General features: G+C 44.0%; 2 protein-coding genes, 1 non-coding gene and 1 pseudogene across 10 annotated transcripts; 3 read left to right on the plus strand and 1 right to left on the minus strand.

Annotated features, from left to right (window-relative positions):
* The first annotated feature begins 1,496 nt into the window (after positions 1-1,496).
* KLHL3 (kelch like family member 3) lies at positions 1,497-135,467 on the plus strand. Of its 8 annotated transcripts, none has more exons than XM_023617647.2 (15): positions 1,497-1,738; positions 35,815-35,934; positions 49,501-49,607; positions 60,124-60,245; positions 69,246-69,408; positions 81,581-81,690; positions 95,406-95,522; positions 99,678-99,827; positions 112,541-112,658; positions 113,063-113,260; positions 114,812-114,913; positions 118,177-118,305; positions 121,874-122,014; positions 124,308-124,451; positions 130,854-135,467. In XM_023617647.2, the coding sequence occupies exons 2-15, from the start codon at positions 35,897-35,899 to the stop codon at positions 130,880-130,882; spliced, it is 1,668 nt and encodes a 555-aa protein (XP_023473415.1). In that variant the 5' UTR covers positions 1,497-1,738; positions 35,815-35,896; the 3' UTR covers positions 130,883-135,467. The 8 variants fall into 8 exon arrangements, with proteins under 8 accessions (XP_023473415.1, XP_023473418.1, XP_001504377.2 ...); XM_001504327.6 differs by lacking the exon at positions 1,497-1,738 and adding an exon at positions 23,740-24,316; XM_070234278.1 differs by lacking the exon at positions 1,497-1,738 and adding an exon at positions 23,740-24,316 and having other exon boundaries at positions 81,586-81,690.
* Positions 1,785-4,602, plus strand: HNRNPA0 (heterogeneous nuclear ribonucleoprotein A0). Its single transcript, XM_023617655.2, has one exon. It carries the CDS (start codon positions 2,135-2,137, stop codon positions 3,038-3,040), a length of 906 nt encoding a protein of 301 aa, XP_023473423.1. The 5' UTR covers positions 1,785-2,134; the 3' UTR covers positions 3,041-4,602.
* MIR874 (microRNA mir-874) lies at positions 107,898-107,957 on the plus strand. Its single transcript, NR_032941.1, has one exon. It is a non-coding gene; the product is annotated as a microRNA mir-874 (primary transcript).
* Positions 135,468-170,256: 34,789 nt separating the features above from the next.
* On the minus strand, positions 170,257-170,427 carry LOC100629258 (small ribosomal subunit protein uS14-like; annotated as a pseudogene).
* Positions 170,428-221,154: the final 50,727 nt, after the last annotated feature.

Genomic DNA, 221,154 nt, shown 5'->3' on the forward strand with positions numbered 1-221,154 from the left:
TGTCTATTGTGTACTATATACTTCCAGCACCTGGTATAGTATTTGTTGGATAAATTGAGCTCTTACTGTGGCCAGGCACTGCGTTGAGTTTACATGCAGAATCTCTCTTAATTTTTACCACCCCCTGGAGGTGTTTTCTTGTTCTGATTTTCAGATAATAAAACTAGCTAAGTTTTAAAAAAGGTTAAGTGACTTGCTCAAAGTCACCCAACTCGATGGTCACACGGTTACTAGGTGGTAGAGCCAGACTCGAGTTTGTCCCCAAACCTTGTAGCCTATCTGTATACCTTTGGAATAATATTCAAACTCCTTAATCTAAAATTCAAGATATTCCATAATATCAAAGACCATCCACCTATCTTACCATTTTCTATCAAAAACCTCCTGCTCCAATCAAACTGATCCACTCACTGCCCCTTGAAGCTCATGTCTCCTCCTGATTCTGCTCAAACGCCCTACAGAAATCTTACTGAGCCTTTGACTCTGAGGTTCAGTGCAACTTCCACCTCTTTGGCAAGTCATTCCTGACCACTTCAGGATACCAGGAATTCTTAACTTCTTCAGGATTTACCACATGGTTTTGGGGTTCCTTGGTCGCCTAATTTCTCATACTTTGTCCCACTCCACGTATCTTGCTTGGCACACGAAGGTGCAATAAAAGGAAGCCGTTATAACCTTCCCGCATTCCCACCCGAGTGAGGGTCAGTGAGGCAGTAATGAGAGGTGCGTGATATATGTCCTTGTGTTTAACTTCCTCGGCTCCCAGTCTGGTACAAAACGCCTTTAAAAAGCTAACGTTTTAGTTGGGAAGGAAGTAACGCATAGATAACGTAAATTAAACATATAAAATGATGGGTCCATTGAGGTAAAATGCAAACGTCTGTTGCGGGAGTGCGCGAAGGGAGCCGAGGGGCGTCGCGGGAGGGCTGTGGAGGGCCCAAGGCCGGCGGGCCCTCGCGCCGCCCCTCGGTGGGGGAGGCTGAGGCGCTCTGGCCACACTGTGGGCCTTCGTAGTGCTTGGGGCTCGCTTTGCGCAGGGCCACGTGCCAATGTTTTAGTTTAACCGAGCGTGGGGCCCACCGTAAACGGTTAATAACCGCCTTCCCAGACCACGGCTCTCTACCCTCCATCTTTGTGTGGACGGGAGGGGCGAGGACGCCAGGTGTAGCGGCCGCGTCCAAACGCGGCGGGTAACTCCAGGCCCCCAGCCCCAACAGCCAAGTTTTCAAAAAGCCCGCGCGTGACGCCCCAGGCCGCATCCGTTGGGAACGGCCCCCAGCGCGCCTCCGCTCTCCCCCCAGCCCCAGCCCCGCACCAAGCCCAGGGAGGGGGAGGCGTGGGGGTGGCAGACCAGCTCCGCACACAGGCGGCGCCGGGGCCAGCGCGCACCGGGGAGCGCGCCCGTCCAGCGGCTGCCGAAACGGAAGTCGGTGCGAGCGGATCGCGGTGATTGGCTGAACGGACATGTCTCTCAAGGGGCTGGCGCGAACGCCACTGCGGAGTTGGGCGAGGGGATACGGCAAAGGGAGGGGGGAAATCACTGGGAACAGCCGCGGGCTGGCAGGAAATGAATCGCGGAGGTGCGCGGAGGGCACGGAAGGTCCCCCGTCACGGCACGCTGGGGAGCCCGGGAACGAAAGCAAGGCGGTAGAGGTAGCGGCCGGAGCAGTGGAGGCCGAAGGCTTGAATAGACCGCGGAGGGCGGGAAGTCCGTGACCGAGAGCGGCGCTGCGGCGCGGTAGGCGGGACTAAGAAGAGCGAGGCGGGGATTGGCGGGCAGCCCTGGGCTGCCGTACGTCGGCGGTGACGCACGCCTCGGGGAGGGTGCGCGCGCGTTCAGCGGCCTCTTTGTGTGGTGTCCAGATAGGGGAGCGGAGGTGGCGGTGGCGGTAGCGGCGGCCTTGGTTGTCTTCCAGTCTCCTCGGCTCGCCCTCCAGCCGGCACCTCTCCCCTTCCCTCCCCCTTCCTTCTCTCCTCCTTCCCTCCCCTTCCCTTCTTCCCTTCCCCGTCGGTGACCGGCGGGGGCGGCTCCAGCAGCGGCTGGGCCCAAGTTGTGAAGAGGCCTTCGGCAACGATAACGGCGACGGCGAAACCTCGGAGCTCGCAGGGCGGGGGCAAGGCCCGGGCCGTGGAGATGGAGAATTCCCAGTTGTGTAAGCTGTTCATCGGCGGCCTCAACGTGCAGACGAGTGAGTCGGGCCTGCGCGGCCACTTTGAGGCCTTCGGGACTCTGACGGACTGCGTGGTGGTGGTGAACCCCCAGACCAAGCGCTCCCGTTGCTTCGGCTTCGTGACCTACTCCAATGTGGAGGAGGCCGACGCCGCCATGGCCGCCTCGCCCCACGCCGTGGACGGCAACACGGTGGAGCTGAAGCGGGCGGTGTCCCGGGAGGATTCGGCGCGGCCCGGTGCCCACGCCAAGGTGAAGAAGCTCTTTGTCGGGGGCCTGAAGGGAGACGTGGCCGAGGGCGACCTGATCGAGCACTTCTCGCAGTTCGGCACCGTGGAGAAGGCCGAGATCATTGCCGACAAGCAGTCGGGCAAGAAGCGCGGCTTCGGCTTCGTGTATTTCCAGAATCACGACGCGGCGGACAAGGCCGCCGTGGTCAAGTTCCATCCGATCCAGGGCCATCGCGTGGAGGTGAAGAAGGCCGTCCCCAAGGAGGATATCCACTCCGGTGGGGGCGGAGGCGGCTCCCGGTCCTCCCGGGGCGGCCGAGGCGGCCGGGGGCGCGGCGGCGGTCGAGACCAGAACGGCCTGTCGAAGGGCGGCGGCGGCGGCTACAACAGCTACGGGGGTTACGGCGGCGGCGGCTACAACGCCTACGGCGGCGGCGGGGGCGGCTCGTCCTACGGCGGGAGCGACTACGGTAACGGCTTCGGCGGCTTCGGCAGCTACAGCCAGCACCAGTCGTCCTACGGGCCCATGAAGAGCGGCGGCGGCGGCGGCGGCGGCAGCAGCTGGGGCGGCCGCAGTAACAGTGGACCTTACAGAGGCGGCTATGGCGGCGGGGGTGGCTACGGAGGCAGCTCCTTCTAGAGGAAGTCTAAAAAGGTCCGGGAGCGGCTATGGGGGTAGCTCTTTTCGCCAGCCCAACTAGGGTCAATTCCGAAGTCCCTTCCCCTCCCACCGCCTTCCCCGTTTTGCCCTCGGGGGAGCCTCTTTTGAGGCTGCCTACCCTTGGGGGTGTTGCCCTCTTTGCCTGCCACCTCTCGTCTCTCCCTCTGAAGATGGACTCGGCCCCACATACACATTTTTGTGTTACAGTCATTGATGGACTCTATTTTTTTATTATTACTTGGACCTTGGTCGTTTTTATACTAGCAAAATGTCTTGTTTTAATTTGTGTTTTTTTGGGGGGAGGGAGTGAACTTGCTGATTCTGTAGCAAAACCTGGGCGGGGGTTGGGGTGGGGGGGTAGTTTACTTTGTTGTAAGGACTTGATACCTGGCTACAGCGTTTTCTATGAAATCTACTTGGATCCCATGCCTGAAATTTGGAAGTATATGTACAAAAATCATTTTTACGTTTTATTTTTAATAAATCATTGTGTTTGACCGTACATGTCTAACCTTTTTTTTCTAGGATCCATTCCGTACCGTTTTAAGGGATATTAGTTGAAAATTTTTCGTGTTAATTCTTACTTCTTGACGTGTACTTAGAGAAACTTTTAAAAGGTCCTGTGGTTTTTTCCCCCCATCTTTCCCTGCTAGTGACTTGTTGAATTTTATCCCTTACAGGCAAAACTTTTGAAGTGGTGGATGTGGCTTTTTAAAATCTTTAAAGTTTCTGTGCATCCATCTCTTGTACTAAGCGATTTGCTTATCATCTTGACATAGTTGGTCACTTCTTTCTATGAGAATTTACTTCAAAGTATGTACTGTGTAGTTCTAAAGAAATAGTTTGTTAAGCATGTGTTTTCATTCATATAAACTGTTGAAAACTTTTCAGATGGCCTAGTTTCATCCCTCTTACTGGTTTGTCTGTAATGAATGGTTACAAATAAGGGTTATATTTTACCCTCAAACTAAATGCATTTTCGTATTTTCAGAGCAGGTTTAAACGTTTTTTTTCCAGTGGCTGAACTGTTGTCCTCGTGGAAATCCTTCCCCATCCTTTGTAGCACCATCTACTGGCAGAATGGCAGTATATCTGCAAAACAGTTTGTTTTAAAAACTTTAGGACAATTGCATCAGATTTAGAAGTTTTGCCATCAAAAATCTGTGCAGACTTTGTTTACACGTTTACTTGTAACTACGATGGGCTTTACAGGAATGTAGTTAACAGTCCATATCACAATTGCCCTTTATACACGAGATTTGAAAATGTAAACTGCTATGCATAGCTTGGGCAGTGGCCCCAAATTGCTATGAGAACTAATGAACCAGCTACGTGTACTGGTATCTTAGGTGCAAGTTGTAAAGCAAAATATCTGTGTATTCTGCTTGGTTAACAAATGTATATTTGTAGCCCTTTCATGCAATAGAATTCAAGTTGTTGTTTATAAAAAACAAAATGATATAGGAGAAAATTGCCTTCCTGGATAGAAATATAGACTAGCAACGTTTATGGATATCACAAATAAAGAATTCAATTCTTTACATGATTGAGTGAGAGTATGTATAACCTGGTGGGTGGGTTCAGAGTACCTATTGATCTAGTACACTTGATTTAATGTTATGATAAGATATTTGACTTGAATCTTAAAGTCAGAAGCCCAAAGCTATAATAAAAAGCTTTCTGAAGGGAGATTATTGGGCTTTAAAATAAAAGAATATTTTAATATTGACCCTTTTTCTCTCTTAGTTCTTGTCACTGTATATTTCTTAAGATCTAATTCTTGCCAAATTTTTTTCTCCTAATTGCTGGGGCTCTACTTTCAAGAGATAAGAAAGGTCGAGATTGCTAGGCTAGATTATGTCTGCTCCATAGTCACTTTGACAAAGGAGGGCTGATGCTTGGTCCAAATACTTAAGTATACCTCTGTGACAACCGGGATAGATGTTTTTGCACATTGAATAAACAGTCAAATCTTTTGCTCTCAAATGTTTTAACAGTTTCCTTAAGTTTTTCACTTTTAGTGAAACCATAGTATACATGTGCTTCTTCATTTAGTAATTTGGTCCAGCTTTTGGAGGGGGCATCCAGGATACAGAAAATTGATATGCTTAAATTTTTCATTATAATTATTACCCTGATTGCCTTTTACTCAGTGGGAAGATCTATTCTGGGTCAATTGGAATAGTCCAACTTTTGGAGGGTTTTTCCGAAGTCTAATAAGGTTATTGTCCTTTTATATTCCCAACATAGTGACTTCTAAAAAGTGATTTATGTAAAAGAATTACCTACTAATTAGAAAAATAGTGTCCTGTTATGGGATTTTAACACTTCATTGTCATATATCTACCTTTACAAAATTCTGTAATCTGGACTGTTTAGTGAAAACAAGTGTAGTGGTATTTAGTCTTTCCAGAATTCCTCTTGTCAATTTTATGCAAACTTTCTTGGCATGTGGGACTTTTTTTTGGTCAACCAGTTGTATGTTTTGACTCCTTTCACCTATGACAACTATCTGAACTTTATTACTTCAAATTTGAGAACTCGTGGGTGGAAGTGGTACAGAACCTACTCAGTATTGAATACAATTTTTGTGCCATGCTTGAATCTAATTTGAAAGATTAGCAAAATAAAAATTTAATGTATTTTTTATCTCCCTGTTGTGGAAAACTTACATTTATGGTATTTTTAGTATAAATTCAATGATAATTATTGGTTGGAGTGGTTTGAAAAGTCTTTAAAGATTGATAGTAATTTAAAATCTTAAACTTGGAACTGGTTAATGTTTGTGGTGGTAACTGTCAAATCGGAACGGTATACTGATTGTTTCCTCCTGTAATTTAGTGATTTGGAACCTAGGTTTCGTATTTAAATCTACTTCATAATGAGTTTTTGTTTTGAAGCAAGGTTAAAGGATTTAGATGGCTTGAGAATTTGGTATTATTTCCCTCAAGACCAGAAGTCACAGTGTCAGTTATTGATTGTAGACTTTAAGTGTGCTTAATTTTCACAGATTTGGGAATTTTGCACTTCATGTTAAGTTTTGTATGCCTGTGTCTTTGCTGATTGGAAGTGGATGTTTGGCTGTTGTATTGATTTGAGCAGAACTGCATCTAGACAGTGTATGGATTTTACCCAAAAAGACGACATTTGCACTTAGAGTAAATCTCTTCCACTTTAACCAACTGATTAAATCAGTGTGAGATTTTGATCACTGGGAAAAATTCCTTCTATTCCCTGTTTGAGAAGGCCCTATTTTGTTTCCTTCTGAAACAGAACAACAAAGATTGCCTCTAAACCAGGGTAGGATAATGCATTTTCCTTAGTGTCTTATTGCAGGTTACTTTGATGTGCCTTTGTCTCATGCGTTCTATTAAAAGTGAAAATACGTTGTAAAATTTTTTTCCAATAAAAAGTCCCTTGAAAGAATAGATAAAGCCTAAGAAACATTTTCTACTATATGTTACTTAAGAAATCAGAATCTGGCATAACATTTGGATTGTACTTCAAGTCACAGAAAATACCAATGCTATTAGGAAATAGAAAATAGGGAAATCTTAGTGAATCTTCTTGGGGTTGGTGTATTTAAAAAAATAACTTTATTAAAGTTAAACACATCAATAACTGCTTATAAACGAAACTAAATAAAAAGTAAAAATCCTACCAATATGAGTAAACTCCCTTCTCAAGGGTAATCATTGTTAATAGGGATATATTCATCTAGATCTTTTTTGTATGCGCCTACATTCTTTAGTTTTGCAGTTTATATCCTTAACATTCTCATGTATCAAGACAAATAGACCTTCCTCATTCTTTTTAATGCCTGTATAATGTTCTTGAGTGTAGCTGTATCATAATTTTGAACATTCCTCTGTTGATGGACATGAGGCTTCTTCCATTTCTTGCTGTTTGAGTAATACAGAGATTATTATCCTTGCAAATCAGTTCTTGCTCATCAAATATACACTTGGTTGATGAGCTGGCTACTTCAGAGTTAAATGTTTGCTAAATAACGAGAATGCAGCAGTTCTCTGGTATCGTAAGTGTTTTTCAAGTCTCAGGTATACATACAGAGAAAGGTACATAATCGTTGGGGGCTTTTTTTTAAGCCTTAGGGTAAATTTAACTAAAACATTTTATTGAAGTTTTTCAAAGCTAGATTATACATGATAAAAGAGCTAATGGGCTATGAGGACAACTATATTGCTGTCCTCCCCTTTTGTTTTCTCCAGTAGTTTTACTGCAGAGATATTTGCCAGTTTTTCCACATGACGTCTACATATATCACTTAAATTTTGTTACTGTCTGAGCACGTAAAGGTACCATTTATTGTGTTTGCTATGTGTCTCGTGCTATTAAGTACTTATATGCATCATTTCATTGATTTTAGTCCTCATAGTAATTCTATAAGGAGATCCTATTATCTTTATATTATATATTAGCTACAGGCTTGCCTAATTTTACTAATTTGCCTAAGATCACTTAGCTATTGAGAAGAAGAAATAGGGATCTTTTTGCTTATTTTTAGAAGGCACGTTGTAAAGTAAAAAAATTGTTCCTCCCGTTTCCTTCCAGTGCCCAGAGATATGTTAACATTTTGTCTACCTCTAGATCTTTTTGTTTGCATGGATATATTGGATCATTTTATATATATATATATATATATATATATATATATATATATATATATATATATACATACATACACACACACACACATGTTCATATACATACATGTATTTTGACTTCAAAGATGTCCTTCCGTATCTGTACATATAACTATCTCATATAACTGTATGGTAAACTATAGTAAAGATGCACCATAATTTATTGATTAGCTTGTTTCCAGTATCTGTTCTGCTTATAATTTGAAACTCCTTTTGCAGGGCTTATTATGCTATTTACGACATAGCAAAGATGAAAAAAGAGCGAGTACAGGCGCCTGGCTAAAACCTTTGGTTAAACTGGTGTCCAGATAGTTCTCTAAGAAATCTGCTAGAGCCTTACAAGGATATTCTACAGACTTAATATTTCAATTTTGCTTTGTCATTTTTCCTCCCATATTTTGTGTTTTAATTTTTTAATGAGAAAGACCTGATTAGAAAATACGTAACTTGTCTTCATTAAAAACAGAGCTTACTGCCCTTATATTCTGAAGGGACTATACATTGAGGTCGGGGATTATTTCACAGCAATAAATATGCCATTTAGTGTTCTTTTCTAGTTTATCCTACCTAAAACTTGCAGCATTATGCATCAGTTATGTGTTAATAGAGGTTTTTCTCTGCAGAAATTGCCTTTAGTTGAACTGTAAATGACTTACTAAATACTTTGTCAAGAAGCTCTTGAGAAAGCGGACGAAATAACAGACTGGAAAGACTATCCTGGGAGGGGTTTGCTCTGGATCAGAGGTGGGGAAGACCAAAAATCAAAACTTCCAATTGAAATGTAGATTCAGATCTTACTGTTTAAACTTGGTAAGTCAACTTGTTTTCTCTGGACTTCATTTCCCTGTGATGTGAAGACTGTAATCCCTTAGATCCTTTGCAATCTGATACCGTTATTTTTTTAGTCATATTTAGTAATTATTCAGTGAAAAGCTTCAAGAGGAGCCCTCAGGCTAGTTCTTATAATTCAGCAAAAACTTATTGAGCATGACTTAGCTCAATAATAAGTAAGGATCATCCCTTGCTCACAAGGTACCCACAGTTTATTTTGGGTGGTGGGAATTTAAACAAATAATTATAATAGAGTGTGGGCATTTTAGTCAGAGATAGATGTGAGCAGTAGTGGTGACTTTCTCTCTGGGTCAAGGAAAGTGTTGAAGAGGCATTTGGAGTAGTCTTGGCATTTGGACTAGGTGGATGAGGTGGCAAAGGGCATTCCACAGCTTATGCCAAGGTGCAGAGCATGATGTATTGGGCTCCTTACATTTTTTCTTAGGTTACTAGACCACAGGGACCCTAAAAGCACATCATCCATGTTTATTTTATTATTTTGCATTATTTTATGATTCATGACTTTTGCTAAGTATTAATAACAAAAACAAGGGAGGTGTAACGTAAAGTATTCAATGATAGAAACACAAATCAGTTGAGATCTTAAATGACAAATAATCACTATATATTAATGAATCTTTCATAAGGAGTGCAATTCATATTTTGGAGACTCCCTTTATTAAGCCACAATTAGCAGTGTACTCACCATTCTTTCATCATCATCTTGTCGTATGACTTTCCTATTTTTTGACCAATTAGCTGATTTTAAAATAAAATTTTGGTACAAAATAACTTTCAGTAATTAAATCAGTTTCTGATGAAAAAGAATCTGAGTTTGCTATAATTGAAAGGTTATATGTGCCCCAAATTTCATTTTAAAAATAAAGTTAACAGTTGTATAATTTGGGGAGAGGCAGGATTAGTTTGAAAAATAATAAGTGGGCATGAATTAGTAGCCTCAAATTGAATTTGAATTTAGCACATCGTGAATGTTCTTGATGCCTAAATTTAGTCTCTTACTAAATATAATGTGTGGAAGTATCTTAGTTGGGAACAATTTATTGCTCATTTCAAAGAGAGGCACAGACTGGTTTGGGAAAATTAGTTTTTGACATTGGAATCTGCTCTTGGTTCTCCCTAAATGAGGATTTAAATGTTACCAGATAAAACTTTTATCATAAAAAGGAGATATTTGAAAGCTGCTTTTTAAAAAGGAATCCCAAACTAGGAAGGCTAGAAAGGGCAGTTGAGTCTCATGACTTTTTCTACCTACTTTTTTTTTTTTTAAAGATTTTATTTTTCGTTTTTCTCCCAAAGCCTCCCGGTACATAATTGTGTATTTTTAGTAGTGGGTCCTTCTAGCTGTGGCATGTGGGATGCTGCCTCAGCTTGGCTTGATGAGTGGTGCCATGTCTGCACCCAGGATTCGAACTGGTGAAACCCTGGGCTGCTGAAGCGGAGCGTGTGGACTTAACCACTTGGCCATGGGGCCGACCCCTCTACCTACTTGGAGCTGGATGATTTGAATATTCAGAGAGGAAAATTTTGCAAGAAGATACCTTGCTAGGCATTCTTCTTAGCTGTGTGCTCCCTTCTCAGGCAGATTTTCTTTAGCTCCTTTGGTTCTTTTACCACTTTGTATGATTTGCTTAAAAAAAAAAAAATCTGCCTGGAAGAGGTTTGTGTCATCACCTCCAGCTCTAAAATTCTCTCATGTGAACTTGTACAATTTAAACAGTAGGCTTATTTCCCAGTGTTTACCATCAGTTTCATCAGGTGTTGATTACCCTCTTTGTGCAAAACACATCTAGGATCTGGAGATACAATAGCAGTGAGACAAACACGGTGCCTGTCCTCAAATAACTTGCATTCTGGTTGGAATTTGATTTCTTTTGAAATGATGCATCCTTTCCTTTTCAGCATTGTGGCACTATCTCAGATTTTTCCCACCATACAAACAAGTTGGAGTTTGTCCCATTGTCATTTAGTGTACATTCTCTGATTAAAATTAAGGCTTCACTCCTTCATTGGTTACTTGTTATTTGGATACCATTCAGGTGCATTTTTTCTTTGATGCTATGTTGCAAATGTAATTTGCCTCAGAGGAGGCATCTGATTTAATATTCCATTGTCCTTAAGGATGTATATTTTGACATCAAATAGACTAGGTTCCATTCCTGACCTTGTCACTTTCTAGCTCTGTGACCTTGAACAAATTGGCCTGAACCTCAGTTTCCTTGTCTTTAAAAAGGAGACACTACTAGTAATACCTGTCTCACAGGGATGTTGAACAGATTCAGTGAAAGAATGCATATAAAGAGATTATCATTGTCTCTGGAACATAGTTATGCTAATACTGTGACCTCTGATAAGAGGCATGTCTGATTAGCGATAGTATACCTTTATTTCACCGCCACCCCGACCACATGGTATTTGCACAGTTAATGAGGTGAATGAATAACTGTCTTGAAAAGAGTGGTGACAAGCATATGCAGTCTATAGAGCACTCTTTGTAACTAAGGTTTGCTTTTTAACCTAGGCTTTGCCCTTGACTGGCTGGATAAGCTTGGATTTGGGACCCCCCCCCCCACCCCCCTAAACCTCTGCTGCTTCAACTTTAGTGGGAGAGAGATGAACCATGTTAGTTGTCTGTAAGTTTTTAAGTATTTGTTACTATAAGGAAGATATAAATAATGTGAGTGTTGAGGAGAGGTGTCTTCCAGGTAGGAAGGAATATCAAGAAATGCATTGTGGAGGATATAGCATTTGACCTAAAAAATTGGCCATATAGAGAAGGAGGGGGGTAGAAAGAGGTTTCAGGTAGAGGGACAAATAGGCAGACATGGAACATATATAGAGAAATGTGTCTGCTGTGTGCTAAGCACTGTGTGAAGTACATTTACAAATGTTCTCATTGCATCCGTTCAGTAACTCTGCTTCACAGGTCAGGTAGCTGAAGCTCATCTCAGAAAAGGTATGTAACTTTCCCAAGGCCACCCAGCTGGTGAAGTGATCAAGCTGAGAGCTGAATCCAATCTGACCGATTCCAATGGTCGTAGTCTTTCCATTAAACTTCATTTGCTTCCAAATACAATTTGTACTAAGGATGAAGGAGAGTTGTGGGAAACAAATTGGGAAAAGTTGGGATCACATTACTGAGGTCTTTGAGTAGTACACTAAGGAGTTTGGGCTTTATCTGGCAGGCAGTGGATGTCAGTAAAGGTTTTTGAGCAACAATAGGGGTAGTGAGACTGTAATTTAGAAAGACTAATCCAGTAGCACTGAGTAAAATAGATGGCATTTGAGTGATATTTCAGGTGGCAAGGCTGCTAAAGACAACTGATGTCAACCAGGTAAGAAAATGAGAGCATGAACAAAGAGGTGGCCCTAAAAATAGACTGAAAGGGAATTTGAAGGAAGTTGTGAAAGTATAATTGGCAAATGATTGGATATGTGGGAAATAAGGAAGAGGGAGTAGTTGAATAAGAATTATTGTGAGTAGGAGGATGGTGAAGCTGCTGGGAAGGGGAAGAGGAGATTTAGAAGGAAGATTTGGACATGGAGAGTTGAAGATGCTGGGAAGCACATTGAAGCATTGTGTCTTTTGCATGTAGCCTTACAAAATGGTTACTGTGCTGGATATTCTCTTTTTGCCCTTCCTGATCCACTCTCCACCTTTCTCTTCCTTGCTCTGTGTTCTTGGGAGTCTGATTCTTAAAGAACTGCATACTCTCTTCTCTGGCTTCACGTTGGGTTTGGACAGTAGGAGAAACTGTCAGGAGATCTGGATAGTGAAGGGTAAAGTCAAGATATTTGTTCCCCCTGTCCTCTAAATATACATACTCAGCACACAGGTTATCGGTGGCCACAGCTCTGCTCCAGTGACCCTCTGTTAACTCTAGGTCTTTTCGGGCTTCTGGTAACAACTCCCTCCTATTGCTACTTCAGGGTCCCTGTTGCTAGCCCCAAGATGGTTCACCAAAGCTTGTTGATTTTGCTTAACTGTACCCACACCCTTGTAAATAGTTGCTTTTATTGAAACTCTTCAGTAACCCTGTGTGAATGTGCCATCTCTTCAGTGAAATTTTTTTGTTGTCATCTCTTCAGTGTTGTCATCTCTTCAGTGAAAATTTTTAAATCCCTTCTGCATTTTCTAATGTCTTGATCTCCCAGGCATCACCAAGCTTGGAGAAGACCTAGCTATTTGAACTAAGTTACTCACCTCACCTGTCATGAGTTTTCCCACATTGTTTGAAATTGAACGTCTCCCTGTTTCCTATATGTCTGGTTCAATTTATGACTCTTCTGCTTGATGATTCAGCTGGAAATACAGCAGTGAACAAGAGACAGAAACCCCTGCCCTCAATAGAGCTTATGTTTTAGTGGGGAGAGACAGACAATGAAACATAATAAATTACATGGTATGTTAGAAGATGAAGAGTGGTGTGGAAAAACTAGGGTAAGGAGTGGGGAGTGCTACAAGGCAGGATGTTTGTGAAGATAGGGTGATTTAAAATAGGGTGGAATGGTAGGTCTCTGAGAAAGCGACATTTGAGCAAAGACTTGAAGGGAATGTGGGAGTGAGTAATGTAGAGATTTAGGGGAAGAGCATTCCAGGTAGAGGATTAGGAAGAGCAAAAGCCCTGAGGCAGGATTGTGCCTGGCCTTTAGGAGGGCAAGCAAGTTGGTCAGGGTGGCTGGAGCTGAGGGAAGAGGAGCGAAGGAGTAGCTGATCAGGTCAGAGAGGGGCCAGATCATGTGGGGGTCTGTAAGCTGTTGTAAGGATTTTAGCTTTTACTACATACACAGTGAGCCATTTTAGCGTATTGAGCAGAGGAGAGTCATGATCTGCCTTGAATTTTAAAAGATTCTCTCTGGTTAGAAAAGAATTCTTTCTTAGAACAGAATTCCTGTTCCCTTGGTATAGTTGCTTTCAATGAAGGTTTGTGAGGCAACCAATCAGAACAACTTGGATTAAGGTGTAAAAGACCCGCAATCTCTTTAATTCTACTGTGGGGATACGCTTTTTGTTTTTGGAGAGAGAGATTATTCTTTTTGGCTGAAATGAGTCTTAGTTGGTGGTGTGCTATCTTTAGAGGGGTCTACTTGCAAGCTGGCCTTGCCTGGGCACTTGGATTTAGGGAGTGTTCCCACTGTTCCCTAACTGATAAGGGTGGTTCTCTGTGTCTTGATTGTGCAAGCAGCACGATTTATGCCAAACACCTCCTTTCTTTCTGGGAGTCTAGAATTTTGATATGTGTTAGGCAGTGAGTACCTGTAAAACCTTGCATACAGAGTCCTTGAGCAGCAACATCACACATGAGTGTACTCTCTCTGACCCCTCATGGTAGGGGGAGAGCATAAAGAGGCCTGCACATGGATTCCTCCAGACTGCCTGTGTCTTTATCTCATATGACCTGACTGTGTATCCTTACTACGTAGCTCTAACAAACTTTAGCTTTAAGTACAACACTTAGCAGTGCTGAGTTCTGTGAGTTCTAGTTAATTTCTGAACGTGGGGCTGGTCTTGGGAACCCCTGACAGCTACCTTTTTTTAGTGTAACCAAGTTAAGTAGAGAACATGAGGTTGTGGGTGGAAGGTGCATTTTTGGAAAACCTATCACATAGGACAGCCAGCTCTGTGTCTAATGGAAAGCTCTTCTGAGCAGTTTCTGCTTTGTTAATTCATTTCTCCAAAAGCTCGAGATCTTTTCATTATTGAAGCTTTTAGCAATTTTGAGCATGGGGAGACTGACTGCCATCAAGTAAATCCGTTGTGAGCAAGTTTATAAAAGGACTGCCTTGTATAGGTCTTTAAAATGATCGAAGTGAAGGCAATTGTTGACATAGACACCATAAATAATTCATTAGGGAGAAAGGAAGTGTAACTGCTAGAAGCAACAGCATCCTATAATAGGTGTCGGTATGTCAGCATGTTAGAAGGATCACATTTTGTTTGTTTGCTTGTAAACTCTCTACAATGAAATGTGTAGGAAGTTGATCTGATTTAATGACTTTGTATTACTCTTCTGAGAGGGGAGTTATTCTGTCCTGATCTTGTAATAAGATTTTGGTACAGAGAAGGTGAGACTTGGGTTACAGAAGGGAGATTCTGGCAAAAATACCCATTTGACATATCTTTTCTGAATTTCTGCTTTATTCCTGATTTCACTCACAACCAGTTCCCCTCAAATCTCTGGATCCGTATATCCATGAGCTTGAAAACTTTCATTTATTTATTTTCAATTAATTAATTTTTTTGGTGAGCAAGTTTGGCCCTGAGCTAACATCTGTTTCCAGTCTTCCTCTGTTTTGTATGTGGGATGCCACTGCAGCATGGCTTGATGAGCAGTGTGTAGGTCAACACCCGGGATCCGAACCTGTGAACCTGGGGCCATGGAAGCAGAGCACGTGAACTTAACCACTATGCCACTTGGCCAGCCCCTTGAAAGCTTTTATTTTTAAGTCGTGGAGTTATTTGCTTGCTTCCCTGCAATTTATTTTACTCATAGTTTTATACTTTTATAACTGAAATTGCAGACGGTAACTTCTCCATCAGGCTGGGAAAGATGATGAATAAGGAGGGTAAATATGAATTTATTTAGGAAGAACTGTTAAAGTATTCATATCCTTTGGCTCTAGGACTCTAATAGTAGGAATTTAACCTAAGGAGTCAGTTCAATGAAAAGAAAAGTCTTTGTAAAAAGACAATCGTTATAGGGGCTGGCCCCGTGGCCGAGTGGTTAAGTTCGCGCGCTCTGCTGCAGGCGGCCCAGTGTTTCGTTAGTTCGAATCCTGGGCGCGGACATGGCACTGCTCATCAGACCACGCTGAGGCGGCGTCCCACATGCCACAACTAGAAGGATCCACAACGAAGAATATACAACTATGTACTGGGGGGCTTTGGGGAGAAAAAGGAAAAAATAAAATCTTTAAAAAAAAAAAAAAGACAATCGTTATAACATTATCCATAGCAAGAGATTGGAAACTATGCATGTCACACATTAGGGAAATGTTTACTAAATTGTGGTTTGTGAAAAGGTGAAATATTAAAAACCCAGTGTCCATCAGCAGGTGAATGGATAAACAAAATGTGGTATATACATACAATGGAATATTATTCAACCATAAAAAGGAACGAAGTTCTGATACCACAACATGGGTGAGCCTTGAAAACATTATGTTAAGTGAAATAAGCCAAACACAAAAGACATATAAATATTGTATGATTACATTTATCTGAGGTAACTGGAGTGGGCAAATTCAAAGACAGAAAGTAGAATAGAGGAAAGTGGAATAGATGGATAGTGGTGATGGTTGTACAACATTGTGAATGTACTTAATGCCACTGAATTGTGCACTTAAGAATGGTTAAAATGGTAAATGTGTATATTCTACCATAAAAATTATAATAAAATATGTACTAATAATATGTATTGTTTAATGTAATACAATACGTAAGTATATGAAAGTAGTGGGATTAAACAATTAAACCTTTTAAAGTATTGTTTAAAATTTAAAATGATGTCACAAGAAATTGAAATTACCTAGTTGTAACTACTCACAATTATGAATACGCTTTTTAAATCTCCACAGAATTATTTACTAAATTTGCAACTTTATTTCTATTCCTTGTGTCCTACTCCACCTTCCCTAAACTGGAAGTTGTCTCTTCCTCCAGTGAGTTCCCCATAGTACCTTTTCTGCACTTCTCTTGAGTCTCCTTTTTTTAATCATTATTTATATGTGTCCACGTGTAATTTTCTCAACCAGCTTGTAAGCTCTGTGGCATTTGGTTCATGTAGGATTTATGTTTTAGCTCCCTGGCACAGCCCATTGCATAGGCAGAGGAAGGTATTCCAGCGAGACTGAATTAGAAGCATATGGTTGTATGAAGGTAGAGAATGACCAGAATGTAGGAGCATACTTGCTCATGGGTTTTACGTTACTTTAAGCGTGTGCCTGCCTCAATTCTCTGTACCTGCTAGATGTGCAGACCTCACCTCACTCACATACACATCACTGTATTCTTGATTTTGGGGCTCTGTCTTATCTATATTTTACCTTTTCATTTAAAACAGCCTAGAAAGGAAAGAACCAGAGAGTTGAGAGAGGGGAAGGAGATACAGGATCATTGCAGTCAATTTAAAGGTGCAAGGACCTGTGAAAAAGTTGTTGGTAGGAATTAATGCTCATTCTTGAATAGACTATTATGTGAAGGAAGCAGATTTTCCCCCCTTCCTAAGCCATTGGTGTAAAAATTAGGTTTTGCTTTCGTTGTGAAGAGATATACATATTTACCAGCAGAGGGCACCAGTTGTAGGTTGAAGATTTGAGAGAGGGAAGGAATTCTTAGGAAGACACTGAAAGATGAGTGCGACTACTGGCCTGTGTGAAGGACCCTGCTTGCTGCTATAGTTGGCCTGGCTTTTCTTTGACCCTCTTGGGGTCCAGTGGTGTGCTTTCCCCCAGAGTAATCTTTGGCTAGGCCTGGCTGGTAAGCTAAGGGACTAGAGGAGTCCAGGGGGAAGGACTTCATAATAGTAGGTATTAGGAAGGCTTGGAAGCAAGCCTATATTAATATCTTTAGGGATTCATGTGTTTTTGTTCCCAGTCTACAGGTGAGATGGAAAGGGCGTTAGGCCAGGCACCTGAGGATCTGGTTCTATACCTTGCTTGGTCCCCAACTCACTGGTGATCTTAAGCCAATTACTTTCCCTCTCTCAGCCTCAGTTAGCTTATCTCTAAAATGGAGGTAGTAGATAAGGGATAGTGCCTGCCATGCATAGTAGTTAATAGTGGGCTCTGAGGTCAGGCAGATCTGGGTTCGAAACTATGAGGCAGTGGTCAAGTCATTTAACTCTCAGAACCTGTTTTCTCACATTTATTTATTTATTCATTTTTGTTCTGGTAGAGTTTGTATTCATTGGATTACTTTTGAAAATAAGTTTTTTTTTTCTTTTTACCTATTGACAATGGGTAATGTTTCTCTCTCCCCATCCCCCACCTCTGGCAACCACCAATCTGTTCTCTGTATCTATGAGCTTGTTTTTTTTTCTTTTTTTTTTTAGATTGGTACCTGAGCTAATAACTGTTGCCAATCTTTTTTTTTTCCCCCTGCTTTTTCTCCCCAAACCCCCCCAGTACATAGTTGCATATTTTAGTTGTGGGTCCTTCTAGTTGTGACATGTGGGATGCTGCCTCAGCATGGGCTGATGAGTGGTGCCATGTCTGTGCCCAGGATTTGAACCAGTGAAACCCTGGCCCACCCAAGTGGAGCGTGCAAATGTTGTCACTTGGCCACGGGGCTGGCCCCTGTTTTTTTTTAGATTCCACATATAAGAGAGATCACGTGGTATTTGTCTTTCTCTGTATGACTTATTTCCCTTAGCATAGTGCAGTTGAGGTCCATTCATGTTGTCGCAAATGGCAAGATTTTATTTTTTTTTTATGGCTGAATAATATTCCATATATATATTCCATACATATATCTATTTATATATATATACACCACACCTTTATCCATTCATCTGTTGATGGACACTTAGGTTGTTTCCATATCTTGGCTATTGTGAATAATGCAATGACCATGGGAGTGCATGTATCTTTTCAAGTTAGTGTTTTCCTTTTCTTCGAATAAATACCCAGAAGGGGTATTGTGGTATCATGTGGTAGTTCTATTTTTAATTTTTTGAGGAACTTCCATACTGTTTTACATAGTGGCTGCACCGATTTACATTCCCACCAATAGCACTTCAAGCATTCCTTTTTCTCCATATCCTCACCAACACTTGTTATTTCTTGTCTTTTTGATAATAGCCATTCTAACAGGTGTGAGGTGATATCTCACGGTGGTTTTGATTTGCATTTTTCTGATGATTAATGATGTTGAGCATCTTTTCATGTACCTGTTGGCTATCTTCATATCTTCTTTGGAAAAATGTCTGTTCAGATCCTCTGCCCACTTTTTCATCGGATTCTTTGTTTCTTTTGCTACTGAGTTCTTTATATATTTTGGATATTAGCTGCTTATCAGATATATGATTTGCAAATATTTTTCCCCATTCCATAGATTGCCTTTTCATTTTTTCAATGATTTCCTTTGCTGTGCAGAAGCTTTTTAGGTTGATGTAGTCCCACTTATTTATTTTTGATTTTGTTGCTTTTGGTGTTAAGTTAAAAAAATCATCACCAAGACTTACGTCAAGTAGCTTACTACCTATATTTTCTTCTTTTATGGTTTCAGATTTTATGTTCAAGTCATTAATCCATTTTGAGTTACTTTTTGTGTATGGTGTAAAAGAGTGGTGTAAGATAGTTTCATGCTTTTGCATGTGGCTGTCCAGTTTTCCCAACACCATTCATTGAAGAGAGTATCCTTTCTCGGTTGTATATTCTTGGCTCCTTTGTTGTAAATTAATTGCCCATATATGAGTAGGTTTGTTTCTGCATTCTCTATTCTGTTCCATTGATCTGTGTGTCTGTTTTTATGCCAATACTACACTGTTTTAATTAGTAGTATAGCTTTGTATATGATTTGAAATCAGGGACTGTGATGGCTCAACTTTGTTCTTCTTTCTCAAGATGGCTTTGGCTCTTCAGATTTTTTTGTAGTTCCATACAAATTTTAGGATTGTTTGTTCCATTTCTGTGAAAAATGCCATTGGAATTTTGGTAGGGATTGAACTGAATCTCTAGATTGCCTCAGGTAGTATGGACATTTTAACAGTATTGATTCTTCCAATCCATGACCATGGAGAATCTTTCCATTTATTTATGTCTTCAATTTCTTTCATTACTGTCTTATAATTTTCAATATACAGGTCTTTCACCTCCTTGGTGAATTTATTCCTAGGAATTTTATATCTTTGATGCTATTGTAAATGGAATAGTTTTCTTTATTTCTCTTCTGATAGTTTGTTATTAGTTTATAGAAATGCAACAGATTTTTGTGTATTGATTTTGTATCCTACAATTTTACTAAATTTGTTTATTAGTTTTAACAGAGGAAGGAACTCTTCTAAACTCTTTTTATGAGGCTAGCATTACCCTGATACAAAAACCAGATGAGAATGCCACAAGAAAAGAAAATTACAGGCCAATATCCTTGATGAATAGAGATGCAAAAATCCTCAACAAAATATTAGCAAACTGAATTCAACAACACATTAAAAGGATCATACACTACCATCAAGTGGGATTTATTCCAGGGATGCAAGGATGGTTCAACACCTGCAAATCAGTCTGTGTGTTACACCACATTAACAAAATGAAGGATAAAAATCATACGATTATCTTGGGGCTGGTCCCGTGGCCAAGTGGTTAAGTTCGCATGCTCTGCTGCAGGCGGTCCAGTGTTTCATCGGTTTGAATCCTGGGCACGGACATGGCGCTGCTCACTGAACCATGCTGGGGCGGCATCCCACATGCCACGGCTGGAGGGATCCACAACTAAGAATATACAACTATGTACTGGGGGGCTTTTGGGGAGAAAAAAGAAAAAAAAGGAAATCTAAAAAAAAAAATGATTATCTCAGTAGTTGCAGAAAAAGCATTTGACAAAATTCAACATCCATTTATGATAAAATCTCTCAACAAAGTGGGTACAGAGGGAACGTACCTCAACATAGTAAAGGCCATGTATGACAAGCCCACAGCTAACATCATATTTAGTGGTGAAAAGCTGAAAGCCTTTCCTCTAAGATCAGGAACAAGGCAAGGATGTCCGCTCTCACCACTTTTATTCAATAATATTGGAAGTTCTAGAGGCAGATCAATTAGGCAAGAAAAAGAAATAAAAGGCATACAAATTGGAGAAGAAGTAAAATTGTCACTATTTGCAGATGATAGGATATATATAGAAAACCTTAGAGACTCCATCAAAAAACTGTTAGAACTAATAAATGAATTTAGAAAAATTGCAGGAAACAAAATTGGTACACAAAGATCTGTTGTATTTCTACACACTTCACATTTAAAGCAGGAATAATAGTCCCTTCTCTCAGGGTTGTTGTGAGGATCAAATGAGAGAAGAACATGTAAAGTCTTGAGTACAGAGTCCGGCCAAGAGCAAATAGTCAAGGGTTGGCAGCTGTTAGTACTATTCAGGGGTTGTTATCTTGAGTCAAAGGAGACGTGAAACACTTTGTAAGCTTTAAAGTGTAACACAAGTGCGTGGTGATTATGTTCTTGCTCTGTTCAGGGCATAGGTTCTTCCACCCTCGGGTTCCTTTTTAGTTTCTGCCTGGCTTCCTGGGCTGGGGGTGCTCTAAGCAGTTGTAGGCAGAGTCTACTCATCAAGTGGTCCAGAATCTGAGGGGAAGTTTTGGTGATACAGGCGTGGGTGGGCCTTAATTTAGCTCTGGTCTTGCCTAGTCCTGTTGGTAATAGTGACCACCAGAGATGTGGAGATGGCTCCAGGAGATGCCCAGGGCTGTGCTTCCCGGCACAAGATATCCAAGGTGCCCTGACTGACTTTTTACTTGGCCTCAGAGCCAGGGACTCACAGAGCTCTAGTTTGGGAGCATTGGCATTAATTGTAGTTAGTGCCGTAGAGTCGATTCCAGCAGAGCTGAACCCTGCCCAGTCTTTTTGTGCCATCCTGTCACCTTCTGCTGCTATATTGGACCATGCTCTGCTGCTATTTATGGGGTTTTCATGGCCAATTTTTCAGAAGTGGGTGGCCAGGTCCTTCATCCTAGTCTGCTGAAGCCTGTCCACCATGGGTGACCCTGCTGGTATTTGAAATATCAGCGGCATAGCTTCTAGCATCACAGCAACGTGCAGCTGCCACAGTGTGACAAATGACAGATAAGTGGTGTGGTTCCTTGACCGGGAAATGATCCCAGGCCGTGGTTGTGAGAGCACCAAACCTTAACCACTAGACCACCAGGGCTGGCTAGCATTGGCACAGGCAATGAAAGTAATAACGAATGGTTGCTGAGTACTTATTATAGGCCAGGCTCTCTGCTAAGAGCTTTGTATACTTTCACATAGAAACCTAACAACTCTGGGAGGCAGATACTATTATTATCTCCTTTTCACAGATGAGAAAATTGAGACTTGTAAAGTAACTTGCTTAAGGTCATGTTTTTGATAAGTGCGTTTGGACCTTAGTCTGTCTTATTCCAATGGTCTGAGCTCTTTTCATTAAGTGATCTTTGCATTTAGCTATGCATTAGAGTCACCTATGAAGTTCATTAAAATTCCTGCTCCTTGGGCCCTAATTCTGTAGGTGTGAGGTACAGCCTGGCCCTGTACAGACAAACAGGTCAATTCTGTGGCCCAGAGAACATTTGGATAATAAAGTCAAAAATATAAAATGTAGCTCTGAAACTAGAGAAGATTAGGGTGGGAACTTTGTGCCAGGAGTCTGGAGACTTTGATTCTTGGCTCAGCTCTGCCCCTGGTTTTGCTAGATGATCTTCTCTGAGTGTTCTCTGTTCTGTGTACGTCTCGTGGATAGAGTAAGTGGTGAATAAAGTGTGCAGGTGGTAGTAGTATGCTTCATGACATGCACTGTATTGACATTGGATAGCATGGCAAAAGTAGGTTGCAAAGGAAATTCTGTAAAATTTTTGTACTGGCTCTCAGTAGTTGTATATTGAAAGCTGAATATGCTCAACTCTTAAGTATTTCCTTTTCTGACCCTTTTTTCTTTCTCTCTGGTTTGTTAGATGTGACGTTTCCCTCTTTTCCTGTATGGTGAAGTCGTGAATGAGAGGGTAAAGTTGTGAGACTCATCTTGTTCTTATGTCCCTTTATGAATCACCCTCTTGTCTTCCTGGTGGATGTGTGCACTCTAGCACGGATTCTGGGATCTGATTTCCTTATTTGTGATGTTCAGCTTCTCCTGGTCCCTGTGATTCACCTCAAGAGGAAATATCTGGAGCAGAGCCACAAGGCTGATTAGAGGAGGAAGGGACAGAGAGGGAGAAAGATACAAGGGATATTGTTGTCAAAGGCAGAAGTAGCAAGACAGGGCTGTAGGGTTTAAATAAAATCACCCAGGCCTCTTCTCACTTGAGAAAGAGCACGTTTGGGCAATGGCCTCATCTAAGAGGACCCTGACGTGTCAGGAGAGATAATCTTTGAGAATAACACCCTAGCCAGTTTGAGTTCAGGAGTCTATATAACGTTTCAGTTACTCTTAGTTTCTATTACCTCAGTGTTCCGCCTTCCCCTCCTTTGGTTTCAGGGCTTTTTCAGGGAAGAAATTTAACAGGTCAAAATTATAACAAGAACAGATTTACTGAGCACCTCTCATACTTTCACATAATCAGGTTATCCTCTCTGAAACCCTGTAACACGTTAGAGGCTAGTAAAAATTTCTTCTTAAACAATCTTACAGATTACTCTAATGAGAGGAAAAATGGAACATTTAAGACATTTTTAGAGTCATGTGTTCTTAGAGCTGAAAGAGACTCTAGAGATTGTCTGGTCTGACCCTATCTTATGGATGAGGAACTGAGATCAGAGAAGGGAAAAGACTTGCTGAGAGTCACTCAGCTAGCTAGTGGTGGTATAGATTCTGAAAAGCACAGATGTGACATGGAGAGTTCCCAGAATGGAGATGCTCATGTATGATTTTTCTGAGACATCAAGGCAGCTTGTGAGCCCGTTTTTGTGGCTAATCAATCATGGGGGGCTGATTGCCCCAGTTACCTCTAAGCCTCTTGGCTGTGGCTGGGAGAGAAAGCTAGCCTTCTGCTTTCCCCAAGATTATGTTTTAGAGTTAAGTTAGTCTAAATTGAGGCTCAGTAGCTGGAGATTATAGGGTGCGGGACATCTCTGGCTGGAGATGGGGGTTCATTGGGAATCTTGCTAGTTGGAGCTACAGCTTAAGTCAAATTTGAGTACGACAGGATTTAAAAGGAAGATAGCGTTGTGCTATGAAATTTGTGATCTTTCAGTATGGCTTCGGGAAATAAACGTATGCAGTATTCATTGTGATGGCTTTACTGCAATGGCATGTTGCAATAAATGATAGGGTTGTTCAGTTTCACCTATTTCTGCCAGTTCCCTTTTTCTAATTTCTCTCTGCATTCTTCCCAGTTCTATGAGACTCTTTCTCCCTAACTTCTCTCCATCTATCAGACTCTCAGAGCTACTGTAGATTTTGGGAGGATGGATTGGAACATGAGCTGTGACCTACAAGTTAATTTCCCCAGGTGGATAAACTCCACCGCAAGCCACAGAGGGGCCTCCTCATTCCAGTAATCTGGCCAGGCTGACAGACTCATAGCTTATGGGGGTGGGGGTGGGAGCTAGTATTTCTTGGACTAGTGAGGAACTGCCTGAGCCTTTGCAGTCTAGGCAGAGGAGGCGGGAGCCCCTGGGGTGGGCTAGTCGCCTGGGCTGGGGATGCCTGGGCAGATGTGGAGCCAGCTGGAAAGGTGGCACCGTACTTGGGTCGCTGGAGCTGCGCTGTTCCTAGGAGACGGAGGAGCAGCAGCGAGCCTGCGGGGGAGGGGGAGCAAGTGGGTTGCTGCTTTTAGCAGCTGAAAGGGCTGCAGGGAGCTCTGGGTAAGACATTTTCTGCTGCTGTTGCTGCTTCTGCGGTAGAAGCTGCCGCGAGTAAGTCAGAGGAAGGAGGATCGAGAGGGAGGAGGCTTCATCTGCAGCCATGCTGAATCACTGTTGCTGATCAGATCTCCCGCTGGTTGGCTGGGAGAACTGAGAACAGAGCTAGGATCCCTGGGTGCATGCACAGTTCAGCGGCTGCCACCTCGCCTGGGCCTCGCACAATGGAGGGTGAAAGGTATGTATGTATAAGTGTGGTGTGTGTGTGTGTGTGTGTGTGTCTGTGTGTATGTAAGTGAACGTGTGCTTGCGGTGCAGCACCAGCTTTTGTGCTTGTGTTGGCTAGGGAGGATCGGAAGACCTGGCCACTGATGGATCCCAGTGGGCGGCAGAGTCAGCCAGAGCAGGCGAGCCCCTTTCTCTGGAGATCTGGCCTCCGCAAAGGCAGGTCTGGGTTTGCTGGGAGCAGAGCACCCCGAGAGAAGGGACTTCCTGGCTGGTGTTTGGGAATAGCTTCAGCAAGGGCTGAGTCAGGATTGCCTTTCTCAGGCTGTTTCAAGGAGGCGTTTCCCTTTCCTGGCTGCATTCCCGGGGTGGTTTTTCTTTGGTGGGGGGTTTTTGATGTCATAGCAGGGCTGGCCTGCTATAGAGTGCTTGCATTTTCACACTAAAGTGCTCAAATTTTCAGCAAGCATGTCATGCTGATGTCTTGCCTAAAAGTGTGTGCGTATGTGTGTGTGTACCTTGAACACAAGTTCAAGTAAGAGGGAGAGAAACCCATTCAGACGCCACTTGCTCTGAACTGACTTCGTTTGCATTGGAAAGTTTATGAATGACACTGGAAAGTGTGTGCTTTAGAAGAACTCTTACTCCTTCCATCAGGGGTTTCTTGTGAAATAGGAATCAACAGAAGGGAATCTAAGTACTTCTCTTGAGCTGGATCTAACTAGCAAGGGTTTGTTTGCCGGCAGGCGTGTGCATATAGCTTTTAAACTATTATCTGAAGATCTGATTTTTTTCATTGTGAAGGTGCTCAGTGCAGTGGAGGGGTGGGTCATTCCTCTGTGTGCTAAAACATCTCCTCGTGTTGTGCCAGCCTCGTCAGTGTGTGGGTTTGCGGTTGGTAGAGAACAAGGCGTGCCATTTTCCCTGAGGTGAAAAGACTGCAGGGAGGAGTCAGGCCATGACAGTGGACCACTGAGGGGAGGGCTGCTGCTCTGAGTTGCCAGTTTGATGCATATGGTAACTGGATGGTTAAACAATAACAGATTCAACTAAGTCAATGCTGTCTGGAGAGTACCTCATAAACACTTTCCTTTGCATGGATTGTCCCAACTCTTGCCTCTCATGGGACACAGTGATGTCATTAAACATGTCTAGACCCCATGAGAACTGGCATGATTGTTGGGTGGCCTCTTGTCTGAAGAGGACTGGGGAATGTGTTTCCTGATGTGATTCCTACAAGAAGAGTCTGGGACATTTTAGATTGAGAATGCAGCTGGTACAGCCTCTCTCTGGTGCTCTTTGCAACAGAAGCTTAGTGTTGGACTCCTTGTGGCCTACTGGGCAACAGAGCATCTGAAAGCCTGTTTCCTAGGCTTGGGGCAGAGGTAGGCAGTGTTCTTACCTTCTTCCATTGGTCTGGTAGCTAGCAGAAGGGCAGGGGTGATGTGAATGGAGGTTTAGAGATTCTGGACCAGGCCTATTTGCTTGACCTGTGGCATATTGGGGCTGAAAGGTCCGTGTGAGAATAGCAGCACCTGATCAAAGTGCAGCTTCCCAAGCATTATGGGGCATCTACTGTGTTCCCAGAACTGTGTTCAGAAGCCTACTGAGTCCTTGCCCCCAAGGAGCTCTCTTGTTCTTCAACACTCTGGTCTCTCTCAGCTGGGATGGCTGGTGTCTTGAGCTTTGTGACACCTGGTTTTTGCATATGTTCCTTTGCTTTTCTCCTACTAGAGGTAAAGAATAGGGAAAAAAATCCAAACTGAGGAGCTTCCAGCATTTACCAGGTCACTCAGCTCACTACCTTTTGTTCTGACTCGAACTCCAGCTTACCATGCCAGGCATTCAAGTCTCCTGAGATCTGGCTCCGGTCTCCATTCCTGTTGCTCACCCATACCCCTGCCAAGAGCTCTGTTGGTCTCTTTTGTGATCATCCGTCCTGTATTCTACTCCATCCAGCTCCAGATCCTTAGCTCCTTGAGTTCTTTTTGCCTGGAGTGCCTTTCCCTTCCTCTTTTCCAAAAGTTATCTATCAAGGCTGTTTTAGAATTCCACTTTGTCTTGGAAACCTTAACTTTTCTAGCCCCTGGCTGATGTTCTTTCCACTTCCAATACTTCTAGTTTGTATCTCATAGTTGGGTACTGAATAATAGGCCTACCTACCAGATCTTTTTCTGCTTTTGTTTGTATATCTTACAAGTCCCCAAACTTGGAGACAGGTCCTGAAGGGCAAGGATGGTGCCTGTCCCTCTGAATACTCCTCATTACTATGTGGCTGCATGCACAGTAGGTACTGGATAATTATTTGCTGATTAGCTGATAACTTTTGTGGGAAGCTCTGATAACTAAAAAGAAATTTGGTGAGAGAGGAAATTGAAACCTTTGGCCAGTAGGTTCATCCTTGGATATCGGCCTTATTATCTCAGCACGGGTAATTGACCCCATGGAATGCTTTGAGGTGGGGTAGAGGGGAGGAGTAGCCTTGTTTTACCAGTTCCCTGGGAAACCTAGGGCCAGAGAAGTGAGTGACCGGCCTGGGATCACATGTCAAACCTCCAGAGACTGGAGGGATCCTGAATCTGGGGCTTGTTCCACACTTAACCCACTGAAGCTTAATTGGGGCTGTTTTTAAGCATTAAAAATTTTCAGCCAAGAGATTTCTAATGAACAATTTTCTTTCTTTGCCATGAGGGTATGAAAATAACTTCTACCTCAAAAGGCTATTAGTTGAAGGCATGGACTTAGGAGAAACACAGACCTTGCAGTGAATCTACTTCATAAACTGTATGACCTTGAGTGTGTCACATTTTTTCAGAACTAACTTTTCTTTCAGTATAAAGGGAGTGATAACGGTACCTATACCTCATAGAGTTGTGAAGATCAGATGAGGCACTATGTACAAAGCACCTAGTAAAGTTTTTCTGGCACACAGTAAGTACTCAGTAAATGGTAGTTGCTATTATCGTTGGTGTTTGTCTCTTGCCATGTTGTACCCTGTGACTCGTGCTGGGATGCTAACCAAGGCTTATTTAGGGCCTTCCTGTATTTACCATCCAAAGCAGATTATGTGGGACCATTCCCAAGAGAAAATTAGGGAGACCTGTAAGGCCATCATATTACTTCTACCTAAACTGTCTCCTCATAATAAGATACCACATCAGGCTTGGCATTTCCGTTTCTAGGATTCACTATCACCTACCTTAATCTTCCTTTTTATAGACACCCTGAGGCATCTGGATGCCTTAGTGATTCAGAACCATGAACTGTACATCTTTGTTCAGGCCAAAATCTTAAGAAGAACCTGTAAATTTGCACTCACCTTTGCTGTGTCCTCCACGCTCTCCATGAGACCTCAGTGATGCTAAGTTTCCCATCTCTCTCTGCGGAGAATCACTGTGGCTTCATCAGTCAGAGGAAGATGACTCTGTCTTCTTTTTTACAAAGGAAAAGGGTCTCTAGCTCTCAGTTACTACAGTGGTATACTGTGTTTGTGTTTGTGTGTGTGAGTGTGTATAGAGCAGATAGACATTGAAAGTGGCAGTTGCTCTTGCGATTTTGTTTCAGCTCTGGAAATCAGCTTTGCGGATGGATTAAAATTAAATTTCAACTTAAATGAGGTACGTAGGGCAGTCAAATTCACAGAGACGAAAAGTAGGATTGGTGGTTGCCAGGGGCTGGGGAGAGGGAGGAATGGGGAATTATTATTTAATGGGTACAGAGTTTCAGTTTGGGAAAATGAAAAAGTTGTTGAGATAGATGGTGGTGATGGTGGCACAACAACGTTGTACACTTAATGCCTCTGAACTGTACACTTAAAAATGTTTAAGATGGTAAATTTCATGTAAATTTTACCACAATTAAAAAAATTTCCCTGGGCCGCCCCGTGGCGGAGTGGTTAAGTTCTCACGCTCCGCTTTGGCAGCCCAGGGTTTCGCCGGTTTGGATCCTGGGCGCGGACATAGCAGCACTCATTAGGCCATGCTGAGGCGGCATCACACATGCCATAACTAGAAGGACCCACAACCAAAATATACAACTACGTACTGGGGGATCTGGGGAGAAAAAGCAGGAAAAAAAAAAAAAAAAAGATTGGCAACACATGTTAGCTCAGGTAGCCAATCTTTAAAAAAAAATTTTTTCCAGGCACAGTCGCTGGCATATCTGCAAGATTTGCAGGGAACCACAACTTTTGGCAGAAGCATCATAAAGGGGAAGTTGGCTGTCCAATTTTCTTAAAATTGTGCTAGTTTTCTTCATCAGAACCTTTGGGATACCCCTGATGGAAAGGGGCATCATGCGCCTAGCATTATGCAGTGAATTTGTCTTCAGAGGGAGAGCGGCTCGTCCTTACTGAGGAGAGCCTGCTCCTGGACCTCGGGGAGATTCAGAGCTGGAAGGAGCTTATCTTTTCACCCTTGATCCAGGAACAGATAGAACCTGTTTTCCGAGAAGACATGACTTAGAAAGCTGATGCTCTCTTAATGCTGAGTTTTGCAGTGCCAGGTAGAATGCTGGCAAGACCCAGGGAGGAGCAAACATTGAGTGCCCTGGCCTTTTCTCTCTTCCCACCGCTGAGTCCTCTCCCACCCCTAGAAGTCATGGGTAGAAACTTTGGTAGAAATTTTGGATATTACTGCTGCCTGAAGCAGATGTGCATCTCGACCATGATAATTGAAACCAAATTTTCCATTTTGGAAGTGTTTTTTGGTGAAGGAAGGTTTTCAACTGCAAAAAAACAAAGTCAGTAAAAGAAACCTCTTGATTTCCCCACACCCAGATTTAAATTTTTAGGATTTAGCTTACTAGGCTTTAGATTGTTAAGACAGATCCAGACAAGAACATTTTGGGTAAGTTTTCTAAAGCAAGTGCTTTATTTGATGAAATTTGCCGTTGTAGAACTGACCTAATTTTTTTCAATTGCTGGATGAACCCTAAAACTGGGTTAGACTGAAAGGAGGTTTAATAAACTATGTAAAAAATAACTTGATGCTTTACTCTTAATTTTTTTCCTATTAAATAAGTCCAATGTTTCTCAAGCTAGAAATCTATAACTTTTATAATTTATAAGGATTTTTGGACTCTTAGCACAACTTTCCTGGAGTTTTTTTTTTAACTTATGAACATCTGTTGTAGCCTCTATCAAAACCACACACAGGGAAGAGCTCTGCTCTCCTGTTCAACCCAAATAGAAACTTGGCTTCCAGAATGCCACATAACGAGGGCTGTGTTTTCTTTTAGTCTGTCTCTCTCCTTGTCTGTCTGTCTGAACTCAATCATTTCTCTTACGTTTTACATTTTTACGCAGTCCACTTAAGAGATATTTTTCCCCTGGGTTTTGAAAGACGCTTTTTGTGAATTGGACTCTTAGGAATGTGATTAGTAACATACCTGTTCTTGAACTTGTTTATGAAGGAGCATGTTATAGGAACGGCAGCAGCCGCTGGCCAGCTTTGATAAATCATGATGAGCTGGTGTGAAAATTCCAAGTTCAGTACAATTAATAATATCGACTCCAACACACACCGCACTTTCCGATGATCAGCGGGGTGAAGTAGTGCTATGTCTCAGGTCCCAGAGGATTCAGTCTCTTTCATTTGGCCAGGTTTGGCTGCACAGGGAAGAACCTCAGAGAGGGGGACCTAAGGATTGAGCCTCCCTTGGGCTGATAGGCTGTGGACATTATCCTATCATTGGACATTGCTATTAAGAGCACAGGCCCTGGAGCCAGAGTGACCTGGGTTTGAGTGTCGGTTCTCCATTTAGTAGTTATGTGGGGCTTTTGGGCAAGTTTTATCTCAGTGCCTCAGGAGATAATAGTACCACCTTGTAGGGTTGTTCTGAAGAGAAATTGAGATAGTGGAGGTAAAGTGCTTTAACGTGTCATAAGCTTTCAGTAAATGTGAACTGTTATTAACAGTTACCCAGGAGCATAGTTTACTGATGCTTCTCTCCCATGTGTCTGTGCAGGCTGTTGCAGGGAATCAGCCTGATGCTGTGAACTGAGGCGGCACCACTGAAAGAGTATGAAGGATGGGCTCTGTAGCAGGCTGGGTATAGGTGGCGTTTCTTGATGACAGGACTGCGCTGTCAAGTCCTGAATCTTGCTGCCTGGACATCTTCAAGTACCAGGTCCTTCATTAATCCAGAAGTAGAAATCTAAATTTGGTCATTTTGACCTTGAGCTTCAGGATTGAGATACATGCTGGATCTGCAGTTTACCCAGAGTCCCATAGGTTCAGAAATCCTATCTTATCAGTGTCCCACTGCTGCCCAGACTTGGAGAAGCAGAGTCATGCTGATGAGCTCATCATGAGAACTTCAAGTACAGCAGTCAGAGTGGCAGTTTATTAATTTGCAGTGAAAACTGGCAAGGTGTTCCTGAGCGCCCGCTACCACTTTCTTGCTTCCTGAAGAAGAACCAAGGGAGGCCAAATTGATCAAAAGGCTGCAGAGTGAGCCAGGGACTGACTTATGGCATTTGACTATTTAAACTTCACAACAGGGATCTGACCTGAGGTGGAACCAAATGACTATGTCTGATGATGGTATCATTTTCTTTTCTAGATATTGCGGGATGAGCTGGACCAAGGGCTTTCTCTGTCTGATTCCTGTTTTTCGGTTTCCCTTTCTGAAGGGCACTTTCTTTGTTGAGGGATTTTAATGCATTCAGCATAGTCTTACTCTGACTCAAAGTTGTTTTGCCTTCTTTAGGTGACTTTGCCTCTCTCCTCTCTCTTCTGTAGCTTGAAGATAAAGTGCTTAGGCTCTATATATGTGGCCCAGGGTCAGCCCACGCTGCCTGAACTTTATTTGCATCTCTTGAAGACTTTTAGAGGGAATGCAGTTCATAACCCTCAGCAGCGTTTCTCAGCCTCCCCTGCCCTCTCCTCCTCATCCTCTCATACCCTGGATGCTCTGGAGCTCATTTGTCAGGTTCCCCAAATGCTTCTGCACAGTTGGCCTGCTGAGAGGCTTTCCTGTCTCCTGCCTTGCTGATGTGCTTCCTGGTGTTCTATCTAGGATGGTCCTAGACCTTGGACTTGGACGAGGACGTGGGCATACACCTCAGTGTGGTGGGAAGGGGGATCCACCAGCCTTGTGTGCGATCAAGAACTGAGTATGCTGGGGATTAGGCCATGATAAGGTGGGAGTGGGTTATCTGTTGAAGACTAGCTAGTTAAGATCTGGTATGAATGGAAGGGGAAAGGTTTAGGGGAGGCAATGGTGGGATCTAGCAACTCCGTGCCTGAGCATAGTGATCCTAGGCTGAGGCATATGTGTGTGTGTGTGCATATATGTACATGTATGTACTGTATTGCTGGAGCGGGTAGGCTGTGGTGGAAATAGGTTGGGCTTCAAATCAAGGATACCTGAGCTCGGATCCCATCTCTGCCACTTATTAACTGTGTGACCTTGTAAAAGATTTTTACCTTTTCTGAGCCCTCATGCTCTCTTTACTTAACTTCCTGCTCTCTTGAGGGTCATCGAGTTGCCAAAAAGCTTCTATTCCAGAAACCAGGGATCTAGAATCTACTCCAGACTTCCTGTGTCCTCACAGAGGAGCAGAGCGGGGGGAGAAAGAGGCCTTGGGCTCCTTGCAATGTCAAGCCTTGCCCCTGCATCAAGGGTGGAAAAGGATATGAGTAGAATGGGGAAGCCAGATGTCCTTTCCCTAGCCAGCCCTAGGGTCATCAACAAGTCACTTGTTCTGTCAGGGAGGCTTTAGTGTGAATTGCATTTTGTTGAACTTTAATCCTTGGATGACAGGCAATCTGTGTTTGAGACCTTTTGGTAAACACAACGTTGCATTAACAGCGGTACCTCATTATTGGACCATTCTGGAAGGCTGGAAAGTGCAAAGAGCAACACAACAAGGAAGAACAAGCTTTCCCATTCACTAGTCACACTGAAGATTGTTGTCATCGCTTCCAAAATGGCTGTACTTGGTCTACATCTGTTCCATATATGTGAAATGGACCTAATAATGTGTGTCCACTGGGCTTTCAGGAGCTCTAATCTTATTAGTTCCCTGTCAAAAACCTTCAGTGGTTCCCTGATTGACACGAAATTATGTTTTCTCTTCCTAGCTTTTAAGTCTCTCTACAGTTTGAAGATAACATTTATAATGAATATTTGTGCAGTGTTTTACAGTTTCTAGGTTTATCCCAGAATGAGAGTATGGTTTAGTATTAGAAAATACGTTAGTGTTATTTACTACATTAAAAGATTAAAAGGAAAAATTTATATGATCATCACATTAGATTCACAAAAACATTTGATAAAATTCGTTATTACTTTGTGATTAAAAAACATAAAATACAAGGAAATTTTCTTAATTTGATTAAGGGCATCTACAAAAGTCCTATAACAAATATATACAATGGGGAAACATTAGAAACATCTTCTTTAAAATGAAGGAGATGACAAGAATATTTATTAGGACACTTTCTGTTCCACATTGTGTGGCCATCCTAGCCAGTGCAAAATTTCTTTCAAAAAAGAAATTAGAAGGCTAAGAATTGGGAAGGAGGAAAAAAACCTCTGGCATTATATATAGGTAATCTGATTGTTTACATAGAACACCCAATTGATTCTTCGGACAAATAGTTAGAAATAACAGGAACATTTGATAAGGTGGCTGGATATAAGATCAGTTTTCAAAAGTCAACTGCATTTTATAACCCATAACTATCAGAAAATATAATTTAAGAAAGATACCATTGCTATTAAAAAATAGCAACAAAAACTATACTTAAGAATAAGTTTAATCAAATACGTGTAAGGTCTTCATACAGAAAAATATAAAAGATTGAGTGACATTACAGAGGGCCTAAATAAATGGAGAGATGTTCCACGTTCATGTATAGGAAGACCTCATACTAGAAAGACGTCAGTTCTATCAAAATTGATCTATAAATTCAGTGCAATTTCTGTCAAAAGGCCATGAGAGTCTTTCGTGGAACTTGACAAACTGATACTAAAATTTGTATGAAAGATTAAAGAAACTAGAATAGTTAAGACACATCTGAAACATAGTAATAGGATTGGGGACTTGCCCTATCGGATATCAGGCCTTATAACGAAGCTACAGAAATAATGTGGTGCTGGTACAGAGACATGTAACTGACCAATGGTCTAATAGTTTAGAGAATTCAGAAATAGATTCCTGTATATTTGCAACTTTGATATGTGACTTCAGGTGGTATGACAGGTGAATGGGAAAAAGAAGTATTCAATAAATGGAACTTATAGGAAAAAATTAGATCCCTATTTTGTATTGACATAACAATCAACATCAGATAAAGTAACAGTTTAAATATCAAAGGCAAAAATGTTAAACTTTTAGTAGAAAATAGAAATTATCTTTCTGGCCTTGGAGTAGGGAAGGACATTAACTATGAAAGAAATTATGCTTGTGGGATTTCTTATATGAAATTTTTCATCTTTACTGGGCGCTCCCTCACCTTGGTCACATTTTTTATTTTGAGATTTTCTTTACCTCCTTAAACACATGACTCTAATCATCTGCCTTTGTGCATCTCTTGATATTTATCTCCTTGTTTTCAGCTAATTTCTTTGCACCCAGAATCCTAACAGTCCCAAAGTTCAGATGTCCGTAGCTTACATTTGCATGCTGAACTGAAGGTGAGGAAGGAAGCCAAAAGAGAAGTCTGATAAGGTCAGACAAGCTGTGGGTTTGGCATGCTGGTTGTATTTTAATGTTACAATAGTTACAAATCCCAGTGTGAAATCTGTAGAGACTCCCAGTTCTCTGGAACATTCTCTTAACCACAGTATCCTTTTCTCAAGCCGATTTGCAAGGCTGGGCAATAGTATGAACAGAGACCCAATAGAGAAAGGAAGAGAAACTAGCTGTCCTTAGCATTTTTGAGTGGGAGTGAACTGTGGTCCTCAAATCTACACAAGTGGAGAAGACTCTATTTTCCTACTAGCAAAGCAAAGCCTTGACTAAACAGAGGTAACTCCAAGGTCTCAGGCTTGACCTTGGAGCTGCATAGTTTCATCAGTTTGGGGAGAAAGTCTTTTCCTTGCTCGTTCTCTTGATTCTTCTTTCCCATCCCCCCCAAAAATTAGAGACATGTTGGTCAGGAGTAGTTGGATGTCTAGGTGGCATCCCATGGGGATTTGAGAGTTTTGTCCCAGATGTAGAGAGCTTTGAGATTATGAGTGGCTCTTGCTAGTCACGACCTGCTCATTTAGCCCACACAGATAGTCCTTTTCATAACAGCTACAATCCCTTGTGTTTCTGTGGGATTACGGCTTCCCCAAAGGTTTTGCTCTTGTGCCACTGTTCTCCACACTGTATCCAATGTGATCTTTCTAAAGCACAAATGTGTTTACCTGCTTCCTGCCCCACTTCCATGCTTAAAACCTTTTCTTTTCCCCCAGAGGGTAGGATTTCTTTTTTTATAAATACCCTTACTCAGCAATATAAAAAGTTGATGCCACTGTTTGTGTCTCCCTGCCCTTTTCAAAAAACTCGATTAGTCTAAAGTCCGGAGAGAGCCTGGAAACCACTGCACCCATCCTTGTGTCACCATGACAAAAGTGCAGTTCTCCAGGGTCCTGAGTATGCTGCCTTTAGCAGGTGCATTGACTTTGCTCTCAGCTTGACTCCTTGGGGCAGAGTCATGCTTAAAACCTTTTGATGGCTTCTCATTGTTTCAGAATGAAGTCCGAACTCCTTAGCTTGGCTTATACAACACTTATAAGACTGCTCAGTCTTCTAGCCTTTTCTCTTGATACTTTCCTCTCGCTTTACTCAACTTTCAGTACTTCGAACACACTTGACTGTTTCTCCAGGTCTTTGTGAATATTGTTTCCTCTGTCAAAATACTCTCCATCTTCCTTTTTACCTGGCCAATTTCTGCTCTTCCTTAAGCTTTTGTTCTTCCTCAGCTTCTAGGAAGTTTCCCCTCAACCTGCCAGCACTGGGATAGTTGCCCATCCTCTGTGTTTCTGTAACTCCTATCGAATCGTTATCCTTAAGATATGATGTTTAACTGTTTACTTGCCTTTCTCCTCTGCTGAACTCTAAACTTGTGAGAGGACGGTCTGTGCATTGTTTATTGTGGTATTTCCCTTAAATTTAAATACAGTGCCTGGCACATAGTAGGCTCTATTAAATGTTAGTTGAATGAACAAATATCTCAGTGAAGCGACTGGTATAGTACTTAGTCTCCCTTCACCTCCCACCTTTTTGGGATGGAGAGATGGAGGATAAGGACCTCCCACAAAGTCACACAAGTGCTTGGTGGAAGAAGCTGAGCTAGGACATGGCTTCCACCAGAGGAATGCACTCTGTATTGGAAGATCCTGCAGAAATTCCTGACTCAGTGATTTCCTTCCCTACCGGTCTTTGGTGAAGAGTACAGGCTGACAGAGATGCTCCTGGTGGGTGGGCAAATGCATGGGCTTGTGGCAGTTGGATGAATGAGTTTACCAACATGTGATCCTCTCTTTCCCCTCCCACTCTCTTCCTCTTCACAGCATCAAGCCGAGCTCCCAACCCCTACTACAGCCTGGGAATGATGAGAAGAACCAGAGGAAGATCACTGTCAACCCTGCCCACATGGGGAAGGCGTTCAAGGTTATGAATGAACTGCGGAGGTACTTTTCCTATTTTGCCTGTGCCCTTTTGGAAGGAACTTGCCTGGGTGAGCGTCATCAGGGACTGAGAACAGAAGTCAGAACACCACCACCTAGTGAATTCTGACTCTTATCCACCCACTCTCAGATAGTTACTTGGCTTCCCCTTTGAAAATCTGATCGAGACAGAATGGCTTTCAGAAATCTCTCTTTCCTTTATATTTATTTAACACCTATCATTTTAGTGCTTAATCACAGGGAAAAATCCTTTATGGTTACAGCAGTTCTATTCATAAACTTGATTTCTAACTGAACCAGCTGCTTGAAGACCGATAATAGAATGATTGCAACACCTGTACACAATTGCAGATTAAAGATTGTAAATGCCATGCATTCTCTTTTGGCCTCCTTCTCTCATTCCTTGATCTGAACTTAGCTTGTCAAGACAGCCACATGAACGGAAGAATATCTAGCTTCTAAAATGCAATTTAACTGTATAAAGAAAGAAATGGAATGAAAATGTACTCATCCTCACTGAGCTAAATGGTGAAGTGTGTACAGGCTATTTGTAAGGCCAATGTGCATGTTTGATGAGCTTGTTGCAAGACAGATTCAGGGCACTGAACATGTTTTTCTGTACAAAGGTGTGCACACAATCTCTTCCCTACCTCAGAGCTCAGAAGCTCTGTTTGCCCACACTATTATTTACTGCATACTTCATCCTATTGTGAACTGTAATTGTTTATCTCCTCTTTTCTCTGTAGTTCATGAGCTCCCTGAAGGCAGGGGCAACTTCTGAATCATTTTGATCTCTAGCACTGCTACTTCATAGGAGCTTTGAATCATTCACCAAAGATGCCCAGAGGTATTGGCTAGGCTCTGGGATGGGTAGTGGCGTTACAAGGTAAACAATGTAAATAGGTCAATGAAAATGATCTTTCTACAGTACAAATAGGTGTTGTAAATGAGGAGTGCATCAGGTGCCTGCCAAGTGGTAGGCGTGCAATAATTATTTGTTTCTTAAAGGGTACTGTGGAAGAAGGTATGTCAAACAACAACTTTGGAGAACATTTCCTTAAGAGGATGATGTTTGAACTAAATTTTGAAGAACAACTGAGAATTAAAGAAATGAAAAGTGGTAGGGTTAGGAGAAAGGCTTCCAGGCAGAGAAAATGGCATGAGCAAAAGTGCATGTAGCTGAAGATGCGTTGGTTGAGTAGGGAATTGAACTACTTTTAAACAAAAGTTTTATTTGCTCTATATTCATTTCCTCATTTCTCCTTTCTGCAGGGCCTAGTCTTTGGCATTAAAAACCAAGTTAAATTAAATTTGTGTTATGCCCTACTGCTCAGTTTTTATTAGGCCTCCTGCCAGATTTCCTGGAAGCTCTGTCATTGTTGTCTTAGGCAGTGGGAAATGGTGATGTTCATGCCTGTGGGTATGGTTCTCTTGTCACTAAAGAATTTGTGTTGTGTTCCCTAGACATTATTGAAGTTTCTCATTTAGTTTCCTTGAGTGTGGCTTGTGTCCTTTGTCTGATTTAAGGCTCAAAGTCTCCAAATAAACAACCTAAATTTACACCTCAAGGAATTAGAAAAAAGAAAAAACTAAGCCCAAAGTTAGTAGAAGGTAGGAAATAATAAAGATTAGAGCAAGGATAAATGAAATAGAGACTAGAAAGACAATAGAAAAAAATCAATGAAACTAAGAGTTGGTTTTTTGAAAAGACTAACCAAGAAAAAATGAGAGGACTCAACATTATAAATGGAAGAGGAGACATTACAATTGATACCCTAGAAATATAAATAATCATAAGAGGCCATTATCAAAGATTATATGCTAACAAATTGGATAACCTAGAAGAAATGGAGAAATTCCTTGAAACATATGGCCTATCTAGACAGAATCAAGAAGACGTAGGAAATCTGATCAGACCAATAATGATTAAGGAGTTTGAATTGGTAACCAAAAATGTCCCAACAAAGAAAAGCCCATGACCAGATGATTTCACTGGTGAATTCTACCAAACATTCAAAGAAGAATTGATGCCAGTCCTTCTTAAACTCTTCCAAAAACTTGAAGAGGAGGGAACACTCCCAAACTCATTTTAAGAAGGCCAGCATTACCCGGATACCAAAAGCAGATAAGGATTTGACAAGAAAAGAAAATTACAGGCTGATATCCCTGATGAATAGTGATGCAAAAATTCTCAACAAAATACTAGCAAACTGAATTCAACAGCATATTAAAAGGATCATATACCATGATCAAGTGGGATTTATCCCTGGGATGCAAGGATGGTTCAAGATATGCAAATCAATAAATGTGACACAACATATTAATAGAATGAAGGATAAATATCATGTGACCCTCTCAATATATGTGGAATTGTTCGACAAAATTCAACACCCTCTCATAATAAAAACTCCCAGTAAATTGGGTATAGAAGGAACATACCTCAACATAATAAAAACCATATATGACAAACCCACAGCTCACATCATACTCAATGGTGAAAGGTTGAAAGCTTTTCCTCTCAGATCAGGAACAAGATAAGAGTGTCCATTCTTATCATTCCTATTGAACGTAGTATTAGAATTCCTAGCCAGAGCAATTAGGCAAGAAAAAGAAATAAAAGCCATCTAAATCAGAAAGGAAGATGTTAAATTGTCTCTGCAGATAACATGATCCTATATATAGAAAACCCTAGGAGTCCACCAAAAAGGTGTTGGAACTATAAACAAATTTGGTAAAGTTGCAGGATTCAAAATCAACATACAAAAGTCAGTTGCATTTCTATACACTAACAATAAAATATCTGAAAAAGAAATAAAGAAAACAATCCCATTTACAATAACATCAAAAACAATAAAATACTTAGGAATAAGTTTAACCAAAGAGGTGAAAGATCTGTACACTGAAAACTATAAGACACCGATAAAAGAGGTCAAAGACACAAATAAGTGGAAAGATATCCCATATTCATGGATTGGAAGAATTAACATTGTTAAAATGTCCATGCTACCCAAAGCTATCTATAGATTCAATGCAATACCTATCAAATTTCCAATGATGTTTTTCAAAGAAATAGAAAAACAATCTTAAAATTTGTATGGAACCACAAAAGACCCTGAATAGCCAGAGAAATCTTGTAAAAGAAGAGCAGAGCTGGAGACATCACACTTCCTGATTTCAAATTATATTACTGTGGTAATATAGAACAGTATGGTACAGACACATAGACCAATGGAACAGAATTGAGAGCTCAGAAATAAACCCATGCATATATGGTCAACTAATATTTGAAAAAGGAGCTAAGACTACTCAAGAGGAAAGGACAGTCTCTTCACTAAATGGTGTTAGAAAAACTGACAGCCACATGCAAAAGAATGAAATTGAATGCCTATCTTACACCACTCACAAAAATTAACTAAAAATAGATTAAAGACTTAAATTTTAGGACTTGAAACCATAAACTTCCTGGAAGAAAACATAGGAAAAAACTCATCATTGATCTTAGCAATGGCTTTTTGGATATGACACCAAAAGCACAAGCAACAAAAGCAAAAATAAACAAATGGGGCTATATCAAACTAAAACGCTTCTGCACAGCAAAGGAAACCATCAACAAAATGAAAAGGCAACCTATGGGATGGGAGACTATATCTGATAAAGGGTTAATATTCCAAAATATATAAGGAACTCATACAACTCAATGGCAAAGTACCATAAATAATCTGATTAAAAAATGGGCAAAGGGGGGCTGGCCCAGTGGCGTAGTGGTTAAGTTCACGTGCTCTGCTTTGGTGACCTGGTGTTCACGGGTTCGGATCCTGGGCATGGACTTACACACTGCTCATCAAGCCATGCTGTGGTGGCGACCCACATACAAAATAGAGGAAGATTGGCACAGATGTTAGCTCAGGGCCAATATTCCTCACCAAAAAAAAAAAAAGGGCAAAGGACCTGAATAGACATTTTTCCAAAAGAGACATCCAAATGGCCAACAGATACATGAAAAGGTGCTCAACATCACTAATCATGAGGGAAATGCAAATCAAAACCACAATGAGACGTCAACTCACACTGATAAGAATGGCTATTATCAAAAAACCAAGAGATAGCAAGTGTTGGTGAGGCTGTGGAGAAAAGGGAATCCTTGTGCACTATTGGTAGGAATGTAAATTGGTACAGCCACTTATGGAAAACAGTATGGAGTTTCCTCAAAAAATAAAAAATCGAACAATCATACAATCTAGCAATCCCACTTCTGGGTATATATACAAAGGAAACGAAGTTACTATTTTGAAGAGATATCTGCTCCCCCATGTTCATTGCAACATTATTCACAATAGCCAAGACATGGAAACAACCTAAGTGTCAGTTGATGGATGAATGGAGAAAGAGGATGTGGTATATATATATACAGCAGAATACTATTCAGCTATGAAAAAGAAGCAAATCCTGCCATTTGCAACAACATGGATAATGTTGAGGGCATTATGCTAAGTGGAATAAGTCAGACAGAGAAAGACAAATACTGTATGATCTCATTTGTATGTGTAATCTAAGAAAGCCAGACTCAGAAATGGAAAGTAGATTGGTGGTTGTCAGGGGCTGTGGGGTGTGGGAAGTGAGGAGCTGTGGTCAAAGGGTACAAATTTCCATTTATAAGGTGAATGAGTTCTGGGATGTAAAGTACAACATGGTGACTACAGTTAGCAATACTGTGTTGTACACTTGAAAGTTGCTAAAAGAGTAGATCTTAAAAGTTCTCACAACATAAAATAAATGATAACTATGTGAGGTAATAGATGTGTTAACTAACCTTATTGTGATAATCATTTCATAATATATATGTATATCAAATCATCACATTATATACCTTAAACTTACACAGTGTTAAATGTCGATTATATCTCAATACAACTAGGGGAAAAAAAGATTCTGAATCTCTCATCAGACTTTTTTTGCCTGGTAAGCCAACTCCAGTAACTGCTGAAAGGGAGGGCTCAGGGAATAGATGTCCACACAGAATTCCCCTCACACCCACTTTCCATTACTAGCATCCTTTCTTTTTGTTAAATAGCTTATAATGTCATCCTGCTATGTCTTTGTTGCTTATTTGCAAGTTACCATGTTTTTGCATCTTTCCCCAAAAGCATGGACTTGAGTTAAACCTCCTCCGATGGTCCTGCTGCTGCTTCTCTTTTGTATAAATCAGCATTTGCCTAAGTCTGTTCTGAGGATCATTTTCTCAAGATGCTCTGTGGGAAAAAGAGCTCTGTGCCCAAATGAGTTTGAAAAATGCTATTTAAAACTGCTCTACCCCCACTCTGAGATCCATAATGCATATAGGCATATTAAAAGCTCTGAAAAGTCCTGAAATAAACTTATCTAACTAAGGGTTTCCCACACGTATTTGACTAGAGAGCCCTCTTTGGTTGTTGTTGTTATGTATAGACCTAGTGTTTTGTGGAACTTGTTTTGGAAAACACTCGTTCTTTGCTGAAATTTAAGTGAGTAATCCTTGTATTAGTCAGGGTTTTTCAGAGAAATAGAACCAATAAGATATCTCCAACTGTCTGTCTGTCTGTCTATCTATCTATCTATCATCTATCTATATTTATATAGATATATATATCTATAGATGTATATTAGAGGAGATTTATTATAGGAATTGGCTCATGTGGTTAAAGAGGCTGAGAATTCCCACAGTCTGCTGTCTGCAAGCAAGAGCACCAGGAAAGCCAGTGGTATAATTCGGTCTGAGTCTGAAGGCCTGAGAAACAAGAGCCACTGGTGTAAGTCCTACAGTCCAAAGGCCTGTGAACCAGGAGCTCTGATGTGAGGGCAGAAGAAGATGGACAGTCCAGCTCAAGAAAAGAAAGAGAGAATTCTCCTTTCCCTTGCCTTTTTGTTGTATGCAAGCCCTCTGTGGATTGGGTGACGCCCACCTGCATTGGTAAAGGAGATCTTTTCTCAGTCTACCAATTCATATGCTAATCTCTTCTGGAGACACCCTCACAGACACACCAGAAATAATGTTTTACCAGTTATCTGGGCATCCCTTAGCCCAGTTAAATTGACAAATAAAATTAACCATCACAATCTTGTTCTTCCTTTTTATGTTTTTTTAAAAATGGACCACAGTCTGTGGATGTTTTGGCTGGGAAAATTTTAGTTTAGGTTTAGGCATGAATTTGCCTTTTGTTTTTCTTTTAAATTTTTGTAAAAGGAATATATTTATTATAGAACATTTAGAAAATACAAGTGAGCAAAAAGTCATCTGTAATTTTAATATGAAGTGGTAACTATTGTTAACACTTTGGAGAATATCTTTCTTTAAAATATATGTCTCAACCAGATTTTTTCTCTTAACATTATATTGAGCAAGTTTTTCTATGTCACTCACTGTTCTACTGTTATTTTAAGTGGATGGATGATATTTTATTTTTGGGGTTTATTTTTTTAAAACAGTTCCCTGTTGGATATCTAGGATTTTTAATCCCTCAATTAGTACCTGCATTGGTTCTGTTGGGAGTGGTATAGCATAATGGTTACAAGCATAGACTCAAGACAGGCAGCCTGGTTTCAAATCTTGGCTCCAGTAGTTACTAGCTGTGTGACCTTGGACAAATTAATTAAACTCCCTGACCTCACTTTTGTCAACCATAAAATGAGACTAATAATAGTTCCAGTCTTGCTGGCTTGTTAAGGGGATTAATAAGTAAAGTGCTTAAAACAGTGATGAACATATTGCTGTTGTTAAATACTTGTGCACATGCATGATTATGCCTATAGAATTAATTCCTAGTAGTAGAATTACTGATTTCAACAGCGTGTAGCATAATAATAATAATAATACACATTCCTTAGATATTTTTGTGAGGCCCAGCTCTTCGTGAACATTCTATGTTAGCTATTATTATGATGATGATGGTGTGCGAAGCACTGTGCTCAGTTACAGGAATATGGCAGGACATAAGAGAATCAAAGTCTTTTTTTTTTTTTTTTTGAGGAAGATTAGCCCTGAGCTAACTACTGCCAGTCCTCCTCTTTTTGCTGAGGAAGCCTGGCCCTGAGCTAACATCCGTGCCAATCTTCCTCTACTTTATATGTGGGACACCTGCCACAGCATGGCTTTTTGCCAAGTGGTGCCATGTCCGCACCTGGGAGCCGAATTGGCAAACGCCAGGCCGCCGAGAAGCGGAACGTGTGAACTTAACCGCTGCTCCACCGGGCCGACCCCGAAAGTCAAAGTATTGACCTCAGTGAAGCTTGCATTCTAGTGGTGTTGAAAGATTATATCAAATTCGAAGGTATTTAAATGGCTAATTTTAAAACCTAGAGTGGAATAAGTGAGGCAGGGAGAGAAAGGGGGGCCTGAATAGACACTTTATTGATATAGGTGAGTTTAATGGGAACTGGAGAGAGGCATGCTTTGTTTTGATGAAGGCCTGGGTAAAGCATCTTGCCATCCTGGGATTAAGCTAATAAAATGTTACATGATATTCCAGGGACCTGGGGTTATTTCTTGGATTGTTTTTACATTCCCCTCCCTCAATTTTAAGCTATTTTGGTTCAAGTACACGTGTTCTTTGCAATTTATGAATCACCCATTTCACGAGTTTCCTATTCTTTTTACTTACATGGTAGAGAATGGGTTGTCGGCATGGTAACCACCCAGCCTTCCTCCTCCTGTGCACTTCATGGCTCTGCTCTGGTCAGACCAACAGCTGCTTCTGGGCAGCAGAGCTCGAAGGGCTCTTTGGCTCCTGACCAGACAGCCAGCAAGTGGGGATGTGGTCCTTTTTGGAATAGCACACCCTGACCAGGCCTGAAAGGGAGAGGCAGTCTCTTGTAGCTCATCTTGACTGTTTTAACCTCTCAATTCAACATTACAAACAGTTCTCTGCCCTTATCCTTTTTTTTGGATGGTCTGCCACTATGCCTTTATTACTAGTAATGAACTATCTTAGCACATTGCTCTCTGTTTTTCTTATTGTGGTAACAGCTTTATCAAGATATAATTCATATGCCATACAATTCACACATTTAAAGTATACAATTTAATGGCTTTTAGTATATTCACAGTCATGCAACCAACAATCAATTAGAACAAGTTCATCACTCCCCACCCCCCCAAAAAAATCCTATATACTTTAGCAGTCATCTTCCTATTTTCCTTATCCTGCTTTCCACCCCACCCCCAGCCCTAGGCAACCACTAATCTACTTTGTGTCTCTATAGATTTGCCTATTTTGGAATCATAGAATATGTGGTCTTTGGTAACTGACTTCTTTCACTTAGCATAATGTTTTCAAAGTTCATCCATCTTGTAGCATGTCTCACTATTTCATTCCTTCTTATTGCTGAATAATATTTTGTTATGTGGATATGCCACATTTGGCTTTTGGCTATTACAAATAATGTTGCTATGAACAATCATGTATGAGTTTTTGTGTGGATGTCTGTCTTCATTTCTTTTGGATATGTATGTAGCAGTGGGATTGCTGGGTCATATGGTAACTCTATGTTTAACCTGATTTTTTTTTGAGGAAGATTAGCCCTGAGTTAACATCTGCCGCCAATCCTCCTCTTTTTCTGAGGAAGGCCGGCCCTGAGCTCACATCTGTGCCCATCTTCCTCTACTTTATATGTCGGATGCCTACCACAGCATGGCTTGCCAAGTGGTGCCATGTTGGCATCTGGGATCCGAACTGGGGAATGTGTGCACTTAACTGCTGCGCCACTGGGCTGGCCCCTATGTTTAACCTTTTAAGGAACTGTCAGACTGTTTTCCAAAGCTGCTGCACCATTTTACGTTTCTACCAGCAGTTTATGAAGGTTCCAATTTCTCCATATCCTTGCCAACACTTGTTATTTTCTGTGTTTTTGATTATAGCCATCCTAGAATGTGTGAGGTGGTATCTCATGGTGGTTTTGATTTGCATATTTGCATTTTTCTGATTGCTAATGATGCTGAGCATCTTTTCGTGTGTTCTTTGGCTATTTCTATATCTTATTTGGAGAAATGTCATTCAGATCCTTTGCCCATTTTAAAATTGGGTTATATATCTATTTATTATTGAGTTGTAAGGGTTCAAGTCCGTTATGTATTCTAGATTCAATCCTCTTATCAGATATATTATTTGCAAAATTTTCCTTTCATTTTGTATGTTGTCTTTTCACTTTCCTGATTGTATCCTCTGAAGCACAAAAGTTGTAGATTTTGATGTCTAATTTATCTGTTCTTTCTATTTTTGTTTGTGTGCTTCTGGTGTCATATTTAACAAACCATTGCCTAATCCAAAGTCATGGAGAGTTACCCTAAGCTTTCTTCTAAGAGTTTTATAGTTTTACCTATTTTTTTTCTTTTGTGCGGGAAGATTTGGCCCTGAGCTGACATCTGTTGCCAATCTTCCTCTTTTTTTTTAATCCCCAAAGCCTCTGTACGTAGTTGTGTATCCCAGTTGTAGTTCTGCTGTGTGGGATGCTGCCGCAGCATGGCTTGATGAATGGTTTGTAGGTGCACGCCCAATATCCAACCTGGGGAACCGAAGCAGAATGCATGAACTTAACCACTTGGCCATAGGGCTGGCCCCCATAGTTTTACCTCTCACATTTAGGTCTTTGATCCGTTCTGAGTTAATTTCTGTATACGGTGTGAGATAGGGGTCCAACTTCATTCTTTTCCATGTGGATATCCAGTTGTCCCAGCACCATTTCTTGAAAAGACTATTCTTTCTCAGTAGAATGGCCTTGGCATCCTTGTCAAAAATCAATTGACTGTAAACGTGAAGATTTATTTCTGGACTCTCGATTCTATTCTATTGATCTATATATCTATCCTTATATTATTACTACACTGTCTTTGGCTTTGTAGTAAGTTTTGAAATTGGAAAGTATGAGTCCTTGAACTCTGTTCTTCTTTTTCAACAGTGTTTTGACCATTCTAGCTTCCTTGCATTTCCTTATGAATTTTAGGTTCAGCTTGTCAATTTCTGCTAAGAAGCCAGCTGAGAGTTTGATAGGATTTATGTTGAATCTGTAGAACAATTTGGGGGAGTACTGCCATCTTAACAATATTAAATCTTTCAATCCATAAGACGCTGGAGGTCTCTCCATTTATTTAGGTCTTTAAATTCTTTCAACTGTATTTTATAATTTTAGAATATAGGTTTTGCACTTCTTTTGTTAAATTTATTCCTAAGTATTTTATTCTTTTTGGTGCTATTGTAAAGGGAATTTTTCTTAATATCATTTTTGGGTTGTTCATTGCAAGTATGTAGAAATACAAGTGATTTTTGTATATTGCTCTTGTATTCTCCAACCTTTTTGAACTCACTTATTTGCTTTAATAGTTTTTTAGTGGGGTCCTTAGGATTTTCTATATACTAGATGCTGTTATCTGAAAATAGAGATAGTTTTATTTCTTTCTTTCCAATTTGGATGCTTTTTATTTCATTTTTTTCCTTTTGTCTGATTGCCCTGACTAGCTGCCCTAATCTTTTCTTACTTATCAATAGAATTTGATACAGTTGATCATTCCTTCCTCCTTGGGCCCTCTCTTCACTTGGCTTCTTGGACACCTCACTCCTGTGGTTTTCCCCCTAGCTCACTGGCTGCTTTCTTGTCTTTTTTACTGGTTCTTCCGTTTCCCCTCAACCTCTTAACTATCTCCTGCCTCTGGACTCCAGACCCTTGTGCCTGCTTGCCTACTTGATAATCCCACTTAGATGTCTAGTAGGCAGCTCAAACTTAAAATGTCCAAAACTTACCCTCTAATCTTAAATGAAGTGTTTTGTGGAAAAAAAGAAGACAATAAATAAGTTAACATTTACTGAATGTTTATTATTGGCACTATTCATTATCTTGTCTACAACACATCTCAGTTCCGATAGTCAGGGGACACGAATCCTGGTCATATTGATTCTGGGGCCTGAGCTCCTTCCTAACGGCTATACTGTAGTTCTCCCCAAGTCATAAAATGTATAGCCCTACTTTTGTCTCCTCAAGATTGGCCTTTGGAGTCGTGTGATAGCTCAGAAAAAAAGATCCCATAGGATCTCTGGTAAATGGAATTAGAAGTGCTTGGGAGCCATGCGGTACTTCAGAGGTGCTTCTCCTCTTTTCCATCCAGAGTGGGTACATAGAGAAGTTTCCAGTGTGCAGACAGGCTTTCCCACCCCCAGGAAAGCCTGTGTTGAGTTTTTGGCAGGTTTCTCTTGGTCGCTTTCCCAGGTTAGTTTCTCTGGCCTTGAGATACACTTCCTGCCCATCAGAACTGCTCTCATTTATTTGCTTAACTGGATTCTCCATCTTTATTCGTCATTCTTTCTTCTCTCTTTCCTGTTTGTTCATTAATTGTCAGCTTCTCTGGGTTTGTGCAAGATAGTCCCCTCTGATATTTGCTTGTTCAGCACCTAGCACTGAAAATTTGCTCAGCATTTCTGACCCATCTGTGCCAACACTTTTCTTATTATAATTCTGGTCCCCCCACACTCCCAACACACAAATTACTTCTACTTTTAAATAGCAGTGATAACTCCATTTTCTCCCTAAAATCTTTAATAGAAGTGAAAATGCCCGAGATGAGTCTATTCATGTTGGGACTAGATTTTTACAATAAACTTTGTCCAGATGAAAAACCAGCCTGTTCTCAGGTGCCATCTGCAATCTCATTTGGTCCCCATGATTTGTGTCCCAAGGCAGCTAAGAAAGATGAGAAGACTGTGGTGAGGTCATTTGTCCATGTTCTCATAGCCAGTTAGGGGCAGAGCCACCTATGTTCCCAGTTGAGCTGGGTTATTCTGATAAAGTTGGTGTGTCGGGTCTGCTGTCCATTGCAGGGTGAGGTGTTACCCTCAGGTTTTGCCTCTTGGTGCTTGGAGGTCTCACCCTTCCCAGAGGCCCCATCACTGGTACCTTTTTCTGTATGCTGAACCGTTCCTGACCACCTTTCCCTATGGGAGCTAACCTATCTTCTGTCTTTCCCCATTCTAAGTCTCAGCCAATTATGAGGCATTATGATGCTGTATCTGGAGTCAGAACTGGATTCAAGACTCAGGTTTCTGTGGCTTTGGGCCGCCTCTCTGAGCTTTGTAGACCAGATGATCTCTAAGGGTGTTTGCAGCTCCAGCCTTCTCAGGCTTTATGATTCTGTTTCTCTGATAATTGAACCTGGACAAATGTCTTAATAGTTGGCCAGGGTTTAATATGCTACACAAGGGGTGGCAAATACATAGCTTCTCTTCCATGTATCAACCATGGCAGACTCATTATATCATTTCATTGCTCTCCCGTGGAACCTCAGTCTTCTCAATCCGGTATAGCGTGCTAAGTAACCCTTACAGTGGATCACACTTGAAATATGTTTGTCCTCCCTGTCTTCCCTCCCACCTCTAGTGCTTCAGTCTAAAGGAGGGACTGGTGGTGACAGGATACCATGGGAGTTGGAAGCCTGGTTGTAGGGTTCAGCTGCCTGCACTCAGATCCGTCTCTACTGCTCTCTTTCTGTGTGGCCTTGGGAAAGGTAATTAACTTCTCTGGGCCTCAATTGCCTTATTTGTAACATGGGACATAATAATAGACCTACCTCATAGGATTGTAGAGAGGATTAAATGAAATAATATGTGTTAAAAAGTGCTTAGAATATTTGTACACTTTCCTGGCACATATAACTCCATAAATATTAACTGTTGTATTAATAGTGGCCATGATAAGAAGTTGGAAGGCTGGTGGAGGAAAACTTCTTGGGTTGACAGGGTCTTTCAATCTCCAAAGTAGTCAAATATTCATTCTGTCTATGAGGCTGGATTGATCCCTTTTCAAAATTTATTCGTTTATTCATTTATTTCATAAAAGTTTAAGGCCTACTGTGTGCTAGATATGCAGCCACCTGTCTAGGATATAACAGGAACAAGTCCCTTTCAGAGTCTGCAGTGTAGTGGGGTGACAAACAAGTAAAAAGGTGTTACAGTATTCTTAATATTTGCAGTGATTGGAATTTGCACAGGGTCTTTAGAGAACATTATGTGTGCAGGTGGGGTCTTCTTGGTGATATTAGTAAGTCTGGGTGGGAAGAGAAATATGTGAGTCCTCCAGATCTGGCTGGCTTCTTGACGATATTTCACAGGCAGTGGGTCTCTTGGGGAATTGTTAATACTTGTTCTTGCTGGTGGCACACCTCAGTGGCATGCTCATGCTCCTCAGCATTCATTCAGTCACTCAACTGACGGCCCAAAGTTTTTTTCACTGCACCCTGAGCTGTTCTTCCCCTGTCTCAGTCAGAGCTGATGGAATTGGGGAGCAGAGATATGAACAGATGAAAGAGCCCTAAATTTGCAGCTATGGAGTAGCTGGATCTCTCTGTGTACCTTAGGAAAGCATGAATGTCAGGCTTATCAGGGACTTGGAAAAGTCGATGAGTCCATCCCCCTGCCTAACTCAAGATAGAGCAAGTCTCTGTGACACTTTGTATGGTGATAGTGTGGAATGTGGGTGGGAGAAAAAGAACCCTTGTGTGGCTGGTGTGGGTGTTGGTGCTGTGACCCATCCTGTCCCCTCACTGGTGTCTTACAGTAAGCAGCTGTTGTGTGACGTGATGATTGTGGCAGAAGATGTCGAGATAGAAGCCCACCGTGTGGTCCTGGCAGCCTGCAGCCCCTACTTCTGTGCGATGTTCACAGGTATGGTGAGGGGCAAACAACACCCACAGTTATGGGGCTGCAGCCCCACTGGGAGAATATTGAGGGTGGTGGTATGAGGGGAGAGAGGAAAGAGAAGTCTGTGACACCCACTACGAGGAGCTGCTGCTTGCCAGATGCTGTGCTTTGCACCATGGAGGACTCAATGGAACCATAGTCTCAGCCAGGCCAGTCAAGCCTGCAGCCCCTTGTCCACTATGAGGAAAAAAGAGGTAAAATCCTATAGTACGCTCGTTTGCAAACTTTGGCGTGCGTCATAATCATGTGGGGGAGCTTGTTAAACATATAGACTCTTGGGCTCATCCCCAGGTTTTCTGACCTCTCATTTTGCAGATGGGGGACACTAAGGCTGAGAGAAGGGAAGGGACTTGCCTAAAGTCACACAGAATGAGTGAAACTTGGCTTCTTGATGGCTGGTCTAGTGCCTTACCGGGTGGCCCACATCTTGTCCTTCCCTAGTCTTTCCTCCAGTCAGGGGGTGTGGGCCTCCTCTAGCCTTTATAGGAGCGTGGGAGAGATTTGAGAGAAGTGATGGTGGGGCTTGGGGGGAAGAGTAAGACTAGGAATAGTCACCATCTGTCATTCAGTTTCAGCACCGTTGTCAACTTTCCAGGGAGTCCCTGTTTCCTGAGTATGCCAAATAGCCTTCTCCAACTATTTCACATGTGTTACTTCTGAAACTGAATTCCCAGAAACTCGTGGGCCCGGCTTCCTGTCTTTGGTGCCTCACGGCACGTCTCCTGAAGCAGGTACACGCAGTGCTCTATGAATCACTGCTGACTAAAGGCCAGCTGGGCTGGGTGAGACCCCCACGCTGGGTCAGGTGTCCCTTCCACATGCTCACCGAGTACCCTGTGCTTCCTCTGAGTGTGGTCACTAGCACTCTGCGTTCTCGATTGTTTCCTGGTGTCTGCAGTGCCCGTGCTCTGGCGTCTCATGTATTGGCTGCTTCTCATCCTGCAGTTTACAGATCCAATGTCTCCTCCTCAGAGAGGCCTCCTCTGACCACCCTAGCCGTAGTTCCCCTCTAAGACTCTTTCCAACCCACAACTTGTATATTTTTTGTAACATTTACCACTATCTGAAAAATCATGCTGGTTGGCGGTTTATATGTTTTTCACTCATCTCTCCTCATTAGAATATAAGCTCCAGGGAGACAGGGATCTTGTTGGACTTGTTTGTTACTATATCCTAGGCACCTGATACCCAATAGGACTCAAATTTTTTAAAAAATGAATGAATGAAATGTCTTCCACACTTGATTGTGAGCTTTGGGCACCTGGGGACCATGTCTTGTCACTGTTGAATCCTCACTGCTCACTACGGGGCCTGGTGTTTATTATTATTTTATTATCATTTTGTTTTTTGAGGAAGATTAGCCCTGAACTAACTGCTGCCAGTCCTCCTCTTTTTGCTGAGGAAGACTGGCCCTGAGCTAGCATCCGTGCCCATCTTCCTCTGCTTTATATGTGGGATGCCTACCACAGCATGGCATGCCAAGCAGTGCCATGTCCGCACTCGGGATCCGAACCAGCGAGCCCTAGGCCTCTGAGAAGCGGAACGTGCGAACTTAACCGCTGCGCCGCTGGGCTGGCCCCCTGGCACCTGGTGTTGAGGAGACAGTGAGTAAGTGAAGGTTGAGAGAACGAGGGGCCCTTGCTGAGAACGGGTGAGTGCAGGCGCCTATATGCTGCACAGCCTCTTCCCTTAGACCAAATACAGTGCGCAGCCTCTGCTGGGCAAGGTGGCTCTTGCTGGGGGAGCCTTGGCACTTGTGTTTGGAGAGTTCCTCACACGTATGTCCCCCTTGGCTCATCATGTGAAGGAGCAGGTCTCAACTCGGAGCTGAGCCTCTGCTAAGTGGACCAAGCCACTCTTACCTCACTTGGAGCCTTGGGCCAGGAATTTCACAGTGTAGCCTGGAAAACCAGCTAATTTCACTACCTGGAAATACTGAACCACGTTTTTTTTGGAGTAGTCTCAAACCCTAGTAGTAATGCTTTTATTTCACTTTTTCCCTCTCCTTCATCCACCTCTCTTTCTTTTAAAATAATTTATTTTATCTGCAATAGTTATTTAGCTACAACTTCAATAAATAGCTCTGCCAGTCATTCTGCTCTGTGTGTGGTTTGGAAAGTCCAGTGTTGAGAGAGGAATCTGTTTGGAATTGCAGTGAATTAAGTGTTGCCTTCACTTTTTGCTAAGAAGCTAGTGGAAGTGCCTAAGGAAAAACAAAGCGATTTTAGAAATGGAGAGAAAAGATGCTTTTGGGTCAGGTCTTAGCTTCTAGTAATTGAAGGGAAGAGAGAATCCAGAGAAGAAAGCAGTCTCCTGTGATGCGCAGCTGAAGCCTTCCATTGAATCTGGTAACTATCCATCCTTCCATCCATCCATCCTTCCATCCATCCATCCATCCATCCATCCACTATTCACATATATTCATTGCAGGAAAAAAATTAGAAAATGTGGGCAAGCAAAAAAATTAAAAGTTACATGTAATACAACATCTACATAAGATTATAGTTTATATCCTTTCAGATTGTGTACTTATTAATATATACAGATACAAAATATATTTTTAACCTGAGTTCATTTCATATATACACAGTCAAATAATCTTTTTTGGTGTGTGCTTAAAAAAATTACTGTTCATCGTCCTGGAATGTTCTTCCTCCCTGCCTCTTTGTCTGCCTAACTCCTGTTATCCTTCCTTAGTGCTTAAGCATCATTTCCACAGGGAGGCCTTCCATGACTCCCTTGGATTAGGTTAAATCCTTTTGCTATTAATACTCGTGGTACCCTATGCTTCTCCTTAGTATTACTACCTATTTCATTACTTTCTCAATATCTGATTTCCCTGCTCAGTCATAAGCTTTATAAGGGTAAGAACTGTGCCTTTTTAATTCATTGATGTGTCCCCACTGCCTAGCATGATCTTTCATGAAGTAGCTGCTCAGTGAAAATTTGCTTAATTGAACTTAGCAATATATTGTGAATATCTTTTCATGTCAGTGAATTCATATTCACTTTGTAATTTTAATGGCTTTGTAAGATTCTGGAAAATGTATCCTAACTGAAAATCCATTGCCTTTTTGGTTGGAAATTATAGTTCTTTCTAATATTTTACTGTTTTAAATAATGCCATAATGGACATCCTTGTATCTTAATCTTTATTTACTTGCCTGGTTATTTCCTTGGAATAAATCCCTAGAGTAAGAAATAATTGGTTAAAGGGTTTACACATTTTGAAGACTTGTGAGACACGTGTGACAATTCCACAACTCTAGAACAGTTGTACTAGCTTATGCTTCCATCAGCAATATATGAAATTTGTGTATTTTTTGAGGCCCCTTGGTAAACAAATACAAAAAAAGCTAACATTGCAAAATTTTGTTCTAATTACCAAGTTCAGCTTCAAAATGCATAAAATGAGCAATGAAAAGGCCCAGCTGATTCTTGTTAAGTCCATTTCTATCAGCATGTTTAAGGCCAAAAAGAAAAGAAAATACATATGACTTTCTTCTGACGTGAGTGATGTGATTACAATCTTCTACTCAGGTTTAAAGGGTTTTATGTTTTTATCCTCTGAGTTAATATTGCTCAAATATCTTGTGGTACTTCCAAATACCAACCCCACTCCTTGACCATGTCTTGCCCACGATAATTTGGAATAAATGTGCAACCAAGCTCTGAGTGCCCACAGTGGGGTGTCCAAAGGCAGGCAGCCTGTGAGAAGATCTGGGATGGTCAGTCAACTTAGTGGTCCTCCGCTCCTATAGCATAATGTGATTGGAGAGGCCAGCAGTGCTGTGTTCTGCCCATCTTTTTCCTGTGAGTGTGGAATACCTAAGATTTTACCTCCACCCTGATCTTCTTCATCTAGCACCTCTATCCCAGGGGAACCTAATTTTCCCAAAGTAGCCTAGTCAGTTTTTCCTCTTTTTTGTCATGCCTTTTACCATAGGTTCTGTGTACTATAGTGTTTGCATTGCATATACGTCCCTACATGTTATCCAAATACTTTAAAAATGACCCCATTTAATGATGTCAAAGGGACCAAGTTCTAAAGAAGATAGGGGCTTAGGGTTCTTATGCCCATCGTCATGGCTAAAAGACATTGGGCTTCCATCTCAAAAGAAGCTCTGGGAGTGAGCTGTCCCATCCTTCTGGTATTTTTGCACTATACCCAGAGGCTGATTAGATTGGTTTTGTTCTTCAAGAAGTGTTACTGTCCAGTTTTTATTAGATTTAGACTAATGTTCAATTGGTGTCTTTGAACATGTGGTGAGTATAAATAGAAAGGAGACTCAGGAATGTGCTGGGGGTAAGAGGCAAGGGGCTTGGAATTTGAGTGGGTACCAACCATCCACAAAGCAGAACATTGAGGGCCCAGCTCTCTTACTCACCACCCAGGCATGCACTCATCCCGTAGAACCTTTGTTTCACCCTTTCTTCATACCAGGCTCTGCCAGGCCCTGGCCCATGTCCGTATGCTCAGTGTTTGCATGATGTATTGGTGCCTTGAAGACCTTCACATAACATGCAGCTCAGCAAGACTTAATGCAAGGCAATGGGGCAGGTAGGGAGGGAGGGAGCATTAGGAAATTGAATGCTTTCTTTGGATAAAGAGGGCCTTGAGGGAGGTTGTGGAGTAGTAGTAGTAGTAGTAGATAGGATCTGGTTTCTGAGGGTTTTGCCCCTGAGGAGTTAGGGATTGGGTAGAATAGTTCAGGAAAAAATGGTTGGAAGCATCAAAGGCTGTTTGGCCTCATCTTCTGTGCAACTGTATTTTAGAGTAAGTTATCTCTGGGCTGAAGCTTACAGTGACATAGGGTTTCTTCTTTTCATCCCTAACATACCACATCAAAGTCAGGCATCCTTTTCTGGCTTAGGAGATGCAGATTTGAGGGTGAGGGGTGCAGTAGTCATGTCTAAAAATATGTTGCTCTTGATGCAGAAATGGTGAGTTTTTTCAAGAATTGATTTGGATGTAGTTCAACACAGGCCTATATAGCACCTAGGAAGAGAGGCTGCTGTTCAACACCAACCAGCCCCCATTAAGGTACAGCTGATTTGACCAAGATTGTCTGGGGTAGACTTGTATGGACTTAGAGTAGATCTGCCTTGAAATTGAGATCATCATTGGAGACAATCATTGGCAAGGAATGTTTTATGAATGTTCATAGAGGAGGTTTGGAGTTGTTGATATGGAGGCCTCTTTGCTGAAGATTAAACTCAGGGGTGGTAATGCCACCTTGCATTGGGAGATCGTGTGGTGTCTTGGAAAGGGCTTGGGAACCATAATGACCTAGTTTTCAATCCTGACTCCAGCACCTAATAGGTTTGTGGGGAATTCACTTAACCACTGTGGTCCTTTTTTCTTATCTGTGACACTGAAATAATAACAATAACAAGGGAAAAAATTTATGTAATGGGAATAAGGCATCCAATACAGAATGGGTACTTAATAAAGTTTACTCATTATTTTATTTTTTTAAAAAGATTTTATTTTTTTCCTTTTTCTCCCCAAAGGCCCCTGGTACATAGTTGTAATATTCTTCATTGTGGGTCCTTCTAGTTGTGGCATGTGGGACGCTGCCTCAGCATGGTTTGATGAGCAGTGCCATGTCCGCGACCAGGATTCGAACCAATGAAACACTGGGCCACCTGCAGCGGAGCACGCGAACTTAACCACTCGTCCACCGGGCCAGCCCAAGTTTACTCATTATTTATGGAGCACATCGTGGTTTACAAAGCTCCTGTGGATGTGAGGGGTGGCTCAGATACCAGCTGCGCTGATGGTGGTTACGGTTGATTTGAAACATCTGTGTGGCTACGCAGACATTTTCTCCCTGACTTGATGCTCCATGTGCCTCTAGCTGAACAGAAAGACCTTTCCAAGAGGGGGAAGGAGGAGATTCCAGGGTGGCTAGGTGGTGGGGTGATATCCATCACTGCGGCTCTGCTGAATCCTGCTGTCACAGTTCTTACACTCTCATTATCTCCTTTGATTCTCACACAGCCATGGGATAAAGGCGAGGCAGGGGATGTCCTTATTTCACAGGAGGTAGAGGTCAACCTTTTGCAGTTCAATGGTCCAGACCACTCACCTACAGGAGGGCTGGCTGGGATTCAGGGGGATGGCAGGCTATTTCTTTTTCTCATGTGAGGTTAACGTGTGACATAGGCCTCAGCTCTAACCAGATGAGTTGGCAACCCAGATATTAGGACTGGCTGGGTGAGGGTTAGGGGTAAGAAAGTTTAATAGCCTTCTTAACACTCATGAAAGATCATTGTGCAAAGGATAAGGATCTTCTATTTTCTTTCTACCTAGAACATGAAACGAAATTACAGCAGTAAGGATCCAAGTTAGGAGTGAGGAAGAATTCTATAACATAAGGGCTCCTGAATGCACTTTTTTCTTCCTTTTGACATACAACTTTGTAGGGGTGATTGGAGAGTTAGCTCTGATTCTTCAGAAAGACCTGTCAGCCACTCTCTCCTTCCTTTCTCATTCTTGAGGCTTCTTTTGCTGAATAATAGGGTGGAGTTTACACCAATGACCTGAAAGAGGAGCCAGTGATTTTCTCGACTTATTGAGTCTCCTGTGGTAGTATTTTTCCCCTTTTTCTCCTCAAGCTTACTTGTCAAGATATCTTGTCAAGCACCTCCTCCCTCTTGCTCCGTTTGGCAGTCTTTCACCTAAAAAGAGCTCAGTTGTACACATGGTGTGCCTGCTAGGATCAAGAACTATAGCTTGCACTCTTGTACCTGCTAGAGGTGTGGGACTGTGTGCTGTCCTGGCTCCCTTCACTTCTCAGAGACTTCTAGGTGCAAGGTCCTAAGTAGAGTCTGAGGATTTAAAGAAGCTGAAGACATAGACCCTTAGCCCGGGCCGCCATCATCTGTGATCTAATTTACTGCAGCCGCATTCTAATTGGGCAACCTGCCTCCTATTTTTTCCCTCATCCCTAACCCATTCTCTACACAGTGGCTATAGTGATCTTTCCAAAATATAAATCTGATATATCCCTCACCTGCTTAAAATCTGTCAGGGGCTCCCCATTGCTCTCAGGATGAAGTCTAAACTCCTTAGCATGGCCCACAAGGCCCTCAAGTGGTCCAGACCCTGCTTATATCTCCAGCCTCATCTGCCCATTTCTCTCTTTGTGCTCTGTGCTTCTTCCAGACTCAACTTCTTATGGTCTCAGAACAGGTTATGTTCTTTCTTACTTCCAGACCTTTCTATACACTATTCTCTCTGCCTGGACTATTCTTCCCTTATACTCACTTATCTTCTGAATAAGTATAACTTCTGTATACCAGATCTCACTTTAGATCAGTGGTTCTTAACCATTATGAATCAATCTGATGAAAACAATGGACTCTCTCCACAGAAAAGCAAATATGTGCTCCTGTGTGCTCATCATTTTGCATGCAGTTCAGGGTACAAGAATCCCTACTTAAGAATCTTTTAAGCTGAGCACCGTTCTCTAGCATTTAACACACTTTGTAATTGTTGGTTTACTTGTCTCTCGCTCCACTAGACTGAACTCCATGAGGGCAGGGCCATGACTTGTTTACCATTGTGTCCTCTGGGCCTAACAGCACATTGGGACTGTTTGATATACATTTGCTGAATGAATGAATGAGTGAATGAACAGTTATCTGCCCTTGAGTGAATCATATTCTATTTGGAGGAACAGGACGTGCCTGTTAACAGATTACAAGCAGAAGATGGAAGGGGCTAAAAAGATATGCAACCAAAAGACATTTTCTGAGTCTGAGGTGGCTGGGCTGGGCCTCTTGGGAAACACTAGCAGAGGAGGGCTTTTGGGTTGACCTTGAAGATAGATAGGACTTACAGGGATCGTGTTCTGTTTTCTAGAAGTGTTTTGTCAAATTAGTAGAGGTGAGTGAAGGAGCAAGAATGACCACGGCTTTGATGGTTTCTGCCCCTGAGGAATTACTGGAGTCCATGGAATTATGAGAGGTCAAGAGAAGGCTTCTCTTCCTTTTTTTTCCTTGCTCCAACAAATATTTTTTATGTACTTGTATGCCAAGCACTTTGTTAGGTGTTGAAGATATCTTGACAAGTAAGCTTGACAAGATCCCATCCCTCTTGATTCTTGCTTGCTAGGTATTAAGTACTAAGTTATCCTCAGAATTTGGACCAAAGCCTTGTTTGGAAGTACTTTTATCAAGGTCATTATTAGGGTCAAGTTTAAATTATAGAGGGATTTATTAGAAATGCTATGAGGTCTAGAGTTAGGCCAAGGTTCAAATTCCAGTCCTGCCTCTTACTAGCTATATGCAAATACAAATTCCAGTTCTATAATTTGTAAAATGGGATGTAATATCTACCTCCTGGGGTTATTATAAGGGCTAAATGAAATAATGTGTATAAACTCTTAGCAGAGGGCCTGGCACATAGTAACAACTATTATTCGTACCACTTTCTGGGTCTCTGTGAGCTGAAGGCTTAGTTTGGTGCAGTGTTTTCTGCTGGTCCATAAGAGAGAATAAGATTGAATTTTACAAATTTCAATGAATTACACAGGTCTCTAATTTCCTATAAGAGAAGTTTCCTTTTTTTTTTTTTTTTGAGGCCCAAGTTCTTAAGCTAAGAATTGGCTATCTTTGATTATCTTTCGCAATATAATTACCAACTGGACCTTTATTAATGAGCTTCTTAATACCTGTTTGGAGGGATGAGTTTAACTTCTGATTTCCTTGTGTGTATGTTTTTGTTTGTGTATTTCCGGTAAGCTCAAGAGAGAAATTGTGAGAGCCTGTCTTATGGGTAGAGGAGAAACCCAGCATCTTTTCCTGTGGCCTCTCAGACTCTTCTTCCTTCTCTAGGCTCCTTGTGCTGAGGCCTTTCACTGGCTTCTACCGGCAGACAGAGGAGAGGAGAGTGGAGGGTCTCTGGCCTACCTGATGTGGCAGTGAAGGGAGCAGGCAGGATTTGGAATGGTTTTTCCCCCTTTCCTCCCTGGTCCAGAGTCATTCATATCTACAACTGTGTCAGGACGGGACCTGTGGATTGGTGGAGGAATCGTGTGCAGTCCACAGCTTGGAGATGGGCGTCTGCAGCCCACATGCTGTACTGTACTTTATTTTCTTGGCTCCAGTGCACAAATTCCACAGAGAGAAAACAGCCGCCCAGGCTCTGTTTTCACACTCACATAAGGGCTTCTGAATCCCTGTTTCTTGCAGTCTGGTTGCCCTTTATTTCAGTCTATAAAGACACATGTCTTGTCTGTCTTCTCCTTCTGAAAGCTGCAGCCCTTGTTGAATGAGCCTGGCTCCATGAAGACCTGTGTGCTGTTTAGGACGGGGCCTCAGGGCTGTGCAACTGCGGGGCCGCTGCTGCCCTAGTTCACAGCCCACGCCCTCCTCCCTTTCTTGGATTATTATCAGGGCCTCCCAACTGTTCTCGCTGCCTCTGATCCAGCTTCCACCCTGTGTCCAAAATTTCATTCAAAAATACCCATCTGTTGATGTCATTCCCCTGTTTCAAACCTCTCAATGGTGCTGTTCTTGGGATAAAGTCCAAACTCATTTGCGTGATTTACAGGGCTCTGCAAGTCCTGACCCCTGTCTACCTCTCTAGCTTCTTTCCTCTCACATGTACCAGCCATATCAGCCTCTCACTTACTCCAAATTTATCCTTCTGGCACTTTTCTCACTTTCCACCTATGGTTCCTGCATCCAGCTCATCCTTCCTCACCTTTGCTGCCTGTGGAACACTTCTTTATCCTCTAATACCCAGCTCAGATGTGACCTCCTACTCTGATGCCTTCCTGGATCACCTAGGCAGTTTGTTCCTCCCTTTTCTGTGTTCTTGAGATTTAATATAGCATAGTGATTATTGTGTGGGCTCTAGAGTTGGACTCCCTGGTTTCAGTCCCAGCCTGGCCCCTTCCTAGATGTGTGACCATGGGTGAAATGAATTACCTACCCTCCTGTGCCTAAGTTTTTTCATCTGTAAAATGGGGGATAATATTAGTAAACCTCATAGATTGTTGTGAAGATTTAAAAAGGCAGCACTTTAAAGTGCTTAGCACGATGCTTGGCTGTAGTTAGCACCCAATGAATGTTACTTTTTATTGTTGTTATCATGGTACTTTGCGTATACCTCTACTAAGTTCTTATCACCTCTGTTTATAAATATTTTTATATATCTTCTCTACTAGACCATTTCCTCCTTGAAGACAGGTGTGCATCTGTTCACTTCCTGGCCCTGTGTGTACAAGTTTACAGTAAATGTTGGTTGAATGAGTCATTGCATACAGATATGCCTTCAAAACGGAAATGGGCAACAGATAGAGTGGGGAATGCTTAAAATTGGGTTTGAGGATGGTCACAGACCCAAAGTGGATGTGACCTTGATGTCAGCTGGTTTATCCTCCTCTATGCCTGAATCTCTTCTGCTCCCTCCCAGAGCCGTTAGGTGCCAAGTTCATGTCCATTTTGTTTTTGTTTTGAACTCTAGGTGACATGTCTGAGAGTAAAGCCAAGAAGATTGAAATCAAGGATGTGGATGGGCAGACGCTGAGTAAGCTGATTGACTACATCTATACGGCTGAAATTGAGGTGACTGAAGAGAATGTCCAGGTAAACTCAGAGCCAGCTAATAGCTTAGTGTATCACGCACTCAGGGCCCACTGTTTTATAGCATCATTTCATTTAACCCTCACAACAAATCAGTTGGTAACTGGAGAGGAAACAAAAGCTCCAAAGAGGTTAGGTGACTTGCCCCAGGTCACATGGCCAGTAGGTGGGTGAATGACTCTCAAACTCATGCCTGCCTGACCCTAGCATGCATGCTCTTGACCACTAGGCTGTAATACCTCAGAATGAGCTTGGGCCCCAGAGCAGAAAGTCTTTAACTCATGTTGGTTCAAATTATTGGTGAAGAAAGAACTAGAAGCCTGGGTAACTCCCCTTCTCCCTAGTCATCATCTCATCTCAAGGATTTTGCATATTGAGTTGTGAGGCTGTTAAAAATTTTTCCTGTTTCAACATTAGTCAACTGAATGCCTCTGAGCATGTGGAGGTACCAAGCACCAGGCCTGAGTCTCAGCAGGGGTGTGTGGCTGTGACACATGTTGTCTATGCCTTTTCCTCCTTTCGCTGCTCTGACCTCATCCTCAGCCGTCTGGAGCCTTGGAAAGAGGAGCCAGTGAAAACACCGCTTCACCCAAAGGCGTGCATCTTTACTGTGGGGGCATGAGGCATCAGCATCGTGCGTCAGAAGGGGAGATGGTTGAGGCTGTGGCCCACTCTCGAACCCCACGAATCACTGGGCTAAACACAGACATGAGATAGACTATTTCTTGTCATTAAGGATCTTTCTATTTAATTAAAGAAATGGAAATTACAAATGACATGAAGGTTTTTTTCTTTTTTTTAAGCTCAATTCCACCTTATTTATTGTGAGGCAGATATCTCTCCAGTGACCAAAGTACCTCTTTCCGTTATCTAGAAACACCACCCTCTTCTCCAGGATCAAGGTATTTGGGAGGCCAAATTGATAATCGTTTGTTCATTCAATTCAGCCCAAATGTTTGCGTGCCTGTTATGTGCCAGGCAGTTTGTTGGGCACGGTGGTTGTAACAGTGGCGATTCCACTGCCTGATCTCATGGAGTTTGCGGTCTAGGGGTGAAGACAGATGCTCATCAAATAAGCACACAAGTAATGGCTATGCACAAATCGTGATAAGTCCTTTGAAGGAAAGGAACATGGAGTATCAGAGGGGACTCAATTTGGGTGGGGGTGGGGATCTGGGATTTCAGGAGAGAAGATTTAAGCTGAGGCCTGCAGGATGAGTGGGAGTTAGCTTGGTGTGGTGAAGGATATTCATAAGGGGTCAAGGTGCAGGCAAGCAGAGGGTCTGAGGCACACCGCAATTGGGCCTGCAGAGCCTGCCCCACAATGGAGACTGCCTCTTTGTGTCTGGCCCATGGACTAATTCTTGGGTTATACAGTTTCTACAGTGATCTGGTCTAATCCTCCCCCTACCGTTTTTAAATTGAGGTATATTTCATACCCAGTGAACAGCACAGCCATTCTACTTTGTTTCTGGTCTTTCCCATCCATAATGGAGTGGGCAATGCAAAGGTTACGTCTTAGATCTAGCAGCAGAATTCAAACAGCTGAATGACTTTTGCATAGTATCAGTAAGTGCAAGGTGATTTAGTATAAAATGAGTATAGGACATGCATTGGAAAAATTTTAAGTGGATGATGGTTATATCAAATCACCATCACACTTAAATTCATTTAGATACTTTTAAGCATGATGTAAATATTGAGATTTACAAGATGTAAGAAATTACATTCTTTGCAATGCTAGTAGATGTCAACCTCTAAATGTGCAGGTGGTACATAATTTTTTAAAATCTTGCTTTAGGGTATATCAGTAACTCATTAATCATATAGTGTGATAGGCAGAATTACGGCCCCCAAAGATGTCCATGTCCTAATCCGCAGAGTCTGTGAATGTTAGGTTAAATGTCAGAGGAATCAATCTTGCAGATGGACTTAATGTTGCTAATCAGCTAAACATATGATGAGGAGAGGACTCTGGATTATCCAGGTGGGCCCACTGTAATCACAAGGGCTCTTTAAAGTGTAAGAGGGAGGCCGAACAAGGAGACCCAGAGAGATGTCATCTGACAAGGGCGCAACTCAGTATTCCTGGCTTTGAAGATTGGGGGGCCACAAGGCAGGCATGTGGGTGGCCTCTAGAATCTGGAAAGACAAGGAAACAGATTCTCCCTCAGCACCTCCAGAAGGAACGCAGCCTTGCTGTCACCTTGATTTTAGTCCAATGAGACCCATTTGGGACTTCTGATTTCCAGAACTGTAAGAAAATAAATTTGTGTTGTTTTAAGCCACTAAAAAAACAAAACAAAACCAAACCCCCCTCCCCCCACCAAAAACAGTCCAGGGGAGGTTGTAGAATTGTATGATTGGAACCAGCTTTTTTTCTCCCTTTTCATCATGCATTTATTTAAAAACTGTTTTGCTTTTTTTTTCCTGTAAAGTACAAAGTGTTTACAAACTTGGATAATTAGAAGATGTTCCACTCTGGATCCTTATCGCCTGGCTAGGTATTTATCTTTGCAACTTTGGTCTAACCCAGTGGTGGTCTCTACAAAACCTGTGATCTTAAGGTAGGTAGCATAGGTAGCATAATCAGAAGACTCTGGAGAAAATGGCTTCACCATTGCTTTTTAAAACTATTTTGTAGGGGTGAGGGTAGAGGGCCAGAGAGAAGATGTGCAGGTTCAGGGATGAGGCAAGAATTGGATATGAATGGAGACCTGGGTCCGAGCCTCAACTTTGCCATTAATTTACAGAGTGCTCTTATTCTAGCCCTTTCCCACTGCGGGGTGTCAGTTTCCCATCTGTAAAATGAGGGCATGGGTCTCAGTGACCTCTGGCCAGAGAAGACACTAAGTCTGCTGGCCTCTGATTTGTTTTCCCTCCATCTTACCAGAGCTCAACACTCCCACTGACATCCTGCCTTAAGGATCAGTTTTCTCATCTGTAAAACAGGAATTGTAATAGTACCCATTCTACTCAGTGGTCATGAGTTAGACTGTCTGCCTTCAAATCCTGGCTCTAGCGTTTTCTAGCTGTATGACCCAAAGCAAGTTACTTAACCTCTCTGTGCCTCAGTGTTTTCATCTGTAATACAGGCATAATAATAGCACTTAACCTCATAGGGTTGGTGTGAGGATTAAATGCATTAATATAGGTAAAGCACTCAGAAGAGTGCTACTCTGGGCCAGCAGGCAGTATGGGCACAGAGAGCACTATGAGCACAGAGGCCCTTTCACCAAAAAGCGTGTGGTCTGAGGGTGGAGACAGATGGCTAAGCATGGGTACCCTACAGTGTGGTAGGGGTCAGGGTGGAGGTACCCAGGAAGCAGAGAATGGTCCTCGCCACCTTGAGGAGGAGGCAGACCTCACTGAGGAAGCCTTGTTTGGGCCGAATCTTGAAGGAAGATTGGGCGGTCAGGCCTGCCTCCTCTGCCCACTTGTCTGTGTCCCTACTGGTATTGAGCCCCTCGCGGAGCCTGCTGTTTTCATCTGCGTGCAGGGTGGGGAGGGGGCAGCATCTGCGGGGGCTCCGCTGGAAGGCACAATGTGGAACCTTCAGGGAACTGCGTTGCTTGGAATCAGGGAGATATCCTAACTATTCCCTTTCCTCCTCCCTTTCCACTGTCATTTGGTCAGGGGTGACCTTGGGGAAAACAAAAGAAAAAAGGTTAAAAACAGAAACAGACACAGATATAGAGAACAAACTGGTGGTTGCCAGAGGGGAAGGGGGTGAGGGTTGGGCAAAATAGGTGAAGGCGATTAAGAGGTACAAACTTCCAGTTATAAAATAAATGTCATGGGGATGTAATACACAGCATAGGGGATATAGTCAATAATATTGCAATAACTTTGAATGGTGACAGAGGGTCACTAGAGTTATCACGGTGATCTTTTCTTAATGTATGTAAATGTTGAATCACTGTGCTGTGCACCTGAAACTAACATAAAACTCTATGTCAACTATACTTCAAAAAAAAAAAAAGATGGAGAAGAGAATGTGTGGATCAAAATGTGGCTTCTTGACGCTGTTATGTATCCGCTGAGGCAGTTGCCCACCAGCTGTCTATGAAGACGACATTTGTTGAGGATTTGGTGCCCTGAGGTGAGCACGGAGGCACTGGGGCTCTCCTGAAAGCATTCAAAACAAGGGTCAGATTTGGGGCTTGGCTGAACGGCTGGGAGAGCTACGCCCTTTATCTCTTCCCGGCCACACACACCTTGCAGACACTGAGTTGCTTTTCCGTGGTAGTGGTAGCAACTGTCATGACTGACCTGGTCAATACTCGTTGTTTGGCAATCGTGCGTCAGTCACCTCACGTGCCTTATTTGATTTAATTCTCATAACCACCAATGGAATGCTCTGATACGGTCCTTCTTGTACAGTTGAAGGAACTGATGCTCACGGGAGTAGTAAGCGGAAGAGTTGGGATTTGAATCCAGCTCTCTCCGACTCGCTGTGCTCTGTTGCTGTGGTAAACTCTAGCTTCTCGGTAAATAAATGATCAGAACCTTGACTTCAGCTCATAAAAATTAATAAAAGCTAATTTGAGTGCTCCCTATGCACCAGGCACCGTGTTGACCGCTTTAAATGTATTATCTCACTCACTCCCTACAACAAGCCTTTAAGGCAGTGCCGTTAGCGTCTTCGTTCTCCTGGTGAGGAGACAGGGGCACAGGGAGGTTGCGTAACCGGCCCTTAGGTAAGTGGAGAAGTCAGAATTCTAAGTGAGACGTTTAATCCCAGTGCTGTTCTAGTGGCTCTTCTGTTCATCTATACACCTCTCTCTCTCTTTCTTCTTTTTCTCAACAGCTTTTTATTCAGCACTGTTTCTGTGCCGGGCCTTATGCCTCATGCTGCAGAGACAGACCCACTGTGTGGCTGGGGCAGAGGCCCTGGCAGCCTGGTCACCGGGCCCTCTGGCTGGTGCCCTCCCTCTCTGCATGGCCCTGCCTCCCTGAAATTCCATGAGTAGGTGCTTTCTGAGGCAGGGCATTTCCTTTTGTTTTTGTTAAAGGAAACAAACTCTGTGACGGGATATCCTCTGCTGTGTTTTCATGTTATGTGAGGGAGAGAAAAAACAAAACGGGGCCTCCACATGAAAAATGGAGGGGAGGCCATTTGCAAGCTGGAGGGGCACCTGTAAACTCTTTGCCGAGGGTCATTCCAAGGCCTGTTTTCCGAGAACCATAACGCGGAGGTGGTGAGAGGCAAGCTCAAAGCTTTCTGACTCAGGGTCCTCTTCTGTCCTGCGGTGGTTCCAGCTGACTTCTCCTCCCGTCTCAGCCTCCTCTGCCCAGGGCCCCAACAGTACTGCCCTGGTGATTCCACCAGGACACTCTTGCTTCAAAGCTGAGGCCCTGAGCCTGGCCTCTTGTTCACAATCTTGCTACTGCTGCCGCTTGAGGGAGTCGAGTTGCAGGCAAGATAAGCGAAGAGGAAATCCTCTCAAAGCCCTGTGGATGTGGGAGACGGAAGTGGAGACTCCTCATGGATGTTTTGCTCTCTTGTCTTTAGCCTCTGCGGATTTGATTTTGCAGCACCCCACTGGACCCGGCGGCAGTTAATCCCTGCGACTCGGACTTTGAGCAGTGATGTGTCTCCCAGCCTCCAAACCTTCCCCCTCAGCATTCTGTCTTCCTTTACTTTTCTTCACCCCTTCCTGTTTGAAGCGAGTAGTGGTGGGAAGAAAAGCGCCTTTGAGTCATAGCTAATCACAGCAGCGTAAGATCAAAGAGAGGGAAGGAGCAATTAGAGAAACCACAAGCCCCGTTCATTTTGGGAACTCAGCTCGGGAACACTTTCAGGCAGGAGCAGACCCGAACCAGATGGGGGGCGTGGAGAGGTGGAAAGCTTTATAATTCTTGCCTGCTGTGGGTTTTGTGGCAGTAGGGAAGTTGAAAGCTATGTGGGTAGCTCTATCCAGGGAGGTTTTAAAAACTAAAAGTCTAACCTCAGGAGTGTGTTCAGGAAGTCTTTATTATTTCATTTCTTTGGCTGGTGGTCATGAGCTTGAGAATTTAAGCACCGAACTGTGCCGCTGTCCTCGTGATGGAGAAGAGGGCAAGGCGGAGGGGAGTGGACGTCCCTGGCACGGTCTTGTCTCATCTTCGCTTGGCTGGGGGTGCTACTAGGGGGGTGATTTGGACTCTCAGAAATCCTCCTCTGTGGGGCTAACAGGCTGCTGTCCCATTCCTGCCTCTTCTCACCCCTGACCCTTTGGGGGCTTGCCACACCACTGAGTAGGGTGTGTGCTGGACAACATTTGATTACTCCTTTCCGCCAGGACTTCTTAGTGTAACTGGTTGGAAGTTCCTGGTCCCTAGGGTGAACAGCCATCCCCGTTTGCCCAGGACTGAAAGGTCTCCTGGGACAGAGGACTTTCAGTGCTGAAATTGGCAAAGTCTCAGCAAACCAGGTGGTTGGTTAACCTATGGCCCTAACTATAGGGTTTGTAGCTGGAGCTGGTCAGGGGGGTCATGGAGGTCATTTGGGGGTTTGGAACACAGCTTTCTATTCCTGGTTTTTATTCAGCAAGAATGGTTAATGGTTCTCCACTTAACTGGGAGGCAGAGACTAATCTGGTTCTGGAATCTGCCTGGCTAGGCTGAGCAAGCTCACAGATTAATTGAGTCTCCCAGTTTATGGCTGCCTAGTGGGGATGGAGTTCAGGTGGGCAGATTTGGAATCAGGCTGTGTTCACTTACGGTCTAAAACTTTCAAGAGTGGGTGATTTTATCTTTTTCCTTCTCTGGAATGAATCAGTGGTTTAGAAAATACCAAGGACATGATGCTAATTTACTGCTCTCCTGCTGCTGGAGACATAGGAAAGTGGAAGAGAGAGAGTGAGGAGGAGGAGAAGAGCATGTTTTCTAGAGCTCAGCCATTGTGAGGGAGTTTAAGCTTGTCGGTGAGAAGAGCTTTCCTACCTTCTGGAGAGCAGGCGTTTAGCTGAGGAGTAGGACCACTCATAGTGGAGGCTCTTGATGGTTTCTGTGAGTGGGCAGGCATGCGGAAGGGTGACCAACCATCCCAGTTTTAGCACTAGAAGTTCCATGTCCTGGGCAAACCTGGACGGCTAGATACCCTAGTTGGGGGATACATCCCAGGAATGGGCAGTGGGGCAGAATCTTTGGCCTGAGCCTGTGGAGGTGACCAGAGCTAGAGCAGAGGGTTCAGAGCTGTTTGGGAGGAGGTCAGGGTCCAGAATTTAAATCACTTAAAAATAAAAAAAGACTTCAATAGTGCCCTGATTCAAGAAAATGAGTACATCTACAGCCCCTGTCTTCCTGGGCAAGCCCTCGTGGATGGGAACAGCTGGAGTCTGGCTGGCCCAGACTCTCTGAGTGCCAGGGGAGCAGCTGAGAGCAAAGGCCCAGGACATGGGGGCTGTTTTGAGGTGAAATTGATGCTGGGGTCCCCAAGCTAAGCAGCCTCAAGTCAAGCTATTCTATTCTGTGACTTTTTTTTCCCTAAATTTCTGTTTGGAAAGTCACCCTCAGGCTGTCTACCCCTTCCACAGGGCAGGGGTGAGGAGGAACAGAGCTGGGGTCAAGTAGAACTCTGGCCGTCTCTCCTGGACGTTTGATCCAGACGGCAGGCTTCGGTGGCTGTGGGACAGTCCTAGGGAAACTTGATAGGGCTTGGCAGTCTGAGCACCTATCCAGCCTGCTCAAGCCAGTCTTCCCTGGCTTTTAGGAAAAACACATGCACACACACCTGAGCAGGAGCTATTTCTGTCTTCCAGGATGCAATATAAATACTCGTGTGTCCTGTGATCTTTTAAAAGGAAACCCACCTCTCCTTTTTCTGAGAATGTACCCTAAGATTTTTTTTAATATATATCTGTTGGATGGGAGAATAAAATTTGATTTCCTGGTTCCTGAGGTGAGACTTGTTCCAGTAGATTTTAAGCTCCATGAGAGCAGGGATCTGATGTCTCTCACTTACCGCTAAATCCCAGAGCCTAGCCCAGTGCCTGGCACACAGATGGTCAGTAATTAAGTGGTGAAGGAACTAGTGATGAATTCAGTAAGTACCTTTCTGGGTAAGGACAGTATGCTAAAGGCTGTGAGGCCCTGCCTCTCAAACTTGGCTGTACATTAGAGGCACCTGGGGAGCTTGAAAAACTCACCATGCAGGCCACACCACGTTCCTATTAAGTTAGAATCTTTAGGGGTGAGACCCAGGTTTCGGTATTTTAAAAATTCTCTAGCTGATTCCAGTAGGAGAGCCAATCTGTCTTGGTCAGCTTGGGCTGCCATGACAAAATAGCCACAGATTGGGTGGCTTAACCAACAGAAATTTATTTTCTCACAGTTTTGGAAGTTAGAAGTCCAGAATCAAGGTTCCAACTGATTCAGTTTCTGGTGAGGACTCTTCCTGGCTTGCAGAAGGTCGTCTTCTCCCTGTGTGCTCACATGGTAGAGACCTCTGGTCTCTCTTCTTCTTCTTGGGAGGATACCACCCTACGGGATTTGGGCTCCACCCTTCTGACCTCATTTAACCTGTGTCACCCCCCCACAGGCCCTATCTTCAAATACAGTCACACTGGGGGTTTGGGCTTCAACATATAAATTTGGGGTGGGGTACATGAACATTCAGTCCATAAGGATCTTGTTACTCAAAGTGTGGTTCATGGACCAGCAGCTACAAGCATCACCTGGGTGCTCATTAGAAATGCAGGCTCTCTGGCCCCATCCTAGACCTGTTGAATCAGAATCTGCATTTTAATAAGACCCACAGGGAATTCTTATACACATGAGAGATTGGGAAGCACTGCTGTGGGCTGTAGGGATACAAAAAATCTGCTGACGCTTAGGATCCATGAAGTGGAGAGTAGTGGGAAATAAGGCGGGGGCTGCCCTGAAGGCCAGGCTGGGAAGTTTGGACTGACTTGGCCAGCCACTGGAGAGCCATGGAGAGGTATGATTGGAACAGTGCTTCAGGGAGATGAGGCCCTGCCAGTGGGATCCGGTGTCTCAGAATGTCCCCTTCTCCTCCAGGTGCTGCTCCCAGCAGCCAGCTTGCTGCAGCTTATGGATGTTCGGCAGAACTGCTGTGACTTCCTGCAGTCTCAGTTGCATCCCACCAATTGCCTGGGCATCCGAGCATTTGCCGACGTGCATACCTGCACCGACCTTCTGCAGCAGGCCAACGCTTATGCAGGTAATGGGGGGCGGGGCTCCTGTGCTTCCTCCGAGCTTGTGGATTTCATAACCTGGTCTGCTGTGGACTCCTTGAAGATCGTGAGAGGTGTGCTCTGCTATGAAGCAGTTATAATTTTAGTTAGACACAGGTGGAAAGATAATTAACAATGGACGAGCTTAGCTCATTGCCAAGTGGAAGATGATTAATTGCCAGATGGATGATACAGACAGTAATTTTCATGAGAGAAGAGGAAGGAGATCTGAGAAGACTTCGTGGGGGAAGAGTAATTTGAGCTAAATCTTTAAATAAATCTTTTTTGCTGTTGTTTAAGAAAATTTCTATTTTGATCAAAGTGTTCTACGAACACAATTTTAAAAGTCAAATGCTATTGCAAGGCTTATCATGATAAGTGAGAGTCCCCTGCTCTGCCTTTGCACACCATGTCTTACTCCTAGAGCCACTCGCTTTCATTTCTAAAAGAATTAAAATGCAGGTTCTGATTCTGCCATAAGCTGCTTCATCTACGGTTTACATCCAGTTATCTAAATAAAACGTTTGTACCACTATTTTTGGATTTATTAGTTTTAGATATTATCTGTTGACTTCTCACAGAATAAAATTGAGCTTTCATATACTCTTCCCCTCTTTTTATTCTCCTAATGTCATTTCTACAACTGAGCTATGTATTTACAGTTATTTTATCAGAAAACTTTGCTTTCAATCAGAAAGACAGTTAATAATTGCCTTTTTCTTTCTTTTTTCTGCTGAGGAAGATTCACCCTGAGCTAATATCCATTCCAGTCTTCCTCTATCTTTTTTAGTATGTGAGCTGCCAGCACAGCATGGCTGCTAACAGAGAGGTGTAGGTCCATGCCTGGGAGGTGAACCTGGGCTGCCAAAGCAGAGTGTGCTGAACTTAACCACTAGGCCACTGGGCTGGCCTGCCTTTTTCTTTTGCATAGTGAGTGTTACTGCCACTAATTCTTGTAAGACAGATACAACTGAACAGTCCTTCTCAGTATAGCAGATAATCTGTTGATTCCATTTTATTTTTTTTGGAGACATCCTCTCTGCTAGAGCCTGTCATCTTGTTATTTTAGTGGGGTTTTGGGAGAGAGTAGAGATGAATGTGAATGTTCAGTCCACCGTGTTTAGCTGGAAAGAAATCTTCATTGCTGTTTATTTCAACTTGAAAACCAAGATCATGAGTAGCCTGGGAAACGGGTCTGGTCATTTTAATCGATAGAGTCAATCATGGCCACCTTTTTCCTTTGCAGTAAAGCATTTCATTCTTCCCCCTGCCCAGACAAACACTGTCATGGCTGCTGTTCTGTTCTGTGTCTCCGGTACAGCCAATGTCTGGAAATCAGCTGAGGGCCTGCTGGCTGCCCACCTGTCAGCTCCCTGCACCGAGTTAGCCCTTTGGTCCACAAGGCAACAAGCATTTGCTCTGTTTCTTGTCATTCTTTTGTTCTCTGATCAAACCCCAGACTTCGGGAGCCTGAAGAGACTCTCATTTCTGTCTGAAGTCTGTTTCTCAAGACACAAATGGGACCAGTTGTTAAGATGATCTTGATGATGATGATTTTTGTGAAGGACATTCCCCAGTCACCCTAATTCTGGATTCTGCTGACCTTCCTGGCTCTGAACCTTCCCTCTCCTGGCTCTCTGCTGTCCCTCCTGTGCCCTCTTTTCCCTGCATATTCCCCCCTACCTTCCACTTCTTCTCAGGGAGCCCTTTCTCTCCCTGGAGAGGACTCCCCTGCCCAGCCTTTGAAGAGGCTCCCTTCTTGAGGGTGTGCTCATGCTTGGCTTCAGCAGGAGCCAAGAGCTTGCTAAGGCCCAGGTCAGTGCGTCAACGTCTGCTGGTGCGGTGGCAAAGGGAGAGTGCTTAGATGCCAGGAATTCACTCTCTTCCTTGTCTCCTCTCCCCTGCCCTCTCCTTCTACACAGAGTGTGCATGCATGCACACACGGCCATATCCCATCCTTTTTAATTGGCTGACACAATCATCTGAGGTTTGGGGAGTATGCCGAACCCCTGCCTTTAACAAAGTCTCCCAGGTTCTTCTGTCCTGGCTTTTCCCTACGTTCAAAATCTGTGTCTTCTTTCCTTTCTCCTTTCACAGTCTGATGGTGAGACTCACCTGGGGGAGAGTGGGGAGGATGCAGTTGGGAACACATTCATCATCCTGGTGTTCCCTGGCCTTGATGTTGTCGTAGAGATTGGGTTCTGTAGCATGGTTAGGTGTGTGTGCACACGTGTGCATGCAGATAGCCTGGTGAATTATTTTTAGCTAGTGTTTATTGAGCTCTCACTTTGGGTCACACCCTGTGAAAAGCATTTTATGTTCATCATCTCATTTAATATGTACAACAGCTGAGGAAACTAAGGCACAGATAGGTGAAGTAATTTGTTGGGGTCACACAGCTGGTAGAGACAGAAGCAGGGTTCAAACACAGACAGTGTTGACTCCAGAGCCAGTGTTTATAACTATTACATTCTACAGCTTCCAAGCCGTGTTTGGACATAAGGCGGCCCTTTGAATTAGTAAGTGAGGGGAGTTGGTGGCTAGAGTTGGCATTTTCCACTGGAAACCTATGCCTGGAAGCCTGTGCCAGGTAGTCACCAAATCCCAACAACCAGACAGTGTAGACAGATCGCCAGCTGTCTCTGCTAGACTTGGGGTGTTTAGTCATCTTGGGACGGGGAAGTGAGATGTGTGTCTTCTCTTCCCCTTTGGGAGCCTGCCTCCCAGGAGCATGTGGAGTCTGCCCCCTCACTGCATGGTGAGCCCTCCTACTTTCCCTGGCTCGGTCAGCGTGACTTCAGGCTGAGGGCCTCCCTGGTGTGCAGCCCTTCTGTGGAGCCAGTGACCATCTCTGGGATAGCTTTCTGTGCAACCCTCAGCTGTGTGCAGCAGGGAAGTCATATTTTTAAGGTGGAATGGCAATGCAGAGGCTGGTAAGACCTCGATGAAAAGGCATTGGGAGAAGCAATGTGAAGGTAAGACTGTGCAGTGTTTAGAGAAGGAAGGAACAAATAATGATCCCTGTTCCCACCCCCATACCCACCCACAGATGTGCGCCTGCTTTCTTTCCTTGGTCTTGCACTCCTTGACTTTAGATGGAACCTGGTGCTCTCTGCCATTACTGCATTTGAGACAGAGCTGCTGCCTTGTCCTACTGTTAAGTGGAGTTGCGGGAACCTAGTAGGGTCACACACAAGGGGCAGTGTCAGCCCCTGTGGCCACAGGCTTCCCTGGGCCCATGTCTTACCTTAGGAGGTGTCTTAAGTCAACAAACTACAAGTAGACCTTCCAGATCAGAACTAGGGATCAGACTGGGCAATGCTTTGGAGCTGAGTGACACTGGGCCTGTTTTCTCCTCTCTATGATGGGAGCAGTACATCCTGCCCTGTTTCTGGGGTGATTTGGGGATCACGGGGACAAAGAGGAGAACCTCCTGCAGAAGTAGACGCCACCCAGGGCCATGCTCTGGAGCCACCAGGCCAGGCTCGACTTCTGAGGTAGGAGAGCCTCAGAGCTGGGTCCTGGCAGAGGGACAGGACTCCTTAGGTCACCATCACTGCTGCTACCACCACATGCACTTTGGGGAAGGAGGACCATGTCCAGAGCTGCTTTATGTCCAGATGCAAGGGCAGGTATGTCCTGCCTCCCTCGTCCTCCCTAGTGTCTGGCTAGCTGGCCTCTGCCTTTACTTGTCTGTGGCCCCCAGCTTTGCCTCTGAATTCTGCTCTTGTTCCTTCTCCAAGACAAACTTTCTTTTTCTGTTATTATTATTACTGCTGTTGTTATTTGATATCTTAATACAAAACCACTCCTGATTATTAGAGAAAAAGCAGACAGGCAGAAAGAGCAGAAAAAGTACCACAATCCTACCCAGAGTGAACCCTGGGCAGCACTGTGGTGTGTACTTTCCTGATCCTTTTCATCGCATGTGTGTATTTTCCAGCTAAAAAAAAATCTTAGCAGTATATTCTGAACATCTTTCCATGTTACGGTACATTTCTGTACCCTTATTTTAAAGCTCTACGCAATGTATTCAATAAAAGCAACTTATACCCATGGTAAAAAATTCACACAGGACACAAAGGTATAAAATGCAGAGTCAGCCTTCTCCTAGGCCTCTTTCTGAAGGGGCAGGGGGACTATCTTGGGTACCCCCACAGAAGATAGATATTATGCTTTTTAACTTACCCAAATAGAAGCATTCTGTACTCATTGTACTTTTTCTTGACGTAGTACAAAATTAAGTTCTCAGTTGGGAAATGGCAGTTCTTTCCAGACCCTTCTGTATGGGTATGTCTTATTCTTTTCATCTGGGCATCATATGGATGAACGGTAACGTATTTAGTCCTCTATTGGTGGACATTAATGTTACCATTTTTTCCTTTCATATAAAATACTTCAGTGAGAATTCTTATGTGTAATGTTTTGGAGTAGGCTTGCTAGTATGTAAGTGATGGTAAGAGTGTACCTGTAGGGTACCATCTTAGTAGCATAGTGTAGCTCAAAGAGACTATGCATTAAAGAACTGTTTTGATAGATGTTGGCAAATTTCTGTCTAAAAAAAAAGAAGTAATTGTTTCTAAAGTCAGCTCTTGCCTTCTGATAGGTCTTCAGTCCCCTGGTGTAGGCACTGGAGGTGGACACAGCACGGCTCTCGGGGGCTGAAGCACCACCTCTTTCCACCCAGCTGCCTGTTTGGTTTCCTGTTTGGAATGGCCTTGTCTCTTCCTGCTGTGGCAGTCCCTCCTGCTTCCTCTGGATCCAGTTTCCCCCTCAGGGTTATGCCTCAAGATTTTTGCTGTGATATGTATTATTCTGGGAGTGGGAGAAGGTGGGTCTCATATTTAGTAGCTGAATACTCAGACCCTTGCCCCCCAGTGGATGGTGTCACAGTCTTCTTGGGTAGCTGGTAACTGGGAAAGGGACCCTGATGTTTTGCACAGCCTGTTGCTTATGGTTCATTATTATTGTTTCCAGGGACTGCTTAATCTTTAACCTCAGCAGCCAGGGCCAAGGTTTATGAGACTTTGTTGTTTGGTAATTGGACTGCCATGCACTGGGCCATCAGCAGCGCTGGTTGGGAGGGATGTTAATGGGACCCCATTAATGAAATGGCAATTAAAATTCTTTGGACATGTTGTTTACATCAGTCCGTCAAAGCTGAGTTGAAACCCTCCAGCCATGGGATGGAAAAGCCATCGGATTTCACGTGTTCCTGGAGAGAAATGGCCTTCTTTTGATTGATTGAGTCATTTGAGATCGTGGAATGAAGTGATTAAACTAAAAGCAGCAAAGAACTTTGACAAAGCATTTAAAAAACGTGAACCTCTGACTCAGTGAGGGTCAGCTTGTGAAATTGCTGCCTCTAACTTGGCATCATAAAATAATGATGATGATGGTGATAATGGTGGGAGTTTCTACCATTTCTGAACACTTGCTAGATACCAGGCATGGTGCTACATTCTTCATAGGCATTACCTTATTTTGGCCACATAACTACAAGAGGTAGTTAGGATTTTTCCAATTTATAGATGAAGAAGCTAGAACTCCAGAGAGGTTTAGTAACTATGATCACATAGTTTTTAAGTGGCAATTCCCAGATTCATGATGAGGCTGTCTGACTCCAGAGCCTGTGCTCTGAGCCCACTAACTACTTTCACATCCGCCTAGGCCAGTACAACCTGTCTCTCCATGGCAGTGACCTCACTCCTGTCTACCCCTGATTTTCTGCTTCTAACTTGCAGGTGGCAAATGAAGCAGTAGTACAGACACAGGTAGTTTTTGTTTCTAGCTTTTCTCCTTGTTGGGATTTAGGAAACTTTCTTCATTCCTTCCATTCTCTAGGTAACAGGGAACTTTGGTGCTGAATCAATAGCACTGACAACTGGGCAATTTTGATATAGCCCTTTGCTCTGTGTGTATGTGTGTTAGAGAGAGAGAAAGGGGGAGGGATGATATGTATCTTTCTAGAATTAAGTCAGCACGACAGGGGAGCTCATATCCCACCATCCCCAGGGAGGGTGGAGGTCGTAATATTTAGAGTCTGTGGGCTGGTGGTCGTGACCCCTGTGGGAAGAGGTCAGGGTGGGTCTTTGTTATTTCCCTGTAGGCGCTGAGCCTTCTCCTTGGAACAGGCAAACTGTGGGCCCTGAAAACCAAATACTGGTTCAAGAAATTCAAGAAAGCTTACCTCTGCCCTCTAAAAATAGGGCAATAGAGGGCAAGAGAGAGAGATTTAAAGCAGCTCTGTTTTATTTTTTTACCCTACTAATATATTTTCATTCTGTTTGTGAGTCCACCTGCATCAGACAGTCTTTCCTGGGGGGTATGACTAGTTCCATTCAGAGATCCTTATATCTGTTCCCTGGGGCCACTGGTCCTGGATTAATGGGGTTCATTGCATCTCTGCAGGTCAGAGAAATCATAGATGGGTTTTCAGTTCCATTTGATCTGGGCTTGTAGTTTAGATGAACCTGATCAAAGGCTTAGGATTATCTCGTCCTATCAAGAGGGAGGAATGGGACCAGCTTGGGAGGTTAGCTGAACGCTAGCAGCCCTGAAGAGTAGGCAGGGAAGTGCAATAATAATTTTAGAGCACAATGTGTGCAGATGCGCAGGACACTGAGGATTCAGCTTCAAGCCGGATTCCAACAAGACAGACCATGCCCTCAAGGGGTTCACAGTCCCAGTATGAGAGAAAGGTCTCAGATTATAAAATAGGGTGATAAGGGCTTTGATAATTTTTATTTCCTATTTTGGGGGCTTTGGGCACATGGAATATCATTTTGTCTAGCCTGGTGGATGGGGAGATTAGGGGAAGATCTTAATTCAGGAGTTAGGTCTGAGATTTGAACCCGGGACTGAGGCCAAAATGTTTAGAACATTACTACTCAGATTTTTTTTTTCAAAGAAAGGTCTTTAGATTTGCATTCTCTTTCTCTGTCTGCAGCACCCCTCAGAGAGATTCTTAGGGCTCTCTGATGTCTATATTGAATTTTACCCTAATGGCCTGCTCAGGCCAAATTATCATTGTGGGCACTAAGATACTCATCAGAATGTTTGTTGCTATATTCAGACGGCCTTCGTTTCAAAACATGTCTGTACCACTTACTGCTGTGTGATTCTAAGCACATGACTTAGAATTTCCGAGCTTCCATTTCTCCATCTGTAAGATGGGGATATTGATATTCACTTCAGCAGGGCTTTTTAGAGAGGTAAGCGATGTAATACATGTCAAATGCCTAGCAGTGTTAGCTACTATTAGGAATACCCTCCATTTTCTCCATGTCTGCTTCCTTGAAAAGACCCAACTCTGCCCCCAGAGAAAGCCCTCTCCTAGGACTGTGCCACCCAATTTTCTCATCCTTTTAACATCAGGAAGATATGTATATTGCTTGGTGGGGAAAGGACTTGAAGTTATCTGATGCCCTTCCCCTTTTCTGTAATTTCTCATCCAAATGGAAAGGAACAGACCTATTGTGTTTCATTAATCAAGACTTGGAACTTGTTAACAAACAGTGTTTGTTACTTATAGTAAAGCCTGGTGTTTTTTTCCGCCCTCTCTGTTTCCATTCCTCTTTAATGAACAAGAAGCAAAAATACAAGAAAAGTGAGATTTTATTATTGGAGAGTCTCCCTTCTAGGGGCTAGCCCATGGTTAGAAGATGCTACGCCCTGTGCATACCCCACCTATTCCTCAAGCTCTAGCCTGGCCTGCCTTGCTGCTGCATCTCCGGGAGCCTGGCACAGTTCCCCATACTTAGTGGATGCTGAGGAACATTTGTTAGAAGAATGAAGACATAGACCAGGCTCTTGCTAGACTGAAATATTGCTATTCTGCACACAGTCTCTGAATTTTCTAGCTTCCATGCTTTTGTTTATACTTAGCGTGTCTCTCCCAGTCATGGCCCTATGGACTCTGGCTTGGAGTTGTTGGTGCCTTGTCTTACCCATCTTGTAAGAAAGTAAGCTCCTTGTAGGCATCAGCTCTGCATTCTTCATTTTTGAAGAAACATTGCACATGGCATGTCATACATTAACACTTATTGAGCACTTGCTATGGTTTCAGTAAATGAGAGTTACATATGCTTGCTTATTTGTTGCCTGTACACCTTTATGAGATGGGGTACTATGGTTAGCCCCATTTGATGGATAAGACGGCAGCTTTAAGAAATTGAACCTGTATTACCAGGAAGTTAGTTGAACTCAATGTAGTAAAGTGGTTCTCTAAGACTTTTGAGGTCTGCAGCCTCCCCATACGGGACCTGCAGTCCTAAAGGTTGTCTCTGTCGGTGTGGAGAAGCTTCTCTGTTCGAGAGCAGTGCTGCCCACAGAACTGGACTTTGTGAAGCAAGAACGTGGTTGATTATATTCATCCTTCATTTCTAAAGAGTTTCTTAAGGATCTCAAAATGGACTAATATGTGTATCATCTTCAAGCTTCAAAACAACCTTGAGACCTAGGTCAGGTGTTATGGTCCCGTTTTATGGATGATGAAGCCAGAGCCTGGAAGGAAGTGACTGTGAGAGGCGGAGCAAGTACTTGAACCCAGGTCTTCTGACTCTTAGCCAAGGCTCTTCACTACATTCTCCCTTAATACGTTTCACAGCAAAGCAAAACAAGAAAAATCTCCAAACAAATGAACATACGAGTGTTAAAATTTGAAGCTGATCCTCAGAGAGGTGTCTTCTGGGAACAGAGTGGGTTCTTTCCAGGAAGCTACTGGGAAGAGGGCTGACTTGAATACGAAGTCTTCTGGGGGACTCCTGTGTCCCAGGAAATCAAGTTAGCGAGAGCATCCTGTTCTGCGTTTTTCTGTCTCATTGTTTCTTGAATGTTGCTAACAGAAAAGGGACTCTGGTCCCTTGAGTCTGGGGGCTCAGCCCTATTTCCTCAGACTGAGGGGGGAAGGGAAGGAATTTTCTTCTTTGCTGTCTTTCTTTGTCTGTTCCTGCTCATGCTCTGCAAAGCTCCTGGGTCCCGGGGTGCCAGCCTTGAGCAAGAAGCTGCTGCTGCCTTGTTGCCCCCACCCCGCCAGACGCTGCTTCCCGGGAGGATTCCTGAAGGGATCTCAGTGGGACGTTCCAGTTGGGCAAAGATTCAGCCTACTGCAGAAAGAAGGAACCCAGATTCCAATCGTGCAGTGCCCCAGAGGGAGGGAGATGGAGAGGTGTAGGGGGCTGACTACTTTCTTCCTTGATTTATCTTTGAGAATTCCTGGTTTGTTCACCAAGCCACCTAGAATATGCATCACTGTACTTCCGTTTTCTTTCTTTTCAAGATCCAAACCCATCTACTTTTGGCTTTATGAGCTGTGAGGAAGAATTTTTCACAGCCCAGAATTTTACTCTCTCACCTCCTCATTTTCTCTTCACTCTTTTTCCTCCTTTAAATGTCAGGTTTTTGGTCAACCAAAGATAAAGGTGGGAAGGCTGGGTGTGGCTCTGGGCCACAGGGATGTTGGCGTTCGTTTGCCAGATTCTCCTGCTGAGCTCAGCCTTGGCTGGCCCACAGAGCCTCCATGTCCTGTGCTTTGTCACTGTGTGGTGACTGCTTTTTCTCTCCACTATTTCTTGGGTGTTGCCAGCAGATGGGGGACTCTGCTCCAGAAACTTCTTGGACCAGAAAGAGCACGTAGGGAGAACCCTTTTACATTCCCAGCTTCCAGGCCAAGAATGAATTCTCATCATCCAAAGAAGATAGTTCACTTACTTTTATTTTAGAATCTTTAGGAGTAGACACTTTAAAAATAATACTATCTAGTCTTAAATATTTCCTTGTTTAGGGAGCTCCTTTCAATGTCTGCCCTAAAATCCGAGCTTTAACTAAAGACTTTTTCCTGCTGACACGTAGAGAATCAAGAGCAGCTTCTTACTTTAAGGCAGTTGCTTCCCTTCATAAAGGATCTGACTTTTATTCATTTATTTATTTGTTTGTTTGTTTGTTTGTTTGTTTGTTTGTTTTGAGGAAGATTAGCCCGGAGCTAACTACTGCCAGTCCTCCTCTTTTTTTTGCTGAGGAAGCCTGGCCCTGAGCTAACATCCGTGCCCATCTTCCTCTACTTTCTGTGTGGGATGCCTACCACAGCATGGCGTGCCAAGCGGTGCCGTGTCTGCACCCGGGATCCAAACCGGCGAACCCCGGGCCGCCGAGAAGCGGAACGTGCGCAGTTAACCGCTGCGCCACCGGGCTGGCCCCAGGATCTGACTTTTACATCTGTCTTGTGATGTACAACCATTTCCGAGATTCAGGATGGACAAGCTTTAATTGTGGCTTCCGGTGATGTCATTAGGCCGGTGGCGAGCAAGTTGGGAGCCCTTTTTGTCCAGTGAAAGATGAAAAGATTGTTTATTATTCAATCTTTGAGAGTAAAATATTAACATTTAGGGAATCCGGATGAAAGGTAGGCGGGAATTCTTTGGACCTGAAATTATTTCATTATGAAAAGTTAAAAATGATTTTGGCAAGAAATGATTTAAACCTTAGTTCTTTGTTTGGTTTTTAAGAAGTTAAAGAGTGTGAGAGAGGGCCTTAGCACACTCTGATTTTCCTTTTCATTATTCAGCTACAGCAAAGTTGATATTTCAGCAGCCTCCCAGGGATGGAGGAACTCTGAATCTCACTTGAGGGCCTGGCCAGACCAAGCTGGGGTAGCCCTCAGGGGGAACTGGGAGTGTAGCCTTCTGGAATTATCCAAGAAGCTGCCAGGCCAGAGCAAGGCCATCAAAGAAGGAAGGTGGGGAAGGCCTAGAGCCTGGAGGGCAAGGAGCACAGATGCTCCCCGGGGCGATGGTGCAAGGTTGTGAGAGAACTGAGGAAGGAGTAGGCCTGGGGCAAATGACAAAGGATCTTGTGATCTCCAGCGTCTGCTGTACCAGGAATAGTCAGCTCTTGGGCTGGCTCACCTTGGAATAGCTTGCAAAACACTTTCACAGTTCCTTTCCCTTCAGAGCATGGGAGGGAGGCAAGACAAGTGGTTTTCTCCCCATTTTACGGATGAGGGTAGTAAGGCCCAGGGAGATGATGCTGTTGGCTCAGGGACACAACTCTCAAATGACAAAGTCAGTATTTGAATCTAGGTTCCTTTTTTTTTTTTGAGGAAGATTAGCCCCTAGCTAACTGCTGCCAATCCTCCTCTTTTTTGCCAAGGAAGCCTGGCCCTGAGCTAACATCCATGCCCATCTTCCTCTACTTTCTGTGTGGGACGCCTACCACAGCATGGCGTGCCAAGCGGTGCCATGTCCGCACCTGGGATCCAAACCGGTGAACACCGGGCCACCTAGAAGCGGAATGTGCAAACTTAGCCACTGCGCCACCAGGCTGGCCCCAGATCTAGGTTCCTTTTTATGAAGTGTATGCTCTTTCACTGGCATTTCGCTGTCCCTGTAATTGCAGGATGGTGGCCTGGGCAAATGTCAGGGTAGGAATTGTCACCGGTGTTTCCCTTGTATGAAACTCAGGCCTGTGAGTTTTGTCTCATTCTAGATGTCCACAAATTCCCCTCCATCTTGCAGCCTCCACAGGCCTGGCTGCCATGGACTGTTCCCAGCAATGCGGGACCAGCAGTGTTGCCACCACAACTGGACGGAGGCTTAGCTGGGCCTCTGTGAACCAGAGACTCGCTATAGCAGGCTTGACTTAGGGCAGGAAAGGATGACCCATTCTGCCAACCTGCTAATGCTGACTTCCTACCAGAACCCCCAGAGACTTAGAGCCCCACTTTAGCTCTGATCCACTTTTGTTTGGCTGAGCTGCACAGGGCACTGTCTGCAACTCTGCCAGCTTGCGCCTTAAGGGGAAATGAGCTCAATTAAGTAGGCAGGTCCCAGTGAGGCTTTTCTGCAATGCCGTTATTAATCTCATGGAGCATGGAAAAAACATTACCTTGCATGTCTCTGCCCCATTTTCCTCTGTGTTGATGTTCAGGACGGAGGATCACGCAGGAGGATGCCTTTGCTGCCAAATGAAAAGGCTAGTTTCCCTCCAGCCAGGATGGGCTGTCTTTCTTTCTGCCTCTCTGCCTCTCTCTCTTCCTCCCGCCTCCCTCCAAAGGCCCCAGGACCCCACTGTGAACCCCACAGATTGTCATGGCCTTGGTTCATGGAAGGGCAGGAGTGTGTTATAACTTTGTTTTCTGAACTTCTGCTTTTTTTGGAACAGAGCAGCACTTTCCAGAGGTGATGCTGGGGGAAGAATTTCTTAGCCTAAGTCTGGACCAGGTGTGCAGCTTGATATCCAGTGACAAGCTGACCGTTTCTTCAGAAGAGAAGGTATGGCATGGCTCTTTGGTGACACAGGAGCCTCACTTGTGAGGTGGTCACGGGAGGGACTTGTGGTTCAGGGAGATCTTTTCTCTTTTTCAGAGAGAAAAAAAAGGAGCTTATTTGTCATCCCTTTAAATTAAAGAAACAAAAAAGGCCTTCTGGCTTATGACCATTCACTTCCTGAATCCTTTAAAAAGAAATAACGGTGGTGATGATGATGGTGACAGAGCTGCCCCTATTCATGGAACGTTGACAGTTTGCCAAGTGCTGTGCTCAGTGCTTTATGATGTTGGGCTCACTCAGCCTTCACCACAGCCCTGTGAGGCAGGCATTGCTGTTGCCCCACTTGACCGATGAGGAAGCTGAGACTCAGTGGAGTTAGTCAGCTTGCCCCAGGTCACTCAGCGGATCACTGCGAGCTGGGGTCTACCTGTCACCTGATCTTAACCGCGGACCCACGTGGCCTCTTGTAGTATCATTAAGCATTTAAGCCAGAACAAACCGGTGAGAACATCTATTTCAAAAAGGGATTGAATTTTCACTGATGAGGAAATTGAGGCCCACAGAGGGGATAGGAACTGCTGAAGGTCACACAGTTAGTCAGTGCCCATGCCGGGACTAAAGCCCAGGTTTGTTGACACCCAGTCTCCTAACTCACTGACCACATACCTCCTCCTTTGTGCCAGAAGCTTGACTTCTGCCCACTGCTTTAGCTGACCTGTGACTGCTGACCTGTCTTACCTCTAGGCCTTCCCTATCGCTGACTCTCTGCTTGGATTATTCTCCCTTTCCGATATATATGTTACATCTTCTTTATCCATTCATCCGTTGATGGACACTTAGGTTGCTTCCATATCTTGGCTATTGTGAATAATGCTGCACCGAACATGGGGGTGCATATATCTTTCTGAGTTAGTGTTTTCCTTTTCTTTGGATAAATACCCAGCAGTGGAATTGCTAGAACATAGGGTAGTTCTATTTTTAATTTTTTGAGGAGCCTCCATACTGTTTTCCATAGTGGCTGCACCAATTTACATTCCCACCAATAGCGCAGCAGGGTCCCTTTTCTCCACATCCTCATCAATACTTGTTATTTCTTGTCTTTTTGATAATAGCCATTCTAACAGGTGTGAGGTGATATCTCCTGGTGGTTTGGATTTGCATTTCCCTCATGATTAGTGATGTTGAGCATCTTTTCATGTACCTGTTGGCCATTAGTATGTCTTCTTTGAAAAATGTTTATTCAGATCCTCTGCCCGTTTTTAATTGGCTTGTTTTTTTTTTTTCTATTAAGTTGTATGAGTTCTTATATTATTTCCTCATTTATAAAGTGATGGTGGTAATAGAACGTATTCTCAGGATGGTTGTGGGGATTAAATGGGATAACATAAGTAAATGCCTGGTTTAGTACCTGGTACCTAGTAGGTGCTTGATCAGTGCTAGCTGAGTTTATTATTGATCTTGCATCTGGAATTAATTCCTTTCTCCTCTGTGTTCCAGGATAACACTCACCTTGTTCTGCTTTTTATTATAGTTAGTTCTGAGCTGATCTTACCTCCTCCCTCCCTAATGGTACGGACCATGTCTTATCTCTGTGTCCTCAGAAATGCTCAAGAAATGTCTCTTGAATTGTCCTAGTCCACTCTTAGTGTCCAATAGCCTCAAATAATGGCTGTTATCAATGGAATATTTAAGGAAAAGCCCTTGAAAAGGATTTTACATTGGAGATAAGGCTGTGTCCAAAGGCACATGTCCAGAGTATGAGGTGAAATACACAAGCCCCTGCCTGTCATACTGCAAAAGTTTGGTCAAGAACAAAAGCAGGTTTCTATTGGCACTATGGGCTGTTCCGAGACTTCAGAGGAATCTCTAGAAGATGACTGGCACAACAAGCTGGACTCTCCCTTAGGCTCAGGGAGGAATCTCCTTCCATTAACTGAAGTGAAACAGCACCTCCGGGGAAAGAATGCCTGTGGTCAGGCCATGGGCCCCTTCCTGCCCCAACCTCAGCAACGGAGAGGATTCCTTTGTTCTTGCTGAGCCTGTTTACTGACTTCTCTGGATTGTGCTACCCATTTGACACAATTTAAAGGGATGAACCAGTCAGTTGAGTGGCTGTGTGAATGTTGTGGCAGTCGGTCACTTTAGGTCCTGCTTGAGCAGGTCCTCAAGTGTCGTTTGAGAAAATGGGAGCAGTTATATAAGCAGCAAGATTTGGATCAACTTGGGAGTGTTTGGGTTGAGAAGGAAGGACCCTATTACCTTGAATTCATTCTGGCCCATCCTTCTCTGAGATCGTAGTAAGGTTTCTTCACGTGAGGGCTTATCTCTGCTTGCTATGCCAGGGTGGGGGTGGAGGTGGGTGTTGTAGTGAGAGGCATTACAGTACCCTGGAAACCACCTGGGCTTTGGACTCAGGCAGACTTCCATGGTTCCATGCTTGGCTTCATGATTACTAGTGTTTGACCTTGAGAAGTCACTGGTTTCTTTGAACCTTAATTTCCTTCTGTGTAAAATGGGAATAGTTAAGAGTCTCTCCCTTACAGTCTCTCCCTTATATATAGTTGTCATGAGGGTTAGAGATAAGTAAATATCAAATATGGTGTTTGGCAGGTGCTCAATAAATGGCAGCTGCCATTGTAATTACCACGATCCTCTATTTTGAGGCACCAATGATAATAGCAATAATGTCAATTTTTGCCATTGATAATGGTAAAATAAGCCATTGAGTTAATTTTATCTTTCCAGAAACAAACAAACATGAAATTAAATATACTCGCTTAAAAACTGTCTATAGTGGCTCTTGTTTATTCATATACTTATGTATGAGTCGCTCTTTCTGTAGAATCAGTTAGGCTATAGGTATTTTTCACATTAATTAAGTTGTGTTTCATATTTAGTTCTTATCATAAAGTGTTACTTTGGAGTTCTGTGATGCTTTTCGGAAAGTAGATTACTCATGATCTTGATGCCTTGGTACATTTAAGATTAGCAGTGTAATTCTGAGGCTTATGGGTCTGGCGACATTCTCTTTGGCTAAATCCATAGTTTTATTTCCCCTGAACTGATCACATATTGCTGGAAGTTAAATAGCTGGAAACTTCTGACAATTAGATGTTCGTCATTTAAATGCCGGCCCTTTAGACTTTGAAAATTCTGTGATCTGTTCCAGATTTGGTGATTTCTACTCCATTTAATTAAATTGCATATGATAGGCAATCTCTTGCATGCACAATAGATTTTTCTTTCAATATTGCATTATAGTGAAATTTTTTGAGTGTATGTGAAGTAATATCAGGGACCGTAATTTGAGTTAAAATTCAACTGCATTTTATGTTAACATTTGCAGAAAACTCAACTGAGTCAGTAATCAGATAACCTGTATTTAGCTAAATCCACACTTGAACAGCAGTATCAGCTGTATTATCACTGACTTCTCTGCCTGCAGCCCACAGGTTTCTTTCAACATCTATTGTAGAATGCAGCCAGATTTCAGACACTAAAATGTGAAAAATCTATGCATCTTAAAATAGAGGAAATGTGGTATTTTAGTGTTAATGATGATTATAAGTGTCAGTGGCTGGGTCCAGGCAGCTTGCTTGTTGGGAGTTTGAAAGGTACCATAGGTTCTGCAGGCAAGAGTGGCTGCTGTTCAAATCCTGGTTCCACCGCCTTAACAGGCTGAGTGACCTTGGGCAAGGTATTTATCTCTCACCAGAATGTGTGCACCATATATAGTCAGGAATTTTGTCTGTCTTATGGTCACTGCTAGAGTGGTATCAGGTTCATGGTAGACACTAAAAAAATATCTCTTGAATGAATAAGTAAAAGAAGCTCTCTAAGTCTCAGTTTTCTCATCTGTAAAAGGAGGGTAATGATAGTGTTGTATCTAATAGAGTTGCTCTGGAGATGAAACAAGATGACACATGGAAAGTGCTTTGCACACAGGAAGTGTTCATTACCGTAAGATATGATTATTGCTGCTATTATTAGTAGTAGTCCTACTGCTGCTAGTAGTCGTAATAGTAGTAGTAGTTGTAAGAGTTGACTGGGGTCTTTCTTAAGGGGACGCTTTTCCAAGAGCCCCTATTGGTCTGGATGGTTGGCATGACCTGGGGCTTGGTGCCTATCAGGGGCTGAGAGTGGTAGTGGCCTCTTGCGCCCCAGCACCCCCAACCCTGTCTGGGCCTCTCCCAGGGCTCAGATACCGTTCTTCTTCCCACTTCACTTGCTTTTGCCCGTGCCGTATCTCCTTCCCTGTACTCTAACTCCTTGAAGGCTGTGTGGGTACCTCAGCCATCTCTGTGTCACGCACCGTGCCTGACACAGTGCCCCGGAGGCACCAGCAGGTGCTCATCAGACCTTCCCTGAGGGAGTGAAGAGGCAGGCTGGGGCTGGGCTTTGCTCTGAGCCAGCTGAGGTTATGGGAATAATTTTAACATTTTCCTGGAGAATAAGGACAAATGTGGGAACTAGAGGTCAGAGAAGGGCATGGATCTTTGCCATTTTCTCTCTTGTTTTTCCTTCGTGTAGTTTTTGGTTTTGTTTTAAAATTCCTGTTATTTGAGAGAGGACAAAAGGATCTGTGGGAGTCACAAAGCCACTAGTTCTTCGGGTAGGGCCTTCCCCTTCCTCCCCGACCCTCACCCCACCCCGAGAAAGAGGCAAGATGCAGAGGAGCAAGTCCCTCCCAGTTGCCTGAGTCTTCCACGTGGGAGGTGATGCAGGGTCAGAGCGAAGCCTGTGCGCAAATAGCCTGTTTCTTGTGTTCCCCTTGGAGGCTCTGACCACGGACAACTCGGTGACCCAGCGGCAGGGGAGGCAACCTTCTGGGACAAACACACTCTAAGGAGAAGAGATAAGACTCCTGAGTTCCATGCAGTTTTGCTTCTGAATTGCTAGTTATTGGACTTTTTGAATCTTTGCTTTCTTAGCTGGTAAATATGTTTCTACTTCTCACGAATTCCATCCCTTCTTATGAAACTTGAGGCTTTTCAGAGTGAAATGGCCCACATTTTCACACATACAGGTCAGGAAGAAAGTGGCTAGGTCTCTTCAAAAAATTAGGTTAGTGTCAAGTATGTGTTGTAATGAGAACTACTGGTTAGTTTCTCTCTGCACGATCACATTTTTTAATGTGCTATTATCTCCTAAAACTGTAAGCAGGGGCCAAATTCTGATACCTTATCTCCTGGAAGGGTAATTAGGCCCTGGTCTCCGGGGATCATTAGTGTTGTGTGCCCTCCTGTCTGAATTCCTAGCCTCCCCAGCCAGCAATGGGTGTGAGATAAAGGCTGGACCTCTTCACCCAGTAGGCTGGGCTTGAGTGCTTGCTGCTGAGACATTATCTGGTGATTGAGCAGGTATATCCTATGCCTGGGCTGGGCTGTTGGCAGCCCTGCCTTGCTCTGAGGTCAGCATTAGAGCTGCCAACTTCTCAGACTGCAAACAATGATCTGGCCTGGGCCCCTGCCTCAGCATTACTTTTTTTGCTCTTCTCCTTCGGAGAGTGCAATTCAATAAGCATCTATGAGCAGAATACCATAGCACTATGACCAACAGTCTACCTTGACTGCTCACTGTTCTCCAGCTACATTTCACAAAAAATATTTTTTTAAAAAATGTGGCATTTGTATTGAAGTGAGTTCAGAGACATGAACAAATAAAAGTGGGAAGCTCAACTTTTTGCAAAGTGAAACACTCACATAGCTAGCACCCAGATCAAGAACCAGAACCTGGGACTCCCTTCTGTCATTACCCCCAAACATGAGAAGTGTAGCTACTATCTTAACTTCTTATAGGTCAGTTTTGCCAGTTTTTGAACTTTATATAAATGAAATACCAGTGTGTGTTGTATGCTTTTGTGTCTGACTTCTTTTTGCCCAGCATACTGTTTTGCACATTTCTAGTTCTTACAATAACTCACAAGGCAGACATTATTGTCTCCATTTTGCAGAGGAGGAAACTAAAGCTTCCTAATGGTAGATAGTTCTGTGATTTGAAGCTGAGCGTGCCTGCCTACCAGGCCCCTGCTGTTTATTAATGATCCCCGACTGAGAGACAGAGGTGAGTGATACTTAGTCATTACTATTTAAGCACTCAGTCTGGTGGGCCGACAGACCGAAAACATGAATCCATAATATGTGGCCGAGAGAGGTCGTTGCCTGTCATCAAAGTTGGAGGAAAACACCCTGGAGTATTTTATTCCAGGTTGCTGGTTGAAGGCCGTATAGAAAAGGGACTATTAGAGCTTAAACTTGGAGAACGCGAGTAGGATTTTGGACAGCCATTCAGGTTGAAGGAATTGTAGTAATAAAGACATAAAAGTTTGTAGTAAGTTACTGTGCTTGGGGGAAAAGTAACCCGTGTGATGAGAATCAAAGGTCTTTGCGGGGGATAGTGGGAGAGGAGGCTGAGAAGGGAGTGGGGGTCTGTGGAGAGAGTTAAGGAATGAGGACTTTCTTCTCTGGGTCAGTATTTACCCAACTGTGTGCCATAAAACTACAATATTGTGAGACGTTTGTAGGGGTTTAGGTAAAAGAAAAGAAGGAAGGTTCTCAGGTCAGATCCACTTAGGAGTCAGCGACTAAACAAACAAACTACGTTAAGGAACTGCAGGACATGTCAGAGCTTTTTTTGTTAATGAGCTTTGTGAATCTCTAAAGGGAGTTCAGGCGTGTGGCATGATGTGTTGCCCAGGCTCATTTGGTCCCAGAACCCCTTTGCTCCCGGAACCCCTTTGCTTCAGAATGTCTCCTGCCTGTAGAATTCCAAGGAACACGTTATAGAGAATGGTCTTGAGAGCACCTTTGGTTGCCACAAATATTCTATGATTTATTGCATCTGTTGTTTTTCCTTTTGGCAGTTCATTTCATTAATGACGTATAATTTTTGGTTGTGAGTCCATCTTCAGAGGGTATTATGTTCATGGTAGTCTGGGTTGCCCTGGGCTGTGGAGGTGCCCCTATAGGGCAAGTTTACTGGTTAGGAAACAGTTTTTATATTATTTTTTTGTCTTGAGTTTCCCCTGTACCACCTGGATAATGTCAGTTCAAACCCCACATGTGTATGTGGCGTGAGCTTTGGGTTCTGATTTCTTGAAGAGGAAGTTTTTATTCCCCCGGCCACAAGAGATGGCAAGCTTCCTTCCCCTTCCCATGGCAGACAGGTGGGGTTCATCTAGCCCCACTTTTACAGCTAGGGCAACACTGTGGTCTGTGTCCTAGGAGTAGCCTAGGCATTCTACTGATGGGACTCCAGTCCCAAACCCTTAAAGCTCATGTGTGAACTCTAGAGGCCTGTGAGCCATTTTGTCCTCAGCTTCCATTCAGCTCCCAGACTTGAATTCCTTCTCATCTAAAACACTTGGGCATTTCCCTCGTGCTTTTGAGTATGGCTCAAATCTTATTTTTTTTTGTAGTACATCCTTTTCATGTGCTTGAAGCTATAGGGGAAGATTTCCTTCCATGTCAGCTCAGTTCACCATATTGACTGGAAGGCATTCTCCATCCCCGTGTCAGGCTCCAATCATTTTGGGATTCATGTCTCTCAGCTTGCAAGCATTTTTATCGAAAACCATTGTGCTTCAGTCCTTTTCTTTGTCCATTGCAGAATCATGGTGAATGTCTTTTTGCTGGCTGTATGCAGCAGTGGAAAGCTGAAGAAGCATTTCCAAGCAAGGTGGTGTCACTGTTTTAGTTTTGTCATCATTTTTGTTTATATGAAGTCAGATATCTGGCAGTGTACTATTGTAGGAAGAGAACCGTATGCCCAATCCTTCCTGCTTTGATTAATTTATTCATTCTCAAGAAGCATTTATTGAGTGCTGTCTATGTAGCAGATAGTGTGTTAGTCGCAGGAGAGACAATGATGAACAGATAAACACAAGATCCCTGCCTTCATGGAACTTAGAATCACATGAGGGAGACGGATTTTATCAAATATTTACACCAATAAATATATAGCTGCAAACTGTGCCATGTGCCGCGGAGGAAATGGACAGGGTGCTGTGAAAGCGTCACTTGAAAGCTGTGGTTCTAGTTGCTGCTCTGTCACCAATTAGCCAGGTCATGTTGGGCAGACCACTTTCCCTACTCTCTGCCTTACTTTCCCTTTTGTGAGTGACTCTAGCGGTATTACAGGGCCCTTGTGAGTCTGAAAAAAAGCAACTACAAGAAAGAGCTTTTAAGTACCCTATAAACTTTTATGATAATGGTACTGTCAGAAAGATGAATGCAACTGGGTAGATCTTCTAAAGTCTGGGGAGCCTTCAGACCAGGAACTCTCCCAGCCAGTAATATGCTAGTAAATGCTTAACGACTGGCTCTCCAAAAAAATTTCCAAAAGCCCCGATTCGTTTGCTGATTCATTTGCCAATTTCCATGGTGTAAATATTTCCACCAAGACTGATTTCAAACTACCAGTGTAATGTCCCTAAACACTGAGTTGGGGAAAAACATGCATGATGAGCTCCAGCACCAGCACACCACCGCTCCCAGCTGTCCTTGGTGTTGTGTGTGTCTATGAGTTGGGAGTTTGGCTAACATAACTCTTGTTAAGCTTTGGTTTAAGAAACAACAGCAGAAATCTGACAGAATTATTCTTGTGTCTAGAAGTGCTGTCTTATTGATTTAAAATCATGGCAGCAAATTTGGCAAATGCTATTCGCTCGACCCCTGGGAAAGAAAATGGTACGTACTGGGGATGCACCAGGAGGGCTTAAAGGATTGTAATGAAGATGATGGGTGTAGGAGTGTGGTTTCCCAACTCACCAGCGTGCCCAGCTTTCTCAACTAATTGTGCCTCTGAGATGCAGTATTGCCTAACGTGAGAACTTGGAATTTTGGAATTAGAGGTGAGTTCACATCCCAGATCCACTATTTCCTGCCAGTATGACCTTGGACAAGTTGCTAACCTCTCTGAGGCTGTTTCCTCATGTGTAAAATGTGAGCAGTGATACCTACTTCACAGGTTTTTGGTGCACTAAATGAGATCCTGTGTGTAAAATGCCTGGCATGTGCCTGTTGTTAGTGATAAAGTTAGTCCTTCTCAGATCTTGAGTAACAAATCAGGTCCATGTGCAGGATCCTAGCCTTTCCCCTGACGTTCTCAAAATCAGCTTATTTTCTCCTGGCCTGTGTTTTGCTGAGAATCACCCTTAACTGGATCTTTCCCCTTGCCAAGTCACTGCCCTGCCCATTTTAACGTGAGTCCTTCTTGATTCTCAAACACATTTTGAAAGCAGAGGTAAGTGCCCCAGAGTTCCCCACTTTACTCAAAGTGTGCAGGTACAGTCCGGCTTGGCAGCCTGTGTAACGAGAGTGGTGGGTAGAAGGATCAGGTTCATCTGGTGTGCTCTGGCCAAGGCTTGTGCTTACTTTGGAAGCGTGGTGAGCCAGGGACTGTGAAATCCAATTTTCTCCAACTCCTTTCCACATAGCAACCTTGTAGCAGTGAAGAAATTGGTTCTGGAACATGAAGCAGTGAGGAAATGTTGCTATTTCTTTGTTTAAAAGTGAAACCCTAAACAGGCCTTGTGTCAGCTGATTATTTCATCGTGGGACTCATAAAAAGTATTTTCATCTAAGTAGACATCACTCTATCCCATGATTGAAGCCATAGGGTCTCTGCTTAGATTTTATAGACCAGGGGTTGACACAGTTTTCCTATAAAAGGCCAGATAGTAAATATTTTAGGGTTTGGGGTCCCAATTCACCTCTGCTGTTGCAGTGCGAAGGCAGCCGCAGACAATATGTAAATGAGTGAGTGTGGCTGTGTTCCAATAGAATTTTATTTATGAAAACAGGTGGCAGCTGAATGTGGCCTGTGGGCTGTAGTCTGCCAACTGCTGCTGTAGACGTTTGAGAGGCCACTGAGGACTATGGGTGAGAGCATGAGCACTGAGTGGGGTTTGTGTGCATCCAGCCCTGCTGCTTCCTGGCTCTGGACTTAAGCGAGTTGCTTAGTAAGGGGCAGGAGCGTCTACTCTTTGGGTTCTCATGAGAGTCCAGGGAGACATGTCTCTGAGGAGTGTGGTGCAGGGCCTGGCATGTGGTGGATACCAGCTGCTGCTGCTGCTGTTACTCAGTGCCCCCTTGCCTCTGCCAGTCTCTTGATGGGAGGGGCTGTTGAGAATGATTTTAGGCACACTGAAGGCTAAAGCTAGTTGGCAGTTTATTTGCTTGTCTATTTTTCAACCACGAAGTCTAAAAGCAAAAAATATGCAGCCTTCTCTAGTTGCTGAGAAGGTCACCATTGTTGCCTGTGCTGTGGCTTTCACAGCTGAGTAGGTAAACAGTGCAACCAAGTGGGACCAGTTAGACAAGTCAAGCCAAAAATAAAGATAAGGTTAAATATCGACTTCATTAGACTCAGCTTGCCTGTTGGCTTTTATAACAAAGACTAGGCTGGTTAATGGGGATGGGCATGATCAGTAAACCCTACCTTCTCAAGGACTTGCAGTTCATTCTTCTGCAAAGCTTTCTCAACCAGCCACCTGCTCTGTGCCTGACATTGTGCTAGGTGGCAGGAGGTGCAGAGACAGGGCAGGAGGTGCAGAGACAGAACAGGAACCCTTTTCACCCTGTAAGAGCTCACAGTCTAGTCAAGTGGAGCAGAAGGAAGTGTAGATAACCACAATGCAAGGCAGAAGGGGACTGTGGCTGCCCACCACCTAACCCAGCAAAGCCAGACTTCTCCAGCATCCTTTGGTCTGCAGTCTGCTCTGCTCCAGCCTGGGCAGATTCCACTGCCTTCTTACATGCTTATTCTGAACTCATTTGACCATTCATTCATTAAAAAAGTATTTCAGTGTGTATTATGTGCCAGCAAATAAGACAAGGTCCCTGTTCTCATGGATCTTAAGGGCTAGTTGAAGAAACACAGTTATTCACAAAACAATGCTGTGAGGGTGAGAGACATAGCTGTATAAGATATAATAATAAAAAAACCGAACTAGACAAGGAGGATTTCCATGGTGTGTGTTTGTTTGTACACATGTAGGTTATTTTATACAGAAATGGGAGCAAACACTGCATACATACTGCGTCTCTCCTTCTGTCCCATTCCATTCATTCTCTTTCCTTCCCTTCCTTTCTGATGGATTCCTTTCTGAGTCCTTGTCCAATTTGAGCTATACCCGACCTGACTTAAGTATGTATTTAGGAAATAGGACCAAGCATTTTAGGGGCAAAGCATCATTAGCATGTCAATACACACAAAAAATATAGTTATGTTAAGAAAAATTAGAGGTTTCTTCCTCCTCCCTCCCCACCCCCCCAGGAGACATGGCTTCCATTTCAACTTGTAAAATTTGAAATTGTAAATTTTGTTGCAGTATTTTTCCATTTCCCTTAGAATTTCTTTTCTTCTCCCTTCCACTTTTTATTTTGAAAAATGTCAAACTTATAGTAAAGTTTGAAAGAATGAATGTTCATATTCTCTTTACCTAGATTCACCAGTTAACATTTTGCCTCATTTGCTTTCTCTCTCTCTCTACAGATTTAACCTTTTATTTTGCTGAATCATTTGACAGTAAATTTCAGGTATTATGACACTTCATTCCTAAACACTTTAGCCTGTACCTTCTAAGAACAAGGAAATTCTCTTTTCTACCCATAAGACCATTATCATACCAAAGAAATTTAATACTGGTACAATAATATATGGTCGGTATTCAAATTTCCTAACAGTTTCAAGAGAGTCCTTTATGGCTGTTTCTTTTTAATCCATGATCTAATCATGAATCATTCATTGGGTTTAGTTCTCATGTCTCTAAATCCCCTTAATCTAGGACTGTCTCCCTGCCCTTTTTTTTTTTTTTTTTTTAAATCTTTTGTAATATTCACAGTTTTGATGAATCCAGGCCAGCTGTCTTGTAGAGTGTTCTAAACATGGAGTTGTCTGATTGTTTCCTACGAGATTCAGGTTGCACATTTTAGGAAGAATATCATAGGGGATGCTGTGTCCTTCCCATTGAATCACAATCAGGAATACGGTGTAAGTTTGTCCTGTTATTGGTGGTTCTAACTTTGATTGCTTGTTATAGGTTGTATCTGCCCATTTGAGGCTATCTTCACCTGCCTCGTAATTAATAAGTAATCTGTGAAATGCTATGTTGAGAACAGTGAATATCTTGTTCCCTAACTTTTCAATGACTTTAGCATCCTTTGATGATCTTTGCTGAATCAGGTACCATATTGGTGGTTGCAAAATGATGTTTTTCTAATTCTATCATTCTTTCTACATTTATTACCAGGCATTTTTCTGTGAATGAGAGCCCTTCCTGTACTTATTTCAGTATCTTTATGGACTCATGGATTCCTTTTTTATTCATTGTGTTATGATCCATTAACTATCTTTTTCTTTTAACTAAGAACATTTTAAATTGAGGTATGATTTACACACAGCAAAATGTATAGATATTAATTGTACAATTTGATTATTTTTGACAAATACACATGCACACGTAACTCCCACCCTATAAAGATGCAGAACATATCCATCGCCACGAAAAGTTTCCTTTGGCTCCCCCAGCCCCGTGAGCAGCACTGATCTGATTTCTTCATTATTCTATTTGATGTTTAAATTGTCCCAAATGTTGGCAGTGAAAGTTCCATTAAGTTTGAGCACCTTCTTGCTTTCTAGCACAAGAAAGTATTCTGTTTTATTCTTAGTTACTATTCCTACTCCTACCACCACTACTACTGCTAATTATTATTATTATTATTGTTTTCCACCAGCTGAAACTATCTTGCGGTATGAATACTAGTTTCACCATTTCTCCATTGTGGGCTTTAGGTTGTTTCCTTTTTTATCCTGTTGCAAAAATGCTGCAGCAGACATCTTAGAACACATATTCTTGCACCACTTTTGTGAATATTTTTGTAGGCTAGAGCTCTAGCAGTGGTATTTCTAGGTCAAAGAATATGCACATTTAAGTTTTTGGTTGATATTGCTAAATTCTTCCCTCCTGTCTTAAAAAGCCTCGTTAATTGTTTCCACAAACAGCGCTGGTTTCCCAGCAGCCTTACCAACATCGAATTGTATCTGACTGTGTGTATATGGTAGAGCAGGGTTTGAATTTGGACTTATCCTCGAGCAAGGCAAATATCCAAACCATAGATCCTCCTTTTTGGTTCCAAGCCCAGTTTTGATTTGTACAGAAATGAAATCTCTCCTCAAAGGAGAGGTTAAACCCAAGGAGAAATTTTTGCCACTCTTTGTCATTCGGTGTCACATTCACCATTACACCAACTTTTGGCAGAGGATGTGCTTATGTTTTTATTCTGCGTTAACCAAACATGGGAGATAAATGAAAAGGGGGGGCATGAGGGGAATGATGACATTGCTCCTGGGGCTGCTGGTCCTCTTGAGCAGTTTTTATAAAATTGGGTTCTCAGTCACTGTTCTGTGTTTCTGCCCTTAAATAACTATTGAAACTGATATTTATTTGCAGTGAATCTGGATGATTCTACATTCAGGGTAGCGGGTTTAGCAGAACGTTTGTGAGTGCGTGTGCAATCACTCTCTGATGTCAGCTAGCAAACAAAGACTTTCTGTTTCTGTTTTATTTTAAATATTGGACCTTAGATTAAACACCTTTGTGGATGGCTTATAGCATTCTTTTGTTTTTTGTTTTTTTTTTTCTCTTTTCAGGTTAGGAATTTGTTTGAAAGCTGTTGTCTCTTTGCTAAAGTTTCCTGGGTTGATTTTCTTTATAGGTATTTGAAGCTGTGATTTCGTGGATCAATTATGAGAAAGAAACCCGTTTAGAGCACATGGCAAAGCTGATGGAACATGTCCGTCTCCCTCTCTTGCCTAGGGATTACCTGGTTCAGGTGAGTGCTGTGCTGTGTGAAGAACCAAGTACCTCTCTGCTTACCCCAGCCTCTAGGAATAGCAGTGGGCAACCCTGGTTGTATGGGGTGCTTGAGGAGTTTTACGGGTCTTTTGTATGCATTGAGGGCACCAACCCACTGGGCTATGTGTGAGTCGTGGTAGTGTAAGGTTTAAGAGCATAGGCTTTTGAATAAGACACCGAGGTTTCAGTCCCTGCTCTACTACGTGTTAGCTTGGAGTTTTTATTTAACCTCTTCAAGCCTCAGTTTCTTCTTCCATGGAAGGGAAATTATAATAGAGCCCAGTGGGGTTGTTGTGGGGACCAAAGGAGTTACAGACAAGTCAGGTGTTTAGCATGGAGCCAGGCATAACAAACATTCGATAGAAATTAGCTGCTTTTATTGTGAAGGACCAAAGCAAGAAGGGTCATTTCCATAATGTCCCTATGTTTCTTTTCGCCTTAGTTTTAGGCAACTTGGGCCTCCATTTAGGACTATAAAAACCAGCTCCTCACAGGTGCCTGGAACACATTATATCTGCTTCCTCTGAGAACATGGTGCCATATGTTTTCTCATTTAATCCTTGTAACAACCCTGTGAGCAGAGATTATAACCTGCTTTTTACAAATTTGGGTCCTGAGGCTTATGGAGGTTGGGATTTATCTGGTGTCATCAGCTAGGAGGAGGCAGGTTCAGGATTCAAATCCAAGTCACCAGGCCCTAAAGCACACACCTTCCACTAAGCAGGCTGCTGCCTTTAATCCTCTCTGTTCTGTTTATCCATTACATGTCTTATTTTGTATAGTAAATGGCATTAGATACTTTTACAAGCAGGCAGAGGATAAAACTTTAAACGTGTGAGCAAAGCAAAATACCGAGGCAGTAGGCCAACCCTCAGCTATCCCCAAGAAGTCTCTGGAAAGAATGGAAGGTGTGAAGCAAGGATAAGAGGAGATTCAGCAGCCAGCAGCCTAGCTCGGTCCCTTCCCAGCCATCTAACACTGGGCAAATGCTCAAACTTTTTAACCCTCAGTCTTCTCATCTGGCAAAAATAGCACCTGCCCTTATAGGATTGTGAGTAGAATGAGATAATCCATGTAAAGGCTGTAATCCAGTGTTGACTGAATCCTAGTTGACATTACTACAGTCTTCATGAGCACTGCTGCCGTTGGTAGTAGTGAGAGACACAGTACCCTCACAAGTTCTTGTAAAGTCCCCAGCTCATGACACTGTTGACCACAGGCCTGAAGGGTCCCTAAAATGTTCTCTGAGTCTCTGAACCACAGCCCTCTTCTCAGGTGCTGTGCCCTGCATTTTACACTTTCGATGGTACCACTGCCACCTGGTGGCAGCATATCCTTCTTGTAGAAATGATAAAGTCCCCTAAGTGGAGGGACTGAAAGGGCCTGAGCCCCCAGTGTCAGAGACAAACCTTCCGCTGTCCTGTGGGAAACTGATCAAAGGTAGAGGTGGACATCTGGCCTCCAGTGCAGTCTTGCTTCCACAGTGGGGAAGGGCAGCTGTGGACCTGGCTTCCAGAGAAAGCTAAAGGGGCCTTAGAGACCCCTAGTTACAGCCTCTATTAGGTATCCACAATTGAACCTTAACAAAGACATTGGAACGTAGTTCCTGGGTTATTATGGCAAAGTAGGGTTTAGATCTGGAGAAGAAGGGATCAGAGGCAGTGGGCATGAGAACTGTTGTGTTGGACCCCCTTTTTTTTTTTTTAAAAAGGGCATTTGTCAGGCCTTTTTTTTCTTAACAAAGGGCTCTTTTCAGAATACTCTGGAAAAGGATGCTTCATTAGCACTCTTTTGACCTTGCAACTTCAAACTAGTTTAATGTGCTAGGGATGGCTGATCACGGTGGAGGAGGAGGTGTAGAGAAAGCCCTTGGCAGACCTACTCTGACTTCTAGGGGAGGTATTTTTTTGTTTCTGTCTTTTCAATAGCTACCATTTATTAGCCTTGTATTAAATATTTAAAAATATTATACTAAGTGTACAACATGCTATATCTTAAAATTAAAAAAAATAGGGCCGGCCCGGTGGCACAGTGGTTATGTGAGCACGTTCTGCTTCTCGGCGGCCTGGGGTTCGCTGGTTCGGATCCCAGATGTGGACATGGCACCGCTTGGCAAAAGCCATGCTGTGGTAGGCGTCCCATGTATAAAGTAGAGGAGGATGGGCATGGATGTTAGTTCAGGGCTCATCTTCCTCAGCAAAAAGAGGAGGATTAGCAGTAGTTAGCTCAGGGCTAATCTTCCTCAAAAAAAAAAAAAAAGTATGTAACATAAACTTCATCATTTTAACCATTTTTAAGTGTACAAGTTAGTGGCGTTAATTGCATTCTCCATCCTGTACAACCATCACCATATCCATTTCTAAAACTTTTTCATCTCCCCGAAGTGAAACTCTAGCCATGAAGTACTAACTCTCTGAGGGAGCTTTTCATTCAAGCTGAATGATTTCTTTGGGAAAAGTAGCTGTTCAGGCATTTCTCCTTCTTCTCAAGCTTTTTAAGAGTTCCTCTCTCACACATTTTATTTTTTTGACTGACCCTAAAAGTTTATGGTTTGTCCCAATTTGGTTCAGTCCCTCAGTGGGAGTGTAAAAAAAACCTTCCAAGAAAATGGAGTGTTCTTGGGAATCATCTCTGGGTGAAGAAGTGCCCAATTATCTCGCCGATGCTTCTTTTCCCACCAACTCTAACGCTGGCCAGCAGGTGATGGCCCTGGCCATGTTTCAATTCCTAGTTACAGGGGGGTACCCAGGAAAGGCTCAGCCAGGCCTCGTTCATGACCAGCTTGAGGGCCGAGATAATTGATGTGAGGAGGCCCTTCTTGTTCTCTGACTGGACTGAGTGCCTCAGGGTGAGAACCCTTTTCTTGTTCATTGTTTTCTTTCCGGGGTCCAGCACTGGGCTCCCCAACCAGGAGACATTCAATCAGTGTTAGCTGTTGAATGGAACTGATCTTTCCCAACAGATCCCAAACACTCCAGCAAAGAAAACATGAAGTGGCCTCCGAAGACCACACTGCCCCTTACATTTCCATCCGATAGCAATTTGACCCAGGCCAAAGGGTAGAGATTTGAGAGCTCACCAGAATGGTTTCACGCTTGGTCTTTCTCATGAGTCATTTAGGCTTGCACTTGCTGAGCACCTGCTTAAGTCCACAGCTCTGGAATCAGAGGTGAAGAAGCCACAGTCCCACCTTAGATGGGGTCCAAGATGAGGTCGATAGGTGGCACTTTTGTGCAAGACATTCTTCTGCTCTGATATCACCACCCTGTTAAGAGAATGCCTCTCTGGCCAGTTTTCTGCCTGAGTCTTTCACTTAAGAAGATGGATATGGGGGCTGGCCCAGTGGCCCAGCTGTTAAGTTTACACCTTCTGCTTCAGCGGCCCAGGTTTCGCCAGCTTGGTTCCCGGGTACAGGCTTACACACAGCTTGTCAAGCCATCTGTGGCAGGTGTTTCACAAATAAAGTAGAGGAAGATGGGCATGAATGTTAGCTCAGAGCCAGTCTTCCTCTGCAAAAAGAGGAGGATTGGTGGCGGATGTTAGCTCAGGGCTAATCTTCCTCAAAAAAAACAATTGAAAAAAAAGAAAAAAGAAGGTGGATATGAATTCTTCTTCTTGACTGTCACATTGTTTTACTCCTTACCTCCAAAGTTTGGCTCATGGATCCTGCCCTCTTCCTCTTTTCCTCCCTCTCCTCATGTCAAATGTTTGAGCGTTTTCCCTAAACACTATAATGCATTCAAACCATGTGGGAAGAAGCTTTCAGGACAACCAATTGTCTTTGTTTTTGCATAATCTAATCTCAAAATAAACAAACACATAGTCAGTGAGGTTGTGGGTAACTTTAATTTGCCCATTTTACAAAAGAGGAAACTGAGGATCAGAGGAGTTAAATGGTAGAGCTGGGATTTGTGTCCCTGTCTGTTTGATTCCAGAACTTAATCACTTACTCCACTGTGCTCACGAAATGCAGGAGGTGAGCACCAACTGTGGACCTTTCTCTTGAGGTCTGAGATCATGTGGCGTGGGTATGAATGAGTGTGGGAATGCAGGAATGACACAGCCTGGGGAGGCAGCTTGGGAAATGTGGCTGAGCTTTGCTCCTGGATCACCTGTGGGTTATTACCTCCAGACAGTCGAAGAAGAAGCTTTGATAAAGAATAACAACACCTGTAAGGACTTCCTCATCGAAGCCATGAAATACCATCTGCTCCCTCTGGATCAGAGGCTCTTGATTAAGAACCCAAGGACCAAGCCCAGGACTCCAGTCAGCTTGCCCAAGGTAAGGCCCAGCCCAGTCACTGCCAAGAGTCAGGACCGTGTCCTGGGAAAGTGGCCTTCCACTCCTGCCTCCAAGTCTTTCCTCGCCCGTGGCTGCCCTGCATCTTGGTTGTGTTTACCACTTAGGAGATGAAGTCTGCTGGTTCCTCTCGATCTGCTGGTACCTCTTTCTTCTGGGGTCTGTCTTTCTTAAGAGATTCAAGATAACCTCCAGTGTCACCAGAGAGGTTTGAGAATAACTCGGAGCTCTTCCATCTTCCCTCCTTCTTGTTTCACACCATGGTTTGGGCTCTGTTTCTATTGGAAGCAGAGGGTTAGTTGTGTGGGTCTTGACAGTGATGGCCATCATTGTCCTCTTTCTAGGCCATTATTTGAGTCTGAACAGTCCTAGTCTGGTTCCTTCCCTCACCACAGAGCCATAAAGGACAATCAGGGCTGCCAGAGGACAGAAGGGGCCTGAAAGTGTCTGACAGGTAATGAAGCAGGAGATGCAAACAGGGAAAATGAGACCTTGTGAGGGGGCAGGCAAGGGAAAGGAAGGATGCGCATAGGAGGGACTCCATGATGGAGATCTGTGCTGGGTACTGGCTGCTTTGGTTCCCTGCAAGTGCCCTGCCCTCTGGTCCTCAGGTCCCTCATCTGCAGAATGAAGGATGCTGCACTAGACGATCTCTAAAGTTCTTTCTGGCTTGGCATTCGAGTAGTCTTTCTAGGATCCTAACATACTGCTGTCTGGGGGAAGGTTCTAGTCAACCCAAGAGGAAAGGTGGGAGGAGAGGAGTAAGTTGTATTGCTCATCGACTGCACAGTTGGCAGCACTGGGGGTTATTTAGGCCCTTTCTTCGTTCACCACCTCCTCTTTTGGGCTGACTGCCATACTCCTCACCTGCTGCTTCCAGGAAGGGTTTCACAGGGCTTGAGAAGCAGGTTGTTGTCCGAGACCAGATGTTTGGACTCTCCAAGGTTTGCTGTTCCTTCTCTCTGCTCTGCTCTGTGACCCCGGGTCATGGAAAATGTAGTGGTTGTGATGTGAATGAAGGCTACGAACGTCCCACGTAATAATACAAGCAGCTGACATGTTTTGAATGCTGCTTATATGCCAAGGAGTGAGCTGAAGGTATCACGTTGCTTAATCCTCTCAACAACCCTAAAAGGTAGAGGCAGTTATCCCACTTCCACAAAGAAGAAACTAAGGGTTCAAGAGATTAAGAGACTTGCCCCAGGTCAACATAGCTGATGTGGTAGAAGCAGCATTTGAGTTGAGTATGTCTCACCCTCTAAACCTGTTCTCTGAACCCGTGCCATCCTGCGCCCTGCTTCACCTTTGTAAACCTGAGTGCGTGTACCTACCTGTCTGCCTCCTGTGGCCTCCTGCTGGTTAGCAGGGGCGGCCACGGGGCAAGGGCCTTGGTCTGACTGGCCATTTGCTTTACTGCGTGTGGATGCCTTTTGTTTTATTTTGTTGAAATATCGCATTGAAACGTCTTTGTATTTTTCAAAAAGAAAATAACTGAGAGTTTTTAAATTATAGAAATATGTGCTCATTGTAGATGATTAAAAGGATACTGGAATTTCAAAATAAAGTGAAAAATCACCTGAAATCTCTCCATCCAGGGACAGTCTCTGCTGTCATTTTGGTGAATTTTCTTCCAGACATATCTCTGTGCACTTATTCACAAATAGATAAATATGTATACTTTTAGATAAATCGAATCTTGCTACACAGATTAAAATCTTTTTTCCTCCTCCTCAGCCATATGCTACAGACCATTTCAATGTTACCAACATGGGTGAAATCAGCATTTACATTGTAATAGGTACATGGTATTTAAGTTTATTTATTTAACTGTCCTCTATTGATGGGCTTTGCAATAATTTCCATTTCTTAAGTATTATAAACATTTCTGTATCAAACATCTTTTAAAAGGCGCCATTTTGTTTTAGTTTGCACTTCTTTAATTGTGAGTGAGATTAATGTTGGTTTCATACGATTATTGGCGTTTGTGTTTTTGGAGGGGGAATTCGCTGTTCATGTCCTTTGCCCATTTTTCTGTTGGACTCGACTTTTTTTATCTAGGGTTTTTAAGGGCTCTTTTTAGGTTAAAGAGGTTAAGCCTTGGTATGTATTTAAAGTATTATTTTCTTGGTTTGCAGTTTGCCTCTAAACTTGTTTATCACATTTTTTTGAATCCCCCCAAATAATTTTTAAGTAGTTAATCTATTTTTTTCTTTATAGCTTAGGTTTTCATCATACTGAGAAATGTTTTCCTTGCTCTGAGATTAAAAAAAAAACCCAAACTCTCATGTTCTCTTCAAGTACCTTTATGATTTCTGTTTTACATTTGGATCGTTGATGCACTTAGAATTATTTGTTTTGGTGTAAGGAGTGAGGGTAGGAATCAGCTTTATTGGTCTTGCAGATCATGAGCCAGTTGCCCCAAAGTTATTTTAGTAAATAACCTCCCTCCCCCATCGATTTGAATGCCACCCATGGTCATGATCTAAATTCCACAAGCTTTGTGTCTTGAGAATACGGATTCTAAGGTGCACTGTGGTTGTATGTGGAGGCGGTTTTTATGTCGCGGGTTTCAGCTGGCCTTGTTGTGTGTCTTTGTGACTTTTCTCTTTAGAAACTGAGGCTCTCATCCGATGTGATATCAGGCTAATGCAGTCTTTTCCTGGGGAGTGTATTCTGGAGCCAAGGAAATAGTGCGGAGCTGGCCCAGTTTCTGTGTGTGGAGACCATACCCAGTGACCTCTCCTTTTCTAGACTCCACATCTAGCTTTTACCACGTTCACCCACAAAAAGAAAGTTCTAAAAATCAAAGCCAAGTTTGTGTCTGAGCTGGGACTAAGCATGCTGGGAAGCCCCCTGGGTATTGAGTCTGTAGTTAAGAAGAGCCCATCCCGTGTTTCAGGAGGCCAAAGTCGTCCCCCGTCACCTCTACTCCCTAGGGAACATTTATTTTCAGGATGAAAATGTTCATATCCCTGGACATGTAGCCTTCCACAGGCAACTGGAACCAGGACTTCCTTTGAATCTGTTGAAGGAATGGAAAAAAGGCACCTCTGCTCTTTGCCTCATTGTTCCCTTGTCTTTAATCCTTGAATGGCTTAAAGTTGTATGTACTGTCCCACCTGCTTTTCAAGCTCTATTCTTGTCACCATTGTTTGGGCACTTAAATTAAGGAGAGGATCTCCTACTGTGGGTTTGAGGAAGCGGATGTGCTGAGCAAATGATCGCGTTGAGGATTATCAGATTGTACATCATCTCAATAAATCGTCATGAAAATAGGTCAGGACTATCCGTATCCCTGCTTTACTGAGCTTACTCAGAGCTGTTAAGTAACTTGCCCAGTTACACGGCTAGTTAGGTGCAGAGCTGGGGTTTGAACCAAGGTCTGTTCCACTCCAGAGGCTGTGCTTTTTTTCTTACACCACACTGCCTCCCAGGAAACAGCTTTCAGGTTTTGGTGGCAGATAAAAAAAAAATCATTTTCTTTCTTTCTTTTTTTTGATCAGCAAAATCTCTTTTAATTAAAGCACTGTAACATCCCATTCATCTCATTAAGAGATGCATTTCCAATACATTTCCTTCCTTTTTTAATTTATTTTTTTAGAGCAGTTTTAGGTTCACAGCAGAATAAAGGGGAAGGTACAGAGATTTCCCATATACCTTCTGCCCTCACACATGCGTAGCTTTTTCCATTATCAACATCCCAGATTGTTTTCTTTTAAATTCAGATTTACTGAGGTATAGTAATTTATACACAGTAAAATTGCTCTTTTTAGGGATGCATTTGACGAACTTTGACAAATGCATATAGTCCTGTAACCACCATCCCAATCAAAATATAAAATGTTTTAATCACTCCAGAAAGTTCCCTTCTGCTGCTTTGTAGTCAAGCCCCTTTGTCTACCCCCAGCCCCTGGCAACTGTTGATCTGATTTCTGTCCGTACAGTTTTGTCTTTTCTGGAATGTCAAATAAATGGAATCATGCCTTTTGAGCTTGGCTTCTTTCTCCTAGCAGAATGCTTTTGAGATTCATCCACGTTGTTGCGTGTATCAGGAGTTCTTTCCTTTTTATTGCTAAGTAATGTTCCATTGTATGGGTATGCAGTAATTTCTTTATCCATTCACTAGTTGATGGATATTTGCATGTCCAATTTTTGGCTACAGATAAAGCTGCTCTGAACATTCACTTACAGATCTTTGTGTGGACATATGTTTTAATTTCTCTTGTGTAAATACCTATGAGTAGAATTTCTGGGTTGTATGGTAAGTACATATTTAAAAGAAATTGCAAACCTGTTTTTCAAAATGGCGGTACCATCATGCATTCCCACCAGCAATGTACGAGAGTTCCAGTTACTCCAGAGTTTCACCTACTTGTATTATCTATTTAAAAAAATTTTGGTTATTCTAATAGGTATGTGGTGCTATCTCAATGTGGTTTTAATTTTCATTTCTCCAGTGGTTAATGATAGCCAGCCCAGGTGGTCTAGTGGTTAAGATTTGGTGCTCTACCTTTGTGACCTGGGTTCATTTTCTGGTCAGGGAACCACACCTCCCGTCTGTAGATTGCCGTACTGTGGCAGCTGTGTGTTTCTGTGATGCTGAAAGCTTTGCCACTGGTATTTCCAATACTAGCAGGGTCACCCATGGTGGACAGGTTTCAGTGGAGCTTCCAGACTAAGACAGATTAGGAAGAAGGGCCTGACCACCTACTTACAAAAATATTGGCCATGAAAATCTTATGAATAGCAGCAGAGTGTTGTCTGACATAGTGCTGGAAAATGGGAGGATGGTACAAAAAAGAGTGGACAGGGTTCTGCTCTGCTTTACACAAGGTCTCTAGGAGTCAGGATCATCTTGATGGCGCTAACAACAACAATGACTAATGATACTGAACATCATTTCGTGTGCTTATTTGCCATCTTATTGCTTCTTTGATGAAGTGCCTGTTCAAAGCTTTTGGGTGTAGTGAGGATTACGTCCTACTTTATATCCTCTTTTGGTCACTAATTTAGATTGACCCTAGAATGTTTCGTTCAGCCCACAAGTCCAGTATTGAATGAATCCAGTTGTCGTTCCTGTAGGGTTAGATGGGTTGTGAAGCACTTAGATTAAACAAAGCCAATATCATTAATAAACTATGAACTATCATGCATGCATCATACATTAATTCATAAATTTATTAATTTACTTGTTCAACACATGTACAGTAAGTCACCAGTCGCCAGGTACTGGCCTAGTTGCTGGAGCCACAAAGACTCATATGAGCTGGTCCCTTCCCCAAGGTGCTCTAGATTAGGCAGAGGGGAGACAGATGTAAAAGGACAATTACAGTGGATGTGTAAGTGCCACAGTAGAGGTACGGGCACTCTAGGAGCTGGAGAGGGCCGAGGGGTTGGGAAAGCTTTCTGCAGGAGCTGAGGCCCAAGCTCTCTCCAAGGTCAAATGCAAGTTGTCTGAGAGCAAACATCCAGAAACTGGTTTAGATGACTGCAGGTGAGCACTGGCTCCCACCCTCTGGTGGCCGCTTCAGTAATTTGTACTTTGTGCTTTGTTGCTTCCCTGGGTCATTGTGTCCTTATCACCAAAGGCTTTGATGATTATACAAGCAGGATTGTTTAAATACAGCTTCCTTGTGTTTTGGGAAAAGCACTTCATATATATTATCTTATTTTATCTTCATAACAACTCTGGAAGTTCTGATGTTGGAGAAAACAGAGATTCAGTGAGATCGAATGACTTTCCCAGGGTTTCACAGCTCTTAAGTGGCGGCGCAAGGGCTGGGATCCAGGTCTGGCTGTCTCAAGGCCTATGCTTTTGACCCCTTCACAGTACTAACCCCACAATAATGGTAAGAGCAGATCTCAATTGCTGAGCTCTTAGCATGTTCCAAGCACTGGGCTACTGATGTACATTTATCTCACAGGATGTTCACAATTCTAATTGCCCCCATTTTACACATGAAGAAATTGGATCTTGGGTTATGTCACCTACTCATTATGTATTAGTTATCAGTTTCTGCATTAGAAATTATCTTAACCTTGGTGGCTTAACACAACAAACTTTTATTATTTCACAATTTCTGTGGGCAGGAAAATGGAGAGGCTTAGTTGGGTTGCCCTTGCTCAGGGCCTCTCATCAAGTTGTAGTCGAGCTTTGGGCCTGCAGTCATCAAGGCTTGTTTGGGGAGGATGTGATTCTAAGCTCACTGTTGTGGTTGCTTGTTGGTTTCAGTTCCTTACCCTATGGGTCTCTCTGTAAGCTGCTTGAGTGTCCTCATGATATGGCAGCTGGCTTCCCCCAGAGTGAGTGATTCTACAACAAGAGAATGAGAAAGCACACCCAAGACAGAAGCTGCAGTATTTTTATAACTACTCTCAAAGTGATGTCCCATTACCTCTGTATATTTTCGTTGCTAGGTGCAAGTCAGTAAGTCTAGCCCATGCTCAAGGGGAGGGGAATAAAGTTCCATGTCTTGAATGGAGGAATATCAAAGAATTTGTGAATTATCTTTAAAGCACAACTAGTGAATAGCTGAGCTGAGATTTAAGCCCAGGATGACTAACTCTAGACCCTGTACTCTTAACTGTTAAACATCATACTGCCTCCAAATTTCATAAAAGCAATTTAGCTGTGTGCCATATGGAAAGAAACCTGATTCCTGCCCTCTGGAGACTTTTCAGAAGTCTGGGAATGTAAGATAGAAATATCTGTGGGCAAATGAGTGGAGGAAGAGAAGACCGTTAGGAGATAATTGGGATAGTTGGAGGAGCAGCCACAGGAATTCCAAAGGCAGGCCAGTTGGGGCTTTCATGAATTCAGTCCAGACAGGCTTTCTGACAGAGCTGACTTTGAGAAACAAAGTGGTGGAGAGAGATTTGCACTGTTCTCAACAGTGAACCTGTTTGCCAGTCCAGCCCTCTCCCTGAAAGAAATAGAACTCTGCCTTGAGATAGCTGCAGAGGCTAATAAGGCTGTATTTTCCTGAGCTGTATATGCACAGATCATACTGACATATTCAAGCCGGAACAGCTAATAGCATCATCTGGGCTCCCACACATTCACTACCCAGCACTTTCCTTGAGGCTGGGTTGCCATGGACAACCAGAGGCTGTCTCCTAGCTGCTCCAAACACTCCTACATTACCCTGTTGCACAGACGGCAACAGAGAAATGAGTTTCCAGGAAGATGCAAATAAACCCTTTGGAGATGTACTGAGCCTGGCACTTTTCACTGACTTTTCAGTTCAGTTGACATCTCTATTGAACTCTTTAAAAATGACACCAAAAAACCATTTGGGCTGGAAGTGGGTGGCTTCCTCCTGAGTTGGGATGTCCTGCTTTCAGCAGATGCTGTTGGAAACAAGGCTGTTGGCAACAAGGCTGTTGGCAGGGTGGGTAGGATGACTCCTCACCTGGGCCAGGCTGCTGGTGGGCACTGCTCCTCTTCCATCTTGGCCCTTTAAATGGACCCAGGCCACACCTGGAAAACACCTCAGGGTGCTGAAAAAGCCCCAGTATCACTGCTGGAATTAGTGGTGCTCACCCTCCCATTCACAGATCGTTAAGTGTCCTTTTCTACCATTTATTGAGAATCTGTTCTTTAGCAACTGCTTTAAACAATAGTAATGATACGGGTGTTGATCTAACAATAAAAGCTACCATTTAGTGTGTGTTATTTACCAAGCACTGTGCTTAGTGCTTTATGTCATTTAAGCCTCCCGACACCCAGAGGGGAAACATCCTATTATCCTGATATTACAGGTGAGGAGAGTGAGGCTTAGCAAGGTTCAGCGCCTTGCCCATGGCCACAAAGCTATTTAGAGGCTGGGCTGATATTTGATCCCAGTTGTGTCTGACTCCAAAGACCACTTTCCTACTCCCTCTCTCTCTGCCGGGTCTTGCGCTCACGTAGCTGGTTCTCTGACCTCCACTGTCTCTGCACCTTGGCGGTCGGTCCTTGCCAGGTGCACCTGTTGCTCTGGAACCTGCTGGGACAAGTCTTCCACCTGGACCTCGACATGCTCCTTCGGATGAACTTTTGGTGTTAGCCCTGCGGCCCCACGCACCAGGGTAAGAGAGACTCTCGCTTCCTGCCCTGGCCCGAGGGACCGACTGGCTGGGCCTGCCTTCTGCCCAGCTCACCGGTCATGGAAGAGAGTTTGGACACACACTCTACTCTTGCCTGATGAAAAAAGTGTGCAGAGCCCAGGTTGTTCCTCTGACCTTAGTGGAGGGTCTAACGACCTATGGGTTAGGGCTAGGGTCTTGATCCACAAGTGCACTGGAAAGCTCTGCTCTGTTCACTGACTGCCCCTTTCCCTGGATAGTCTCTGGTACCTAATGGCTTTCAGACGTAGAGTGGTAGTCATATCGTGAGGCGGGACCAACCTGCCCTCACTCCCACAGTCACACTGGTAGAGTCAGAACCTTCCATGTGAAAGAGATAGCGTTATGTATTTGTTTAAAAACCGTCTTGTCATGCTGGGAGTAAAATTTCCTTCCTCAGGAATCAGGTAGTCTTTCCATGGTCTCGCTAATCTCCCTAAAGTAAATGGCCATTTGACTTTCCAAAATGAGAGTGTTTTCCTTGGGAGTTGTCCGGTAGCCATCTGCCCACCCTCCGCCTCCCAAGTCTAGTCTGGCTCACCCGTGTTCTGTCAACTAGAGTTTTCCATTCATCAGAACTTCTAAAGCATTCAACACAGTGGCCGCTGAGACTTGGGGTCAGGACTCTGAAGTGCCCTTCAAGACTCCCAAGCGCACTGCAGTTTGAGTGATTAAATTATGTTTGGTCTAGCATAATTGTTAGCCTGGAACCAGTTCTTTACTTTATTGTGATTCCCATGTGACCACTGGTAGTTCTTACTCAGGGTTACCTTGAAGGATAAATGTTAAAAATAGTGATCATTAAGTAAGCTGATTTGACTCAGTAATTTCTATTAAAGCATCTTTAATAGAAAATTAAATCTTTTTAGTAAAATTAAATCTTACTTTACTAAATATTTAAACCTTTAGTTAATTGGGATTTAAGGGTATTGGGGAAAGAAAGAAATATGCTTATTGGACCCCTTGGGTCTGAGTTTTTCTGGAAATGTAAATTGAGGGCTTGCGGGAGAGAATGGTTCAAGTCTTTTCTTGCCCTGACATCCTGTGGTCTTCTTAAGTAGCTAGAGGTTTATAATTTCAGAGATGTAATCCACGTGGACTTTGGGGAATACTCATTTTTGTCTAATTGGTTGCTAAGATCAGGTATCTATGGAAACAACCATCCATTAGTATTCAAGATAGGACATTTGTTCTTTTTACTCTGCACGATTATGTGACGATGAGCATAGTGTTCCTTGTATGATGGCTCCTTGCAAGACCTGAAATAGAGACTGAATTTCTTATGCCTGTGAGAGAAGCAGAAAGTACGCCTACTCCTCCCTGTGGCTTGAGCTATCTCCACATTTTCAAAAACCCATGGTCCTACCCCACAAAACCTCATGTTTACTCTTCCCAGATCCTTCTACAAGTTTTGAGTATTAAAAGTCATCTCTCACCAGTGGTTTTATAAGCTCAAAGGCAAGTTTATTTTGAATACCTTGTCCTGTATTATTTATGTCTTTATACTCAGATTTTACTTTAACATAAAAATTTTTTAATTTCTATAATATTGTTTCTGTGTTACTATGAAAGTTCTCAGTGATCAGTGCTGGATTTTCCCCAATATGAATGAACCTCCCTTCCCCTGGCAGAAGACAGTTTCTTGGGTTTGGTGAGGTCCCTGAAAGCTTTGCCTTTTTTTATTTACAGAAGAAACTTGATAGCTTGTGCAAAGAATAAATAGTCTTTCTTCTGGTGGTTGAGTCAAAAGATGGGAAAAGCTCTCTCTTTTTATTTTGTTCCTTTCCCTCAAATTCTGTCCCAGAATTGTAATCTGGTGTCCAACGTGTCCTAGCCAAAGAACGTGACATTCTGGCCTATTTTTTCATTTTCGTTTAACTGCGTATTTTCTTTGTCCATTTAACTCTTTGCATGTGCTATTTACTACTCATTCATTCTTTGTTTCGAATAAATATTTGAGTCCTCATTTTTACCTGGCACCATAAGGCCCTAGAGTTATCTTGGTGGCCGAGGCAGATACATTTGCTCTGGCAGGGCCACTGTCTAGGAGGGGAGACGAGGTCACCAGATAGTTACATCACAGCATGGGGCAGTTTTAATGGGAGAACACAGGGCGTGTGTGATCTCAGAGAAGGGACTTGTAACTCAGCTTTGGAGGAAGTGATATGTAAACCGACACCTGAAAGATTAGTGAATGTTAAAGTAGAGAGGTCAAAAAGGGGGAAGAATGTTTCAAGGAGAGAGAAGAGCATGTGTTGAGGGTGTTGGGTGCCTGAGATCATTGCAGAAAGAAAACTCAAAATTGGTGTCATTCTCAGTCCCCAAAATCAGATTTCAAAGAAATTCTTTTCAATAGTTTGACTTCATTTCAGCTTTACCAATTCAAAAACAGAAGGACGATGCACGTTCTAGGTGTGTTTATGAACGCAAGGCAAGTCATTTGGCCCTGGAGGAGTAAGTTTGGCATTGTCTTATGTCTGCTGAGGAACTGTGTTCATCAATATCCCCGTTAACTGCTTATGGACGCCTATCTGAGCAAAGAATTGCAGATGATAAGTAATGTAGACTTCAGCTTCTCTCTGAAAAGGCCTGCTCCTGACACAGAGCAATGGACCCTCTGAGCCGAGGCATGAACAAAAGTCAAATGCAGAACGTTTATTTCTGGAAGCAGCAGCAGCTCTAGGCCTGGACTATGTGTCCTGGCTTCCTTTGGGATGTCCAGAAGTCAGAACTGAATTCTGAGCTTTTGAACATTGGCCACCCACATTTGGCCACAGACAGCTGTGGACTAACTGCTGACCAGTGACCACCCACATAGGCAGTGGGTGAGCCTGAATCTGGAATCTTGGGGAATAAACTATTGATTTTGAGCAGTGATTGTCAGCCCTGGTTCTGCCTTCCCATTTAGGCGATAATGTTCACCTGAGGGATGTACTCCTGTGAACTCACACAGATTTTGATGGTCACTCATCTCCCTTAAAATACATTGTGGGGAAGTAAAGAGCACTGTGGTAATTCATAATGGCGAAAAGTGTTAACGGCACATCATGAGGAAATCGCTGTGGCCCATAGGTTAAAACAGTGGTTATCAGAGTCTGAACCTTGGAACAGCAGCATCAGCATCAATGAGGAACTTGTTAGGAATGCAAATTCTAAGTCCCGTTCCAGGCCTACTGAATCAGAAACTCTGGGGTGTTTTGGCAGACCCTCAAGGTGATTCTGATGCAGCTGAAGTTTGAGAACCACTGGGGTAAATAAGACAGGCTACAGGTGATGAGAAAACCCTGCGACTTACATTGATTGGCTGCCTGTGACTTCCACCCCCTTTTCTCCACTTAAGAAAGCATCTTGGAAGGCCAGTGAGTGAAAGCGATGTCATTAGGACAGCCATGAATTTATGCAAGTTTATTAAACTATGTAAACTATTGTTAACTTTGGGACTTTAATTTTTATTTATTAATAACGTGGCAAAAGTCACAACAATGGGGATACCACAATTAAATACTGAAGTTCTATGATTGTAGCCAGAACAGTGGCTTTCTTTTTTTTTTTGCTACACCCTACAGTAAGAAGAAGGTTTAAATTGCTATCCAGGAGACACAACCAGAGCAAATATTTCATGAAATAACACCCTTACTATATTTTCTGTGCTGTTCTCTTAAAAGTGTGCTAGTCACAATCCATTAAATTGATCTCATGACTCACTAGTGAAATGTGACCTGCACTTGGAAAAACATGGCTGTAGTGAGCTGTCTTTGCATGGCCCCCATCTCTAGAGCAGGAGACGGGGAGGGCTGGCCTCACCTCTGTGTCAAGTGGACTTGGCTTTCAGTCTCTGTCCTGCGACTCTTAACTGTGTGACCTTGGGCACTTCACCTATGTTCTCTGAGCTTCACTTTCCTCATCTGTCACTGTGGATAATATCTACTTCACAGAGTTGTTGGGACGAGCTAATGACACCATACTTCATGCAGTGACTGGCACTGGTAGCTACAACCTTACTTGTGCACTACTATCTTACTTAGAACTATTTTTCAGTACATCATCAGTTACATACATTTTTGTGGTAACTACCACAAAGCAGTGTTTACCAAATTTTTCCCCATACTGCAACGAGTAAGTGCCCCCTGCAGTCTATGCATTCAGAAGTGTTTTTGAAGTAATTTTATCTTAAAAATGCATCCAAATTCTGCACTCTATTCCAAAATATATTCAAGCTTTGATATATATTTTGGAATACTTAATTTTGTTATAAAATTTAGTCCCCCTGCCCCAAATCCTTAAGGGCACTGAAGTTGTAGAAGATGCCCCCAGTGGCTGCATATACCCCAACCTAGCCCTGAAAATGGGCATTTGGGAAACCTAAACTTTGTGGTTGTGTTTCTGTGGGAAGAGGCTTGTTAGACTTTTCTTGAATATTCATACCTGTTGGTGATTAGGGGCAGCACCTTTGTGTATGTAGTTCTCTAAACTGTCATCTCAGATCACCCACGGACCCTGGGCATTAGCTTATGGAAGTACCACGGATTGGTCACCCATGAATCCGGATGCTGGAGAGACCCAGCTAATGTCTACTTGTCTTTCTGGAGGTCATGATTGTGGTCGGTGGCCAGGCGCCCAAGGCGATCCGCAGTGTGGAGTGCTATGATTTTGAGGAGGAGCGCTGGGACCAGATTGCTGAGCTTCCCTCCAGGAGATGCAGAGCAGGTGAGCAGCACCACCTCTCGTTTCGCAGGCTGCCTTTCCTAGCGTGTCTCTGCTTGGTGCTGAAAGTCACGCACTGCTCTTGTTTCCCCAAACATCTGTGCATTACGGACACCATTCCTTTCCTTTCCCCACCTACCCAATTTCTACCTACACCTTCTGGGGTCAGTTCTTATATACTTAGGGACTTCAGGCTAACCAAGTATTTGCTTGAATCAAACAAATTAGAAAAACAAATATGAAAAGAAATCCAATGAGTCCCATAATGACTTCCAAATATCTGAAGTTGGAGATCACCTTTTGTGGTGAATTATTCACGCGCCTGCCTTGCTCCCCCATTGTCCCTCATCGACATGAGTAATTGGTTACCTAAGATGACCTTGATGCCTTGGTTTCCTGTCCCTCAGGTGTGGTATTCATGGCTGGCCATGTGTACGCTGTGGGTGGGTTTAATGGCTCACTGCGTGTGCGGACCGTGGACGTGTACGATGGTGTGAAGGACCAGTGGACATCCATCGCCAGCATGCAGGAGCGCCGGAGCACGCTGGGCGCCGCCGTGCTCAACGACCTGCTCTATGCCGTGGGGGGCTTTGATGGCAGTACTGGTAGGTCCTGGATGTGGTGCATGCATGCCAGCCTGGGACACATCCTCCACACAACCCTGGTTTGCTCAGTCAGTTCTTGGGCCAACCTTCTGTCCTTCTGTAACTACTGTCCCCAGGACATACCTATCCTTCCTTCTCTCCCAGCTTGGATGCCAGAGCTAGGCTTTCCTACATGTAGAGCATATAGAGTATGTAATTGCCCACGTGCTGTCATTTCTAGGACTCTAGGAAGGACCTTGCACTCAAGAAGAGGTCCTTTTCTCCTTTTCAGTGTTGGGAACCCATTTGCTCAGAAGACGAAACTTAGAAAAAGGGTGTCTTGGGACTGTAGTCTGAGTGCTCCTTTGAATAGATGAGGGAGCTGAGGTTCAGTTACAGGGAGAGACCCGGCTCAGGCCATGCAGCCTTTGTCCATTGCCATTCTATCGCCTCACTGAAGCTCTGCAAGGCTGTGCCTCTGCAGAAGTATTCCCTTGCTTCTGGCTTTTATCTAGCTTCAAAGTTGGAATCAGAAACTACTAGTGGACATGGACTTAGAGGGATGATCTCATCTCCCCTTATATCTCCAGGTGGATGTCTCTGCAGATAGTAACTCTATTAAACTAAGATGATATCCTTTGGCCCCCAGTGATGTGAAAAACAGTATTTTTTACTTCTCTGAATTTTTATTTGTGTCTTTACCAATTGATAACTTTTCCAAGCCTTCTCTTTGCCTCACTCATATAATTCCAGGGTCTCTAGTCCCTCTAAAGCCTACTTCTAGTGAGCAAGACCTGGGAATAAAGAGAACAAAGTGGTAGTGAGCCATTGTTTCTTTTAGGAATTGCTTTTGGCTGTTAGCAGAAAACCTCACTAAACTGTGGCTTAAACAAATGTGAGACTTTGTTTTACTCATGAAACAAGAAGTCCAGAGGATGGCAGTTGCTGACTTGGTCCAGTTGCTCAGGGATATTGGTACCACATTCTTTAAGAGTCTCTTGGCCTTATCCTCATGATCACAAGATGGTTGTCATGGCACCAGTGAACACGTTTGTGTTCTGTGTAGCAAGAAGCAGGAAGGAGTAGTACGTGTGTCAGAAAAGCACAGGCTATTTCAGAAATCCCTACCAGACTTCTGCTTAGGTGCATTGACTTTGTATTGGTCACCCCTAGCTTCAGGGGAGTCTGGGAGGGCAAGTTTTCTCTTTACAGCTTCTGAGATAGAGAAAGACAAGGGAAAATAGGGTTGGAATAGGTGTTCAGTGAGGCAAACTTGAGTGGTTTATTCCATTCTGTAGGTTTAGCGATTTATGTTTGCAGGGCAGTTCAGTTATCCCCTGTGCACTCACAGCCTGCCCTGAGTCAGGTCTCAGTGGTCCCCTCAAGTAGACACAGTGCAGATGTGTTTCAGGGAGGCCCCACAGGCTGCACAATGAGGTGGAGGTGGTGCTGAGGTGGAGGGGGCCAGGGTTCCGGCCCCCAGCTCTGCACTCTCTCTGCATCCTCACTGTTTCTTAGCACAGCAGGGTGAGGCCTGGCGCCATAGGACCTCACGAGTCTCTTGTCTCCCAGGCCTAGCGTCGGTGGAAGCCTACAGCTACAAGACCAACGAGTGGTTCTTCGTGGCCCCAATGAACACGCGACGGAGCAGTGTGGGTGTGGGTGTTGTGGAGGGTAAGGAGCCACTGTGGGTGGTGGCTGGTGCCCTGGCTTGTTCCTTTTGTCACTGCTCTGAGTCAGCTCCCAGTGTCCTGATGTAACAGATGAGGAAAGTTGAGACTCAGAGAGGTGAGCGAGCTATTGGGCCAAGGCTAATAAGTGAGTGAGCTGGGTTGAGGGGAGTAGGAACCTAGAGGGCAAACACCAGCCTGTCACTTTGGCTGCTTGTTGATAGCTCTGTTACGCTTGGGAAGGGGAGAAAAATGGGGTATCCAGAGTCCATATATAACCCAGGAGCATCATGTGGAAGGGTGAGAGTTAATCGTTTAATTGATTTTGTCCTCATCTTCCTGTGTTGAACATTAACAGGGTGCTGAGTGAGGTGGGCACCTCTTCCTGGGTCTGAATAGTCAGCCACTGGAGGGCATGTTGCTGGTAGAGTGCTGCTCTAGTCAGGAAAGGTGTGTGGGGTGAGGCAAGAGGGAGGGGTGAGGCCTGGAGCCTGGCTAGACAGTTTCTAAATGTCTTTTACATTCAATTTCTCATTTTGATCCCACAACCCTTCTGAAGGAGATAGGCGGGATTTAGATTTTCTCCATTCTCCGGAAGGGGAAACTGAGTCCCAGAGGAGTAAGTGATGTGTCTCTCATTAGTAAATAGCACAGCCAGTCCTTGAACCCAGGTCTTCTGACTCTTAACCCAGTGCTCTTTCCACTGTGCTACACTCCTTAGACCATTAGGAAGTGCTAATAGGGAGGAATTGTATAAATATGAGTGAATTCAGCAGATTTAAGCATAGAGTATTATTTGGACTAAAACATTATACTTGTAGGACAACACTGATTCGTTAACCTGTCCTGCAGTGTTAATTTCACTGGAATACCTGTGTAGACGTGTACACAGACATTCTCTCTCTCTCACGTGTGCACACCAGAACACACACACGTGCTTCGGGGAGAGTGTAGCATGCAGTGAGTTAGACATTAATGGAAAGATTCTTTTCTCTCACCGAATCTCCCAATCTGTACTAGTATTGTGTAGTTTAAAATGTCATTTAAAAGTATGTTATTCTCACACACTGTACCAGTCATCTCAGCGAGGGCAAGGATTTTGTCCTCCTACCAAGATCAATTGTTTCTTGCAATCTCATCCTCCTGGTGGAACAGAAATTGATTTGTCTGCCAAATATAAGTGCTTTGTCTAGCCACCTTTCCATTTCCCGCCTTGTTCCTTAGCCAGGAATATCAGACAATAGAGTAGGGGTTAAAAATAGCAGATCCCTGTTAATACACTCAAGGAGAGACCTTGAGTGGGTATTTTTCCGCTGACGCAGGGTTGGAACAGTCGGTGGGGTTAGAGGAGGTGCCTTCACGGTAGTGATTTGAAATACTCCCCTCGACAGAGGCTTCTGTGAGCATGCTCTGTCGGTGGAGGAAGTGCTGTGTGGAGCATGCGCTGTGGACGCAGAGGACAGACTGGGAATTTGTTTGTCTTGTCCACCCTGACGTTGAAGCTGTTTCGGCTGTGGGTCATCCTGGGGCGGGAGAGAGTCCAGTGTACAGCTTTGACGAGGACGTTGAGGGAGAATCTTATGTGGACTCTGCTTCACCGTGGCCTTGTGGATATAGCTCTCCACAGTACTCTCCTCCCTCCCGTCCTCTCCTTACTGTGGCTGTGTAGTCTGAATGACACTGGAAAAAAAAAAGTGAAAATCGGGATCGTTTGCTGCTGGCTGCCTGGAAGAATCCCTGCTTTGGGAAGGGGACAGTGAGGCTTGGAGATTGGGCAGAAGCTCCCAACAGAGTGGAGGTGGTGTGTGACGGAGAATAAGGTTTTCAGTTGACTGGGGTTGCCCTTAGGAGCTTCTCGTCTCCTCCCCGAGTGGTGTAGGCTTTGACAAGGGGTGGGCAGCCAGGTGGACACGTTGTTGCATCCGAGCCAGCACACACCATGAGAGTGACCTGTACCCCGGAGGAGCTGCCGAGTCGGGATTTTCCCCTCTGGCTTGGGTAGGGGGAGAATCAGGGAGCAGGCACCCATTTCTTTTAGAAGGGCCAGTTGACAGGACTGTGGGGCAGAAAACAAAACCAGGCTCAATAATAGAAGAAGAAATATTTTTACCTTTGATGTGACAGTAGTCCTGATGGTAGAGCACAGTTTTGAGCCTGAGAATCTCTTTCTAACTAAAAATAATTGCAGATTTTCACATACTAATTGTACTCTTGGTATTGCTCCATTAAGAAAGCACATATTGACAAAAAAAATCTTTTGATTAAGTGACTCTGTTGAGTAGATTTGCATTTGCATCTGGCAGTGTTTATTTAGTCTGCAGCTAGTGTTTAAGATCCTTGTTATAACTCCATGGTTCCCCAGAGGTCTGAGGCCCACAGGGGAGGTAGGACTCCCCCTGCCACACATGCACGCGCACACACACACACATACACACATATGCACATACACACACACACTGTCACATACACAGTGAAGAAACCCTCCTACTGTATTCTAAGACTACATATTAAACCCAAAATGTTTGAATCTCTTCTCTGGGAGAGCTCAAATACCAATTTCCTGCCCCTTTGCCCAACCTCACCCCTAACTCCAAGCAGAAATGATGCTCTTAGATAACAGCTTATGATATTCCTATTTTAAAAATAGGTGATGCTGCTTCAGGGTCCTTGTGCATAGCTCAGAGGTCACAAAGGATTCTGCAGATAAATTCTGGTCACCCCAGCCAAGAGTGCACACAGGGCACTCCCACCACACACTCCACCTGCCAGAGTTGTGGCTGGAGGATGAACCATGGCTAAGACAGGGTTTGGGTACACGTTGAAGAATATTTTTCCATATTTGTTCTATCTGCTATTGTGAGCCTTTAGCCAGAAAATTGGCCTGCCTGCCTGTATCTGGGGCCCTGTAGCTTTCCATCTCTTTGGTGCCTTGTTCTGGAGAAGACCTAACACCGTTCACCAGCAAGAACACATTGAGCCCCAGTGATGCTAGGCCGTAGCTTCGCACTGGGTATTTGGAGCGCTTATTTAGAAAGAGGTTCAGTACTGCTTCAAGGAGCTTGGGGCTTAAGAGGAAGTAGAAGGCAGAGATGTGAAGGATGCTTATCCTGGTTGGGGAGTAAGTCAGTAGTCCCTCTGGAGGGATGGGGCCCTGAACTCTGGTGGAGGTGAGGGTGCCCCGCTGGGTTAAAGATGGAGTTTCAGCTGTTCTCTGGCTCCATGCCAGCGTCCTCAGCACCGCTCTCTCAGCCTCTTTGTCTGTTCCAGGGAAGCTGTATGCTGTCGGGGGTTATGATGGGGCTTCCCGCCAGTGCCTGAGCACTGTGGAGCAGTACAACCCAGCGACCAATGAGTGGACGTATGTGGCAGACATGAGCACCCGCCGCAGTGGCGCAGGTACGGGGGGAGCCTCAGGGTGCAGGCTACGTGGGATTTGCTCACAGGTAGATGTGGAGACCAACAGCTTAACATTATTCTACCTCCGTCTTCTCTCCTTTTAATGCATATAATCCCACTAGCATCTTTGCAGCTTGACACAGACCCTTGTAACTTAACCTTTCCCTGGGGATCACTTTGCTAGAAAATGGATGAGATAATATTCTCTTCATCATCATCCCTTCTGTTTCTGTGGAGGTGTCTGCAGCTCTTGAAAGTAAAGCCTTGCTATGTGCCGAGCCCTGTCCTAATAAGCACTGTCTATGCCTCAATTTATTAATCCTCGCCACAGCCCTAAAGGGTAGACACAATATTAATTTCACTCAACAGGTTTAGGAGGTAAGTCGACCAGGAGTTGAGTGATTTGCCCAGGGTCCTATCATTAGTAAATGGCACAGTCAGGATTCATTAGTAAATGGCACAGGCAGGCTTCATTAGTAAATGGCACAGTCAGGATTCCTGCTAAGGTCTGTCTCACTTCAAAGTTAGCTTTTTGACCCACAAATTATTAGAATCTCATTCTCAGAAGTAGTAAGACAAGCATGCTCTCCCAGTCTTCAGTGGAAAAAGCTTTAGCTTTTTTAGCTTGCCTGTCTTGGGGCTGGAAAGCCAAGCTATTAGTGTTCACATTTGGAGATAAACTTATGTCTTCCCCTGCACCCCAACTTTCCCCACTTCAATCCCCTCCCCTACATGGGAAGAGAATGACCTCCCAAATGTGGGTCACTTCCGCTTCCTGTGGGAAGACTAGGAGCTGTGTGGTCCTTTGGGATTTTCCAGGAAGTGGAGCAACAGCCTCTTCTTCCCTGCTTTGTCTTCCCCCATCATCTTACAGGCCCAAGGGAAGGGGTCTGGAAAGACAGATGGGGGCAGTGGGCAGGTGGGGAGTGGTGACCGATGACCACCCTGGGCCTGGCGGGAAGGCTTTGTGACTCCTGGGAAGGGAAGCCACAATTGGGAGTTTTTCCCCCACAGTGCTTTTCCTTTCTCTTTTTTTATATTTTTGAAGATTGAGTTGTGATCTCATTTTACAGTACCAAACACATGACCACTTCCTCAGCATTCCTTAAAAATTATGCTATTTTAATACTTTTCAAGAACCTGTGTGCTCCCACTGGTTAGAAAAGAAAAAACTATATTATTCCATCTAAGAGACATTTATGTTTGGCACGCTGTTTTTAGGGAGCTTGTCTCTGCTGATCCTGACCAGTTGGCCCTTCTGAACATGGAGCAGGTGCCTGGAAGTCAGGAGGTCTGAGCTTTGGTGCTGGGTCTGCTTAAACTTGCCGTGTGATGTTGGACAAGTCTCTTCCCCCTTTCTGGCCTCTGATTCCTCAGGCATGAAATGAGTGGGTTGCAGTAGATGTTCCTGAGGGACCAATTCAATTCACACATCCCATGGTTCTTCTCCCTTCATGGAGCTCTTTTGGTAGTTTTGGTTTATAGTGTCTTGATAGAGTCTTCTTTGTCCTCCCTAGAAACCCTCTATGTGACTTGAGGTGTGAGAGCAAGTTCAGAGCTCAAGGATGTGGGGCCAGCTGCGCAGGAGTGCAGCAGCACTGAGATGTGTGGCTGCTTCCAGGAGCGTCTCAAGCAGAGGGTGTGGAGGGGCAGCCCCACGTGGAGCTATGTGCGCAGAGCTGCCTCAGGAAGTGCAGGCTCCTCTTGGATGGGGCTGAGGCTATGCTGCTCTGTGTCTGCCAGGCTGCCCAGGGGTTGTTGCTGAGTGGAGACACTTGGCCCTGCTCCTGCCTCTCAGCTGGGCTGGAGGTCCTGGATGGTGACACATCTACTGCCTGTGTCCCGGGGAGGCACCGTGACCTCGATTCAGGGGACCATCTCTCTCCAGAGGTGGATTCTTTCCTCAGGTTACTATCAGAGCCCTGGCCTCAGGCTCCCAGGTTAGCCTTTGTTTGGTGCTTCATGTCCCTAAGATCTGGGGAAGCCTCACCTTTGGAGATGGGGACCCACATACTTGTCAAGGTGGGTGTTCTTTAGTGGCTGAAGACCCTGTGGCTCTGGGTCCAGGAAACCTCTGGGTGACCATTTGCAGAAGAGGCTGCAAAAGGCCACTGGTGCCCCTGAGTGCCTGGGAGGCTGCTTGCCTCCACAGCAGGGTGTGGGCAGTGCCAGCAGATGGTGGTGAGGAAAGGAGGCCATCTCTGGGTCCCAGCGTGTGCACAGGGGAGGGGAGGGTGAGGCAGCTTTGGAACACACTGAATTTTATTAAACCCAAGCCCATTAGGTAGCAATTGTTGACGCAACACCACCATCTGCTGTTAGTTCAGGGCAACTGCGAGGAACCACCAGCACACCCACATAACTGTGTGGGATTTCACTTAGTTTGTCATTCAGACAATGTTTGTTGAGAACCCACTACCCACCATCAGGCAACAGGGAAACAGACGTGATAAGACAGACATGGTCCTTGTCCATATGAAGTTTATATTCCAGACATCCAGTCCTTGGGTCTGAAACCTGGCTGCACGTCCTAACACCTGAGGTACTTTTTCTGATTCCTCAGCGGTGTCTCTGGGAGTGAGGCCCTGGAATCTATCTTTTCAACATCTCCCCAGCGGATTGAGATGCAGCCTGTCCGTGGAGTGGAGTAGTCCATGGTCCACTGGAACCACGGGTCTAGTCCACTGCCTCAGTTTACAAATGGGAACAGTGAGGCCCAGCAAGGGGAAGGTTCACCAGGCGGGCACGTTAGAGACACAGGTCCAGAAACCAGGTGACCCGCCATCTGGTCAGTTGTTCTTTCTAGGGGACTGTGCCACCCTCCTTCATCCTGGCTTTGATTTCCTTGGCTTGTGTTAAAGGATTTTAAAAGGTTGCACCGGAACTGGTAAATGATGCAGTCCTAGCAGTCGGCTCAGGCCCACGAACATGGTGAGTGGTTGAATGTCCCCCGCCGTCTAGGAGGAGAGCATGCGGGCAGAGAGCAGCTTCCGCTTCAGGACAAGCAGGGGTAATGACCCCAGCGCACCTGCCGGGGGCCTAGCTCCATTTTTCACTCTTTTTACTCAATGAATACGAGGCTGAGGAATAAAAGTAATACAACATTGTAGGAAAACGCGACGAGGTAGAGAGTCAGACGGAGGACAAATGTAATTTTACCACCCGGAAATAACTAGTCTTGGTTCTGGTGGATTTCTTTCAGTCTTTTTTCTTTTGCATATAAACCCTCTCTCCCCATTTTGTACATACATATCTATTATATATTAGATATGTATTACATATCTATTATATCTACTTCATATCTTATTCATATTATATATGTGTTTCTTTAAATAGAAATGGGGTCCTGTTTGCTTTATATTTCGAGGTTTTCAGGTTGACAGTCTTGTGAGGTGGGCAGGGTGTCATTGTATTTGTCTTAAGATGAGGACACTGAGGTCCAGGGAGACAAAGCAGCACTCCCCATGTACACCTGCTGGTGATGGCTGTCCAGGACTGGACACCAGGCCTCCTGGTTTCTGGTCACTGTAGCCAGCCTGAGGCTGGTTCACTGTGCTCTGCCTTTCAGGGGTTGGGGTCCTCAGCGGACAGCTGTATGCCACAGGTGGGCATGACGGGCCCCTGGTGAGGAAGAGCGTTGAGGTTTACGATCCTGGGACAAACACCTGGAAGCAGGTGGCTGACATGAACATGTGCCGGCGCAATGCAGGTAACGTGCTGTTCTCTCCTTCTCCCCTTGGGGGCCGTGGGCCTTTCTCTTTGCAAACGCCAGCTCTAAAGGAGAGGCAGAGGGGAGAGACTCCCAGAGCCTGGGCCTCAGCTTTCGTCCTGAATAGGGAGTGTCCATTTTCCGAGCAGGCTCTAGGCTAAGGGAGGGGAGAGCTTGGAACCCCAAGAGCTAGCCCTAGGGGCCCCCACTTAGGTGCAGATGGTTCCTTCCCTCCCAGTGAAGGATGGTGACTTTCACTGTGCACACATGGACACAGACCCAGAAAAGCCCTCTGGTTGCCATCCGTGTCACCTGCCCATGGCTTTGTTGGGCAGCTAAGCACAGGGCTATGTGGACATGGCCAGACAATGACACTTGTTTCTATCCTTTCTTTGCCAGTGCCTGGCTGTGCAAGCCTCTCCCTTCCCACCTGAGCCAATCTCCCTCCTTTTAGGGGTAGCCAGGTCCCTGCTTCACTCTCCCGCGGGAGCATGTCCCTTATTCCTCTCTTTGTACTTCCTGTTTCTCCTTCTCTTCCCCTTTCCCTTCCTGTAGGAATGATTTACCTTAGAGTGGTTAGGTTTTTATTCCTGGAACCTGATACCCCTATTAAGCGATTTCCTTTTAGGACTTTGTCCTGTGGGTCACATCCTGTGTTGGAATATCTTACTTTATGCCTAATTACTCTATGAAAGTGTTGGCTTAGCCCAACTTCCCAGGCTGGAAAGACAAACAGGTGACTTTCAGGCAGATTTATTTCCTTTATACTCAAATTACCTGTTTACTAAACCCATTTGTAGCTGACTTGTTGAAAGTGTAAACAGAGGGGCATTTATTAATTTGCTCATTGCCTAAGCCTGCTGTGATATAACTTGGCATTTGGCCTTAAGCCACATGAGCAAGGAGTTACAGAACCCTCAAGACAGCTGGTCTATCTAGAGTTCGAGAATTAGGTTCAGGTGTAAATGTGTGTATTTATACACGTTCACATATAGATTATTTTTATTTTTATTTTTTTTGAGGAAGATTAGCCCTGAGCTAACATTTGCTGCCAATCCTCCTCTTTTTGTTGAGGAAGATTGGCCCTGAGCTAACATCCATGCCCATCTTCCTCCACGTTTTAAATGTGGGATGCCTGACCCAGCATGGCTTGCCAAGCGGCGCCATGTTCGCACCCGGGATCCGAACAGGCGAAACCCGGACCACTGAAGCGGAATGTGCTCCCTTAACCACCGCACCACCGGGTCGGCCCTATTTTTATAACAAAAATGGAATCACACTGTCATACTGTTTTATCATCTGCCTTTTTAATCTACTTTACAATCTCTCATGAATGTCTTATTATAACACTAAATATATTTACATATTATTTTCAATGGCTAATCATAGTTTAAATAACAAATCTACTATTGGACATTTAGGTTATTTCCATCTTTCCTATAAGTAATGCTTTGGTTATTATAACTGGTCCTTATAGTTAATCAGTGCACGCATCTAAAATTATTTCTTTAGAGTAAAAGGCCAGAAGTGGAATTTTTGAGTCAGAGAGAGCACATGTGCTTTTGACACCATCCAGGAAAGGGGTGCCTTTTATACTCTCACTATTTAATCATCTTCAAGCCTTTAATGTAATTTTGAAAAGATACACAGCATATTGGATTATGGCCTTTTTAAAATTTTGATGAGCAATAATTACATTTTCCTACTCTTGAGTCCCTGCTGCATGAGGCCTTGCCCCAAAACCAGCTCACTGAGATCAGGGTGGGAGGAGTGCCTCGTCCCTGGGCTTTGTGTGTGGGATTAGACCCCAGTCATATAAAGGGATCACAGCTACAACCATTAGCGCCATACAGTATGGATATAACAGGGTTTGTCAGGGAGAAACGTCCAAGCAGAGTGGGAGTAGCGTGCATAAAGTCCCCTGAATTGTCTGATTCCGTAGCTCAGGCTGGATATGGGGAGTCTGCATGGACTGTGGGCATGCTCTGGTAGAGAGGGGCCCGTCCATAATGCTCTACGTATTTATAGGGTCGGGGCAGGGAACATCTGTGGGGCCATGTAGCAGTGAAAGCTCCCTGGTCAGAGCAGTGACTTTGTTAGAAACGGGGATCCTCGGAGCCCAGTGGCTGCTGTCAGTGTGTTCCTCTGTTGAGCAAACTCTCATGGAGCCGATTCTCTGCTACCACGAAGGGGAGGGAAACGAGCCTCTGGGGTAATCCAGATTTCTCCCTCCTCCACCTGATCCCTTGTGCTCCTGCTATAATGTCTCCTATGGCTTCTGTTCGATTTCCAGGGGTCTGTGCAGTGAATGGGCTCCTGTATGTGGTTGGAGGGGATGATGGATCCTGCAACTTGGCTTCAGTGGAGTACTACAATCCCGTCACTGACAAGTGGACGCTGCTGCCAACAAACATGAGCACGGGGCGGAGCTACGCAGGTCAGTGTGCTCCATCCCGACCCATGGAGGCCCTGGGTGGGTTCGCTGGGGGAAAGCTTGCTTAACTTGGGACTGAGTACCTCCTCCAGGGATGGCAGATAACTGTCAGATGTCACCACTCCTTCATTCTGTGCCCATGACAGATACCCATAATTAGCACTTGTTTCCCCAGTGAACCTGAATGCAGCCTCTGAATTCTTCTTTTTTCTTTTTCTTTTTTTTTTTTTTTGAGGAAGATTAACCCTGAGCTAACTACTGCCAGTCCTCCTCTTTTTGCTGAGGAAGCCTGGCCCTGAGCTAACATTCGTGCCCATCTTCTTCTACTTTATCTGTGGGACGCCTACCACAGCATGGCGTGCCAAGTTCTGAACTGGCGAACCCCGGGCTACCGAGAAGCGGAATGTGCAAACGTAACCACTGCGCCACCGGGCCGGCCCCTGCATTCTTCTTAACAGGGAGTCTCTTCCAGCAAATTTGAGTTGTCATAGAAGGCTTTAGAATTTCATTGCCATTCCTGGTCTGTTTTTTTGCTGGGCTTGGAGATAGAGTAAGATACAGTTCTTGCTTTCCAGAAATTAACTTGGAAAGATAAGACCTGCATACACAAAACAGGAAATGCAAGATGATGTATGCTTAAGTTCTAAGTGGCACTCACTGTACAGGCTTTAGGACATGACAGGTGAGAACTGGCAGAGTCAGGGAACGCCTCCTGGAGGAGATGGGGCTTGATTAAACTTGAGGTGTGTTGCAGTCACGCAGATAGCTGTCCTTTGCTGGTACCCCTTCTGTGAGCCATGGGGCAGTGTGTTAGGTACATCATATATGGACTGGGACTGCACCCTTCCATGTTCCAGATGATGAAACTGAGGTTTGGAGAGTTTAAGTAACCTGCCCAAGGCCGCACAACTAAAACACGGCAGAGTCAGAATTCAAACCCAGGTCTGACTCCTAAGCCCATTCTCTTTGGACTGCTGCAGCTCAGGGTTAGAGATAAAGCATTCCAGGCAAGAGGCTGGAGGGAGGAGTAAGGCGTGAGGCTGCTGTAGAGGCTTGTTCTTGGGGAATGTGTGTGATGGGATTGGTGAGGTGCTGGGAATGGGATCAAAGTTGGTGCTGCTGAGGTCGGGGGTCTGTAGGGATATAAGCAAGCCTATATATCCACGATGTAGCCCAGCTCCTTGTATCTGGTTTTCCAGAAACTGGACTAGTTAGAGCTAACATTTATTTATTGAGTACATACAATGTGCCAGGCATTATCTTAAGTATTTTACAACCATTATCTCATTCAATCTACACCAGGACTCCAATGGTATTCTTGTTCCCATTTTGTATTAGAAAGGTGAATCATTGCATCCTGTTTGAATGTCAGTGTGAAGGAAAATTGTGCCTTGCAGGCTCAAAGGAGTTTGTATCCTATTCTCTCAACACAAGGCTTCAATTGCAATGAACTTATTTCACTTTTTTCCCCTCATTTAGGATTTTTCTTGAGTAAATATAAAAGATTTTAGAGGCGTTTTGGTCCTAGAATGATTCTGTTCTCATGGTTAATTATTAAATAACCCAGCACTATCATTTTCTTTTCGAAGCTGTAGTGGGAAGTACAGGGCATTTTCTAGTACAAGGCCGTGAGGCCAGTGAGGGATCCCTGGCTCCACACCTGCCTTCAGGATAGGGGAAGGCTCAGGGGTGAGAGGTTAGAATTTGATTTATGGCCTGAATATTTCATGCCCATTTCTTCATGTCTGCCCACTCCAGAAGTAGGTGGGAAGGAGACAAGGAGATGTGCAATTTGTGTTCAGATCCATTGACTGAGTGAATCTATTATCTTAGAATCTAAGGAAATGTCCTGAAACCCGAAGATTTAGGACAAAGTTATTTAATGGAGCATTATTTATCATAGCAAAAAACTGAGACCTACTTAATGAGGGAAATGCTTACATAAATTGCGGAGAAATTACACAGTGGAAGTCTTTTTAATGTCATGAGAAAATGTTTGTGATGGACTGAGGTTAAAAAAGGAGGATGCAGAGTGCATGTGCCGCGAGAGCTCAGTCAGGTAGCTGCATCACGGGGGTTTGACGCGCTGCTGCTGAAGGAAGTGGATGTGGGAGTCAGATCTGACGTTGCATCCCAGCTCTGCCACTGGCCCTGGGATGTGGGGCAAGGTGACCATAGGACCGAACCTGTTTTCTCATTTGTAAAATGAGAATAAAATTATCCTAAGCTTCTTCGGGCTGTTCTCAGAATGAATTGCAATAATAGTTGGAATGCGCTTAGCACAATGCCTGCTTGGCACATAGAAACCACTCGGTAAATGATCATGACTATTATTAGAAGCCAGGAAAAATTCCAAAAAGATAATCGTGATCCTCTTTGCATGAAGGGATTAAAGTTTTTTTCTTTGTGTTCTGCGTTTTCCAAATTTTCCATAATGAGAATATTTTACTTTTATAATCAAAAGAGAAAGCTTATATAAAAAAGCAATACAGGAACCTGCTTTTAAAAAAATACTACTTTGTGAAAGAGAAGCGTGGGGTGCAGACAAGATGTCCTCAAGGTCAGGCAGTACGTCTGGGGCTGAGAACTCAGGTTCTGCCCGCCTCTGAGCTTTTATGTCTGCACCTTTATTCAGGAATAAGCATGAAATGAATGTCTTAGCAGAATCTCACTGTAGGGTATCCTGGGGTTTCTTTGAGCAATGTTCTCTCAATCTCGTCTTCAACCAGAAGATTTTATAGTCATGGGAATATGTTAAAATAAGGTTCTAGTTACACCTTACCTGTAGGGCTTACTTGTAAGTTAGGATTTTCTTCAGCTGTGGATACCAGAAAAACAGACAGATATTTGCTTAAATAAGGAAGGAGTGTGTTTGTCTCAGGCAGAAAGAAATCCATGGCTGGTCTAGTGGCTCAGACTGTCATTGAAGAATCAGGTCTCTTTTCTCTTTTCTGTTCTGCCAACTTTATCAACAGCTGCTGCTTCCCCTTGGGCCTTGCATGAGCATTCCAGGCAGGACAAGGGACAAAGCCCAAACTGTAGCACTGGCAGGCTGGCATCATTTTCATGGGGGCCAGGACTGGGTCACATGGCACTTCCAGCTGCAAGGTGGGGAAGCTGAACTCATAATTTACCAGTCTCTATTAATAGAGGATAAGTAGAAGGAAGTTGGCTAAATCAGCCTACAGTATCTGTCATATCTCAGTATATTACAGTGAGATTTTAGAGTCATACACGGATTCACAAAGTTTGCTATTGAGTATGGTTCATCTTGGCTAACATGGTAACACATACAGACATGTATGGAGTGTTCCATCCCTTTCCTCTTTCCCTTCTGAGTTATTATTGTCACAAATTATTCTTTTCTGTGTTGTTAGTTTGTGACTAAATTGAAATGTTTATAGTTATTTATTTTTTATTTTTTTAAAATTGGCATCTGAGCTAACAACTGTTGCCAATCTTTTTTTTTTCTGCTTTTTTTCTCCCCAAATCCCCCCAGCACATAGTTGTGTATTTTTAGTTGTGGGTCCTTCTAGTTGTGGCATGTGGGACGCTGCCTCAATGTGACCTGAGAAGCGGTGCCATGTCCGTGCCCAGGAACTGAACCAGTGAAACCCTGGGCCACCGAAGCGGAGTGCATGAACTTAACTACTGGGCCATGGGGCCAGCCCCTAAATTGAAATGTTTATAGTTATTTTCGATGCTTTCCTTCCCTTTGTCTTTTATGTTATAATTAAGTGTTTACTGACCTATTCTGATATAGATCTGCAGTTTTCTGATTCTGTCTATTTATCTCCTTGCTCAAGGTTTTATAAACCTTCGCCTTTTTGTTACAGGTAGGAGGGCTTCCTTCATTGTTTCTTGTAAGGCAGGTCCAGTGATGGTGAACTCCCTCAGCTTTTGTTTATCTGGGAAAGCTTTTATTTCTCCATCATATCTGAAGGATAGTTTCGCTGGATATTCTTGGCTGAAAGTTTTTGTCTTTCAGTATTTTGAATATATCGTTCCATTCTCTCCTAGTCTGTAAGGTTTCTGCTGAGAAATCCTCAGAAAGCCAGATAGGGATTTCTTTGTAGGTTTTCTTCTTCTCCCTTGCTGCCATTAATACTTTTGCTTTATCATTGGCTTTTGCCAGTTTTAATAGTCTGTGCTTTGGAGAAGGTCTTTTTGCATCTGTGTAATTAGGGGTTCTACTGGCTTTATGTGCTTGTAACTCCAGCTCCTTCCCCAGGTTTGGGAAGTTCTCAGCTATTATTTCTTTGAACAAGCTCTTTGCTCCTTTCTCCCTCTGGAATACCTATAATCCTTACGTTGCTTTTCCTAATTGAGTTGAATGTCTCTCAAAGAATTTCTTCATTTAAAAAAAACTCTTATTTCTCTTTCCTCCACCTTAAGCATTTCTAGATTTCTATACTCTAAATCACTAATTCTGTTCTTCCATAGAATCTGCTCTATTTTTTACGGATTCTAGATTATTTTTTATCTAATTCATTGTCTTCTTCATCTCCAGAGTTTGTTTGTCTTTTTTTTTTTTAAGAGTTTCAATCTCTTTGGTGAAATAGCCCTTCTGCTCATTAATTTTATTCCTGAGCTCATTGAACTGTCTTCCTGAGTTTCCTTGTAACTTGTTGAGTTTCTTTATGATAACTGTTTTGAATTCTCTGTCATTTAGATTGTAAATTTCTGTGAGTTCAGGATTGGTTTCTGGAGACTTGTCATTTTCCTTCTGCTCTGAAGTGTTACTGTAGCCTTCATGGAGTTTGATGAAGTGGTCCTTTGCTGCTTCATTTGTGGTAGTATGAAGTTGCAGATTCCACCTCCCACTGCTGGAGGGTGGGCAGGAGCTGTGTTTTCTGATCTCACTTCATCTGCTGGAAGTTGTGCTGGTAGGGCTGTTCTGCATTCCCCTGGACTGGCTGCAGCTGCTCTGCAGGTTGTGCTCATGTGGGCAGGGCCTCTGCAATGGGCAGGTGGGTTGGGCATCATAGGTGGGGCCTCTGTGCTCAGCAGGGGGCTGGCTGAGCTGCTGGGTGCCAGGCGGGAGGGGCAGTCATGCAGGGGCTGAGCTGCCACTCAGTGGGTCCCTCAGGCTGCTGTGCTCCACAAGTGGGGTGCCTTCTGAGTAGGTGGGGAGCCTTCTTGCCTGCGCTGCACTAAAGGTGAGGGGCACCCATGTTGGGGCTGAGCTGCCACTTGGTGGGTCCCTCAGGCTGCTGTGCTCCACGAGTGGCATGCCTTCTGAGTGAGTGGGATGCCTTCTTGTCTGTGCTGCACTAAGGCCAAGAGGTGCCCATGTCGGGGCTGACCCACCACTCAGTGGGTTCCTCAGGCTGCTGTCTCCATGGGTGGGGGTGCCTTCTGAGCAGGCAGGGCACCTTCTTGCCTGTGCTGCACTGGGGTGAGGGGCACTCACACGGTGGCTAAGCCACCACCGATTGGTGCAGAGCAATCCTGTGGATGGGCTGCAACTCTGCAAGCATTTGCACAGGCCGGGCTTTCCCTGCCTCCTCCTACAGTTGTGCGCAGCTGCTGTGTAAGGACCCACAAACTGGCTCACTGCCCCTGGGGTTGGGAAGGGTGCAGTTACTTAGTTCTACTGCCTCCCAAGGATCCAGTCTACCTGCCTTCAGACGTATAGCTGTGTGGGCCTCTTGGAAGTCCTGCTGTGCTGTGCGGGGAGTCCTCTGCTGGTTAATGATTGTCCATTTAGGTGTAACTTAAAGGGGAGAGACTGAGAGAACAACTCACTCCACTGTGATGCTGACATCGCTCCTCTGGAGTGTTTATCCAAGTATAGAATTTAGCACCGGAGGGTTCTTTCAGTTAGATGACGTTGACTATTATGGGAACTGAACCTAAAGAGATAAATGGACTTGTCTGAGGCCACAGTGCAGCTTGACTGGTGGCAGAAGTAAGATGGGAATTCAGTTTTTCTTACTTCCATGAAGTCAGTCCACTGTTCTTTCCAGGTCGTTTTAGTGTCTTCTAAAAGTAGACGTGAATAACTCATCACTTTCTCTGAAAATGATACAAATGCAGAGCTGTGGAGCTCCCTCTGGGTTTTCACTGAGGGTGCTGAGCGTCGTTAAGCTGAGTGCTGGGGTTGGGAAGGGGAGTGGTTACAATACGAGGTGAGTCCATGTGATGATGTGGGGTGAGACACTAACCTGGTGTTGATGGGCTCACATATGTTCATGGGCTCACATACCTTGTGGGGGACTTGGCTGTTCGAGTGAGAAACAGCCATCTGCTGGCAGCCTGAGTCCAGAGGCCCTTCAATATTTGGATACAAATTGTGCCCATTTCCCTTGGCCGTGGCTTGGGCTGTCTTGGATTCATGAACTCCTTGGGACTCTGAATAACTGGAGAAGCTAAGATGATAACTTTCTCCCCCTTTCATCGTAGGTGTTGCTGTAATTCACAAGCCCTTGTGACCCCAACTCCCACTGCCAGGATGTGGAGGAAGGGAGGGGTGCTGCCTGTGACTCAGAACAGTGGGACCACGACTGCTGGATGCCACTCGCTGCAAGAGTCTGCAGTGGAGCGAGAGCCACCCTCCTCTGACTTGGCAGAGTGGCGAGCTGGTGGAACACCGGTGACCCATCTCCTGCTCCCTGAGGTGTTTTGGCCTTTGCCTTGAGCAGTGGGCTCCTGATAGCTCCAGGTGTCACCTTTGGGCTTTTTTGTGTTTCTACAGGGACAGTGTGTGTATATGTGTGTTTGTGTGTGTGTGTGTGTGTGTGTGTCTGTGTGTAGAACATGGTGTTTCACTGAGTTGGGGGTGTGTGAAAATCTACTGGATTTCTTTACTACTGATCCTTCCCCTATGCTAAAAATCAAATCACAGAAACCTCTCTTCTGGATTCGCCCATTGGGCCCCCGAGACTACTAAAGCTGCTGTCTGCTGGAGGTCATGCTGGACAGCGAATGTCCAGAAATAACTAGCTAGAGGGGCAGTGCTTTGACCATGCCCACACACTGGCCTGACTACTGGCGCTGTCTGCAGAGGAGCTGGCATGCTCAGAGCTGCACCGTGTCCTTTGTGCGTCAGAACTAGGAGCAAAGGGTCCCCAACTCCCCTGCCAGGTGCTTTTCCTTGGGCTCTCCTCTGGGAAGCAGAAGAGAGCTGCCCAGTCTTTAGGCCACTGGTCTTTGATGTCATGGATTCCAGGTTTGGGAGATTTTGTGTCTTTCAGCAGGAAAACTAGCTTTTCATAGAAGCCATGACTAACACACTGGAGAAAAAGATATACATGAAAAACAAAAACAAAACCCAAAGTCTCTGCCCATAATCATCTCAGAGAGGATCCTACCTCTGGGTTTCCCGGGATAGGACAGTCCCCATTTACACTTATAGTCCAAGCTTAATTATTCACAGCATCCCATTTTACCCTCGAAAGTGTTCTGGTTCAAAGGATGAGTAAAAGGTCACCCTACCTCCAAATCCAAAGCTGGGTTTGTCTCTGCATTGGATGGGGTCATGTGTGATTTGGATGGACATGGATGCCTTCAAAGGAGTATGCTTGCTGGGGCTGGCCCTCAGCGCTTTGTGATGATGGTCATGTCTGTCTGATATCCTTTCCTTGTGCTCTCCCCCATTCCAGGGCATGTACCCTCTCTCCAACCCTCTGAACACCCGCCTCCTCCTTGCTTCCCCTGTTAGGGGAGGAGATGGTGGTAGGCCTTGGATGTGTGATCTCTCTGAGGGGTACTTGCATTTTAAGAGAGGAGCTTGATGAGAGCTTTGCTAATTCACAGGTAAAATTATTAATGACAGAACTTCAAGCATCTGGAGGCGGGTATTCAAGGGCACATGGAGTCATTTGTATTTTAAAAAAATAACCTTAAAGCTGTGCTCTTTCTAAACTAGCAAGTTGCTTATGTTGGAATTTCTGGCATAAGGAGGGGAAGTCTTGTGTCTCGAGAACAGTCCTCCCACTTTGGGGGCTGGGGTTTGACCCTCCATGATGCCAAGGTCCACCTGCAGGGAGGTGGGGGCCTTTATAGACCCTGATGTTGAACTTTTGACACAATTGGGCTACTTCAAAGCAGATATTGCAGGAGATTAGTGTTCCCCCACCCCCCTGCCACGACCCCAACCAAAACCCAGGGCCCTCCCTGGCTAGTCGGCCACTTTGTGTATTTACTGTATGTTTATTGTGCACTAAACACTCAACTCTCCTGAAGAGGGAACTTCTCCTTCTGATGTTGAGCAGGTGTTATTTCAGCGAGACATCTGGAGAGCACCAAGGCACCCAGAATTTTTAGTAGCCTTGGGAAGAGACTAAAATATCCAGCTTCGGTGGAGCTGGAAGAAATGTCTCCAAAGGAATCAGCCATGCTTTTAGTTGGGTGCTCTGTCTCACCCAGCACTGGGGATGCCTGTGTTTTCAGAGCTCTGCCTGGCTCTGGATCGGAGGCTGATGGAATGAGCTTTTTGTTCCAAATGTTCTTCCTCCCTCTCTGAGGAAGGTTTGGGACTTTGTTTTGGTGAGTGTGTGTGGATGGTGGGGATGAGGTTGGGCTGGGGCCTGATGTGTGTTATTTGCACAACACCTGATTTCAGGTGAAAGGTGAATTCCCCATCCCCTCCCCAGCCCCTGGGAGCTGGGCTTTCATGCTTGTGTTGGGGAGGCTACGGTTTGTGTGTCATTGTCCCAGAAAGGGTCCCTTCCCTGAAAGCTAGTCAGCTATGTTTTCTGCTTTTGAATTTTTGCTATTGGTTCCACCTCACATCTCCCTTCCCAGGAGGCACTGCCCCTGCCGTAGTGCTGCTGAGGCCATGTTCATTTCATCCTCATGTGTCCTTTCTCATGGGGACTAGAACACTGGTACGTCATCACCAAAAAGCCAATCTGTTCAGCTGCCCACAGATGCCATCCAAAACCTGCTGTCTCTTTATCACCTGGTACGATTCTCTCCACAGTGGACACAACAGACTTACTTTCAAGTCTGTGCTGGCCACGTGGTAGGTGAACCCCCAGTGCCCCCCATTCAGGTGGCCACAACTGCTTGTGAATGCAGCTTTGCCAGTGGTGTATCTGAAATCTGATCACAGTGATGAAATGGAATTTGGTCCAAGGTTACAAGCAGCTTAGACACCACTTGGATACTGATTTGGACGACATAGAAGTCAGACTCTGAATTCCAAAGTTATTTCTCATAAGTACCCAATGGCATCTCTCCATCTAAAAAGTTGCAGTATTATGCAAATGAAAGTGACCTCATTTTCTGCTATGCAATAAGAATACTTAATTCTCTTTCATGACAAACCAGTTGCAATATCCCCTAAGATGCTTTTTGAGCTGTCTTACTTTGATATCTGTTGTGTAAAGTTTATATATTCCTGAGCCAGATCCTTTCAAAGATTGCCTTTTTATAAAATTGAAGCTATAGCTTTCAGGCTAAAATTTTAATGTAGATATTTTTATAAGATAATTTTTCAAGATATTTGAATTGCTTTTTATTGTCCATGATAATGAAATGTTGTGTTCTATATGTCATTCACTCTCAAACATACTTCACGCCTTTAGCTGTCTTCCCTTTGTTTCTCACCCTCCAAAAACTGATTTTTCAGTAGCTCCAGATAGACAAGTCTCTTTAACTCTTTGACTTCTTTCTTGCACCATATTCAAGGGAGATTGCTGAATTTAAAAACACAATCACTAATGTTTCTTGAATTGCTTAGGGACTAATGTTAAGCTTGACTCAGCACTTACGCATCTAGATTGCCTGTCCACTTTATTGGGAGTCTGCTTTCCACAGGGGTGAGGCTAGTTGGCCCATCTCCTGGCAGCTCTCACTGCCTGGCACTGAGCCTGGCACGCCATGGTGTGGGGAAGCCCAGAGAAGGGCCTACTCGCCGCCCTATACTTCTAGTAGTTTCCTAGGTCCAGCGGACCAGTCCTCGTTCTCTTCTGTCCCCTTGTTCTTCTGAAGCTTCCAACAGCTTAAGGCCTTTGCTGCTTTTGGAGGCATGTCTTTTGGAGGCATATTGTCTGTGAACTTTAAAAGAGGGGTCACTCCTCACGATCCCCCTAAGAATGTGTTAAGCATATGCTTTGTAGATGCTCATACTATACTTGTAACTTGTTTCTTGAGCTGTGTCTACACTCCAGGCTCTATTTTGTGTACTTATGTATCACTAGCCTCGTTTAAAAAAAATCTTTATTTTTATTATTATTGGGACAGGTGCCATTTGAATTGCCTCCATGCTCTCCCTTTGCACCTTGTTGGATCAAGTTGGGAGGTTGAGTGAACTCATATTCCAGTTAGCTGGAATTTTTAAGGCTCTGTTTGCCTGGAGAAGAAAGGAGGTTGGAATGTAATTTTTTTTAAGTGTTTGCACTACTTAGAGTCCTAAGCCCCTCAAGTTCAGCTGTGCTGTGTATCTACTGACCAAGCAGGGGAGCCGGCAGCACTTCTGACATCTGGGAATGGAAGAGGCTTCTTCCGTGGTGGATAATCACAGCCTCGTAGCCCTTGTGCAGCCTTTGTCATGGGGTGCGGTGACTCGTGGATATGGTGTCAGCCACGGCAGAAATGCATGGGTCTGTGGTGTTTGGAGAAATGAATTGCTCTAGTGCTTTGTTCTTGCCTTTGGTTTTGAGATTTCAAATTATTTTTCCCCTTTTTCAGTGGCAATAAAGGACCCTTGTTGGACTTCTTGTTTAACTTGTACATGATGTGTAAAATACTTTCTCCGAAAGAAAACTCAAGACACTTGAATGTGTATGTCTGTGTGGGTGCTCTGTCTGTGTGGTTGTCCACAGGCAGGCAGACTCGATCACTGATACCCCATACAACACATTGCATGGGTAAGGTCCTTGATCTGGTGTCCTCTGCTTGGATTTTAGGGACCGTATATCTTGTAAAAGAACACTTGTTACATGCTTGATCTGTTACAGTGATAGCTGAAGAAACAGTTCCTTGGATGTGTTATATTAACAGGAATTGTGTTCTAGTTTCCCATACTGTATGTTACTTTAATTTTAATAAAAGCCAAACTGTGAGAACCTTTCTAGGTATTTCATTTCTGTAGTCCAGCCTCTCACTATGCCTCAGACATGAAAAGGACAGACTTATTTCTGCTGTCTTTAAATTTTAAAATTTTCCCCTTAAGGTCGGCTGGGCAGGGTCTGGGTTCCTTTGGCCTCTGTTCTCTGGCCTCAGCACAGTGCCAGACCCACAAAAACCTTCTTCAGCGAGGCCCAGAGAGGCCAGTTCCTCCAGTACGTGTTCAGTGGTGTGGGCAGCTGCCCGGTGATCATTGTGAGGTGGGTGTACTGGTCTCCAGCATGGGGAGGAGGAGACAGAGATTCAGCGGTAAATAAACATTGATTTTAAAATGTTCATTATAAGACCTAGAGATTTTATAGTTTTTTTTAATGTTTTTATTATTAAATATATAAAATTTTATTAAATGTATACAACTATTTATTAAATGTTTATAAAATATCAACATATGAAATAGTAATAATAGTTAATGTTTATTGAGTACAGTCATGCGCTGCTTGACAACATTTCAGTTAGTGATGGACTGGGCACACGACAGCGGTCCCATAAGATGAGTACCAGACAGCCTGGTGTGTGGTAGGCTATACTATCTAGGTTTATGTAAGTACACACTATGATGTTCGCACAGCGACGAAGTCGCTTAACGATGCATTTCTCAGAACGTGTCCCTGTCATTAAGCGATGTGTGACTGTACTCACTATGTGCCGGGCACTTTTCTAAGGGCTTTACTTACATCAGCACATTTAACCCTCATTGTGGTCTTCCAAGTTACTAGTATTATCTTCATTTTACAGATGAAGATATGAAATGCAGAGAAGTTAAATAACTTGCCTAAGGTAGCAATGCTACAAAGTGATGGAGCCAGATTATTGGTTGCCCTCCAGAGGCTGTGTCCTTAGTCCTCCATCACTCCAGCCATGAGGCGGTGATGAGGGGAGGAGGGCATGCTGAGGAGCACCAAGGAGAGGAAGGCACCAGGGGTCCCTGGGGAGTGCAAACATGGCTCAAGAAAATTACTGAAGCCCAACTTTTCTGGCCAGTTGGACCAACAATGTCCCCATCTTATATTGACGGTAGTCATATCATACCATGCGATGATAGTAGCAGTACCCAATATTGGTTGTTTACTTACTTTGTGCCAGACACCCGCTAAATGCCTTATAACTTGGCCTTTTATCCCCATGAAAACCTCCGACGGAGGTGGCATTGCCCCTTTGGAGGCCAGATGTCTCCTGTTGACTCACCCCTTTCTGGACTCCTTCTCTCGAGTACCTGTGGTCCCTGGGAGTCAGCTCTGAAGCTAAGCTGGGCCTCCCTGGGTGGGAGGTGAGCCTCTTATGAAGTGGGTCTTGGGTTTGCCATGGCTGTGACTTCTCAAACCCACTCATTCAGGGACCTGGGCTCCTGCTCTGGTTAACACCTGGGCAGTCCCAGTCCCTTTCACCCTGTTCCGGGTGACAGATGGACAGCACAGAGGGGTCAGGCTCAGCTTCAAGCTGGAGAGACCCAGGGATGAGAGGGAGCCTCTTGGCCAGATCCCTCTCCACATTTGGAAAAGTAAATTTTGAGCTCCAGGAGGATGAAGCCTGGTTGACTTACTCTGCATCCTTGGTGCCTAGCACTCAGTTGGCACTCAGGAAATATTTGTGGAGAAGGGAGAAAAGCTTGTGAGGACTCAGGTGGCGGTGCCTTCACCTCCGCCACCTCCTCCCTCTCCCCTGGGCTGGCCTCCAGCTGTAGCCTCTGATCTTTCACCCCATGTGGGTGAGTGGCGAGTGGGAGGGCTGGCGCCACTCGCCCTTTGCATCTCTAGAGCATTTGGCCTTTTCAGAATGATGAGAGCAGGCTTCTTTGAGCCCCACAACAGTGGGTGGGCCTGTGGGCAGGAATTTGTGTCTCTCTGGGACAGAGGAGGCCCAGAGAGGTGAATCCATTTATTTTAGAGTCTGTTGAAAGTGAGCAGTGGAGCAGACCCAGATGGAAACTACTAGATCTTTTGACCCACAATTGAGTTTGAGAATCACCCTGAGAAGAGGGCTCAGGCTGCAACTGTTTCAATAACCATAGTAGCTAGCATTTATTGTGCATTTACTGTGTGCCAGGCCCTGTCCAGAGCTCTTTAATTCCAGTTAATCCACACAACACCTCACGCAGGTAGGTAATGCCCAATTCACAGGATCACAGGGGTTAATTAACTGGCCCAAGGTCACACAGAGCCTTGAGAAGAGATGCAGCCCCCATCCTCCTATTGAAGCTGCTTGCCGAGTTGTGTCATCCTCAAATCCCAGAGGGCTGTACCCTATGGGCACATTCTGGAGCTAGGAGGTTGCAATGTCTGGCCCTCAAGGGCAGGTAGTGAGGCAGAGCCCAGAGCCAGGCTGGAGACCTGCTCTGCCGCCAACCTGCTGTGGGCTCGCTCACTCTGGGCCTGGCCACCGCCTCTGAGAGGGCCCTGGGGAGGGACTCATGAGCCAATGAGGGCTTATTGAGCACACACACCTTTCCCTCCCCTTGGCCCTGTTGGCCTGGTTTCCCCTTACCCGGGAAAAGTTCCAGCGTGAAATCATATTTGGTAGTTTTTCTACAGTTTACAAATAGGGTCTTTTGACCCTAAATAGCTAGTTTATTTTAATACAAAGTCTTCTGTTTCTGTCTGCCTCATGTGGTTTTCACTGAGCAGTCTGCATTCCTCACTGGCTATCCTTTCTGCCCAGGCGGCTTTCCCATAATGCTCCATGTCAGGGCCCATGGGAAGGGGCACCTGGCTGGGACTTCAGACATGGTCAAATCCAGCCCCCGCATTTGCAGATGGGGAGGCTGGAGCTTGAAGCTGTGGAAAGGCAGCTGGCTGTTGTTCATGGGCAGTTTCGAAGTGGCCTGTTAGTGCCTGAGGCAGAGCCAGGTCTCCCACAAGCCCAGTGAAGGCTCCAGGGCCCACGCCTGCTGGCCCGCACCTGAGGTTGCTATGGGGTTGAGGAAAGGCAGTGACTGAGGGTCACAACCCTTTCTGGGGTGAACAGAGAGGAGAGGTGTTCCTGTCATGGCAGTCCTGGTCTCTCTCAGATGCCTGTCCTGTGGTCACTCCAGCTTCGAAGGCTTCTCTAAGCTCCCAGGTGGCTAGAGGCCCTGACTCCTCCTCAGGTATTAGAGTCCTCAACTGATGGGGTGGAAGGAGGCCTTGTTCACGCCTGTGTGACCTGCAGGGCAGCCTTCTCCCTCTCTGGGCCTTAGTTCAGTTCCTCAGCTGTAAACTTAGGGCTCTTCTGTCCTTGTAAGCATTTACGCTACTTGCTAGGTCCTGTTCTTTCTCCCACTTTACTGGTGAGGAGATGAGGCTCAGAGAGGCCAAGCCACAGTGGGGAGCTGGGTTCTGAACCCATATCTTCTGTGGAAGTGGTTTTGACCACGATGTCATGTGTGTTTTTAAGTTCTTAGGCCGCTTGGCCCCACCAGTGAACACACATGATAAAGACGGTTTATGGATCCCCTAGTTGTATGCTTTACAAGGACTGGAAAAGTCGGCTTTAGACCTCTTTCCTTCCCTTTGTTTCCTTCCCTTCCCATTCCCCATTCCCAGGTGCCTCTAAGAGAGACCCCACTGTTTTTCCCAGTGTTGGAAATCTTTTATTTTCCCTTCACAGGATGTTCAACAAACAGTTACTCATTCAACAAAAATACATTCAGCATCTATGCTCTACCTTGTGCCAGGTACTTGCGATGCAACTGCCAACAAAGCAGATGGTCCCTGTGGACCTGGAGGTTAGAGTTTTGTTAGGGACAGTGTTGGTAAACAGCAGGTATGGATGCTAGTGTGGGCTGGGGTGAGAGGGGAGAGAGAAACACACACACCCAGAGAGAGGGACAGACTCACAGGGACTGGGCAAAGGGTGTGAGATTCACACGGAGCAAGAGAGACAGAGAACAAGAGAAAGAGACTGAGGCACGCAGAGACGGGAACAGAGGGAGACAGAAACACAATGAGAAAGACACATACACACATGCACACACAGCCAGAGAAGAGACTCCGCTCAGACCGAAATACAGAGGCAGAGACCCAGAGAGAGAGAGAGAGAGAGAGAGAGAGAGAGAGAGCCAGAGCCAGAATCATTTCTTAAAGTGGCAGAATACAGGTCAGCCTCACACTTCAGGTCGGAAGCTTCTGAGTCAGGAGCCGTGGGTTCAAATGTGACTTCTGGTAAGGTGATGCTGTGGCTTTGAGCCAGTCTCTTCACCTCTCAGCATCAATGTCCTCAACTGTAAGATATGGATGCCAACACGGGTTTTGTGAGCTTGTGGAGAAGACAACATGAGAAGACCTTAAACCATAGAAGATAGCCACGGTAGGTCCCGGGGAGACCAGGCTGGGCCAGGCCGAGCATCCTCTAGAATGAGAGACTGAGTTTCCTACAGTGACAGTGCTGAGAAGGCCCTGACTGCTTGCAGGTCACCATGAGCCAGGAGTGCGAGTGGAGGGAAGAAAGACACAAGAAAGGAGACAAGCTCTCGGCCCCAGGGTCTTGTCTGGGCTGGGGAATTCACCTGGGGTTTAATCTTTGGAGGAGGCCCCTCTGTGAAGCAATGTGGAAGGGGCCTGGTTTCACTTGGCAACCACTTGGCTTTTTTCTATTTGCACAACTGTGTTTAAATCCCTTTTGTTCCTCCATCCAATGGGTGGGCATGGGGGCACAATTCTCAGGGGCTTACTCCTGCTGTAGGAGTAGGGCATCTTCCCAGCTTCAATCCCATTGATTCCAGGGAATGTGGGGTTTAGTAGGCACATGTGTAACTATTTCTATTACTGAGGCATTTCAAATGTGGTTTGATTTTCAGAAAAGCCCAGCAAGGTAGCTAAGGCAGGTATTATTTGGTGCAGTATGTCTCTACGTATTGTGTACGGTGGTCACTTTCTCACTGCAGTGGGTGGTGCACATGAAACACTCTGCATGGTAACTGCACATAGTGGGTGATTTATTAGTGGTAGTGATTGTTACTCTCATCATTCCCTTGTACAGATGGAGAAATTGAGGCTAGAAAGATGTTAAGCAATTTGCTCAAATCCCCAGAGTCAGTAAGAGCTTGGACTCTATCACCCAGGATTGTGTTTGGCTCCAAGTGACAGCAAAATAACAGTGGCTTACCCAAAGAGTGGGTTATTTTGCTCACATAACCATGAATCTAGGTAGGCATTCCAGGGCTGGCACAGCAGTTCCATGATGTCACTGGGATCCCAGGTCCTTCTGTCTTTCTGCTCTTCCATCCTTAGCATGTTGCAAGATAGATGCTCCATATCTGCAAAAAGGTGTGAAAAAGAAGGGAGGGGAAGGTGGAAGGGGCAGTGCCTGTGACGGGAAAGTAAAACCTTCCCAGAAATCCCTAGTAGAACGCCACTTACCTGTCTTGCGGTGCTCCTAGCTGCAAGGGAGTCATGGGAGGTGGATACTTTTACCTGGGCATGTTGCTGTTCCAGATAAACTCAGAGTTCCACCTGGGAGAAGGAAGGGGAGAATGATGCTGGGTAAGCAACTAGTGATGTTGACCAGTCACAGCTCCTGTCAGCCTCCTGACTGCAAGCGCCACATGTCTCTGTCTCCACCAGTCAGCTTGGACTTTGCCTTCTTGGATCCAAAGTCTACATCCTTTTGGTCCGTCACCTAGTATCTGCCGCTGCAGATGTTTTGGCTGGACACTGACTGTATGCAGGGCCCTTTGTCTGTGAGGGCTAATGATGCTTCCTGTGTGCCTGGCATCTGCTGAGCATACAGAGTGTGGGCCCTGGGATAGAGCTGGGCAGGGCAAGCTTCCTCTCAGAACCTCACTCAGCCATCTTCCTTGCCATATTGGCATCAAGGGTGGTTGTCCCTCTTGCAGGATGAATGAGAAATCCTAAGCTTGGAGACCTTTAGGAGCCTGTCACTGAGGCTTTCGGGACAGCTCATTTATCAGCCGTGGAAGTTTTCCTGAAGTGCTGATTGAGGAGCCTTGTCAACTGCAAGATCTATGACCTTTATCTCAAGAATGACCCATGTGTGCAACACCATAAATCTTTCTCAGCCGCAAAGTGGGAGGTGGAGGCGGCTGAGGTTTGGTGTTGGCCTCTTGGAGGCAATTTTCCCAACTACTTTGTCCTCCTGTTCTTTCAGGACGTCCTCACATTCAATGGTGGCCCATCACGTGGCATCTGAGCTGTGCTGAGCTGAAGGAGGTCATGAAAATGATGTAGAGTCTGGCTGCCGAGGGGCTGTCCCAGGTCTGTTCTCACTAGGTGCAGCTGCAGCTCCAGCCCTGGCCATGGAGCTGCCAGGAGGAATATCTGAGCTGGAGAGGCCTGGGCCTTCCCTGCATCTGGTGAGGAGGATGCATGGCAGTGTGGAGAGGGTGGAGTGAGAACCAGAAGATCTGGTCTCCAAGTATCGTGTGACAATATAGCATAATGGCTAAGCTCAGACTCTGAGTTGGACAGTGTGCGTTTAAACTCCTGCCCACAATTACCAGCACTGTGACCCTGGTAATAAAGCCAGGTGCTCCCCCAGGTCCTCTGAGGATGGACAGGTCAGCACAGGCATCGCACTCCAGTGGGGAGGGAGCCCACCATCTTGGGGAGCTAACAGCCCCCTTGAGGGCCTTGTTCCAGATCTGGGCCTCACCTCCCCTTTAATGCAGCAGCCTGGACCTGAGGTGAGGGGACCCCTGGGGGAAAGGCTGAGCTACAGAGGGCATCCAAATGTATTTTTCAGCTACAGATCCGTCATTTTAATGTCACCTGGCCTCCTATTTGAATGATTAACTAAGGAACCGTCTATCCTGGTGCCCATGACTTCTGCAGAGCCCTGATAAGGAAGCCCATAAAAGCGTCTCCAGGCAGCCAGGGGAGGCTTTATGTATGTCCCAGAAAGGGCGGTTAGATTTCTAGCAGCTGCTAGTAGAAATTTCCTGCCTGGATCTGGGAAACTGCTAGGCACCAGGATCTTGTGAAGGCAGGAGGACTGGCCCCGAGTGGACTCAGGGAGGCCCAAAGATGCGTGGGATGAGTGAGAGAAAGGGGCTTTTTTGTGGTGCTGACTACACAACATGGGAGTGCTGAAGTAGGCTCCAGAACTCTGGGTGGCATCGGTGGAGCCCTCCCGTGGTAGGCGAGGGTCCTGTGTACTCTGAAGCCCCGCACAGGAGCTACCCCCTCCCCGAGCAGTCCCTAGTTAGTCCCCGCCTTCTCTGGGCTGCTTCTGTACTTTCTGTGTATTCAATACATATCAACTCATTCAACATGTATTTATCCAGCCCTTCCTGGATGTCAGGCTCTGTGCCAGCTCTAGAGATATGGTGTAAATGAGAAGGCCACTGTCCTAGTGGCGGTCACATTGAGTTGTGCAGATAAAATAATAAAGAAGTAATTACAATACAGTATGGTAAATGTAAGGGGAAGTAAAGGGACCTGTGGACGCACACTAAAGGTTCAGGGAAAGCATCCTGGTGGAAGTGATGGTAAGCTAAGACTTTACTTTGGAGGGATGGGGGATGCTAGCCAGGTGAAGGAAAAGACAGAGGTGTTGGGGAGGGAGGAAGAAGGAATAGCAAGTACAGAGGCCCAGAGCCTAGAGATGGCCTTTTTGAGAAGATACCAGTAGTTTAGTATGGCTGGATCATAGAGTATAAGAGAAACGTAGAGAGAGATGTGGCTGGAGAGTTGGCCAGGAGCCACGTCACTGAAGGCCTTGAAATCATGGGGAGGAGGCAATTCTCTTTCTTCAGATCAATGGGAAGACAGCGAAAGTGCCTAAGGTTAGGTTCCCCAAGAAAGAGACTGAGACACCGAGACATTCACGCAGATGCTATTGGTGAGTGCTCTTAGCAGCAACACCCATGGAAGAGGGAAGCAGAAGGGGCAGGGGAGAAGCGGAACTGTAATGCACTTGCAACAGAGACCTCAGCCCATGCCCTGGGGAGTTCTGGAGCTGAGACGGCCTTTCAGTCCTGAGTTGACACAAGGGAGATGACATTTTGGATCTCTGCAAAAATCAGTTATTGACAAAAAAGTAGGTAAATTAGACTTCATCAAAATTAAAAACTTTTGTGCTTCAAATGATACCATCAAGAAAGTGAAAGACAACCGAGAGAATGGCAGAAATTATTTGCAAATCATATAGTTGATAAGGATCTAGTATCCAGAACATATAAAGAATTCTTACAACTCACCAACAAAAAGATAAGTAAATTAAAATTAAAAATAGGTAAAGGATTTGAATAGACAGTTCTTCAAAAAGATATACAAATGACCGATAAGCACATGAAGAGATACTCAACATCATTAGCTATCAGGGAAATGCGAATCAAAACCACAATGAGATACCATTTCCAGCTCACTAGGATAGCTACATCAAAAAGACGATTAACAGGTATTGGCCAGGATGTGGAGAAAGTGGAACATTCATATGCTGCTGGTGGGAATGTAAAATGGGGTAGCCTCTTTGGGAAACAGCCTGGCACTTCCTCAAAAAGTTAAACATAGAGTTTACCTTATGACCCAGCAATTCCACTCCTAGATATACGCCCAAGAGAAGTGAAAACAGACATCCACACAAAAACTTGTACATGAACGTTCATACCAGCACTATTCCTAATAGCCAAAAAGTGGAACCCACATGTCCATCAGCTGATGTACAGATAAACATAAAAAGGAATGAAGTACTGATTCATGCTGCAACATGGATGAATCCTGAAAACATTATGCTAAGTGAAAGACGCCAGACAGAAAAGGCCACATATTGTATGATTCTATTCATATGAACTATCAAATAGACAGACCACAGAGAAAGAAAGTAGATTAATGGTTGCAAGGGGCTAGGGGAGAGGGGAATAGGGAGTGAATGACTGCTAATGGGCACAGGGTATCTAGGGTATTTTTTTGGGGTGAGGAAATGTTCTGGAATCGGGTAGTGATGATAGTTATACAACTTTATGAATACACTAAAACCCACTGAACTGTATTTTAAAAGGATGAGTTTTTGTGGAATGTGAATTATAACTCAATACAAAAGATCATTTTATATGCATACCCCCACCTCCCACCCCCACGGGTCACATAACCTTGACTGAGGCAGCTCCCTTTGGCAGAAGGCAACATCTGGGGAGGGGCTCAGCTGTGAGCCCTCAGCAGAGGACACTCTCAGAGGTTGGCGGATGAGTGCCTCTGGGGATCTGGGTTACGCACAGCATCCACACAGAAGGCTTTAAGAGTGGGAGTGGCGCCGAGTTTTACTTTAGCATGTAACCTTCATGACAACACTAAGAGGCAGGCATTAGGATCCCCTTTTCAGATGAGTGAACTGAAGCTCTCCTAGATAGTGGAAATTTAAGCAGCAATGTGGATTCGTGTCTATGCGAGGCTGAAGAGCTTGTTCTTTGCTATGATTCTATGCTATTTTGTGCTCAGTCCTTGACAGATATGTTTCCCCGGAAAAGTTAGTTGGTTTGAAAGCAAGACCATGTCTGAATGTATCCTTAGCACCCAGCACAGAGCATAAAGAATGTGCTCGAAAATGTTTGTTACCCTGAAGTAAGGACTTCCCTTCCCAACTGCTGAAGACACCATGCCAGTGCTACGTTGAGCAGGGGTAGTTTTCTCTAAGTCACAGGAAAAAATTAATGGAATGAACAGAATTTCCTCATTTTTAATCCTTTTCTTGGATGCAAATTTTTGCTTATGCTTTGACAACTCATTTGTACTGAAACCTAGTATCAGAAGACATCTTATTTATCAAAAAAAAATCAAAGACTAATTTTCATTAATATTTCAGTTTCCTGTCAGATGCACCCTCACCTAAACACCTTCCCTTGAAGATGTGTGGAGAGTGATAGATTTTAGTAACTTGAAGTCAGGGTTGATGGAGACGCAAGTTGACTGCTGTTTTCTCCTAGGCTTCTCCACAAAGCTGCTTCCTTGTGGCTGACGGAGGATCAGGGAAATTATCTGCGACACGTACACCACCTACTCCCACTGTCAGACCTGCTGTTTCCCAGGCTGCTGTCTCTTGGATGCACCCTGGCTAGGGGTGGAGTGGATGTCGGCAGGCGCACCTTGGGTGGATTTTTCTCCTGTTGGTAGGGGGATTGGGAGGCGGTGGGTGGCTGGGGGCTGTCAGCTGGGAGACAGTGAGTTTCTGGAAAGGCACTTCTCAGACTAGGTGACTGTGGGGTGATTTTCCAGAACCCAGGAAGGACCCACACATGTCACTCTGCTTGCTTACTTTTGTCTGAAGTTTCATCCTTAGAGCTTGAAGAGGATCTTGATGCTACTAAAGTGATAACACCCCTGCCTGCCAAAGTTAACAGCCTCAGCAGTAGTCCCTACCTGTGTGTGAACGACTCAGCCAACTTCGAAAGGGGAGGGAAGCAAAGGACACAGGGGACCTGAGTGGAGGCCAAGAGGCAGGAAGGGGAAAACTGGGGGCGGGAGAGCACAGTGGTGAAGAGTGAGGCTCAGCGACACCCTGTCTAGGTTACAATCTCTGCTCTACGCTTGCAGGCTGTCTGACCTTGGGTGCAATCTCTCTGAGTTTGTTACCTCATCTTTGAAACGGAGGTAATAATAGTCCTTAACTCAGGGTTGTTGGAAGGATTAAATGAGGTGACACATATATGGCAGGCATAAATGGAAACACAGTCGTATGAACAGAGAAAATGCAGTCTTGGTTTTCTAATAGTGCTGGGATTTTCCTCTCAAGTTTCCCACCTGCTGGCTAGTGGGTGGGAAAATTCTGCAATTTTAGTCCAATCTGGTAAATTTAGTCTTAGTCAAAAATTTATACAACCCGTTTAGGTACTTCTTAACCTTGCTCACATTTGTCTGGTTCCCTTTCCTCTTACTCAGGGCAGCATCTAAGAACGTGAGGGGCCGGATCCTTGTGGCGGTGAAGCATCGGTCCACATCTGGCCAGGGTTCAGAGGCAGAGAGAGGGATGTACAGCGGGATAGCGAACGGCTTATGGAATTGTTGCGAGAGGTAAAGAAACAGACTCGAGGCTGCTATGGCTCTCAAAGCTACGCTCCAGGGTGGGCTGCTAGAGTAGCGCCGCCTCCGCCCCAGGCGGGAAGTGGCAGAACCGGAAACAGCCGTCACGGCTCCTGGCCAGATGTGCGCCACCTCTGCCACAGCCCACACCAGGAACCTGGGCATCCACCTCTCTCCCCATCCTTAGAAGCCAATCCCTGTTTCGCTTCAGTGCATCTTATTAGCAGACTGTAAAGCAGAAATTCTAGCTGCAAGTGAGTCTGGGAAATGTAGTTTTAGCTTTCCAGCCTCTGCACTATGGAAGGGGGATTAGAATGCCTATTGAGCTACCACTCCTCATTATCTGCTGCATTCCTTCATTGGGCTGCTCAACAGCTATACACGCGCTTCTTCCCATATATCTAAACAACCATGGCAACAACAACTTGTTCTTGTCTTTTTCTTATTTTGAGGAAGGTTAGCCCTGAGCTAACATCTGCCACCAATCCTCCTCTCTTTGCTGAGGAAGATTGGTCCTGAGCTAACCTCCATGCCCATCTTCCTCTATTTTATATATAGGACGCATGCCACAGCATGGCTTGACAAGCAGTGCATAGGTCCATGCCCGGTACCCCGGGCCACCGAAGTGGAGTGCGTGAACTCAACTGCTATGCCACCAGACCTGCCCCACAACTTGCTCTTTTCTAACCTAATGCAACTATCCTCTGCAAAAAGTAAAATGTGCTTACCCTTCTGCCCCAACGGGGAGGCCCAAATTTCATCAGTCACTGCATCTCTAGGTGATATTATTCCTCTTCTAGTTCAGTGACAATTCTGACTTGATATCATATAACCTGAAGCCTAAATATATAGTTAACAACTACAATATATACTAGAGCCTACATAAAGTGGAAAAAAGGAGAGAAAAAGGATAATTGAGCATGTGTGCTTGTATGTAGGTAGTGAGTATGTATGTATGTATGTAACATGCATATATACATAAATATATGCATATATACACAATTGTATGTTGGTTTTTGCTGTGTAAGAAAGGACTTCAAAACTTAGTGGGTTACAACAACGAATTTTATTATTTCTCACCATTCTGTGGATTGGCTGGGCAGTTCTGGTCTGGTATGCTTTGGCTGGTCTCTGCTAGAATTTCTCATGCATCTGTGTCCAGATGGCAGGTCAGCTGGTGGCTGCATGATCTAGGATGACCTCACTCAAATATCTGGTGGTTGGCAGGTTGTTTTGGGGGCAGGTGTCATCCTCCAGCAGGCTAGCTCAGGCTCATTCATGTGGTAGTCTCAGTTTCAGGCACAGCTCAAGGTCAAGCCCCAGGGGGCAAGCACTTCTTGAGTCTTTGTTTATGTCACATTTGCTGATTTTTTTCCCCCAAATTTTCTGAGGACTATTGTGATCAAAGTGGCTATTTGTTAAGATATTGTATTAATCAGGATTCTCCAGAGACATAGAAGCAGAAGGATAGACATACACATAGACGTACACACAGACATGCACATAGACAAGAGGAGATTTATCACAAAAATTGGCTCAAGTGGTTATGGAGACAGAGAAGTCCCACAATTTGCCATCTCCCAGCTGGAGAACCAGGAAAGCTGGTCATATAATTCAGTCCTAGTCTGAAGGTGTGAGAATTGGGGAGCCAACGGAGTAAATCCTAGTCTGAATCTGAAAGTCCAAGGGCTAGGAGCACCAACGTCTGAGGGCAAGAGAAGATGGATGTCTCAGCGGGAGAAGAGAGTGCAAATTCTCCCTTGCCCCACCTTTTTGTTCTATTGAGGCCCTCAGTGGGTTGAATGATACTACCCACATTGGTGAAGGAGATCTTTTCTCAGTCTAACAATTCAAATACTAATCTCTTCTGGAGACACCCTCACACACACACCCAGAAATAATGTTTTACCAGCTGTCAGGGCCTCCCTTAGTTCAGCCAAGTTGACACACAAAATTGGCCATCACAGATGCCTCTCACCATGTCCCAATTGTGCAACTCTCTTCTTTGACTTCCTCCTGAATGGCACATTATTGCCAAGCACCAGGCCTTGGCCCATCGTCCTCCTGAGCAGTGCCCCTCCCCAGGAACCCGTCTCTGCTTTAGCAGCTGTTGAGCAGAATCTGGTCATTATTAATGGTCTTCCTAAGTGACTGGAGAATTGGCATAGAATCCAGCGATATCAAAAACATATCACGAGAGCTCCAGGTACCCTATTCTGAGCGCAGGGCAGACATCACTAATCGGTTATGACTCTATCCCGCTGACCCCTGAAGACAAGGCACCAGGCAGCCCCTGCTAATCAATCGGAGTTGGCACCAGAGATGAACCTGTTTTGTCATCTCAGTTTTAAGCACTTGCCCTTGTGTTCCTTTGCCTGGCGCAACCCTAATACATCGTTCTGATGTTCCATGTGTGGGGGTGGGGGCAGAGAATCGTATGTCCTAGAACTATATGACAATTGTCAGAAGTGCATGAAATTGGCTGTATGAAATAGTGGAACAAGGCATGGCTCTTTCTTCTCCCTGTATTAGTGTAAAATTTGCAATGTTTTTCAAGTTGGGAGAATTTTTTAAAAATATGGTGAGCAGTGGTATGTGGAGAGACTTAACAGCAAGCTGTCTGCGCCCTCGCCGAAGCATTTTTTTTCCTTATAAAGCTGTCTTCTGCCCTTATTCCCACATCTCAGAGAGATGCTAGAAACTTTTCACTTTGTGTGTGAAGGGGATCTCAAAGATTTGAAAAGTCAGTTCTGTCCTATAACTTAAGAAAATATCTTACTTGCACACCAGAGGCCTCTCTTTGATTTAGAAATACAAATCGCTTAACAGCTACCAGCTCTTGAATATGTCTTGTGTGCCAGGAACTCCCCCGAATGATTATCTACATCAGCTCCTTTACCCATCACAACAGTCCAGAAGGACTAGTACTGGCTATCCGCATTCTACTGCAGATGAAATGGCTCAGAGTGGTCAAGTAATTGGTCCAAAATTGCACAGCTAGGAAATGGTAGAGTGAGGATTCGAATCCAGGTCTGTCTGGCATCAAAGCCTTAACTAATATTCCCTCTGGCCTCTCTCTTGGGGAGTGTGGCTCTTTTGGTTTTGGAGCTTATGGGTCCCTCTCCTTTTTCCTTGCTTTCCGCCTACCTTCTTCCATTCACATTAAGTCAAACACTTTTCAGCCTCCCTCCCTCCCTCCCTCCTTCCTCCCCTCCTCTGTTAGTCTGCAAAGGCTGGGCATTCCTCAGACAGGGACAATGCCTTTCATCCCAGGACCCAGTTTAAAATGCAGGAGTTCCCGGGCAGAGAAAATGGCCTGAGAGCTAGGTACCTGCTGGCATCGGGTCTTTTCGGGGGTGGGGGCAGAACTCAAGGGAGGCAGGAGGAAGCTCAGCAGGGTGAGGGAACGCCCGTGGTGAGAGCAGCAAAGTCAAGTGTGCCTCTTTCTGTTCACCCCACAGACTTCAGGCCTTAGACCCAGAGGTTTAGTCATTGTTGATCCAGCTACCACGGCCTCCTTTGAGCGTCCACCGTCCGCTAAGCCCCGTGCTGGACTCTGGGCATACCCAGACGACTAAGCCCTGCCTCTGGGAAGTCACAGTCAGAGCGAGGAAAAGGACAGGGCACGCGGAAGCTGCACGCTGGACAGCTGCGTCTCGGTGGGAAGAGCCGGTGGAGGGACAGGAGGAAAGACCCTCTCCGGCACCAGGTCACCCCGGAGCTTGGCCTGCTCTGCGTCTGTCCTCTCTACTCTCTGTTTGGCTGGTTGTGAAGACAAAATGGTGGCCCTTTTGAGGCTCAGGTGAATGTCAAACATCATGAAATAAATAAATCCCTGGTGCTACTCGCGGCCTGGCAAGAAGCTGCACCCTCACAAATCGGATCCTGCAGGCCAGCCGGTCTGTTCCCGATTTCAGTTTAGGACCTTTACTGGACACTCCTGTTTGTTTCCTCTGCCTACAGTGTCTTAATATGTATGTGAATATTCCCCCTGAGGGGCTGCCCCTCGCTTGTCCATAGTAACTTTGGAGGAGGAGGTGTCACCTCTCGGTGCCTTCAAAGTGACTGGTGTGTGTTTCTGGGTTTTAAGTCAGACTGTCGAAAACGTACCCTTAATTATAAGGGAAAATATCACCAGCCTTTTTGGTGTGCTGTGCTGAGACAGAAACTTAGTACTCTTTCTGTAGATGCTTAGAGGCATCCTCTGCCTGGTCTCTTCTGCCCCAGCCTTTGGAGGAGCCTTGCGAATGGCTCCATGGAATCCCAGGCCCCGCAGCGTTTGATTCTGGGGCACCCCGTGGGCTGCCTCTCTCTTTCCCCCCTGAGCCCCATCTCTTGCCTTTCTCTGCTCTCAGCCCAATTCACTGGGGTCCAATCACGTATAGATTTGCCCCTGGGCCCACTCCTCATGGGGACGCCAAACCAAAAGGGAAAACTTTAGCTTACTGAACTGGACCCCACTGGAGAGGAGAAAGCACAGGCTGCCGTTTCTTGTGACGCTGGTTGTTCTGATTTCCTTGAGGCCTGGCACAGCTCGGTTTTGACATCCTTGGTGTTGGCCAGGCTCTCTCTGTTCTCCTGTGATGCGCTCACTCACTTGGCACTTCATATTAGACCTGGTCCCTGTGCTCCCCATCAGAGAGCACTGACGGCAGCATCCGGCAGAGTGGGCATCTGCATCCCCCAGCCTCCGGCCCCTTCTAAGCCCTGTGCTGATAGTTCCAGCACCGTTTTTGCAGAAGTGCTGTCTCAAAATGGCAGGAGAGAAGCAGAGTGCTCCCAAGGTCTCAGCATAATTTGGTTTTATTACAAGGGTTTTCATTTTGATGGCAACATTATTCTTTTCATGGAAGAAATTATCTTCAAATTATTTAATCTTACTCTTTTATCTCTGGGGATACTTTGTGGTATATTGCTGCAATCTTTACAGATTGCTGGAGAATAGCAGGCCTGCCTATCTTTTTAATCATTACCACAGGCCCATGTTTGGAGCGGGAGAAAGGATCTTGTTACCACAGAGACATTTGGTCCCAGAAATAATCCTGAAATATCTGTGCTTTCTGGAGGAGAAGCACTCAGGTTCATTTATCACTCCGAAGGAAAATATTATCAGCCTGTAAAGAGTTGAGATTTCCGTCAAGGATGGTTATGAAAGAAATAGACTCCACTGTCTTTCTGGGGGAAACACGTGTTAATATGAGTTGTAGATCCTGGGCAGAATATTCACTTTAATTAAAAAAATTTTCTTTTGGCTTGGAATGTAGTAAGCATTAAAAAATAGTAGCAGCTGTTGTTGATAAGAATAAAGCAGCTGAATAAGCTGGCTCAGTGAAGCCTGGGGAGGATCCTGGAGCTGGGAGCGGGAGAGGGCCTCTGAGGGGTGAGTGGCATCGCTCAGCTTGATCTCGTCAGCACAGATGGCGACTGTGGTCCCCAGCTCCCGGCCCCAAAGCAGCCTTGGAGCAAGACACAAGGTGAATGTTTGCAGCGGACCTGAGACCAAGGCTGCCTGGGCTTCCTTAGCTTCTTCAGTCAGGATCAGGAGCCGAGCAAGTCTGGACCGGTGGCTCCCAGGGGTTGGCACTGTGTGAGATATTTTGCCTCCTGGTTGGGTGAGTAATTGGTGTTCTGAGGAAAGAGCTGGGACAGCTGCTGTGGATTGATCGGGGCAACCCTGGGAGGGTGGACTAGGGTACCACACAGGCGCTGAAAGACAGAAACACAAGGCATACGTGGCCACTCCAGGCTCAGGCCCTCGAAGTAGCTCTCAAATGCCCAGGTCTGGATCGCCGTCCCCACCCCTGCTGGTCTACCTGGCTGTGGTGTCTCTCCTCCCAGAAGCCTTTGCTTTCCACACTCCTCTCCCCAGCAGAGCTGATCGCTACCTCCTTTGTGTCCCTAAGGGACCTTGTACAGATGCTTGGAGAGATACCTCCCCTAGAATTGCAATCATCTGTCCACACTGGCATGGTCATCTTTGCGGGCAGAGCCTAGCACAGCGTCTGGCCCAGAATATCTCAACAAATGGATGGTAAAACACTCATTGGCATGCTTTACACAGGCGGACACAAAGGGAGGGTGTGAAATGATGGAGCATGCACTGGATCAGGGTTTAACTCTTCCTGGAGCAGCCCTCACTGGCTGTGTAGGCTTGGGTAAGTCACTTTGCCCCTCTCAGTCTCTGTTTCCACATCTGTTGCACAGAGAGGGTGATTGCAAAGGGCTCTGGTGAGGCTCCAATGGGCTCAGGATAGTGCGGGTCAGGTGGAGGGCTGGTGCTTAGCTCCATCCACCTGCATGTGGACGAGGGCACACCCACATCCAGAAAGGCTTCCTGGGAGGGCTAACATGGTCAACGTCATCCTTGCCAGATGGATGAGCCCTTCTCCAGGGTGAAGGTGTGATGACAGTTAACACAGCCTGCTGTGTGCCAGGCTTCCCTGTATTGTCTCACTCAGTTCTTGCAGTGACCCCGTGGAGCGAGTGCTATTGTTGTCATTCCCTTTTTGCAGATGCGGAGACTCTAGCTCAGACAGGGGAAGTGATTTTCTTAAGGTTTCCAAGATTAGAATCCCAGCGGCTGACTCCAGGGCCTTGCTCTTAACCACCATGCTCACTGCCTCCCTGGGCCTGGGAGGAACCTGAGGACTGTGGGACGATGTCAGGTTAGACCTCCCTGCCAATGGCCTGGGGAGGTCATGCTGTCAGCCCTAGAAACAGGCAGAGGGGAGCAGGGAGAGCTGTCAGCCTCAGTCCTAGGCTGTCCCTTTCTGAGAGCTGCACTCCAACAGCCTCACACTGCCAGCGCCCAGGCCCTTGACTTTTGACTCTGAGGTTGTCTCTCCTTGTTTCAGACTGATGGGCAACCGGGGGCTTGTTGTGTGGCAGAGGATAGAGTACAGACTACCATTCTCATTCTCCTTGCAGAAGAGGACTCTGCCAGCCCTTCCTCCACTCCCCTGTGCCCGGCTCACTTAGGCAGAAGTACCTTGAGGGTTGGCCAAGGGGCCCAGTGGGAGATTTAGCAAAGTGGTTCAGGAGGGCTCAGAAGTCAGACAGACCTGCAGCTGGAGTCCTAGTTAAGTCACTTAGGAGCGGTTTAACCTTTTTGAGTCTCAGATCCATCAACTACATATCTGGGATAATACTGCTTATCTGAAATATCAGTCTGGCTCCCAATCGATGCTCCACAAATTGTAGCTATTACTATCTTAGTCGGGTTATGATGGAGGCCGCAGTCCTGGGGTGGGTGTGAGGGGAGAGAGAACAGGAGGCTGCTCTGTGAACTTGTAGTGGGCACGGGCTTGTGCAGGACTCAGGGCTGGTCTGGAAGTGGGGAGCGATCAGGATCCGGCTGGTGACTGTCAGGCATGGTGCCTCCCTGGGTGGCGTCTCCGGACTCCACCCTCTCTCCGCTTTCTGGATTCAGGCATTTGATAAGGACCAATGTGTCTATTGATCCTCCCTAGAAAAGTTGAGATGAGCTAAAAGATGACCTTGAGAAATGACTGGGGATGTATTTCTGATAGTATCAGGATTTTTCTTTAATGAGAAAGCGTTTCTCTGGAGTTTGGGCTGGGTTCGGTTGGGTTTCCCTATCTCTTGATACCTTAAGTTCCTCCTTTTTGTGAGGCGTTTTGGCCACAGACTTCTTTTCATCTGTTTTCCTCTCAGGTGTGCCGCCTCCCTCCCCCTGCCCCAGGGGGTCCTGGGTGGGGACTGCCACTTTACCTTTCAGTGGGGAGGGGTCCCACGTGAGGGAGGAAGCTGGGAGAGCAGGTACCCAGAGCTGCCCTGGGCTTCCTCCAAGCATGGGGGAGTGGTGTTTGGAGAGGCGAGGCCTTGAGCACCCCATTCCTAGGACTCAGGGTTGGGCCCTTGCCCCTGGAGCTGCTGCCAGGTGTAAGCGGGAAGGTTTCGGCCTGCAGCACTTCCCCATCCCAACCCCTGCCAAAATGTTGCCTGACTCAGTGCACATCTCACCACCTCAACCTACCACCCTCTGCAGGCTGCCTTCCCTCTTCCCTGGATGAAAGCCTCCGCTCCATGACTAATCTCCCTGCTTCCGGCTCCCTCAGGCCCCCCTCCATCATCTGCATGGCAGCCAGCGTGGCTTTCCCCAATTGGGAAACTGCTCTTTTCTCTCGCTGGCTTAGTGACTTCCCACGGTGCTTGCAAGGTAAGGAACACCTGAACACAGCCCCCAGAACACTGTGTGGTCCGGTCTGCTGGCCTCTCCAGGCCCGTCTCTTCTGACTCACCTCATACCAACTTCCTCCGGCCTTCTTTCAGCACCTCAGACTTCAGGGCCTTACATACGCTGTTCCCTCACCCTGTAATGCTTTTCTCACCTCCACCCTTCCTTGGCTTGACAAACTTCTATTCATCTTTCATGCTTCTGCTTGAATGTCTTCAGTTAGGTCTGCCATGAACTCGTCAAACTAAACCAAATTGCTCTGTTAAACACTCTCATAATTTCCTTGATGGTGCCCATCACAGTCGTTAATTTTCTATCTTTTGAAGTGGCTCTGTTCAGAGTCTCTCCCGCTGTGGGCTCTGTGAGGGTGGTCTTGCATAGAGATGGTACACAGTAGGTGCTCAAAATTGTTTGTTGAGTGAATGAATGAGAGTTTCTCCCGGTCCTCTACATTGGGCTTGCCCCATCCCTTCCCTCCAAGAGCTTCTCTGGAGATGATTCCCCAGATTTTTTGAAACTTGGGAATTTTGAGTGTACAGTGAATCAATACTCAGGAAAGAAGTAGCTCGCAGAAGTGTAAACACCACGTCCTGCCCACCCTCCGTCCCTGTTCTCTTCTAGCCTTTGGCGAGGGCCAGCCATGGTTCCTGGAATTGAGCTTGGGCCTCCCTGCTGTTCTGAGCACTGCGTTGCTCGCAGCATGCTCGTGGGCACGTGTGAGCTTCCTCTCAGAGCTCGGGCACGCTTCCCTCGAAGGTCCCCGTGTCCTTCCACAATATGGACATGCTCACTTTTCAACATGCACTCGGTGAGCACTAGGCACAGTTCCAGGCCCTAGGGGAAGCCACTAAGAGCATGAGCTGCTGGATCAGAAAGACCTAGATTTGACTTCTGTGTCTTTCACTTCCTGGAGGTGTGACTGTAGGCCAGTTATGTAACCTCCAGTCCTCAGTTTTCTCACCTGGAAAACAGGGATAACAACAGTGCCCACCGCACAGAGTTGTGGGAAGGACTGACTGCGGCAGGCCGTGGAAAGTGCTTGGGGCCGGGTGTGGCCCGAGGTCAGGATGCGCAGATGGCTGCTGCTGTTGTTAATATCGGGAAAAGGAAGGTAACCTTGGCTGGGCCAGACATGTCCATAAATCCCCTCTGCAGTGTGGTCTGGGCTCTGGTGCGGTGGGTTCTTGCTTTGAGGAGTGGAGGGCCAAGGCAGGTGGGCTGTGGGAAGGCACATAGAAAGTTGTTTGCTCCATGGGGCCCTCAGGAAGTTTGTTCTGGTTGTGTGTAAGGGGGCCTCCTACTCAGCATATGAAGTTGCCTGGCTGGAAGCCACATTTGCATGGGAACCTGCTAGCCAGTGGGTCTGGCCCTGCTCTGGGCACTGCAGGGATGTTTTACCTGGAGAGAGACAAAAGAAACTTCCCTTTGGTTTCTTGCTTCTCAGAGGACATTCTCCTTCTCTGGCCTGGGAGGGCTTCAGACAATAGGGGTTGGCCCCTGTACATCAAGGAGAGAGCTGGTGAACATGGAAGACAAGACTCAAGGTCCCCTCCACTGCATGGTAAAGCAGCTTCTTTGCTTTTCTTGGAATCACAGATTCCTAGAGATGAAAGAGACCTTAGAGATCATCAAGTCCAATCCTACAATTTCGTAGATGAAGAAAATGAAGCCCATGCAAGTCATTTTGCTTTGCTGTGACCTAGTCTCTCCTTTGTAAAATGGGGACAGTAGCATCTCTTTTGCTAAACTACTATGAAGACTTGGTGTTTGCAACCGGCCTAGCAGAGCACATGGCTTGTAATGGGTGCTCAGCAAATCTAATGCCCTCCCTCTGTGCGTGCCATTCCCATGCCTGCTAGATTTCTCTTATTGAATTGAAGTGATAGGGAATTTTCGGGGGGGATTTTTAATGTAGTTTCTCTGCATGCGTGTGCACGTGCTCATGTGTGTGTAATGAGGAGGTTTCCTACTAGAATCTCAAAACCTGAATTTGAATCCTTGCCCTGTTACTATTGGGAGAAAAACCCCAACTTGGGCAAGTCACAGAACTTCTTGGGAACTCAGCTTCCTTATCTGTAACCCAGGAATATCTGTCTGCTGATCCCACAGAGCTGGTACAAAGGTTGAGCAGAATCATGTACACTAAAGGGCTTCAAAATGTACAAAATGCCCAGCAAGTGGCTGGCACAATCCCTGTGTCTTAACCATGTTGTCTCTTGCATGCCCTAAAGTGGGTTTTTCTGCTAGAGGAACACGGTCTTAGGGAATGAGTGATGAGTTGGAGTTTGAGCTGGTCCTTTGAGCGAATCTCGGAGTATGCGAAGGCCGTGAGCTGGTCTAATGGATTCCCACCTGCAGGTTTTCTCTCCCTTTCTCTTTCCCCTTCCTTGATTTGTGTGAAAGCCAGGACTTCTTTCCCACATTTTAATTCTGGTAATAATCTATATAACCAAGAGTGAGCAGCTTCTGAATTGGCTGGAAATAATTCTAGACTTATCGGGTGAGAATGTTACAATCTGATCCTGATTCATAAGAATCAAGGGTTGAATTCCATGACAGAGGAGACAAGTCTCTAGTATATTTGCAGGAAAAGGGGCAATTTAATCTGGTGCATGTGATGAGGTTCTTTTTGAAAACAGTAATGGTAATTGCATCTTTCTCATGTACAGTGAATCACATCTTTTAATATTTTTCTTCTAACAGCTTTCATTCTTTTATCTTCCAGGCATCCTTGGTAAACTCATCTCTCCTTTCTTATTAACATGTTTGTTAATCCTCAAACACTTATTGTGCTTCATTAATCAGGTTAGAGGATTAACAAAAATTGGGATTTTGAGCAACTAAGTTTACAGGCAGGTCAGAAACATGGAATATAGAATTTCAGTCTGCTGATGACTTCCTTGCCCAGCCTGGGTTTTGAGGATGAGGATGCTGAAAGTGAAGGGCAATTTGAGTTCAGTTTGCTTCATGGACATTTGAGCTTTCAGTTCAGCCACTGGGGCATTGTGGGTTTATGAGGTGCGATCTTGCTGCCTTCAAAACGTGTTTGTCTTAAGAAGCGTGTTCCCGAAAGTAATCATCTCAGAGTCCATAACGTGTTAGCATTTAGAGTCTAAAAGAAATTATTTAAAAACCTTGTTCTTGTCAAGTCTTTTTGAAGCTCTAATGCTTAGTTTCTTCATATGTAAGATGAAAATGTTAATAATAACAGTAGTAATAATAAGAGAGTTCTCATTTATGAATATTTACTATGAGCCAGACACTGTGCTAGGCACTTCACACATATTGTCTCATTTGATCCTCATATGAACTAAAAAAGAGAGAGGTGTTAATTATGTCCCCATTCAACAGATGAAAAAATTGGAGCACAGAGAAGGTGATTAGCTTACTCCTGGGCACATAGACAGTGACTGGTAGAGCCAGAGTGACCATAGTGTAACGGAATAAGCACTGGAGTGCAATCAGAGCCTTGGATTCTAGTCTTGATTATCTCATTAATTCTGTGACCTTGGAAGTCTCCTAAACTCTCTAGATTTCAGAGTGTTGTTGTTGTTTGCTTGGAAATGAGAATGTTAGAATATCTGACATTCTGGAATACCGAGAAATTATGTTGAGAATAAAAAGGGCCGCCAAAGTGGACTGAATAGAATTATCTCCCATGTGGAACACTCCAGCTGGCCTTGATTTCTAGCTGTGACCCCTCTGTGCTGATGCCCGTGATTACTTTGCAGAGAAGTCCTTGCAAGGCTCTGAGCAGTTCTCAGCCATCTCACACTCCAAGTCCCTTGAATATTGCCCTCAATTTTGCAGTTTCTCCTCATGTGCCCTGAAGCCCAGGCGACATGTAAACAACTAGACCAAGAACAATAATTCTGCTTCTTGATATTGAGGAGTGTATCAATTTTCTGTAATTCCTTGTAGCAGAGTGAGCATACATTATAGAGTTCAAGTGTTTTGAAAATAAGCTATGAAGAATTGTTATCTGCTGAAAGAACTGGCAATTTGTCAACTTTCAGCAGCTGAGTGGCTGCGTGTACTCTATGTGGTGTGTGCTATCAGTGCTGGTCTCAAAGACATATGGGTAGGGGAGGAAGTGGATAGGGAGGGGAGTGTCCATCAACCCCTCAAAGAGAAAAATAATTTAAGCTGGGGGAGATGTGATAGGACTTTCACAAGAACTTGAAAGAAGCTATGAAAATTGTGACACATAGGTTTCCGTTTATATCAAGATATGAAATAAAAACTGTGAAAACTTTGGTGCAGTACAATTCAATCATGTTATCTCTACCTACTGGCTCTTCTCATCCAGCCCAATAACTTATTTACTCGTATCACCAACAGCAAATCTTAGCATCACTTGGTACCCTTGATAAGTTTCCTACTTTCCTTCAGTAATTTTGTAATTTATGTTTCAGTTATAGTTGGTCATGGTTTATTGGTAACTACAATTGTTTGAAAAATAAAACAAAATAAAAGTCTTCTTTTTCACTTGGCTATTAACCTTTCGGTGGTCTTTACTTTTGCAATTGTCTTTGTTTTTTCCTTTCTTTTTCTCCCTCTCCTCATTTTCCTCCCTTCCCTTCTCTCTCACCATTGCCTTTTCCTTTCACATGTTAAAAGAATTCTTGGAAGAGGTTGGTCAATGATCACCATTGTCCGGATTAGGAGAAAAAACTGTACCTTGGTAAGCAGGATCAGAACCATGGACAGCACCAGACACACATGCACGTGATTCTCCAGATTCATCATTCTTTTCAATTGAAGTGCATTTACCAATATCATCTTGGGGTACAATTGAAACTTGTAGAAAAAATTTATATGTTTATTTAGAAGCTACGGAACTGAAACTGGACTATTACGTCCCCTGTTGTCCTAAGAAAGAGAGTGTTTATTCCTAGGAGCCTGACATCCACAGCCAAAATTTGTGAGAAAGTTAATTATTGCTAGCTTTGAGCAGGGAGGGAGGAGGTGACACCTGGTGAGACTGAAAAAGAAGAAAAAGCCAGAGTTGACTTTGACCAGAGGTTGTGGGGCTGGAGTTGGGGCCGTATATTCCTTGGTGCAGAGCAGTGAGTGGTTCGTCTAGGGGGTCTCAGTCAGCCTGTCTGAGAGGAGACATGTGGACATTTATAGGAATCATGGGTGGGAAACCGGTGTGTGTTTTGTTCTCACAGGAATTGAGCATCAAATGACATGCAAATTGGCTGCCACTATTTTGCTGCCATTAGCCCATGTGGTTTACAGAATGTCACAGAGCTGGGAGTGTAATAATCTAAATATTAAGACCATTGCCCAGAAGTAAGGGAGAATCTGATGGGATAAGAGAACCTTTTTCCAAGTAGCCATGATTAGATGAGGCCCCCTGTTGAGGGGGCAAAGGCTGAGATGCTTTGCTGCCCAGAGGAACTGGTCCTAGGATGACCAGGTCTCAGGTAGAGAGAGGGACAGGGATGTAATAAGGACCATGTAACATCAGAGATTCAAAAACATTGAGATATTAATTATTTCATATTTTTTAATAGGTGGTACATGCAAAAGATGTACTGTTTTTATTGTCATCATGCAGGATGATTTAACTTTTGGATATTAGAATTTGTCAATGTGTTCTTTTATGGTATCTGGATTTTGTATCATATTTTAAAAAGCCTTTGACTTCAAGATTATAAAAATTATAAAAATATATTTTGTCAAGCATTTTTGTGGTTTTATTTTAAAGATTTTATTATGAAAATTTTCAAGTAATTCTCTTTTTCCTGTCTCCTAGACATCCACTTCTACCCAGAGGCAGCTATTGTTATCAATTTTTTGTGAACCTTTCTAGAGATGTTCTATGCATATAAAAGATGTTCTAAGTATATAAAAGTATATACTGACTATATTCTCCTCTCTTTGTACACAAGTAACAGCTTACTGTACACACTATAATATATCTTTTTTTTGAACTAACAAAATGTCTTGGAGGTAGTTTCATATCAGCACACATCAAGTTACCTCATTCTTTACAGATTTCAAAGGTCTTTAAGCTATGTGATTCTATTTAAGCTTTGTATCAGCTCTGCGGAATGAGAGGGCAGACATTCCTGTGACACAGATGAAGAAACTGCATTACCAAGAGGTTCTGTCCAACTTTTATTTTCCCCAATAGGAACAGGGCTAGGATTCAAATTCAGGTTTTGTGGATCCTCTGCTAAAGCTCTTTGTTTGTTACACAAAAATAATTATACCGGCTCTTCCTCCAGAAAGCTCCCTGCCACCTTATTCTAATGGAGTTTAATTACCTCAGTTTTCATTTGTTTTTATTTTACCCAGATCTAGATTGGTAGTAATTTTCTTTCAGTACATTGTACATGTAGTTGCTCCATCTTTGGCTTCCATTGTTTCTGTTGATAAGTCAGCTGTTGATATAACTCATTCCTCTGTCATTTTCCTCTGAGTCCTTTTATGGTTTTCCCTCTTTATCTTTGATGTTCTGTGGTTTCACTATACCATGTATCAGGTAATTTCTTAAAAAGTTTATCCTTCTTGAGAGCTGTTGGGCTTTTTGAATCTGTGAATCTGTATCTCTTACATGTTCTGGAAAATCCTCTTCAAATTTTGCCTCTAACCCATTTTCTCTTTTCTCCTACTTTTGGAACTCCTACTAAACACATTAGAAATTTTCACTCTATCTCCCTTGTCTCTTTGTTTTTGAAGCAGCTTTATTGAGATATTGTTCACATACCATACAGTTCACCAGTTTAAAGTATACAATACAGTAGTTTCCTAGTATATCCACAGAGTTGTGAAACCATCACTGAAATCAGTTTTAGAACTTTTAATCACCTCAGAAGGAAGTCCATGTCCTTTAGATGTCATCTCTCAATCCCTCATCCCAACAGCTATGGACTGAATGTTAGTTTCCCTCAGATTTGTATGTTGAAATCTAATCCTCAGTGTGATGGTATTTGGAGGTAAGGACTTTGGGAGGTAACTAGGTCATGAGGATAGAGTCCACATGAATGGGATTAGTGCCCTTATAATAAGACACCACAGAGATAACTCTCTTTTTCAGCTATGTGAGGAATCAACAAGAAGTCAGCAATCTGCAGCATGGAAGAGGGTCCTTACCAGAACCCAACAATGTTGGCACCCTTATCTCAGTCTTCCAGCCTCTAGAACTGTGAGAAATAAATGTCTGTGGTTTACAAGTCTATGGTACTTTGATACAGTAGTCAGAACTGACTAAGACACTGCTCAACTCTAAGCAACCAGTAATCTACTTTCTGTCTCTAGATATTTGCATGTTCTGACACTTAATATAAATAAAATCATATAATATGTGGCCTTTTGTGAGTTACTTCTTTCCCTTGGTGTAATATCTTCAAAGTTCATCTATGTTGTAGCTTGTATGCATACTTCTTTCTTTTTTTGTGGCTGAATAATATTCCGTTGTATAGATATACCACATTTTGCTTGTGTATTCATCAATTGTATTTGCTTATATATTCATAAATTTACCAATTCATGTACAAGTTTTTGTGTGGACATGTGCTTTCATTTCTCTTGGGCATATAATTAGGAGTGGAATTGCTGGATCAAATGGTAACTCTGTCTGACATATTTTTTGCTTGAGAAATATTGTTCCTGAGCCAATATCTGTGCCAATCTTCTTTTATTTTATATGTGGGATGCCCCCACAGCATGGATTCATGAGTGGTGTGTAGATCCATGCCCAGGATCTTAACCTGTGAACTCCAGGCCACAGAAGTGGAGCATGTGAACTTAACCACTACACCACTGGGCCACTGCCTACGTCTGACTTTTTGAGGAACTACTAGACTGTTTTCTGAAGTGGCTGTGCCATTTTACATTCCCACCAGCAGAGTACGAGAGGTCTAATTTCTCCACATCCTCACCGACGCTTGTTATTATCTGACTTTTCAATTATAGCTATTCTACTGGGGGTGAAGTGATATCTCATTGTGGTTTCAGTTTCCATTCCCCTGATACTAATGATGTTGAGCATCTTTTAAATGTGCTTGCTGACCATTTGTATATCTTCCATGGAGAAATGTCTATTCATATTTTTTTTTACCATTTTTAAATTGAGGTATCTGCCTCTAATTATTGAATGTGTTTTTATATATCTTAGATATAAGTCCATTATCAGATATGACTTGGGAATATTTTATACCATTCTGTGGGTTGTCTTTCACTTTCTTGATAGTGTCCTTTGAAACATAAATGTTCTTAATTCTTATGAAGTCCAATTTATCTATTTTTTTTTCTTGTGCTTTTGGTGTCATATCTAAGAATCCATTCCCTAATCCATGGTCATGAAGATTTACTCTTATGTTTTCTTCTGAGAGTTTTATACTCTTGGCTCTTACGTTTAGGTCTTTGATCAATTTTGAATTGATTTTTGTAAATGATGTAAGAGTACAACTCTGTTCTTTTGCATTGGCTGTCTAGTTGTCCCCGCACAATTTTATGACAGGACTATTCTTTCCCCCATTGAATGGTCTTAGATTCTTGTTGAAAATCAATTGGCCAAAAAGTATGGATTTATTTTGGGACCCTTAGTTCTAATCCATTGATCTATATATCTGTCCTTACACCAGTACCACACAGTCTTGATTACTGTAGCTTTGTAGTAAGTTTTGCTAAACTTATTCCTAACAATTTTACTTTTTTTGATGTTGTTACAGTGTAATTGTTCTTAATTTCATTTTAAGATTGTTTATTGCTAGTGCATAGAAATACTATTGATTTTTAAAATAGATCTTGTATTCTGCAAACTTGCGTACTCATTTATTAGTTCTAGTAGTTTATTAGTATATTCCTTAGGATTTCCTAAGGAATCCAAGATCATGTCATCTGTGACAAGATCATGTCATTTGTGAATAGAGATAGTTTTACTTCTTCCTTTCCAATCTGGATGTCTTTTATTTATTTCATTTTCTTGCCTAAAATATCTAGTATAACGTTGAATAAAAGTGGCAGAGTGGATATACTTCTGTTATTCCTGATCTTAGGCGGAAAGCATCCAGTTTTTCTATCATGAAGTGTGAAGTTAACTGTAGACTTTTTGTAGATGCCCTTTATCATGTTGAGGAAATTCCCTTCTAGTCCTAGTTTGTTGAGCTTTTTTTTTTTTTTAATCATGAAAGGGTGTTGGATTTTGTCTAATGCTTTTTTGGCGTCTATTAAGATAATCATGTGGTTTTTGTATTTTTATTCTATTGATACAGTATATTACATTAATTGATTTTCAGATGTTAAATATCCCCTTGTCTCTCTTCCATATTTTCCACGTAATTATAGCACTTATATTATATGATAATCTGTGTCTTCCCACAAGACTATGAGACGGATGAAGGTAGAGACCATATCTACAATAGATTCTTGATTTTCAGGAGGGAAATCTTTGCGGATCCTGAAATATGTAAATCCTCCTGCAAAATGCCACTGAGGAAAAAGGAGAGAAAAACTAAATTGGATTGAGATGCGTATTCTGGGTAGTCACTGGGGCCCAATAACCAGGAAAGTGTCTTTTTCTTACATGTCAATCTTCAGGCAAGTAATTCAAATTTGTGCCTTACCTAAACAACAAACCATGGGCCTTTAGGATCACTCTTGAATAGCATAAAAATTCATTCCTATGTTTTCTAGGGCCATAGACTACTGGTGTTCATCCCTATAGTATCTGGCATGTTGTGGGAGGACAAAAAAAAGTTTGATCATTTTATTAGGACTTTGTATCCTGTGCTAGGCACTGGGTTAGCTGCTGAGGTCATAGAAATGCATGAAATACGGTCCTGACCTCAAGGAGCTCAGAGTCAATGGAGGTAGAGAGACAATCAAAATGCAGGCTGAAAATTCTACAGTGGTGCAAGCGTAGTGGAAGGAGAGAGGATGAGGCTTCCGGTAGCAAGCGAGGTCTGAGCTCTCCTCTCACCACCACCATTGCTGTCTCCTGGTCCAACTCACCACGACTTCTCCTAGAATAGAGTAAGAGGATCCTAACTGATCTTCCTGCTTCTACCCTGCTACCCTGCAGTCCATTCTCAGGACACCATCCAGAGTGATCCTTTAAAACCTTCAGTATACTTATGTTTCTCTTCCCTCACAGCCCAGACTGACTTCCTATCTTTCTAGAGTTAAAGCCCAAGTGGCTGCCATGGTTCACAAGTTCCCACCTGAGCTGGTCCTCCACTGTCTCTCTTACCTCTTCTCCTGCTTTCTGTCTTGGTGATCCCCCCGCACACACTCTGGTCTCGCTGCTGGTCTTCCGACACATCAGACTCATTCTGCTCCCACTTGGGCCCTTGTATTTGTGATTTCTTCTTTCCGGATATTGCTCTCTCACTCTCTTCAGGCCGCGACTCAAAGCCCTTGGGAGCAAGGCCTCCTCTTATTACTGTACATAAACTAGCAGACTCCCTCACCCTCCTCCCTCTCCTCCTGAACCTGCTTTATTTTTCTTGCTACCACTCACTCTTTTGCTTGTTAATTGTCTGTCTTCCTGACTAGAATGTAAGTTCCATGAAGTCAGAGATATTTTTGCCCATCTTTTTTTATTGTTTGAACATGCTTCCTGGTACATAGTAGGTACTCATTAAATATTTACTGACCCAGTTAATGTACTGCCATTCTGGAGGAGGAGGAGTGACTTAGGAAGAAGAAATGATCTGGGATGAGGTAGAAAGGGTGTTTATTGAATTGAATTACTTAATTTCCCCATGTGTGGGATTTGGGTTTTGGACTAAATGGTTGCTGATGCCCATTTTCATCCAGTCATCTCTGAAATAACATAACAAAATGGCAATTTTGGAGCCCAGAGTGGACCAAGAGTCTGTGTGAAGAAAATTGACTGCTTTTGAGCAATCTGAGGGTGGAGGGGTGCCTGAAGGCTGGTGGCACCAAAACCCGTTACCAGGCAGTGAAGATGGTTCCTGAGACCACAGCTGAATCATGGATGCTACCCAGCACTATTTCGGAAGGCACCTGGTTGTCTCACCCCAAGAACAGCCCCTGAATCAAACTCCAAAGCTCAAAGTTTATAAGAGGCATCCCCAGCATAATGTATTATTAATAACTGTTGTTTATTGAGTGCTTCCTTTATGCCATGCTCAGAGCTGGGAGCTTTATAATGTTCTCTCTTATAATCCTCTGAGATAGGTACTGTCGTCATTTCAAATGTAAAGATTAAAAAAAAAAACCAGATGCTCAAAAAAGTTCATAACTTGCTTAGGGCCATGTGGCTGCTAAGTGGCTAAGTCAGTAAATTTTAATTCCAGTCTGATGGAGTCTAAAACCCATGTTCTAAAACCCATCAGCCACCTGCATCAAGTATTTTACCTCTGAGGGCAAGAACACATCCCTCCAGTTCCTCTACTTTTCTGCCCTTGGAAATGAGGTTTGGGATATTCCAGAAGCTGCAGGTGTGTGTTTACCCAATAGCTTTGACAGGACAAGGGCAGAAGGACAGTGCAGGCCTGGACACTATTGTAACCATATTAGTTATGATTTAATATACAACATTATCAAAACTCAATCAGGGAAGTCATTAGGAGTGCAAAGGACAGGGCTGATTAAGAAGGTATTGCTTCTTAGAATAAATCCAGTCTTGCCTAGGAAATGTATTTTCTATAACAATTTTGGGAGTCCAGGTTCCATAAGCTTCATTGAGAGGAGCCTGAGATATATTGGGGAGAGAGTTTGGTATAGCCTTCCTCAGGGAAGGAGCAAGGAGGTGTGTACTGAAGTGTGATGATGAGTTTCTTGTATTTCCCTTATAGAGAATTAGCGGGTAGATAGGAGGGTATGAACGTCAGAGAAAGAAATGCAGACCATAGGTGTTTGTAGGTTTCTCAGAGGGTTTACAGACATTGTTCACAGTTCAGATAAGATGAGATTCTTCCTTTTGGGGGCTGGTGGTTCTTTTTATGGGCATGGGTGCTCAGCCCACAGTGATTGTTCTTGGCATTAAGGAATGAGCTATTTTCGAAAGAAGCACTGATGCGGCTTCTGGATCACATCATGGGAAATCTTGTGACGTCCGTGGATTATGTCAAGGGACAGTGTTGTGACATCCCAAGATTACATCACAGGCGGTGCTGTGAGACCCCTTGGCTTTCAGCACACTGTGAAGCATTGTGGAAAGAGTTGTGGCATTTAAAGTTAGAGAAATCATTCACGGGGAGCCTAGCATGTCTTACGCCTGGTGTAAATTTCTCTATGTATATTATCCTGTGACAACATCCACCACATGGGGTGGTCCTCAGAGTCTTGGCTGAGGCTGGAGGGGACCCTAGGAATATCGGGAAAGCTATGCCGTTGTCAGCCTTCAAGGGGTTGCCCCCAAGCCTCTTTAAGGTGAGAAAGATGCTCAGCATTGTTGTGAGGCTAAAATGAGTTTTTTTTAGTCTATTATGTCAATTGTCAGCAAGTTCAATGAAGTGAATGGTATGTATGAAGAGGGACATGATATTTTGGTCTCTGTTTCAGCTTCCTCCTCTCCTCTCTTGTGCTGAGACTGTGACCAGCCAGTCATGCAAATTCCAGGGTGAGTCTGGCCAGCTCAGGCTCATTAGCTTTATCAGGCAATCTATTTTCTGGGGTAAATACAATGTGTCTGTGTGTGTATGTGTAGAAGGCAGTTTGGAGGAGTCTTGGCCCATGAGATTCTGTGAGGCTGCTGCACAGCCTCCACATGGCATAGGTCTCCCCCAATGAGGGGAACTCTGTTTTAATTCTGAGCTGCTCACCTTAACAACCCCCTACCCAACTGTACTTCCCAGACTTGACTGTCCACCCTTCAGGTTCATCTTTACATTTTCTTTTATTTGGACTTGACGTTGGTCCAAATTTCTTCCATTCAACCTCTTGATTAAAACCTTCAACATCTCCATCCAAATTTGTTAACTCTCAAAGGAAGATTATCTCACATCCACTAATACTGCTTAATGCTTCTGATGCTTTCTCACAGTGGCTTTATGGAGATAATGTCTCACTCCATGGAATGACTCTCAAGATGGCTACTGTAGTCACTGGGCAGGACAATGGTTCAGGTCCATGGTCTCCTGACCATGGAGAGAAAGATCTGACTGGAGGAGCCAAAGGAACAGGAGGGAGGAGAGAGGGAAGCGGGAAGGAAACGCCTCAATTATGTGGGGAGCTGTGGGAGATGACTGGAGAGAATGCTATTGTGCAGGAGATGTTGGACTCTGTGTATCATCACTAGCTAATTAGGAGAACAGATTAAGCTGCTTTGGTGTCAAAATAGCTGTGGGGAAAACAACCTTAATAGCAGGTTGCAGATGAAAGAAAATGAAATCGGAAAGAAATGAGGAGCATTTAAAAGAAAACAATCAGGCTGGAGGGAATGGAGAGAGGAGGATAAAGCAGAGCATTTACAAAATTAAAGAAGTTGACATGGGGTGGCATATGCAATTCTGATGAGCAACAGAGGAAGAGAGCCTAGTGTCACATTTCCTCAGCCTCAGTGTTTGTCATGTTCAAAGCCCCGAAGTTCCTAGGGGACAGGAGACAGGAGAAGGGAGGTGGTAAGCAACTTTTGGGTGTCACCTAGCCTCAGGTGGCCAGGCTGTGCTCTGTCTCTGCTCAGTCTCAGCCCTGCTACTCCCTGTGGTTCTGCCCCGTTTCCCTCTTTTCATTCCTCACAGTGAGATCCCTGGTAATTGCATCCCTCTCGGGGCTTGCAGCGCCATCCCTTAGTGGATGGCTCTCAAATCCAGGTCTTCAGCCCAGATGGATCTCCTGTGTTCTCTAGCTGCCATCCGCCTCATCCTGCATTGTCTCACCTAACACGTCTAAAATGGACTCACTTCTCTCCTCATGCTGCCCATACACGCTTCTCCTCCAAACTTCCTCATCTCAGCACATGGTACCACCATCCTCCCAGTCACTGGAGCCAGAAAACTGGGAATCTTTCTTGGCTCTCCTCTCTCCAGTCAGTGACTGCATTCTGTTGACTCTACCTTCTACATATACCTCAAATCAGCTCAGCATTTCTCTTCATCTCACTGTCACTGTCTTGGTTGGTGCTTACCTATACAACTGAAGTAGCCCAAAGAACTGTTCTGCTCCATTCTCCCCACTCCCCAGTCCGTTACCCACACAACAGCCTGAGTGCTCCTTCCAGAGCAAATCTGATCACATCACTCTCCTTCTTAAAAACCTTCAATACTCTTGCTGTTCTGTTATCTATTGCTGTATAAAAATACTACTCCAAAACTTAGTGGCTTAAAATGACAGCCATTTTATTATATCTCTTAAATCGTGGGTCAGGAATTCAGGCAGGGCTCAGCTGGGCAATTTTTCTGTTCCGTGGGGGCATCAACAGAGGTCAGTTGGTGGTATTCAGCTGGTGATGGGCTGATCTAAAGTCCAAGATGGCTTCACTTACATATATAGCACTTTGTTGGGGTGGCCTAGAAGGCTGGGTTTAGCTGGGACTATCAGCTGGAGCACCTACATGTGGCCGCTCCAGCATGGTGGTCTTAGGGTAGTTGGTTTTCTTATATGGTGGCTCATGGCTCCAAGAGTGAGAGTTCCAATGAACATGGTGGAAGCTGCACAGTGTTTCCTGGCCTGGCCTCAGAAGTCACATGGAATCATATTCACAGTACTATCTTGGTTGAAGCAGTTACAAGCCTGCCAAGTTTCAAGGAGAAGGGACAAAGACCCTGCCTCTCAATGGGAGGAGTACAGCCATGTCTTCAGAGAATGGCCTCTGTAGCGTGGCATGTGTGGCCATTCATGGGCTGGTCCTTGCTGGTCTCCTCTTTGCTCACTATTCTCCAACTCATATATTATGCTCTAAGGCTCCAGCCATCACTTGCAGCTTATGACTCTTTAGTAGTCTGAACTCTCTTGCTCTGTTGGATTTCTCCGTCTGTTTAGAATGGTCTTCTTATCCCTTCTTCATCTGAAAAAACTTCTATTTCCCTTCAGGACTTGGCTTAAGAGCTACTTCTTGCAGGAGGCCTTCCACGAATCTGTCAGTCTAGGTTAGGTGGCTTCTCATGTGGCCCAATAATACTCATTACTCAGTATTGTAATTGCTTGTTTAACAGCATACACCTCTCACTAAACTGAAAGTTATTAGAGCACAAGACTATGTCTTGTTCACCTTTTTATCTTTGGGATCCAACACAAGACTTAGCACATATTAATTGCTCAACAGATGTTTATTGAATCCCTTACTATCTCTCAGTCTCAATTTCCTCATTTGTAAATAAGAAAGTTGATTAATATCAGAGATGGCAAATAGGTTTATTCAATGTGCCATTGTCTCACTCAGTTGTTTCCTCAGCATGGAATTGAAAAGGTTTCTGAAGCTACAACTGGGCTCGTAAAAAAGAGGATCATGATCCATTAGTGATGTCTGCCATGGGCATAGCAGAGGGAAGAGGTAGTTTGTATGCCATGCATTTGACATGCCCAGATTAGATCACCTCTAGGGATTCTCCAACTTTATTAAAAAATTTTTTTGAAGTATATTTTAAAATTTTATGTACAAAGAGCTAGCATCATTTCTGTGGTAAAGCAGATGTCCTGGATGACCCATTCAAGAAAGTCTCACTTAGTCCAACTCAATGAAGCCTATGTCCTTCATGTAATGATGGAAACACTGATGGCATATATTGAGAGTATATTTCCGAATCAGACCTCGCAAGTTTGAGCAGATGTGGCAAGAATAAGAACACTGGCCGAATTTTCTTGGATGGCTCCAGTGGAGCTACTGGTGACCCATCTTGCTTTCTTGGATGCAAGCAGGCAAAAGTTCTCCAACTTTAAATGTCTGTTCATAGAACTATCTACATCATATCTACCTAGAATTCTAGAGTATTGGAGCTGGAAGTTTCCAATGGGGTTCCTCAGCCCAATATTCTCATTGCATAAATGAGAAAGCTAAGACTCAGAGGGAAAGTGATGCACCTGGGGTGAGAACCTGAGTCCAGGGTCAGAGCTAATATAAGGAATTAACTTGCACTCATGTAAGCAGAGCAGGAGTCGAGGTTTAGTACAGAGGCTGTAGACGCTAACCCTGCTCAGGGTTAATTTCCTTCCTGATCTACTCTGAGGTTTCAGACAACTTGGCAATAGAACAAACTGGCTTTGAATCCTGGGCACAGTCACTTACTAGCTGTGTGCTCTTGAGAAAATTACTTGACCTTTCTAAACTTCAGTTTCCCCTTCTGTAAGATGTGGGTAGTAGTCCTATCTATCACGTAAGTGAGATAATACAGGGAGGGCACTTTTCAATTGTTTCTGGGACGGGGGAGGACTCAAACATTAACTCATTAGTATTATGACCACTGCTACTATTATCACAAGGCTTTACCTGCCTTGCTCCCTGGAGGTGGCACAGAGGCCTGGGAAGCGTAGGTTTCAAGGCATCTGAATTCTCAGGGATGACTTGAGACTTGTTAAGAAAAATTTGAAGAGTCGCATTTTCCCTAATCAAAATGCTTTGAAACTGAACCCAGTGACAAATTGTGATTTGCACCTGGAAAATGTCTCTAGAGCACTGTCAGAGCAGTGACATTTTCATTCAGGATTTCTGTAAGGAAGGAAGGGAAGCTCATCTAACAGGCCAGAAGCTTTATCAGATCTAAGTAGTTTTGTTTTTGGGGAAGCGAGGGAAGAAATGGTAAATGTCAATAGAAAAACAATTGATTTCAGACAAATTATATATATGTATATATATATATATAAAATCAACCCATCAGGGGACAGGATCTGAGTCCCCTAGGGTTTGGGAGTTTGTCCCTAAATGTTGTGTAGTACTGAATTAAGGTAATCTGAGTTTGCGGTTTAAAAAATAAATCATGCGGGAAAAAACTCAATAGAGGGTGATTATTGCAGAGGCTGGCGCTGTGGTGAGAACTTGGGGAGTGGCAGGCATGGTTAGGTGTTGATCTAATTTCTGGAGGGCTAATGCACGAAGCTCTCCAGGCAACAATGACAAATGCACTTCTATCATCTCCATATTAAATTTAGTATCAAGGAAAGGGGCACTTCTCTCTTCAATTTCATTGGAATGTGATTAACATGGATATGAAAAAAGTTAAAGGAAACAGAATTTGATTTGAACTTCATAGTCTATCTCAGAGTGAAAATTAAGATGTATTTGTAGGATTTTCGTGGATAAGTTTCCAGGGACTCTAAACTGTGATTGAACCAATTCTATCTTGTACTTTTCCTCCCTCCCTTTCCCCTATCCTGGAGGTTTAAGTCTGCTGAGAATGAAGCAAAAGGAAGGAAGAGATAAGCCTGTGGAGAGCGAGGAGGATGCCATGCTGGGGGTGGGGAAGAAAGCTGCTTTGGCAACACTGCGGTGTGAAGGATTTCAGGCTGGTGTAGACAGGGGAAATGAACCCCTTGGTTGGGAATAAACCCTTTGTCAGCATGAGAATGGGGTTCTCTGATTTGGAACAAGAGAGTTGGATGCAACCAAGAAGGAGGATCTCTAAAAAAATTGTAAATCTAGTGGTCAGCAGTTGGCTTTAGTGCTGGCATGCAATTTTGTTGGCAGTCGTCCAGGTGGGGATAACTCCAAATCATTTTCTTCCTCCAGTCCCTCTCTCTCACTTTCCAACTAAAACAGTTTGGATTCAAAGACTGAGAACTTGAAAAGTCATCTATGGGCATCTGCACCTGGAAAGATCTCTTCTCTCCTGAGGTTCTCTCCCTCAATTTAATAATTTTGGGAATAGTGAAGGAAAGAAAAAGGAGGAGGGGAATGGGGACTCCTCTGCTTTGACAATGAAGGCACCTGTAGCTTCCGTATCGTACATCTTGAAAAGAGGCTGTGCTTTGTAGCTTTCACCCCATGGTGTTGCAGATTTACTTTTTATAACAGAGATGCTTTTTCGGAGTGTGCTTACAAATTTATCTCCTCCTTTAGGGAGGCACCTTCTTTGAACATGCTCTACCTTTAGTAAGTAATTTAAGAAACACAGACCCTTGGTCTGGCTAAACACTAGAAAATAGTGTAATTAAAGGGATGTGTTTACTTGGGAAATTGACCCAGAGCCCAATTTAGCATCATCATCCAGGCCAGACAGGGCTAGGCTGACGTCAGCAGGAGTCTGGCTGCCTCAGGAGTTGGGGACAGAGCTTGCTTGATTAAGATCTTTCCTGGGAAATGGAATTAAGCCTAATGATTTCCAATGGAAGGGACTGCTAATTGGGGAGGCAATGCTGCTTAATTGGGACACCTGCAGGTAATTAAAGGCTCCCTCCCAATGGCCTTCTCTATACTTAGGATTCTGGGAGTTAAGACAATGTGGAGAATATAGGCATTCTCAGCTCCTGCGCTGCATCTCCCCTTGATCCTCTGTCCAAGGCCACTCAACTAGGTCACCCTTCTGCTCCTTGACAAACAGTGCTTCAAGTGAGGTCTTCCATGGATCCTCAGGAGCTTGGGTGAGTTTAGGTATCTGGAGCTAAACTGCTCACAGGGAGTCTAGTGAGCTCCCTGGAAATGGGAGAAAAAGGCAATGAGGTAACGTGGCAGTGCCTAGGAGTGCCCTGTGTTTTGATCTTGACACCCAGACTGCAGAGACCTCTGTATCAAGCTGCTCTGGCTGAATGGGACTTAGGGTTGAAGATGTCACTTTCTGCAGAGATGGGCAGGCCCAGCTCCAGCCCCATGTGGGAAGGCAGCGCTGATGGAAAATACTCCGGATTAGGAACTGGATAACTGATTTCTAGATCCAAGTCTACTGCCAACTGGCATTGTGACTCTTACCTCTTTAGGCTTCAGTTTTCTCAACTGTAAAGTCAGTATGATTCTACCTAATCATGGACAATGCAGAGATCCTTTCATTCTGGATTCTGGGTAAGGGATTGAAGAAGGATGAAATTTTAATGTATGTTCTAAGGAACTCAGTCTAGTGAGGTAGACAAATCTGTAAATCAACACGTACCATTTGGTGTTACATGTCCTACTGGACAATGGAGGAGGAGATTAGTTATCAGAGAAGATCAGAGAAGTCTTCAGAGGGGGGTAACATTTAAGTGACTGGGGTTTTTTTTGAAGTTTCCTTTTTTTTTATTGAGTCCATAATAGTTTACCTCATTGCGAAATTTCAATTGTACATTATTTCTTGTCCATCACCATATAAGTGCTCCCCTTCATCCCCTGTGCCCATCCCCCATGCCCTGTCCCCTGGTAACCACTGAACTGTTTTCTTTGTCCATGTGTTTATCTTCCACATAAGAATGAAGTCATATGGTGTTTGTCTTTCTCAGCCTGGCTTATTTCGCTTAACATAATCCCTGCCAGGTCCATCCATGTTGCTGCAAATGGGATGATTTTGTCTTTTTTTATGGCTGAGTAGTATTCCATTGTATATATATATATATCCCACATCTTCTTTATCCAATCATTGGTTGATGGGCAACTGGGTTGCTTCCATGTCTTGGCTATTGCGAATGATGCTGCAATGAACATAAGGGTCCATAGGTCACTTTGGATTGTTGATTTCAAGTTGTTTGGATAGATACCCAGTAGTGAAATAGCTGGGTCATATGGTATTTCTATTTTTATTTTTTTGAGGAATCTCCATACTGTTTTCCATAGTGGCTGCACCAGTTTGCATTCCCACCAGCAGCGTATGAGAGTTCCCTTTTCTCCACACCATCTCCAACATTTGTTATTTTTAGTCTTAGTGATTATAGCCATTTTAACAGGCATAAGGTGGTATCTTAGTGTAGTTTTGATTTGTGTTTCCCTGATGATTAGTGATGTTGGACATCTTTTCATGTGTTTATTGGCCAGCTGTATATCTTCTTTGGAAAAATGTCTGCCTGTTTTTTGATCAAACTTTGTTTTTCGGTTGTTCAATTGTGTGAGTTCTTTATATATTGAGGACATTAACCCCTTGTCGGATACATGATTTGCAAATATTTTCTCCCAATTGGTGGCTTGTTTTTGTTTTGATCCTAGTTTCTTTTGTCTTGCAGAAGCTCTTTAGTCCCACTTGTTTATCTTTTCTTTTTTTCCCATTGTCCGAGGAGACATGGTATTTGAAAAGACCCTTTTGAGTTCAACATCAAAGAGTCTACTACCTATACTTTCTTCCAGAAAAGTTTATGATTTCAGAACTTATCTTCAAGTCTTTGATCCATTTTGAGTTTATTTTAGTGTATGACATGAGATAATGGTCTACTTTCATTCTTTTGCAAATGGTTGTCCAGTTTTCCCAACACCATTTATTGAAGAGACTATCTTTTCTCATTGTATGTTCTTGGCATCTTTGTTGAAGATTAGCTGTCCTTAGATGTGTGGTTTTATTTCTGGGCTTTCAGTTCTGTTCCATTGATCTGTGTACCTGTTTTTGTACCAGTACCATGCTGTTTTGATCACTATTGCTTTGTAGTACATTTTGAAGTCAGGGATTGTGATGCCTCTGGCTTTGCTTTTTTTTTTTCTCAGGATTGCTTCAGCAATTTGGGGTCTTTGGTTGCCCCATATGAATTTTATGATTCTTTGTTCTATTTCTGTGAAGAATGTCATTGGGATTCTGATTGGGATTACATTGAATCTGTAGATTGCTTTGGGTAGTATGGACATTTTAACTATGTTCATTCATCCAATCCATGTGCATGGAATCTCTTTCCATTTCTTTATGTCGTTATCTATTTCTTTCAATAATATCTTATAGTTTTCATTGTGTAAGTCCTTCACCTCCTTGGTTAAATTTATTCCTAGGTATTTTATTCTTTTTGTTGCAATTGTAAATGGGATTGTATTCTTTAGTTCTCTTTCTGTAAGTTCGTTATTAGAGTATAGAAATGCAACTGATTTTTGTAAGTTGATTTTCTATCCTGCAAATTTACTGTAGTTGTTGAATATTTCTAATAGTTTTCCAACGGATTCTTTAGGGTTTTCTATATATAAGATCATGTCTGCAAACAGCAAGAGTTTCACTTCTTCATTTCCTACTTGGATTCCTTTCATTCCTTTCTCTTGCCTAATTGCTCTGGCCAAAACCTTCAGTACTATGTTGGATAAGAGTGGTGAGAGTGGGCAGCCTTGTCTTGTTCCTGTTCTCAGAGGGATGGCATTCAGTTTTTCTCCATTGAGTATGATGTTGGCTGTGGGTTTGTCATATATAGCCTTTATTATGTTGACGTAATTTTCTTCTATGCCTATTTTTGTTAACAGTTTTTTTAAAATCATAAATGGCTGTTAGATCTTGTCAGATGCTTTCTCTTTGTCTATTGAGATGATCATGTGGTTTCTATTCCTCATTTTGTTAATGTGGTGTATCACATTGATTGAATTGTGGATGTTGAACCATCCCTGCGTCCCTGGTATAAATCCAACTTGATCATGATGTATGATCTTTCTGATATATTGCCATATTTGGGTCACCAATATTTTGTTGAGGGTTTTTGCATCTATGTTCATCAGTGATATTGGCCTGTAGGTTTCCTTTTTTGTGTTGTCCTTGTCAGGCTTTGGTAACAGAGTGATGTTGGCCTTGTAGAATGTGTTAGGAAGCATTCTGTCTTTGCTAATTTTTTGGTATAGCTTGAGAAAGATAGATATTAAATCCTCTCCGAAAGTTTGGTAGAATTCTCCAGGGAAGCTGTCTGGGCCTGGGCTTTTATTCTTTGGCATGCTTTTGATTACTGTTTCAATCTCTTTACTTGTGATTGGTCTATTTGGATTATCTATTTCTTCTTGATGCTGCTTTGGGAGGTTGTAAGAGTCTGAGAGTTTATCCATTTCTTCTAGATTGTCCATTTTGTTGGCATATTGCTTTTTGTAGTATTCTCTTATAATCTTTTGTATTTCTGTGGTATCCATTGTAATTTCTCCTCTTTCATTACTAATTTTATTTATCTGGGCTTTCTCTTTTTCCTTTGTGAGTTCAGCTAGGGGTTTGCTAATTTTGTTTATCTTCTCAAAGAACCTTTGTTTCATTGATCCTGTCTACTGCCTTTTTTTGTTTCAATAGTATTTATTTCTGCTCTGATTTTTATTATTTCTCTCCTTCTTCTGACTTTGGGCTTTGTTCTTCTTTTTCTAATTCGATTAGGTGTAGTTGGAGATTGCTTATTTGGGATATTTCTTGTTTGTTAAGGTGAACCTGTATTGTGGTGAATTTCCCTCTTAGTACTGCTTTTGCTGCATTCCATGTGAGTTCGTATGATATGTTTTCATTTTCATTTGTCTCCAGATATTTTTTGATTTCTCCTTTAATTTCTTTGGTGATCCATTGGTTGTTCAGTCTCCACATCTTTGTCCCTTTCTCAGCTTTTTTCTTGTAATTAATTTCTAGCTTCATAGTATTGTGATTAGAAAAGAAACTTGTCGTTATTTGAATCTTCTTAACTTTATTGAAGCTTGCCTTGTTTCCCAACATATGGTCTATCCTTGAGAACGTTCCTTGTGCTCTTGAGATGAATGTGTATTCTGCTGTATTGGATGGAGTGTTCCATATATATCTATTAAATCCAGCTGGTCTTGCTTTTCATTTAATTCCAATGTTTCCTTGTTGACTTTCTGTCTGGGTGTTCTATCCATTGATGTGAGTGGAGTGTTGAGGTCCCCTACTATTATTGTGTTATTATTAATATCTCCTTTCAGATTTGTTAATACTTGCTTTATGTACTTTGTCCTGTGTTGGGTGCATAGATATTTATAAGTGTTATGTCTTGGTGGAGTGTCCCTTTTATCATTATATACTGCTCCTCTTTGTCTCTCTTTGCCTGTCTTATCTTGAAGTCTACTTTGTCTGAGATAAGTATTGCAACACCTGCTTTCTTTTGTTTGCTATTAGCTCAGAGTATTGTCTTCCATCCCTTCACTCTGAGCCTGTGTTTGTTGTTGGAGCTGAGATGTGTTTTCTGGAGGCAGCATGCTGTTGGGTCTTGTTCTTTAACACTCTGTTCTTTAGCCACTCTCTGTCTTCTTATTGGAGAATTCAATCCATTTACACTTAGGGTGATTATTAATACATGAGAGCTTAGTACAGCCATTTTATCACTCATTTTCCAGTTCTCCTGCATTTCCTTTGTTTCTTGTCCTGTCTATTTCTGTCTACCAGTTGAATTATGTAGTTTTTTTTATGTTGGGCTTCTTAGTTTTCTCCTTATTTATTATTTGTTTCTCTGTTCTTCTTTTTTGTTTAGTGGTTACTGTGAGGTTTGTATGCAAAATTTTGTAGATAAGATAGTCTGTTTTCTGATGGCCTCTTATTTCCTTAAACTAAACTGATTCAGTTCCCTTCCTGTTCCCCTCCTAAGCTGTTTTTCTCATATCTTATTCCATCTTGTGTTGTGAGTTTGTGGTTAAAATGACAAGATTATCTTTTTAAGTGACTGTTTTGAGAGAAGAAGCTTTATGAACGGATAAGGCAGAGGGAGAAAGGATTCCAGGCAGAGAAAACAAAGGCACAGGCATGCAAACCCTATGGCACATTCCAAGATTTGTCACTGGTTGTGCATTTCTGTTGAGTGGGAAGGATGTGCATTGTGGGGAAAGAAAAGAGTGGGGAGAATACGAGACAGTGGGGGTCACAGGGGATGGATCATGGAAGGCCATGCATGTTGCTTTAGGGAGCTTGGTTGGACTTTCTCTAATAGGCAGCAGATGGTTGTTGAAGAGTGTTCAGTTTGGGAGTGACAGAATCACACCTGAGTTTGAGAAAAGTCACTCTGATAGAAGTGGTAGTGGTCCCAATCAGGGAGCTGGAATGGAGGAGCAAGGCTGGAGGCAGGGAGACTGCTACAAAAGTCCAAAAGACAAGTGGTGAGTCTCTAAATTCAGGCATAGGCAGTGGGAAGGGAGAAGAGGGAACAATTTGAGTTCGTACCACCAATTGCTTTGTTTGCTAGTGTTTGTATCTTTAAGCTTCTGAGAACTCCGGAATCACAAGCCTTATGTTAGCCCTTGCTTCCCCTTGTTCACGCTTCTTGACCTGCTCTAACCCCTTGCTCTGCAGAGAGAGGCTCCTGGGACCTGCCTTTCTGAAGGATACTTTGGTGAGGTTTGGGCCTCCTCACCCAATGTCCTTAGACAAGAGGAGTGGGATAGGACAAAAATATGGGGCCTCTGGCTTCCCCAGGAGGCTCAGGAAAGAGAGGTCTGGCAACAAGGGGAACCAAGCCCAGTGTTTGAGGTTCAGCGGGTTTGGAAAAAATGCCTGATTGAAAAGCAGCCGAGATGGGGAAGCACAAAGGTGAGATGGAGCTGTGCTAATTGCAGCTTCATGGAGGTCATCATCTCATGTTCTCTCCTTTCATACCTGGCAGTTTGGGTAACAGGCAGAGTATTCCTGCCTCAATAGAGAAGGTAGGGACTTATTTCCAGTTTTTTTGAAAAGCTGTTTCCAAGGGTTAGGTCACCTTAAAGGCTAGGTACAGAGTGTTGGTGCCAATGCAGATTCTTGGGACTAAAGTTATTACCTTCTATGCCTCATCAAAAAGTGTCTTCAGTGTTGAAGTTTTTTGAAGTGTTCAGTTATGATTCTCCATAAAGTGCCTCTGTGAATACCCGGTGTGCAGAGTATGAGTTAACTGGGATGAAGGAAGCTAGATGGGGAATTTTCTTGCCTTTCTATATGAAAAATCGGAGCTCCATCTCTCCTCCTAACTCTTACAGCACTGACTGTATGGACCACCCCTTAGCAAAGATTGAGATGGGTATATGAGTGTGTCCATGTGAAAAGTATTGGTTGGTACATTTTCAGAATTCTCATTCCAAAGTGAAGTTCAGTTTCTTTCAACTTGTTTTGTTTCCTCCTGAGGTCCTAAGTTAGAAGAACCCCATCAGAATAGGAGTCTGAAAGAGGCTTTCCTGTTAGGGGAACAACATGTTGACTTTCTCCCTCCAGCCTCTTGAGGTCAGGAGCCTACGTTTTCTCCTGTGGCCTCCATGTGCCCGGGCAGAGTGAAGCATCCAGCAGTCCTTTAGGACAAGATTTACCATTGACCATGTGAGACTGATGTCACCAATGGTGTGGGTGAGTTAGCCTTATTACCTTGGTATATACTTGTTGGATGAATGAATGAATTTACTTTATTCTAGGGACGTGTTTCTGAAAATGGAAAAGTAGGAACTGTGCTACAAAGTTATGCCCAGACATCTTCCCAAAACCATAGAAAGAGGTGTCCTGCATCATAAGTAACTTCCCATTGCACTTAAATAAAATCCAACCCCCTTTCTGTGGCCTGCCTGGTCAGGCATAATCCAGCCTCTGTGGACTTCTGTGGCCTCATCTTGCTTTGCTGTCCTGTTTGTTGGTTCTGTTTCAGCTGCACTAACCACTTGTCACAGTCTCACCCTAGGGACACGGCACAGACTGTTCTTCTGACTGGGATGCTCTTTTCCTCCATGTTCAGCTAATTCTCACTTATCCTTCAAGGCCTAGGGAGGCCTTGTCAGACCCCTAATCTAAATTAGGCTCCTCTCTCCACTCCATCATCCACACCACACTCTCTCTTGACAGCCCTTATTAAAATTTGTTGGGCCATGTCTACATGTGAGATTATTGGCTTAGTTGGTCTCTCTGACTAGACTCTAAACTCCTGAGGACAGGAACCTTGTCTGTCTTATTCTCCACTAAATTCTAGTGCCCAGCATAGTGCCTGGCACATAGTAGGTGCTTAACCAATGTGTTTTGAGGAAATGAGTGACCGATGTTGATTTTTAATCCAGAGTGGCAGCCAAGGTGGGCTGAACTGGGAGGCATTAGCTTAACTGCAGACAGCCTAACAATCATGGCCACAATGCTTCTAGAACTTTCCTGCATCTACTCTATAGAGGCCATCAGAGTGGGGCAAAAAGGTTCATGTCAGGGCTGTGATAGTTCTGATTCAACAGTAGTTCTGCTTTTGCTTCTCCCATCCTCTCTGAGTCCTGAAACTGCCCTTGGTATTTTCTTCTGTCCCTGCAGGGTTGGGTGGTCTGATGGGCTGGGAGCCAGGGTGAGGAGGGAGGAGGGCAGAAATTGTTTGGACAGATTGGAGGCTGGCAGAGCAGTTTTCTTAGCAGGATGTCTGTTGATGAAATACCTGAAGCCCATTGTGAGAGGTTATTAATCTCAATTAAATGTGATTAGGATGTAATTAGATTTGGGCTGAGACTGTCCAAATGAAGTCTGGTCCGCTTGATAGTCTACTCAGCATCAGGCTTGTTTTATACTGGCTGGCGTCCACTTCGGGACAGAAGGACAGCCTCCAGCACCTCTGGGAAGGAGGGTCCAGGTTCCATGAATATTCAGGCCCCCAGCCCAAGGAGGCTTCACAGATTGCAGGGGTCTAACTGCTGCTGGCTTCTTGGGAAGGTGTGATGTTCACTACAAGGAGATTATTAATCATCACGATTATGGGATTATTACCTTAAAAAATGCCACTTTTATCATCTTCCCAGTGAGGATGTATTAGAGAGGACTTGGTACTCAGTGTTGAGCCAGGGGAGCAAGCTGGCAGGAGTAGCTTTCAGGCTCTTGCCAAAGGCCAGGTAGATTCCTGAACAGACAGGAGTGTAGTCCTGACCTGGCAGGCTGCTCAGGGCCCCAGCTGTTGAAAATCACAGCTCAGCCTGTTGTTATCATAGGGGACAATGAATGGGGTTATTAGCATGTGGGCCAGACAGGCTGGGCCAACCATAAAACTATTAGTACAAGCCTGGACTCAGAACCACAGAGGCCTGGGGAGCCATTAGCCACTGAGAAAAATGCTAACAGTCAAATCCCTGCTTTTGTCCATAATATGTGGCCTGAAAGTATAGGTGAAAATCAAAACTGAAAAGTCGGAAGTTGAACAATAGACCTACATCTTATAAGAGTGTCTCTGTTCTCAGAGAACTGAAAATATAACAAAATCCTTAACAACTCTTATTGTTTAAACAAAGTCTTACATAATGTGGCCATGTTTGATGTGTGTTATTTTAAAAAACAAAATTTACTTTTATCAAAGCTATGTATGCTTGATCATTAAAAAGCTTATAAAGAAAAGTAGCAGTCAATTGTCCCACCCCTCCTCCCTTTTCAGTTCTGTCCCCAGAGTCAACTACTTTCAACCCCTTTAATATTTCTTTGGGAGTTTACCTTTATATTTATAAATAATTTTCTAATATTGCCATTTCTTGATTTACCCCTTTTGGACATGATTGAATTCTTGCTAGAGTACAGGTAGGTTTAGAATGCTTACATACATCCTCCTACCCACTTCCACGCCCACCTCACTGCCACCTCCTCATTCTTCCAGGATAATACATATGTCTTTGGTTGAGTTAGAAGTCTGTGGTTACATTATTATGATTATGTAAACATAGTTCATTGATAAGCCACCTACAGTACAATGGTTGTTTTCTTTTTTGGGGAATTTTTATTTTGTTTTTCCTAGCGTTAATGTCTTTTCCCCCCCTATTTTTTACTTGCAGAGTTTTCTTTTTACATAACCTTAATTTATCTTTCTTTAGTCATCTTCACACTTCTATCAAAATTTTTTTCTAAATACTCACATACATGGATAGTCTATCAATTCTGTGTTGTTTTCCTTCTAGAGTCCTCCTTCCTGGAAACATCCATCTTCCTGCCTCTGACTTGGACTGATTGTTCTCCAGGCCTGTGGCACAGCATCACCCAGGGATACCACGGCTATTCTGCTTTGGATTCCCTGCTTGAGTTTTGAGCTCTTCCAAGTCTGAAAATGAATGATAGTGCTCACACGAATGATAGTTTAGCTGGTTATTGAAATCTCAGGTTAAAAACTCATTTCAAAGCATTGCTCCATTGTCTTCTGCATCCCATGTTCCATTCTCTCCTTTACTTTGGCCTCTCTAGAAAAGAGGAAACTAAGTGAGAGCTCAACTTTTGGGGTAAATTCTTTATCTTTGTTTTCCAAACCTTCCATTGACTTTTTAAATTGGGCTATCTTGTTTTGAAGTTCTTTCTTGCACTTTATTCACTTAAAAAAGAATCCTATTTTGTTTCTTGGATGCAATACCTTATTTTCTATTCACATTTGAGGTTTACTTCTCTTTATTAGCTCAGTTTTCCTGGTTCTTTCCTTTTTTCTGTTCGTTTTGTTCTGTCTTTTGTATTGGAGGAATTCCTCAAATGTTAATGATCCTTGGTTGGCTGTTAATATTTAACAGTGGGTCCTACAAAGCTGTTTGACATGCATATGTGCACTCGCAGTATGAATGTGTGATTGGTCAGTTCATAGGTTTAACTGTAGTGACACCAGGCAAATGTGGGAATCTGGCCATCTTTTCTTTGGATATGACTCCTTTAGCTTCTGGCCTAGGAGGAGAATGCCTTCTTTCTACCTTTCTGGTAACAGGGTGGAGGAAGAGAGACTGCAGACTTTGAGTTAATCTACCTGCTTCTCTAATGTGCCTGAGGTTCTTGAGTCCTGAGCCTGTCTGGATTAATTTCTGCAGAGAATAAGCCTTTGGGGGTAGGGTGAGTGGAGTTAGTCAGCTAACTCTTTGGGGTTGTGGAGGGAATCTTGGGGCACAATACTTCTGTATTGCAACCTTCAAGAAGGTTTCCTGTTTTCAGCTTTGTGCTGCAAAATCCCCACCTTCTGCCTTTCATGGCACCTAGAACCTTATATCCTGAGCCTTTCTGGGGTTCTGTGTTCGGGGAGGGAGGATGGTATTCGTTTATGTATCATTGTATCTCTGTCTTGTTGGCACATGGGTCGTGGCTTTGTTTGCCCTGCCGTGCAAGTTCCCAATCCTCCATCTACTTTTTTTTTTGAGGAGGATTAGCCCTGAGCTAACTGCTAGCCATCCTCCTCTTTTCGCTGAGGAAGCCTGGCCCTAAGCTAACATCCATGCCCATCTGTCTCCACTTTATATGTGGGACACCTACCACAGCGTGGTGTGCCAAGTGATGCCATGTCTGCACCTGGTATCCGAACTGATGTACCCCGGGCCACCGAAGCAGAAAGTGCGAACTTAACCGCTGCACCACTGGGTTGGCCCCCTCCATCCACTTTCTGCCTTTCTGAAATTTGTGGAAAATTTTCTTTCAATGATATATCCTTTCTCATTCCCTTTTCTCTTGAGTAAGTGTACTTTAAAAAAATTACTATTATTTTAGTGGAGTTTTCAGAGAGAGAAGAGATAAATTCCTGTGGTCATTGGTCATATTTAACTGGAAGTCTTATGTTTATGTTTTTGTTCTTTTTCAAAAAAATTAAACATGTAGTTGTTTGTTTTAAGTCCAATGAGTACTATGGGGATTAAAGATGTACCGTTTTTGGCTCACCAAATAATTCTCATTGTTTTCTACATTGCACAAAGTTTATATGATTTTTTTCCTTTAGTAATAGGCCTTTGGTTTTTCCCCCCATAATCTAATATTCAAGTATTTGTAAAAATAAGGAATTACCCACAAATGAGGTAAAACTAACACAACTCAACCATTGTTTGGGGAGCGAGGCCATCCGGTAACAGCTTGAAGCATTTGTCCATCAGATAGGACAGTCCAACTTTGGAGTACAAGGACAGTCTAGAGATAACAACTTATAAGGCACAAAAGTCACAGACATAGACATTAAGGATCGTTAGTAGGTACAAGAGTTCAAAAAGTGAGGTTTCCATGTGCTTCTCATCAACTGCCTTCCCCTCCAGTGTGTCCACATGAGTCTAGCAACCCCACTAACTGGAGATCTTTTCATTCTTCAGCACCGAGCCCAGATAGTCCCTCCAGTGGGAAAACTTCCTTCTCTATCCTGGGCAGGGACAATTGCTCCTTATATACTTTGCTCATGCTTTCCTTCTCAAACCCTCTTGTGGTTTCCAAATGCTCCTCTGTGAACTGGTGCTGAGCTCTGTGGGTATACAGTATACACACGATGTGAAGTTCCACCTCTTCTTTCTTGGTAAACAATGCCATTTATTCTGATGCTTCCCTTTATTATTATTCTTAAACAGTGGTGAAATGTCTTTTCTTTTATAAAATGATCATGATAGTAGATGGTGGTCAAGCAAATGTTTATTTGGCAAAATAACAGGTTGGAGACACCAGAAACTGAGCTCTGAATTAGGGGGCTGGTATGTCACACAGAAGCAGTCATCCCAATAAAGCATGAATGGACTTAGCTACATCCTCTCCCCTTAGCTTTTGCCTTTCTCACAGCAGATGTCTCTCTCATGAGTTTCCATTCCTGGACTGTGTGTGTACGGTCCTTAGAAGATACTCAGTACATCGCTGTAATTAACAGATGAGCTGGTCAGATTCTCTGGACACTGGATTAAGCTCAAGGGCTTGCCTTCAGGGGGTCAGCATTCCTAGTGTGGGACTCAGGTCTTGATATTAAAGCCCTTTTTGCATGTTCTGTGCTGAGGCACTTCCCTGCCCTGCTGCCCCACCTGCAGCTTTCATAGGGCGGCAAGGTGACGCTTGGCAGCATCACAGGGATCAAAATTTTTCCAGCGTTTCCTCCTCCTTCCTCCTCAGTATAACGTGCATCCTTCCCTTGCCTCTCCCACTGAGCTGTAAGTTCCTTAAGGGGTCCTATTTGATTCATCACCACATCCTTGCTTTCTTCTGGCAACCAACCCAGTGCCTGGAACATGGTAGGCACTCAGTGTTTGTAAATTGTAAATAATCACGCCTAAAATTTTTATAGTGTATATAATTTGCAACTGCCTCCATGCTTTAGCCATTTACTTGAAATAAACAAATGAACACTGAGAACTTTGCAAATCATAAATCTTAAGGAATTCATGGATGACTTTATTGAATTTGTGGACCTCTTAAAATTGTATGCAAATCTTGTGTATGTTTGGTGTATGTACATTTTTCTGGGGAAGAGTTTTCATAGCTGTACCTTTAAAAAGTTAAGAACCACCAAAGAAAATGTGTCTTGGAGCTCTGCACAAAAGGTTCTGAATTTCCATTCTAAGATGGGAGGTGCTCTATCAACACAAGGAGTTGTGATTATTGTCTTCAGGAGTCTTCTGCTTTGGAATACCCATCCTTCTGGCCTGACTGCAATTTTTGTTGCCATTCTTTCTTGAAAACTCCATAGCTTTTGGTCTACGGTTCCTGGAAACAAACTCTGGAATCTTAGATTCAGAGAGACCGAGCTTGGTGCATGAATCTGAAGCTCCAGGTGACTCAAAGAGATTTTTAGGTTAATAACTAACTGGATTGGATAGAGTGTTTTGTTTCACAAACATGATCATAATTTGTTCTTATTTACTTTTAAATTATAAATGATTATTCAGTAGTTTTTCCCCCCTCTTTTTAAACAAGCTCTTGAAAACATTGCTTTAATGAAAAATAAAACTTAAAAGCAGCTGTGGTGTTGGTAGGTAATGATTGAAGTATAATTAAGAGTTGTAATTATTCCCAATTAGGCATTTGGAATGCCTAAGTAGGGACCCCAACCAACTCAACCCAGGCAAGGGGGCATCAGGCCTGAGATGGGCAGGGTGGGGTAGGGAGGGTTGACTGGGAGACCCCTGAGCATCCAGGTTTGGTTATGGGATGGGACACCTGGGGATCGATTCCTCATGTGTGGTGGGATCACAGAGGAATGGTCCCAACCTTCACAGGCTCTGGGGAGAAAGAAAGTTCTGCTGAGGGGGAGATATTTCTGATTAATGTTTCCCTGAAGACTTCTGAATCTTATCTATGCGAGAACAAACAGACACCCTGGAAGAACTTCCTCTCCTTACGAAAATCCAACTCACTTGAGGACATATCAGGGGCCAGTATCCCCTTAACCTATAGCCCCCAGAGGCCCCATAACCTGGTGTAATTTCTAGATTGCCAGCCCTCCTCACTGCCATAATTTTGTGCTACCTTACATATACCTGTCTTCCCTGTGACCCCACTAAAAATCTGTATTATCCTCATCTTTTTTTTTCACAGTTAACGTGAGCAGGGTTCCATGACCCCATGGTCCTGATATTTGATCATAAAAGAACCCAAGCTATGACCTGATGCCATGGTCCCAACATGGAGAGCAGTGAGTTAATGTCTGAATCATCTTGCTTGTTGGGCTGGTCCTCCTGATGGTATTATTTCCCCTTCAGCCCTTCTCCTGCAGTTCGGTGCTACTGAGCCAGGGTGGGAGTGGGAGGTATATCTGAGAAATGGCGTGCCTGGCAGACCTATTAGTTGCAGGTAGAGGGACATGTGGCAGAGCCATGGTGAGATGTGGCTGGAAAGGTCCCTTACTACCAGCCACAGCAGCCGACTCTGACATTTGGGTTTTATCTACCAGTGTGGGCTAGTATAGGCTCACTGGAGGTTTTTGGGTGAAGAAGACACCTGGCCAGAGTAGGCTTTGGAAGATTTTCAGGCATCCTATTTGTGGGGGTCAATAGGTGGGGAGAACCTAGAAGCAGAAAGATATATGGGAGACAACTCCTGCAGTCCAGGGGAAAGTGGTGATGAACTGGGAGCAGGCTGGCCATGAGCCAGTGGAATGAAGTTGAGGGTTGGGGTTTGAGGAGCAGCAACAGCGGAGAGCAGGTGCCTGGCAGGATGGTATGAGGGAGTGGGGAGGAGGGGCCGGTCAGCGATGTTGGGGTTGGGATAGTCTGAACTTAGATAATTGGAAGCATTAAGAGAGGTGGGGAGAGGTGAGGCTGTGGGTGAGAAGACGGAGAGAATGAGTTTAGGATGAGTCATTTTATTTGAGAGAATGTCCATTTGGAATTGTCCTAGTGGCATTAGGAGTAAGGGAGCTGGGTTGAAGCAACCTTGGTTAGAGAGCCAAGTGGAAATACAAGAGGACTGGGGACCAAGTCCCTGGGGATGCCGTGTGAACCCAGGGCTGGAAAAGAGCCAGGGAAAAAACAGTCCTACTGTGAGACCTGATGGCTTTCTTTGGATCTTCATCCTTAAAAACTGGCAACAGGGGCCAGCCTGGCGGCATAGTGGTTGAGTTCATGTGCTCTGCTTCGGCAGCCCGGGGTTGGCAAGTCTGGATCCCCATCGCGGACTTACACACCACTCATCAAACCATGCTGTAGCAGCATCCCACATACAAAAAATAGAGGAAGATTGGCACAGATGTTAGCTCAGGGACAATCTTCTTCAAGCAAAAAGAGGGAGATTGGCAACAGTTGTTAGCTCAGGGCCAATCTTCCTCACCAAAAAATAAATAAACCAAGCCAAACAAAACAAACTGGCAACAGCGGTAAGTCGGCTCTGTAGACTCATTGTGACTCTTGTCTGTCAGGCTATGAGAGGAACCTCCTGTGCTAGTTAGGAGGTTCTGACCCTGGAACTGGGCTTGTCTGAGTTCTAATCCCACCTTTACCAGTTCCAGCTGTCACCACTGGCTAATTTATTTAACCTTCTGACCATCAGTTTCCTTATCTGTAAAGTGGGATAATAATAGGAACTTCCTCATAGGTTAGTACAGCAAATATTTACTGAGTGCTTTTGTCTGCTAAGCACTGTGGTAGGGCTCCACCGTGACCAATTAAATCAGAGTCTGGGGAGGCCATGGGGGTGCCCAGGCATTGGTATATTTTTAAGGCATCCTGTGTGATTCTCATGTGTAGCCAAGGTTGAAAATACACTGAATTAGCAAAAGAAAATGGGAATAAGGAAAAGAAAGGAAATTCCACCAGAAGGAGATGCATGTATGAAATCTCAGAGGGCCAGGAGGGAAAGACGATTTGGATGGACTGCAGAAATCAGTTTAGTATATTGTTTTACGAACTGTAGTTCACTGTTTGCTAGTGGGTCATGAAACCAATTTAGTGTGTCATGACAGCTTTAAAAACAAATCCGATAAGATGGAATTGGAAAGATCAGGGCTCACGGTATATAGTAAGGATCACTGTTTCTTGAAACTTGTGTTTCACAAGCCTGTGTGGGTGTGTGCACTGGGTAACCTGCAAAACATGTTCCTTGCTGTGAGCACATGACAGGTTTCTGAGAAACACTGGTTCAGCTGGACTAGTGTAAAGGGTGGGTGGTGAGAGGAGGCTGGACAGACAGGACTGTGAAAGGCGCTTGGGCTCTGTCTGTAGGGCAGTGGGGAGCTTTTGAAGGGTTTTCAACAGAGTGCAGCGGGGTCCTGTCTGCATTTCGGAGTGACCCCTAACCTGCAGTATGCGCAGTGCACTGCAGGAGGTGAGGCTGCTGAGTGGGTGATGGTCCACGTGAGAGGTGATCAGCAGCCTAGGGAAGGGGTAGAGAGGCTGAGAGATGTAAGGAGGACACCACGGCCCCAGCAGCGAACCTTGACCTTTGCCCTCTCCTCTCCTCTTACGTGCTCCTTGAGGGCAGGTCCTCGGGTCTGCAGCCCAGGTGCAGACTGTCCCCTCAGGCCCAGTCACAAGGGCCTGATTCAGGACGTCGGTAGCATTTTCTTCTCATCTCTCCACCTCCTTGATGTTTCCGTCTGAGGAGCTCGGCATCACTTCAGTGATTCAAGCCGGGGAGAGAGAAGCCCAGAGTCTTCTTTAAACCAAGGTGCTGTTTGGGCTTCCTGCTCCCCTAGATGCAAAAATAGCAGAACAGATGTAACTAATGCTTTGAGAGAAAATTTCCTATGAGCTGGTATCAAACATAAACGTTGGGCCCGAAGGGGATGTTCAGAAAGTTCTGGGTTGGAAAATGTTCCATGTTATCTCATTGACCGATGGGCCCTCCGTGGGCTTCCTCCTCTGGGCAGGGTTCGTCGGGTCTTAGCGGTGCTAGGGGCTCATGTTAGGAGTGGGAGCAGCCAAAGTGAGCCTTCCTCCCCTGTTTCCCTCCAGGGCTAGGCGCTGGCGGCAGAAGGAAGAGTAACAGGTGGTGCTGCTCCTGAGTGCACATGTGGATAATGTGTGGCCACCTGGTGTAGCCCCTCCCACCGTGCCCCTCCCTCACTGCAGCCACGCTCCTGCTATTCCTGCCCAAACTTGCTCCTGCCTTAGGCCTTTTGTGCCTGTTACTCCCTCTGCTTGGAAGCTTCCCCTCCCAGATGGTCACGAACATCTCTGCTCAAACGTCACCTTTCCTGTAGGTGACCATCTAGATGGTTTTTTTCTTCCCATACATTTTAATTTTCTCCTCTTGCTTTACTTCTCTTTAGTTGCACAGATCTCTACCTAAAATGATTCATTTGTCAGTTTGTGGCGGTCTGCTCTCCCCATTAGAGGGCAAGCTCTGTGCAAGCAGGGCACGTCTACCTAGGTTACACAGTAGTGAACACTAGTGCTGGAGTGGTTGTAGGACATGTGGTATGTGACAACTAGTGACAACTGGTGAATACAAGTGAATGAATGGTAGAGGTAGGCCTCACTGATGGACTGACTCATTCAGTAATTCTTCATTCAACCGTGTGCCAGGCATGCTTCTTGCTGTGAAGGGGGTTTGGGAACCTTGGTTCATGTCCTGGAGCTTTTGTGGAGGACAGCCACTTGCAGTGTGACACAGCATGGTTTTGCAAACAGTATCTTCCCCTGGGGCCAGAACTCTCTGCTCAGAAGGAGCTCTGCTTCTTTGAGGGCTTCTAGGTGGTCCTTAGTGGTTTGTCCTGGGGGACTGACAATAGTGGTCCAGGTTCCTACTGAGACCAGTAAGGAAATTATATCCAGTGGGCACTGTGGTTCCATAAGCAAACCTATTCCGCCAGTCCCAGACCTGGGACACACTCACACCCCGCTCTCTGCTCCTAGAGCCTGTGTTGCAGCCTCCTCCCACGTGTTCTCAGTCCCTCCCTCCTATGCGTTGAGGCTGACAACAGACACTTCATTTTTTGTTCCCTCTGCCATTCCTTCAGCTAGATTTGAGGCCAGTGGGAATCCCCAGTCACAAACTCAGATGGGTAACATGTTTCATTTCTGTAAATCTGAGTCCCCATCCCACAAGGCTGGTCAGAAATTCCACCTTGGCCATTCCTGGGTACTGCCTCTCCTCCAAGGAGGGCCAAGGTGCCAGGTCTCAGGAAGTTCCATGGGGTTGGGAAGGACCTAGCTCTTGGCCACTGAGAGGCCCATCCTCCCAGCCTCCTGGTCCCCCAGGCCTGTGCTCCTGCTGTTTCTTTGTCACACTTGGAGACCCTGAATGTCATGTCCAGAATGCCTTTTGCATAAGGGTGACCTTTCCTGCTGAGCACCTACCACATGTGTATTTACCAAGAGAACTAAGAGACCCTGTCTCGTCCTAAGGGACCAGCCTGGTTAGCTGCCACTCACAAGGATCCACACGTAAAAAACATAAGTAGCAATTCAAGGCAGCAGATCAAGTGTTAGAAAAACCAAGGACTCCAGCAGTTGGGAGGAAAGTGAGCATGGGGAGGATTAGGGAGATGGTGGAGGGCTTCCTGCAGGAGACAGTGGGGAACCTGCATCTGGAAGCCCGGCTGACGAGAGTTTGCTCTGGGGAGAAATTAATCCCCATAACCGTACAACGCCCAGCCAGCCAACTCCACAGCCAATATGAGGTGAATTTGCTGGAAGAAAGAGCCAATTTGAGCTATTGAACTCTGAAGAACTTGAAAAAGTGGGCTTGGCTATTTCTGCCTCAGTATTCTCTCCCCTGCCACCACCCAGGCCTGACAAAGTTGGGTTTGGGATGCGGCCGTCCCTGGATGGACTCACCTCTTTTCATAACAGTGTGTGGCTTTGAAATGCAGTATAACGGGTTCACCTGTCATAGGCCTGAGCAGTTCCTCAACTGTCACCCCCAGCTCTGCTCCTGCTGCAAAAGGGCCACATTGGACTCCAACCCCAGAGCGAAGGAATCTGGAGTTCACTGAGCTGGCAGATGCTTTTTATAGCTTTCAGTGGGTTCTGAGTGGTGCACAGAACTGACAAAACACCTCTCAAGGAAATGGCTTTGCTGGACACAGTGTTTTGAAAGGGATTCAATTTCATTTAAATGATGGCATTTGAGTATTTTTCACATTCTGTACCCCCTGTCCTCCTTTTTATTTTCTATAGGAAAAGCTCAAATATGAATTAAAATTGCCTGGGAAAGTCTCGGCATAAATATTAAAACGTTTGGCTGCTGGTTAAAGGGAACTTATGTTGGCATTTTCTCTTTGTTACAGAAACTTGCTTTTATTTTTGGCGAAGGTTGTTATTCCAGACGTGAGAATATGTCCTTCTTGGTGCTTTCTCCCTCTTTCTCTAGCAATCGTCTGCCCCTCCACTCTGCTCCGACCTCCCTGTCTGGTGGTCTTGGAAACAAAACCATCACCCACAAAGCAGGGATGTCAAACCCCAGTGCCCACAGGGCCCAGCAGGTAAATCAATGAGTGATGTAGGCGTGGGCCGGGGTGAACTGCAGGGGACATTCCTGTCTGGAAGGACAGCGACTACTGTGCCAGCTGATGGTTGCCACAGGAACGTAGTCCCTGCGTGGCCAGGTCTCCTGAGTTTTCAAGAGAAGTTGGAATCTAGATTTTAAAGTGAAATGTCTTGATTTTAAAATGTAAGCAACTAGCAAAAAACCCCTTGTGTGGATTGAATAAAACCGGCATGCCAGTTTCAGCCCGTAGACTACCAGTTTGCAGCCTCTGCCGTGGATGTGTCAGGTGCTCCCAGCCCAGGGAGCAGCTGTCTCTTCAAGGGGTGGTTTTAGTTTGAAAGAGTGACCTCATCGGGAAGAGGGAAGAGCCTCAGCTGGAGAGGCATGGGATCTGTACTTTTGTTCATGCTCTGGGGCTGGGTGACGTTGAGCAAGTTACTTGAAGCCCATGGGTCTCGGTTCTTCTATTCTTTTAAATAAGGAAAATCATATCTGAATTAACCTACTAGGTTTCTTGTGAGACAAAAATGGATAACACCAGTAGGCATGATTTGAAAAGTGTAAATGCAGATTGCTGTTCTTATTTCGTGTGGTCAGCACGTGGTGTGAAGGAATCGTGTACTTGAAAATGATAGTCTGCTCCATGCCTGTCCGGGTTCCGGCCTGGTTCTTGGTTCTGGCTTAAACCCAAGGGCAGTGAGCCTTGGAGAATTCTGTCCATGTATCAGCATGGTTTCCCAAACCTTCATGGCACAGACCGTAGAAGGAAGGGCAGTGATGGGGCAGGCAGGAAGCAGAGCATGGTACAGCAGATCCCTTCACACCCCACCATGCTGTTGTGGCTCAGAGCTTCTTGAAAAATTGTGGGTTTGCCAATTTGTTTAAATAGAATATTTACCAACAGAAACATTATTTAGGATAGTGTTTCCCAAACTAGTGTTCTAAGGCACACTGCTCTCTCTAGGATGTTGAAAGGAATTAGAAAAGGATTTCATACTCAGGTAAATTGGGTAACATTGGATTAATGTTAAACGAATTTCTTTCTTGCAGAACTCCTCAGAGTTTTTAAAATAGTATGCTAATGTGTATTGTGAGATGAGCGTACAGTGTTTCTCAAACCTTTGTTTATTGAACACGTGTTAACATTTCTTTAAGATGCAGTTTGGGTAGTGTTGACCTAGGTCAGCTGATCCTTTCTTCACTCTACAGATTTTTGTTGCATACCATCTGAGTGCTGGGCACAGGTGATAAAACCTGCTTTAGGCCATGCCCTCATGATGTTGACAGTCTAGTGGGGGAAACCAGCATTAATCAAGTAAGCACACACTTGGTATAAAATTACAATAGGAGAAAGTGTGCTTGGAAGAGAAGTGTGGTGCTACTAGGGGATTTGCCTTTCTGTGTGGGAGACCCAGAGGGAGGGAGGGTTGAAGGAGCTGTGAAGGATATAGAGGCATTAGCCAACCAGGAAGGCCCTGAGCCAGAGGTGTGGGCACTTCCTAAAGTTGGAGAGAGGCCATTGTGGCAAGAGTTCTGGGGGTGAGGGCTCCTGGGGGCTTTTGCATACGGCCAGCTCCCCCTTTCCAACCCTGGTTGCAGGAGCTCAGCTATGGGCTGAGCACATAGAATAAGGAATCAACGCTGGCTGCCTGGGGCAGTACTTAATTTCTTGTTGCTGTGTCTGGTTCCTGGACCTGTAGGTGCAGTCAGCTTTCCACGCAGACTTAATGTTTCCCTGTAAGGTTAGTTGGAGTGTAAACCCAGCCAGCCAGCACAGCATCAATGCCCTGTGTATTTCAAAATTCGCTTAGTAAATATTTATTGAGTGTTATACTGGGCACAGGAGGTAGAGGGATGAACAAGACAGTCGGGACCCCTGCTCTCACCAGGCTTTCCCTTGTTGAGGGCGCAGGCAGTTAAACAAGACTCATGAGACTGAGGGCTGTGGGAGCACCTGACCTCGTTCAGAGGGCTTCAGGGAAGGCTCCTGGAGGAAATGCTGTCTAAGGTGCCGTCTGGAGAAGGGACAAGAGAAGAGGGGAACAGATGCAGTTTCAAAGGGGGAGAATGTGGCCCTGTCAGGAGCAAGGGGAGATTCAGCGTGGCTGGAGCATGGGTGCACGACTTGCAAGGACACTACGTAAGGTTTCCATTTCTCCTTGCTCTCCTGGAGAAGCTTCCCCAGACTTCCTGGGGGAGTCCTGAGCAGTCTTGGTTACAGTCAGCCAATGCAATTGTACTTTTTCTTCTGAGGACACCAGGCCCAGACGCATCAAACCAAGCTAGTATTTTTCAGCTGCCGCCTATCTGAGGGGATTGTGACACTTGTGATGTCAGAAGTGGCAGGGGGTGATTATTACAAACTCTGGGAGCACGCTTCCCTCTGAGAAGCCTTCGCATGGATGCCCTGAGCCCTGCGCCGATGAACTGACATCACTGCAATGACAAGGGACAGCCTTTTTCATTTAACGAGAGGGATGCAGATAGTGGGAATGTATCGGCTGCAGTGACCTTTCACAGTAGGCACAGACATGCCAGTTTGAAACAATTATCTCAAGTGCCCGCGGGTACCAGCTTCCTGTTGATAACATGTGGTGCTAATTACTTTGAAGAATTCAAGGCAGATGTTGGTGCCTGGAATTAATCAGCCAGCAGAAGGGCTGAGCTTGGCTCAGGACTGGGAGTGAAGGTGGGGCAGCTCCACCTTCCCTCTTCCCCCTGTCATGACTGCGGGTGGATGTGGTTCCTCTCCTCCTCCAGTCACTATGCTTTATGGCACTTTCTTAACCTTTTCAGCAAACCAAACTTGTGATTGGTTGACCAGTCCCCACCTCTCTGTTTATAGCCTTCTAGATCTGCAGGGGAGGAGTAGGATGGCTAGTTAATCAAAATACTCTGTGTGGAAAAGGTCAGCTTGGTGGGGCTCCTATATATTTTCGCAGAATGGGAGGTATTAGCATTCTGCCTCTGCATCCCTTTCAGTATTGCCCAAGTTGAACTGTGTGGTCAGGAAATTGCCTAAGTGCTGTGGATCCTTGACAGCCACGATTTTAATTAAAGAGCATAATGGTGCCAAGTCTGATCACAGTTTTCCTTCTTCCTACTGGACCACCGTCATCTGGAAAGGTGGGCAGTGGCCCTGGGACATGCTCTGTGCTGTCTCCACTCCGGGCTGTCAGTCACTGCTCTCCACACGCTCTTTACTCATTGAAAGTGAGTTATTAACTAACCTTCATCTGGGGCCACTTTGTGCCAGGCTCTGTGCCAAGCAGTTCACATGCACCATCTCATTTAATCCCCATAACAAGCTAATGAGGCTTATTATGTCCCTTTAAGAGACAAGGATGCTGAAACTCAGAAGGGTTAACCAGCACACCCAGGCACCCAGCTGGTCCGTGGGATGCCAGGATTTGAGCTCAGGGGTTTGGCCTCAGAGCCACCTTTATTTCAGCCCCATCTCCCCACTAGATCCTGAGTTCCACGAAGAGGGAGATGGCACCTGTCCCGTTCGCCTCTACACCTTAGTTCCTAATGGAAGCCAAACACACAGGAGAGGCTCAGTAAGTGTTTGTTAAGTGAATAAATGTACTCAAAACCTGAACCTTGCTGGGTGTGAGAGCAGGAAAGGCGGGTCCAAGGCAGAGGGTCAGGGCTGAGTGGATTTGCTGTGTGTTTTGCAAACAGAGTCTGGATGGCTGGAGTGCGTGAGGGGCCAGGTAGCATGGTGCTGGGGGTGGGTTGTGGCTCTTGTAGAATTAAATGAAAGCTGCTCTGGTTAGTGAAGGGAAGCTCATTTCTGCAGAATGGAGAAATTATTGCCATTGAAGGCAGTGAGTGCTGCGGCCCACTTGGTATCGTTTCTTATTTTCCAAAATTTTTAGCTTTGGAAAGTGTAGTCCATAATAGCCAGCTAACCAAAAATGGAAGAAAACTCTAGACATTTTTCACATCTTCTTAGAGAATCTTGCACTCCAAGTGAGTGGGGGGTGTGTGTGTGTGTGTGCGCGCATGAGCACACACATGCAGACGAGTGTCTCCATTACTGAACTCAGCACTTTGAATTTTCTGCAGTGACTGCTACTCTTTTTCACTGTAGAAATCTATTTCCTTTTGAAAAATTAAATGGTATAAACAAAACAGAAGGCAGAAAGATAAAGTAAAATTCAGTTGAAAATGCACCACCCAGAACTAACTGGTTGATAATTTGGTGAACATCCTTCCAACATTTGTGTGTGTGTAAAATATAATTTTACAGAGAGAAAAATACTGTAAATACTGTTTTGCAATCCGCCTTTCTTTCCTTCTCCCCGAAGCCCCCCCCCGACCCCAGTACATGGTTGTTTGTTCTAGTTGTGGGTCCTTCTAGTTGTGGCGTGTGGGACGCTGCCTCAGCGTGGCTTGATGAGCTGTGCTAGGTCCACGCCCAGGATCTGAACTGGTGAAATCCAGGGCCGCCGCAGTGGAGCGCACGAACTTGACCACTCGGCCACAGGGCCGGCGCCTGCAATCTGCTTTCCCCCCATTTAATATACTGTGGAAATCTTTCCAAGTCAATGAATATGGTGCTGCATCATTCTTTTTAATGGCTCTATAGGACTCTATTGTATGGCTGTTTCATGATTAATTTAACCCGTCCCTTATGATGTGCATTTATCCACATTCATACTGCACTATAATCATCCATTTAATGATCTGTCTCTCCCTGTAGGCTGTGAGCTCATTGGAAGCAGGGATATTTCTGAACCCATGAGCATCCAATAGGTGTCCAATAAGTTTTGGACAGGTAGATGAGTGAGTGAGAAGGAGAGGAAGAGGCTTTGTTTTGTCATTGCTGTGGTTTGTGTCTGGCTAAACCTGTGTTCTGAATGATAGCCTATGAACCCAGGGCTGGTGAGGACATTTTAGAGATTACACAGCTGGATGTTCACTGTTCTTTTCGTGTCATGAATTTAAACCCTGCTGCCACAAGGAAGTATTTCTGACACCAATCGGATTAAATTCTGATCTTCTTAGAAGGAAAGTTCTTGGTTCCTTAACCCTGTGGGATACTTTCCATGCAGTTACATCCTCTCCTTGGCTCATCTCTTCCAAAGCTTCTTACAGGAATTGGAATGGAACAGGAATTGGCTTTTCAAGGGGAGTTGGGGGGCAGTGTCAGGGGCAATGGCTCCCCTCTTATCTAGAGTTATGACCTGGATATCTTAGCCCCATTCCAGGGGGACAGAATGTGCTGAGAAATAAAGATGAAAAAACAGAACCTCCAAGATCCTTAACTAAAAATAAAGTTAAAATCCTAGATGATTGCTTTTGGGGGGAGGGCAAGACATTGTTCAGTTGCAGTTCTTAACCTGGGGTCACCAATAGGGGGCAGAGGGATTCCTTCCCCCGTCTACTAATTCCTTGAAATAGTATGCAGGACTTTGTATTATATGCATATATACATTAGATAGAATATCTATTAAGTGATACATGTGCATATATATTATATTTGTATTACAATTTTTAAGTATATGTATTCTGGGCTAGGAGTCTATAGCTCTTGTCAGATTCTCACAGGGTTTTGCTACCTCAAGTAGATTTAGAACCTCTATTTTGGGGGAAAAATAGTTTAAGTACATGAACCTCACTTTTCTTAGCTGTAAAATGGAGCAATAGCTCCTGCCTTGCAGAGTTGTGTGAAGATTGGTAAAATAAGGTATGTAAAGTGCCTGGCTTGGGTGCGCAGTCAATGGCCACTACTACTGATGCTCGCAGGGTAACAGAGCATGACCTCTCTGCTCACGTGTGACTGTGCATTGAACGATTGTTGTGCACATGTGGAATGAGCTGGGACCAGAAATATGCTTTAGCAGCCTTGCTCTGAGTGAGTGGTGATCCTATGGACCAGAGAGAGAGAGAGAGAGCAGGGCTGAAAGACCAGTTAGGAGCTATCTCCTTGTCTGGGCTTGAGGTTGGCAGTGCTGGGGCTGGAGGAAGAGAGAAGCTAGCAGGAAAGACTCACTAGGCCTTGGTGACCAGGAGCAGAATTGAGAGAGGAGTTACAAGAATTTTGAGGGTCTGGTTCCCTCTGGGGAGAATGAAAATTTTGTTAAAAGACACAGAAAGGGGGTGGTAGTGGGGAAGAAGTCAGGTATGCAGGAAGGGGCCAGTTTACCCATATTGAATCTGAGGAGAGGTGGGCCATGTGAATGGAAATATCAGCAGGAAATATGGGTGATGGAGATACGATCACTCTGGATCCCTTTAGGTCTTTATTTGCATGTGTTGCAGTTTATGGAGCTTTTTGGATTTTGCTTGAAAGAAGGGAGCTGACTTCTGCTGGAGGGAGAGTCTGGAGCAGAGTGAGAAGGGGATGACAAGGGTGGTCAAGGGGATGCTTTAGTGGCCCAGGCCAGTCCCTAAAGTCGATGGTGAGAGGGCTTAGGGAGGGGAGCTGAAGTTGCTGTCTTCACAACAGCATGAGCATGAGCCGTGGGTATGGTGGTGCTGGAGGATGCTCTGGTGCCCACATGACAGAGTGATGTAAGGTCTGGGAGAGGGCGTTCTCCCATGCGGGTGTGGAAGGTGGGTGGCTCTGTAAGCACTGGGGGCATCAGGAGAGAGCTCGTTGGGCGTGGATTTTGGCATGGATGTTGGCATGGATCAGTGTGTTCGTGATGGGCATTGTCAGAAGCAACAGGGGTGAGGCTTTCTTGTTGCAATATGAGAGGACATTGATAAGGCAGAGGAGGGATGTGGTGGATCCTACACAGTGGCCACAGGAGATAGGTTTATAAGCCTGCAAGGGACACTCTTTGGGTACTGTTAGGAGATGGAGGATCTCCAAGGACTGGGGACTTTGTAAGTGGGTGAGGCAAGAATAAGGAATCTGAGTTTTTAAGACCCATGTACCTTCCTTTCCATCTACAGGCTGGAGAGGCCAGGAGATTTTTGGATAATGACAGTAGATATCTGAATGTTGAATTCAGGGAAACTCAACTCAAGAGTTTGGGGACTCACGTGGTAACATTGTTCCTTTTTCCCAGCTTTCGGTATCAGTTAGTCCTTTGGGAACTGCTCTCTCCCTTAGCAAGAATCTGCACCTTGGAGCTGTGTCCTGTCAGGCAAAGCCAGCGAATCAATCTGATCAGCCTCCCAGTCTTTCCGTGCCCATGGATGCAGACTCCTCTCTTGGGGCTTCATTGCCTCACAGTCTTCCTCAGGTATGTGTGTTCCCCTGGAATGTGGTTCTGTGGGTAGAAATGTCTGGAAGCCCTCTGTTGAGAAGGGGCCACTCATTTCCCAGCCCACCATGTGAGGCTTGAGCTCCAAAAGGCCTACTGGGCAGAGGTGTCCTGTCAGCTCTGAAATCCACTGATTCAGTTTACACTGTGGTCAACTCTCAGCAACTCAGGGGCTGAACACACAGCCTGGGGGCTGGATCCTTAGGTCTCCCCTTCACTCTCTTGAAGCTCACGTCTTCTGCTGCCCCCCACCCAGCGGGATAACTTCACCTTTCCATTATCTTTAGTAAATACCCCCTACTCTCCCCAAGGAAGAATCAAATGTGAGGAGAGGAGGGGGACACCTGTCCCATGTGGGCAGGTTTCTTAGCCTTTAGGCCAGAGATGCATTGTGGGGTGGCTGCAGGGCTCACCTCCTTTTCCAGGTCTCACATCTCTTTTTGACAACACTGCCCTCAGCGCCCAGTGTCTGATGGGGCTCTCACCCTTGTCTTCCATTCTTGCTGGGCAGTCCTTCCTGCTCCCACCCTTCTCACCTTCAAACTGATGCCCCCGCTTCTCCCCAGCATTGCTGTGGGGCCCTGTGCTTTGCTGGGTGACAAGGAGTGCTTGTGTGAACACCTCCTCCTGTAACATCTGTTAGTGTTTCTGCATCTTTCTGAAGTCTCTTTACATTAAGTGTCACCTCTTGAGGTAACAAGTTCCACATGCACAGTGACCTAATATCGTCAAAGATTTTTTCCTTTTAGGCACAAAACCTTTCTACTTCAACCATTTTTTGATGGAAATCTTTAAAAGTTGGATTATAAACTTTCTTGCCTTATAATTAGAGTGTCGATATTATTATTAGGAATAATTTTTATTAATCCTATTGTGAGATATATGTATCCCTCATCCCCAAATCTGTGTCCCATCTGGCTGGACTTGCGAGTTCTGTGCCTGCTCTTTTTCAGTCTCCTTTCTTACTAGTAGGCATTTGACTGTCACTGCTATGCTTTGGCATCTCATTTTTCCTTTTGTTACTCTTTCAAAAATGTTAATATTTTCCCAATCGTAATAAACATGTTTATGTAGAAAATTAGGAACATACAAACAAATGTGAAGAAGAAAATACTAACAAGTATGAAGAAGAGCATTTTGCTTTTTCTATCCAGTCCTCCCTCCTTCTCTCTGCTTCCTCTTTTCATGTGTGTTTGAAAACCCAATCACACTGAATATATACATACATATGTGTACATATATATTCAGTATGATTGAATTTTTTACAAAATGATAGATAGTATTTTATCATAAGATATAAAATTTTAATTTCCTGCCTCTTATGATTTAACACTTGAATAATTTGCATTTTTTTAAACTCATTAATTGTATGGTGAATATTTTTGAGTACATTTATCCTCATTTTAATTTTTTTTAAAGGATAGATTCTCAGACATGACCTTAGTAGATCAGATTGTAGAATTTTCTTTTAAGCTTTTGATATATATGGCCAAATTTCTTTGACTGACAATACTAATTGTTGGTGATGGAAAAACTGGAATGGTTTATATTGCTTGTGAGAATGTAAAATGGTACAACCTTTTTAGAAAATAGTTTGGCAGTTTCTTAAAAAGTTATACATGCACCTACCACCAAACCCAGCCATTCCATTCCTAGGTATTTACTCAAGAAAAAACGAAATACATGTCTGCACAAAGACTTGTTCACAAATGTTAATGGTAGCTTTATGTATAATAGACAAAATTTGGAAATAATCCAAGTCCTCTCAACTGGAAAATGGATTAAAAAATTGTAGTATATCCATACAATGGAAATCTACTCAGAAATAAAAAGAAATAAACTATTTATACCTGCAACAACACGGATAAATCTTAAACCACTATGTTGAGTCAAAGACGCCAGCCAAAAAAAAGAGCACATACTGTATGATTCCATTTATATAAAATTCTTAAAAGTGCAAACTGATCTATAGTGACAGAAAGCATGTCAACAATTGCCTGGGAATGGGGGGTTGTGGCGAGAAGTGGTGGGGAGGGTTTCCAAAGGGACACAAGGAAACTTTTGGGGTTGTGTGTGTATGTTTGCTACCCTGATTGTGATGATGGTTTCACAGGTGTACTTATATGCCAAAATTTATCAATAGTACACTTCAAATGTGTGTAGTTTATTGTATGTCAATTAAACCTCAATAAAGCTATTTTTTAAATAAGATCTTGTTACATATGGCCAAATTTCTTGCTAGGAACACAGTACCAGTTTACACTTCAACTAGAAGTGTGTTGATGCCCTTCTCCCTAGATTCTTGACACAATTAAGTATTAAAATTTTGAAGCATCTCTGACTGGTTGGATAGGTAAAAAATGATATCTAATTGTTTTATTTTGTACATGTTTGATTTCTGGTGAGTTTGGACTTTAAAAATTGTTTCTTGGTCATTTGTACTTCTGTGCATTTTTTGTTCATGGCTTTTATTACTCTGGAATTCTCTGCTCTGGCTTATACATTAAGACCTATATATAAACATTTATATATTATGGTTATTAACTCTTTTGCTTATTTTCATTTCATATACTTTTTCCCCAGTTTGTGATTTTAATTTTTATAGAGAATTTTTGGCACATAGTAGTTTAAGAAGTGTTATGGTCAAATCAATTGAGTGTTTCCTTTATGTTTTCCCACTTTCGTCATTTGCAACCTTTAATTCTGAAAAAATGGGTACTCAAGCTTCTTAAGATTTCTTATTAAACAAGAGTCGCTGAGGCTGTAGTGTGGGCCTGTGAAATTTTTCTACACAGTAATGTATGTGAGCTCGGTGACAGCTGTTCCAGGCCTTGGAGGTCATTCCTTTCCAAGTTTATTGTGTTGAAGAACTCTTCTTAAGGTAAAAAAAAAAAAAAAACCTTGTGGACCCCCATATGAAAGTGATTATATTTTTAGGGTATACTGATGGAGAATATATAATGACCCCAAACTACACATTCAGTTACTTTTAAATATGAATTTGCCTTGTATTAATTGCCACAGCATTTACACACGTTTAAGAAACAGTGCACCTATGTGTGAAGCATGTATTCTGTCTACAGACAAAGTTAGTATGCTAACATTGGTGATGCCTGATCCCTTGTAAGAATTTTAAGGTCCCCCACGTTTGGGAACCCCCACTGGGAACCACATCTTAGTAAGTGGAGCAGAGCCTCAGACCTTTTACTTGTGCTGAAACCTGCACCTTCCTCTAAACTGTCTTTAGCTGGGAAGGGTGAAGATGTGAGCTTGGGGCTTCTGGGAAGCCTGAATTTGGGACAAGTGGGAGCATAAGTAAGCTTTAAAGAATATTCGTCTTCAACCCACCTTTTTCAATTTGGAAGGAATATCTATCTTATTCAAGTGTCCTTGGAGTGTGTGAAGAAGACATTAACCATTTTGTTTCCAATGGAAGTGTCTTTATCGTGGCTTTTCCTGGTCCCTTTGGCATTTTCTCTCGGGGAACTCGGGGCATGCCTGTTTAGAGGAGATGAAGTGTGTGAAGCGCCTAGCACAGGGCCTGGCCCACAGGTCGTGTTCCACTGCTCTGTTCTTCTCCTTCCCCTCCTGTTTGATAGCAGGTTCCAAGCTCACTTGCAAATGTAGCACTGATCCCACAGCAAATATGTTTTGGCTTAGCGATGAGTCCACTCGAAAGAAGGGGGAGAATTATTTAAATTATTGAAACACCTTAATCCATGAGCTCACATAAATGTTGTTTTGAACCAATAGTTTTATGCACTTCGGTTTCTGTGTTCCATCTTACAGGTGGTTAATGTGTCTTGCTGTGACATACTTAAAAAATTCAGGCTTTTGAAACTTTCTTTTGTGTGAAACTTGCTATGGAGTATTGGATTCCTTGGTTCATTTAAAAAAAAAGCCCTTTATCAAAATGTTAAGCTTGGTTAATTTGCATAAAATATTTACTCCGCAATTTACTCTCTATTACTTTTGAAACGCAAATTGCCTCTGCGGCAGTGTGGGGTGGTTGTAATGGCACGCAAGCTATTAGAGCTTTCGATTCTGGGGATGAACAAGTCTCAGGTTTGAAGTTCAAGGAAATAAATTGGAATCTTGCCTCGCCTCACTCCCGTGGGTGATCTGAGCTCATCCGAAGAAGAAAAGAAAGCAGAGGCGGCAAGAAGGGGTTCAAAGGCCTGGGTTATGAATGTAGAGCGTGTGGTTGGAAGCTGGGGTGGCTGTGTGCTCTCTCATGTGTACTCAGGGAGTGGAGGGAGGGAGGAAGGAAAGCCTTGGGGAGTCTCCAGGAAGGGCTCAGTGACAGCAAATCTAATGGGCATACACAGCCAGGTTCTTCTGCCTACAACAGCTCTCATGCCATCATTCCTCTGCTTCTTTACTGCCTCCCCACCAGCTCAGAAGCAACTCCACCTTCAAACAGGGAATCAGAGTAGCTGGTGGATGTCAGTGCTGAAGGAAATAAACAAGCTTCAGCAGGCCCAGCAGGCTGCTGGGAAACCAGAGGCCTAGAGACTTTCCTGGGGACAGGGACCATGAGAGTCCTGCCTTTGCCCAGAGACACCTTCCTTGCTACCTCTCAACACCTCCTGTGCAGGGCAGTAGAGTGAAGCCTTTTTGCACTTAGTAACAATCTCCCTTTAAGGCAAAGCTACTCAGTCTGAAAAACACTGACATTCACCAACAGCAGATGGGCAGCCCAGGCTGCAATTAGGCAGCTGCTGGCAACTCACACTCACTTTTCTTAGAAATGGGGAGACTCACAGAAAAAAGCGAGAGCTTCCTTCTTGGGGAGGGGTCTTCCCTTTGCACAAGAAGTTCCTTCCCTGACTCACCCTAGCCTTTTCTCTGAAAGCTCAGAAAGAGCTGATGTTAGTAAGAGCAAATGAATGTATTCAGTGAAAGGTGGGGTTTGTGTGGAAGGAGATGGGGTTATATTTAGACCTGTGTAATTAAAGATCCATTTATGTCTGAGCATCCTTAAACAGACAAATATAAAACTCATGAATACCAAATTCTATTTGGGTAACTGGCTGGAAGCACACACACACACACATACATACTCTCAGCCTGTCTCTGTCTATTCAAGTAGAAAAAAAAGCCACCATCAGTCTCGACTGAGGTCTAATGAATTCTGAGCCTCACTACTTAGGGATACAATAAAGATCCCTAAGTATTTTTGGCTCTTTCTCCTCTCTATGATTTTGAAAGTCTGATTCTCACTGAAGCATGAAACCCAAGATTATTCTAGATTGATACTGACAAGGAAGAGACCAACATTTCTTCTGAATTGCTTTTCCCTTGGGACCCAAGTAGATGTGATGTTTGAAACTTAAAAAAAAGAAGTCAATGATTTGTACCTGTGATATTATAAAAATTATGTTTGCTCTCTGTCCCTGGTTCTGGCAGAGAGCTCTTAAAACCCTTGGAATTTCCTGAGTGATATGAGTGTCTTTTGTTATTCATAACGAGCCCTTTCAACCTTACTGAGTTTACGCTAGTGAGATGACTATTGGTGGGCCCCTAGATAACTTCAGGATGGGGGCTGACAGTCGGAGGAACCAACCATGTGATTAGAGAGTTGGAACTTTCAGCCTGTCCCCTGACCCATGTGTATGTAGGGCAGGAGGGCTGGAGGTTGAGTTCAATCACCAATGGGCAGTGATTTAATCTGTCATGCCTACTTAGTGAAATCTCCATAAAAACTCCTGCCAAGAGGATTCAGAAAGCTTCTGGGTTGGTAAACACATTGAGGTGCTGGGAGGGTGGTGTGCCCAGAGAGGGCATGGAAGCTCTGTGCCCCGCATTCCCATCCTTGCCATATGTGTCTCTTCCATTTGGCTGTTCCTGAGTTGTATCCTTTCTAATAAACCAGTACTAGTAAGTAAAGTGCTTTCCTGGGCTCTGTGAGTTGTTCTAGTGAATTATCAAAACTGAGGAGGGGTCATGAGAACCCCTAGTTTAGAGCTGATTGGTCAGAAGTACAGACGGTCTGGGACTTGCGGCTGGCATCTACAGTGGGGTGGTCCTGTGGGATTGAGCCCTTTAACTTGTGGGAGCTGAGGCTAACTCTAAGTAGTTGGTGTCAGAAGCGAATTGAATTATAGGAAACCTAGTTGGTGTCTGGAGGATTGGTTGGTGTAAGAAAAAAACCCCATACATTTGGTGTCAGAAGTGCAGTGAGTAAAAACAGCTCAGCACTGATTGAAAAACAATTTGTTTTTCACTTAAAAATACTTCAAAAAGAAGAAAAAACATAAATTCCAAATCTTTCAAAAGCCCAGTCAGCCTAGAAATGGAGAACATTTCCATTTTCAATAACTTAGTGGTACTGCTAGCTGACTTTCTCCATCCAATATCACATCAGAGATAATCATGTGAAATTACTGCAGTCATGTTCTTTCCCAAAAAAGAGAGACCAAGACATCTTTGGATTTCAAATCCGCTGGAATTTAACTGCTATATCCTTGCTGATACTGTCACTGCTGTATCCTAATCCAGCAGAGGCCCCTCTCTCCTCCTGCCTCTCTTCTCTGAATGCCCCCAACATGGGGACATGTTTCACACAACTCTATCCTATCCCATCTGGTGTTCATACCTGTGTGATGCAGCATCTCAAGGAGAGAGACCAGCCAGGGGCATCGTGAGGCTGGATGTCATTCTGAACCACAGAAGGGGCTTCATGGGAGAGTAGGAGCCCCAGGGGTCACGGGAGCAAGTGGCCATCTTCTCCTAGAGATTTCTTAGCAAGGACTTGGATAAAGGTAGAGAGGGTCTGCTCATCAGTTTGTGGATGGCAGAGATGGGAGGAATGAGCAAATGTTGAATGACAGATTCAGGAGTCAAAGAGATCCAGACTGGATGGAGCCAAAGCCTGGAATCTAACGAGGTAAAATCGAAGGGGGTTAAGGGAAAGCTTGAAATACCAAGGGCACCAACAGGGTGTGGAGAAGGAAGGGCCTGGCCTCTGTGGATGGAATTGGGATGTTAGTCAATTGTGAGTGCATTCTGAGTCAATGGTAGGATGTGGGATTCAGGAAAGCAAAGTGATCTTTAGCAGTGTTATTAGAGGTATGATGGCTGGAGTGAAGGAGCTGATAGGCTTCTGTCTCGTGGCCTGGTCACACTGGGGAATACTACTCAGGTCAGGACCCCCACTGAGAACTATTCAGACAACGGAGGTGTGAGAGGAGGTCTCCCATGGAGGAACTGGAGACTATACCAACAAGAAGAAGATCCAGAGAAGAGAAGAGTTACTGTATTTATCTTAAAGTACTTGCAGGACTGACCTGTGACAGAGAGACTCGACTTGTTCTGGGTGGCCTAATGCAGGGGTTGGCAAACTTAGGTCTGCTGGCCACTTTTGTAAATAAAGTTTCGTTGGAAGCAGCCACACCTATTCCTTTATCTATTGCTTATGGCTGCTTTTGTGTTCCAATAGCAGAGTTGAATGGTTTCTAGGGAGACCGTATGGTCCATGATCTGGTCCTTTCCAAAAAAAAAAGTGTGCTGACCTCTGGTCTACGGTATGAGAATAAGATCTAATTTGAATGATTTGATGGTGAACATTTTAAGAAGAAATATTTTTACATGATAAAGGGAAGAAAAGTTAAATTTAAGGTATTAATTGATGGTAAGAGTCGGATTACCTTCTTGGTGGGATTCATTTAGAAGTGATTCAGGCATTAGTGGGTATTTGGACTGGGGTGGCCCTTGACCCCTTTCCAATTTTGAAAGTGTCTGATTTACTGCCTTGAAGCATCACTTCAATTACTTCTGGGTTTATTTTCTGGCATATTTCAAATATGCCTCACCTGTACCCTTCTCTTCACTACTCCCTGTCTTGTGCACAGGGCCCACACCTTACTGCTCTGTAGCTCCTGCTAGGGCTAAGAGAAGTCTGCCCTGGACTCTCTCTAAGTGTGTTTCTAATGGGAGTTCCAAGAGCGCTTCCTTTTAGGAGAGTTCCACCCGCAGAGATGGCCAGAGGCAGGCGTTTCAAGGGCACTAGCCTAACGAAAATCTAGGGAGGTGGCATGGATTAAAAATAGTAAAGGCCTTGGCGCACGGCAGTCTTGGGATTGAATCTCAGCTCTACCCTTTACTATGATTTTGGAAAAGCGTCATTCATTCATTCGCTCATTCATTCATTCAATGTATATTGAGTAGCTACTGTGTGCCAGGCACTATTTAAGGCACTTATAACATAGCAGTGAACAAAGGAGTGAACATGTCTGCCATCCTGGAGCTTTTAGTCTTTTGGAGGAGACAGATAATAAATAGTAAACATGATAAATATAGAAATTATAGCCTATATTAGAAGATGATAAGTGCTATAGAAATATAAGCAGGGCAGGGTAAGTGTATTTGTGAACTGGCACTTGCAAACTTGAAAACAATGGTCAGGATAGGCCTCATTGAGAAAGTGAAATGTCATATAGACTGGAAGGACGTGAAGGAATCGCCATGCAGACCTCTGCAGAGGGTGAGGCCCTGTGGTGGGAGGGTCCCTGTTGTGTTCAAGGAAGAGCAGGGGGCCAGTGTGGCTGGAGTGGAGGTTGGGGAGAGAGAGCAGGAGGGGAGGGCGTCAGAGACGTGACCGGGTGGAGAGGCGGGGAGCGCATCATCCAGGGCTTTTGTAGAGACTTTGGCTTTGCTCTGAGGGACGTGGGAAGCCACGGTAGGAACTTCCTTCACAAGCACAGGAGTGATGGGATCTAACTTGTGATCTAAAAGTATCCTCTGGCTGACAGTTGAGATTAGATTATAGGGAGATGTACTAGTTTCCTGTGGCTGCCACAACAAGCTACCACATGCTGGGTGCTTTAAAACAACAGGAATGCATTCTCGCACAGTTCTGGAATCAAGGTGTTGACAGGGCTGCGTGTCCTCTGGGATTCCAGAGGAGTATCTGTTCTTTGCCTCTTCCGGCTTCGGGGGGCTCCAGGCGTTCCCTGACTTGTGGCTGCACTTCTCCAGTCTCTGCCTTTGTCTTCAAATAGCCTTCTCTTCTCTCTCTCTCAAATCTCCCTCTGCATTATTCTTACGAGGACATTTGTCATTGGATTTAGGGCCTAGCTGGATAATCCAGGATGATCTCATTTAGAGATCCTTAACTCAATTATACCTGGAAAGACTCCTTTTCCACATAAGGTCACATTCACAGGTTCTGGTGATTAGGACACAGACACATCTTTTGGGTGGCTCTTCAACCCACTGCTGGGGCAAGGGTAGAAGCAGGGAGACTGGTCAGGAGGTTACCACAGCAAACCAAGCAGTAGCTAACAGCTTAGGCCAGAGTGGTACCAGGAGGAGTGGTGAAAAGCCAAGAAGACTGGACGACAGATGGGACGCGGGTGTGAGAGAAGGAGAGGAGTCAGGATGACTTCAAGTTCTTCGTGGGAAAAGTTGATGAGATGGGATCACCTTCCACTGGGTTGGGGAAGGCTGGCGGTGGAGCAGGTTTTGTTTGTTTGGTTGATTAGCTGTTTCAATATTTTTTGGTGGGGGCAGATCTGAGTTCCATTTTTGATGTATAAGTTTGAAGAGTCTGTTGGACATATTTATATGGATATATGAAGCAGGCAGCGGTAGCTACAGTCTGGAACTGAGGGGAGGCATCTAGACTGGAGACATGAATTTGGGAATTGTCAGTGTGTGGAAGGTGTCTAAAACCATGAGACAGTTTCTGAATCTCAAAGAATAAGGATCCAACTATGTGGAAGATTGTCTGGAATCCAGTGTGTCTATAAAGGATGATTTTGTGGTACAAGGGATGAGACACCTGAGTCCTTGTTACTCCTGGGAGCAGCTGCATTGGCATCACCTAGGAGCTTGCTAGAAATGCGGAATCTCAGAGCCCACCCTCACCCACAGACTCAGAACCTATGTTTTATAAGATCCCAGGTGATTTGAGTGCACTTTGAAGTTTAAGAAGCACTGGTCTCTTCTGTGTAATTCCTGACTTCACTTTAGGTGTTTCTGGCATGGGCTTAATTTAGATTTTCTGGGAACACTCAACATGCCTGCTGGAATGAAACAAACAATCAGGGACTGTTCTACAGGAAAGGGCCAACCTTCTGTTCTGGTGACATTTGCACCCTTCCTCATTACATTCTGAAAAGCATCCCTCGTGGTCCAGTAAGGTGCATCAGCTTCAAGGGAAAGCAGGTGTGTGGAGGCGAGAAGTGACTCTGACTCCTTAGTACCGGTCTTTTCATGGCAAGGATTCCTCGTACTAGTTTTTCTCTTCCTCCAGTCCCCTTTCTCCACCTCCCGACACAACAATTACCACCTTCACAGTCCTTAAGGATCTGCGGTCCCTCAGGTGAGTGGAGTAATTTTCTTAACAGACAAAATGTGATTTCTTTAAACACCTTAAAACCTGTATTTTAGAAGCTGGGTTTACCTTTTTCCCCCCATAGATCAGGGGTGTGTGCCAGAATACTCCATAAATCCTTGTGTGTGGAGGTGAATGGACTTATTGTAGATGTTCTCTTCTGAGAGGCCGGCTTACAGCCTGAGGACAGAGGTACTGAAGTAATTCATTTTAACCCATGATTTAAGAAATCTGCTTTCAAATATTTGATTTATGGGGACTTTTAATAGGTATTTCTTGCTTTATGTAGTAGACCCATTTTAGAAGACTTCTCCTTACCTATAACTTCAGGAAGTTAAGCCATATTTCCCCCATTAACCTCTGATCATTTCAGAGACACTTTGCCCTCATTTCTGAGTAAGGCACAAGCAGAACTCATCCTAGCTGCCATCTGTTAGATCAATAAAGACTAAGAAAAATAAAAGTTTTCAATTTTACTTTCACTTATTCCTTCTTTAATGCTCTTCCTTTCTTTATGTAGATAGGAATTTCTGGTCTATATCATTTTCCTTCTCTTTGGGGAACTTCTTTTAACATTTCTGCAAGGCAGGTCTACTGCTAATAAATTCTCAATATTTGTTTGTTTGAGAAAGTCTTTATTTCTCCTTCACTTTTGAAGGATAATTTAGTAAAATACAGAATTCCAGGTTGGTGCTTTTTTTTCTCTAAACACTAAATATTCACTCCATTCTCTTCTTGTGTGAATGGTTTCTCAGAAGTCAGTTTTAATTCCTCTTTCTTTTTCCTCTTTATTTAATTCTTCCTATCTTTGTTCCTCTATAGGTAGGGTATTATTTTCCTCTGGCTTCTTTTAAGATTTTTTTCTTTATCTTTGATTTTCTTCAGTTCGAATACCATACACTTAGGTATAGTTTTTTTGGCATTATACTGCTTGGTTGTCTCTGAGCTGGATTTGTGGTTTGGTGTCTGACATCAATTTGAGGCACAGTATCGGTCATTTTTGGTTCACATATTGCTTCTGTTCCTTTCTCTCTCTATTTTCCTTTTGACATTCCCCATTACATGCCTTCTGTAGTTGTCCTACAGTTCTTGGATATTCTATTCCAGTTTTTCAGTCTTTTTTGCCTTTTTCAGTTTTGGAAGTTTCTATTGACATATCCTCGAGTTCAAAGAGTCTTTCCTTAGTTGAATTCTGTCTACTAATAGCCCATGAGGGGAATTCTTACATGAAAGGAACATTACAGTGTTTTTGATCTCTAGCATCTCTTTTTGATTCTTTCTTAGAATTTCCATCTCTCTGCTTACATTGCCCATCTGTTCTTGTATGTTGTTTGCTTTTTCCATTACAGCCCTTAGCATGTAAATCATAGTTTTTGAAAACTCTTGGCCTGATAACTTCAACATGTCTCCCATATCTGACTTGGTTCTAATACTTGTTCTGTCTCTTCAAACTGTGTTTTTTGCATCATAGTATGCCATGTAATCTTTTTCTGATAGCAGGACATCATGTACTGGGTAAAATGAACCATGATGAATAGGCCTTTATTGGTGGGGTGGTAAGGTGTATGGGAGGAGAAGTATTCTACAGTCCTATGATTAGGTCATATCTTTTCATAAACTTCTGTCTCTGGACTGTGAACTTCACAATGTTTCTTAGAATTTTTTCCTCCTTATGTGAGACAGGATGGCTAAAGGGGCTGAGTTGTGTATTTCCTTTCTCCCACGTGGAAGATTGGAGCAGGTTGGAGTTGGGTATTTCCCTCCCCCAGGTCTGTTGGGCTCTGATAAAACCCCAGTTAGTTAGGCTCTGGTAAAATATTTTCTCTTGTGGGGAGGCCTTGTTAAAAAGAATAGAATGCTCTGCTGTATTTCAAAATGGCTACTTCCCCTCTCCCCCTGCTGGAGGCATGAGAGGAGTTTTCTCTCACCTTCACTATGAGAGCCAAGTAGGGCTCCTGCAGGTAAAACTCACAAATGTGAGCACCTCCCTATGTCTGGGCTCCCCTGGAGTTTTTAGCTCTCAAACTTGTCCACAATGACCCTTCAGTAATTCGTCAATTTCAGTTCAGGTTTTCCTATCCCAACACTGGTTCCTGCAGTGATTTCTGCCTGTGGGTTTCTACTCTGGTAAGTTGTGATTTTCTATATCTGCCTGTGTGTCTCTACAATTTGCGGGGCATCAGTTTGCCCCGTGACCTCGCTTCTTGGACAGATCTAAGAAGAGTTGTTGGCAGTTTGTTGTTAGGAGTGGTGACTCTCAACTCCTTACATGCCAGACCCCAAACTGGAAGTCAGACGAGGGCCTTACAATGAGTACGGTTCTAGGAAAACCAGGATGGTTAGTCACCCTGCTTGGGAGTAAAGAGACCTGGGGTCTTGTTTTGGCTCTGGTGAACTCCTCAGGCACAGTGTGCAATATCTTGGAGCTCAGTTGCCTCTTGTGTGAAATAAGAGAGGGTTGACTGTGGGCTTCCCTCCAGGTACTTTTTCAGTTCATAGGATCTGATTTTCTTTATGCTGGGTGTTCTTATGGCAAGAAACTTCTGGACTTAAACTAATGCTGTCTCCTTGCTAGCAGATGAATCCTAAATTATCTTGTTAAGCATCGTTTTTTTTTTTTTTTTGAATGGAATAATCTTGATTTGGAAGGCACAGTGACCCTTTGCTCTCAGAGAAAGGGCTTCCCTGCTGCTTTCACCCATTAGGATGTTTGTCACATAGCAGAGTTTTCTCCCTTTGATGCCATCTATTTGAAAACAGAACAATCCTTGTTAAGGATAGACTTAGGGTATTCTGACCCTTTTGGTTGAATTTGACTTAAATTCAAAGTAGAAGTAGGAGTGAGGTGAGGGCATGGTATGAAGGTCTGGCTCAGCTTGTGAGCCTAGGACACAAGTCTTATAGGATGGCCCCTAGTTTGTTTCTTTCCGAATACCTTCCAGTCCCTGCTTCTGCAATTATTCCATGGTCCCTGATTTGCCCAGCAACATAATCAGAAACATTAAGCACATCATTATCTTTCAAAGTCCACAGCACAGAAATAGCTAAGACAATTTTTATGAAATTGTAATGTGCCCACTTGAACACAAACCCTAATTTCCTGAAGTCTAGCTCTAGTTTGAAGAATTGCCTGATTTATTTTAAAATTGAATTTTTCTGTCAGAGAAGCTGCCAATACTTACTGCCAGCATTGTTATTTTTCTTTACATATTTTAGTCTTAGCTCTTGAATATAAAAAGCTCTCTCTCTCCTTCCCTTCCAAGAGTTGAATTTCAACTGTGTGACCAGATTGTGCAATTTTGCATGGATTTAAGGCTTATAAGGGAAGTGGAAGGTGCTGCTGGCTCTTCTTGCAAATGACAGATTTTCCAGTGACAAGCAGACATAGGGAGAGATTGAACAGTTCTAAAAAGTAGAAAGGAGCTTGAGAGATCTCCTGCTCCAACTCTCTGTCCACTGGCGGGACTGTCTTCAAGCTATTCCAGATAGAAAAGGGGGTGCTACAGTGTCTTTTGGGAATCATTCATTCTCAAGAGGGTTTCGTAGAAACTCTTTAATTTTGAGCCAATTCAGTCAACAACCATAGAGGACAACACTATGTGACAGGGATGGTTTCAAGTTCTTGGGATACAGCAGTGAGCAAGGCAGGGGAGTAAATAAGAAAATCTGGGGTCCATGCTATCACATGTGATGGTGAGGATATGTGGTAGAAAGGCCTAGGGGTTGATACAACTTGAGAGGGAATGGGCAAGGAAGGGTTGGGTTAGGTAAGTGGTGATATTTAAGATGAGATCTAGATGACAATCATTTAGATTCTATCCTGTAGATAACTGGGAACCAGCAAAGGTTCTCAAATGGATGACCATAGTACAGTGTACTCAATAATCTATTACCACACCTAGATAAACATATATGTCTTATTTTCTTAAAAGAAACTCTGTGAGGTAACCGTATTTCCCATTTCACACATAAGAACACTGAGATTCAGAGGCCCCAGTGACTTTGTGCCCGAGGCAACCTACAGTCCCTTGTCCCTTTTGATTTCAAACATTGAGATTTTTATTTTCTTTGCTTCTTCCTTCCTTTACCCAAGTTCACACAGGTAGTTAAAGGAATCGGCTCTTTCACCCATGTTGGCTGTTTGACCTCGGCCAGGCTGCTTTGGCACAAGTTTGCCTATCTGTACATGGAGAAGGTACCCTTAGGAGACTTCATAGACTTCAGATATTTTGAGTTGGAGATTCATCCTTACACTATGACTCTTTTAGGCCCACCAGAAGCAGGACATCTATACAGAGCCCTCTGGCTCACTTTGTGAGTTGTCTTCTCCAGTAGGGTGACAATAAAATGGGAGGCCATTCCTTCTCCCCTGGGCCTGAAGGGAGAATCACAGAATGCTCTGAGGTCCTTGCTGAGGTCCTGCCAGCCTGCTTTGGAGTGTTCATCCTCTTTGGAGACCCCACATTCCATCTGGTCCTTGTAATAACTAGGTACCCACACATTTGTTTCTCTCCTCACCACCATCCCCATTACAGTGGATTTAACACTGACCTATTAGGCTATTTATGACAGGTGATGAGTAAAAAAATCTTTGTTCATTTCTCAAAAAGTAGGTCAAACATATCAAAATCTGCTCTTGTGTTATTTAATCTTCAGATATTAACTCCTGTCTATTTTGCAACCTCCCCTGGGGAGACTGCACTGAGAAGAGATGTTTTATAGCTTGAAATGTGTGTTTGATGAGCTCTGCTTCATTAAATTGGAATAGACCCGTCATTTGTTCTTCTAATAGATACTTGAACAACACACCATACATTAGCACTCTGTTACAGTTTCTTTTTGAGACATCTAAATAGTCAGAAAGAAGTCAAGGCTTCTAAGCTCAGCCTCCCTGACTCAATACCCTGGAGGCTTCCGGGACCATTTGCAGTAGATGTGAGAAGATGCACCCCTCTACTGCAGAACAATGGCTCTGCCTGAGGAGACTTACAACCCTTCAGCTCCTTTCCTTTTTTTGGGAGGTTGGGAGCAGAGTTTGGTGATGACTTAAAAAAAATTTGTGTGTGGTAAAATGCATATAAAATAATATTTACCACTTAACCATTTTTTAAGTGTGCAGTTTATTGGTATTAAGTGCATCACATTGTTGTGCAGTAATCACCACCATCCATCACCGCCAATGCCATCTCCATCCATCTCTTTTCATCCTGCAAAACTAACACTCTGTACTCAATGAACAATAACTCGCCTTTCCCCTTCCCCTGAGGCCCTGGAAACTACTATTCTACTTTCTGTCTCAATGATTTTGACTATTCTAGGTGCCTCATATAGGTGGAATCATACAATATTTGTCTTTTTATGATTGGCTCATTTCACTTAATGTCTTCCAGTTGCATCTATGTTGTAGCATATGTTAGAATTTCCTTCTTTTTTAAGGCTGAATAATATTTTGTTGTATGTATATATCACATTTTGTTTATCCATTTGTTTGTCAGTGGACACTTAGGTTGCAGCCATCTTTTGGCTATTGTGAATAATGCCACTATGAATACGGGTGTGTAAATATCTATTTGAGTCTCTGCTTTCAATTTTTTGGGTATGTACCCAGAAGATGCACTGCTGGGTAACATGATAATTCTATTTTTAACTTTGTAGGAGCTGCCATACTGTTTTCCATAGTGGCTGCACCATTTTACTGAGTCCATGTATAAGTATTTTTATTATTTCAATTTTAGTGATATGTAATTCATGATATATTCAAATATTTCTAGAAAAATTTCCTTTACCTTAAAATATTCTTTGTAACTTCCCTTTTTATCCTTGTCAGTAGATCTTCCTTTAGAGTCATCCTTGTCTTGTCTTTTGTTCCCATATCCAACATCTAAACCATAAGGAAATAGTGTCAACTTGGTCTTCAAAATATATCCAGAATCCTGGGGCTGGCCCCATGGCCGAGTGGTTAAGCTCACGTGCTCCTCTTCGGTAGCCCAGGGTTTCACTGGTTCAGATCCTAGGCACGGACATGGCACCGCTCATCAAGCCATGCTGAGGTGGCATCCCACATAGCACAACCAGAGGCACTCACAACTAGAATATACAACTGCGTACCGGGGAGCTTTGGAGAGAAGAAGAAGAAGAAAATAAAGATTGGCAAGAGATGTTAGTGCAGGTGCCAATCTTTTAAAAAAAAAAACATGTATACATATATCTCTCTCCAGAATCCTAATGCATTCTTGCCACTTCTACTTGCCTGCCTTGCGGGTATGTTCTCACAGCAGCCAGAACACTCCTTCTAAAACCTAATCGAATCATGCTACTCCTTGCTCAAAACCCTCCTAAGGTTTTTCCCATCTCATAAAATCCCAAGGCCTTGCAAAGGTCCTCCAAATCCCTCAGGATCTTGCCACTCCCTCTGAACTTACCTCCCGTGGTTCCCCTCTTCTTCTGCAGCCACACTGGCGTTCTTGCCGTTCTTTGAACACACAGGGGCATCCTTCCTCCGTGGCTTCCACTTAATGTTTCTTCTCCCTGGAGCACCCCCGCTTCCACCACCCACCTGACCCCAGCTGCGTGGCTTGGTCCCTCCTTTTCTTTCTCTGCTCAGATGTCACCTTCTCAAAAAGGCCTTTCTGGACGAGCCTATTTAAACATTTAAACTGGCACCTTCCCAATCACTCGCCGTCCTCTTACTTTGCTCTATTTTCCTCATCGCCCTTATCTCCACCTTCACACTATTCTGTCTTCTACCTCCACCGCCAGGATGTAAGCTCCATAAGAAATATAATCTTGCCTGTTTTGTTAACTCTGTACCCCAGAATTCTAGAAGGGCCTGGCATATATAGGCATTCCTGTATAGTTTTGAATGCATGTTTGTATCTGCGTTTTCTTATAGTAGTGATAAACACTTAAAAGATAAGGCTCTGGACTCAAATTTCCCTAGTTTCAAAAATGGGTTCCAGTTTAATTACTTTGAGCATTTCACTTAACATGAGCCTCAGTTTCCTCATCTGAAAAATGGGGATGAATAATAATACCTACTTTACAGAATTATAGTTGAGGATTCCATGAGATAATTCACGTAATGTGCTCACTATATCTGCACATAGTAAACGATCAGACAAAGTTGTTTGTTGTAATTGATGTTATTCTTTTGGTTTCTACTTCCCTTTTTCTTTTTGCCTGACTTTGTTTCATGTACACAGTAGTGAATATCAATTTTTAGGGCTTCACGATCTCCATCCTAGTGATCTATGGCACTTGGCTTAGCCATCCCCAGGTGGATTGTTCCAGAGTTTTTTTTATTCATTATAAATAGTGTTGTGACTAACTTTGTCAACTTTGTCTACACTGGAAATTGGCACTTTTTATTCATCATTGTTCATATATATTGTTTGGGATATAACCTTTTATTTGGCGTGCTGGGTGAAAGGCGTGGAAGTGGTTGTCTGGTCCTTTCTCCATCTGGCAGACCCAGCACTCCCAGCCCCGCCCCCCCGCCACCCTCATTGACACTAGATCAACACTAGGGTTCCTACTTGTGGCTTTTCTGGCCAAACTGGAAGCTGATAAAGGGTAAGAGTTTCTGCGGAGGAACATGACCTAGAGGACAAGGGAGGGGCTCTGTGACTAGATGGCACTGGGTGAGAATAATGGTGCTAACATTCCTAGCTGTGAGATCTCAGTCAAGTTATTTAACCTCTCTGAACTTCAGTTTCCTTGTTTAACCAAGGAGACCTACCTGAGCGGGCTGTGAGGATTGGATGCGCTGTTTGAAGCATGTCTAGTATAGTAGCTGGCACAGAGTAGGAACACAGAAAGTGTTTGCCACCCATGTTGATATTCCTTGCTTGCCAGCAGATGGTCTCTGCTCTGCAGGAGGTTGGCTAATGGGGGAAGGTGGGTAAGAAGTTAAGGTTCACAACAACATTGGCACTCAGCCTTACAGGAATGGAGTTTGTCTAGTTTCTTTGTACTTGGAAGATTGGCTTCCTCCCCACAACTTTCCCTCCTAGAGGATGATCTGATCTGATTAAAACACTACCAACAGGAAAATCTCCCTTTCCCTTTCGACATAACCCTTCCTTTCATGGGCCAAGAGCTGCAGCCTGTGCTCTCAGGGGCCTTGCCCGAGATCGCTGTGTGGGTTGGTGGCTGGCATGAAAACACAGGTCTTGGTAACTTCCAGTCTGGCTTCCTCTCCTGTTAGAGTAAACCTCCAAGTCGAGCCCCAGAATGACCATGCAAGTCTTTCCTTCTTCTCCCCATCTCTCTCCCTCTCTCTCTTTTTTTCTACCATTTCAGAGCTTAGAGAAAATTCAAAGTCTGAGTTACAGAGGTTTCAAATGTGTGACACTTAGGGAGGGGTGCAGGTGGGATACTTGATTGCTCCGGGAAGAGGTGAGACTTGCAAATGTTGTTGAGGTGGGAGATGAGAGGGGAGACCAGGAAAATGATAATTAAGGACTTACAAAGATCAGATTCTTTATAATGGTATAACAGAGTGAGCAAATTTAGAGATAGATCTGGGTGCTGAGATTTCAAGTAAAAGATTTTTTTTTTGGCCTGGAAATCTTTATTTTTGTTTACTGTATTAGTAAGGATTAGAAACCCAACTAAGGTTGGCTTAAGGAAAGAAACAAAGAACAAAGAAATGTGTGGACAAACGTCCCTGACTGCTCAAGCTCTCTCAGCTCTGCTTTCCTCTCCGCTGTTCTTGGTCAGCGTCTCTTCCAAGACACCAGCAAGATGGGCACCTCGGACTCTGGGCTTACCTTCTAACATCTTAGTATCAAGTTTGAAAGGAGGAGTCTTCTTCTTTCCTAATAGTTCCCAAAAAAGCCCTAGAATGGAGCCTCGTTGGCCAGGCTTGGGTCACGTGCCCATCCTGAGCCCCCTCACTGCGGCCAGTGGGGTTCCGTGCTCTTCGGGCAGGCTGAGGTCATGTGCCCATCTCAGGAGCGCGGGGGTGGCGCTGCCCTCCTGAGTCACACGGGCTGAGAGAAGGGAGGAGGTGGTTCCTCAAAGGAAAGTCAGTGCACATTTAGCGGGAGAAAGAGAAGAGAATGCCAGACAGGCAAAAGCCACAGGCCTCTGCTCCATTTATTATGTGCTGATGTTTACTCCCCTGAACATTTTTCTCTGTGCAAATGAAAGGTGCCCCGTGAACGGCTTGTGTCAGGTGAAGACGCCCAATCTTCATAGGAATATAATTGTAACGTATCACCTTTTATAATTTTCCTACAACCTTTGTACACACCACAAATAGGGGAATTGTACATGACTATTGAATTTGAGTTCAATAAAGGATTTGTACCACCTGAATTACACCTCTATACGCAAGAGAGGATACATTAACTTAATTACTGTTGGATTCAATAACATAGGCCATTGCCCTGGGAATTTATCTTGTTTTGTACCCAGAGAGAGAAACTGGGCATCATTTCTAAAGGCAGTCAATTTCCAATTATCCATGTTAATGGAAGAACACAGCATGTGGAGACTCTAAATACAGTTTCTGTTTGGTTTAGGGAGTGGACGTGATTTTTTTCGTTTTTTACGTGGAGTTATTTGTTTTGCTTGGGCTTAGGTAACACTAAAAAGAGTTTGCATTATGTGGGTCTAAACTTTCTTTTCTTTTTTCTTGGTTTATAAAATGTGAAGCGTATTTTATTTTTTGGATGTTTATTTTTTAACTCTTCATCTTGAACTTATAGGATAGTGGCAAAAATAGTATAGAAAGTTCCCTTGTATCCTTTGCACAGCTTACCTGAATGTTACCACTGTACATAACCATAATACAAAACCGGGAAGCTAATACTGGTACAATACATGAACCAAACTAGAGACTATTTGAATTTCACCAGTTTTCCACAATGTTCCTTCTGTTCCAGACTCTCATGTTTAGTTGTTGTTTATCTGTAGTCTCTAATTTTTAATACTTCTTCAGTTTTTCTTACTTTTCATGATCTTGACACTTTTGAAGAATATTAATCGGTTATTTTGTAGAATACCCCTCAATTAATGTTTGTCTGATGTTTTCTCATGTTTGGAATGAGGTTTTGCATTTTTTGGCAAGAATACCAAAGAAATTAGTTACATCCTTCCTGTGCATCATATCAAGAGGTTTGTGATGCCAATATGTCTTGTTACTGGTGATGATAACTTTCAGCACTTGGTTAACGTGGTTTCTGCCAGGTTTCTCCACTGTAAAGTTACTATCTTCCTTTTCTAGTTAATAAATATCTTAAGGAAGGTACTCTGAGACTATTCATGTCCTGTTTCTCTTCAAACTTTCACCGCAAATTTTACCATCCATTGGTAGATCTTGTCTGCAAGAATGATGATTGTGGTGTTTGACTAACGGTGACTTTCTAGTTCCCTCTTCCCTTCTACATGTATTAATTGGAATTCTACTGTAAGGGAGAATTTTCCACTCTTTCCCATTTACTTATTTATTTATTCACTTATTTATATCAGTATGGACTCATGGATATTTATTTTATTCTATGGGTTAAATCCAATACTGTCATTATTTATTTTGTTTCCAAAAATTTCCTGCCTTTGGCCATTAGGAGCTCCTTCAGGTTGGACCCTGTTCTTTTGACAAGCCCACATCTTTTTGAGCACTTTCTTACGTTATAGCATTACAAGATGTTCCAAGGTCATCTTCTATTTTCTGTAGTCTAGTCCTGTAATCAATCACTTCTCAAGGAGCACTAGTTTCTTTTATTGCATAACAGTGTTTAGAAACAAGCAGCTGGTCATTAGGTATGCTCATTGCTACTAGGGTGTGATATTTATAGACTCTCTCAGTAGACAGGGCTAGGAAGTGTACATATGAGCACTACTCACGCATGAACACACATCTGTATTTCTTGCACAATGGGCTGATGAATGGAGTGGCCATGGTGGCAGAGATGAAGGCTATGCATAATCTCAACAACATTGGTTCCCTTTCTCTAAGGTTGATTTAGCTGCTGCCACAGCTGAATGTTTACCTGCCAGAAACAGAAGTCATTGCTGAACCCCTCACGTGTCAGACCTTTTCCATCTTGGAGTGGGCAATGTTTCATTCTGACTGGGACTGACACATATTCTGGGTTCAGATTTGCCTTTCCTGCCAGCAGTGTCCCTGCTGCCAGCACCACTAACATATATATAGGGACCAAATAAAGTGTCTGATATACAGACATGGGACACCACATTACGTTGCCTTGGAACAGGGACTCATTTCATGGCAAAGAAGGTATGGAATTTAGTACGTAAGAATGGGATCCACTGATCCTTTTATACACTGCACCATCCTGAAGCTGCAGGCCTGAAAAAGGATTGGAATAACTTCTTGAAGGTATAATTGAAGTATCAATTTGGCGATGATATCCTGCAAGAATGGAGCAGCATCCTTTAGGCTCAGTATATATCGTAAACCAATGGCCATTATATGGTGCTATGTCCCCAGTACAGAGAATACATGGGTCTGAGAATCAAAGAGTGGAAGAAGGAACATCCCTGCTCATCACTCCCAGTGAGCCATTTGGGTAATTTGCGTTTCCTGTTTGCAACTTCTGTCTCTGTCCATCTAGAGATCCTGGGTCCTAGAAGGTACGAACTTCTATCAGGGTTCACAGTAGGCGGTCCACTGAACTTGAGCTATCGCTGCTGCCCCATCTCTTGGGCTTCTCATCTTGTATGAGAAGACCAGTAAGCGCAGAGAGGAGTAATTG

Source organism: Equus caballus, chromosome 14 (genome assembly GCF_041296265.1).
Source record: "Equus caballus isolate H_3958 breed thoroughbred chromosome 14, TB-T2T, whole genome shotgun sequence".
NCBI lineage: Eukaryota > Metazoa > Chordata > Mammalia > Perissodactyla > Equidae > Equus > Equus caballus.

Coding starts and splice junctions, on each gene's coding strand:
- HNRNPA0 (XM_023617655.2), top strand. CDS start 2,135: ATGGAGAATTCCCAGTTGTGTAAGCTGTTCATCGGCGGCCTCAACGTG.
- KLHL3 (XM_001504327.6), top strand. CDS start 24,261: ATGCACAGTTCAGCGGCTGCCACCTCGCCTGGGCCTCGCACAATGGAG. Junction 95,523..99,677: donor CTAGGGATTACCTGGTTCAG/GTGAGTGCTGTG, acceptor TATTACCTCCAG/ACAGTCGAAGAAGAAGCTTT. Junction 99,828..112,540: donor CTCCAGTCAGCTTGCCCAAG/GTAAGGCCCAGC, acceptor GTCTTTCTGGAG/GTCATGATTGTGGTCGGTGG.